The 221,504-nt window shown below is 40.7% G+C and overlaps 3 protein-coding genes and 1 long non-coding RNA gene across 7 annotated transcripts; 1 reads left to right on the top strand and 3 right to left on the bottom strand.

The window, feature by feature from the left end:
- Positions 1 to 25,157: 25,157 nt before the first annotated feature.
- Positions 25,158 to 87,093, bottom strand: TAF2 (TATA-box binding protein associated factor 2). Of its 2 annotated transcripts, XM_086741210.1 has the most exons (26): positions 86,238 to 87,093; positions 84,706 to 84,759; positions 83,745 to 83,905; positions 77,264 to 77,382; positions 75,769 to 75,910; positions 75,159 to 75,390; positions 73,725 to 73,909; positions 73,042 to 73,155; positions 71,638 to 71,737; positions 69,929 to 70,014; positions 65,181 to 65,316; positions 63,694 to 63,848; positions 61,363 to 61,477; positions 61,153 to 61,262; positions 60,263 to 60,328; positions 58,050 to 58,302; positions 54,498 to 54,638; positions 53,039 to 53,149; positions 51,198 to 51,391; positions 50,485 to 50,624; positions 44,895 to 44,964; positions 43,255 to 43,364; positions 40,598 to 40,827; positions 37,791 to 37,943; positions 37,271 to 37,376; positions 25,158 to 26,818 (listed from the first exon to the last, which is right to left on the bottom strand). In XM_086741210.1, exons 1-26 carry the CDS (start codon positions 86,289 to 86,291, stop codon positions 26,553 to 26,555), a joined length of 3,603 nt encoding a protein of 1,200 aa, XP_086597336.1. In that variant the 5' UTR covers positions 86,292 to 87,093; the 3' UTR covers positions 25,158 to 26,552. The 2 variants fall into 2 exon arrangements, with proteins under 2 accessions (XP_086597336.1, XP_086597337.1); XM_086741211.1 differs by lacking the exon at positions 37,791 to 37,943 and having other exon boundaries at positions 86,238 to 87,092.
- A 2,002-nt stretch (positions 87,094 to 89,095) lies between these two features.
- Positions 89,096 to 107,350, bottom strand: DSCC1 (DNA replication and sister chromatid cohesion 1). 2 transcript variants are annotated; one of them, XM_086742583.1, is made up of 10 exons: positions 107,333 to 107,350; positions 102,859 to 103,052; positions 101,056 to 101,224; positions 97,327 to 97,455; positions 94,978 to 95,068; positions 93,505 to 93,643; positions 92,443 to 92,495; positions 91,222 to 91,379; positions 90,533 to 90,681; positions 89,096 to 89,736 (listed from the first exon to the last, which is right to left on the bottom strand). In XM_086742583.1, the coding sequence occupies exons 1-10, from the start codon at positions 107,348 to 107,350 to the stop codon at positions 89,628 to 89,630; spliced, it is 1,209 nt and encodes a 402-aa protein (XP_086598709.1). In that variant the 3' UTR covers positions 89,096 to 89,627. The 2 variants fall into 2 exon arrangements, with proteins under 2 accessions (XP_086598709.1, XP_086598710.1); XM_086742584.1 differs by lacking the exon at positions 107,333 to 107,350 and having other exon boundaries at positions 91,222 to 91,376; positions 102,859 to 103,031.
- Positions 107,351 to 119,202: 11,852 nt separating this feature from the next.
- LOC147601851 (uncharacterized) lies at positions 119,203 to 125,890 on the bottom strand. 2 transcript variants are annotated; one of them, XR_015257736.1, is made up of 4 exons: positions 125,814 to 125,890; positions 122,491 to 122,590; positions 121,617 to 121,711; positions 119,203 to 119,470 (listed from the first exon to the last, which is right to left on the bottom strand). It is a non-coding gene; the product is annotated as an uncharacterized LOC147601851 (long non-coding RNA). The 2 variants fall into 2 exon arrangements; XR_015257735.1 differs by lacking the exon at positions 125,814 to 125,890 and adding an exon at positions 125,636 to 125,768.
- DEPTOR (DEP domain containing MTOR interacting protein) lies at positions 125,463 to 204,058 on the top strand. The gene is made up of 10 exons (XM_086741212.1): positions 125,463 to 125,507; positions 125,657 to 125,752; positions 152,397 to 152,575; positions 155,605 to 155,728; positions 161,381 to 161,559; positions 175,552 to 175,737; positions 177,895 to 178,029; positions 181,104 to 181,174; positions 183,400 to 183,504; positions 202,895 to 204,058. Exons 2-10 carry the CDS (start codon positions 125,667 to 125,669, stop codon positions 203,021 to 203,023), a joined length of 1,194 nt encoding a protein of 397 aa, XP_086597338.1. The 5' UTR covers positions 125,463 to 125,507; positions 125,657 to 125,666; the 3' UTR covers positions 203,024 to 204,058.
- Positions 204,059 to 221,504: the final 17,446 nt, after the last annotated feature.

Consider the following 221,504-nt stretch of genomic DNA (forward strand, 5'->3'; position numbering starts at 1 on the left):
TAGAGTAATGGATAGGATTATTTCTTCACTTTCAGAGTCCTTCACCAGAATCTGCTAACTGGAGTGCTTTTATCTGCTTTTAGCAATTTAGCTACAAAACCAGAGTATCTTAACTTCCAGTCCCATGTCCTCAGCCAGCCTGCAAGCTGCTTCTGAGCTCAGGCCACCGTTGCTAGAGTGCACAAAGGTTTAAATTCATGCATGCAGATAAGAACAGCAGAGCCTTTGGATTTTTAATGGATTGGAGGGGCTATTTACTTATTTATTACAAATTCTTTCATTGTGAATGTGATTTTTAAGTATTTTGAAGGCTTCCTACCTTCCTATATAAAATAGGAGCTGTCAATAGGTAACATAGATTAAATTCAAATATCACTACAGATAGGCAGGAGGGTGAAGATGGAGTTTATCACCCGTACACTGGGATACTATAGCATACGCTGCAGCTATGGCAGGTCAAAGGAAGGTCCCTCAGAGCAATTCTTTTTTAGCTTACAGGGAAGGTTAATAAGGGTCTGCATCTTTAAGGCTAGGCAACATTTTCCTTTGTAAGATCTTAATTTTTGCTGTTTATAAGTCTGACAAACTAACATTTGCATTGACCATTTTTGTGCTGGCAAGAATGGAGGTTTTTAATCTATTTTTCGTTTAAGGCAAAATATACCAACCATTTCTGAGAACAAACCAAAAGGTTAATACTTTGCTGTGCTACTGATGTTAAACAAATTTATCTGTCCTTTCCATAAACAGATCTCAGGTTTACATACCCTAGAGGAACAGATTGGATTTTGGGGACCTGGGAAGAATGGTCTTTGTGAAGTGAATACGTTCATCCATCCCTACCAAATTCTATTAAGATTTGGTCAAGTTATAAATCTTTAAAAGATCTTTGTCTGTGCCCACAATTGTGTGCAACTTGCTTGCACAAAATCATCTTCTGTGGGTGTCTTTGAGCCCCTTACAGACCACACTGTAGGTTTATTTCAAGGGAAAGGAGTCTTAAAAGTTGCTCACCGTCACAATGGGATCCAGGAGTGGGGTCATGTCTGTCCATCTGTCATACTCACCCTCCAGTAGCACAGCTGCATGCAGAGCCCACATCTCTCTCGTAGAAAGTGTGTGCTTGTGCGTGCTGGGGAAGGGGATTCCTTGTCCTGAAATAAATCCTGTCCCTTGACACAATCAAACCCCACTGTGACATCTCCCCATGGACGCCCAGTCCATCCTCCCTGCTCCCTACAGCCCCTTCCCTCTCCATGAGTCCTTCAAGAGAAGGAACATTGAAAAGGAGGATAAAATCAAAGCTTTGAGGAGCTGCTCAATAGGTGGTGGGTCCTGTATTGTAAATGAAACAGGGCTGCTGTGGGAAAAACAGCACAGAGTACATGATAATCCACAGAGACCATGGAATCGGACAGATTTCAAGTGTTTGATTTAGAAATCCAAAAATATTATTTCATTAGTTTTGCATGTCAGGTCAATTAATTTTAGATACAAATCCAGTTAGAGGCATATAAGTACTAAATGCAAGCAACTAAAAAAATATATTCTGTAATACATAGAAGCAAAATATCTGAGCATCTTAATACAAAGGAGTAAAAAAGTGTCAAAGAAGAAGAAACAAATTAGCAAACTCACAAAAGATCTCATCTCCTAGCAGGCTATTCAAAGCATCGTGCTCCCTATAGCTTATTTGAATTCCATTTAAAATAAGATGTTTCTCACTTCCCTTAGAAGCTCATGTGCAGCGTGCTGTGCCATTGACCTTTTTTTATCCTTTGGTCCCCATCTGAATTTAATATATTTTGATTTTTTTTTTTTAATTCCAGCTTATCATTTCTAATTATTTTTTGCCCCAGGAAAATACATCCATTCTACAGCAGAGGGGCTTAAACACGTTGTTACAAGGCTCTCATGAATAAAAAAGTGCTCTCATGAATAAAGACATGTTTACATAAGAAACTAAACAATTTCTCCACGTTTACAGAGTTCATGTATTGTCAATGTTTGGAGATAAGCACAAGGTTCCTCACTTAGTCTCCTTTCCGTACGGCTAGCAGGAACTAGCATGATTTAGTATTTCTCAATATATTCATTGCAATATAGAAATATTTTGGTAGGTATTTACCCCTGTTTAATCACACAGCATTCTTAGTCATAGGGCTATCGACTTCTTTGAGTCACAATCAGTTAAAATACATCTTAGTAAACTCTTTCTCATTCTTTATAAACAAACTCAGGCTATTTAGCAAAACAGACGCCACTGTCTCTAGATGTCATGGGGAGCGCTGGCTCGTGTTTAGATAATGCTTCGTCAGAATTAACGCACACCAACCAGCACAGTTCAAGCAGGGGCAGTGGCCCGGGGCAGGGCACGGTCAGAGGAGCACGCAACACTGCAAGTGGAAGCCAGCGCCCGTCCTTAAGGGCCCAAAAGGCACAGGAAGGGCTTTAGGAATGGATTTCTGCCCATAATTTTTTTTTTTTTTCACATATGCATCTCAAGTGGTGGACCCCTTACAGGGAAGCTATGCAGTGCCACCACCACTCCTTTACAGGCTGTGGCCATCACTGCGTTTTATCAAACATCCCCTCCCTGCGGCGTGTCCCCAGAGAGCTGTGACCAGAGCTGTTGGATCTGCATTCTGCACTTGGCTTTAGGCAGCAGTGAGGCACAAGCTGCTGAGATCAGGGCAGGGCTGCACACGCACAGGTACACAGCTGCTGCACTTAGGACATGTCCAGCTATGGCAGCGAGCAACTTCCCATTTGAAGGAGCAGCTCAGCTGGACAGACAGTGGATTGCAAGTCTCGGATAAGGAATTTAAAAATCCACCGAAGTCCTATTTTGATCATGCAAAACATCCAGTCTAATGAAAACCAAAACTACAAGTTTTCAGATATGCTAGGTTCAGAAATTAGCATTCAGAAATCTGATTTTACAACAAATGCACTAAGGAGAAGATTTACTGAGAGGCATAGCATTCATGCTTTCATATGTATCCTAGGCCAGGCTGTATTGGAAGGTTAATTAAAACAATAAAAAATATTATTTCTTTTTCAATATTCAGAATTTAAGGAGATGATAGTGAGTGTGACTGAACCTCTGCAGCCACACAGGAGAAAAGATTACACAGGCTCAGCTTTAAAGCAGCTGTTCTTATCTGAATCAGAAATGTGAACATCTCTTGATCTTACGCAACCAGAGGGAGTAGCTCTATACTTAAATCGGGCCACACATTGAGCATCTATATATGGATTTCTGGAGCTAACATTAAGATCTTGTTTTTAAAAGCTGTGTTTACAGATGACCCAGCATGCTAGAAATAAAGACCTTTGGAACATTACTCCTTTTAATCCCTTTATTTTCTCCCTTAATTTTTTAAACAGTATAGCTGCAAATAAATGCATCAGAAAATTATACTGGCAGTTAAATATGCTCAACCATAAAAAACAGTGCTTCAAAAAAAATTGCACTGTAGATAGTCACAAATATAAGAAGATTATCACTTACAAGAAATATACAGCCCCTCCTCCTGTTAATCTGTTCCATATTTGATGATTGAGCATGAATTACAGTTGAAAAATATCCCGGGGGATTACTTAATACACCGCCTAATCCAACCATCCACCCCCTGCAAAGTACAACCTCATGCGGTTTTGCTTCATTAGGAGGTTCTCTGCAGCTCCAATGTCCTGGCTCGGTTTCACCTCCTGCAAACAGGCCTGAGCATGAAGAAATGGCTTCTGTGGCCAGAACTGTGCAGAAATGTGTAATTCTGTACCAGTATAATTGCACGAGCTGAGCTAATGGAAAAAACATACTTTGTCTGGCTACCTTCTAGGCATGGCTGGAGTTACCCCTTCTGCAGTCTGAGTGGACGATGTGGTCTTGTATCTCTGACTTTGCTTTGGCATATTTTCCTTTTCTTAACCCTCAGTTTACAGTGTTTGGGCTGGTAACAGTTTTGCTCAAACTCCAAAGTTTTACCACTTCTACCATTCTAGAACATTTTTCTTGCCAGGAAATGTTGTTTTATTTGCACCAGACTTTGCCCACCAGCGGCAATGTTATGGTATCCTTTATCCTCAGTTCATACAAAAATGTATCTTCACTTTGAAAAGTCATCAGATTCAGAATTTCTGAAGATCTTCTGTCAAAAGAGTAATCAATCCTCCCCTCTTGAGCTCTGCTAACCACAATATAACAGGCTATGAGCAGCTATAAGCTACTTTATATATATATATACACACATATATACACACAGCTTTACATATCTGTACCAGCAGAATCCACCTCCTTGAAGGTATCTGCCACAAGGAGCTTGGGATGGAAGAAGAATGGCCATAAACTGGAGTGTGGGTAAACGTGCACAGGGAAACGAAGCATAGATATATGAAGAATCATAAAGATCGTAAACTGAAGCTCAGTTCTCCCTGACCAGCATGAAAAGGCTCTGCATGGGCTGAAAGTTTCCTCTAAGAGAGCATGAATTTGCTGAGATAGCTTAAAGCTTTATCACTTGGACCATCACGCAGGGCACTCCAGATCCTAGATAAGGAAAAAGGCCATAGGGGAGAGCAGAGTATTACCAGAATCACAGAAGGTCCTGCTCCTTGGCTCGAGGGCTTACACAATGACTCCTTTATCTACTTTTCATATTACTAAATCATTGCTTTTTACACCACCTATCCTTCTTTCCTCCTATTGGTTTTCTTGTGCTAAACCAATGCCTATGCCCTATCTCGAAAAACATCTCTGTAATCTAACACAGATACAGCTCCATCCCATTTTGAAGTTCCTAGTCTTGTACAGTATGTACAAATTATGTCAAATTCCACATCCTGAGCAAGATGTACAATTTTCTTAAATGAAACAGTAACTCACAAATTGTAACAATCCTTCAAGAAATTTGACGTACATATGCCCCGAAAGGGAACATCACAAATTTCAAGGCTGCAGTTATCTACCATAGAAAATCTAGTGTTGAAAGCTGGCTGTAAAGGTTTGAAAAAGAGATATTTCACTAGGAATAAGGGATATGTACCTAAAATTTTAGAAACTGATTAACTGATAGCATAGCTACAAACTCTGTACAAACTGTACCCTTTTCACCAAGGAGCAATGCACCAGATAACACCTATCCATAGGTGAGGGTAGTCAACAAACACAGCCACAAATCCAACCAACATGCCCTAGAGAACTAAGTCAGGACACTCCAGAGAAGGCTCACCGAGGACAGGGTGACAACAGCTTCCAAGGGGTCCTGCTGTAGGACAAGGTTTGGATGCAAAGCTGGATTTCTAGGTCACACGACAATACCAGCCTTTGAAGCATGGTGACCACCCACCAGCAAGAAGCTGTTGGTCTAACAGCTGTGGGTTGTTGCATTTTTATTCCAGACTAGCAGGTTGGCCACCATTACCATAGTCTCTGACTTTCATAAAGCCCTGGATTTTCATCTTCCTAAAAAGAAAGTTATAATCTGGAGAGACCATAAACAATGAGGGTGGTGAAACACTGGAAGAGGTTGCCCAGAGAGGTGGTGGATGCCCCATCCCTGGAAGCATTCAAGGCCAGGTTGGATGGGGCTCTGAGCAATCTGATTGAGTTGGAGGTGTCCCTGCTCCTTGCAGGGGGGGTTGGACTAGATGACTTTTAAGCGCCCCTTCTAAGCCAAACTATTCCATGATTCTATGATTTCAATCTGTTGGGGGCTGGGAAAATAGATTTATTTTTTTTGAAGGAAAAAAAAAAATCTTAACACTCGTCGCCTCCGATTGAGACATAAAAGCTAGTTCAAGTGAATGAACAACTCATCCTTGCATTTTGAAGCATTCTGACTGAAGACCATAGAAAATCCTTTGTGAAAGGAAGCTACGAGCCCAACTGCAATGTGGATTAGGGCCTTCTGAACCCTAAACTGAGCAGGTATTGATCATGGTGACAGCTGTTCCAGCATTGAAATACACTCAGTTCCGGGGAAAAAAAAATGAGAGCAAGCTGGCCTGTTTGATTTTGGACACTGCAGAGGAGCCGTTGTGCAATGCAGGTTTTGGGGCTACACAAATTATCTCTGACTTGAATTTTACATATAACTTTGAGACTTCTAAAATGACTCCAGTTTGTTCACAAAGCTGAGTTTATATTCTTGCTTATAATTTATCTTCTGCTTTTGATTCCTCACAACATCTGTGTCCTTTTTCCAGACCCCCCTGCATGGTTTTATTCACTAAAGCTTTCAGAATTTTGTTTTTGTTCTGACGTTTTTGTCTTCTAAGTTGTTTTTATTATGATGTACACCACACTGAGTGCTCTGGCAGCCTGTGAGGGGTGTTTTCTAAGGAGAATAAATTATGGGCATTAATAAAACAAAGCACAGAGTTTTTGAACATTTGGTTTCAACGTGGAAGGATTCCCTTTCATATGAGAATCATCTTGAGGATTTATTTCTAGAGGGACTTTTTCTGTTATTAAGATCTAACAAAGCTGTATTTTACTGAAGGCCTTTTGTTTTTTCCTTGCCCACTCTGTCATGGTTATTGCAAAGCTCTTCTGCTGTTTCTTATTTCACCGCAAGGTACCTATGTGCATATGAAAGGTACACTGTGCAGGGTTAGCTTTCAAGTTTTCAGTTAGGTGGGGGAAGGGAGAGTTTGGGGGTTTTGTTTGAGCTTCTTTTGTGGAGAGGGATTAAGGTAAGGATACGGAAACCAGAGGCAAAGTAGTTCTTTAAAATAAATCCAGATCTCCCCTCTGCAAACACGTGCCAACCAAATATACAAATTATAGCAAATTGGTTGGCTGTGTTCACAACTGGGTTAGTGCTAAAAAACAAGAGCACTATAAGCATGACTTACAACATTTATTTGGACCTCCTTGAAAAGTCTTCCTTTCAGTAGGCTCAATCCTGCAACATAAGCAATTTAGCTCTCATGAGTAGTCCCATTGACTAAAAGCAGGGCCTGGATTTACAGGGTCACCTAAACCAACAGAAGAGTTTTGAATGCAACATTTTCCCATAAGTCACTTCCCATTATACCCTTTTGCCACCTGGACTCCATCTCCTTAAATCTGCTTTATTGGTCCCAGATGCCTTTACTCAGTGAAGTGCTCGAGCTTTGATGGAATGGAAGGGACGTAAGCGAGCACCGAACAGCTTTCCTGAACCAGTGCTGCAGCCGTGCTGCCCATTAATGCCTCCTTTCATGTAGCTGTGGACCCACACTGCACGCAGGGAACAGCCTCCCACTTGTACTTCCCAAATATGCTGGCTTTCGCAAAATCCACTGCATCCCAGCTGTCTCCAGCTCGCAGCTTTGTGCCGTTATCCTTCACAGAATGGAAGCACCTTTTGCTAAGAACAATTGAGTGCTCGACACCATCAAGTGTTTAAACTCCCACAGGGTCCAGTCCCCACTGCGTCCCAAGTGCAGGGTCTCACCCACAGCCCAGCTGCTCCGGGGTCTGCCAGCCCCCAGCTGGTACTGCTCCCCCTTCCTTGCACCACCTCTGGCCCTCACTAGGCCCCCAGGAGATTTAATTGAAGTCCCCAAAAAGCACAAACCACTTTTTTCCCCCTGGTTTTGGTTGGATTTGGTTTCTGGCTGTAGCAAGCTGACTCACCCCATCAAGGTGAGCTCTGGGCTGACGCACAGGAATCCCCAGAAGTGGAGCAGGAAGAGGGCAGGACCACCACGTTCAGCAGTACTGGATTAACTAATTGTAGAATCATCCTCTAATTAGAAAAGAAACAGCAGCAGCTCCCCGCAGCCTATCTCCATGCACCTTCTCCTTTATGTCTGCATTCTACAACACAAAAATATGAGAAAATCTTTTAAGTGTAGATTTCCTGAAAGCAATGGCAATTTTTTCCACCTGGATGGATTTTTCTTCAGCATCTAAGCACATTTCAAGGCTGGTACATGTTAGCTATACACTTACTTTTAAGTTAAAGATGCAAACAGTTTGATTACAACATGCTTCAGATCAAAATTTGGGGGTGGGAACCGTAAACTTTGCGATGTTTGATTTGAACTCAAGTGAAAACATCTGAAGGCTTTTATGGGTGTTTGTATTTCTCAGTGACAGGAATCAAGGTAAAAGCAACTTGATTGTTTCTTTTTATCACTTTCCAACCATAGTACAAAAACAGGAATCTGTTAATTACTTCGGACACCAACGGGATTGGATTGGCAGCAACGAGGAGCTCTGAGCCTTTTCCTTGTAACTGCTGTAATGAAAACCCCCGTGTGTTTCCTTCCTCACCGCATGTCTCACAAAGAGATTTACAGCTCTGTTTTAACCACACATCAATGAGCCATTCAAGATTTACAGCAGCAAATTTGGAGACTTATCGGCAAGAGAAATTTCCCACTGATAGGCCATAATTTATAATAAGTGTTTGCATACTTAATTAGCTGTATAATGAGATGAAATACTACAGAACAGTTGCCTAAATGAAGGAGGCAAGTCAATGGCACCATAACCCTTCCTCGGAGAGCGAAGAATAAGCAGGACCTGAGGAATGAGGTCAGATTTCTTACCTTCACCATGCTGCTCACAAGCAGCAGCAAGTAAGTATATAGAAGTACCAAGAAATGGATGTTTATTTGCATGTCCTGAGGTTTTGCTTTAGTTCTTGCAGGATCTCATACCATCAATGCTACTTCTGTCAATTCGTTTTCAACTGGACTCTCAAACTTCCCAGCAGAAACAAAAGACCTATACAGTGAATTTAAGCTGGTGATCACATTGACTTGTTTAGCCACCTTTTACTAAACAAAGGGTTTGAAAGACATTTCTCTAGGCATGGGGGTTTTGGGGGTTGTTTTTTTTTTTTTTTTTGCAGTCCACATGCATAGAACACAGCTCTGTGAGGCTGGAAGAGAGAGAGGCAATGGGCTTGTGAGGCGATGCCAAAGAAGCAGCCTGGGGCAGGTGAGATCTGATCACCCATATTTTCTTTACATGCCATCTCTTGTCTCTTGGCACTGTGTTTCCTGACAGCTCTCAGCTGCTTTCATGACATGCATGCCAGGGAATGGGTCAGCACAGCCAGTAGTCCTTGAAGAAGGTCTAAGCAATACAATTTCCTCTACCAGAGATGCATTTTTCCTCAGGTCTTCTCCCAGCTCATTACTTCTCAGCTAACGAAAGCTCAAATCCAGCTAAGGTGGTGTCAGCTCCTCCACCTCATTTTCTGCAGTGTGGCCAGAGCATAATCTTTCTCCATGTTTCAAATATCAAACCTTTCACTGGGGCTTTGAGCATTTCCAATTTAAGTTGTAATCTCTTCTGCAACATATCCACGTAGCCAGAGAGCATATACAACTCAGACACCACAGCGACTTGCCAAGTTGTGTTCTTGCTTCCATTTGGAGTTTGCTGTTATAGATCACAATGCTGAAACCAGCATATGTCAGACTTCATTAATTAAGAGCTGTTGAGCTGACTCAGAAAACTCCAAAAAGCTCTCCATCACAGCCTAACTTCAGGTTAGATTTCTTTGGTTCATCTCTAAGGTTCAGTGACTCTATTCCTCCAGGTCTGTTATCCTTACTACCAGTGTTAATATTCTTATCATCCCTTTTGGCTCAAAAGGTGAAAACACCTCCAGGCTCTGCCTGCTATGCCTCTTATTATCATCCCACCCATAAATTCATTACTTCAGAGAGAGAGAGAGAAGCATTTAATAGAACAAGCCTAGGTAAGCCTGACCGAAATTAACAGGTGACAGCACTCATCCTGCTTCCACTTTCTCTTCTTGCTCCACTGTCACTTATTTCCATATAATGTTTAGCATATAAACACCTTGGTGAAAAAAACACATTTTACCTTTTACAAAGGGCTCATAGCACCTTCAGAAAACATGTGATTACCAACAAAGTAGATTTGCTGTTTGAAATATCAGTCCTCACACATCTTCCAGGGGAGCAATATGAATTTCAAAAGTAAAATTAAGTACAAAATGTACTTTAAAAGACAGCTTTTCAAAGTGCTTTCCTATGTTTTACAGGATTTACAGAGCACAATCCGATCTTGTTTCCTTCTAAAGTTACCTGCAAGACACTCAGGAATTTTTGAAGCACAACAAAAAGCCAACTTATGTGTATACACACGCATAACAGAAATAAAACAAGTAATTTATTTTTAAAGCTTATTGTTGAGGCACGTGCTCTCCAGCAGAGTTTCACTCCTCTATTAATTCAGCTCGTTCTTTATCAGTAGGTAAAACCAGCTGGATCAATGTGCAAGTAAGTAAGAGCAGCAATAATGTAACTTGCAAAGGGTTCCAAGAAGGTGTTGCCTCTCTCTTGCAAAGCAACAGTCTTCTCTCTCTGACCTCTTATGCTTTCGCCATTCATCTAGCGCTGGAAGCAGGACGAAATTGTTAAATCAGAGGCTGGGGAGTACGCCAGGCTTCCAAGCCCGGGCTGTGAAAGGCCCCCTCTGTCCATTGCAGAATTTTATGGGGATTGCAGACAGGAGATCTGAGGCAGCCTTTCAGGCCTGTCTTTATCAGTCAAATCTCCTCTTGCGCTCCGGAGGAGCCCCCTGGAGAGGCTTCAGCCCCCCTGGTTGCGCTGGGGTGACGGAGCTCAGCAGTGCGTGTCCCCAGCCAGCTGGACCTCCAGGCTGCCAGACTTTCCCTTCACACAGCCAGTTGGCTCTCAAGCAGCACCGGCCTCCCTCTTCTTGCAGGACTTCTCTTTCTTAGACCAGTTTTGATGTATGGAAAAATAAGATACCTGTCAGGAGAAGAATTTAAGCCCCTCTCAGTTTTATTACATTCCTTCCATTTTATAGGTAGGCTGTTTCTTTCTTGTTTGCTTTGCAAAAGACATTACAATAATAATTAACCCATGGAAAAGGTTTGCTTTTGATTCCTTTGGATGAATCGCCTTAGCGAGACTGTGTCTGAAGTAGAAGAGATTAGTACTATATTTACTAACACGCCACAGGCTCAGCAAAAGAAGGGGGGAATAATCTTTCAGAAAGGGCTGTTTGTTATAAAACCCACCACAAGTAATCAATATACCCCAAAAGAGCAAAGGCAGCGATGGAGCAAACCCTTAATGTGAACCAGACCGAATGACATGAAACAATCAGCTTGATGGGTGAAGTAGTGATTTGGCAAATGTTCTGACACTCCTTGCCATGGGATTTCCATGGTGAAAGTAAATCATGGTGAAAGTAAGTAAACACGCCTCATCAGAAATAACACTAGCAACAGGCACAGGAGTAACACACTGTTGGGCCGTTCATTCAGAAAAGAGCTTCCTTCCTTTACCTGACACTGACTCTCACCCCCCGCACAAAGCAACTTGGATATGACCTTTATGCATGGTTCACTTCCATCAAAATACTTTGGAGCTGGAGGTGCAACAATGCGATGGCGAAGTTCACACTTCATGACAAAACCAAGAGGTTCCCGGAATAAATTCATATCCATTACGAACATTTGAGGAAACAACCCAGGAGCTGGCACTTGCTGGCTCCCAATCTTATGCTCTATCCACTATACAAAGAAATCCTGCGTTTTAGTGACAAAATTACTCAAACCTTTCTGGGGAGTGTTGAGTCAAATCAATTCCCTCACCTAAAAAACAAGAATAAGAGGGTTTAAGCATCTAAAGGGTTTAAAACATTCACAGTGAAAATGCTAATTGCTATTCTCCATGTAGCAACCGAATCTTGATTTTTTTTTTGTTGTTTATATTTCATTGAAGGAACTCCTCCCATCCCTAGGGAGTGTGAACTGTGCAGAATGGAGAGAAGCAGAAAAAGGATGTCTCCTTTTGTCAAGAGAGGGATTCAGTCCCTCCAGGAAAAGGAATATAATACATAAAATCACTTTATAAATCTTCAGCTCCACAGCTACTAATCCAGGGTTCCTTCAGTGTCTTCAAACTCAGATGATCTCCTAATGTCCAACTCTTCTCTATGATTAGTTGCAAAGAGATGTGAGCTTTTTTGGTGACACCAAACTTGGGAGGAATTTGAGACAATCCCCTAGACTGGAAGTCAACAGCAACAACTGTATACAAAGGTTTGGATTTTTGGATAAAACAACAGGGCCCATGGGGAACATTCCTGCATTAAAGTCAGCATTTGGTTCCAAAATTTGACATCTCCAAGATGCTAGAGAGCTTCCCAGAAAACAAGACAATCACTCAAAGTGTGACAGGGGCTTCTAACTGACACAATATCATGTCCAACAGGCATTAACACTAAGCTCTAAAACTGAACGCTGGGGTTTGATGCAGCTCCAAGAAAGTGCTTTGCTAAGCTTCGGAGAGGATGTGCTAAATTTGGAACATTGTCCAAAGAGAAAACCAATTATTTTCACCAGAAGTCCATCTAATGTTTTGCAATGACCTTAAAGCAGACAGATATAACAAGGGATGGCAAGTAGCCACTGACGTGAATTACACTTCATGCCAGCTCCAAGGTTGCTTGTCAAATGCAAATAGTGATCAAATACTGAGAAGACACATGGTGTTCAACATAGCAGCAAGAGGTTGAAGGGATCTTGCAGTACAGCTGAGGGACAGCCTCCTGCCTTCTGCAGAAGGAGCTCCCAGCTGGCTGTGTGTTTCTCTGCTACTGAGGGCCTGATCAAGACAATGACCAATTCTGCGTGGCAGAAGACACCAACGTAGGCCAACATTTCTCCTTTTAGTATATTCATACCTCTGCAGCAATTAGCTTTAGCATGCTCTTGAGGTATCACCATGGTGACCTAAATGCAAAGTATATCACCCAAAATGTACTCCAAGTCACTCAAACCAGGGTAGATTCCCACTCTCACTGAAGTGTGTCCCCTGGCAAGTGTTGTAGTTTAGCCCTGCTCAGGACCAAGCTACACAGTTTCTCTCTCACTCTTCTCACCCTCCGAAGGAATGGGGGAGAGATAACGTAACAAAAAGGCTCTAGGTTTGAGATAAGGACAGGGCGAGATCCTTAAAGTTACTGTTACAGGCAAAGCAGAGTTGACTTGGGGAAAACTATTTACTTACTATTAAAAACAAAGTAGGATAAGGAGAAAGAAAAAAAAAAGTAACTTCCCCTCAGCTCTCCCTCTTCCCGGGCTTAAACTTGATGTCGATTATCTCTATGTCCTTTCCCTCCTCAAAGTGGAACAGAGGGAAAGAGGGAATGGGGGTTATGGTCAGTTCATCGCTTGTCACTTTACGCTGCTCCTTCCTCCTCAGGGGAAGAACTCCTCACATTCCTCCTCTGCTCCAGCGTGGGGTCCCTCCCACGGGCTGCAGTCCTTCAGGAACTGCTCCAGCATGGGCTCCTTTTCCATGGGGTGCAGTCCCTCGGGAATGGCTGTCCCAGCGGGCCCTCCATGGGCCACAGCCTCCTTTGGGCATCCGCCTGCCCCAGTTTGGGGTCTTCCCTGGGCTGCAGGTGGATCTCTGCTCCTCCATGGACCTCCATGGGCTGCAGGGGGACAACCTGCTCCACCATGGGCTGCACCACGGACTGCAGGGGAATCTCTGCCAGGAGCAACATTGCTCCTCCCCCTCCTTCTTCACTGACCTTGGTGTCTCCAGCCGTTCCTCTCACAAGAAATTTGTCACAACCAGCTCAGGCAGACGCCTTTCAGGTTCTCTTCACATCTCATCCGTCTCCACTTCTTGCAGCCGGGCTGGGCCGAGTCAGGCCCAGACAACCACCCAGACAGCGGGAGGCTAGAGGGTGAGGCCTGCAAGGCCCACAAGACTCGTGCCTCCCCCTCTCTGCCCCCGCTTCTGCTTCTTCACATCTTATTTTTGTTCCATTTTTCCCCTTCTTAAATATGTTATTGCAGAGGTATTATCAGGGAACATTCTGCCACCAATTGGCTCAGCCCTGGCCAGCAGCGGGTCCGCCCTAGGCCTGGCTGACTCCACCAGACAAAGGGGAAACTTCTAGCAGAAGCTGCCAGTGTAGCTCCCCCCACCACTAAACAAAACCAACACACAAGACATGGATTCACAGCTCTGCTGCTCTGATTCCAGTGTGCCCTGTTTATTCAGTTGCTTTCTGCACAGGTCCTGGTGCTGTAGACCCTTAGTTTCAAACCACATCATCCACAGCAACAAGCAGACGGTCTGACAACACCCTTACTGTGCCGGCTTCCCCACATCAACACCACACTGCAAACTGAGTCAGGGGGCTGTTCCAGATCAGAAATTTTGAGCCAGCTTGCTCTCAGCCTGATCAATTTTGCAATGCTAACTGCTGCTGAGGAGAAAGGGGCGCAGTACCACACCCTTGCTCTTCGTAGGCTGCACAGCTGCACAGTGGGGCTGCAGGACCAGCTGAACCTTCCAGGTGCTGCCAGTGATACCAACAGCAACACAGAGCAGCACAGCGCAGCCACCGCATACGAGTTCCTAACTTCTCTGTTTATGGACATTAACAATTTCCACTAATTTTAAGAGCCTGCCTTAAGACTTCAAGCATTGCAGTTTCTAGAATTCACGGCATTCCATAGCACTACTACTGCAGCCTGTATTAGGCACGACCAGAGACTTGCTGTACCGGGTGTGTGCAGCACAGACCCCTGTTACCTCCAGCTGAAGCCATCAAGACTCAGCAGTTCTCTTAATCTCAAGCTGAGTGCTGAACAGAGAAGTTAAAAATTACCTATTCTGAAAATTATAGCTGAAATGAGCTGGCACCATCCCATAATAATTCTGTCTATGGAGACAAAGAAACAGGATCCAGTCCTCCAGAACAAGACTGAGCTGATCTGAGCATGACCTGATTCCTCCTGCAGCCTCATTCCCCATTCAAGACACTGCTTTGATCACGTCAACATATTTTGATGCCAAGGAGCTGGGTAAAGTTGCCCAGGTGGTCTTATGTCCACTTGAATTGCAACCTTAATCATACTCTCCAAAGAGAATACTTGGTGGTTTTTGTGGCCCTCCTCTGGACCCACTCCAACAGGTCTATGTCTTTGCTGTGCTAAGGGCTCCAGAGCTGGATGCAGTACTCCAGGTGGGAGTCTCACCAGAGCAGAGGAGAGGGGGAGAATCACCTCCAACCTGCTGGCCATGCTTTTTTTGATGCAGCCCAGGATATGCTTGGCCTTCTGGGCTGCGAGCACACATTGATGGCTCATGTTGAGCTTCTCATCCACCAGTACCCCCAAATCCTTCTCCACAGGGCTGCTCTAAATCCCTTAATCCCTCAGCTTGTATTGATACCAGGAGTTCACCCAACCCATGAGCAGGATCTTGCACTTGGCCTTGTTGAACCTCATGAGGTTCACATGGGCCCACTTCTTGAGCTTGTCCAGGTCCCTCTGGATGGCATCCCGTCCCTCAGATGTATCAAGCACACCACTCAGCTTGTGTCATCTGCAAACCTCCTGAGGGCGCACTCAATCCCATTGCCTATGTCATTGATGAAGTACTGGTTCCAATACAGACCCCTGAGGGACACCACTTGTCACCAACCTCCATCTGGACATTGAGTCATTGACCACTACCCTCTGGATGCGACCATCCCACCAATTCCTCATCCACCAAACAATACACCCATCAAATCCATATATCTTCAGTTTAGAGAGAAGGATGTTGTGGGGGACCATGTCAAAGGCCTTACCAAAGTCCAGACAGATGACATCTGTAGCTCTTCCCTTGTCCACTGATGTAGTCACTCCATCATAGAAGGCCACTAGGTTGGTCAGGCAGGACTTGCCCTTGGTGAAGCCATGCTGGCTTTCTCAGATCACCTCCCTGTCCTCCATGTGCCTCAGCATATTTTCTAGGAGGACCTGTTCCACGATCTTCCCAGGTACAGAGGTGAGACTGACAGGTCGGAAGTTCCCAGGGTCCTCCTTTCTACCCTTTTTAAAAATGGATGGAATTTCTAGTGGGTCGATGATGTGATGCAAGTTGATTCTTCTGTGATTCAACAGCAGCACTGGAAAACATTGGGCTCACACAAGGTAAGAGACTGACAACTAAGAGCTGTTGTAGATTGCCATCCTTTTGGTAACTGATACCTACAGAGGAATAAAGCACACATTTTAGCAAATGGCTATGAAACCTGTTGCCCAAGAGCACTGAGAGTCCTGAACCTCTGGTTACAACCCAACTTCTGGAAGGAATTTTGGTTCAAAGGGATTCTGTCTTGTTATTTTTACCCATTCAACTTCTCCTTGTTGCAGTTCCCTCTCAGATCTTCCATCGACTTTATTCTCTGCCACTGGTTCCTTGTTCCAGTTCTTGATCCATTTGCTTAGTTCCCTCTCTCCCTAGGCTAGCTTAACTTTCTTTTTCACGCTTGAATCACCTTCATCAGGGGTCAGTCTAAACCACCAGATTTTACTCTGGAACAGCTGAGCCCAAAGTGCCCCTTCCCTTCTGCTGCTTCTGCCCCGGGGGCAACAATTTTGTGAACTACTTCAGCTGGGTATCAAAGCGATAAGTCTCACAGCATATCACAGAGCTTTGATTTTGCCACACTAGAGTCTCTTCTGGAAATTGGGCAAATACTTCTAAATCACGTGGATGGTTTGGCCAATTCTACCTCTCACGTCCAGTGAAAACGGCGAGTTGTTTCATTAGTTCAGGCAGATGTTAGTGGATGATTCAGGAAGCAGATACACACAGTTGCCAGCCACTGAGCCGAAGAAGTCCAAGAGAGAGTCCAAGAGATGATAAAGTTGAGCAGAACTGAGAGCTATCCAAAGCTTGTAGCTTGCACTCAGCTCCCCTGGGAACACACAACACACACCGAGCAATGGATTCCAAAACATTAAGAAATAAGCTAGCGTGTAAGAAAAATAAGGATCTCCTGTTGAATTAAGGAGTTAGGTCATTAATGCTTGTTCATATTACATTACTCACACTTGAGAGACAAATAACTATCTGTTGCCTCACTAACCCACATATTTATTTGAACAAATATTTCCCAAGAAGTAGGGAGAGACCATTTCAACAGAAAAGTTCTATATTATGGTCTTATCATAACAAGCCACTTCACAGTGCGCTGATGTATACCGTATACAAGCATCCATTGTAAAAAGCTATTAAGTGTATCTCATTTTATGGTGCTGACATATTCGTTCACTCAGAGGTCATTAGCTCACAATGGGGCCTCTCATTTCCATATGCCCTACTGAGGTTTTGCTGTATTTCAGAGTCAAACCTTAATATGAGCATTACTGACACCGAAGGACAAGAGTAGTGCCATATAAAGTCAATTTATAGAAAAATCCTGCAATCGTTCAAAACAAATTTTGTATTAAAAAAATCTGCAGTCTCGGCGTGGAAAGGACACACAGTACATTATTAGTTCAACTTCACATGCTTAATGTCTTTAACAGAAGGCTAACATCTTAAAAAGGAAAAAAAAAAACAATCCTAAACAAAACTACCTATTTTCCTCTAGGCTGAAAATGCTGCTCAGCTGCCTGTTTACAGGCTGGCCTGTAAACACGGTGCTGGACACGAGCTGTGTGTGGAGGTGAACCGCTGCTTATGTTTTGGTCAGACAAGTCGTTTCTTACCGCTGGAGCGCAAGTGTGACCCTCAGCCCGGCAAGCAGAGCCGTGCCAGGCAGCGGCACTGCCCACCCTCCCCGGTCAGCTCATGCATTCTGCATTAGAATACTTCCATCTCCTGGTTCTGCTCCTCATCCCAGTGGGGTGTGAAACCTTGACATCCTGAGAAGCTCACGTCTGAGGCTGTAGAAAAAAAAAAAACAACTGTAGAAGAAAAGACACGAGAACAAAGGGAGAGGGGCTCAGAAAAGAGAAGGAGCTGATGAGCTGATGGGGTGCAAGGTGGCCCTTGTCTGTGCAGTGAATGCAGCTTGTGAGAGCTACACAACAGTTCACCTCCCAGTCTCTCTCCCCCTTCCCCAGCCTGGCACGGTGCTGGTACAGCACGAGCAGGCACATGAAATGTCCCGAGCAGCTCGCCTAAACAGCAGATGCGGCCGATGATCGTATCGGTCATGATGCAGGAGGGGCTGGAGGAAAAGTCCTGGCAGTTATGACTGCAGCTCAGGTGAGCTCAAGCGTTTCTTGTCTATTTTATCCTGACTCCCAGAAAGGGCAGAGAAGCCATTTGCATGCAAATACAGGACTTTGAGCTGTAATTTGAAGGAAGAGAGAATCGTAGAATCTTTAAGGTTGGAAAAGACCTCCAAGATCATCAAGTCCAACCATTAGTCTAAAACACCACCATGCCTACTAAACCAAGTCCTGAAGATGGGATGTTGCCTTGACAGAAAGGAACTCTGCACTAGACATGCAACAACTCACCACCTGGAGCTTCTTTTGACAGTAAAAGCATTATGGATGCTTTATACAAATTCAAAATAATTTTTTAAAAATGCCCTAAGATCTACAGCTTCCCTGTTTTTCCCCAGTAGGCAGGGTCAGAAGTTGCTGAAGGAGCCCAGCAAGTGGAGCAGGATCATCCCAAACTGAAAGTCATCCCAGACTGAATCTTCCCATCGTCCTCAGGTGAAGCCTCCATCATATTTAAGTACAAGACAGATGAATGAGGAAAAAACAGCACTCAGACTGGGGAAGCAGGAAGGGCTTTCAATGGCCTGGTAATACCTGTTCCAAATGGTGATATCGATTATCTGAAGCTGGCCCAGGCATGAGGGACAGGTACGAGTCATTGGCTCAACTCAGAACCACGACCAGAAATCCATATTGATGAATATACAGCTGCTCTGTGCACAAAGGCCAGTTCCCGATGGTACTCCTGTGCAGCCCCAGCATACTTTACATACACCAGCTAAGCCAGGTTCAAAGTGTATTTGATTTGTGTAAACCAACTGTAAATCACATATTTAGAAGCTTTCTGTCTTCTTAATAGCATAAATCATTACAGTAAAATTACAAGAGAAAATCCAAGCTGTTAGTTCAGTTAGATGACAGGCATTCAGTCATGATAAATTGTTCTAGAAAAGAAATGGAGCTCTCAATTAACACATTTTCAATTAACACCAAGGAATACAGCACTCGAGGACAATTGTCAAAAGTTAAGCAGTTTTTATATGTTATACACATTATCAGTGTCTTGTTTTCATTTTATAAATGCATTTTTCTCCAATGAAATTGTTGAACTTTTATTTTTTAAAATGTACTGTATTCAATTACCTCTTCCATACTATTTTATTTAGATTTTCATGTATCCTACATTACAGCGGTAGTCGACAACCAATTCCTTGAAGTCCTTTCTCAGTTCTCTTATAACTGCACTTCTCTCTTCCATAAAGAGGCACACAAAAAAGCTTTGTCCTCTCTGCTCCGTGTCTTGTCCTAGCTTGTAAGTGCTGAGTGTTTTATTAAGCACCTGGAAGATTTTCCGTGCTGTAAAAACAGATGTCTTATTTTTAAAAAATCTGAGCCTTAAAATTAAAGCAATTGAAAGTGCTCAGTATTTTGAAATTAGTCAAGTACTCAATAACAAACTTATGAATTCTAACATTTTAAAATGACTGCATCCTTTGATAAAAGCATTTGAGATAGAGAAGCATTTTCTATACATATTGCTTCAAACACAAGAAAAAGAAAGAGATGCTTGCAGACTCTGGATTGTAAGACGTCCATAAGGGACAAGGAACATCTAAGCCTGGTCCTCAGAGGAGAGATGAGCTGAAGGAGCCTGCTGGGCACAGAGCTGGGAACAGACCGTGAAAAACCACATGTGACTCAAATCCCCAGTGCAGGGCATCATCCTGCTTTAAAGCAGCTTAAACCCTCCTTGTTGGTGGATGCCTCTGAGTGATCTGCCTTTCTTGAAGCTTGGACATCTCTCAGATGACTATGAGATCCATAAACTGGAATAAGAAATGAAGGTAAAGAAATAATGGAGGAAAACAAGTGAAGATGGCAGCAGCTCCATGGGTGAGTCCAAAATACCTACATGCAGTAGAAACTGCCTTAGGAAGGAGACTGATACAACTGACGGGATACCCTTTAATCTCTCCAGATCTCTTTTCACTGTGGTGACAGACCATCTTCGTACCCTCCTCTTCCTCCCTGCCTCCATTTTTTCAGCCTACAGAAAAGCCAGGAATTCAGTGACTAAAACTAGCAAAACAGTAATGCACTGTCAATATCTTACGTATCAACTTGAAAAGCTGTACTCAAACATTTGCAAAACTGCCAAAAAACCTTATTCCCGTATGCTTCAATTCGACTCCTGGGTGGGAGATGAGCTACCAAAAGATCAAAGTCTTTTCTACAGTGCCAAAGGTTAAGGCATTACAAATCTTGAAAGATTTCGCAAAATAAGTGACTAGAAGCTCAGCAGAACCAGCAGCATAAGGTAAAACAGGTCTGGGACTGCTTCTACGTACGCTGTAGCTGGGCGCTGAGGGAAGGCTGTGGCCACCCTCCCCTGCTCTCACGGCGTCCGGCTGGGTCCCGCGCTGAAACCCACACCCAGGCAGAGGCAGCACGGCTTGGCACACGCCGTCCCAGCACCCACCAGAAACAGAGGGTTACTCACACAAATTCAAACCGCTTTTAAAGCATGAGCGAGTTTGAGTCATCCCTCCTTTTCCTGGAAAGGTGAGGAACAGATAACTTCCAGAAGAGGGTTTTTTTTTCTGAAGTAAGTTTTTGAAAAAGGGAAGAGTCAACCAGGTCTTGAAATGTGCTTTCATTTCTGGTGTGCTTTCAAACTTTATCCTTCTTTTCAGGGCATGTTTTCATTCAGCAGTTTTATCAGTTACTTGTATTTTACAATATAATTTATTTATAAAATATAGGAACATTTAGAAAACGAAAAGTGCATTTTCAGAACAAAATGCTTCATATTAACACTCTTCTGAAATTCAATTCTGCAGATAAAAGTAAAATAGAATAGAATAAAATAGAATAACAGTAAATAAAAAAAAGAATTAAAATAATTTTAAATCCCCTATTTGACCTGAAATGACCTTTGGAGTAATTTTTGAAGAGGGTTTCTTTTGCCCTTTGTTGTTGAGACCATTCCTTTTTTATTTTTAACACAGCAAAGAAAAAAAAAATAACTGCCAGTCACGTAAGCACATCTCACTCCAGCCTTCCCACATTTCCAAAATGAAACTGATTCAAAACATTCACTCCACCAATTCACAACAAAATTAAGACTCCCAAAGAGGCGCAGATGTAAAAAGTTGAATTCACCCTGTCGTATTGTTTTCTCGGAGTGAAGTTGCAAGGAGCCGCGGAGCCAAAGGAACCGTCGGCTGCTGCCAAAGCGTAGTTTGTGTCTGCTCGGGCCTCCTCCCTCCCTCTCCCTACTCCACCCTCGCCTCCGCAAACCCTGCCTCAGCCTCTGCCCCAAAATTTCGGCTCGCTAAGGCGGGAGGAATGAGCCCAGATTATTCGCAGGTTGGAAAGTCGTATCGGGCCCAGAAGAGCCCGGTTAGCACCCAGAACGTCCAACGTGGGACTGGGGGGTCAGGAGCTGGGGGGGAAATATCTCCTTGCCGCAGCGGTGGTGAGCTGTTAGATCAGCCCAAAGGTGATCCCATGCAGTGTCACTTTTACACAGAAATGAAAAAAATCTAGCTAAATATGGTTTCAATTTCTGCTGTCACTTCAGGATGTTTACCACATCTTAAGCACCATACTAGGTGCAGTATTTTTCAATACAACACAAAGTCTTTCAGATGAAATCCTGACTCACCTACATCAAAAAAGGTGACTAACATTGTAGATTTGCCTGGAGAAAAATAATAAAAGAAAAATCTTGGAAAATCTTCTAAATATAGTTTAGACTATGGGATAACACAGATATTATATATTACCTGTCATCGCTTAATTTGTATACAAACACTCAGACATTATTATTGTCATTTAAATTGCAAAAGCAGGAAACAAATATATAAGAATATTTTATGAATAATAAATGCTTTTAAACATATAAAATTGCAAATATATAAAAGTAATTAAATCTCATGCAAAACTTTTCCATTTACCCTGTGTATTTTAAGGGCTTCTGTGCAATACTGATGCTGCATTAAAAATCAGGTTCCTAATTTTCTGTGACTTAACTGTCTTAAGGAACTGAAAATATTGACGTGACTAAAAATTCCTTATATTACAATTTACATAAATTATCGGGTTTCAGTGAATATGAAGTAAAGTAAAATGCAACACGTTTTATATCCTATAAAACTAAGCGGTGTAACATACCTGTACTTTATGGGACGGCACAATTTATGATAGATGGACGGTACCAGCTCACCCAAGAACTCGGCAAAGTTGCATCCTGCTGTCCTGTCCTTCCTTCACGGCACCAGGACTGGAAGGGCCTGGTAGAGAACTGGTGAAAGCCAAAATGAAGGCTTACTCGGATGCCTAAGGAAAGAAGCTATGTCCTAATTAGATGCTTGAGTGTGTCTACAAATCTGAGAGATGCAGCAGTTACTTCATGGGCATTTTAGTCTATAATTATGCTGAGAAATAAAGAAAAAAAAACCAAGATAAATTGAAAGTCTGCATTAAAGACACATATAGGTCTTTTAATACTACACATTTTCCCCACATTTGTGTGTATTATAATGTTTATAGTGAACAAAATAAAGGAATTCACATTAAAAAAAATAGATCTCAAAATAAATTCTCCAGACTTTGACCTCTTTGCACATTTTCAGGAACATATGCATTTCTACTTTATACCTGCAATGTGTATTCTTCCAGTATTTGGATACTACCCCATCTAAATCAAGTATTTCTCCTTCTGTTTCAAGGAAAGTGCACTACAAACCAGAAATTTTAATCGAAAATCAGAAACCAGACCAGAATCAACTGCCCAGCTAACAGCCAACCTAGAAGGTTTGAAGGTGGCAAGGATGAAGAGCTTAATCCACATGAATTGATGTCAGCTTGTAACTTTGAAATAGTCATTGCTTTCTCAGCAGAGAAGACCCAGGGTAAACTGCAATTGGTAAGACCTCTGGCAGGCAAAGACCTCAGTTTCCTAAGCTTCCCACAAGTGCCCATCGCAGGCTGAGAGAGTTGGGGCTGTTCAGCCTGGAGAAGAGGAGGCTCCAGAGAGACCTTATAGCCGCCTTCCAGTACCTAAAGGGGGCCTACAGGAAAGGCAGGGAGAGACTCTTCAGTAGGGACTGTTGCAATAGGATGAGGAGTAATGGTTTTAAAATAGAGGGAGGTAGATTTAGATTGGATATTAGGAAAAAACTTTTTACAATGAGGATGGTAGACCACTGGAACAGGTTGCCCAGAAAGGTGGTGGATGCCCCATCCCTGGAAATGTTCAAGGCCAGGTTGGATGAGGCTCTGAGCAACCTGATGGAGTTGGAGATGTCCCTGCTCCTTGCAGGGGGGTTGGACTAGATGGCCTTTAATGATTCCCTTCCAACCCGAACTGTTCTATGATTCTATCACATCCAGGGAGCCAGCACAGTCATTTCACCGGCAAAAATGGAAGATTAAAGAAACCATGAAAATTAACTACAGCAGCAAGGTTCCCCGCGCTGTGGCAAGGAGAAGCACCCCATAAACATCCCCTGCAGATATTTGCCAAACTGCTGCTTTTTTTTTTATGATAGAAAAAAACCTCCAAGAAAAGAGCTTTCATGTCATCATCAGGTGCCTGTTAGAGTATTTTCAATCTTAACATTCAACAAAAATAGTTTTTCTTGTAAATAAAGCTAATTTCTTCCTTCCCAGAGGAAATATCAGGAACAACTGATAAACTTTTTCATTTTAGCCATCTTTCAGGTATTAGAAGAGAGTTCCATCCTCAGACTTCTTTTATTCTAGACTGGGAATACTCCAGTTTCTTTAGTTTTTTTTTTTTTTTTCTTATATGCAATGCTATCTATTGTTTCCGTTTTGGGGAATTTACTCACTTATTTCTTACAATGTGTTGCCCAAAGTCATTGGCTTTTGATAGAATAATTACTTTCACATCCAATATAAAAAATTCCTGCTAACTCTTAAGTTTTGCTTTTTGCAGCTGTATAAAATTCCTCACCTCTATGCAACCAGATGCTTTTTTTCTCTCCCTGCACCTTGTAAGATAGGGGAATAGCATTTTTTCATGCACTTCATTTTCTCTCATGTTCACTATTTCCCTGTTGCTTTTGGATCACCTATGCAATCCGCCAAATTATTCCAGCTTCTGCGCACATCTACCACTTTGTGAGCACTGTGTGTCTGTGTAGTACAACCTACAGACCTCAAACTTATTTTGTGTTCCGTCAAACACATGAATGGATATGGTGAACCAGGGCCATGACATAACCTCAGAAACTGCACTGGAAAAATCTTTTTAGACATTTTTTTTTACCCTCCCATTTTCCAACAACAGTGTCTTCACCTTATTTCCTTAGCATATATTCAACAGTTCACTTAAAGTCATACAGCCAAATACATGACGGTGGAATTACTGTGTTACATCTTTGTCTCAGTTCTGTGCCCGTATCACTAAACAATACGCTTTCCCTCAGTATAAGAGTGTAAATCTGCATCTCCAAAAGTAGAAACTGCACCAGCCTAAATTATCCATGACCTCATTTTTAAAACATAAATGCATCTGCCTCCACTCTCCCAAACAATGCCAGCTTTCATCGCTTATTAGCCCAGGTCTCCCACAAACACCTTTGGCACTGTTACCTCACTCCTTAGCCAAGGGAAAAACACCTAAAAATATTTCCACCGCGCTATTACTATAGCCTCCCAATCTCTCCCTGAGATCCACAGTTCATGATGCAAACATAACAGCCCGCTGCCTCAGGAGCGGTGGTAAGCAGAGCTGCGCACATGGTTACTCTACCCAACACACACTCAGTACCTCATTTTACTCACACTTCGATGTTTTCCAGTTCCCGCTGCACCTCTAGCTCATCTAAGCTGTAGGAGCTGGCAGTCGCTGCTAGAGAGGAAACAAACCAGACCAAGGTGGGCTCCACCTGCTGTGAAGAGCTGCTGGCGTGGCAGCAGACAGGGAGAGGCTTGTGATGCTGCGCAGGCCCATCACATCCGAATCTAGCTCAAACAGATCTCAACACGTGTTCAGAGTACTACTATCCACGCAGTATTAAAGGGATATGGTGTTTGAATAACAAAGTACACGTGCATTACAAAACACCCGAGTCCATCATCTTTCCATTCTACAGATAATTTGGTATTACAAAAACTACAGGATTCAACAGCAGATATATAAAAGAAAAGTATTTATTAACTTCCATGAAATAGAATATGGCTTAAAAAAAATCTTCTTGGGTCCCTGTTGTACTTTCTCTCTTTGCCCTAAGAAGGAGAATCGGTCTCTCACAGGAATTGTGAAGAAACTTTAAAAAATATTTAACCCAGATACAACCATCTTACAGAAAGCTAAATGTGAAGTGAACTCTGGACAACAGAAGTTGACTAGTGCATGGAAATAAACCCCCTACCTCTACATACGAAGAAAGAAAACATATAAAAAAATGGCAGAGAAGATTTATCTCCACTACACAAACTTCTAAAAACTTAAGTTTTAAAATAAAACATTTGTTGGGTGTAAATAGTACACTGCATAAAACACAGCTAAAGAACTGTAAACTTATCCATCATTTAAAGCCCCAGACCTAGCTTAATCTACTCATGTATTTCTCCTGTGGATTCATGAGCAGATCATATAGAATGCTTCCAAAAAAAACCACCCCTCGGCAGGAGGAAATAGACATTTTTCAATCTTTTAATTTTGAAAGTTCTCAATTTTTTTTTTTTAATTTTAGCAAAGCCATCTTTCAAAAGCATATTCCAATGTCAAACTTGAAGAAAAAATTCTGCCTCTGTCAAAATAATTTGCAAACTTTATTGGGGTTTTTAAAAGCCTGATTACAGGACAAAACATGCATTAAGCATTTTGCTAAAATTCCAAAAACATAATTGCAGAATGTCATTATATTCAAAGGGTCATGTCCATAATAAATACCTGCAGCTTAAAAGCAGCTCGGAGTCTTTTAAGAGTTTTAGTATCTGAAAAAGGCAAATGTTCTCTATACTGTTCTTAAAATTCTGATATTACATTGCAATGGTTAAAGCAAGGAACAGCTCAACTGAAGACTACAGAAAATCCCTGTCTTCTCAGGAGGTCTACACTTAGTTATACAATACTACTCTGGAAACAGCACTTCACCAAGGGTCTGGCAATTGACTTCTGCTTAAAACATACTCTGCCTCATAACATTCTTCAAAGGATTAAAACATAATTGTCTCTGGCAGTACACATGGTCAGCATGATGTGCAGGGGGTTGCCAGTGGACATGGGGCCCTTACATAAAGGGCTGTTTTCTTTGTTTAAAATGGAAAAAAGAGTGGGAGGTGTGGAGAACAGCGAAATACAAAATGACTCAGATTCGTAAAACATATTTTTTGAATCAGATTATTTCAACAACCGCATATGCAAATAGAAAGCTTCAAACGCGGACGGTGGCAGAGCTTCTGAATTGCTACAGCAATTCACATATTCTTATTTCCATAAAAAAAGATAGAAGCTATAGTTATATACATCCTTCTATGTATTCAGAGAATATTGCAAGTCGAACTCTGGAGAAGCTATTGATATCAGTCTGAAAGTGATGGGGAACGGATTGATCGTGCACTGGCTGGACTGTTAGAAAAAGCAAAAAGATCCTTTTCCTTTTCTTTACTATCATGTTTATGTTTATGCTTATGCTTATGCTTGTGTTTCTTCTTCTTTTTCTTGTGCTCATGGTGGTGATGGTGATGGTGATCACTATGTTTTGAGGAGTTTGATTCTTTACTAAACATGGAGAGTGGAGCTGCTGAGACAGGGTGCATGTTCATCTCTCCTGAAGATTGCTCTTTACCTAAAAAAAATGATATAGTGGGATTAACATTTAACTTGCAGTGTTTTCAAACATAAGAAATTCTGAAATATTTTATAAAACCTATGTTATAATTTAAACATGTAAACACAGAATCTGTTACTATACTTGTACCATTAGCTTTGTGGGTTTTTTTCAGAAAAGGCTCTGAATATGCCATTCATGTTTCCATGCTATGGACCATTTTTACAAAGGTACTCCTTCCTCAAAAGTATAAATGAATCCCAGACAACTAGGAATAGCAAAGAGCTAAGAACATGCAAGCTATACTAGCTTCCAGAAACTCATTTTTAAATCAAGTAGGAAGGCCACTATAAGATGAATAATGAAAATGTAACCGCTCATGAAAACTACGATATAAAGTGCAGGCTTGGCATACATTACAGTGCAGTTTTGGGATGTAAACTCCTTTTAGTCAGGAGCTAGAGCTCCCTGCAAGAACATACAAACCTTCTGATACTGAAAAGAAGAATTAAATTGGTTTTTCCAAAGATTGTATCTTACAACCAATTTAGCCTATTTGAAACGTTATACAAAGTTTTGTTTTTAAACAAAAAGGAAATTCCAATAAAGACAATTACACCACCTTTATTAGTATGTATTTCACAAATATCCTAGAATTACTTACATATTGAGCAACCCTGGTATCTGAATCTGAGGAGAGAAAATCTGGTTCATTACCTCTCAAGTCCTGAACCACTTTCTCATTCTCTTTGGCTCATTTAGTATTTAATTATTTCACACAAACTTCAATAGCTTCAATAGTAGGGATTGAAGGGCAACAATTAAAAAAATATATTGTTAATGTAGGAAATCACTTGGAAGGTAGGAAGACTCCAATTCCTTTAGGTAGAAATTTAATCAAATCACTCACATTGCAAGAATGTGCTTTAACTACTAGACAAATGTAGAAAAGCATCATCAGATTTCTGAAGGTAACTACTCCTTTAAGTTTTTCTTAAAATGGATTTTCTTAACAGCTGCTTTAAATGTTCCCCGCCCCCCTCGAATTTTTGGTGAAAATATCTCTCTTAAAGAACACAGAATTATGTTTGTCGTAGTTCAGCCCCGATCAGGACCAGACTACGCAGTCTCTCTCTCGCTCCCCCCATCCTCCGAGAGAATACGAGGAGATGATATAAGAAAAGCAGCTCAAGGTTTGAGATAAGGATGGGGAGAAATCCTTAAAGTTACCGTTACAGGCAAAACAGACTCAACTTGGGGAAAAGTATTCATTTATTTCTAAAACTAGCAGGAGAATGAGACAGGGAACAAGATAACCTCCCCCCACCCCTCCCTCTTCCCAGGCTTAACATTATCTCTACTACCTTCCCCTCCCGAGCGGCACAGCGGGGAAAAGGGAATGGGGGTTGCGGTCAGTTCATCACGCGTTGTTTTATGCGGCTGTATCATCGTCGGGGGAAGAACTCCTCACATTCCTCCTCTGCTCCAGCGTGGGGTCCCTCCCACAGGCCACAGTCCTTCGTGAAACTGCTCCGGCATGGGTCATCTCTTCCACAGAGTTCAGTCCCTCCAGAACAGCTGTCCCAGCGGGTCCTCCACGGGCCACAGCCTCCTTCAGGCCTCCACCTGCTCTGGCGTGGGGTCCTCCACGGGCTGCAGGTGGATCTCTGCCCCTCCGTGGACCTCCATGGGCTGCAGGGGGACAACCTGCTCCACCATGGTCTTCACCACAGGCTGCAGGGGAATCTTGGCCAGGAGCTGCGTTACTCCTCCCCCTCCTTCTTCACTGACCTTGGCATCTGCAGCCGTTCCTCACAACAGGCTGGCAGACGTCTCTCAGGATCCTTTTTACATCTTGTTCACTTCTCATCTCCTCTCCACTCCTTGCAGCCAGGCCGGGCCAAGTTGGGCCCAGTCGGCTGCCCGCCGGGAGGCCAGAGGGTGAGGCCTGCAAGGACCACGAGGCTCGCGCGTCCCCCTCTCTGCCCCCAGCTCAGCTGCTTCACATCTTCCTCCTTCTCTTTTTCTGTTTTCCCCTACTTAAATACGTTATCGCAGAGGCGTTATCACGGGACATTCTGCTACCAATTGGCTCGGCCTTGGCCAGCAGCAGGTCTGCCCCAGGCCCGGCTGAGTCCACTAAACAAAGGGGAGAAACTTCTAGCAGTTTCCTACAGAAGCTACCACCTTAGGTCCCCCCTCACTAACAAAACCAGAACAACGTTATATACTTTATAATTTTTTTTCTTTATATTTGAAAATGCACTTTTTTTCCAGTATATTTTTTTGTTTGGTTGGTTTTGTATCTTTAAAGGCAAACATGAGTCATCTATGGTAATGATTCCTGGAAGTCTGAAGAGCCAGCTCCCTGTAGTATGACAAACAATCAGATTTCCATGCAATCTTTCTAGCCTTATCCAAAAGATTAAGAACTGATTCAATCAAGCACATATATAGGAAAGTTTCTAAGCAGTACAGCTTGTTTGTTTGTTTTTAAACATGGCTGGAAAAAACAAAATCTACATCTGTAAGCAACGTTTAGAAATCAGAACAGAAATAGAAAACATTTTTACAGTGAGGATAATCAATGACTTACTGTGGGACATGGTGCAATCACTATTGCTTAAAGTCTTAAACAGCAGAAGTGATGTCTTTCTAGAAATATGTTTGAGCTCAAATGCAAGATGTGAATATGGTGCAATATAAAATTCTGCTGATGTTAAGAAGGAGGCTAGACTAGAGTACAATCATTTCCTATAGAGTTAAAATCCTAATATGCAAGTATTTTAAAAAACTTTCATTTTTATTTAATCAGAACTATGCAGTAGTAAGCTCATGTTACCAATGCAAAGATTTATTATTAGAACTCACAAAGGGCATGCGTTTAAGTCTGCAGGGATGATGCAGCAGTAGTACCAAGTGCCAGTCAAGACCAAGGATACAATCAAACAGACTCTCTTGATTCTGTTCCACTACCTGCCACTTGGGCATATTTCCTGCTCTTTCTGAACTATAAGCTCTGCTAAGGCAAGTCTGCTTTACCACTTCTTCACTTATTTCAGGTAAGTTATTAAAAAAAATCTATTATTTAAAGCAGTTGAACACCACTGACTGGAGCAAGTTAGGGAGCAATAAACCAGTAGCTTAAGCCAACAGGATTGAAGGGGTGGTGATGAGCATCTGGAAACTGAAAAAGGCAGGAAGATCATCAGGAAGGGGAGAAATGTGATCCAACTGCAACTCAAGAACTACTGACACTTAAGGAGACAGTCAACATTGGTAATAAGGCACAAATGTCAGTAAGAAATGAAAGAATGTCATTACAAAAATCTACTTTTACTAAGTGAGTACTAAGAGTATGCTTTCTTTGCAGAAGTCAATGATAGCTATAATCTGTTGGGTTTTTAAATGCAAAAATAACAAATATGCAGAAAATTTCCTCCTGCTGTTAAACAGTGCTTTGAAATCAGGAATCATATATTGATCCTGGATGGTGGCTCAGAAAGGATATATGCAGACTACTGAACTCAGTTGTCTGTAAAATGGACAGACCTGTAAAAGCTCCATAAAAAAATCAGATTTGCACCTGTAACAAAATTGCAGAACACTTCTTCATTTTAATTTCTTTTTAATTAATATCTACTTAAAGCCCATGCCAGGAACCTGCCAAACTAGGAAAGCAAGGCTAAATAGGAATGGCGGTACAGGGCATTAATATCATCCTCATAGCAACATGGGTAGCAGGACTGCTGCAAGAAGGCTTGGAGCACTCCCTCTCGCTGCAGGGAACTCACTTCCTCCTGGCAGAGGGAGCAGGACTGGAACCTGGGTTTCTCAAATCACAGAAACACACAATATGGAGGGTGAGCCCAGGAGTTCGTTTCTGAAGTGGTTAGGAGCATTCCTTGGAAGAAAATGCACATACATGTGTCTATCCACTTGGATCTCTTTCTGTTTAGGATGTAGAGATTCCAATGTAATTACTGGCTTTGTGGTATTCCAGCTAGCTGGGCAGGTGTTTAAAATTAGACAAGATTACTATCCCACAGGAGAAACATCAGAAACTTTGTGTACACCTTGTCACAGAGACAGATACAAATGCTATAGATATCATGAGAGAGAATAAAATAAGAAAACACAGATCTTGTCGTTTAGTTTTAGAATGAGTTTTAGAATGATAATCTTTAAAGTAACATTTTTTTGTCATAATAAAAATTGCTGTTAGGTAATTATCCTGTTCATCAAGTTTTTTTCTTTTTAAGAATCATTGGTGCATGAACATTGAACAATGTTGTTGGGTACAGTGTTTTACCTATTTTTACTCTTACTTTGTTACCAAACCTTTACAATTTGGGAACATGTAACTTGAGACTTTAACACGTCCAAAAGCTTTCTGGGATCTTCCATATGGTCTCTCCTATATTTCTGATTTTGTATGAAGATGGTGGGACACCAACAGAACTTAGTGTCTCTGTTTCTTTCCATGTCCAACCTATTTAAAACAGCTGCCTTATGTAGGACTTTTCCAAATTGACAGCTGTTAAAAATGACGCCATGTGTACCCTGATTTATTCAAATGTCAGAGAGGAAGAAACCAACTTCTCAAATCACAGCAAAGGGTAAGGCCCACGAGTCCAGTGTTTCAGCTGAGGACAGGTGGGTGCTCCGGAACCTGACACCAACCACCTCTGAGAAGAAGGGGACACCAACGCAAGCATGCGAGCACTCAGTACTTTCCTCCCAGAACCCAAAAAAAGCTTGCTAATGAGAAAGATAATGCACTTCCTTTGCCTAGCAGTTGAACTGCAGCTCTGCTCTGGCTAGCATTTTCTCTAAAGAGAGAACATTAAAAAAGCTGATAAAATCTTCAAAACTGTTCTGTCAATTACCTTGGTTTTCCCTATTTCTACTTTTATTTTTTAGTATCACCCTGGAAATCTCCAAGACACATTATTTTTTAATTTAATGCTGTGTTTATGCATCTATTGAACCATCAACAAAGTATGCACAGAAAGTTACCAAGCATAAATAATTCCAAGCTTCCAGAATGCACGTCTTGTCATTTGTGTTAAGAAGCAGAATTTTCAAATTATGTATCGCTTAAAAAAAAAAAAAAAAAGGTTATAAATTTTCTGTCTAGTAGAGTGTTCTTTTAAGGACCATGAGACAAAATTTAAAATTTGAGAATGAGAAGTAAAGGTCTAGATAAAAAAAAACAACCAGAAAACCCACTCAAAAGCTTTCTGAGGTTGTGCTAAACAAACCAGTTAATTTGCCTCTAAGATAAAATTTTTAACTAGTTCCAATTTACAGAGTCACTTGACTTAATATTTTTTATGGGTTTTTATACAGATGGATAATTCCTTATACCTACACCAAAGGACAGCCTCTGCTACAGTATTGTAAAGATGAGTTGGTGATTTAGCTAAAAGATACTTTTAACCAGTAACTTTTATTAATTTTTCATTTGATTTTAATTTAACAACTATGTTGCTTTGTACTTACATTAAAGTAATAGCTTAAGGGGGGTGTCATTTTTACTTTAATAGTCTAAAAAATTCTAGAATATTCCCTACTCTAGAAGATTTCTGTCAGTAAGTCAATTCAGAGTAGTTTGTGCCTCTAACAGTTTCAGGTAGTTTACTTGAAAATTCAATTTCTAGCCTTGTCCATCTTTTAGGTTTGAGAGTGATCAGTTGTTTTCTCAGAGCAAGTCACAGCTACAATATTGTATTGCTTTTATTAAGTCGTGTAGTTGACACACTGCAGCGACACACTGATGCAATTCTTGTTTATGTTGTCACTTTGTCTGCAGGGCTTATGTTTCTCTCTAAGCTGCCTTCATGCACTTCAGGATAAAGCACTTGAAAACATCCTTCCTTGTGCACCATACAATTAACCACATACTATTTCAGTGAGGCAAAATTATCTACAGAACCTCAAAGCCTATGAGTTACCAGTTTGGAAGCAGTTATATTTTAGGTAATAAAGTCAACATATGTGTAATGGATACTATCAAACAGATATTATATTAATATTATATGTTATTAAAGGGCAGTCTAACAGAACAGTTGTAACAGCTTCTCCCTCCTTAAAAAATAAAGCATTGCCAGTGGTGTTCTCCTATCCAAGAAGTGTTCATTTGTGTATTTGTTCATGTCCTCATATTTTGGTAACCCTTTTTGGCAGGGAGACAATAAAAATGGCTGAACTTTGAGGTACTGGTGCTCTTCTAGCTAAATCTTTTAACTCTGCTGAGCTGCAGAGGACCGGGCTTTTTAAACAGTTCAGACCGAGTTCCTATTAACTACTGTATCCACACTTAAAATGTGGTGATTTGCACCACAGGCCCAAATCTACTGTTGTACATGTCGTGTTTAAATACAATGACTACATTAGCTTCCCTCTACACCTTACTGAAGCATGTGCTGTATCCAGTTTCAAATTGTTCCAGAAACAATTCAATGCAACTAAATCATTATTTCCTGAAACTGCAGACAGTAGCTGTGATAAACAAGACCACAATCGAATCAACATGTATGAATGTTGAAGTTTCATGTACATCTACATGGTAAACAGAGTGACCTACAAGGTCAGCAGTGGAAATTTCCAGCTTGATTATTCTGGAGAACAGCAAATGGATTAACAGAATAGCCAAAAGATTTTTCTGGTCTGAGTTTGAATGCTCAGGATGTGTCCTCATAGTCCCCTGTTCCTGAATGTGATCAGAAAAAAAGACTGCCAGTGCACAAAGAGAACAATCGCTGTATTCACTTTTTTTTTTCTTTTGTAGAAATAAAGATAAGAGAGAATTGGATACTGCTTTGTATCAACCATCAAACTACTATAAATAGTTGGGAAAATTCTAATTAAGTGTTTATTGGTGATAACCTGTTGAGCCATCACCAGTTGGTCGTGCAGGCTACAACCAGGCATTTATTTTGGAAGCAGAAAAGAAAAGAACAATCAATAACCACTGACATCTACAGCAGAACTTTTTAAAGGCTAATTTTGAAGTATTGTACTTTCAGATTAGTGAAATATTAAAGTAAATAAAAAAGGATATCTTAATCAGATTTCACTGAAGTCAACAAAGCATGACAAGTCACCTCACAGTCTGAAATGAGTTTACTGCTTACACAAAATCTGATCTTGAAATTCTTTTGATCTTAAGATAGGAGTAGGGAGCATTACTACTGTTCTTGATGATATAGTAGTAAATAAAAATCTGTTCTCACATTAGAAACGTGATCTTGCACAGCTTTAAAGGCTCAAAGGAGGGTCCCATATTTCTAGTCCTTAGGGCAGATGAATAATCAAGACAACAGCATTCTTCAGACAGTTCACAAGTGATGTTTTGTTTGTTTTAATAATTTCTTGAAAAATGCTCAGAATCCCTTATAACTACCACAGTCCACAGTTCTATTATCACAGACAGGATGCTTTTGTAGGATTTCAAAGATTTTCTATACGAACAATTACAAAAGGTGCTGTAATTATAGTACTGAAACCTATAATCGTGCAAGAGTTGTAGTATAAGACTTCTTTCATTACCTTTGCAGCATGTCTCAACACTAACCTTTCATATCCATGAGCAGAAGCATACAGAAAGAAAAAAGCTTTTAGATGAAAATAATATTTTCCTGGCTTTATGGGGGTTACATCAACTTGAACAAACCCAAATTATCATTTGGGGTGGTGTAAGGAGTGTAAAAAAAAAAAAAAAAAAAAAAGCCAAAAACCAAAACCAAAACCCCACAAAACACAGATACAGCAGGATTTAGACCCAACATGAACTTCCTCCTGGCAGCTGCTGTTTGCAGGCTGTGTTTGGCTGATGACCTAACACTTCATGTGACATGCGGGGACATAACCCACAGCTGTGAGAGGAAAACTGAGTCTGGACTAAGAGCTTGCTGCCTTCCAAGTAAGAGTCACAGAAATGAGGCAGATACAAGATCTTACAGATTTACTAACAAGATACTGAGACCATTTCAGAACCTGTTCTCAAACTATTTCACAATAACCCCTCCCTGAAGTGCACTCATCCTCGGCCACTGCTGTAAAAACTCAAAGGCCCTCAGGAAACACTGTTTGCTGTTCTTTTGTAAAACAGAACACTCCTATGTGTGAAAAAATTTATTCACGTATGCTTTTATTTTTCCGCATCTGTTTGGCTTTCTTCTCAGAAGTATGCAGTTTCCTAAAGACTGAACTGTCATTATTTACTCAGTCTGAAATTCATGCATCTCTGCTTCTAACAAAAATGCTATGACTAAGAAACAGGTGAAGTCTTAGAAGAAAAGTACATCTGAAGTGGAACTGTTTCTAAATGCACAAACCAAAGAAAATTAAACTAATCTGAAGTGCTTCAAAATAATGCTTTTCAAAGGCTTATTATTTAAAATGCATTCTGTGGCAAAACTCAGCATTTCTCTCATTTATTACCTAGGAAAGAAAATGTATTCCAGTGTGCTGAATGCCTAAACAGCAGAGGTGAGAAGGTAATTCAGTACACAAGTGAAACTAAAAGTAGTTTTTATCTGCTGTAGGTCTACAAAAGCAGCAGTTGACTAGCCATTACTCCACTCCTGATTAGACCTTACCCTTTCTGAACTCTAGTGCAAACTTAATATGCAATAGTCCTGGAGCACAGCACTGGCATGCAGAGGGTCCCGTAAGTCCTATTTGTGAAGGATTTGGCAGAGTTCTGTTTATGACTTTATATTCCGTAGAGTGTGTAAATCTAGTAAAAAAAATTGTTGCAAAATATCATGTAAGAGTTATAAATACTAATCCTCAGTGGATCAGCTTCGCACTTGCATGCCCTGGATGTGTCATTCTTTGCCGTAACAGAAATTTGATGGCTGACCGTAACACTGAGGTCAAAATTCAAAGCAGCTCTGAGAGTTTTAAAGTATATCCTGTGCAGAAATAGGCTCCTAAGTTCATGAGAGCAACCTATATGAAACCTGCCCCTTTACTCTGCTGAAATGCCTGTGTTTGAGGGAAAAAGCTGTGAATTTTGCTACTCTACATATCTAGTAACAAATCCATCCTGGTAGAGCTAGCTGTACAGGCACATGTCATTAACCAAAGGCCATCTGGAATCCAGAAGCTAGATCTCTCTGTGTTTTATGTCCCCATATGAACTTAATTTGTTAGCTGAGCAATGCTAGCAGTTACCTTTAAAAAGAAAAAGAAAAAAAAAGAAAAAGAAAAAAGGGGGCAAAAAACCCCTTAGTGCCTAGAGCTTCTGCCAAGAAAGTAAAAACCTAAGTCCTTGGCTCTAAGGGAGTATGAGCCTACAGCTTCCACATCCCCAGCCAGCACCAAGGCACCAGCCTTAGCAGGATACTTAGAGCAGGAACATCCACCAGCCCTTCTCTTAAACGGAGCTACTAAATTGCCAGGTCTCTATGAAAGCAGATGAGGTCACATGTCAGCATAGCTCAGGACCTAGGGCACTCAAGACGGAACCAACATTCCAGATCCTGCTGCTAAGGTCTACTTGTGTTTTACATTAGGCAATCACTGGATAAAACCAGGATAAACAAGCAAGAGGGTAATTACTCTGAATCCTACTTCTATTTTACACACTTCACTTTTACACATTTACACGTTTACTCTGCAACTTTAAAACCTTGTTTTAGATGAGTACCAAAGATCTCTCAAAATGCTTGTTACATAGTCACACCACCTTGGCTTAGCTCCATCAGCACATTCTGGAAACAAACTTCAGAAATGTAGTTAAAATATTTTGAGAAAATTAAACTAACTACTGAATTCTTCGCTAGTGACAGATAAGCAAAGAAGGTGGAAGTTCATCAATGAAGTTCAGCCTGCCTTAAGGTTTTTAAGAAAAACTATTCCTTGAGAAGTAATTTTGCCAAATATTTTATGAAAAAGATGCTAAGAGAAGTAGTAAAAGAAGTGCTTGAAATGAAACAATTTTACTCATAGATGCAATCTTTTCCCCTTTGAAAAGCCCTTCTAAGCATTTTGAGGCTTGCATGTTTTTTAACAACTGATGTTAAGTTATAAATCGTTAAGATTAGAGATCTTTTTTTACTTGAATAGTCTTGCTAATTTTTTTAAAGTTACTCTTCAAAATTATTATTTTTAAAATTACAACTATGGCAAAGTAAGTTTTACCTAATTGTTTATGAGGCTCTATTTCAGCTTTACATTATTTTATTCATTTCTTCGCTTTTCACTTTTACAAGTGTGATATAGACTTGCCTTAATTAGATATGGATGAAAATACACATGTACACAGTTATCTATAAATATACTGAAAGCTAAAGAAATGTTCTTATGCACCCTTTACATACTACTTTGAATTCAGTTAACATTTAACACTTACCACCACTGTATGTATGGGAACAAACAGTAGTAAAAAAAAGAAAACCCACAACTGATAGAGTCGAAAAATTCGTACTATCGTTTTGCCAGTAAATTTACTCATACCTGGTGTGGACGGTCTCTCCAACATATTCAAATGATGGTAAATAAAGGCTTGACTGTCATGAACTGTGTCCATATCAATTTCCTCCTCTTCTTGAGAGTTTGAGAACTAAGATATCAGGAAAAAATAATAAGCAGATGCTAATAATTCATAGGAATATCAATAAATACAACTTAAAATATTCTATTTTTGAGGTAAACTGGGGGTGAGAGGGAAAGGAAGTGATATCTACCACCACAAAGGAAAAAAATTTCAATGAAATTAAAAAGGGTCAGTGTCTTTTCTACTTTCTAATTTACCGTGAAGCTGTGTGAACAAGAGCATTAACTGTCAACTTTAGTTCTCGCCAGCCAATAAGGAATCTGATGGGAAATGTTTTTGCCAAAGTAAGCGTAACAACTACTGTACACACATACACAACACGCCTTTTGTTTGAACACAGCTTTAAGGGAAGCCAGCAGAAGCCACTGCTGTTATTCTGAATATCCTACATATTGTGCAAGTTGAATTTCCATTTCTTACTCTGATTTTGAGTTTGACTTTACTGTCTTCATTCTTCTCTAGTATTTGCCCTGGCTCCAATGGAGACCCGAGTGGCATATCAGCCTTCCTCTTCACCCCCTGCTGATGACCAGAAATGCTGGATGCTGTTTCCTTAATAAGATGATCATCCTCCTGAAGCAGCATTAAAAGATCAAAATTAGAAGATAGCAAGAGCCATGTTTCAGCCTAAAAGAGACCTGATAGCTGAAAATACTTCTGAGTGAAGTGGGTGATTTGAACAAAGTTTTCCCTGTAGTTCTGGCAAAAAGTATTTTCTAAAACCCTGGATGGATTTGTGCCAACCTCTCCTACAAACATAGTTTCTCTTTACTTCTATCCCTGCTCCATCTGCATATCTAGCATTGGCATCTTTTCTGTCCCTTCTCACAATCATGGTACTGTTGGTGTGCAACAACATTTGCTGCCTCTGAATAGCCTTTCTATAAATCTGTGCCTCGCAGACTCTCCTCAGTCCAAATCTCAGTTGAAAAAGACTGTGATAGCCTCTGATCTACACATGGGATTTAGCTAAATCTTCTTTTAGTTGGTTTTAAAAGCTACTGCTTACTTTGTTGAATAGAAATCATAATAAGCACTTAAAACTTGTGGGGTTTTTTATTTCATAACAATATTTAAAGAGAGTTAAGCTGTTTTGTAAATTACCGCTTAGATTATAAAAAAAACAGGGTCAAAGGAATATAAAAATAGCAGGAGAGTCTACTAAGTTACACATATAGTCATTATACAGGAGACAGGTGTTCCAGCAAGTCCAATACACAAAATATAGAAGGAAAAATAAAGTACCTATAGAAGCTAACATAACTGAAAGTCCACTAAAAACTACACAGAAGTTGTATCATAGACTCTCAAGGGCATATGCTGCTCCACTGAACTGCTCTCTCTATCCCACAAACTCTTGCCCTGAGCAATTCAAATTCAATTTTGAAGTGGGTAACTTTTACCAGCCTCAGTAAATTCAGTGCCATAAGGCTATCAGTACTGATTTTAATGTGCTTATGCTCTTAGATTATAGTCTGCTTTAAAGAATCTAGTTATTATGATGTATTCTATCACCTGTTAATTCTTTTTTTCCCCTCAAATATATATTTCCTTTTTTTCATCCCTATTATTTAATCCAACACACTGCTGTTGTGAAGCACTTTTGGATAAACTTTGGTTGATGTGAGAGGCACCCTTTGTTTTAAATTACTGGTTTGGTTTTTTTACAAGGAAGATCAGTTCCCTGAATTTTGAGTGAGTTAAAGTGAAAATGGTAACCTTAACAAAGTAAGGGGTAGAAGAACGGAGATGAGGCACAGGAGAAGACAACAAGGTATGAAGTGTGAATTGAGGCTTATACTAATGCTGTATTTTCACACTAGTGTAAGCCACTACTGCTGCTAAAAGAAGCAGCCTCTTCCTCGCACATTTCTGTCCTGGGTGCCACACACATTTGTATAACTACATGATGAACTGGACCAGGAAACTGATCCAGTAGGAAATATTCATTCATTAAAAAAAGGTATTTTTTAACCAGATCCTCCCCTGATCCAGGTCACTATGCAGCAAAAACTGTGCAAGCACAAGGGACAGGACAGTCCAGGAAAAAGAAGAGTTAAGAGGAAATTTTTTGATTGTCTGGCTGCTAAAAGAGCTTGGATGTTCACTGAACTGCAGCCTAAAAATCTGTCACCAAAATGTCTCCTGCTATTTAATTCTGATGCCTGTGAGCAGCAAATTAGGACATATTACATGTTCTGTAAATACGTAGGATAGCTGTAATGATATTTGACTCCGTCATAATTTCCCCCCCCTACTGGAAATAGCTTGCAAGGTACTGTGATAATTTGCACTCTCAGTATACTCCTGAATAAAAACGATTTAGAAATTAACTATGGGATTCATAAAGTAACAGTAAACCACTCCATTCAAAAGGGTGGAAAGAGTTTCAAACATGCTAACCACATGTTCACATTCTTTTTCAGGATTTACTCCTAAGCAGTTTCAATCAAATGTAGTTTCTGAAACTGTTAGGAAAATGACTCATTATTTTATGTTTGTTGAGTTTTTTCCTCTCATAATTAAATTGGTCCAACAAAAAGACTTAAGTCTTACAGCAGTGGCAGTTATTTTCAAGAAAAATACGATGTGAATAGCTTGTAAGGTAAATTTTCTAACTACACAATGCATTATGTGTTAGGACTGAAGCCTCTAAAGGCTGAAAGAGATCAAACTTCATGTATGTGATTTTTCAGAAGTTGTTACAAATCCTTCAGAGTACAGTGCTAAGTAGTCAGATTCAAGTCTTCAATGAAGATATGTTCAAGTTCCAACTTTCACATCCCAAAGTTGTTTAAAAAGAGCTATATCTATGTATTTTAAAATATAATAAATTTACTGATAAAAGGTTTTGTTTTGGAAAATTGGTAACTTGCCTATAAGCAATATCCTTAGTCTAATAAAAAAAGTTTTCATCACAGCATCAAACATTTCTGTGAATCACTTCACGTCTCATAAGCAATGTACAAAAAGTAAAGTGTTATAAAGAAGAGAAATGATAAGACTTGAAAAAACAAGTACAAGCTTGCATACACTATGCAAAACATTTTTTAGAAGTTGAAAAAAGTTATGGTACATGCCAGCTTTTCAAGTAGAAGGAATAAAGAGGAACAATGCATAAAGGTAGCTTAAGTAAAGCATGAGATGCTTGAACACAATACAAAATTAAATCAGCAACCAATGCAAGAACCAGCTGAATGGGATGTACGCAGAGAGTTTGTGCTTACGGTGTTCTGAAATCCTACTAACTGTCCGTGATTGTTAGTACTATTCACAGGTTCCTGATTATTTGCAACTGATTCAGGGATAATTGTCGGATTAAGTACAGCCTTCTTTTCTTTCAGATTAAGAACAAGTCCAAGCTCTGGTAATGGTAAACAAGAAGGTCTGCTGAGGCCAAAAAGTGTGAAATAGAGGTCCACAGCACCGCATCGTAATCTCCAGTCATGTGAAGTTCCTAAAATCCAAAAGAGATTACTGTTAACACAGAGGTATAATCTTCTCCTCCTCCACAAATAAGTTTAAGTGATCTGGATCAACCACAGTATGACATTTTCTATGCTTAAGATACAATTCCCTCATTATTCCTGCCTCTTATTGACTCAATCTCACTTGTCACGTTCTGTTTAAAAGGCAGGCTTTAAGTTGTTTGGGTTGTAAATTGGACATGTTTTGTAGAACAAGACCAAGAAACTAAGTGCTATAATAACATTATGAAAAATAGAAGGAAAATAATCACACCCATATGCTTTTATTTTTAAAGTTTCACTTTAGGTTTTACTATTGGACAGTTCAATAGACCATTTTGTTACTAAACTTGCTTCCCATACCAATGGATTCAGTTGCACTTGCCTATATATTCCATGAAATGTAGTAGGAGTCTTATGCAAGACTGAGATCTGTATCCTCTGGTAAACAGCACTGATAGAGACCACAAACCAGCAATGCATAAACATGCATTTTGATATCACTATTATGTCATGTATGTCACTGGATACTCAGTACTTTAATTTGTATTCATAGTGGAGATACGTATTCCTATTGCACAAAGCAACACTTCACTGATTTTATTTTTCACTGCAAACTGTGTACTGCTTTTATATCTTCATACACAAATGGTCAAAGCACAGTTGGCACCAATCACAACAGAAAGACATCTAACATCTGGTGCAACGCTGCAAATACAGTGATTCTGGTGGTAACTCAGCCCAGCTCTTGACTGACTGCAAGTTTATTGAACATATTGTTCCACAGCAGGAATAGAACTATATCTGGTAAACAAGACACAGATGTGCCAACAGCCGTGTTAATGCGGCTGTGCAAGACTCAGTACAAAGTAAAATTACAAGACCTATCCCTGTAAATACTAAGTTTCATGGGTCTAAATAGTGTAAACTTGAGTAAACTTAGCTGTACACACACTTACCCAGTTACTAGTAACTCTGATGAGTTTCATGAACAGCTGGGTAAGGAGAAAGTGATATGAATATTAATCTGGACACTTCTAATATTAAAATACTCTCAAGAGAATGACACATTCACAAATGTTAGTTTCAAAACTATTCTGATATTTTAACAATAAATAATTTACTCAAGTTCTTAAACTAGTACATCTTAAAATGATATGATGAATTCCCATTCAATATCTCTCTCCTTTTCCAGCGGAACAGCTAAGCTTACAGTTGATTGCTGAATTTCTCTGCGATCTTTGGAACTTGTGAGCATTATCAATTTAATGCAGATTGACACAGAAGAAAAAAAAAAAAGATTACATATATCATTCAAAGTCTGTTTTCTATTGCATCTGCTTATGTTAAATGAAAGCAATTCATGATTCTAGAATGATGCAGCTTTAAATCTGGCTACTAGCTTGTCTCACACTAACAAACATTTTTTCAAGGGACCCTGGAATTCAACAGTTATCCCTTACAGAAAATAAACTGAAACATTATGTCATCTTGATGTATAGAAATTTAAGTACTTAAAGCCCCATGAGTCATAATAAGAATGTATACCCTAGCTGTTACTTGCAAAAAGAGGTAATGGTTGTAAGTAACACTGCACGCACTCTTCTCTCAAGAAAAAGGAAAAATAAACTTTCTGATGGGAGCATCAAAATTGTTTATTTTCTGTGCCTGACACCTGGCAAATCCTACAAAACTGAACTACTAGTAGCCTCCCTCTTCAGCCCCTGGAGTGTAGCTGAAAACTTTTAAACACTAAAAATAATGATACACAGAGAACAGACAGCCTTCAATAAAAAACCAATATGAACATTTATATGTAATCTATATAGTAATGTGCCAGATGTTAAAGGGCAGTTAGTCAGGTCTGGATAAAACTGCTTCAGTAATGAAGAAAAGGTCAATGGTAAAAACACAAGTCCATCTCTCATTAAGATCTTTCCTAATCACACAAGGCAAACTGAGTCTTAGGTTTATAATACACTTCTAAAAATCTCGTTTAAATTATCTGTACAAATGTTGTCCTCTCAAATTCTCTCAGAGTTTAGTAAAAGCAGATGAAGAGAGACTATCTAATCTGAAGCAAAATGTAAAGAAAAAATAACACAGACACCATCATTTGAGGAAATTATTTTCTTTGAACATCTGGGTCAAAGAATCATTCTATGACGAAGTACATCAAAGTACACTACAGTAGTAGTCAAAAGAATGAAAAACAAGGTTTGGTACCCTGTGCCACTGGGAAAGTTCTGGAGGTATGTACATGACATTGGAACTACTGAGACTGAATTGTCAATTTCTAACTATTGTAACTAAGAGAGCTCTCAGCATATTCTGAAGCAAGCTTTTTAAACTCTTATTTCAAAAAAACCTTACAATAAAAACAATACAACAACCAAACAACCAAACAAAAACCCAACCTGAATTCATCAGTTTCCAAAGTTGATCTACCAAAGCTTCGTTACATAAAGGGGACTCCATGTTCTTGGTAAAAGGTGGATTCTGAGTCAGCATATCCAGAATCTTATGTCTAAAAAAAAACCAGAAAAAAGTACCTTTATTAAATTAAATATTCTGACAAACTTATTCAAATACAGGATTTCTTCCAAAATTTTAACCAATGTTTTATGTTTTTAGCTCTTCCTTCTGTTCACAATATACATAGACACAAATTTACCATCGGCAATGTAACTTAAAGATAAGAAGTAAGGCGTAAAGCAGCAGGATGTTATTAGGCATAATTTTAAACAGTTTGGTACAAAACTGTAGGCTACATTATGCTCTTCTGTTTAGTCACAAACTTTTTTTGCATACTGACTTAATAATTACAAAGAAGGAGCAATACTGGCAAATAAACTCCTTACATAACGATACCAAAGAATTTTAAAATACTTTTAAATGTTATGACTGATACAAAATGGCAGGACCAAAACCAGTCATTTGCACATTTTTCTGGAAAGGAACACTCTTACCTCTTAAGTTACACTGGTGTGTATAAAAATTCTGCACTTACCATGTTTGCTTACAATATTTACACACTGAACTGAACATAGATACATTTTGCCCCACTTGCTTTCTTTAAACTTGGCCTTGAAAACATTTTATGAATAATTATTTGTTCCATTATTTATTATTATAACTATTTTTCCTGTATAGTAAGCCTTCCCTTGCTGTCTTACACATTTAGGAGAAGAAAACTCTTAGAGATTTTTTTTTCTTTTATTTTAGAAAAGGCCTTCATATAGCACTCAATTAAAAAATTTAACTTCTCTTTAAAAAGATATAAATGAAATTAAATCTCCTCCCTAGACTGAAGCTAAACCTCCTCTAGTGAGTATAACTGCATCTACTTTCAATAACAAGAATGACAGAAATAAAGTAGAGAACAATCTTGCAGCTATGATCTTTGTAAAAAATAATCTATAGAAACAGAGTAAAAGTAATACTATTAATCTTTGAAACTCAGTATATTAATGGTGGCCATATGAAGAAAGTGTTGGGGAAAAACAGCAATTATGAACCTCCATGTTCAAAGGTTCATAATCAATGTGCTAAAATATCCAATCACTCATTGGTGAAAACAGAGTTGAAACAGGCAATACTAGAAATCACACCATATTTTCACATGTTATCCTTTCACCCCATCTACAGTCTAACAATTGCTTTACACTCCTTGCTGGGAAAACACCGTGAGCACTAGGTCTGAACGTTTGTCCTTTCTAAGTATCACAAAGTCTTTTTGCCCTATGCAACATCAGATTTATATACTTTATTTATGATCAGGAAACGACCTCTAACTTCAGACTTCCATCACAGGGGTAGACCACTAAAGACAAAAGTAGTATAATGGAGAATAAGAACAGAGTATGTTAATTTTTGAGATCTGAACTGTTGAAACATCAAAACATGTTTCAATCAATATAAAATAACAAGGGAAAACAACTTTGTGAAGAAACATTAATTAGTTAAGCATTTGATCTATTCTAGCAGTTCCAGGCCAAGAATTTACTTAGCAGTTTCAGTATTAGTAAAAACACTGGCTCTTTATTAACTCACTAACCTTATGTAGGGTACAGGATCATTCTGAACCATAGTAAGCAGCCACTGTAGTTCTTCGTAGCTCCTATCAACTGCAAAGAAAAATAAAATGCCTATAAATATACATAAACTGGAAGGATTTTGATCAAGATGATCACAGTTTCCTGAATTAAAAGCATGAAAAGCTTGAATCACTGCAACTAAAGAGAATTTCATTAATTATAGTGCAAATTAAAATACAAGGTGGTTTACACTGAAACAGATACATGCACAAAACTCCTTCATGCCTCAACTGTTCAATAACCATCAACCTGACTATTAGCAAGTAACTCTGTCGCCTGTGAGCATCGATTTGGAAGATCACAGAGTAAATTATCACCTTTATATTGTGTGCTTCCTAAAATGACCATATTCTGATTATTGAAAGGATATCTGAAGTATAGTATTTTCTGTAAGGAACAGAGAATATACAATTCTCATACACAGGTATCTGTGAAAGACTACTATCTATAAATAGGATAGGAACACTACAGGGCTTATACAAAACTGCAAGCATACTCCTCTCAGTAGCCTTCCTTATTTTTTTAAATCAGAATACTTTGCAATTACAATGTATTTTGAAACTTATCAGCATATGCTTCTAGAAAATTGCTGCCTGACGTTGTTGGAAACAAATTCAGACTGTCTCTTCAAAATTTAAATTACATTACAAAATCCCTTGGATTGTTAGAGTAACATTGCAAAATAGGAGACAACACAGGATATCATCATCACCAACTACAAAAAAAAAAAGAAAGAATTTTTATGTAATCTTTTTCTCACATGCATAATTGTAAGACTTTACAAAGTATTCTCTTCTCATTTCCTCAAAACAATAAAGAGCTTGCCTACGCTTTGCTTTACTTCAGAATCTGGAGTGTATTAATCATTGCTGTATAGACAGCTCCAAAAACTTTCCTGTTGCTTTCCATTTTGTGGTCCTAGCAATATATTTCTTTCTTCCTCAAGCCTACTGTATTTTCAGTTCAACTCTCCTTCCTGATCTCAGTCAGTTTTCAGTCAACAATTTTAAAATCCAACTTTTTTAGTCCAATCCGTTCTAATATCTCTTATTCCCTTGTTATTTCAGTAGAGTAAGTTGCTTTTAAAGGAAGGGTCAGTTATTTAAATTATATTATGAGAATCAGCACTTCAGTTCTATTAGAAGTTCTTTAAATATTTTGGACAACTAGAACATCAGATCTCTTCATGGGTTCAGAGGAGGCAGCCAAGCCATTAAAAACCACATGATAGTAGAGCTTAGAAGATGGCTGAATAGTCTTTTGCAGGCCACTTGCAAGTCAGGTCTCCTCTTCCCACAGTCCAAGCAGAACTTGTTATACTGGTGAGGCACTGAACTGGGCTGATAAGCCCTGTTCAGAGGCAGAACGTATTAGCTCATGTTCTGCACCATTTAAACCATGGCTACACAATTCTGGATGATGCCAGAGCAAATTTGTATCCATACAGAACAGAACTGCAATCTCAGATTTGCCTTAAAAATCAGAGAAATCTTTGAAAAGCTATGCCTAAGTCATACTTTTAAGTGATTAGTGACTGCCTGCGCTCGACTCCATGCACAGTTGCTTTTCCTGGCAGCTACCTTGCCTGGGTTAGAAGGCAGCAAGAACACTGCACGCAAAAGTTGTTTTGCATGGAAGAAAAACAATATTGTATAACTATGCAGCAAAGACTCACAACACGGCGAATACATTAAGTCACAATCATAAGCAAGCTGCAATTATTTCAACTGTTAACAAAAGGGATTTTAAAATGGCTTTTGATTAGAAAATGAAAAGTCTATGGGATGATTCCTTTAGGCTGATAGCACTGGTAACATAACCAAGAAACACCATACCTTTATGATTTAAAAAAAAAAACAAGAAAAAAAAGTCTTTCTGGCTTCTCAAACTTATTTGTGCTTGAAATAAAGTAAGTCTTCCCTGCTATTTGCCTTATAGCGTAAACTAGGCCTGCTAGACTTCCAAAGCTTTGCTACTAATGAATTTAACCTGCTCTTCAAATTTATATAGCAACTACACAACATTTTGGGGAGCAATGACAAATTAAACATTACCTTGGGCAGAATAAATCTTATTAACCAGAAGAATCATAGAATCATAAAACAGCTCAGTTTGGAAGGGACCTCAAAAGAACATCTGTTCCAACCTTTCATATGAAAAGGAGCCTAGATGAGATTATCTAATACCCTGTCCAACCACATCTTGAAAACCTCCAGTGACGGGAACTCCACCATACTCCTGGGGAGGCTGCTCCACTGACTGATTGTTCCCACTATAAAAACTGTATTTCTCACATCAAAATGAAACCTCTCCTGGTACAACTTGTACTCTGTCACCCTTTATCCTCTTCATGTGGCTGCTTGTGAAAAAAGAGCCTCCATATTCTTTGTAGCTGCCCTTTAAGTACCAGAGATTGTGATGAGAGCCCTCAAGCTTTCTTTTCTCCAGGGAGAAAAGACCTATCTCCTTCCGTCTTCCCTTACAGGAGAGGTTCTCCAGTCCTCTGATCATCTTTGTGGCCCTCCTTTGGACCCTCTCCAGTCTGTCCACATCTTTCTTGAATTGTGGGAGACAGAACTGGACACAATACTTCAGATGCGACCTGACAAGCGCTGAGTAGAGATGTGATCATCCCACTCTGTTTCTGCTAATAACGTCTCTGCAGATGCAGCCCAGGATCCGATTTGCCTTTGTTGCTACAGGGGTGCACTGCTGACTCATGGTCAGCTGCTTGTCCACCAGGACCTGCAGGTCCCTTTCAGCAATGCTGCTCCCCAGCCACGTAGATCCTAGCTTGTACTGGGCATGCAGCTCTGACCCAATTTCCTTCCCATTTCACAGACCAACCATCCTGTTTATCTAGGGGAAAGTGGTAGGAAAATCAAGATGTGTAGATTTTCATACTTCTGGTAGACATAAAAAACGTGCTGCTTTCTGAATCGAAAATCCTCTGGAGATTTTTTTCAAATTACAGGAGATAGTATATCAATTCTCAATCACAGCAGAGCACCTCTGAGACCCTAAACTTTAACATTCATGAGATTATCTAATTATGGTTATTTATTTAGAACAGTTTGTTGTTACCTCTTATAAATATCCAACTGCTTTGTTGTATACATACAACTACTAATAGTCATATAACTATCAGAAGCTAACTTTAAAAAGTTAATAAATTCTGTTCACTTCAAGCCAGTTTAGATCAACTGTCCAAGTCCTTATATGCTGCCTCAAGCATTTTACAGAGTTACTGTGTCTCAAAAAAAGTCTTACTATTAACAGCAAAGAAAACAATTTATTCAGTTCCATGGAGAAATGATTTCTTTTAAAGTAACTCAAAAAAAGGCAGTGCTATTCCTACCCTGAGAGTTGGTAGAAAAACATGGGAGTTCCACACTGCCCCAGAAAACACAGACTTTCCTTTTTATGGAAATTACAAAATCTGTCAGCTTCCTTTACAAGAACTGTTAAAAGGCCAGCTTTGGCACAGGCAACAGGCATTTGATAGCTGCTGGTTCACATCCAGTATGAACTGGAAACCAGGTAACTGGGAACAACGAGAATCAGACCTCTTGGCAATAGACAGCCAATCAGCCAGCTCTCCTTCCAAAGCCAGGTTTCGGGCTCTGCGAGACAAGCGCTGCTAACTTCTATATGGGTAGCTAAAGAGTCAGTCAGCACACTGAGCTTCCACATTTACCCCTCCACCAAAAACTCACCAGTTGTACAGCAAGAGCAGAAGGCAATGTATTCAGTGCTGGAAGGTTATATTTGAGGAATTATACTGACGATCAATTAGATAGTAGGCTGTGTTGTGAATTGTATTGACCTTATAGTAGATAGATATTTGCATCTACTACCTCTGCATCAGAGGAAAAGTCACTGGCAAGGGGCAAGGCCGTTAGGTACAGTAATGCTCTAATCCATCATTTCCAGATCTCACAGTGAGCTCAGTCAAAAATTACATTCAGCTCCATCACTGATTTATTCAAGTAATCTTTCTACTACTTTTTACCATTCAAGTTTTACTTTCCTGTAGAGTATTTCAAGCAGCTTACCCTATCTTGCTTATTGTTTTAAAGATGTACTATATTACTTTGCAGTACAACTCAGTTATTAACTATTAAACATCATCCATAAAAGGTCAAGAATTTAATGAGAAAACATTATTTCTATCAGTCTGTCATTCCGAAGGGTGGGATGAATTAGAGAGGAGATTATTCTAAAGGAAGCAGGCTGATGAGTAAGCTTTCCATTCTCCAGCAAATCTTTCCACTAACATTCTGTGAAGGGAGGAACAAAGCGAGCAGCCTAACAGAGAGAGATGCACAGCACCAGCAGAGTTCTGAATTCCAGCTGGGTATCACTCACAGGGTCACCAAATGGTACGTGTAGAGTGGGTTATGGATCCAGAATGCCCGGTGAATTACAACACGAGGACTGAGCCTGAAAGTGATGCTCAGTGCGCAGCCTCCCTTGAAGTTTTCAGTTTTTCTGTATAACAGTCTGGTTTCAGTCTGTAAGCATATGTCTGAATTCCACCAGATGCATCCACTCATAGACTCCAATTGCCTCAAAACCTCCCATTGCCTACCTAGTTTGTGAAGTCTTTGGACACAATGATAGCAGTAAGATCAAAGTAACAAAGTCTTTCTAAAAAGAAGAAAACAATTATTCATCAAAAAAACAAAGGAAACTCCCTGTTGTCCTGAAAATGAAAACATGAAATTTGAGCAGAATAAATAGAAGTCTAGAATCATTAGTTTGCTCACAGAGGAAAAACTGAAGGATTTGGCCACTTTGATAGGGATAACCCTTCAAACACAAGAACTGTCACAAATCTGCTGAACAGAGAAAGACTAACCCAAATAAATGAACAGGTCAATGTAGTACTAAACTAATTTTATAAAATGCAAATCATTAAAGCTATAATTTCTAACTGCTTCTAGAAAAACTGTCAGGATTGAATTTCAACTTCAAATGGCATTTAAGAAAAGATCTGCAACAACCAACTAAAATAAAGACAATATTCAAAGAACGGAAACATCTCACAAACATAAGCTATGTCTAAGGAACAGCAAAGCAAAACCAACGAATAATCATTAAAATAATCTAAGTTTTCAAAATTTATAACCATAAGGTGCATGGAAAAAGCAAAATAAAGAGATAAGCAATAAGGTAAAGCAAAACCAAGAACTTTGACTAGCAAATATGGCTGAACTCAACTGAATCAACATCACTGAAAAGGAAGTGTTAAAAGAAATTACCAAAACCACTTACCACTACTTATTGTGCTGTCCTGCTCTTTATTTCAAAATTTAGGTATCTGATTCAATTTGTAAGACACTGAGGAGCAATACTCTCTACATCGTCATAAAACTTGCATTCTCTAAGTCAAAGCATTAATATCAGTCTCACCTTCTTATCAATACATTTGTCATCACACCACCTTTCTGGTGGACAGTATTTCAACTTAATATTAATGAGGGAAGTATTACACTTTACTATTATATCACAAGTGTTACAAAGTGTCAAAACACTTGAAAAAACTACCTTTTGTATAATCAACGACAGCCTCCAATGCTGCTATTCGGACATCTACAAAGTGTCCATATTCTGCGTATGACTTGAAGAGTGCAGGATCACTTGGGACATGACCATTCTTCTGAAGCACTCGAATAGCTTTTAAACAGCTAGATGTGGTAGAAAGAGGCAATGTACATTATGTTTCTGGAATGCCAGCCAAGAAGAATAAAATTAATTTCTTCACAATCAAGTCCTGCAATTTTTCTAGAATTATATCATCCAAATTAACATGTTACAATTACTTTCACAGCATTAACACATAGCTCTCTAACTCTGAATTAGGCAGAAACACAAATAAAATTCCCCACCATGTCAAATCCATTGTTTAATTTCAGTAGCCTTGTACTAACTTAGAGAGAAAACACAGCTCAGATTATGTTGTGTACTCTACAGATATTGTTGCAAGGCTACTTTTTGCAAAACTGTCTTAAATGCTATTCTTAAAGAGGCACAAGCATGACCACTTACGCCTGCTATTAAAAGTCCACATCGATAAAAATTAATGTTGAAAAATAAAGTAATTAAGACAAACTTTTGGAAATTGGAAGGAATTTGACATTTATATTAAGACATGCAAGCTAAAATCTCAAATATTAACTACAGAAAGGTACATAAAACCCAAAAAAAGTAGCGTTAATGTGTGTGCTCTCTTCATGTGTACAACAATTATTAAACCACACCTGACTGTAATGGTGTGTCTGTAACTGGGAAGAAGCTTCTCCATATTTAAGAAACGGGTAATTTCCTCAAGAATAAGTCGAACATCAGGATTTAAGTTATCCAGTGTTCGAACTTCATTGTTCACACTGACTGCAGGAGTTACAGAGTTGGCTAGGGCATCAATTAGCTCAGCACGATAGTAGTTGTCTGAAAACTAGATAAAAACAGCATTTAAACACAAGCAGATATAACAACATATATTTTTAAAAGCTAAGAAATGTTGAAGCAATGTTATAGAACAAGATCTTAAAACAAAAAGCATGTGAAAAACTGCATAGGAATAAATTCGTTCTGAAACAGATCTGAGTGATTGAGCAAGCAGACATACTATCAATCATTAATCTTCACTCTATAATAAGAGCATATTAATAGCAATATAAGCATATAAATAGTAATACATTGTTTTATAAAAAGAGAAAAATCAGGCATTGAAAAATATTCCAGATATGGAAAATAAAAGCCACTATTTCTAAATGTGAGCATCTAAAACTGTTTCTATATTCAGTACCAAGGTTACCAAGGTTAATGGGTGCTTAGCACCTCAGAAAATCAGACAGTTTATCTAGATAGCAACTTCACAAGCTTCTGAGGTGAACTAATGGGCTCAACTGTTGCTTAGTGAGGGAAATCTTGCTTCTTCATTCCCTCCTTTTACCTGAGCTTACTCTTTCACCCCTTCCATTGTGCTGGCTGTTGCATTTGTTGGTCATGTTAATTTAGTAAGCAGCAAAAAAAGTATAAAAATAAAATTAAAATTTGAAAGGCAGAAAAAAGTACCACACTTGAATGTTAGTTAATTTGATCTAAACAAACCTGATATCTGTCAGATTCGGCAGAAGATGTCAAACACATGTGTGGAAGGGACGTGTGGAAAAGTGAGGTGGGATCTCTCCTTTGGTAGTGGGGAGATGCTAGCACAACTCGCCACACTCTGTGACTACTGGTGCTTGCATTCACATGTCTAACTGCCCGCCTCTCCACCCTCTATCGTCCTCTTATTTCAGTAATCTTGCAACAAGTGTCTTGTTACAGCATGTGTTTCTACACACAAGAAAGTGAGGCTTAAGAGGCGTCAGATCTGTTCCACTTAACTTTGAGTGCGTAATTGGGAAGCTTACGATAGGCTCCTAGCAGTTGTAGACTTCCTCTGTAGCTAGGAAGATGGAATTTTGTATCATCTCAGGAACTTAAAGGTCAACTAATCATCCTTCAGAGGTGATCTGAAACTTCAGATTACAACGCTTTCAACTCTGATACTTCAATTTAGTGACGGAACAATATTGACCTGGATTTCAGGTGTTATTTAACTAGATGAAGACAATCCAGTCCTGTGAACTAGAGCTGACATTCAGAACCCAGAATCCCAGAGTTCTGTATATTGTTTTAAAAAGATTATTTCTGTTCCTTTCTCTTTCAAATACTCTTCTCAAGGTGAAAACAAACCCAACAAAACAGAGCTTAACCTTGCATGCTACGTGTTAGCTTCATGCACATTTTCTCAAAACATATGGGTCTTTTGAATGAAAAAGAGTAAAGCAAGAAAAGTATGTGTGCAAATGAAGACAGGCAGGTCCTTAGTAAGTCAACAAGCACAAAGAGCTTTGAAACATCCAAGAAATGCTGCCATAGAAATGTCAGCTACAGAACATTCTGTAACATTTACCATTTACTTTAGTGTATCACCTTTTCATCAACTGTCCTAACCAAATATTTACATTAGTGACAGAAAATATCATGCAGTATACGAACTAAGACTTTTTTCAACAAAAAAGTGAGAGATTGAAATGAACACATTCTTTACCTTATTCTTCCTGTTATCATTGTACTTGATCAAATCCAAAATAAACATTAAAACCTCCTTAGGACAGAGGTTGTGAACATCTCTCAGAAGGGCCATAGCAACAGGCATCGTCTGTGTAATAAAATTAACAACAACACCATTCTTATATTAATGAAATGAGTTACACCCTGAAGAGAGCTACATCCTGAAAATGACCAATTAACAATTTTACAATAGCAGATCTCTGAAAAGTTGTATTTAAATGCTTTTTGAAAGTGATACCACATGCTATAAAACTTTCAGATCAAATAAACTATGTAATTGTCGCTCAATAATTAGTCATGGTGCAGACATTTGAAAAAAACTGTATATCCAAGAAAAGACTCTCAAGTCAAGGCACTACCAAAAAGATAAATGAAAAAGAACGAAATATAGAAAATGATGATGGAACTCATTCTGAGACTGAATTTGGGTGTTTTCCAGTGAACATGATGTCTAAGCTTCCATTACCATCGAGAGATATAGATCCAATGGAGTCAATGAAGCCTGGAGCATTATTAGCCAGACAGGTATTAGCCTGATGAGGTATTTATTTAGAATGAGCTAAGCAGCTTTCTAGGCTCCACTCAGATTTAGAAGTCTTACTCTAGGTCTATAAACTTGGGACATGGGAATAAAAGGGAGAAAAGCCTAAGATTCAGTAGGAAAGAACGAACAATGACAAAAAGAGCTGAAAAATACAAAAAAGGTCCGAGAGAGATGTGGGGAGAAGCATTAAGCAGTTTTGGACAGAGTAAGAAAACAAAAGTAGAGTTTTCTCTATAATCAGGAATACGAAATCTGTGAAATAAGAAGTCAAGCATCCAATATAATTATAAAGTGAATCTTGAGAGAAAATTGTTGTAATTCATTTTGTTATCCACTGTATAACTAACGATTATAGGTCACAGTAAAAAAAACCTGCATTAACGTAAAAAAAGCTGCAGCAATACACGATGTTGACAATTAATAGAAAAGAGAGGGCAAGAAGGATTATGTAGTGCCTTGATCTAAAAAGCCCACCAAATTAAGATAAGATTTATGAGATTTTTATTTGCAGTATCGTATCATTGCCATTAATGAAGACAGCTGCTCAATTAATCTAAAAGATAAAATGAGTAACTTTGTTACTGTGCAACAAATTGTATTTAAGAATGAGCTCACAAATATTTACAAATAATTATTACATGTACTCCATTCTTCTGAATAAACTACAAATTTAACTTCAGCTACTCAGAAAAAAAGGCTAAAATTTTCTTAACTGATTTTTGACTAAGATGGAACAAACAGATGACATATAAGAAAGAACTAGTTATTTTGGATTTTTCTGACAGGGTAAAGCGACTCTGTTATCATGTTCCTGTAGTTGTCAACTGTAGGAACTTTTCTATATTTTGACATTTCTTTTGAAACATTCAGTGAAAAAAAAAAAAAATGTTACCTTTTGCAGAAAGTAGCTTTGAAAGTTCATGAAGTTGTTGGTCTTCACAATGTTTGGACAAGTCTTACAACAAAACATTCGAGTAAAGAGTGACTTCATGGCTGGCGGTCCTGTCCATGTACTTACCATGGAATTTGCAATCTGTATAATTAGGGAGGAAGGGAAATTACATTAACATCAGCACTGCAGGTTTAGTTTGGCTGTAGAAAAATACACATTTCCCATAATCAAAAAGGATAATTGCCAAGAACATACTGTCCTTCAAATAGACACATATTTTCATCAGTGTATTATCTTATATTAGTTAAGTTTTCACTGCCATCTCCAAATGGCAGTGAAATTTACCTTATTAAAGGTAAATTTTATGAAAATTGTTCCACTTGGAAAAATAATTAGTTGCAGACATCTTCCATGATAAACTTCTGTTCTTAATTATTTTCTCTTTTATATTTTAGATGAAAAGTCTTGTGTTTACTAAGCCAAGTTTTTTGAGTCTACAGAAGCCAGTGATGGAAGAGGCTTTTGCAATACCTGCTTTCCAAATTTACCCTGCCAGTAACCTCAGCCTAGACTTTAAGTAGGCCTCAGCCACTCTAAGACTAAAAGACCACCCCTAAAGTGAAAGGCAAGTCAGTTACCTCTAACTTTCGCTGTAATTCACAAAGAGACTGTGCACTGAGACGAATTTATTGCTACAGTCTATTTTGGTGTAAGGTGGTAAGGTTCCACAAAGACACAAAGATGCTTTTGTGCCTTCCCAGCATCCTGGGTTTCATACATCTGTACGGAGCAATGAAGGCCTGCAGACAAGAACCACTATGCCTGAAGATGGATTAAGACTGATGATAGACTGCATATGTGTGTGTGCATGCAAACAAATGGGGCCAATGCACCCTACAATGTAGCAGGACTTTATATTGTAACAGACCCACCACAAACTACGTAAAAATCTGGTTTTACACAGAAGAAAATAAATTAGAATACTTCCTTCTAAATTATTTAGCTTGTTTCAAAAGGTATTACGTATGCAATATAAGAAAGAAACACAAGAGGCTATCTGAAGATGGGCAGCAATCCATTTCACTGTTGCTCTTAAAAAAGATGTGTGCTTTGTTACTGAAAACCATTTTCCCACTCAGTCAGGCTTCAAAGGAAAGCTAAAGAGAGACTAGATGTTCCCTTGCCAATAACTGAAGTCTTCAAACTAAAGATGCAGGTATAGCTATTTCTGTAAGGTACAAAACGACTCTTCCTGTAGAGGAAACTTAATCCAAAGACTGCTTAGAAACCACGACGATGAACTTAAAACCGCAAATCTTAAATGTATGTTGCAGTGTAAAATAAAACCCAACTCCTAAAATATTATCAAAGGTTACAATATTTACAAGATATTCCCTATTCCATTAAAATTCAAGTGTAAATTTTTAAATATTATTTAACTTCTGCTTATTTTAAGCATTTCATTTTGCAAAATCTATAGATGAGCAATAGTATTTTCAAATTAAATTAACAGTAGTTAAATAATCTTTTCAGTATTTTTTGTCTTATAATGTGCTCTGACTCATTTGAATTTCTCTTAAATACTGACTGAATCCAAGGTTTCTACTTATTTTACTGATATGCTGTACGCTTTGAATTAAATGTATTTGCACATTCCCACATCGTAACTCAAGTAGCCTGTCTTGCATTAGTTCTACTTAAAAAGCCAGCAGGTACACTCTGTTTCTGCATCCTTCAATTCAGTATAGCACAAACAACTTGCCTGAGATGTAACTGTCACGCACAGCTATGAAACTCCTGAATGTTTGCAAGAGGGAGTTTATGTTGTTGTTATTGCTTTTTAAAACCTTATAGCACATCATCAACACTGCAATGGATCTAAACAGGAAAATCAGCCTACATACTCCCAGGAATTAATACCGTGACATAAACTTCTGTAGAGTTATTTGTGATGAACTACTCAATATGCGTGCATGTGCACCGACACGCGCACATCTATTAACTTATTTATCAATGAGGATTTAATACGTTACCTGGATACTTCATGCCTGAGAGACTGAAGTGCTGTTTTACAACGAAGCATACAGTATGTTTAGAAAGTGTATTAAATTCAGTTTTATAATTGTATTGTCACCTATCATTTCTCTGTATCAACATGAGTACATCAAGAACATTTTACAACAGTAACCGCAATCCAGCTAGAAGTTGCAAATCAACAAAAAAGAAGCCTCCCCCTAATAAACATGAGGAACTTGGGTTTTTTTCAATAAATACAAATCCTGAATATTTACAAGGTAAAAAAAAAATTAAACTGAGTTAATAACAGGAACTGTTTCTTACTAAAGCCCTGACGCTAGAACTAGTAATAGAATATATTACACTTTCTTCCTAGGTAACTTACATAAACGTATCTACAACTCTGTCCTGCCATGCTCCTTCACCTTGATTCAATGTCACAGCCATACTTTCTACTTAGCTTTATAATCCTTTTTTCTGTAAGTCAACAACCTTACCCGTAGATGCAAGACTTTTCACACAATTACAACTGAGCAAAACTGGTTATGATTATCTGCAGCCCAGTTACCGGAGAATTCAAAGTAAAGACAGAAAAAAGAATTGCATTTAAATATTGTAACAACTGCTCTTTTCATATTTACCTGTGGATTATACACTTTTAAGTATTCCAAGTGAATTCATTATGAAATGTGCATATTTTAAGTCAGATACTGGCAGTATTATATCAGTGTTTCATAATATTCATAATATTGAAAATCAATTCTGATTTTCAAAATATGGCCAAAGGATTTTTGTTTATGCACGTACCAAATTATTGCAACAGGGACACAGCAGAAAGCAAGCTATATGCCAATAATCTGAACTCTACAAATTGTCAATAAGTACACCTTTATGTCAATGAAACTATGTCAATAACATGCCTTTTCAGAAATTCTTATTCTTCTGTGTTTCCACCCAGTTGTTTTATGAAGTTCTCCAACTTTCATTCTCAATGCAAATTTTGTGTCTAAAGAAAAAAGACCTTCCCTTTTCAAGGCAATTATTTGGCTTGCTAATATTTAATTGCAGACCAATATGATGTTTCTTTTGTGCCCCTATTCAATCGGAAACAATATAGAGCAGCAATGTGAATTCACATTAGACAGACAGATGAATTTCAGCACTTCAGAGTTCTCAATAGACAGGCCAAGAAACTTCCCAGTGAAATATAAAAAAAAAAAAAAAAAACCAACATGTTGGCTCTGAAAAAAATTAAACAGAAGTCTTTTATTTCTGCCACTTAATGAAAACTGGAAAAATCCCTTGTGGTTTTCATGTCTGACATCTCAGTTTTGACAATTACGAAAGCCTTCTGCAGTCTCCATTTACAGACTAAAATAATACAGCTTTCCTTTCAAATCAGTCATGTTAAAAATACTTGGCAAACACTTTTAAGAGGCTAAATATCAAGCCAGTTTAAGAACTGTGATGAGTTTTGACTCATTTTGAAACATTTACAATGTCTACTGGATTTCTTCCCCATCCACAGAACCTCACCTTTGCAAGACAGAAGCAGGCCAGCATTCTCACTCGGTAGAAACATTGCTCCTGTTCTAGTATATCAGTCAGTGCAAGCCGTGACGCTGGAGTAGGGAACTTTTCCAGTGCCAGAATGGCTTCTTCTTGTGCAACCACATCTCTCTCATATCGAAGCTGATACTGCCACATGAAATCAGATTGTTCAAATTCTACCTTCCTCAGTACCGACATATCAGGGTCTATTCTTATCCAGAGCAAAGGAGAATCAGCACTAAGACAGACATGAAAAACATTAATAGCTTACAACATTTCAAAACTATAAAAATTCAAAAGATATTCTAACTTGTTATGCACTATTTTTAAAGTATTTAGAGTCAAAGAACCATAAAAGAATTTAAGTTAGAGAGGACTTCAGAAGGTCAGCTGGTTCAATCTCCTGCTTCAGGATAGCAGTTCTGTGGCCTCCCAGTGCAATTTGTCCAAACCTCTGACGTGTCAAAGTGAATACAGTGGTTTACTATTTTTAACCTACAGACCTGAGTTCATGGTAAACTGGTGTATAATCTCAATATATTTAATTCTACTTCCTCAGACACAGTAACTTTAATAGGTGAGGAGCACTTTATCATCTTCTACAGTTTAAGAGTACAAAAAAAAATCCAACAAAAAAAGTCTGGTGGTAAACATCTGGCTTTTATATACTATTTTTTATCAACTGATATGAAAGTCCCTTACAAACACACACACGTGCTATCACGGTGAAAGATGACAAGGGTAATCATGCAAATTCATAGAACTGCCTAGTCAAATGATGATAAAAGTGCAAGTATGAACAGACAGGATTAAAATTTTAGTTCTACAGATAAAACTACTTACTTTTATTCCACCTAAAGAAGTGTTTTATACTTCAGTATTCACATAGCACCATGACTGCAGAAGTCATTTATGGGAGCAATAAGCACAAACTATGTAATAAAGTCTCTTACTCAGTTTTCCACATAAAATTGAAAACAACAAAATACAAATATGGAATTAGGAGAGAGTTTGGAATGATGAAAAGACTATCATTATAAATACAATGCATATTTCTATACACATTTGTAGAATATCTAGAATTACTGTCAAGAAGAAAGGACACTGAAGAGTGCCTACAAAGCACTTAGAAGAATAAACATTGTCATATATACTTGAAGCAGAGGAGTCCAAACTGGACAAAAGAATGACACCATCACAGATTAGAAGGTTAGCAGATAAACAGAGCATAAGTGACTTGCATAACATCATATACCAGTTCAAAGATAGTTCTAAGAAGATCATTAAGGTCTCAGCTCAGTGTAATACAATAGCTAGTTGAATATAACCACTCAGAACTATTCATAAATATTTATGTTAATTGCTCTTAAATACAATTTTTAAACTATTTATTCATATGTCAGCTACCATATAGAAATTATAACAATAACTTGCTCAATGAAAATATCCCCTAAAATATTATTTTTAATCATATTTTAGATGAGGTCAAATTTACAAGAATCTCCAACACTTTTAAGGTGACAAGCAATTTATCCTTCCTCAAAGAGATACCATTAGTTTTCAAGAGCAGATTATTTACTTCCCTCAGGCAGCAAACAAGGTACCAACACCTTCAGTATTTCTAAGAGCACCACTGGCTCCAGCTCAAGGAGGACAAAGCGGCTATTTACACTGAGCAAGAATTTGCTTCCAAAGAGCTAAACAGTTCCAACTGAAATTAATGCCAATATGAATTTCAGTATGAAGCATTTCATCACTTATTTTCAAATGAAAAAGATTCTTTCAGAATTAACCACATATTTTAGAAATATCTCTATCTTAGTTAAAAGGTTTTTATTGAGGTCCAAAAAAAATTGCTCTTACTTTGTTACAAGCAAATTCTTGTTTACAATTTGCTGATAAATTCAGCTGAAAGATATTATTAGAAATGTGTTAGAAATAATTGAGTAATTTATGCTATCACCTTCACGTCTAAGATTTTTTAAAAACTGATAATAGTAGTTAAGCTATACATTTGACACTTCATCAGTATTTTCCCAGCTACAGAAGAAAAGTCTCAAAGAAGACAAAGAAATGTGGTATAGTCTTGTAATTTGCCAATCTAATAATGATACCACTATCAAATCCTTCAAAACAGCATGCTTTAGACAAGGGGAACTTCTCAGTCTCACTTGAGAAACTCCAACAAGCTAACTTACTCCATAGCAGAAAGGTCCATGTCCACCTCTTCTCCATTCATCAGTGGAATCTTTTTCTTCTTATTTCTATTAAAAAAGAAAAAATAGAAAAAAATAGATATTTAGAGATTTACCATACTAGCAAATATATGTTTATACATGCAGCTTAAGTCTGCAAAACTACTCTCTGTGTATTTCACCACAGTGAAAAATAATGCTCTCTCCAGCAAAAATAAATATTCAGGAAGTTGACTTGTGCATCAGTTTTGTTCAAATAATTAATCACCAATATTTTACATTGGTTTAAATTTGACTCCCACCTTTTTTACAATTACACATAAGCATACAACTTTGAGAAGCAGAGGTCAAAGCAGTTATTAAAATGTATTAGGAAACTGAGAGAACCTATTTGGGAAGTATGTTATTTTTCTTGCTTATTAGGTTTAGCGAACAGCCCTGGCACTCATAACAGAGAAGGAAAAATGTGCCAGTGCTTCATTCATATATCTTCACTTAAGGTACTCCTCTGGCCTATATTTGTCTTCCCTCTAATTTGTCTTTCCCATTCAAAGGCATTTTGAATAATTTGATTAATTAGAGTCTTCATTCAACTCATTCTGTATAATAAGCTCTTTCAACTCATTCTATATAAAATAAGGTCTTTATAAAACTTCTATAAAATTTAAGACCTTTACTTATAATTAAGAACTGTATATAAAACATAAGGTTTCTTGCTGTCCATAAACAGTAGCAAATTCTATTTTCTCCCCTCCCATCACAGGTAAATCTTATTTAGCAAGATAAGCAATATACAAACATAAAATTTAAAAAGCATATATTTACCATCATTGCACCATATGTTTTCATATATCCATACTAAAAATACTTGCAGTTTCTATTTTGATTCTTACCTTCTGCTTTTAGAATGGCAAGGTATATCATGTTTAAGACTGTTTTCTTCAATTTGCAATGTATGGTTGAATGATCCATCAAGTTCTTGCACTGTCACTTTCAGTGGACCCTTCAAGTTCACAACGTTTTATTATTAACATTAAAATTATGCTTATAAACGTATACATCATACTTGTATTTGCAGGTAAAATATGGAAAATAGACCTTACCACGTATTTCTGAGTTCCAGGAGATGTGTAGTCTTGTTTTATTTCCAGTTCCAATACATTACGCTTTCTATTAAATGCAAAGCTACCATAAAATTTTACCACTCCACTCTGATCTCTAATAAGCAGTATAGGAATTCTAGTGCACAATGCAGTAGTTATAAAGAAATAGAACTCTCCTTTTTTTTGCTCTTCAGACTTGCTTCATGCTTCTTTATTCCTAGAATTTCTCATCCCAAGAAAACCAGGAAATGAAAAGTTATGTGCATTTGTGAACTTTTGAAGACCTTTTTTTCCTTTAAACAGTTCTTTAATGTATAATCATGTACCTTACAAAGAAAAACTGAAGCACAATGAAAATGACCTAGTAAGAAAAAAGTCATTATGAGAAACTATATTGGACACTATCACATTTAATGTCCTTGGCACACTCTCAGAGAAAGTAATTGAGTAAAACTTCAGTAATTTCCATATGATTTTACTATATATTTCAGTCAAATAAAACTCAGGGGGAAATATAGACATTAGCTTCTGTTTTCTACCCACGCTATGTTTAATACAATTATTTTATTGCAGGTTTTCAAACTGGGGCATTGTGAGCATTCATATGTGCATGTGTGTGTGTGTGTGTATGTATATATATATATATATATATATATGAGTTCACATATACATGAGAGTATACAACACGGCTGATAAAAAGTAATTATATCACTCTGCATTTTTATCCTAGCCAATGATTTATTCAGTTAAACTGTTCCTGTGAATAACTTCATTATTTGTACAACAGCCATTACTACACTTTTTTTTACAGTAAAACTAAAACCCTAGAATGAAGTCTTTAGTCTAGTGCATGCCCCCAACAACTCTTGAAAATAAAAGAGAAAAGCAGGGGAGGAAAACCTGTTCATTCATGTCCTGACATCTAAGGGAGGAGCTGCCAGATTCAAAGAGGCTTCTTATTGTACAGTCATTATTAACTTTTCTCCCAAAATATGGTTATTTGCCTCGATTCCTCAGACTGATTCTGTTCACGGTGGCTGCCTTCATAAAGGCCTGTGACTTGATCATCAGGTACAGCTTAAGACATTTTTAGCAGTTCCTTCAGCATCAACACAGCAGTCACTAACAGCATAAAATAGTGCTAGTTAACAGAAATAAAATATCTTCCCAAACAATACAAAGACCCGCTGCGGTCTTACAACGTGGAAAATCTACTATCATAGGTCTAACAGTGTTTGAAGCATGGTAGAAAGGTTGCAACCACAGGATTAAACACAAGTTACAGTTAAGAGGATCAGCCTTGGGTCCAAAGTCCAGAGAAGCTGAAAAAATCCCCAGATCTGAGAGTTACAAACAGAGGTAAAGATTCACCCAGCTCGTAGTAATGCTGACATTTAGGTATAGCTGTAGGGTCAATAAATGTACATATAGAACCCCTATTATCCTCAATTGCTTGGCACAGACAAGTATGGAAATCAGAATAATGTGTATTTACACTTTATGATTACTTTTTACACAGACAAAATACTAACTTATTATATTACTCTATTAACATTAATTTTACTGTGGTTTTTAGTTATAGACATGTATGAACATTAAGTCAGCTCAAATAAATTATGCCTAAATATAAGTACCTACTTTTGCTTTCTGTTAGAACAGTAAAGTATGGTTTTACTGCAGTGATGTATGTGTTTAGCCTGCAGTCATGTTAATTAAAACTACCAATTAAACCTGTTAAATGGAGCAAATTCAAGTTTGCCCTCATCAATCCAAAATAAAAATTCCTATTTTTTGACTAATACCACTGAAATTTGAAGAATCAACACACAGGGGTTTATATTGCTTGAAATGGTAATATTAACACAGGCTAACAAGCTATTAAATGTTAGCATATTTTAAATTATCAATCTGCACTTTAGGTTACTTGTTTCATGGTAATTTACTGGAAATCTCATCTTAAAATGCACCAGACTATAGCATTTTCCATGTCAGACTTCTGCATATTTCTATGGGCAGTGTCCTCTGGAATCCCTTTAGTATAATTTGGCCTTAAAGTCTAGCAGAGTTCCTGTGTTTCTTTCAAAGCAAAACTTATAATCATGAAATCACTTCTAGTAAAGAACACCCAAAAATGCTAGCATACTCTAAATGACTATGAAAGGACTGCAAACCCATGGCTTACATCTATTTCTAATTTAAAGAATAATGTACTTAACTGTCTTAAGCAAAGATATTTCATACCTTCCTTCACATTCCTTTAATAGTGCCAATTAAAAAAAAACCAAATTCATTCTCCGTATTAACAATCCAGACCAAGAATAAAAAGGATACACCCACTGCTTTATTAAAGGTTGGATGTCTTTGCCAGAGACATTTGAGATAGATTTCAAAAACCCAGATGTGGAAACCAACATCTGACTCCACATGTGTGACTGGAACTTCTGAGATGAAGCAGTGCTGGCCAGACTCAACAACTTATTGAAAACCTAAAATGATAAAAAGTTATTACTTTCACTAAATACCTCAGTATATAAAATAAGCTTCTCTGTTTAGTTGCAGCTGACTTGCAGCAAAAGGTCAATAAACCCATTCTCTGATAACCAGCCTCAAAAAAAAGTATTTCAAAATAAAGACATTTCAGAAAATTATTTGTTTGTCTATATCAGAAATCGTGATTTGCAGACAGTGTCTTCTTTGTTCATCACTCTGCTTTTTAACAGAGTTGAATTCAAAGTGGAGTATAGAAATACTTTTTGGCATCCATGTTCTAGTTCTAAGCACCTCTATACTTCAAAACCACTTAATTTGTGAAGTTAGTCCCTGCAAGCCGCTGTGGCCTTTATTTACCAAATTATAATGCAGAGGGTAAGGGGTACATTTTTAAGTAATCCTTTTCACCTGAGCTTTTTCAAAGAACCAACTTCCTCAGAATTACATATACATACACACAAAATCCATTAAAAGACCATCAGCTTTCAAAAATTATCTACAATAAAACAGATCACTGACTATATCTGCTTTTTAGAAATAAGTAATCAGTTTCTCTGCTTTGCTATTACTTTTTAAAAATTGCAAAGAATAATTAAAATTTATATAAGGAAAGCTTTAAAAAAGGTGCATCTTCTGTATTTTCAACCTGACAACTGCTTATAATAGCTCTAGCACAAGTACATATATGTTATCTTTCAAAAACAGAACAAACAAAAAAACTCAAAATAACTGAAGTTGATAGGAAAAGGCATCACCCAGTTTCTAACTGGGTGTTTGTTCATAGCACCTTATGTTTTTTAAGGCATGTCACAAAATATATTTAGTAAATAAGAAAAAATACAACTCTGCAGAAGTTCAGCATTTCGGAATGAAATTACAATCCTGTATTCAAATGCTTATTCTAATATAAAGATCTATGCTCCTTCTAGCACTGAAAATTTTATACAGTGGAGAAAGCAGAAGCGATTCGCATTACTTTCATTGTTTATAATTTGATTACCTCAGCTCTCAGGAACACCAGCTAGGGTCAGTCAAACAGGTCCTCAGTGTTAACAACCTACCACAATAACCCAAAGCAACGAAATACCTTAACAAGAATACGCAACGTATAAAAAGTATTACAAGTTATGTATAAGAATAATAGTTAACCTTATCTTAACACAAATGATCTATGTTTTATATTTGTTCCATCCTGCTAAAACTGAAAATACAAATGGAATCCTATGATGACCTGTTTTGTTCTTCCTTAAACTCCATTTAAAGAATGGAAATGCAACCAAATAAAAAAAAAAATTGTCTATATTCCACATAAGCATTTAAATACCTACCTGTAACATGAACTCCATGCTAATCCTGTTCTCAATCAGTCTCATAACAAGATGTGCTTTACACTGGAACATAGTGTAATATTCCCAGGACAGTGTATGAGGGTGTTTGATAGAAAAATGTAAATGTGATGCAGGGCTGGAAAATAAAAATAAAAATAAAACAGCTCTCTATTTTGTATTTTATGGAATGAAACTTAAAATATATCCTAGCAACCAAGATTACAGCTACACCAACAATTATTTAGGATCTCTCCTACTGCTTTAAAGTTAGGAATTATGACATATTTAAAATGACAACGCTTGTACAGAAAAGTCTCATGGTTGTATGCACCTGACATACAGCAAGTACTGCATGGAGAATAATGACAGGTAATACATGCTGTGTATTACTGTAAAGAGAGCGGTAGCAGTAGCAACCAGAGCAAGGAATCTGTGACTTGAGTCTGGAAATTACTCATGAATTGACATTCTCCCTGTTCTACTTTCATTTAAAAGTGACTATTTTATATTTAAGTACATTTATATTTTATATTTAAGTACAGTGACTATTTTATATTTAAATAAATAATTGTTGCAATTAAAGAAAAGTAAGAGTTTTAAAATTCACAGCAGACTTTCATGTGATGATCCAAAGGAATTGCTTGGTTTTCATTTTAGTTAGCAACTTTATGCTTTCAGTACTTTGGCAAATTGATGTCTTCTAAATCAGATAACATGCCAAGGAAGACTAAGCAGAGCATCACATTACAGCTGCCACAGTGTTTCTGTAACTTGAAGTATCTGTGGTGCTCCTTCACACATACCCTTCACGTCTATAACCAAAATATTTTAAATGGTTTAATTTCATTCCATATCAGAAGACAAACAAATGGTGAAACCTTGAAACTTTTAAAAACAGAACTGATTTCTGGACAGCCTTAGCGGCTGCACAGTAATAAAATACTGAAAGACTTAACTTTGATGAGCTTCAAAATTAACTTTCTCCAAGTTTTACATTTCAGAACACAAACATTCTGACCTATAGCCCAGTTTCAAAGTAGAAAAGTTGCTATAATCCTGTAACTCTAGAGGAAAATAAGACCTTTTTGCCCCCTTTGAATTATTTGAGAAGTGGAGACAATTAGAAGTCTGACTTTATTTTATTGATGAATCAAGTCTGTGGCAACTGTATTTTGTTGTGCTATGTTTTTTTCTTTTAGTTCTTTTCACAAGACATTTGAGTTTTCCACAAATTAATAACAAACATCTTAAGAAACTGGACCCACATCATGTCAGGCCAACTTTTTAAGAAGTGAGAATCCAGACTTATTTTATGCTGGTTGGTGGAGAATCAGAAATTGGCCATTGTGACATAGAAAATGACAGCTAAAAATTTCTAGGCTCAAAAGTTGATTCTTCACCTGTGATTCTTGCTTATAGATAACCTAACTAAACCGTTTCCAGGTGGACCAGGCACGTCATTTGTCCAAAGACTTTAGAAGACAACAGTGAGAGACAGAATGAAATAATTCACAAATCGTAACAATCAAAGATAAGTGCTATAAGCTTGATCTTTCATATCAGTTACCTCACAAGAAGATTGCTCTTCCAGAACTTTCAAAGTTCTGGAAGACTAAACAAACACTAAACAAACCATTTTAACTTTAACTAGGCTTTCCATGCAGTTGAAAGACATATGCCAGCAAGAAGCCCTCTACCAGAACAGGACCAGTGTTTAGCTCCTTATCTGAAGCTCTTAAGATTTCAGGAGATGGCAAGAACTAAGGTGGCTGAAACACCTTAATATTTTTTTCCTTTCTTCTCTTTACTGGGAGATTCCCTTGACTTCTCTCATAGATGTCTGTTTAAACATCTTGAGAAGATACAAAATGAAAAGTATTGCTAAATTTAAGCAAGTACTACCCTTCTTAGGCATACTGAGTGTATGAATAAGAAGGTACTTAGATTTACTACTTGCTGTTTCTAGTTGATAGGCAATTACTAAAGTTTTCCTTACCAAAATGTTCCCGTTATCTTGGATACTTCTCTGTTCGGAGGCAGGAAAGGGTTAGCAACCATGAAAGAATTGAAATGCAAGGAGGAAACTGAGGTTGTGGCTCAGACATTATATAATAATTTGGTCTCAGTATAAAACTATTTATCCAGCATCAAATTATACAGTTGATTGACTTTGGTAAAATTCTTTTCTTGAAAATTACAACCAAGCCAGGATTCACATTCTTGGCCTTCTTAAATTTACTAAGTGTCAATTGATTTTGGTACTGGTTACATTATTTAACTGCAAAACTAAACTAAGACAAGTTTGCACTTGATAGTTACGTTTTGTAGTTCATTCAACATTAACAAATTTCTTCCAATTACAGTTTTCTTCAATCATTATACTTCTAAAACTTTTATTGAATTGGCACCAAATGAGAACTGCAATTAGCAATATGGACCTAGAACCTTTGTCAAAGTGAAAACTGAACTAGCTCTCTCATGGAAATTTATAATGCTCACATGCTCAAACACACTCCAGTCATTCAATATAAACCTGTCAATATGCTTCTTCCATTTGAAATATATCTACAAACATTTCTTCATGTTTTTAACTTTTACAACAGGGTGGTACCAGCACAAAGACTGAAGAGAACTGAAATCTGAGAGGGGAGAACATAAAATGAAAATGTAACAAACACAAAGCTTTGTTTTGAAACTTTCATCCAAGTAGCAGACAACCTGCAGTTTCCTTTTGTTCATTTTCCCAGGCTTTAGGATTTTTTTGTTTTACAATAAATGTTCCGGACAGTACTGTTTGTATTTCACTAAACATAAACAGGAAGAACCTGTAAGACCTGTGTTTTGCACATAAATTAATTCATGTGTCTGAAATAAGTTATTTTTTCCCAGTGATTTATTTCTATACTCTACTTCTAATTTAGCTGAAAAATGAGAGTAATTTTTTCTTCATATTATTATTAATTGTGACTGCTGTAATGCAAATATGCTTGGCAGGAAACCACATCATACCAACGACAACAAAGCAAAAAATATATTGCAGAGAAATGTTCTAGATATCATTATGAAAATACCTCCCTAAATATGAATCATTTCCCAGAGCCAGGAATATACTTAATTTACATACAAGAGAACTTGGCAATCTACAAGAAACAGCAAGGTATAATTTATATTTAAGTGATATTATGATTATTATTAACAAGCTGTAATACAATAAAGTAATGAAACAGATGTAGAAACAGAATGTCTAACTAACAGTGATACATAGTGTAAAAGGAGGATACATTTAAGAGCATTAGAACAGGATTTTTTCAATTATTTCTGTTCAAATCTAGAATACATACAATAAAAGTAATATAATTAACAGAATTTTATTTTAGTCAATTTCCTTTTTTTTAAATGTGTCCTTCTTCTCTAATTTCATTTGATCCTGTTAATCTGAATCTAGTTTCTCTGTTCAGGGAGTATGTTCAAAAGACAGCCAAGACCTAATTAGATGTAACTTGCTTTTCAGAGGTATATGTAACAAAAGCATCTAGGTACTTGACCTGCTTCACTACTTGAAAGAATAGGAGCATGAACGAAATCAAAATCCATCATAAGCTGACAAGCAAAACTGAGTAATGGCTTGGCATGCATACGCATACACAGCGGCATCTGTGATTGCCAAAATCCAGAAAACACGGCAGTTGTTGAGGATTCACCTGGCTGGGAAACTAGCCAGTATATCCTATTTCTGACTTCAGAAAACACTTTCTTCTTTTTCACCTCTCAAAAAAACCCAACCAACCAACCAAAATCAAAACCACCATTAGTCAAATTTTAAATTGGTTATTTGTATACTTGTTTCAGTTCTAAATCCAGAGTTTTCATTTTAAAAGAACAAAACCTGGATTTGCACACACTCAAATGCAAGAAAACCACTCCTGCAAAACAATGTTGTTTGTGTTTTCATAATACAGGGGCTTCTGCTGCAGTAAAGACAAGAAATTCACACATTCTTCCACCTCCACTCCACCTGCACACGCTCAGCCTCGCAGTTTCCAAAGAGCAACTCTTTGTGATGCTGTATCATAACTAGATTAATTTATCCAATAAAAGAAAAACTCAGAAAAAGATTGTCACTGAAATCCAGATCAACTTACTGATCTGACCTCTAGCAATAATTTCTACCTCCAGTGGCTAGCACTATTCAGTGGGTAGTACAGAAGTATCACAAAATTCCTAAGCTAGCAATACTGAAGGTACAGTTATTGGGAAAACACAAACCCAGCCAGTTCACAGTTACCAGTGGTACTTCAGAGATGACCAATCTAACACTTTTTTTTTCCAATTGATAAGAAATCTCAGCATAAGAGTGCAAAGTGTTAACTGAGAGTGGAAAGAAAAAAAAGCAAAGAAAAAGAAAACTGATGATACTGTAAAAAGCCTAGATTCCTAACAACTCCAGAAATAGTTCAGGTCAAAATTCTGGCTCCATGTTCTCTCTCATCCTCTTACTAAAAAGTAGCTTTGTAACAACATTAAAAACATTCATTATACTTAATTCTGTGCAAGATTTAAAACAAAAGCAAAACAAAACAAGAGTGATACAATATACTCAAGATGTACTTTATGAGACTGGTAATACATGCCTTGGGCAGCTGAAGTTCTTCAGCCTTTGGCCTTGTGCTACACAACACACTCAAGGCATATATTAATGGCCCCATAAAAACATACCCTGTAATGACTTGTGGCTTAAATAAACATACTTGTCTTTCTCTTTTCCTCCTCCAAATATTGGATGCAGTAAAACTCCACCAGTCTTCAGTTCATACGCCACTATTTGATCTAACTCCTAAAAAGTACAAAATACGTAAGCAAGCATAATTTTGAAAAGTAGAGAAATTATTTAAAGAAGACAGGAAAGCTTTTCATGTCATTGTTTAAGCCATACCTCCTAATTAAACTTGTTTTAAAACACAAAAAGCATTTCAGAATCAGGGATGTTTCTCAGCATGGCAAACAATAATAAACCAGTAGAAATTACCAGTTCTCAGTCTGGATTGTGGGTCAACCCACAACAATATTTAACTACACTATATCTACAAAGTATTATTGTTCAATAAATAAGTTGTTTCTGTCCAAAAGAAGTAAGGTGATCACCACTTCCTTGCAGTGGAAAGTAATATCAGGTGTACTTACGAAGCAGACTGAAGCATATAGAAGCTCACCTTGACCCATGCCCAAGCCAGACGGAAGCTGACTCTGAATTGGAACAAGTGCCAATTCACGTGGTGCTGTGCCCATGTTCACAAGCACACGTCAAGGCAAGATGTTTGCATGCATTCACTATCACTCAACAGTCAACATGGCTTTTGGATCAAATCATGTCAGCTTGAGCACAGGGAGAGTTAACTGACATCTGTCTGCAACCCAGTGTTAGTCAAAGAATTTCTAAATGTTGATAGGTATTGATGTTTATTGATTCATACCAACTTACACACTTTCATATATTGCTAATACATTCAAAGTAGTAAGGGCAGAACTGGAGGCTGTTGACAGCACCTCTTAGTTCTATGCGGAAGCACTTAACTAACTAACTCATAGGGAGCAACTAATATCCGGAAGCAACTTCTGCTGCACGCAGCAGCGCACTCCGAGACAGACCTTCATCCAGTTCTGCTGTTCTCTATAGCACCCACACCTGGGTGAGCTGGATGTACATCAGGCAGATAAGGATATGGTATTGGGTCCCCATGTGAGTAAGCAATATAAATGGAGCCCACGGCATTAGCACTCTAGTTTTTGGAAGGGGAACGCTAAGAGAACGTTATCGAAGGGAAAGGAAGAAGACATACATCTTTCTGCGACTGAACGTTACTGGTAGAAATGAAGAGTCACTGCTGCTATCACTAGAAAGTACCTGTCTCAGAGCATTACATTTGGAAATGTAAGGTATAGACAGAAATTTATTTTCCAAGAAAGGAAATCTCTTCAACATGGTTTTTTTACTGTTTCATTATTTCACTTAGTACTTAAATGATACTAAAAGATACCTGATCCACTACTGATCCAAGTTAACACTGCAGCCCTTCCAAGCTATATGGATGGCCATCACAATATAACAAATTCACCAACTGTATCTCCTTATGAATCCCATATTCTATTCTAACTGTTTAAAAAAGTACAATATTTTTTTACTTTTTCTTTCTTGTTTTGTGCAAAAGCCCAAACAAAAAGAGGAAAACCAACTGCACAGAGATACAATGAAAATTATTATTCAAACGGCAGTCACAGGAATGTGTTTTGCCATTTTTTCTTACAGCAAGTGGTAAAAGTATTTTAGCTCTAAGTTTTGTCACTACTAAACATTTATTTAGATAGCAGTGAAAAACTATACTATATTCTGGTTTTATATCGCACCTTCTTTGATGTAAAATGTCTGAAAGATACAGGAACACTACTATTATGTTGTTACCTGTTTAATCCAGTGGCGATACTCATTAACACCAAAGGTTTTTTTCATCCAAAGGCCATAAATATAACCAGAGATTCCCTTTAGCACCCATTCATCTGACCTATAATAAGAAAGCAGCATGAATTATAGCCGTTCAGAAGGTATTTTTTAAGTAGTGGTATTTTTGACCAGCTTAAAATAGTCACAAATTTCAGCAGGTTATATAACTTCTCTAAGTCAATAGGAGCCTGATGAGCTGTGAACCAATTTATGTAACTTGGCACCTGGATGGGACTGATGAAACTGAAAAGCCAGGGAAAACTTGACTTTAACCACAGAAGCCCGGATTAAAATATAAAACCAAGCTATCTTAACTGAAACAGTAATAATAAAAGAGAGGAAATGGACACTAATGTTAAAATAACTGCTAAGCTATATGATCTTAATTTCTTGATAAACATCTCAATGCAATGCAAAAGATTTGGACAGCACATAGATAAAATATCTATCTCACAATCTGGTGGACACACATTTAAACACTTCTGTTGAGAGTTATATTCTAAGAGAGAAAAACATGGACAAAACCTATAAAATTATCATGAAACAGAATTCCAAATATAAGAATGGCACACAGTGTGATGAAGTGAATAAAATAGACACAAACAAAGGGAGTCATTATGAGGGAGGAAAAATTATCTTCACAATGGAAGCAGAATAGAAACAATGAAGAGAGCAAGAGAAACTATAATAGTACAAATATCAACTTTAAAATATGTTGGTTTATTTTTTTAAGCCAAGGATACTCTGGGATATATACTTTTGCCATGAAAACAGGCTCCTTGTTCCTGATACATAAAGTGTATGCAAAAGGCTTTAAAACGAACACTGATCACAACTGCAAGAGTCAGTTCGGGGAGATTTTCTGAGTTTTCTGAGGGATGGACTTACAGACAGCTTACCATTCCAATGAATTTGACCATTTGACACTAATTTCTGTATTCCCCTCCCTGAAATTCTTCATAATTTATTACTTCTGTGCTCCACAAGTACTTCCTATGCAGGTTACACTTCTTCATCCAAAATATCTGACAGAAATTTACTGATGATGCAAAAGAGTCTCCCCTCTAAATTTCCAGGTGCTCAAGCATACTACAACTTCCCAGTAGCAACAATTTCTGAGAGAAGACACGTTCAGTCTCTACAGTCTTTGGAATACTTACATCTCACATTCCCCTCTCAAACAAACAAACAAATCTCATGGATTTTCATTAATTGAGCTTGTTTTATTATTCTTACTTTTTTTTTTTGTTTTCTTCTGCAGTTACTGTTTCACTTATTCTTCTGATAAAACACAACATTCAAATTAAAATTTGAGTTTCCTAGAATTTCCTCATTTCACTGTACACACAATTGTAACGTACTTACCAGGACATTCTGGATATAAAACACCCAAAGAACTGCTGGGCCAGGGCCTGTGCTAAGCACCTCCTTGTCAGTGGAGTTTCATCTATAATCATTGCGCTGTGCAAGAGATTTGTGCTGGACCCCCATAAAAAGAAAATAACACGATATGAGCACAAGCTCCAAAGAAACAAAATAGAGACCCTGCTTTAAAAGCCAAAACAAATAAAATAACTCCTTTACTGGTTTTCCAATGATATAGTAACGTCTTTTTTTTAATACCCTTAATCCAGGCAGATCTCCTGCTATTATCATCTATACACAACTCTCTGTGGAGAGTCAAAGTCGTCTGCTTCAACTGGTAAAACTCTTTTGAACTCCTCCTAACTGAAGAAAAATAAAAAATAATCAAATTTCTCCACTTAATTTGATCTTAAATATTTCATGCATGGTGTTTCTAATTCAGAAAGAAAACCACTGCCGATTTTTTCTAAAAAAAACCCAAACAAATCCAACATCTTCACAACATATAAAATTAGAAATGGTGTTAAAAGTCTGTAATGTCAACAAAAGCCAGCCTTTTCAAACTGGAGAGCCCAAAACTCAGCCTGTAAAAATAATAAGAACTTCACACATTTCACAATAGTCTCAGATCTAGAGCTTCTAAGTCTGTGGATTTAGAAGGTGTGATTTTCTCAAATACCAACCTGAAAATACTCATGGATGCATAAGCAGCTACTTCAACATAAGCTTCATCTATAAAAACAGTCTTGAAACAGGAGTACGGATAGCGGCAGGTAAGAATCTCCTCATAAAATTCAAACACCTCATGAAGGTATGAGGTGGTATGTTTGAGCAACGGCAGAAGCTGCGGTAAGCAAAAGTGAGTCACCTACAAAGGAAAATTTGGTACAAGACTGATGAATATATTTAAATCCATAAACATCAAGTATATTACATAACAGAAAAAAAAAACCCCACAACACAACAAAAACATACCTGCTGTAAATTTGACAGAAAACAGCATTTTCAAGCCGTGATAATGACTATAAAGGCAGAAAAGGATATCCAAACCAGGATATCCATCTTAATTGTGAGAGCAAAAATAGGAAAATAAGTTTTAGCAGACAATGCAAACAATGTCTACCTAGTGATGTATATAATTTAAAAACACCTGGCATTCTTCTTTGATTTTGCAATCTAAAACCTTTTGGAGATAATATGTTTCATTTATGCAGTAAAGAATTAGCTATTATCAAATCAGCCAAGCAGCACTACTGGTTAGAAGACTTGTTACAGCTAAAACTACAAGTAACCTTTGCTATTATTGGTTTTTCTAAAAACTTAGGATTGCAGCCAATGACAGTGACTTCAGCAGTGACACAGGAACCAAGCTGAGAATGATATATAACTTCTTGTCAGTTCTATAGAAGTCAAACTCCACAGATATTTATCAGTTCAAGTTTTTCAAATATCAACAACTGATTTTTTTTTTAACAGCTATTATATTTTACAAGTGAGTATGTCCCATCAGTAAAAGTCAACAGAATACCATTCCTGAGGATTAACATCTGATGTTTGCCTTTGGACAAAGTAAGACCTAGCTATTTCCCAGTATTTTCCTATCATGCTTTCAAAAGAAGAATACACAGGCCAGTCTTTATGCTGAACTGGTAACTTAATCTGCCTGCCAAGTCCATGCCTACCCAATCTGAAACGACAGATGTCAATATAAACTGGTAGACTTAAATATTATGGCAACAATCCATTAAGAATGAAAACTCAATGTCAAATTTAGTTCAGAAGACTACTCAATTGTGTAGTAATAATTTCCATCCACTACCAGCAACAGTATGGGTTTAAAGCTGTTTTGAGAAATATGCTGTTACCAACTCCAACTAAATTAGCCCCATAAATTCAGGCATAAGTAGAATTACTGCTCATTCAAAGGCTTTATTTTGTAGATAAATTTAAATACCAGCATCACTAGACACGTTTTATCATATACCTGTACCAATGGAGGTCAGGTCATATCTAGACATATCCATATTTGACCAATAAATACTGGTTGCAATATAAAAATAGTCACCAGTTCTTCAAAAAAACAAAACCAAAAAGTAGACCTGTATGAAGATTATTACCTCGTGCATGTATGGATCTACAAGGATTTCAAAAGGTCCTATCGCCAAGGAGATGTTAGAAGCTGCAGTTGGAATAGTCAGCATATAATGAAAAGTCTTCTTTCTCATATCATGGGTATACACAGTTTCCACCAAATCTCCATTTGAAACAGCCACCATTGCAGCATCTACAGTATACTCAAGTTTCCAGGTACACAACTCGGAATATGAATCAACACATGGAAACCAAAATCTAGAGAAGTCACAATTGGAGGAAAAATGGTTAACAATTATACTACTCTTTTTCACAGATTATTTTCCTCTCAAGTTCCAAATTATATTCTTAAATACCTTGCATCAACATGCATACGGACTCATATTACGCATTAATTTCATAAAGCACTACAAGTTTCTTTTCCATTACCTCTTGCAGAGCTATAAATACAGAAATCCTAATTACTAATCATGAGATGCTACTTCACATCAGTAGCATCAGTTCACATCACTTTCAAGCACAAATTAAGTTTTAGAATTTTTGAAAGTTACAATAATTCAAATAAATTATTTGTATTTCCTACACTGTGAGATTAAATAGAAAATACAGTCTAACACTGAAAGCTAGTTTTCTTACCTTGTAGAATTTTGATAACCACAGGAAAAGACATGAGCCCCTCTTTCTGCCATGCTGCCTTCCATGCTGGGTACTACAAAATGTAGGCCTCCTTTTGGCTGGTCCAGAGAAAAGTTTATATGCACTTTCAGGACTTTTAACTCTGCCGTACCAAGAGTGAAATTAGAGTAAATATATATAACCTACATGAAAGTTATTTCAGAATAATTACTCAGTTTTGGACTCTTGGTCTTTCAAGATTATGTGTTACTTCATTCCCACAGACCACCAGGTCCACTTACAAAGCACAGCTGAAAAGCCTACAAAATTGAGACCTCTTAAGCTTAATTAACAGGATATGAATTTCTAGTAATTATACTAATTAATCATTAATTAATAAAAACAGCAATTGGAGTTACATTTCATCTTCCAACTCCCCAATAGTAAAGAAACTTTATACAGTGACTGTACCCTAACTGTGATCTTCTTTGTGCCTTGCTGAAATAATTTCCTACAAAAACCATGTAAAAGGCACATTCTTAAAAGACATGTTATTGTCATTTGCAGTTTCCTAAAACCTCTTATTATAGTTAAAGCTTGTCCTGTAACTGAAATGTCTTTGCTTTGGTTTAGTTTCACAGAAATCTCACCTATGAATAGGCTGGCAAGAAAAGAAATTCAGGCATATGGTGAAATTTATCCAACAAGTCTCACCATATTTTGGCATTCAGACTTTGAAAATAAAAATTATACCTGTTGAATATTTTCCCTTCTAGGCTTGCAAGTAAGACAACAGGAACTTACACAAAAATTAAAATAAACAGAAGTGTCTTTCCCATTAAGTCTATCTGACAAAACTCTGTGAGTCAGTCTCATGATACAGTTGTTTTTTCTCTCATAGGTCTCACACACCCGCATGAAAAACGGATAAAACCCTATAAGAAAACTAATACAAGACACTAATATAATCCAGGTAAGAAAAGAATCAATGTTGGAGGGTCATCTATTAAAAAAAGTTATTGTTCCAGGATCTAGTATAGCAGTTTATAAGGTAGTCTACTTGTCACTATTGGATCAGCTTTAAACCAACCATTCTTCAAAGTGAGATGGGAAAAAAATTAATATAGCCTTTTAAACAACACATATATAGGCAAATCTTTGTAAATTCTTTGTTGGCTCACGTATATTGTAAGCAGCTTCAAACAGTTATAATTTAGCACCCAAAACACTCCATTACACCCACATCCTCATGTATACTTCTGGGCTCATGACCACCCAAGAGTTTGTTTCTAAAGGTTGTGGGAATCCTTGCAATTGCTTCTCCATATTACCAAGAAGTGTGCAGGTACTTTTCAGACTTCAGCTAGAAAGATACAGGTGAGGAAAAATAAAACTGTACCACCATTTCATAATGGAATTCTATTTCTATTCATTTAAATCTACTATGTCCCTGTGCAAACTCACAGCTAACAACTCTATGGCATCTTAAATTAAGCTTTCAGTATGGTCTCTTTACCATCAACGTGTTTCCACAACTCCGAGGGAACCTTAATGCAGAGTTCTCCATTTCCAGCATCTGGATCCACAGCACTGACTGCGGCAGCATAGGCATTGGAAAAATAGTTGAGATTCCTCCTGTCAGAAATACCCAGTTAATTCTTAAAGTACATGCTGAACTACAAAAAACAATTTCTGAAGTTACAGGATTTCTATACTGAATTTCACGGTGCATGTTCAACCAAGTATTTTGTTGTGTTTTTAAAGGAGTGAAGGGAAAAAGGAGGAGTAAAGATTAGATTAAAAAAACTAGAAATTAAAACTAGGCTCTTATAGAAGTGATACATGATCAAAAAGACTTAAGCAGTAATAATCCACAGTAAATTAAATGAGAAATGCTCAGTGCTCTTTACTTCCCAGGAAGAGTAATATTTACACTTACTGGAATAACAATTAAAAACTATTGTTTTGGAAAATTTTGGATTAAGTTTGTATGTTTTTTATTCTAAAGATCTGTCTTGAAGATCTGCCTCCTCACACACTGCAGTTCTGCTTTTATGTTGCTTTTCCAACTGTAGCAAGACTTTAGCATAGCAATTGTAGTTCTCCCCCTCTTAGCTTGATGGATAAGAATAGTTTTATTTTATGCTCTTTTAAATATCACATAAAATACTAGCTGCTAAACCACAGAAATACATATTATACTTTTAGTCCCTAGAAACATTTTTTTTTTCAAATGTTACCATCATTTGGTTACTTAGGATGCAGATACAAATTTTTGTAATCAGGTTTGACTGTTCCTACTACTATATATTAGCTGCTGATTTACTACACGTTACATTCCAAAGTAATACCATTACTTCTGTTATGGCTTAGATTAACTATTTGCTACTGGAAAGCACAGGAACATGCATGTGTCTGCTGTTACAGTGTTTATGAGCAGGACGTTAATTTCTTATTGTGTCATGTGATTATGTTCAGATACTGCAGGACTGATCAGTCAAGTTCAAAAATAACCTTGGTTTTGCATCTTTAGACTACAGCTTTTATACTTTCTCAAAATGGATTTTTGAACTCTGTAAAACATGGAAGCAACACGTTTCTTAATTCTAATCCTCTAGTACATAGAGTTCTTCAAAAGCTTAAACAATTCTATATCTGAAGAGAAAGTGTTTGAATTACTGACAACCTTTTTTTCCCAGAATTTTAAGCATTTAGGTGTGTACCACTGATCAATCCAATCACTGTGGGGGCAGAGCCACAATCAAGCATAAAGCTATCTGCAGCGTTACCTCACCACAATGGAGTAAATTAACTTTTGGCTGGTGACTCCACTCTCCCATGGAATCTGAAGTCCACACAAAGCAGACATGATCTCATTTCAGGATTTTACTTTCATCTAACCATTCTCTATTCACGACCCACAGAGAAAACAGCATTCAACCCAAATTACAGTACCTTACTTGGGAGAATGACAGGTAACTAACCATGCCAGGATCATCCTGTAAGTCTAGGTATGTCAAACCATGCTTATATTCCTAGCCTTCCACATCTAAAAAAAGCTTTGCTACAACACTGAAATATATTGAGAACATTTTCATGAAGTTCTTGATCTTTGGCAATAATAGCATAGAAATTCTCTGGCACCACTACCGAGACTGAGAATGTTGGGAGCAGTAAACTCGTCTACTTTGCTTGGAAGCTTCTGAAAATAGGAGGTGAATAGTAAATGGGAACGTAACAGCACAGAAACACCCAAATCCCAAGTTTTAATAGATAATAATTTTTTCCTTTTTCATAGCTGAAGTGTACCTAAAGATAGGATATAATGCCAACACATTTTAAAAGCACAAGGTTGAATTTGTACACTGGAATATACTATAACCTCAGCTATGGTTCCAGAACAATTCAAAGCAAGTTAAACACCAGCTGCTGTGCTGTCTCCTTGTCTCAGCCACACATTCCTACTCCCTCACTAAGGAGACTACAGTTCATTTGACCCTGTGGTGATGCAGTTGAAAATGCCAAATGAAAAAAAAAAAAAATTTAAAAAATATATATTTTTTTTTTTGCAGACAGCTTTCAGTTGGTTTAGCTCCCTGATCTGACATACTGAGGGTCAAAGAAGTGCTACTACTGAGGCACGGGAGACTGCCAGTGGGATCATAACCACCCCAGCCGATGTTGCTTTAAGAGGTCTTCAAATGGCATCCTAGGAAGGCAAGTAAATACTATTGGAAAAACAATTTAAAAAAAAAAAAAAAAAGGTTGCATGACTAAAAACTATCTTAGTAATTAAAGAAACTAGTAACAGAAAACAACAGTAACATTCTGTTAGATTGTAAAGTTTCAAAGTTTTTCATTTTAATCTAAACTGGTTCTGAAAACTCAAAATTACTGATAGGGAACCCCTTTCCAACACATCAGTGAAAATTTGCTCCAAGTTTGACGATTGTGATGAGCTTGTGGTTACACTTCAAACATCAATGGGTTCATAGACAGGAAAAGGTTATGATTTTATAGCAAGAAAGGTAGACTCCACAGGGCTTAACTTTTTATGGAAAACAGTCTATCCTGATATTTCTATTTTTGTTAAGTGTTCCAATTCAACTGGGTGAATCATTGTAAAAGGAATCCATTAAAGGCTTAGTACCACAGATTAATTTTTTTCATAGGTTGAACTCTTTTCAATAAACTGTATATGGTCATTTAATCAAAAACAAAGCAAATGTCAAAAGTTACAGTCTATGGAACAAAGATAACTTTTCCTAATTTTAACTGTAAATTGACAATGAAAAAGTAATATGCATTCATGTTTTTTCCCCGTAGAGATACATTTTATTATCAGAATTGACCCAAAACACTTAATTACAGCTCAAGGGCACACTTGTTGCCTGACTAGAAACAACTGATCCTGTAGAGACTTATTTTTAAAGGTACTCATTGATTCCAAATACTGCCATGTCAATTCTCCATACATCTCCCACTACTGGCTGCAGCAGTGCTACTTAACTTTTACACAAAACAAACATATAGTCTATAAACCACTTTCTTCCTACAGTGTTTAACATCAACTTGGTAAAACAAGTCCTTTGATCCACATGTAATTCAACACTCTTCATTACCTGTCATTCATTTACTATTCTATTTCGCTTCCCAGCTACAATTAGCACTTGGTTTTGGAGTCCAACTCCAAAGCGTATGATATAGCATAGATTACCTATAGTGTATTTATATACATCATATGTACACATATAGGTAACTTATTAACAAAGCAACCATCTGAATCTCTGCCACACTGAAAAACCTAATTTTCATTCTTGCCCAAGGTTGAGGGCTTTCTCATCTCTTTCTTCAAAAGTTCTTTACACTTCTGCTTATTTCTAACAAAGTCTATCATAAATTTACTACTAGGTAAGTATCACACCAATGGAAATGAAGGCTATATATTGCAGCAAAGCAACACAAGCTCAGTTCACCAGTAATTTTTCCATTTTGTGCAGAGACTAAAGGTTTGATTACTGACTTCTCAGAAGAAAGAATATTGCAAGACATGCCCTGAAGACTACCACATTGTTCTGTCTCACAGCTTACTACTACTTGTAACTAAAGCAACAGTGCAGCTCGAGGATATCAAAACATGTTCATATTTTTTTTTATGTTTAAAAACTACAGGCTTCACTTTTTAAAAAAAAGGGAAAAAAAAAGCTGAACCAGTGGATAAACAGGAATACACTGCTGAAAGTTAAAATTACTCTGAATAGAGTACCTATGCACAGGAAAGCATTATGTGCACATTAGCTAGCTATACAAAAACATATCTTCCTTTACATAGAAGTAAAAATAAAATGCAATAGCTGCTCAACCCTGCACCATAGTTATCACACAAACATGTAAAGCACATAACCAGGCAACAGCAGCATCATCATAAACTTACACAGTGAAAACTCCAGGCTTCTCCTGGGGCTATTTGTTTGCAATCTTACCCATAGGATTAAGAAAACAGAGGTCTCCTTTGCCCGTTTTAATATAAAATGGGCTGAGATACAAGCAGTTTTCTCAGTAGTCAGAATACATGCTGTGGAATTTCTGCGTACTATAGCCTAGAAAAATAAATCCCCCTTCCCTTATACTGACAAGGAAAAAAGGGAAGATGAGGATGACAGAAGAGGCTGTAACACTCAAGAACAACAGCCCTAAGACAAGAGTCAAACAGAGATTCTCCAACACTATTTGCAGTCTTTGCAAGACTTCGAACTCTTCCTTAAAAGTATGAACAAAATGGGATTCTCTGCCACCTTGTGTACAAATGGTAAAACTATGTGAATTGTTTTATACCTTACAGCACTGTTCATGTTTGCTTGGTCAGAGAGGAAGGTAGGTGGACGAGCAGAACTAGGTGATCTCACTAGGTCCTTTCCACCCTAAAGGACTCTGATTTCTTATCAGCTGCCGTTAAACATATAGAGCACTTTCATTATAAGTTCTCTAACAATTCAGCAAACTGTAAATTCAACCAAGTCAACAAAAGAAGGTGTTAAAACATCAACATAAGTTTCAGTAAAATCAAAAGAGAATGCTTAGTGCAAAAATTTGCCCAAAGTGCTTCTCTTACCAAAAAACAAACAGATATGAGATTATTACAGAAGTCTTTTCCCATATTGTTTCCCCAGAACATGTGGGAAACCAGATGTTTTTAAACTTGCTCTTCAATATCAGATGCTGAATAAATTTGAAACTTTTCCTTTCAAATTTCAAAGTGAGTTTAGATAACATTCTAGGACTTATACCCTAATCTATGATGCTAATAAATAATGTAAGTTTGATTCCTTAGAAAAGACCAAAAGGTTTACTTTCTAGCTCTTCAGAAGAATTAGAATCCCCTTGATGAGGATTCTGAATTTTTTACTCACTGAGTAACAACAACAAAAAAATCAAGTCACAAAACAGACAGGAATTGCAGAATTAACAGAGTCAAGCAGTTTAGTATCAGGACTCAAACAACATTTCCAAACTGTAATATCCAATTCAGGGTCCTATATAAATTAACATTGTATTTGCAAGTGAATTACTGAAACTCTTGCATAAGTGATGAGTAAAGGAATATAGAGTGTCTGCCATAAACAAACAGTTCAAATCCAATGATGCATAACTTAGGATAAAAAATAGCACTTCAATCCCAGTAACTCATGTCTGGAAGTTCTCTTAAGTACTCCAGTTTTCAGACAATAGTCAGAGAAGTTAAGTCAGGTTTAACCTGAAAACTAAACAGGCTAAAAAACATCTCAAAGGCTCTAGTCATTAAGGCGATGTGTAGACAACCTATTACAGATCTAGCTACAACATTTGAGAATGCCACTATTGTCACAAATCTAACTAGCAGGACTGTACAAACTCTGCAGTTTGCTTCAGAATAAGTCTAGCTAGTTCCCATCTGCCTTCATCTGCTATATGAGTTAATCAAGGTGCTATCACCTCTGAAGCTGCTGAGTAAGCCCCCTCCCATCTTTTCAGCAGGTAAATCTCTCGGAGCAATCGCTGTCCAAGAGGTTACAAAAAATAGCTGAAGGACAGTAATAAGCATTTTACCTCAGTAGTCCAATAGTTAACCTTACACAGTCACACAATTTGCCTTATCCGTATTATTTGCTTCAAAGTAATAAGCTAATTATAGATAAAGCTATCTAGACATATTTAATAAAATCAGAAAAATCTTATTAGGAAAATGGGACACTCACAAATACACATAAATATTCTTAGGTTTAAAAATAGGAAGGAACAAAAATGATCATCCAATCCGACATGACACATCATAAAAATCATGACAATTTTTGCAGGACAAATTACCAGAATATAATAGTTTTGGTCTATATACTATTATACTGATGCAACCAAACTGATTTAACCAGCAATGCTGGGGGAAAAAAAAAAAACAAACAAAAAAGACACCACAAAAAAACGCACAAAACCCAAAACTAAGGGCAATCCTCTCACATGGAACTCTCATAGGAATGTAGTTGCACCACTAAAAAATGTTGTCTAGAAGAATACAAAGAAAATGCAACTGCCACAATAACGTAACCAATTTTTCTTTAAATAAAAGAGTGTAAAAGTTGGGCATAGATAAATTTGCAGTCCATCAAAGATAAAACATTTTAACCAGGGAAAAAACAGCTGAGAAGGACAGTTTCCTAAAGCAACTGGAACGCTACTGGGATTCACCACTTTTTTCCCATAAAGTACTTCTTTAAAAGTTTCTGATACTTTTACAAAACAATACAAAGAAACATTAGTGAAAGAAATTCTAAAGAAGAATAGCATGAGTCAAAATTATTGCCAAAATACTTTCCCAAACTTAAGACACCAAAAGTTAACTGTTTCTCTCTGAAACCTCTGCTACCATTAGGAAACCACCAGGTAAAACTTGCCAGTACAACAAAGTGGGTCACGCTTAACAACGGAAGACACTATATCTGCAGAATTTTAAACACATCACTTACTGCTTGGACTCATGGTGACAAACCTCCAGCGTTGGATCGTTATAGATGAAAGCTGCTTCTAAATCATTGATTCTTACTCTGTAAATCCGGCACTGTTTACTGTTCAGTTTGATTCTATTCAGGTTTGCAACTGTGGGAAATATTGTCAGTTCCACATAACCCTATGAAAACATAAATCAAAACCTTCTGTAAAATCTTTACCAACTCACAAAGTAGAGATATATAAAGAAAACTCTTATTAATGCCTTGCAAATAAAAAACATAGGTAAAAAATGTTAATTTTTTATTTAAAAAGGAAATTGGTTTGCACTTTTAGATGTCTAGAACACATTTCCTTTCATGTCATTTAACAAGTGAATTTTCCAAACAAAACACTTCCAATGACTGTCAGTCATGCTTGTTTTACTTGAAATGATCTGCCTCTATTGACTAGATTTCAAGTTACTAGCATCACTATGTTTTTCATCACTATGTTTTAGGTTTTTGGTATCTGAGCTTGAGACTACGATTTTTAAAATTTAAGCAGCATCCATTTAGGTAGCTGTCTAAATTCATGAAAAGTCTCAATGACTTCAGGCCTGATATCATGAAAGTCTCTTCAAAGCTTCCGTGAACTCACACATAAGCTAGAAAACTCTATAAACCTATGCCTAACATCAGCTAACATTGTGTCAAAGGTCAATTTTTAACTCTAAATTGCTTTGTAGTATTATTTACAATGCAGTGACTTTCTCTTAGAAAGCTTTTCCTTACAGATATTGAAGTGTTCACAATTAGAAGGTATTTTGTTTGATGCATCTCAAGGAATGACACTTACAAGAGGCATCAGATTAGAAAGTATAAAATATAAAATGAAGCTGAAGACCACAGTTAGCTTGCATGTGCAGTTGTTTCCTCTAAAAGCATGAAAAAAACTCAGACTTTTAATTTCTACTTTCACATTTTATTAAAAAATACTTACTACAACAGACTTTCTCTGAAAATTTATGTTGTTGATACAAACTACCTGGTGAGTTGTGCTGGAAAGAAAAATAATTTAAAATAAGTAAGGTTTTGCAAAATGCCAGCATTTATAATAATTCAACCCATTTTTTTTTTAAAAGAGAGCGCTTATACAGGATATATGTACATAAATAAATACTGCATATAGCATATATTTATATAAGGAGAACTCATGAGGGTCTAAATCTCTCACATGTTCCAAAACAAATAATGAATAGAAGTTGCACAAAAGGTCAGAAAAATTTAAATAAAATTGGAATATAGTATCATACCAGTATGAATATTACTAGTACCACAGGAAGATAACATTGCTTTTGAACATCACATAACAGCATGTAAAAATATAGTATTACTAATTGCACAGAATCAAGTTCTAACATTTTAGTGATGTGCAGTACTAGAAATGGTATGCAGCTGTAATACTTGCTATCACAGACCTGTGGAAAATTTACCTGGTGAGCTGACGCTCACACATAATTTATGTAAGCACATGAAAAAAGATATAGTACGTGCTTTTACGCTTAGTATGTCACAAGAATTTATTATTTTAAATAGTGGTTATGTATCAAACAAGGTAAGTATTTTAAACAAGTCAAATCCATTTGCTTAAATCTTGAATGATGTATTAGATCTCCCAGTAAATAAAACTGGAAGAAAAAATAATAATTCCAACTTTTAAAAAACTTTAGAAATTATTTCTATATTTTTCTATACTAGGTGGCATCTTCACCACACTTCACAATAATGGTATTCAGGATTCAAAATATAACCTTGTAATAATTCAGCTTCTATGCCACATCACATTATATGCACATACTTATGTACCCTGTGCATTAAGAAGTGGCTTTGCTTCAGTTAAGCAAGTCCAATAAAAACTCCTACAAGAGAATGATAACATCTAGTATCCAATGATGGATTCAGGCATTACCTGCACATTAAAACATATACTATAACAAGAGTGATTCTATTTAGAAATATACTTGTGTTACAGATTTATCAAGAAATCAAAGAGATATAAACAGAAATACATACAGATCCAATGAAATCCAAAACCAATTGCTTTACAGCTTGGTTACAAGCGAAACAATGAACATGTAAAAATGACAATCTGCTTAACAAAGCTGCTTGCTGCAAATGCAAGCCTTTTTTTTATATATATAAAAAAGCCCTTAAGTCAAAAGGGTTTGACACAGCAGTAAGAATGAAACGTGGTCTGTAGTGCTGATATTGCGTGGAGAGATCTCCAAGGTTTGAAGAGCACAATACAAACATCTTTATAAGATGAGACTGCATGGTTGACAGGCTCACTGTCCATGAGTGAGTCCATTTACACAATAAAACATACACCTGCAACACACATTTTCTGATTGCAAGCTACACCATAAACAATAGTTCCAACATTCTCACATAAATAATTATTGCTCAGCCTGTGGTCTGTTACAAATGTGCATTGGTCTCAAGCATAACAACTTTAAAAAGAATAGATACTTATAATTTATATGGTCTTGGGCTCTCAAATCCTTTGTCTCCTTTCTTCCTATTCATCCTGAACAGCAGCACTAAAAAAACACTGCTGGCCGTCAGACTGGCATTAACATCCTCCTCGCTTGACAGGTCCTTCGATTTTTCCCTGTGTCAGGCGGTATTTCATCACTCATCTCCCCAGTGGGGTCTGTGACTCCAAACAGTCAAGCATCTTCAGCTCGAATAAGCACCACAGTTATAACACAAACAACATTCAGTCTTTCTGTGTAACCTTTTACGAGTGCAGCACACAACCCCTCTCTCCACCGGGGGTACAATACCAGTTCAGAGGCGCTGCGTGCTTCCTTTTCGCTGAACCCAGCTCAACGGGCAGTGGAGGTGGAAGCAACTGAATCAGCCGAGGCGGCTGGGCAGGCACAGCCCAAGGGTCCCCGGCCCCGGGACTGCTGGCTAGCGCAGTACCCTCCGCTGACAGGCGGGAGAGGCGGTGCCGAGGGGCGAGTGGGCCGGGAGAGGGGAGCGCAAGCCGGCGCCGCTGAGCCCCCCGCGGTCCGGCCTTATCGAGGCTGCAGAGGCGGGCGCTGCTCTGGGCGCCGGCGGGCCTGGGGGCTCCCGCGGCTCGCTCTCGCCCGAGGCAGTCGGCTGGGGGCGGCCGGCATACAGGGCGGGGGCGGCCCACCGGGACGGCGAGAACTCCCCCTCAGCAGCGTACCCGCCGGACTCCGCCAAAGCTCTCCCCTTCAGCAGCAGCCGCCATTTTGTCAGTAACCTCTGGCCCCGGCAGTTGAAAGGTCGCAGCCGGTTTAAGGGAGCTCTATTGCTTTCAAGGTGGAAAATCTTTCGGAATGTTGTTTTTCAGAAGGGTGGTGTACCGATGACAAAGCCAGCCATAGAAGGAAAAAAAAAAAAAAAAGAAAAGAAAAGCCGAGAAATAATCCAAAAGACGTATACGCGGCCAGGTCATTTATTCGTGCGCATGCGCCCTGCAGGCCTCTGGCACAGGAGCCGGCAGGCGCGCGGAGGCTGCGGCTCGCGCTTGCGCACGCCTTGCCCAGGGTGGGGGTGGGGCCTCAGAGCGGCGGGAGTTCGCTCCTCTGCGGGGGGCGGGGAGCTTTTGAGCAGCGTTCAGGCCCTTACCGCTGCTTGGTTCCGGCTCAGTCTATTTGTTTCCGTCGGCCCTCACCCGACTGTCGGCGGGGGCTCCACCGGGTCAGGGGAACGCCAGCCCCAGCCTGGGCCGCGGCTCTCACCTCACCGGCTGCCGCCGTGATGGACACGCGCCCCTGCGGGTGGTGAGCGAGAGCCAGCCTGGGGCTGTGAGGCTGCTGCAAAGGGGACGGCGAGGGGCCCAGCTGCCACTGTTAAACCTCCCGGGGGCCTTCAGTCCGATCCCCAGCTGCGCCCACTGCTGATGGCTTCCACACATGTGAGCCTCTTGCTGTCTGCGTTTGCAGTAGCCAAGCCCCAGTGAGTGACAAACACTTCCATCTACTTGAATGCACAAACCAATACACCGGAACTTACTGAGGGGCCAGGCTCACCCAACACAGACTCAGAGGAAGATACTAAAACACATCAGTCTTCACTTTGAATAATAATAATAATAATAAAAAAATTATTTAAGACCGTAACGCTGCTGGAAACTTGGCACTGAGTCACAAAATGAGATTGATTCCAGTGACCTCTTCCCTCCCACCCCGAGTGTGCTGTGGAGGGACTTTAGTTACAGTATCACGAGGACACAAGATGAAGTTTCTTCATAACTGAGATTTGTTCTATTATAGGCAAGTTCTGATTAATCTCTTGAATGTTAAAATGAATAATTGCATCAAAGCAGCTACTGGAGTTAGCCCTTTCACCATCTGCATTTAGAAAGCATCATCTCATTGTGAATGTCTGACAAAACAAATCAGAAGCATTGTGAACATGCAGAATGATTACACACACAAAAAACAATTTAGATAAACCTGAATCATTACCTCAATATTTTGATACACCTCTATTCATATAACGTAAGCATACACCGCTGTATCACAGACTACAAGACTATTAATTGTCTTGTGTATTTCAGCTAAGGAAGTTTCTATGATGAATGTGAAAGCGTTGGAAATAACTTCCACTGCAAGTTACCATTGATCTGAGAGGGAACCTTCTGGTGCTACTGGAAGGACCACAGCTGCTGAAAGCAGAGAGCAAACAAGGCAATCCTTCCAGCAGAGAGCCCTTATAAACCAGCTGAGTCTCTGCACAACTGGGTCACACCCCACACTTGCACACTTCAGAAACATGGAGCACAGGGACTTGATGTTGCATCAGTGGGCAAGAATAAGCAGAGCTCAGGAAGTAGTTTTTATTCAGCTTTTCATGCATAACAAAATTCCAAGGATGTACACATCCATCTGAAGAGTTAGATTTGATTTATAGTTTCTTTCCTCTCCCTGCTCACCCTACGTTTGGTATGCTAGCAATTCCAAGGTTTTTCATACCTTACATGCAAGTTTGATGCAGTAAATGCTTTTCATAAAAAAACACAAGTGTTAAGTTTAAAATAATCTGAAAAATGTCTAATATTAAACTCTGATTATCTGACAAATGCAAACAATTATTTTTAATTATTACAAAATTTCAATTTCAGGCACTCCTCTTTATGACAATGTTATAAAAAATCCTGTTTCATTGCTTTACACAGAATAATATTTCACCCTAAGTTTTCAAGGCACAATTTCTATGTGCAGTTATTTGCTGTAACAAAGTTTTTTCTCATATTTTCACACTTCATTGCAATTTGGATTTTTGTAATATTTAAAAGGCAATTCTGCCAAGTGTTACAGTGTCAAGAGCTTGTGCCAATGTTATTCACAGACATGACCCTAAAAAGAACGACATTCCAAAATTGAGACCAGTGTAGTCTCAGTCAGGAATAATTTGTTCATGAGCTTGTCAAGGTCTGCAGTATTCAAAATGTCAACATTGCAACAAAATGTTAAACTTTAAGAATGCTCACTAATGGGCAAAAGACTAAGCATTGCATTTTGCTGTTGAAATCAAGTCCACTGATTCCATTATTATCAAGGAGGTTTTCATTTTTAATGTTTGACTTCAGTTTATGGATGGACAGGGACAGTGTGCTCAAGAAGTAGTTTGACTCCTGGCATAACTACAGACACAAAGGAAAAGGAAGGTAGACAAAGGCTGCTGACGCTATGTTTTCTTAGAAGAGGGAAGTGCCGCCACATTCTACTTAGCTAAGCAGAAAACATAACTCGTTCAAGCAGCTTAGCTGCTTAAACTCAAGAACACTGTATAATATCAGTTGACAACTTTCCCCAGAAGGCAGGAAGAAGCAACATTCCCTGTTACTCCATTCAGTGTGCTCAGTTCTTAAAACAATACTTGTTACGAAATGGGTCTTCTAGAATTATAAACTTTAACACCATTCTGCATTGAGGAGCGAGCATATTTTGTCAGAAGAGCACCAACCGTCTGCTTCTCGGCACATAAGTCTCTATAGAGGAAATAAAACCGAGGACATTGGCATTAGAGATAATCTCATACAAAATGAATCTGTGAAACACTTGTAAATATAGCAATAAACTGGATTAGGTTATTGGCAGGAAAAAAACCAAACTACTGTAATTGTCACATAATGCTTTACATTACCTGAAGTTTAGAACTTGGCTTGACATTTAAGCAACATGCAAAACTACATTATTTACTCCAGAAACAAGGATTTTGGTTTTTAGGGGGAGCTGGTTGGGTTTTATTATTACTGTTCTCTAAAGTGTTTTCAATCTAGCAAAACACTTAGCTTTGATCTAATTAATTATATTACAGTAAATTTAGAGACACTCAAAGGTCTGATGCAGGTACTTCTGGGTTACTATCTATATCTGTTCACATGTATCCTGGCTGGGCCTTCCAGATAGCACTGTAATGTAAGTGTTCACCACCAAAAAAACCACAGGACACAGGACGGGAACCACTATTACTCTGCACTTCCGTGTTGTAAATATGGAGACTGATTATAAACGTCAGGAGGTTTGAGTTAAGTATGCCCCAATGAAATAAGACCAAGTTATCCATCCATTTAAATTCAGTAGGATCAGCTTTTTATAACAAGTTTAAATCGAACGAATATAACTACAGTTCCCGGGGTGAGGATTCTGTTCATAGAGATTTTGCATTAATTTAAAAGGGAAAGTATCGTATTTGAGGCAATCATAGCTGATAAGAAGTCAGCTATGCAAAAAAGGAAGAATATAACACTAATTATATTTTAATAAAAAGAAATATATCCTTACTGTATATAGGGGGTAATATCCACTTCTGTCCACTTTTCCCGTATGCTGAATAAGCTGTTGAATCTTTCCTGATTGTCTTCAGGTAAGTCTTCTACTTTTAGCAGAAATATGGTCTCTGGTCTTGAGGTTCTATCCACAAGAGCCAAGCCCTGATCAGAGAGAAATGTTAAATAAAGACAAAACAATTAAACTTCCTTCTTTCTGGCAATAACCCATACAAGTTTCCCTTTGCACCGCGAAAGCATTCTAAAACCGCACTACTAGAGGCAAAGTGAAGAAGTATCATAAAGGTGCTGTTTTACAGGCAGTATTTATCGTTTCCTTTATGACAAGGAGGAAGGGGGAAATCTAAGTCCCAACATCTATGTTTCCTTTAAGTAGAAGGATTTTCATAGTGCTCGCTACTCTACTGGCTGGCACCACAGTCTGCTCAACAGTAGCTTCAGATACAGTTACATTTACAAGCATTAACCACACAACCGCAACTTTTCTTCAAACAGTGAAACATCCCAGACTTACAAAAACCTGAACTGTCATGACTCCAGAATACTGATGCTCATAGAGGATGTCAGCTCAAAAGCTGACAGACATAACACAATCAATCCCCATTAATCGATAAAATCTACATGTGCCACAAGTCAGTTACCAGCCTACTCATGAAAGAATCCATACTTCTTGAAGTTTTTTACCTTAAGTTGATCAAGCCTTGTTGTCATCCCTTCAGGGACACTTTGTTGCCAGACTTCTTGAAACTCTGATAGATTGAATTTAACTGCATTTTGCAAAAGCATTTGTGCTATAGCTCTGCATATTTTATCTTCACGCATTTCAAAGTAAACCTCCCCTGCTGAGAAACAAAAACCAGCATCTCTTGGGTTCTTGCTTTTTCACACTAGAACAGAGAACAACCTCATATTTCCATTCTGTTCTACACTCCTCTACAAACCAACAATCCTGTTTTTTCTTTTCCTCAAGGAGTAACCTGACTTGGCATTACTTTGGATAAATAATGGTATCTTCTTATTCTCAAGAACAAATTATGCAGCATATCATGTGTGTGTGCAGCACTGTCCAAGCTACAGTATTCATTTATATCAATAGATGTATTTGCCCTCCATCTTTTCCCCTTTCACAGTAACACTGTTTCTCCTACAGCTTTCATTCTTATTTCTCAATGGCTTGTATTAAAGTGGTTGCTGTCTGTGGTTGAACAATTAACTAAACTAACTTCCTTAATCATCCTTATGAGATGAAGGGAATAATGAGAATTTCTTTTCTTTCATACTGACTTAGCTAAAATTCTCAGAACCACTTTTCAGTCATCTGGACTTCCTGCAGTTCAAACTTGTTCCTTGTGTAACCTGCCTAAGTACACTAAGACGATAATCTGTGTCACTACAACTACTTTCCTATGTCCTTTAAGGTTGAGTGCAACTCCTATTTCAGTCAAAGGTGAGATGAAAGTAACTGTGACGAAGAAATCAGGCTGAGATTAAAGCCGTGACAGTGTATGTCTATATGCGAGACGGCCACTGACTATTCACAATAGCACAATTAATTGCTTAAACACGTGATATTCAAGACCTCCTAGAGTATCTAAAGAGAGATTCCACCTAAATTTTACAAGGGATCTGCCTTTAGTCACAAAATTATGGCTTGTAGACACCTAATAAATGACTTCAGCTACCTCTGACAGTTCTGGATTTTTCCCTAGTGTCTCGTACAGTTTAATAGTCCTTTTTCCTATGAAACTTCCCTTTTTCTGATTTTTAACTCACTATTTGCTCCCTCCTTTTACTGGCATTGTAACAAATTCATTAGTTTGGGCCATCCTCACAAAGTCTGCATTTAGTCCTGTGTAACTATTTTGTTTATGCAAAATTAAAATATGTATGCTTTCCCAAACTTACCTTCATCAACATATTTCCTTCCATAACTTAAAAGGGTATGTTCTATCATCTCTCTGGGGAAAAAAAAAAAAAAAAATCAGAAATCAAGTTGTAAAATTGTTCATTAGGACATTACAGAAGCAGTTACCAAGAAGATGAAGGAACAGGTAAAGTAAAAAAAAAAAAAAAAAAAAACCAACAGGGAGAACAGAGGATGAGACACATCTTCATGGCAGAAATTAACAAATTGATAAAAACTTAGAAGTAAGTTAAAAAAGGAGAAAAGGGGACAAAAAGAACAGAAGGGAGTTAATTCAGCATGTCATCCCCAAAAGTCTCTTCCACTTTCTAGTAATAACTAGCAAAGACTAAAAAGGTGTAAGGAGAATAAGGAAGAGACACTTGGAATATAACCTCCTTCCAATGAGAAATGACACAAGTCACAAGTGTGGCAGTTAATTATTCCTTACTGAATAGCAAGTATTTTTCTAGACCTTTGACATAAAATTACAGGCCAACTGCAGATGCCAATACTAAAGCAAGATTTCTTTTTGAGCCAAAATCCAAATAAATGGAAAACACTACATATTGTAAACTTAAGACTTTGTTTGAATGGGAATCTTAAATTATTTCATGACTCCAAATGATAGTACAATAAACTCAACTCTTAAGATCTGAATTCAGTATTATACCAGGAAATAAACCACCATCTCAGACATTATGCAAGAGGTAAACTAAACATTTTTCTCTAGCTAACCTTTAGAAAAGGTATTTCAAGATGGTCAGCAATTTACAGCTTAAGTACGTGCTACTTCCATCATTTGCAATTCAGCAGTAATGTTTCTACTAAGGAATCCATGAAAATATTACCAATAGACTCTAAAATCATTTCACTAACTGGTCTGTCTGAACTACTAATGCCTTTGTGTATTTTAGAGCCTAAGAAAATGTATAATTAATACCACAGTAACTGGAATCTAGAGTTATAAGACTATAATTCTAATAAAGAACTAATAGTCATAGTAATTAGTAATAGTTAATAATGATTGTAAACAATTTTAAGGACTAAAAGTAATCACTTACGTGGGCTCTAAAGGTCCAAGTTCCTCAAGGCAAGTACGTAAAGGAACCTTACTTAAAGACCAGGACTCTGAGTCTATTAGCTGAGTCACATGATTCAAGAGTTTCATCTCATAGTCAAATTCTAGAATTCTCCAATATCCTGCCAAATAGAAAACCACAAAAAATTGTTACAAACAAAACATTAACACCTTTATGCTATTCCCCTGAAGATACATTATAGGAGTCTGGACATTTAGGTCACACCTTTACAAAGTACAGTACATTCTGTCCTTTCCAGGATTAAAATTGAGAAAAAGAAAAGAATAGTAAGAACAAAATGTAAAGGAGAAGGAAATGAAATTCTCTCAATTATTCATAACTGTTTATGTAGACTAACTGCCACAGATACAGAGACACTACAAAGCCCATCCCAAGGTGAATTAGATCTGGAAAAACTAATACTTAATTCAGACACAGAACTGCATGAACAGAACTGACTGCACTGGCTCTGCAAAGTGGCAGTTCAGGGCCAGCCAAGTTTGCAGAAATCCAGATGTGACAAAGCACAGATCGGGTAAAATGGTGCTGCGCAGCTGTAAATGACAAGGAAAGTCATCTGTGAGATCCTCACCTACCTAATGGGACGGTATAGAGGAATGGAGCAGAAGTCTTCCCAGTGGTGCTCAGTGATAGTACAGGAGGCAACAAGCACAAATTGCAACAAGGGAAATACCAGCTGGTTATTAGGAGAATGTTTTTCCCCCTGCAGACAGTCAAACACTGGAACATCTTAGACAAAGGTTGTGCAATCTCCATCCTTGAAAATGTTCAGAACTCAACCAGCCGAGGCCCAGAGCAGCCAGCTCCAAGTTGGCCCCGTTCTAAAGCAGGGGTTTGGATCTCATACCCTCCAGAGCTCAGTTCTGCCCTGTATTATTCTATGCCTCTAGGACTGCTGCCACCTGGCGTCCAGGTGAGGGTTTGGGCTTGGCCAAGTAAAGGATGAGTAAGACCTGTTCCAAGGTAAGACACTTGCTCCAGCCTTACCTCACATGGTAGGAAGACTTCTGAGATAAACCCAGTCTAGAAGGAAGAAAAGACCATGAAAGGGTTGGAGTTACCTAAGGATCAGCTATTTTTGCCTCTAGAACTGCAGAAAGCAGTACCCAGTCATCCATGAAGAGAGCAACCAGCCAAAATATATTCATGCTATGGGTGGGATACTCTGATGCCAGTGTTTCTGGAAGCAAAGAAGGAATTAACCTGGAAAGAGGCAGACTGGTCGATGCCTGCTATTTTATCTTTTTAATCAGCTTCACAGCAGCAGAGGATATAGGAAATATGGAAACAGTATCTTAGTACTTTGAAGTAACTTGCACCTTAAAACTCAAGGATGTGGAATGGGCCTTAAAAAAAAGGACACACAGGTATTCGGTGGCGGGGGGAAGCAGAGTTATTTCCTCATGGGCAATAATATTCTTTAGAGATAAATACCTTGAATTTTGCAGGCATCTATGACCTGTAATTGATGCAGTATTTCTTCTTCGCTTGCTTGAATCAGACTTAACAAATCTTCTGTTGTATACTGCAACAAGGGAAAAAGAAGGAAATAAGAGGTCATCCTCACTCCTCCTTTGCTTCAGCAAGCATGCTAAATGCACTATAAAAGACTTAGAAGATTTTTTTTTCCCCAGACTCTGAATTTTCTAAGGTTTACCACGCTCTCTGAAACTTTTCCTGTAACTGACAACATTTTGGGGGTTATTCAGTACAGGGAAGACTTTGTGCCACGCACAAGCAAGATACCTGTATTCCCACGATGTCAAACTAGCACAAGTAGACATTCTAAGTAAAGTATCACAGCAAGAATTAAAAGTGAATGTGTTCTGTCTTTCCTAAATCACATATTTTAATCTGTGAGATTCAAAGAAAAGGCAAAACAAAAATCACTTATCACTTTTAGATTGAAGTCAGAACTCCAACTTAGTACCTCCACTGAAGGAAAGCCTCCAGCATGAGCTCAACAGTTACATGCTGTGTTTTGGTGTCTGCTAACCAATTAGCAGACGCGTAGTACAGACTCAGCCACAGTCCATACAGCTCCTTGCAGAACAGTTACTTGGGGAGATGGGACAGTGCTGTGGGTACTGTGGTAAGGATTTAGGAGACATGAAAGTAATAGAAGGTATCATGAAGAGTGAAGTAAAAGGAAGGAACATCAGACTTGGATCCATAGGAAATGGCTTCATCAATTCCTTTGTTCACCTGACAGCCTTTTTAAATAATTTATTAAATTTTAGTTGATTATAGCGTAAGAGTATTTCCTATCAAAAAAGAATAAAAAAACGGATTAAGTACTTGAGATCTATTAGACTATGGGAACACAAGCGGAACAACACTAAGTTTGGAACATCCACATGTTAAAAAAAACATTCAATAAATACAGAAACGTCTTCTCTTCCTGCTGTGTCATTCCTATTAGACAGTATGTTGAAACATCATCAGGCTAAACAGCACTGAACACACAGTATTTCAGCAAGGGATGACCATATTGCACAGTACGTAAAAAAAAAAAAAATTTAAAAAAAAATGCTAGCAATTAAAAGTAAGCCCAGATCAGCACCCAAGTGTGTTTGCGAGTTAGATGCTGCCATTCAGATAAGAGCCTGCACAGGAGCCCTTGGCATTTGTTCCCCCTCTAAGGCCTGGCTAGCACTGCAACGGCTTTTTTAAGAAATCACTGCTCTCAGCTATGATAATTTTATCAGCAGCATCACCCTTGCAAACATAAAATGGAATGGATTGACTTGCATCATGTCCATATCAGCAATTTCCAGACAAGGATAATTAACTTCAATGCATTCAATCATTTGAATATGCCTTGCCATCTCACTGTAAAACCCAGGATTTTTATTTGGTGTGTCCTGATCAAGCTATGTACTAGCCTGTTTCTAAGTTTTCCTGTAATTTGCTAAATGACATCACTATGCATCAGGCTGGCTGAAACTTAGCAGATATTAGACTCTTAATCATCCAGAGAGAGGCAGCATTTCTCTCCAAGGGAGAAAAGTAACATTTATGTTTGTACATGCAAGCACACACAGATGGTTTGTTACTGTCAGTTTCAATGAAGCCTCAGTGTAAAATGTTTTGGAGTAACCATTTCTGTTTTTTAAAGTCAAAAGGAAAACCAACAAAACTCCAGGATTTTTATAAGCCTTTTATCTGAGATCATATGCTACACAGTCCAGGTCTCTTCATTACTAATTAGATCCTAAATTTGATTTCCTGGAAACATAAAAGGACAGCAGGACAGGATTTTATTTGTGTTTTCCCTTCTTGTAATGTCAGTCTTATTCTCTGTCTTATATCACCCTCATCATTCTCTGCAACTCCCTGCTTCTCGTTATCATCATAAATTACTGATTGGCAAGTGATTTGTACATAGGTGTCCTGTGACCTTATACTTAACTCACACATGACATGTCATACGGCCCCAAAGAGGAAAGGCTACATTACACCTTAGCAGTTGTAGAACTCTCAAAGAATTTACAACAGGTTCTGAAGACTTTCTTCAGGAAACTCCCCACATAAAAAGGGAAACCCCCAGTCTCTTTCAATGTCCTTTTTTTCCCTCCTCTTACTAAAAAAAAAGGTTACTTACCTGCTACTCAGTGGAAGTACTAATTATTACCAACTTGTTTAGAATTTTAGGCCTAAAAAATTAACTCAAAGCAGCACTGGGAAACATGGGAGCAAAGGTATTTTTTTAGTTAAGAATGTATCTTCACTTTAACTAGTCTGTTACCAATTACAATAAAGTAATTTATGTAGCTGATTTACCTTGGAAAATGTCTGATCTTTCCGGTTATCTGGCCCTTCATATGGATCTTCCATTAAAAGCTTCCTCAGTTTCTTCAGTCTAGGTCGGCTTCTCCTTAATTCCCAATAGTTATTGGAGAAGCCGGCAATCTACAAGAAAAAAAACAGTGACTCTTAAAACATTTTAATCTACCGTTTGGATTCAAAGAAGCTTACCAAAAATTATCAGCAAAAAGTGTTAATCTAGTCACTGAGAACAAGAATTTATTAATAGGTTAATTACTTTAATGAAACAATCATTATAATATTTTCAATTTTTAAAAATTATGGCAGGCAATGAAGAATAAAAATCCACCGTTGGTTGATAAAGACATGCTCATAGTGCATACAACAAAGGGAACAACTCATCTCCACATGCATACGACAGAATATAATCATGGGACATATTCCTGTACGATCTTCATCAACATTTATTTTCCTCTCAATACCAAGTTACATTACTGCCATAAAAACCCCCTGTATTATCTTGTTTCCATCTTCCCCACATCTTCCTGTGTGTCAGACCTACTTCACAGTCTTTTTGCACCCTAATGATAAATCATTATCACTAAGCCTAAGTAAAACAGACATTAATGAGACAGTAAGCTACATTTGCACCCAACTAACAAGCTGTCTCTGTTCCTTACTCTAATTCAACACACAAATTTAAAGCATGGAACAGGAAGCTCAGATGTAATCAATTCAACAACACTAATCTAATAAAACTTTACCTCAGGATTATTCAGAAGGTGTTTCATGGAGTACAGCTTGGACTTCCCAGAAGATTCGTTGAAGCACCCAGAGTACTGGAGGCCTTTCAGCATTGTTTCTGCTGTTAACCAAACCAACAGAAGTGGGTACAGAATGGCAGAGGCAGAACAGGCTCCAGCTTTGTGACTCCTGAGCCAACCACCAGCCTCTTGTAAAAAAGCCTCCATATAGTACTTTAAAATACCCTGAATGTTTTACCAGATTAGTTTTGTTTGGGGTTTTTTTTTGTTTTTTTTTGTTTGTTTGTTTGTTTTGTTTGGTTGGGTTTTTTTAAGGTCTTACATTTAAAAAAAAAAAAGGTTTAAAATAATGTTCCATTTAAATCAACTATAAGCAAATCATCTATATGTAGAAGTCCTATCCACATTCTAAAACACAGAAAGCTCTCAGTTTTTAATGTAACTATTCCGTAGCTTGCCTGGCACAAAATTCAGGTAAATATTATTTTCCTGATAAACTTCTAAGCTTTCCCCGCCTTCCCCACCATGTCAAATAGCATTTATCTAAGTTTTAGATTTTTTTTTTCCTGACAAGTTCTTTTCTGAGCAATTTGGTAATGAACAAGAAGTTACCCTGGATAGAAAAGAAAATACTTAATTCTAAATTATAATCCAAAGCTTGTAACTGGAGCTGGTCTGTGTGAGGTGAATAAAATGGCAGATACTTTGGCTGTGAGTATTAGCCTCACAAGTGGTACAAAGAGCAGCACCAACACTGCAGGAGAAGGGCAGTGAAGCCCCAAAATAGTGAGTAAACATAGTATCTATTGCTATGTTTCACAGTTTGCAGTGTCAATACACTATGTAATGTTTTTAAAAATAAAACTCTGTTGTGGTTTTGTTTAGTGAGGGGGGGCCTAAGGTGGTAGCTTCTGTAGGAAACTGCTAGAAGTCGTTCCCCTTTATTCAGTGGACTCAGCCAGGCCTAGTGTGGACCTGCTGCTGGCCAAGGCCGAGCCGACTGGTAGCAGAATGTTCCATGATAACGCCTCTGTGATAACGTATTTAAGAAGGGGAAAACAGAAAAAAAAAAAAAGAGAGAAGATGTGAAGAAGCTGAGCGTGGGCAGAGGCGCAGAGGGGGAGGTGCAGGCCTCACCCTCTGGCATCTTGCCGGGCGGCCAACTGGGCCTGACTGGGCCCAGCCTGGCTGCAAGAAGTGGAGAGGAGATGAGATGGATGATGTGAAGAGATTCTGAGAGGTGTCTGCCAGCCTGTTGTGAAGAACTTTTCTTGTGAGAGGAATGGCTGCAAATGCCAAGGTCAGTTCAGAAGGAGGGGGAGGAGTAATGCGGCTCCTGGCCAAGATTCCCCTGCAGCCTGTGGTGATGACCATGGTGGAGCAGGCTGTCCCCCTGCAGCCCATGGAGGTCCACGAAGGAGCAGAGATCCACTTGGAACCTGTGAAGGACCCCACACCGGGGGAGGTGGAGGCCTGAAGGAGGCTGTGGCCAGTGGAGGGCCCGCTGGGACAGCCGTTCTGGAGAGACTGAACTCCATGGAAGAGATGACCCACGCCGGAGCAGTTTTACGAAGGACTGTGGCGTATGGGTGGGACCCCACAACAGAGCAGGGGAGGAACGTGAGGAGTTCTTCCCCTGACCATGAAGCAGCGGCGTAAAACAACGCGTGATGAACTGACCACAACCCCCATTCCCTCTTCCCCCCTGTGCCGCTCGGGGGGGGAAGGCAGTAGAGATAATGTTAAGCTTGGGAAGAGGGAGGGGTGGAGGGAGGTTATCTTGTTGTCTGTTTCGTTACTCTGCTGTTTGTAGTAATAAATGCATAGTTTTCCCCAAGTCGAGTCTGTTTTGCCCGTAACGGTAACTTCAAGGATTTTCTCCCCGTCCTTATCTCAAAACCTCGAGCCATTTTTCCTTATATCATCTCCCCCTATTCTCTCGGAGGGTGGGGGGAGTGAGAGAGAGACTGCATAGTCTGGTCCCGATCGGGGCTGAACTATGACAACTCTAAAAATAATTCCTAAGCAAATCACATTTATGTTATGTTGACACGTGACTTCACAGGACTAGTGAGATTATTAAACATAGGGAAAAAAAAAAAGAATATGGAAGAATATTACTTTCTCATTAATTTAGTTTAGTTTTAATTTACTTTTTCTATTAGCTGAACTGCTGACTTCACAGAAGAAATGATGTTGGTTTGATTTTTATGTTCATGTAAGGACAAGCAGGATTACTCCTCAATGATGTCATTACATCCATTAGAGCAAATAATGACCTAGTAATAATAATATTTGCCTGTTTAGAATTTTAACTGTGCTTCAGAAGAGCAGAGAACAATGAATTCTTTAAACTGGAAACTCTGTCATTCACTCCAACAAATCTTCCCAGATGCTAGCTGAAAGACAGTCACCTTTGAGTATATTTCTGGATTTAAAAAAATATTCAGGTACAACATGGTGTAATCTGCCTTTTGGCAAAAGCACTCCTAAGAATCAATTTGCAAACAGCTTATTTTAAAAATAGCTGCTAACACTGAGAAATGAGATTTTATTTGAAAGCTTTTAATAGCTAACACAAGTAATTACTACCCACCGAAAACAAACCAAAGTTTTAACTTCTTAGAAATAATAATTATACATTATGGATAAAGTTCAGTTGCCTAAAGAAGGGCCCTAGAGCCATTTTGGACACTCTAAGGCAACAGCATGCCCCCTGTGTCTGAAACATTTTTATAAAGACATCCTCCTGCGGCTGTTCAATGTACAAAGAACCCAGAGGAGACTCACGTCCTTGTGCAGTGGCAACTCGTAGCTAGACCAATACCACAAGGCATCTAAAATGGCAGCAGAAGCCTATGTTTAGGCAACTGAATCCCAGCTGGGTTTCACACATGCATCTTCGATAAAATACAAGAAGTTACAGAGAATAAGAAAGTACAGAACTAAAGCAAACAAACAAAAATCCAGAAAGACATACCTGTGAATGAATAATATTACAAGATGTTTGATCTGCATTCAGCTCTTCTGGAATTTTGCAACCAGGAACAAACAGCAGCATATTTGAAGTATCTGCTATTTTCATGTCGTAAGTTTTATCTTTGCTACACAACACTGCTTGTTCATCCTTTTCACCACGGATCACTAGGCTGAAAAAAAAAAAAAACAGCACAAAAATAAAGATGTATTTTTACCTCTATTTCAGGATGAACACCTATTAAACTGGTCTGATATTTTTCCCACATTTATACATTAGTAAAGAAGTTATAAACTGCAGTTGTATTTGGTAACAGCAGTCACAGTATAGCAAAATATAAAGATATAATTGTCAATTAATCTAAAATATCTTAACACTATGTTTTTTCCTCCCTGAGTTTTCCCACTCTGAAAAACAAGCATTCAAGTTTTTATGCACATCACAGTCAAATCACCTCACCTGCCTATTCACCCTCCCAAAAAAACCACCCCTAAGTGATGCTTAAAACCTGAACTAGTTCACTAATCTCAGAAATTAGATTACAACTAGAAACTGGCCCATTGTGAAACAAGAAAGCAAACAGAAATTGTGTCTACAGTGCAGTGCCCGTCAGGTAATTCCCGCTTGAAAACATAAACGTTTTCTTGCGAGTAATTCCAAGCAGGAAAAATAACCATCTTCTAGAGCACTTTGGGACAAAGAATCAATGCAAACCCACCTCTTCAGCTCACATACTTGATTAAATAGAGATTAAGAGTGAGGACACAATACCAAAGCAGGACCACAACAAGGCAACAACATTCAGCTCCTCCCAGGCTACACTAAATGAAGTGCTCAGATTCAATTTCATCAAACTTCTCCTCTTGCTTCCAAAAGCTTGTATGCATGAGCAAAGCTCAGCTGTGCCCCAGGCGGTCCTCAGTGTCATTCTGGCCTGTAACCAATGACTCTTTATCGATATTGCACCGAGTATGAACAGGTTTACTAACATACATCTCTCAGGACTGTTTTCTTTAGAGGGAATTCTGCTATTATATCCTGTTAAACATTTGTATTATGTCACCAGCATTGCAGCAAAGGAAGACATTTTAAAACAGTATCAAAAACTTATCTAGAATCTGGTTTTGGTCCGCAATTAGAGGTCAGGTAACCACCCGGCCAATGCCTGTGCTAACGCTCAACATCCTTCGCGGTCCTGTTTGTCTTATTGTAGCCCCCTGCCAACCACCCGACCTCAAGACTTCCAGCAGGAAAATGTCAAAGCCAGTGGGATTCTTTTAAAAAGACGTAATGTCCTGTCCAAAACGCAAATTTTAGGCATTTATACTCATAGGCCTGAGGAGAAACTCTTCTCAGTTTTGGCTAGAAGTCTCCTCAGAAGCGATTTTCCCATATGCCAAAAAAAAAATAAAATAAAATTACCTTCTTATAGGCGTTACTAGTTTTTAGTTTCCAATGTAACTGAGCCAATGTAACTGAGACAGTTAAATTTTCACGCAAATCGTATTAGAAGAATAAAAGCCTCCTTTAAGAGCCACTTAACACTAAAGCGCAGCCCCACCCCATCTCCATCCGGCCGGGGCGGCAAAACTCCAGCCTCCCGCCGCGGGACGGGCCTCTCCCAGCTCCTCAACCGGTCACCACGGCCGACAAGCCCCAAACGGCGATGGGGCTGGGGGGGTGTCGCCGCGGGCCGAGTCGCGCTTCGCCTCGGGGGGCCGCGGACGCGGCCCCCCGAGGCGAAGCGCGACTCGGCCCGCGGCGACACCCCCCGCCCTCCAGGGGGCGCCCTCACCCCGCCCGTACCTGCGTCCCGCCTCCAACTCGGCGCAGAGGCCCGGCTCCAGCTGCAGCAGGCAGCACTCGCCGGTGCCGGCCTGCGGACCAAAGCTGAGGCAGTGGACGACTGGTAGCAGCTCCGCCGGGTTCAGTTTAGCCGTCTGTAACGTGGCGTCCACCTCCGCCCGGCTCCGCATGGCAGCACTCGCTGGCTCGGGCAGCTCCGTTCCGAAAAGCGCGCCACGCCAGCCCCCGCCTCCCGTCGAGGCGGTGCGGGTTGCGGCAAGGGGCGGGACGGCGGCGGGAGGCGGTGAGGCGGGCGCCGGACGGGTTGATTTTCTGGTTGACGGCCACGCGGCCGGATGTGCGCGTCGGGGCGGGCGGGAAGATCTCGGGGTTACACTGAGGGGAATCGTTCCACCGTCGGATCTGAAGAAGAAGGTGGATCTGTTGGAGCGGGTCCAGAGGAGGCCACGACTACCGTCAGAGGGCTGGAGCACCTCTCCTATGAGGACAGGCTGAGAGAGTTGGGGCTGTTCAGCCTGGAGAGGAGAAGGCTCCGGGGAGACATTATAGCAGCCTTCCAGTACCTAAAGGAGGCCCACAAAAAACTGAGGAGGGACTTTTGTCATAGGTCTGTTGTAATAGGACAAAGAGTAATGGTTTTAAACTAGAAGGAAGTAGATTTAGACTAGACATAAGGAAGAAATTTTTTACAATGAGGGTGGTGGAACACTGGAACAGGTTGCCCAGAGAGGTGATGGACGCCCCATCCCTGGAAACGTTGAAGGCCAAGTTGGAAGGGGCTCTGAGCAACCTGATCGCGTTGGAGATGTCCCTGCTCCTTGCAGGGGTGTTGGACTGGATGGCCTTTAAAGGTCCCTTCCAACCCAAACCATTCTATGAGTCTATGATTCTATAATTTGGGACAAACCTCCTGATTTCTGTCCAGCTGCACTAGAGCCAGGCTGGGCTGCAATAAAATCTATGTGCCAAAAAAATGCCATAAAAATCCACAAAATACCCTAAACAAAATATATCTATAAAATACAACCAAACCAGGCCCAATATGGGAGTTTCTGCACAGCTCTGACTGAGGCAGCACGCTCTAGGTATTTCCGTGAGACCGGAGCGTGAAAGCAAGGGTGGAGAGAGGAAGGCTGACCGAGCCGCCATTACGGGGCCTGGCTGTGGGTGAGGCAGCTGCAGGTGAGCACCCACGAGCGTCACCCACGCCTGCTCCTTCTGTCACAACAACTGTGGGGATAGTGTGACTGAGGGCATGTATCTACTGGCTCTCGTTGCCAGATGATCCCTTAGGAAAGGGATGGCACAGCCCTCAGAGAGGGGTTTGTGTCCCTGTGACTCAGGGCCCAGTTGGGCTTTGCACTGTGGCCTGACCTGGGCTCCATCTGCTTGAGGAAGCTGTGAGGAAGTGCTTGAGCTAAAGCCACAACAGAGATGAGTAACAACTACGGCAAGCACAATGGAAATACTCTGCAGCTCAGAGATTTAAGAGGAAGTCTACTGACATCCCTAAACCATAAGAAAAAAAATGAAAGCAGAAGCTCAGAAGACAGTGGCTCAGCAACACTGAGTCAGTCATCTGCAATGAGCAGCACAGGACACCTCTTCCCTGCCTCTTCTAGGATGGCCAGCTCCACAAAGGCTGGCTGATATCTTGCTGTGGGGCATATTAATGCTCAGCCTAGTAGCATGTTAGTCCTAGCTGTGTGCCATGTGCATAAGCTAAAAAATGATTACTTTGTGCTCGTAAGTTGTGTACATCCACTCGGAGAGTCCCTCTGTGCTTGGTATAAGCTTGCACCAAATGACCAAGACAAGGAGGTACCACGTTCGTGTGTTGGAACCAGAAGCAGGAGCTGGTGGAATGGAGGTGGCTGGGTATTCAGCCCAGCAGAGAGCAACTGTTGTTACATGTCACTTTAGTGTCCTGGTTTCAGTTGGGATGGAGCTAATTCTTTTTCCAGTAGCTGCTGTGTTTTGGATTTAGTATGGAATTTAGAATGAGAAGAATGTTGATAATACAGTGATGTTATTAGCTGTTGCTAAGAGATCAAGTATTTTTTCCAGCTTCCTAGTTTTTGCTAATGTGCAGGTGCAAGAAGCTGGGAGTTGACCCAGCGTGGCCAAAGGAAGAGTTCCATGACATAAAAGTTATGCTGAGTATATAGAATCATAGAATCATAGAATGGTTAGGGATGAAAGGGACCTCTAAAGGACATCTAGTCCAACCCCCCTGCAAGAAGCAGGGACATCTTAGACTAGATCTGGTTGCTCAGAGCCCCATCCAACCTGGCCTTGAATGTTTCCAGGGATGGGGCATCCACCACCTCCCTGGGCAACCTGTTCCAGTGTTCTACAACCCTCATTGTAAAAATTTTTTTCCTAATATCTAATCTAAATCTACCTTCCTCTGTTTTGAAACCAACAGGCCCTACTGAACAGTCTCTCCCCAATACATATGTAAGTGGGGATTGGCTGGTGGGCAGCGCACTCTCTCTCTCTCCCTCTGGAAACAGGGGTTCTGATCACTGTCTGGGAAATCACTGTGTCCGAGATCACTCTTGGTTCCGTTCTGCGATCGCTGCTGTGGTGGTTTAGCCCGGATCACCACACAGTTTCTTATTCACCCTGCCCCTACCTAGTGGGACAGGGGAGAGAAATTGGGAAGAAAGGAAAAACTCGTGGGTTGAGATAAAAACAGTTTACTGAAAATACTAAAAACTACAAAGCTAACAGGATATAAGGATATTAATATGTACAAAATATACAAAATGAACAATGTACAATTTCTCACCACCCGATGTCCGAATGACCGACGCAGCCCGTCCTGAGCAGCGATCACAGGAACAACACCGAGCAGCAAGCAAAGGGGGAGAGCAAGCTAGCAAGGTAGAGGGAACGATGCCAGCAAGCAAGAGAGAAGAAAAGAATGCCAAGGGTGCCCAAACGGATACCCGACACGAAAAGGAATAACTGAAAATGATGCCCCCTCCCATGGGCAACCCCCACTTATATACTGAGCATGACGTTTATGGCATGGAATACTCTCTTTGGCCAGTTTGGATCAATTATTCTGTCTGTCTTTTGCCCAGCTTCCCGCATCTGCACGTTAACGCGACCTTAACGAGACTTGGAAAGCCAGACAGTGTCCTTGGTCTCATTCACAACAACTCGTATCATCAGAATGTTTTTATCAACATTCTTCACACACAAAATCCAAAACACACTGGCTACTGAGAAGAAAATTAACTCCATCCCTGCTGAAACCAGGACAGTATCCACCCCTTATTCCATACCATTTACGTCATGCTTATAGATATACACACAGATATCACTATCCCATCCTCGTCGCCACTATCTCAATCTATGAGCTATCCCTCCAAAGTCTGTTGAGTTAATTTAGTCCATGACTTTGGGCCCCATCTGTGATAGCAGTCTCTCAGGGCAGGAGAGATGGTATGTAGTGTGAAGTTGTTACATACTGCATCTGGAACTCGTAGCTGGTACCTCTGGCGCGGCTGGTGTATCACGTCCATGGTCTGCGAGTTGAAGATGTTGATCTCGAGGAAGTTGTTGGTCACCAGTTCTGACTCCATCACTGCTGCACATCACTCGGTTTCATCGAAGCTTGTTCTTCACTGTTGAGTGTGATTCTTGCTGCACTACCTCTGATAGAACATAAAAGAACTACAGACATGATTATATACAGTTCAAATTATTGGCTGTTTTCACCTAGAATCAAATCTCCTTGAGGTACACATCGGACTTCCCCATCCTCCCGCATCACCCACCAAGTACATCCAGGTCCTTGAGCGAAAGCAATCCCACGGATGGGTTTGCCTTTGCCCAGAGGAGGAATAACCCAGACTGTTTTCCCCAACATATTCCTTACATGCACCACAGGAACTTTATCACCATCTACAGTATGTAAAAGTTCAGATTGGGCAGGGCCAGCTCGATTGATGGATCCCCGAGTGTTGACTAACCAAGTGGCTTTTGCTAAGTGTTTGTCCCAGTTTTTGAAGGTTCCACCACCCATTGCTTTCAGTGTAGTTTTCAGCAGTCCATTGTACCGTTCAATCTTTCCAGAGGCTGGTGCGTGATAGGGGATGTGATATACCCACTCAATGCCATGCTCTTTGGCCCAGGTATCTATGAGGTTGTTTCGGAAATGAGTCCCATTGTCTGACTCTATTCTGTCTGGAGTGCCATGTCGCCAGAGAACTTGCTTCTCAAGGCCCAGGATGGTGTTTCGGGCGGTGGCATGGGGTACAGAATATGTCTCTAGCCACCCAGTGGTTGCTTCTACCATTGTAAGCACATAGCGCTTGCCTTGGCGAGTTTGTGGGAGTGTGATGTAATCAATCTGCCAGGCCTCTCCATATTTGTATTTCAGCCATCGTCCTCCATACCAAAGAGGCTTTAGCCGCTTGGCTTGCTTAATTGCAGCGCATGTCTCACAGTCGTGGATAACCTGTGCAATAGTGTCCATGGTTAAATCCACCCCTCGATCACGAGCCCATTTGTATGTTGCGTCTCTTCCTTGATGACCTGAGGTGTCATGGGCCCACCGAGCTAAAAATAGTTCACCTCTGTGTTGCCAGTCTAAGTCCACTTGGGAAACTTTAATCTTAGCAGCCTGATCCACTTGCTGGTTGTTTTGATGTTCTTCAGTGGCTCGACTCTTGGGTATGTGAGCATCTACGTGACGTACTTTTACAACAAGCTTCTCTAACCGGGCAGCAATATCTTGCCACAGTGCGGCAGCCCAGATGGGTTTGCCTCTGCGCTGCCAGTTGCTCTGTTTCCATTGCTTTAACCACCCCCACAGGGCATTTGCCACCATCCATGAGTCAGTGTAGAGATAGAGCTTTGGCCATTTTTCCCGTTCAGCAATGTCTAAAGCCAGCTGGATGGCTTTCACCTCTGCAAACTGACTTGATTCACCTTGGCCTTCAGTGGCTTCTGCCACTCGTCGTGTAGGACTCCACACAGCAGCTTTCCACTTTCGATGTTTTCCTACAATACGACAGGATCCATCAGTGAACAAAGCATATCGCCTCTCATTTTCTGGAAGGTTGTTGTATGGTGGGGCTTCTTCAGCACGTGTCACCTCTTCCTCTGCCGGCATTCCAAAATCTTTGCCTTCTGGCCAATCTGTGATTACTTCTAAGATTCCTGGGCGATTGGGGTTTCCTATTCGGGCTCGCTGTGTGATCAGTGCAACCCATTTACTCCACGTGGCATCAGTTGCATGATGTGTAGAGGGGACCTTCCCTTTGAACATCCAGCCCAGCACTGGCAATCGGGGTGCCAGGAGGAGCTGTGCTTCAGTACCAATCACTTCTGAAGCAGCTCGAACTCCTTCGTATGCTGCCAGTATCTCTTTTTCAGTTGGAGTATAGCGAGCCTCAGATCCTCTATATCCCCGGCTCCAAAAGCCTAGGGGTCGACCTCGAGTCTCTCCTGATGTTCTCTGCCAGAGACTCCAGGTAGGGCCATTCTCCCCGGCTGCGGTGTAGAGGATGTTTTTCACATCTTGTCCTGTTCGGACTGGCCCAAGGGCTACTGCATGAACAATCTCCTGTTTAATTTGTTCAAAGGCTTGTCGTTGTTCAGGGCCCCATTTAAAATCATTCTTCTTTCGAGTCACTTCATAGAGAGGGCTTACAATCATACTGTAATTTGGAATATGCATTCTCCAGAAACCCACAACACCTAAAAAGGCTTGTGTTTCCTTTTTGTTAGCTGGTGGAGCCATAGCTGTTATTTTGTTGACCACATCCATTGGAATGTGACGACGTCCATCTTGCCACTTTACTCCTAAAAACTGGATCTCTTGTGCAGGCCCCTTGACTTTGCTTTGTTTTATTGCAAAACCGGCTTTCAGAAGGATTTGGATTATTTTCTCCCCTTTCTCAAAAACTTCTTCTGCTGTGTTGCCCCATACGATGATGTCATCAATGTATTGCAGGTGCTCTGGAGCTCCACCCTTTTCTAATACAGTCTGGATCAGTCCATGGCAAATGGTGGGGCTGTGTTTCCACCCCTGGGGCAGTCGATTCCAGGTGTACTGGACACCCCTCCAAGTGAAAGCAAACTGTGGCCTGCATTCTGGTGCCAGAGGAATGGAGAAGAACGCATTGGCAATATCGATGGTGGCATACCACTTGGCTGCTTTTGACTCCAGTTCATACTGAAGTTCTAGCATGTCTGGCACGGCAGCACTCATTGGTGGTGTAACCTCATTTAGGCCACGATAGTCCATTGTTAGTCTCCATTCTCCATTAGATTTTCGCACTGGCCATATGGGACTGTTAAAGGGTGAGCGGGACTTGCTGATCACTCCCTGGCTCTCCAGTTGACGAATCAGCTTGAGGATGGGGATTATGGAGTCTCGGTTGGTGCGATATTGCCGCCGGTGCACCGTGGTAGTAGCAATTGGTACCTTTTGTTCTTCAACCTTCAGCTTTCCCACAACGGAAGGGTCCTTTGAAAGTCTGGGCAAGATGGACAGCTGTTTATTTGTCTCCACGGTGGCTATACCAAAAGCCCACCGGTGCCCTTTTGGGTCTTTGAAATACCCACTCCTGAGGTAATCTATGCCAAGAATGCATGGAGCATCTGGGCCAGTCACTATGGGGTGCTTTTGCCACTCATTCCCTGTCAAACTTACTTCAGCCTCCAATACAGTCAGTTCTTGGGATCCTCCTGTCACTCCAGAAATACAAATGGGTTGTGCCCCTTTATTGCTTGATGGTATTAGAGTACACTGTGCACCAGTGTCTACTAGAGCTTTATACCTTTGTGGGTCTGATGTGCCAGGCCATGTAATCCATACAGTCCAATAAACTCTGTTGTCCCTCTCCTCCGCCTGGCTGGAGGCAGGGCCCCTCTAGTCCTGTTTGTAATATTTTCTGTTCACTTTCTGTGAATATGAATCAGAAGTTCCTTCCGTAGGATCAGAGGTGAGATCAGCCCTTCTACGCTGTCTGGGGAACTGCCCACTGGAGACTGGAGCAGCAAATTGCCTGGAAGAACCTCCCTTTGTGATTGTTTTACCTCGCAACTCACGTACACGTGCCTCTAGGGCCGAGGTAGGCTTTCCATCCCACTTCCTCATATCCTCTCCTTGGTCACGCAAGGTAAACCATAGGTCATCTCGTCGGGTGTACTGTCTCCCTTGAGCAGGAGGAGGATGAGGTCTTCTTCTAATAGCTGAGATATTAGTCCGTGCAGGTGGGGAGCAAGAATCTTCGAGTTTCTCACACACCTCAGATAGTTTTTCTAACAGTTTTTCAAACTGGCTTTCAGATTTCTCAGTCAGTCTTTCTATAGCTGAGACACAGGCCCGCATCGGGGAAGAGAGATTGTCTTCATATTGTCGGAGCTGGTTAGCCACTGCACGTACTGGTGGCATCTCATCATCTTTCCAACTCATTGCTGCCAATGAGTTGGCATACGATGATGGTGCACTCTGTACAAATTTCCGCCACATGGGTCGGGTACATTCAATTTCATCTGGATCTACGGATGTCCGTGGGTCATCCAGGTTATGATAAATCAGCTCCCGAACAGCTAATTCTCTCAGAAACTGGATACCTCTCTCCATGGTGGTCCACTTGCTTGGGTGGCATACAATATCTTCCTTAAAGAAATACCTGTCCCTCACGCCTGACAGGAGTCGCCTCCAGAGGCTGCAGGCTGCTGACTCTCTTCCAATCGCCCTGTCAATGGCTGCTTCCCTAGACAGAGATCCCAGCTGCCTGGCTTCCCTGCCTTCTAATTCCAGGCTACTGGCCCCTCTGTCCCAGCATCGGAGCAACCAGGTGACAAGTTGCTCACCTTGATTACGGCTGAAATCTTTTCGCATATCTCGCAGCTCACTCAGGGATAGGGATCGGGTGACTACCTCACCTTCTGCCTCTCCCTGATCATGTGATGGGCCTGGTTCATCATCATCTTTCACTATGCGAACTGATTTTTTGGTGTATTTCTTATGTACAGGGGCAACTGATACTGGTGTAGATGATTGGTTTTTCGGTTTCTCTTTGGTACTGCTTGCTGAGGTTTGAGTAGCCACAGTGTCTGGCGTGGGGGCTGAAGCAATCGCAGTGCCTGTAGCAGGGGCTGGGGTAGCTGCAGCACCTGCCGTAGCGGCTGAAGTAGCTGCAGTATTTGTAGCAGCAGTTTGAGTAGCCACAGTGTCTGTTGCAGGGATTGGAGGAGCCATAATACTTTTAAAGAACTGTTTAAACTTCATCAATATCAAGATCTGAGATAGCTGCAAGAGACTTGTCACCATGAACATGGTGGTAGGGGTATAAAAAGGGTATTCAAAATTCTCAAAAGCTGTTGAAATTAGCTTGGTGAGGTGGGGAAAGCTGTAAACAGATGTTCCCCCCACGGCCTGGCTTCCCGGAACAAAACAACAGGTATAGTTCCAAACAACACCCACAAGATGGCTCCCGAAATACCCGGGTGGAGCTGCCTCTGCCTCCTCGCTCTGCACGCTGCCCGCCGCCATTGAGTACAAATATGAAAATGGTCCCGTTACCAGCAATCTCACTAAACAAATCAGTGCCGCATAGCACAGCAGAACGATACCTTTGATCCAACACACATCATTGATAAAGCGTGCACAAACACCGACAAACAGAAAATACGGCAAGTAGGGTGCTATCCAGTACAGCTCTAAAAACAACTGCGAGAACAAATAAAATAACATTGTGCCCAGCGATGACCAAACCGGCTTAATGAACACTTGTAACAAATCTGTTTTCAACACACTGTGTTCAAACCTGTCCTTATCTCAACCCTTCGGGACTGACCGGGGCTTGAACCTTGGATCCTCAGACTAAGGTCCGATGATCTCACGACTGATCTAGTGAGGCCCCTTCCAGCCCCACGTTGGGCGCCAAAAAGACTGTGGTGGTTTAGCCCGGATCACCACACAGTTTCTTATTCACCCTGCCCCTACCTAGTGGGACAGGGGAGAGAAATTGGGAAGAAAGGAAAAACTCGTGGGTTGAGATAAAAACAGTTTACTGAAAATACTAAAAACTACAAAGCTAACAGGATATAAGGATATTAATATGTACAAAATATACAAAATGAACAATGTACAATTTCTCACCACCCGATGTCCGAATGACCGACGCAGCCCGTCCTGAGCAGCGATCACAGGAACAACACCGAGCAGCAAGCAAAGGGGGAGAGCAAGCTAGCAAGGTAGAGGGAACGATGCCAGCAAGCAAGAGAGAAGAAAAGAATGCCAAGGGTGCCCAAACGGATACCCGACACGAAAAGGAATAACTGAAAATGATGCCCCCTCCCATGGGCAACCCCCACTTATATACTGAGCATGACGTTTATGGCATGGAATACTCTCTTTGGCCAGTTTGGATCAATTATTCTGTCTGTCTTTTGCCCAGCTTCCCGCATCTGCACGTTAACGCGACCTTAACGAGACTTGGAAAGCCAGACAGTGTCCTTGGTCTCATTCACAACAACTCGTATCATCAGAATGTTTTTATCAACATTCTTCACACACAAAATCCAAAACACACTGGCTACTGAGAAGAAAATTAACTCCATCCCTGCTGAAACCAGGACAGCTGCTCAGGACAGACTGTATTGGTTGTTGGGTTGTCGGGTGGTAAGAAATTGTGCATCATTCATTTTGTGTATTCTATTATCATTATATTTTAAAATTATTATCATTATTACTATGTACAAAGGATTATCTTTTCCTTTGCTGTCCTAGTAAACCGTCTTTATCTCAACACACGAGTTTTTCTTTCTTTCCAATTCTCTCTCACATCCCCCCCACCCCCGGGAGAGGGGAGGGTAAGTGAGCAGCTGCATGGTACTTAGTTGCCAGCTGGGGTTAAACTACAACATCGAGTCTGGCATCTTCTGCCTTCAGAAGGTCTTTTGCCTGAGTGGTGCCACCAAGGCAATTGGCCTTGGAGAAAACTTTGACTGAAGTATGGAGGCAGTGACTTCTATCACATCTGCAGTGGCTTGTTCAAAGACTCAGCCATCTGTCATACTTTCATGTTTTATTTTAGATATTGGAAGGTGGAAATACAGTCATTGTGTACACAGGAAACCTGAGGCACTTTGGCCAGTTTCTGTTAATGTGGAGGTGCAGACTGGTATGTACAGTCTTACTTCAGACTGTGACATTTTGCTTTAATGTAAATCTGTTTCCACATACCTCTAAGCTAAACCAGAAAATCACTGTTCTCTGAAGTAAATGCTCACACAGTTACTAACTGTTTAAAGAGCAGTTTAATTATCCTGGTGTTAATTTATACCTTAGTTTGTGCAATTTTCCAATGACCTTGCATGTCTGCTGCTTCTCCTTTGCCCTTTTCACTCTGGAATAAAAAGAGATTCTGGGATAGTCAAAGAACTGAACCCAAGGCATAAATTCATGGAGTTTTTATCTCAAGAAATCTGCTACATAACAGAAACCCAATGGGAGGAAAATTATTCCGGACTTGGCACTGATCCATGGTCAGGAACATTTGAGACTGAGCCCAACATTTATAAGAGCTATTATTTTTTCCAACCAGTTTTGTTTATCCTAGTAGTTCTGGTTGTAGGTGCTTTTTATCTTGTTTCCTAAGGAGCTGAAAAGTATATGCTTGTGCTGCCTGCCATCTTTTTCTGCCTCTCAAAATTGCTCTTCAGGTCAGGCAAATTTGGCAGGTGAAGTTCCTAGAAGTTTTGTGGAAATCAGTGGCTGGACAATATATTGGAGCCCTTACATAGAGGAAAGGTCTGATCCATTCTGAGAGGCTGCAGCCAACTGGCCTATCTGCAAAAACATGGACATAAATCTATAGGAAACACGGCTCTTTTCTCAGGAAACAAATTGTATTATGTTTCTGTTTTCACTGAGAACGTTTTAAAGCAGTGACCTAACTGACAAAAACTGATGTGTGTAGGACTTCATGAAGTCAGTTTCTTCAGATACAGATGAATCATTTAATGAATTTGGATTGCAGAGAAGATGAGATGCTGAACTACCAACATTGCTGTCAATTTGTAAGGAAATGCATGCATAAGGGAGCTTGGTAGGATCCTGAAATTATTTTATGATAGTTCCGTGGGATTATGTATTTGCTCTGGAGTTGCTGTACCATAAATGTTTTCACTTTGAGCTGGTATGGTGGGCAGAAACTGTCAGGGTTCAGGCATGTAACATCATGGTATAAGCAGGGGTGAAACTGCCCTGTAGCAGAATGGAAGAAAGAGTTGAGGAAGCAATTAACTCAGCCACCCCATCTTAACTGACCACCGACTGCAGTCCCCCAAGTGGTTTTAAGTGACTGCTGTGAGAGTACAGCTGAGAGGTACAGCTCTTGTAACAGGTTGCAGTACAAGGGAGAAGTAGACGGAACAACTAAACAGCCTGCATCCTCAGCTGGGCTGTGGAGGGGAGGCAAGAATGAAGACAAGTCTCAAGCAAGATAAGATTTGGTGTAGTTTTTCAATTGACTAATGTTAATGGAAATTAGTGTTAACAGAATCTGGTTTACTAACGTTGAGTGAAGTTAGCAAAACAGAAAATGGGTTGTTGAAGATTATTATAGTCTTGCCTTTGAAGTTCCTGGCCCTGTATAATGTTTCCCAGAACTCAAACACCAAGGATATGAACAGCAAAATAAATGAAGGGCAGCTGTGACAAATCAAAGAAAGGAAGTTCAAATAACTCCAAAGCTCCACAACTAGACATAAAACAATGAACTGCAAGATAACATATGTTATAACAGTGCACATTACCAGTGTCAGGCTCCAGTCATCAGGCAGCACGTTAGGAGGATGACTTCCCAAGTGTAATTTCAATTCTAGTGCTTGGGAGCACTATAGTAAAACGTAGTGAGAAAACTGGGCTGCATGAAATGAGGTGTTTAAATATCAAAGAAAGATGTACACTCTACAAACTTCTGAGTGTCCCTCAAAGCACAACATATGTAGCTGTGAAAATAAAAATATAATAAAGCCAGGACTGGAAAAACTGTCACAGCGCCAAAGTTTAATACCGTAACACGTTATCAGCCTGGTGATAATTACACAATTCACAGTTACAGTTCTTGGAGATTATTCCACAAGAGAGGCTCAGTTTGATTAAAGCCTCACAAAACTTAGTTGAAGGATTTATTTCTTCATCTGAAATGCCATCTGCAATATTTACAATTAGCATGTATGTTACATTTTCACCCTTTAAATGACAGTTTCTCATTGTCTAGAAATACCTGCCATTGGATGTGCTCCTTGTGTTCCAACGCAGAAGGTGACTGTGGCAACTGAACCTGTAGGTGTGACGAGTTAGAGCACAAGAGCTCTGAATGCCCTTTCAGCATCTTGCAGCCTGTGAGACACTGGGAGAATAACTGTCTACAATGAATGTGCCCTTCCTGGGAAAACAGAAAAAAACCCCAAACCAAACAGAAAATATAATTATGCCATTGTGTAAATCCATGGTGCACACATATCTTGCATAATGATTTTCTAGTCTGTCTGAAATAAGAACTGGGGAATACCGCTGAAATGAACAGAAAGTTCATGAACAGGAGAGAAGACCTTTCTATGCAACACATTGTGGAACTTGTGGAACTTGGTCAAAGTCCAAAATGAGTGTGATCCACAAAAGAGTTAGACAAATTCATAAAGGTTAGATGTGCTTGTCTCTGTTAATCAAAATGTTCAGGTTTTAGTCATAGCTCAGGACCCTAAAAAAACTCAGATCCCCTAAATCACCACAGCATACAGCTCACCATTGGAGTTGGTTATTGATTTAAATATGTTTTTACTTTATATTTTACTTTTTTTTTTTAATGAACAGCTAAAATAGGAAAGCAGTGGCTAACATATTCTATGTTCCAGGCATTGATTAATTTGTCTTATCATATCCCAGTAAAACTGTCATACCAGATAGCGTCAGCCAGCAAAACACCACAAAGCAGGAGATAATGAGTTCAAGACTCAAACAGGGAAAATTTCAGCCAATTAGTAGAATAACCAGATAGCTCATTGCTACCTCAGGTAAATGCTGTCTTGTCACTCTTAACAGGCCAACAGAGACATGCAAAACAGTTATATTCAAATTAGGAGAAAATAAACAGATGTAACCAAGGGCATGCATGTCATTTAATGCATGAGTACACCATGAAAGTCTTTTGCTCCATCTGCATTTTCTGGATAGATCTCCAGAGTGCTTCTAACCACAGCAAAAACTGTAATCCAGACTCAGTTGATTTTGCTAGTTGGCAAAATTAACAGCAATACTTTACTGCAGGCCCTAAAATTTAATCACATAATACACCTGCTGCTAAAATTATTTGAAACAGTTTTATCATTAGTATCCATGAGATAAATGTCTATGGATAAAAGGAATTAAATGTATTTTTTTTAAATACTGTGTAGAGCATTTTGTGGCTAATTTCAAGGGTGTTATTAAGGTACTTTATTATTAGTGACATACTAAACACCATTATGTGTCATCTTGCAAGTTATCATATTGTCTTGCTTTTAATTAACTAGTACCTGCATAAGAGCCAAACCAGAAAGTTTTTTGGCTCTTACTGTATTATTATTTTTGGGACATTGCTAGGGCTAAGCATTTAAAGTATATTCCAGCCAACAGCATACCTATAATATCTGTATGGATCTTAAATAAATAAATAAATGAATGTGAAAACCATAGCCATATTATGCAGAATATTAAAAAAATCAGGAAGATTCATCAAATATTCCATTTGTGAAGAGTATACAATGGGGGAGTAGAGTGGTGCAGGAAAATAACAGTGAAAAATAGCAGGATGAAAACTCGAATGAGGATCGTGAAGAAGCCAATATAGTAAAAGTTAATCTAACAAAAGGAGCAGAAGCCTTACACAGGGAAAAAAATAAAACAGCAATACAAATGAGCACATCATTAAAATTCTGTCCAAAGAAATCAATGTTGGCATGATCTAGATCTATTGGCAGAACAAATATCTGATTCTGTTAAATTCTAGTTATTTCTCTTGCTTCTGCTTGTAGGGCCTTTTAGTCTCACCTTCAGTCATGTTGAATAACGAGATCTCAGGCTAGACCCTTCCAAGAATTACCAGTTAGCTCAATTTTGTCATTCTGAACTTTCCTCCTGGCACTGAAACATTAGATGAGCAGGCTGTCCCCTTCTGTCCTGCTCCCCAATATACCTAGGAGTCCTTCTACTCCTGTGTCCTTTTTAGCCCCCACACCATCTGCTTGGCATGAAAATGCAAAAATCTCTGTAGACACCTCTGCAAGAAACGCTTTGTCCTGTAGATTTCCATCCACTCCCTTCATCAGGTATTACTAGGGCCTATGCCTAAAGTATGAATGTTCCTGTATCAATTATATTTTTTATATTTTTTCTATGTAGACTCCAACTATCTGTACGGTTTTTTGAGTCCTAGAGCTTGTCATGAGGCCAAATATTTTTCCATTGTAATCACTGTGTCAGTGAGTAGCTGGAATTTTTTTCTTACAGCTCCGTGAGTAATGGTTAGCAGTGAGTATATCACAAGGGATGTCAGTGTCTTGAGATGCTGAGCAATTTGACATCACATGGTAAGTTATAACTGGGACAACCGAAGTGACTTTCCATTCATGGGATGTTTTGGCCTCTCAGATCTCCAATTACTGTTGACTCAGAAAATAAATTCATTGCCTGTACAGTTGGGAGAGATCCTTTTCCTCTCATCTTCTCTCTGCTAGGTGTTGGCGACTGGGTCATCAGTTTTGGCGTGGACCTTACCTAGCAGAATTGCCTTTCCCCAGGAAACTCTTCAGTAAGTGGATGATGAGGCTGCTCTTGTCATGAACTGCTTCAGAAGAGATACTGGGTGAGACTTGAGGGGAGATACTGCCCTTCAGGCCCTCTTTGGAGACCTAAAGGAGTTTTCACCCCAAAATTAACAATCTGAATGAGAGAAACATCAAAGCCCATTAAGAAACTTAGGAATCTTTAATTAAGAATTCTATACTAGTTCTGTTCCTGAGGGAGTGGGTGCTGGGGTCTACCAAATTGGCTTATAGGGTAAGCACAGCTGTAGCTCATCCTATTCCGTGGTAAGGGTGTGCAGTAAGTGTCTCCTGAGATGCTTCCAGGCCAGTTTTCTATACTGACATATTTAAAAGTGACAATTTGGAGGGCTCCTCTCCAGAGAGAGGAGTCAATGCAGACAGTGAGGAAAGGTCTCGTCTCTCTGCTGGTTGCTGTGGAGACAGGCAGCATCCCACTGTGCAGGCAGGGTAATACAGAGGGGAAAAGCTCTGAGGGACATCACAAAGACAATTTATACCTTCCACCTTCTACCTCAGCCTGGTTCTGTTGCTGCTGTCTTCTTCCAGCTTCTCTTCCCTTCCTGATTCTCTCCTCCTCTTTTCTTCAGCTCAAGTCTCACTTCTGTTCTTAGTGGGACTCTCTTCTCCTCATTTATTTTCTCTTCACAACTGTTTCCTGACCTTTTTCTCCTCACTTCACTCCTCTTCCCTGGATGAACACACTTTGGTGAAGTTTTATTCCCAGACACAACTGCAGACTGATTTTCAGATGCTTTTTTTTTTTTCTACTGAGACCTTGAGAGTGGGACAGTGTTCCCAGCAAAGTTAATTCTTGTCAATATTGTTACCAGTTTCTGTATTTCAAGAGACTCAGATTTGTTGTTATGAGAAGATCTTGCCATGCTTCTGCTTCATCCCCTTTTCGTCTGTTGATGCCTCTTTCCGCCAGATCCTTTGGTACCCGGTTTCCCTGACACAGAGCTGCAGCAAAGCTTTCTCCATAAAGAATTCTGGTTCTCTGCAGCACTAAAAGTATCTTCCCTTTGGTTCAGTAAAGGGACTGGTCATATCCGATCATTTTGATGTATCTCAGCACAATGTGCTGTCTGATTTATTTTAGAAGCATGTTCTGCTGAGTTCATCTCATTGCTTCAGCACTCCAAGAGATCTGTAAATATTTTGAGAACCCAGGAGGCCCCAGACAAACACTTCCTTGCAAAGCACTTTCATAGAAGAGAATATTGACATAACTAGTACTGTACTGGCTTTGATTTTTCATTTTGACCAGATTGGGTCATTAGTTTGGTGTTCACTGTAGAGGGAAATTAATGATGAAGTCAAGTGTGTCTGTGTTTGTAATCCTGTGCAAAACAATATATTGTCTGAAGATTATTCCTGTATAAAATTACCATTAACTTCCTTTAATAGTACTTTTCTTTTGTCAAGCATCAGTTCACAACAATTTTCTAATTTTCCTACTTAAATTCATGAAAGGACCACAGGGTGGCAGAGTGATTAAACACATATCTATGGGAAAGAGTTTATTTCACAGGTATAAACAGACCGGAGTCAGGCAAGCTGGAGTAGCTGCTGGTGGAGATTACCCCAGTGGAGCTGAGTGATGCCGTCGGTTTGTAGCATTTCTGGTGTCTCACAGCAGTGGTGGCGTAGCCGCGGTGTGCGGTGCCTGCCGGCTGTGCCCCAAACAGGCCTATCCACTGGAGGAGCAGCTTGGCTGGCTGGTGTTCCTCAGCCCGAGAAGTCTCTGTGTGTCACACATCACCTAACGACAGGGTGTGATGTGGTTAAGGATGGAGCCAGCACTGAAACCCCTGCTTTGTAGGGTACTGTTTGACAAAGGCTGTTTTTCTTTATTAAAACCCTCATCAATCGTAGGGGAGTACAGTTCTGTATCTTGTGGCAGCAGCTGTTTGGCATCCTGTCAAACTGTTTGCATCTGTTCCTGCCACCAGAACCACATATCCACAGAGACGTGCGCACTGCATGCTCGCACCCACCACCCACCCCAAACCCTGGCTGTGGTGCTCACTTTAGGGCACGGAAGACCCAGATCACCTAAGGTGATGGACCTATGGTCCATCATGGGCAGTGGGGAAAGAGAGACGGTCAACAGAAACGGGCTGAGAAATGAGAATAGGTGGCCAAGGACTAGTAAGGCACAGTGTCTTAGACTGAATCTCAGCTCTGAGGTGTTGCCTTCCAAAGCAAGAAAAAAAAAGTGCCTGAGTATTCAGGGCTGGTTACAGTGCAGAGTCAAACCGTTAGTTCAAGCCACAGTGGTTTAAGCAAACCTTTTTTATCTTGCAACCAGACATCAGAGCTGATGGATGTAGCTGGGGGACAGCTTAAGAAGCTGGCTTTTACCACTTAGCTAGTAGGTGTTGTCTTCACACTTGAGATGTGGCTTAGAAAGCAGCTCCTTTTCAGCTCTTAGACTTCCCAGCTGACTCACACCTCCCAGCCCGGGCACTAAACTGGATAACACAAAAGCCCTGGACTACAACCTGGGCTAAACAGACAATGTAGACATAGCTCAGGCTGAATGAGGTCAAACCTGCTATCAGTTAAATGCAGAATAAGATAAAGAGAAAACAAATCAAAAAGGAACTACTGGAAATATATATGAAATATTCAAAGATTAAGGTTTCAGCCAGTTTTACAGGTGCTTTTTGACAAGTAAATATTTTTGTGATGCTCAAAAGTAGAAATTATTGCAAAACTACTGAATATATTAAATAAGAGGAATTAGAAAATATTCCAGACATAATAATAGATAAGTAGAGGAAACTGAGTATATAGAACAAATGGCATCACTGGCATGGGGTAGTGCAGAATGCTGGTTTAGCAGACCATACTGTCAACTTGAGTTACTGGGCCTACTGGTCTGAGGTGAATTTCTGATATTTTATCTTACTGAAGCCGTTTGTTTCTGTAAAATATTTGTCTGTTCACAGGAGCAAGCACTAAAACATGTACCCATCTCTTGGTCATGCTTTAGGCGTCAGTCTGCACAGGAATCTCACTATCTCTGTCTGACCCAGTGAGTGTTTGAACATTTAATATGAAATTGAAAAGCTGTGTAAAGATAGGCTTAGAAAGACCCTTTCAGATACTCTGCATATCTCAGGATCAAAATGGCTTTTTCTCTGCCCTTCAGCTCACTGTTAAAACAATTACCAGGTCAGTGACGCATGAAACGTAAGAATCTAAACAGATACGAGTCTCACTCTAGTGCTGAAAAGTTGGAGAGATTGTGATAGATTCCTCCTGTCATCTCACCATGGTGGCTTTTGCAGAAACTTGGATGTTATAATAGCAAAAGAGAAATTTAAAACATACCCCTCTTTTTTTTTTTTTTTCTGAAAACTTACTAACTTTTCCTATGGTTTATCACAAGACTAAAGTTAGCTTGGCCAGAAGAATTCAATCCTTTGAATCACACAAGCACTGATTCTTCTGACCAGTTCCTAGCAGTCAACTTAAATTGTTCAAACTTAGAGCAGCAAATGAGCAGCAGTGAATGTAATCTGTGCACTGCCAAGAATGGGAAACACTATTGTACGTAGCCTGAAAAGAGGAGGGGAGACTGGACAATACCTGGTAGTTCCTCTGGTTCCCCGTGCCAGGCCCCTAGTGCGGAGGAAGTGAACCAGTTGGAACACAAAGACAAGTGAGCTCTCTTTGCAAATAAGCATGGGAATATAGAAAAAACCCTCACACTCATTTTCCATGAGCGTTGCAAAAGCTACTGAAATGAAAGGCCTACTTAAAGGCCAAAACCCTATTTTGTATTTGTCTTCCTCAGTAAGAGAGGAACCAAGTATTTTTACATGTGGTATTTACATCATGTTGGCTCTTTTCAAAAGATGTTAGGAAAAACAAAACCGTTATCCCACCGAACAGCTCACCTGCTGATCCCTTTTCTCCCTGAAGTGCTTCACCATCTTTTGCATGAGGTGACCAATGCCTTAATGATTTATCTGTCATTTTCCTGTTTAAAAAGCTGTAGTCATCACAGCAAGGGAAAGACAAACAATTTTATGTGAGACTCAGGAATAATACTGTAGGAGAAATGAGAAGTACACACATGAGTATTGGTCAATTTTTCATGTGAATGTCTTCTGCTAAAATAAGATTGCAGAAAATTAATTAGTGGGGCTAAAGAATTAGATTATCAAATCTCAGCTTAATTTATGAAGTCAAAATGTAGGCCAAAGATGCAATATTCTTTAAAGCAGTGAAAGCAAGATTCTTATTTCACTATGTAAACATTTAGCATTTCACCACTTGAGCATTTACTCAGTGAGATAAGAAAGTTTATACAAATCACTGGAAAGTTTCCTAAAACCAGTGCTCTAATACAATGTCCCCATTCATGCCTGATGTTCCACAGAGCGTCATGACCTTGGGGGTTCAAATGTGTAGGCCAATACCTTACTGCATGCCAGGGACCCTCCAGTGTCCTCAAAAGTCACTGGAAAACACTTGAGCTCATGGTACCTCATGCCTTTGGTACCAACTCTCCACCAGACCTGTGTGGCTCTTCTTCCTCTCTTGATGTTGTGGAGGATGAGCTTTAAAGTGCCCCGGGGCTCCAGCTCAAAGATCTGCCCTGCTCTTGGCTGAGGAATGCCTTACTGGTAGCTAGCTGCCTTCTTTTCCCTTAACTCCATTCATGCTAAAGTAAAATGCAAGCATGTATTCATATCTCAAATAGACACCAACTCCTAAAATGGATCCTATATTTATAAAAAAGAAACCAATCCCCTTCCCAGAGGTTACCTCAGAGCGATGTCTCTCTCTCTTGCTGTCAGGATTTCAGGCTCTGCACGTGCTGTCCCACCTCTTAGAGGAGCATCTTACCCTCGGTGGCCAGTCTCCCCTGGTAGGAAGGGTCAAGACAATTTAATCTTTTGCTAGACTTTATGTTCTCTAGCAGTCTGTACATTAAAAACAAACAAGCTACCAACATCTAACCAGGTTATTTTATGTAGCTTGTTACTGGCTTTTAGCTGAAACGTGACCCTTTGCGGTTCTGTTAATTAACCATTTTCGGGTGACAGCAGGCTTGGAGTGACTGATACCCAATTCCCTCCTCTTAGGTGCACTGTAACTGTAAGAAATTTTGGTGTGAACATGTGGAACAAATAACAAATGGGATATCAGCGCGCAAAGGCAAGCATGGCCATGTATAATCCTTAAATAATTCAGTACCGGAAACTGCACTGGCCTGCATTTTCCAAGTTGCAAGGCTATGCAAGGAAAGATAGGCATTTCAGACTGCAGTTCCTCAAACACCCTGAGTCAAGGCCATAGCTTGTCACTGCCCAAAGACAGCTTCTTCCCCCTTTTCCTCTCCCTCTTCCTCCTCTATTGTTCCTGCTCCCAGCTGCCCAGGCCCGCTCCTGGGTGCCAGCTCTGGACCCTACAGCCACCCGCACATCTCTGCTCTCCAGCTCTCCACTTTCTGGTACTCTTCTGCCTGTTTAGAGAATTGAATTGCAGCAAGCAGAGGTCCTAAAAGTGGGAAAACGAGCATAAGACACATTGCAGATTGTGCTGCCGGAACCGAGAAGAACCGTGTATCCCCTTTTAGCAGAGGTGAACAGCTGAATCAGCCCAATGCCGAGGGCTTCCCCAAAAATGGTCTGCAGTGTACAATAACATTCTCTTGAAATTGTCTTTCCTTCAGTCATGTGATAAAGTGCTTGATAAAAGTTACTGTGTAAATTCTTTGTCCTAAATATAAGGTCAGATGAGATGGTTGTTTCAATTCCCTTTTTGTTTCCAGCTCTGTGAATCTGTACTTTGTATGTTTGCAGGATGAGCAGAATTAGAGGGTGTTTGCAAGTATTCAGATTAAATGCATGTCTTCCAAATTTACAGCAAGCAAGCTCAGGCGGTGGTGTTTACAGTCCTAAGGTGTCCTCTGTCCCTGGCCCATTTCACGAATTAAATTAAGGCAGATTCTGTATTTCTCTCTTTGCCATCCATGGATTTCTAGTGCTTTTTGAGACCCACAAAGGTGCTTATTTGTCGTAGTTCAGCCCCGATCGGACCAGACTACGCAGTCTCTCTCTCACTCCCCCCACCTTCCGAGAGAACAGGGAGAGAAAATATAAGGAAAAACGGCTCGAGGCCCCCCCTACTAAACAAAACCACAACATTATTAAAAGTGACACTGGGTTGAACCAAAGGTCCATCTAGTCCAGTATGCATCTCAGCAGCTATAAACAGATGCTTAGGGAACAGCAGGGAAAGCACATATGAAACGCCTCGCAAGGGCTTGCCTAGCTTCCAATTATTTTTAGAACAGAGAATTTCCTGAGCTGGATGTGGCTGCTGTCTGCTTAGTAACCTTCTGTAGATTTCTTTTCCAAGTACTTGTCCATTTTTTCCTTGACTCCAAGTCCACTCTTTTACATCCAGAGCCTCCTTTGGTAATAAATACCACAAGTCTACTATGGGCCAGGCAAAGAATCCCCTCCTTTCTGTTGTCTGCAGCCTGGTTCCTGCCAGGTTCACTTGATTCCCTCTTAGTTCTTCTCTTGATTCCAAATCAATGACGATATTGCTGACCCCAGCTGACCACAGGGATATTCCACACCATCTGACATTATGTAATAAAAGCTGGAGGAAGAAGGAGGAAGGGGGAGATGTTTGGTATTATGATGCCTGTATTCCCAAGCCATCATTACATGTGATGGAGCCCTGCTTTCCTGGAGATGGCTGAACACCTACATGCTGATGGGAAGTAGAATCATAGAATGTTTTGGGTTGGAAGGGACCTTTGAAAGTCATCTAGTGCAACCTCCCTGGAAAGAGCAGGGACATCTCCAGCTCCATCAGGTTGCTCAGACCCCTGCCCAACCTGGCCTTGAATGTTTCCAGGGATGGGGCATCCACCACGTCTCTGGGCAACCTGTTCCAGTGTTCCACCACCCAAGTAGTGAATGCATATACTTAAGCATATGCAATTTCCATGCACATGGAGTATGTGCAGGCAGCAATAAAGGCAATTAGTAGGTATGAAGGTATATCTTAATTGTACGTGTTTGTAAATGAAAACCATGGTTGGACCACTGCAGAAGATGCCTCCTGGACTTTTTTTTAAAAAAAAAAAAAAGGCTGAGGCTTTTTATTTTTTTCCTATCAAAAATGTTGACAAACAGTGCTCATGACCTTGCACTTTACATCCCATTGCCAAGACGAAACGCAGAGAGAAATGCTCCTCTGCCCTCTCAGGGATTCTGCATCCGCTGTCGCCTGGAGACAAAGAGGTGAGGTGGGCAGGAAAAATCCCCTGGGCAGCAGATGAGCAGAGATCAGGTCGGTGGGGGAGCAGCAGCGGTGAAAATTCGGACCTATACCTCCTCCCGCACCCGACCCCTCCGCCCCGGGCACCCAGCGCCGAGCCCCGCACACCGGCCCGGCCGCCCCCTCCCGCCAAGGGAACTTTGCCCCCGCGGGAGGGGAGGGAATCGCGGGAAGGGAGCGCTGCGCTCCCCTGCGCGCCGCCGCCTTCCCCCCCCGCCCCCCCGCCCCGCACCCCGGGGCGGGGAGGCGGCGGCGGGCGCTTGGCGCGCAGCCCCCGGCCCGGAGCCGGCCCCTTCCCGCGGGGGCCGCAGCGCCGGCCCTGCCGTGTGACAGCCGGGGGGGGCCGCTGCTGCCTCGGCGAGCCCGGCTGCGGCGGCGACCGAGGGTTTCTCCGCCTGCCCGCGACACAATAACACGGGAAACGGCAGCGGGGGGGATATGATCTGAGCCTGCCGAGGGGAAAAGTGACCTGCCCCGCTCAGGTGAGCCGAAGCGGCGGGGGGAGGCTGCCGCTGTGGCCCCCTCCGACGACGGGCTGTGCGGGAGGCGACCCCCGGAGCTGCCCGTGGGGAGGGGGGGTCCCCCCGCCCCCTCCCCGGTCCCCCCTCACCCGGCGGTGCTGTGCCCGCAGGCCGGCGGCGATGGAGGAGGGCATGAGCAGCATGCAGCAGAAAGCGGCGGAGCTGGAGCACATGGCCGAGGTCCTGCTCACCGGCGAGCAGCTCCGGTAAGCGGTGCCTTCCTCCCCCGTCACCCCCTCCCCCCGCCGCTTTTCGGGGGACGCGCACCCGGTGGTCGGCAGCAGCCCCTCGGAAGGCGGGAGGGCGGAGGGCGGGGGTCTGTCGCCTCGGGCTCTCCCTTGCACCGCGGCACCTGTCCCGCGTCCAGCCCGTCCCCGGGCTCCGGCCGCGCTGTCCGCAGCGAGGAGGAGGAGGGGGGGAGGCGGCTGCCAGCCCGGGGAGGTAGGTGACAGGCTCGGGGGTCTTCAGCCCCGGGCACCTTTGCTCCCCTGCGTGGGGTGGGAGGAGTCTGGGGGCAAGGCTGCTGCATCTCCGAAGGGATCCGGCGGTGCAAAGGGAGAGTCGCATCTTTAAAGATTTAAAAAAAAAAAACAAACCCAAACCCGCAACAAACCATAAGCACTGATATGTTTCAGCGCCCCCGCGAGAAATAAGCGGGGCGCAGAGAACGGCTCCCGCACGGACCACGCGTGTCCGCGGCTCCCGTGGCGGGGCCGGGCACTGCCCCCGCCGGGCCGCCCCGTACCCGCGGGGCTCGGTTGTGTTGTGCATCAGCTGGTCCCAGCAGATGGAAGGGGGATCCCTGCCGCCAGTGCCAGCAGGAATCAAGGGCGCTGTGTGCGGCACAGAGACCGTTAACACAAACGCCTGACTCAGTTAATTTTTAATTTCTGCGATGTGTTCAGTGTGCCAGCTGTACCCACACGCTACAGAGAAGAAAAAGAAATGTTAAGGCTTGCGGCTTATTGATGGAGCATCTTGTGATTCAGGAAGAAAAATCCCATTATTATTGTGTGTTATATGTGCAACGAGAAGGAGATTGTAGAAATATTTTCCCACTAGTTTTTGCTTGAATTTTCTTTGAACTTTTGGCTCAAATGCCAAACACTGCAAAATGATAGAAATGTTGCTTGATTTGGGAGGTGCCATCATTGCTGCTAGTAGAAACACTGACATTCTTACTGGTCGCATCTGCATGGCGAGGACCATTGACACCCTGTGATGCACACTAGTGTTATCCATGTTTGGGGAGTAAATGCTGGTTTAGTGGTCTGGCCTCAGGACACACGAGTGTCTGCTTCAAACTTGAAATTCCTCTTCAAGGTAGCCTGAAGTGAAACCTGAGGTGACTGGGCGCAATGGCACACAGGCTCTGCACGGTGGGCTTAGCGCTGAGTTGTTCTTCTAAGTACCTGATAAGAATCCTGCTGTTCCTCATTTGTCTCTCTAAAAGTTGAAAATTGAAGGCTAATACAAAATTTCTCTTAAGATCATGTTAATCTTTCTATATATATACCTCATAGCTAAATGGAAAAGAAAAAGCTGTGCAATCTTTCCCTAAGGAGAAGACTGAGGAAACTTCAACAAATCTGGCTCCTAGAATCAGCTCATTAGTCTCACAATCAAGGACGAAATTTGTCATCTTATTTATTGAGGTAATTAAACACAGTGATGTTTTTGGGCAGGGTGATCTACAGGTGCAAAATAATTGTTCCCCATCCTGTGAAGTTACCTATGGACATTCCTTTGCGAATCTGTAGGAAGTGGCCTGGATCTCCTTGGGCTGTGGATTCATGAACAACAGCCTGTGTAGTGCCTAGCTACTGCTGAACGGGGAGATCCGCTCTCCCCTGACCCTCTTCCTACTCCCCACTCTCTCGTGCCTCCTCGCAGACTTTTTTGCACCTTCCTGGGAGCTCATCCGATGTGGCAATCCGGCGGATGGGTTAGTTCTCTGAGCTGTCCGCTGCCAGAACCCACAGAGGATAGGTGGTGGGAGTGCGGAGCTGGGAGCAGGAGGAGGAGGTAGTGGAGAAGAAGTGAGATCTCCCATTTTAGCAGCAGGGAACGGTTGGGTCAGCTGGAACCATCTTGTGAGACTGCACCCAAAATTGTCTCTTTTCCCCCAGGTTTTTCTTAGCTTTGTTGTGTTCCTCTGTTGGGATACTCTATGCAAAGGGTTAGTTTTCTTTAGTTTTCCAGACAATAAAAGCTGCAAAATACGCGATAGAAAACTGACCAGTAGACAAGGTTTAGCCAACCCTGCATGTAAAGTTTCCCTTTTCCTGTCCAGGATAAGTGTATAATTGTTAAGGCTAAATGAAAACGTGAGTGTTTTCAGGATCAAAGGCAGGCTATCTCAGCAGCCTTTGGGGCAGGCAAACAGGCGATAGCAGACCAGCACACGTGTGCGCTCAAGGAAACGTGCTGCGCTCTATTCTTAGTGATGCTTACAAGTGCAAGATAAGCCCCCGGCGGGAGTGATGCAGCCAGACTGGTGACCGTGTGCGTATTTGGGTGAAAGTGCACGCGAGCAAGTGTTGCGTACTGCGAGATGAGCGCATAACTTGGGAGTAAAAGTGTAAAATGAAACTGTGAGCCTGGTGTTGCTTACACAAACCCACCCAAGTGTAGGTATTTAAAGCACTCTTGTGCTAGGCCACACAGGGCGTGTGTCTAAACTCAGATGCTTATGAGAGCGGCTTGATTTAAATCCCTGACAAAGTTCCTATTGCCCGTCTCGCCCCAGCCTGATGCATTGCCTCATAGCCCCCGTTCCTGTGGCCTGTTCTTTTGCACACCTGTCCCTCTTTGGCAGGGACGTCTTCACGCAACGAGGGCTGAAGTCATCTGAGCAGCGCAAGCCTGGCTTTGCACACCGGCGGTGCCGGTGGTGGGAGCGGAAGCCCTGTGCCCCCTTCCCCTTCCCAGGCAACTGCGTGCTGGCTAGGGGAGGGGACAGGAGGAGGCCAAAGGGTTTTTTTCCTTCTCCTTGTTACCGTCCCTCGATTACCTGTGGTCTGTGTTTCTCCTCTGCGAGGTCAGGAGCCTCTGCCCCACTGCGTGCTGGCACACAGCGGCTCTGGGCTTGCACCAGCCGGCTTCGGTCGTGAGCAGTTTGTGGGAGATGAGGCCATGACATAAATCCTGTTCCATGAGTGGGGTGATCTGTGGAAAAAGAAACAAGATCTTGAGCTGTATTTTAGCTAACATGGTAAATTTTTACCTCCAGTAGTAGTAGTCCTTTGCCTCTATACCCCATAGCTGGCTGAGCTAATACCTAACTCTTTGTTAAAAGAAATATGTTTTTTAAAGTGAGGGCTTCTGAAGTTTGGCCCTTGATGAGCCTTTAAATTATCAGGCTGACAGCTGTGAAACAAAGCTGAAGATTTCAGCAGTGTGGCACTTCAGGACAGACCCTTGGGCAGCTTCTCGCTGCCGTGCAGGAGGCTGGGAAGAGCAAGGGGAGAGCTGGGATGGGCACGATCCGGCTGTGGGCTGTCCAGGCGCCGACAGCCCTGCGAGGACAGGGTGTGTGCGTGGAAGTGTCACTGCCCCAGTGCTCTGGGTAGTCATCGTTGGGAGCATAATAACAGGATCGTATAGCGGCACTACTGAAGTCGGTAAGAATTTTGTCAGAAGCAGAGCAATTCCAAGCTCATTTCCCTCCTGGTCAAAGGCAGCAGGTTGTGCTCGTTTCAGCACTGTTTGGCAGAAGGATTAAAATTTCTCTGTCTGGCTTTGGGCATTAACTTAGTTAGAGGTGTTCTTGCCTCTGGCAACCAAGAGCAGTTTCAGTGGGCATATTTTAATGTACGTGCTGGCTGCCTGTCTTACAAGTCAGGGGTGTCTGAAATCTGTATCTATGGTGCCGTTCTCTGTAGTAGGTGTAACCTGAATGACATTTAATGTCTCTGCAACTTTTGGATACCTCTTTATCATCAGCCTTTACAAGAAGCAACAGCTTTCCCAATTCACACTTCTGTTAAATAGTTGAGTAAATCATTAGGAAAATGGCTAGATGAGCCAGTGATTTTGATAGAGTAGTTATAATTCAGCATCTTCTTTCTTTCTGCTTAGAGAAATCTGAAGCATGTTTCTTAGAGATTTTTCTTTCTTTCGGAAGAGACAAAATGCAAGATATGGCTCAACCGAAATAGGTCTTTTTAGCAGAGTTTGTATATGAGTTTCATCTTACGAAAGAGGTTTTACACAGTAAATAGCTGTACATTTTGGAGCTGCAAGACAAGTCAAAACAGTTTTCACAGGTCTTCCAAAGGTCTCGCTTCAGGAAGATTATCACTTTAAGAAAACTTCTTAACATATTGGAATGCATAACTTTCAGAGTCATTAACTTCTGAAGGATGATAGCACCTACAGGTCCATAAATTTTTTTCTTATTCTGAGCAATAAATAGTCAACCATTGTTATGGTGGTAGGGTTCAAAAGTTCATTGGCACTCTAAGGTGCAAAGAACCCAGGGCACATAACAATAACAGTTTCTAGAGAAATGTAATCAAGAGAGCTTTAGCATTACTGTATTGCTAGAATATGGAAATATGTTAACCATATAGTTACATAATTTATTAAATGCTATCACTGTGTTTGAAAGTATATTTACACTCTAGTGATGCATCACTGCAACTGTGTAAGCTTATACAGTAAAAGGAACGTAAGGATTTAAGATATAGACTTGTCTAGGGGTCACCTCCTCTCAAGTCAGGTCCTGACTGCTCTTCGGGTATTAATCAAATGTGTTTGTCATTTTTAGAGACAGTATTCATTCAGATGAGATTTTGTGATCTGTCTAAGACAATCCTAAATTGTACTTCTCCTAAAGGGATGATGGGTTTTTCTAGTCCCTGCACCTTCTTCTTGCAACCTCCTTAGCTCTCCACCAGTGGTTGCATTTCTCTTAGCTAAGAGCTACCGATCAGGCTTAAAACTAACCCTGAAAAAAGTAGTCTTCAGTTGTCTCACTTGAGAATGCTCATCTGCTGACTTCTTCAGAGCGGATAGGACACAGGGGATTCTATCATCAGATTTCTGTGGAACAGAGTGCTCCGGAACTCTCTGTCCAAATAATTTCACTTTCATTAATTTGTTTTCCAAAATCAAGCAACCAAAAAATTGGCAGTCTTCGCCGGGAGGTTCCACCAGAGTAATACACTGAAAGAGAAAGTTTCAAAGTGAAGGTTGATAAAGCAGTGAAATGAAGTGCCCTGAAATCAAGGAATTTCCCGCTAACTCTACCCTATCACGACACTTTCAATTATTTATTTTAATTAATATAAATTATTTTAATTTGATATAAAGCATGTATTTCTCAAATGTATATGTTCATTTTTTTTCTAGAATTTTTGGTACCTGGTGAATCTTCTCATGTGTTTCAATCTTGCCAGTTTGTACTAATTTTAATGACATCAAATCCCATGTGTATATATATAGGCATACCTGCATAGATACATATAAATATATATATGCATGTATGCATATGATTTCTGGGCCAGGAATCTCCATTTCTGTTGTTCTTCAGTAAAATTTGTGACTATTCAGCATTTCTAGAAATCAAGATGTTAGGCTTTTCTTTGCTCAGTTCTTTCCTTTAAGCTGTGCCTTTTAATAATTCAGTTGTTCCCGCCAGCAGCTTTCGTCAAGCACAACTCAGAGATGGAGTAGTGAACAACGCATGTGCAAATAGCGATCGCTCTTTCGCTATGTACACAAGAAGGCGGATGTTGTACAAGTGGTTTGTGCTGTGTATTTTATGTATTCTGTTCCAGATGGAGTCAATCATTAACTTCTGTCTCAGGTTAGCAGAGATCAGCAGGCAAGCAAAGGATCCTGGATGTGCGTAGCATGTGCAAGAATATTTTTCATTTATTTTACACTAGAGGAGCTGCCCATGAGCAGGTGAAGGAAGCTGTTTTGATGTTGATGCTTGTGCAGGGAAAGCAGAATTAATGTGCCAAAAGCAATCTAGCTTCGCATTTGCTACACAATCCCTGCTCCTATGAGGGCAGTGGCCATGCTGGCACTGTGACAGAGAAGTCCTCCTATCATTTGTCATTATTATTTGCTATTTGTGTAGCGATAGTGTCTAGGAATTTGAGCTATTTATTAAGTCCCAGCAAGGGTAGGCACTGTATGCTCGGAAGAAAAATAAAGCCCTTGCAATACAAATCTTGGCTGCAATTGGTGGTGGTTTCTTGCAGCAGAAGCAGGCTCTGGCTGGTGAAGGATGGGCTGTGGGAAGCTGCCAAACTCAAGGAACCGAAGTGGGACTGAAGTCGGGATTGGGGTTTCTGCTTTGGAGGTCAGACACTGAGTCCAAGAGTGGCATCCCGACAGCAGAGAAAAATATCTCCCAAGTGTGGAGATGCAGAGGTGATACTGCGTGTGCTGGGATGGGTGAGGAGCTCCAGGTACCATGTTCAGGAAAGGATCTGCTCTTTTCTCCTTCCAAAGTCACATCTATAGAGTGAGAGACCAGACAGAAGCCAGGAGGGAGCTCAACCAGCTTTCACTATTGGATAAGTGGACAAGGACTAGGGAGGAATCAGTGCATCTCATTTTAATTGAAGTATTTCTTATCTGTCTCTGTAGGCTCCAGTACTTTTTGAAGTGTAAAACTTAAAGAATTTCAGTGCTTTCTGTGATGTAAAACTTCAGAAAGTGAAGGATGTTGTCACAGCAGCAAGCGTTAGTCTCTCCACACTCCAGCTGAGTTCTTGACGTAGACTTCGTCACCCCCATCACTAAGTGTCCAGGCACTGAGTGCTGGCTTGGGTGGTAGCTCTTGGCTTAGGGTCTGCTCTCAGAAACAGACATTCCCTCCTGAGGCTCTGGGCCCGTCTACCTTTCTTACCACTTATTCTGCTTTTTATTTTCATAACCCTTGTGTTGTGGTTTTGCTAACTCTTTTGTCTCTTTCTTCCTGTCAGAGCAGGCTTGTGTGAGTCCTTTTGCTAACTGAGAGATAAACTTTTGTGGGAAGAGATTAAACTGATGAAGAATTAGCAAAGGGGATGGAGGGCTGGGTGAGATGCAAGAGCTAAGCAGGTTTGGTTTTTGTACCTGGTCCATGAAGAAAAACTTTATTAAGGCTCTAAGTTGATAAAGACAGAAACTGCAAAGCTTCATGTCTCGGCAGAACCACTGGCATTTGCTGAGTGGAGGATGCACTTCACATGTGAGTCATGGGTTGTTGTTTTTTTTCTTAAGCAAGAATAGGACATATAAATCCTGTATTTTAAGCAATTTTAATCTATATGTATAAACTGCTGGGATTAGATATACTTAAACCTATTTGAACTCAGGCTCACAAGGGTCCTCAGTTACACTGATTCGACTAAGACTATTGGTATTAGAATAGAATGGAGAGACAGGTTTACAAAGGCAGTTTTCCTCTGCTGCCTAACAGAAGGAGAGCTGAGAGGGGATTTTTTAATGAATTTGATAAATAGCAACAACAGTCATGACTTTCAATTTTTCAAGAATTTTTTTTAGCTGTTTGGAGATTCGACCTTTCCCTTGAATCCCACATTGTCCCTGTGGCCTTAAGGAGAAATGACTGTATTGTGAATATGCTTTTGTTCCTTGCAGCAGAAAGAATAAAACTGATCTCAGAGTTAAAGAAAAACAAAATATTTAAACCTACACTGCCAGGAGAGTGCTATATAGCAGGAGTAGAAGTAAAATAATGTGCAGTCTTGCTTGTTTATTTTCTGAAAACTCTGAAGCATAGAGAAAGGGAAAAGATAACCCACAGACTGTGTCGCAGGCTCGCTGGGGCCCTAGAGAAACCTGCGAAGCCAAAGGAGCCTCCTCAGGCAGTGATCATCAGCAGGTCTGCTTCTGTTACATCTATTTCTCTGTTCCTCAACTGGGCTCTTGGTCATGGTACATCTATCCAGGGTCCAGGTGGGCCTGGAGCTAGAGAAGTGGACAGGGGCTGATAGTTTGGATGGCCAAAATTTCAAGCTAGTACTGCTGCTGAAAGCAGTGGTCCTCTTTTTCTTGTACCTACACCAGCATAGCTGGCTTTGCCTGCTGGTTCTCTCCTCTGTGCTTCCCCTCCTTTGGACTGGCTTAAGCATCTCTGGACCATCAGCATACAGTGAGCTGCACTGGGGACGTGGTCAGCAGGGCGTTTGGATGGCTGATATTTCAGTTGGGTCAGTTGTACAAACCGATTTACCGCATGACCACATAAAAGCTTTCTCTGAAGAAGTGCTGGGGGGAGAAATGGGTGCTGGCTTACCCTCTGTCACTGAAGTACGGTTTGAGGCTGTGGTTTTCTGATACGGCGAATCTAACTGCAGGCTGCTACTGTCCCACTCTTATCGCTTCCCTTGCACTTTGCACCGGTGTTTGTCTGAGATCAGAAGTTCAGAGAACTAGAGCAGCTGAAGCCAAATAAGAAAAATTTAACTTTCTAAACACGCTCAGCATGAGGCCAGACCAGTGCCAGCACTGGGGTGAGGGAGCTGGCAGAAATGCATGGTCGAGGACAGAGGGAGGCAACGGTGGCAGCAGCCGCTGCTGGGTTTGCTGGACTCACCCCTCAGTGCATAATTTGCCTAAACTCAACGTGGCTCAAACATTTACTGGATTCCCATTTAAAAAATTCAGACTCCAGTAGAAGATGGACTATAGAAATCACTTTGAGTTTAAATGCCCAGTGCACATGTTGTCACCAGATAGGAACAGAAACTGTTTGCAATTTGCATAGGTTATTTCTCTTCTAAGGTTTTTACCTTTACTTTTGCACCCTTGTTAGGGTATTGTGCATGAATAGAGACAAATACTGACATTCCATATGTTTTGAAATTTGTACTATCTAATCTATATGATCAGCACATCACAGTACTACCAATGTGACAGTGCTACTTCAGAATGGAACCCCCTGCCTTAATTATCAGCCCTGTAATTTTACAGTCTTGATGGTTTGCTTCGTAACAGTGCCTCCATCCAGTAAATGCATTCAGATCTCAGAAGTGCATTTACGTGTAATTAAAAAATATGCCTGATTGGGCTTGCTAATTCAGAGCAAATATAGAAGCTGGTTTTCACATAACAAGGCCATAATTCTCAATTTCCTTGCAATTGTATGGGTGATTACATGGGCTACTGCAGCTGTGTCACCAGGATTTGCAGGCAGATGAGAGTTTTCTGGTTTCTGAGGAGAACGAGGAGACTGTAGGTCATGCTGTGGGTTTTACAGCGGTGTTGAGCCGGTGTGTCTAGCTGTTGCTGCAGAAAAGGGCAGCCCAGTTTTCCTGGACTGAAGCACCTGTGTTGGTGTCTGACCCCGTGGAGACCAGTTTGGGGAGCTCAGTGGGTTACCGTTGTGTCAAACTAGCACCAGTGTCAGTGCAAGGGGTAAGGTCAGCTGGCCAGGAGTCAGGGGGTGAAGAGCTCCTCAGACCCCCCTCTTATTGGAAGATCCTGCAGTGAGATTGGCTTCTCATGGAGTGAAACCCTGATGTTGAAGTACGGCTGTGCTAGTCCAGGAGCCCCTTCTCACCCCTTTCATCCATTCTTCCCCTGCCCAATCCCTGTTTACATGTCAAGTTTTTGGTAGAGATTATAGCAGTGCTGGACAGGATTTGGGGGACTACATCCAGGCAGTGGTGTGGCTGTTTGGGTGAGGGTCTCCTGTGTATTAAGGCAGCAAGCACAGCTCACTTGAAGATTTAAAACCGAATGGCAAAATTGGAACTAAATGTCTGATCAGAGCAAAAGCCAACACCGCATGAGAGATGATGATAGCAAAGGTGGGAGCTTGAAAGTGCAGATAAGCACAGTAATACTGTGTTTGATTGACAGAAGAGCAGGAGGCAGTGGAAGGAATCAGGGAAATGGGCAATGTTATTGAGATCGAGAGCTGTGGAAACAATCTTCCCAAGAGCATTCCAGCTAGATAAGAGCCAGACAAGATGATGTTTGTCAAGGGCAGTGCATAGAAGAAACCTTGAGTTGTAAGATAATAGGGAAAGCAAATTTGGAACAGAACTTGAACTTTCTGGCAGAGAGGTGTAGCTGTCCTGGAGGTGAATTGCACGAGGAATCTGCACAGACCAAAGTTCTTCTGCTGATAAGCAGCACTAACACTGTCATATTTATCCTTATGGATCTTATATCATGTACCTGGTTTGCGAAGATTCTCCCACCCCCAGTGACACAGCTGCCATCTAGCATGGCAGCCTTTGACTTGGAGTTGTGGAGGTTTAAGTGAGTTTGTTTCGGTGCTTCTTGCCCTAAGGGCCCTTGCCAAAATGGGTATATTGCCGTAATGTTTCCATTAGCGTTCAGCTGAACTGTTTTACACTCTGCTGGCTCTGTGTTTGCACCATTTTCCTGCATAGTGGTCCAAATTAGTTTATTGGCAGGAGTTAAAAAGAAGTATTCGTGTGTTGTATCCGTTCCTCTTCACATTGTTACTTGTGTCTTCAAAGCATTGGGGCTGCCTAAATGAAGCCTGTGTATTCCTTTGTGTTTTCACAAGCCGTTCTCAGCTCTGATTTAAAAGGCACCAAACACAAGACATAATTACAATATGGTTCATAAAAACAATGATTTTTAATTTAATTCCATTAAGTATTGCAGGATACTCACAGGAAGCTGGAGCTGTGAGTGCCTATCTTGAGGAATCAGAGGCCAGCACTTGCACTCATCCTCTTTGGGAGGAGAATCTGACAACACATGGCCAACACGTCACTCAAAGTTAGGATTGCAAATAATGGAAATGCCTTCTGAAAAGGTATTAGCTAAGCATTATTTATAGCGCTGATTGTTGGTGGTGGAACAATTTCCTTTCATTTTTTTCAGAAAAGAGATCCTTCTGTTGATAATCACACATCCTTTACTGCAGTAGCATATAACTGTATAGCTTAGAAATCAGGGTGATATAATAGAAAGCTGTTAATTGTTTCCTGATGCTCAGAATGTAATTCACTTATACTTTCCTCTAGCTGAAATTAATATATTTTTACTAAGATGTAAAAAGAGTGACTCCTAGCTTAAACTGCTATTTTGCGGCTTGGTCAGTGCAAACAGCGAGGGATTGTGATGTGAAGAAACTCAAAGCAGCCTTATCACATACAAATCCCAAAAGAGATTGTACAAATACCATTTTGAGAATTGGTTAAAGACTTGTTGTGGACAATTAAAGTATTTTTAAAACTAATAGCATTTTGACAAACTCAAACCTTTCAAGTCTTCTGGGAAGTGTTAGACAAAGTTAAATTAGTAAGCAGATCTCTGTGGTGAGGAAAATGGCTGCATAATAGGAGCCGTTGCTATCATACTGCTACTTGTCTAATTAGACGAGGCAATGAAAATAGGCTCTTAAAAGCACACGGAACAAAAGGAATGAAGTAAGGTTTATTAAAAGCTTATTTTAATAAGCCTAATTTATTTATTTAACCTTAATTATGCAAAATTATGCAATTATGTAAAATAGACAGCAAAAAGGTGTCTTCGTACAAGAAGCAAGCGCCAAGGAAGGCTGGCTCTCAGCATGGAGTTGGGCTGGAGCACATGATGTATAAGGAGATGCTGAGTGCTGGGTGTGCTCAGCCTAGAGAAGAGAAGGCTCAAGGGGATCTCACTGCTGGTTGCAACGACTTAAACGAGAAGATGCAGGGAAACAGGGAGAGAGTCTTTTCCAGGGTGCGCATGGACACAGCAAGAGGCAGTAGGCAAAATTTGCAGGGGTATTTCTAATTAGATATTTGGAAAGAATTATTCACTCTGAGCATAAGTTAAAAATTGGAATAAGGACGCAGAGAAGCTTTGAGATATTAAAATCTTGCCTGGACATGACCCTGAGCAACTTGTACTGACTGGACATGCTTTCAGTATAGGTCGGACCAGATGACTTCCAGAGATCCCTTACAACCTGAATTACTCTATATTTCATGAAGGCACAGTGTGATGTCTTCTTTAAGCTGTGGTGGCTGATATTATCAGCATCCTGTTACTGGCTGATAACTAGAGATTATTATCCACTCAGTTGCACTGGTGGGAGGGCTTGTGAGAATACTTCCTAACCTACTTCAGTGCGACATCAACTGGGTTAGTTTGCGCAACGGATGCAGTGATTGAAAGTGTCACTCCTTTCACATTGTCCAGCTTTTCAAGCAAAATTAAGGACAAGAAATGTATCCATTTCCAAATCGATGCCAAAGAACTTTTGAAATCTCTCTGTTTCAACTGAGATTTTTATGAGGATGTGAAGGTGAGAACCTGATTCCCTTGCCTGCACGGTCTTAAGTCAGGCCAGGATTTTACCCCAGATCATGTGAGATTCATGAGATGCTGCCATTGCAACTCTTCCCACCACCAAGAGAGCTTTTCAATGTACTTGTGCAGTTATCTGTAAATCCATTGCTTAAGAACTTGGGGGACAGAAACCAAAGTGTGCATACGTAGGACATACTGGTTTTATACCAGTCCTTGAAGGATGAGAATAGAGAAAAGACTGAGGGCAGCGTACGGAGTACTACATGCTGGAAGGACAGTAGATCATGTTGGTGCCAGAAGTCCTGCTGGCTGTGTTGTGTTGGCATTAGAAGAGGAACAGTAATCTCAGAGCAAGCCACCTGCTCCTCTGTTCTCACTGCCTGCATGGCGATACAACAAATGGATTGAGTGCTCTCAGTTCCTCTCACACTGTGCACAAAGGGCCCAGTTTGGGAGTTCGTTTGTGTGCATAAATTCCCAGCTTTCCATAGTCCTGCAGCTCTGACTTTGCTTGTGGAAAGTGAATTTTCGGTCCCATGTTGTGGGAAGAAGGTCCTAGAACTGCTAATATGTTCTTCCCTTGGAGAGGCATGTCTCATCCGATAATCCATTTGGAAGGTAATGAGATGTATTCCCTTGCCTCTACAGATGCGACCAAAGACGTGATTAAATCGGACATGTGCTCAGCCATTATAGTAATATTTCTTTCAACACGCACAAAGCAATGAGATTTGTTGCTTTCTCTGTATGCCGTTGTGCTTTATCACAATGCTGCAAGGCCTAGATCCTTTGAAAATATTTCATAACAGGGGAAAATCCAGTCATTTTAGGTTTCTATACAGTGGTGTTTTTTCCAAGTGCTCTGCTTTGGGCCTACTGTAAAGAATCAAGCAGTGATGGCTGGAAGATAATTACTTGCATTCACTTTGGCTACAGAGAGGCTAGAGCTGCTCCAAATTAATACATTAAGAACTTCATAAGACTTTTTTTTTTTGTTAAATCTGTAAATCAACACCAGCTGAAACAGTTTATCCTACATAATTTCACATGAAATATGTTTGTGCTCTGTGTTGATTTATTTTCTGATGAATATGGAACATATGAGTTTATATGAGGCCAGTAACAACAGTACTCTTGGGAAACACATTACTGGGGCAAAGGAGGAAGAAAAAAGGATTGCGTAAACTGGTAAGAGAAACACAATAAACATGGAGAGAAGAATTTATTTAAACATTTAGTGGCTAAGGAAAAGTTACAATGGACTGGAAATTGTGGCATTTTGCTTGCAGGCTGAAGACTGCACACAGCGCATCTTTCAATGTAAAATATCAATATTCCACCTCAGAAAATGATAGACCTGTGGAAAAAGATGACTTGGCCACTTGATCAATGATTTCATGTCTTCAGTGACCGCAAACCTTTTGCCGTTTCAGCAGTGCATATATGCACAGCCTACTTTCATATGGACCGAAATCTTGCGTAGTTTGGCATTCAAGAAGCTCATTGTAATTACACTGAAGTTCAAACATTGGTACTGTTTGTATTGTGCTTTGGTAGCCAGGACGAGTAATGGACTAAAGAGGCTCTTTAGCATGCCTCCACGTGTCTGGGTAGCTAGAACAAGAAGTGTCCATGGTCCATCTGCCCAACTGTGGTTCTTGACATCATCTGAGGAGCAACTGTACCCAGGCTCCTACAGATCCCGCCTTTCTTCAGAGCAGGTGATGTCAAGACTCGTCATTGGATTTAGTATTAACACACAGTGTTGGGCTGTTCACACTGATGATAGGTGAATATCTGAGTCCGTGTAAAGGCAGAGCACAGGCCCTAACGTCTTACCTCCTCTTGCCCTGTTGCCCATCTAAAGCCTATCCCTAACCGTCTGTGCACCATGTGTTTTGGATTCGAGTTCAGGCCTGACCCAGAGTTTGGAGTATGCTGTAAACATAACCATATTGTTGTCATCTAAGTCTGCCGGCATTCAGTTTGAGCTGATATTGCATGTAAAGCTGATGCCGTTACTTGGTGAACAAGGGTCAGGGTGCGTGTTCTGAGTTATTAAAGCGGTAAGAAGTCACAGTTTGAATTTATTGTCAGAGCACATAAATACCTGTTCGCTGAGCTTTCTGCACGCGTGGAGAGAGACTTTTGCCTAGAATGAGAAATGGCAAACACATGGCCTAGCAATGGGAGCAAGCTGTTCAGCAGAGCAGCAGAACTTCTCTGGGCTCCTTATTGATTTATTTGTCATTTTAAAGGACAATTTCCGTTTAATCTTAAAAGCAGAGGAAGAATGCTTCTGTAATATTTATCTTTTCAAAGCTCATCTGCTTGTGAACATTTAACAAGGCCTAATCAAACAAGACAAGATCCTTGATAGCATCCTGACAGAAGGAACTATTCATGAAGAGCGGTTATGCAGCAGCTGTGTATCTGCTCATATCATGTATCAGAAGTAGAAAAATGCTGAACTCGTTGAAAGAAACCATCCCCAGGCTAGATTTTTGCAGAAGTAAAATAATTTAAATAGAATTAGTCTTCAACTAGGGTTTTTATTAATACGTTTTCCTTAATGATAAAGTTCTTCGTTAGCATGCCGTAATTTAAGCAGTGAGTAACTTCATGCCGTTGAGTAATCCCCTTAAATTTATATACCATAATTCTTCATGTTGTGTGTTTGTATGACCTAGATAAAGAAGGAGCTTTAAAGCAGATAGGATGGTTCTTCATCATTAGAACATTGGTGTCAGATGTCAGAGCAATCCTTTCTGTGTTTAAAAAATGAATACAGTAGTGTTATGTTGCAGAATTGTTGAGTAAAATCATTGTTACCATTTAGCATAGATGTATTTGCAACTCATTCAGTGTAGTTTGGGGCAATCAATAGCTTTCTGAGACATTTTTCATTTTTTTCTGTGTAGATGGTGATTCATTTCTTTTTTTTTTTTTGTTTAGCACTGGCAGTGAAACCTTATTGGATGTTACAGGTTTCTCTTTAAGATAAACATATATAAATGAGCAGAATGTTAATTAAGATTATACTGATTTCTTGCCTCCAGCTGGCCATGAAGGTCATACCAGCTTATATTTTACATTCAAAGCAGTATTTTTCTTAAGCAAATGTGACGACTTAAGGGAACTGAAAAAGGCTGTAACATGAGTCTATTTAGGCTTCTCTCCTGTTTTGATTTATTTACTTCAGTAATTACACACTCTATATTGTGTAAACAAATATTTAAAAAAAATCATGTCCACTGTATAAAATTAGACAAATTCCAGGCTTAAAAAGACTAGGGTGACTGTGTAGGTGGGTTCTTCGTGGTAGCTTCACAAGATCTCAGATGAGGGGCTGTAGGTTCCTGCAAACCTGGTGATCTGGGACTCCATGGAATGAGCAGGTGTTGCACATGGAGGTGGGAAAGCCAATTGAGTGCAGACGTGTGGAGACTTCACCCAAGGGTAAAATGCAGAGTTGGGCTGTGGAGCTGGCAGAGGACTTCTCTGCCATTGCAGCTCCTCCTGGCTTCTATGCTTTGATTTAGCAAGGATGCAGACCAGACCAGACCAGACTAGACCAGACCAGCCTCTCTGTGTACTGCTAGCTAACCAATGGGGTTTCCTCACAGCAGATCCCCAGCCATTTTTTTTGACAGTTGTATGTCACAAAGGTTGCAGGATTTCCCTCAGATGTCGGAGGAAAACATGCCACTAGTTGGATGTTGACTGTACGATAACCACAGGCCAGCTAAATATCTATCCTTCCCATCAGCCACATAGAGACTACTGTATGCTGGTACAGTAAAAATGAAAAGCAAGCAATACCCTGTTGCAAAAGCAGGCAGCCATGCTCAGAAATGCAGACGTCTCTTGTCATACCTACAGCTCCTGTGCCTTGGCAAGCACATGAAGAACGTCTGTGTATCTGTGAACCCACTTTTCCTAAAAGCTTTAATATAAACAGCAAATGTCTTAACGTAGGCAGTACTGGATCTTTTCTTTTTTTTTTTTGCAGCTGACATGAAATAGGACTTCAGAAAGGCTGTGAGTGCTGCTATAGTGCATTCAAAGGCCGACCTCTGATATTCTTCCTCCCTGTAGTGTACCCAAGGTTGTTAGTAGAAATAAATGTAAGTCATGTAATTGTAAAACACAGGACTGGAAGGTCTTCTGCAGAATACTATAACACATGATCCTTTGGTTTTACAGTTCCGTAAAAGTTAGGTAAGTTCTTACCTTGAGTAACAATTAGAAAATTTTGCTCCAAACCTTTGCCTAATTTTTACCTTGGGATCACTCAGTGTGACTTAAATAGCTTTTCTTGCACTCTGCTTTTAGCTCCCCTGAAGAATTATAGACCACAATTCTGTTCCTTTCACGTTTTGTTTAGATAAGGCTAGACTCCCAAGCCATTATCTTTTTCTCTCTGCTCATGAGACTGGCTCGTCATTTCTCATACCGGTGTAGTGCTGCTGCACTGCGTCTCTTTGAGCTTATTGTTCCGGAATGAGGATGGCATGAGCAACACACAATATTTAGAGGATGTCCTGCAGTATCATATACAATGACATGGACAGCTGGATTTCCCATCATTTTTTGGATACATTTCAGTTAGTAGTAGCTGAGGTGGCCTTTGGTTTTTGCATGGCCTCAGCCTTGTGATAGCCTGTAGTTACTGAGAGTTTAGCAGCTGCATGCTCAGCTATTTCTTACTCTGTTGCTTTCAGGCTCCAAGTTCACAATTTTCAGCAGAGCATTTTGTTGTTAGTGCACAGCCTTGCATTTTATAGCCTTACCTGTTCCTCCATTTCTGCACTGTGAAGGTTATCCACTTACAATTTAATCACCTTTAGGTGATCCATTCAAATAGATCATTACTTTCAATGTTTAAAAATTTGCATTAGTTCCAGTTTTATTTTACAGTTTAGTGGTCAACCACTGGATTTCAATAGACTTTTGGACGACAGTGGAAAGAACTCCCTTGAATCGTGTCTTCTGTCAGGGTAACATCCTGCATATTGTGGTATTGCCAGCCGTAGGAGGTAAAAAAAAAGCATGAATCAGTGCCAAAATATGTTAAGATTTTTTTATTTAAAGAAATTCAATACAGAGTGCCTTTTCTAGTCAGTATTTTTTCACTTACTGCTTTCACAGCTTCTTTCAAAATAAAAATAAAGCTCAGTAATGCAGTTATACTGAACATGAAAAAAAGGAAGCTATTAATTTAGAATGGGAAGAGATAAACAAAGTGTGATGGTTTTAATACAATACTGTATATTGAAAGAGTATTGCATCTATACTCATTTTAAGGTGAACCTATGTATTTGTTGGAAGTTAGTAAAAAGTCGTGAATCATAGCCTCAATATAAAATTCTGTTTGTTAACAGTAGTACATAGCACTAAGTATTTTATTGTTCATTTTATTACCTGTCAGCTAATGGCTATTTGTGCTTAACGACACTCATGATTACACAGCACAGTATCTGGTTAAGGGTTTTGTGTAGAGGTGGAAAACAATTGCTGAAAGCAATTGAGATATTACTGCAGTATGACGTATTATTGATGATGAAGGCAGAATTTCTATTTCTTGCTTTCAGCAGGGTTGCCAAGGGCCACTGAAAGGAGTGCAAACAGTTGGTGCCCTTCTGAGGAGCATAAAGTATCCGGGAGAAGAGCTCCTGCCAGTCTGCGGTGCTCAGGCTGAGAGCAGCCGTGCCTGGAAGGACTTTGAGATACTCAAAGCCATAAATGCCTCAGCACAAATATTTGCCACTCATTGACAGGGTGGGAGAAATATCACAACTGCACTTGAGATAAGGCGCTTGGCTAATTTCAGTTCTCCCGTGGATTTCTTGGGTTACTGCCTGCAGATAACAACACCTTTTACTGTTTGCAGTGCAAACCTGTTCAGTACTGTGGTGCTTTCTGGGTATGACGGATCTGCTCTTCCCCAGATGCACTGGGAGATGGGTGGGTGGGAAGATCTCCTCGCTTCTCAAGATATCAGCCTTGGTGCATAAAGGACCTTGGCCTGTTGCTTTTTTTGGCTCCTCTACCCTGTTGGGATGCAATGTGCATCCAAGAGAGTTGTGGTCACACAGCAGGGATTTCTGGCACCCCAAGCCTCTTGTGTCCTTGCTGCAGCCCCTCTTCCTGACTCCAGCGACACAGACCTGCAGACCAGCGTCCTATTCCCCAGCTCCTGCTCTGTCTCTCCAGGCTTCTGCATGGCAGTGACAGAAGGAATAGCTGTAGCAGTAGGGGCTTGGGCTGTTTGACCTGTATTTGCCCCATTTAGCATTTCAAAGGAACATTCATCTCTCCCAGACATTTTACTGAGATAACAGGTCTACATTCCCTGACACAATTTCATTGATTTTCACTGGCTTCCCATGGGACCTACACTGCTCCTTCCTCAGTTTTCTAACTGTAAAATGCTAAAATGCTTCCTTTATTGAGAGCGATGTTCAGCATAAGTCCATGAGAGCAGATGGGCTTTTGGCTACTGTGTTAGTACAAGGGGTGTCTATAACAACAGTTGTCCTGTGATTTCTGGTCTGCTCTTTGAAATTTCAGTGGCTTCCCTCTCAGTTATGGTCGACATCTTTAGTTTGGATTTGGAAAGACACTGCTCTTCTTCCCCTCCAGGACATTAGTTCTCACAGTACTTACTGGTTTAGTGAGCCTAAGAATATCCTTGCCATGAAGATGCAGAAAAATAATGTCAGTAAAACCTAGTTGATGGACATAAGCAAAGACAGTTTGCTCTTCACTAAAAAGTCCATTAGTCCTTCTGGGGCTCCATGTAGTGTATCACAGACCTTGACCAGCACACATTTGTCCCACGGGTGCATCCCAGCTCATCCGTGTGAGAGTGAGAAGCACAATTATGTTTGACTTCGTTATAGAGGAGGAGAACTGTGCGTTCCTGACTTCTGACAGCTTCAGCCAGAAAGCAAGCAGCCAGCACAAGACAGGCAGATGTCCACTTTCCATATGACTAGGGGCAGGCGAAACAATAACTTGCCTGCATTTTGTGTTTTTTTTCTTTGTAAAACCTGGTGTTATGCTTTCCAGTGAGACAGCAGCTCTCAAGGTTCAAGTGTGCAGGCAGTTGGAAGTATTATTCATGATTGCACATATTTTGATTAAAAGTGAAATGAAAGTGAAATGGCTTGCCAGGGAGGGAGATTCACAGCTTCCTGTGGACGTGAGGAGAAAGTGTCATTAGATCTGTAACCTTCCAAGATACTGAGTTTTCCTGCTGCTTGAAAAAGAGAAGTGAACAAATATTGTTCTGCTTTGGTGATACTGTTAGACTGCTGTCACACGTGGGTATGTCTCAGCCTGAGGAGAGAAGTGGAGGGGAGTCGGTAGTCCACTGGGCACGTGCCTTTCCCTTACAGGCTCAAACCTTAGAAAAATGCCAACATAAACATTCCAAAACTTGACATGAAAGTTATCTGATGATCCTATTTGCATTCATTGTTTTACCAGATCAACAATATTATGCTGTGTTGTTTTAAATGAAGACCAGATACAGGCTCACCTTTGAGGTTTAAAAATCCAAACACTGATTTTGCAAGTGGTCTCTAGTTTTATGACAGATCGATAAAAACACACAGATCTAATTTCCTCTGCAGTCTAGAGTGCTCACAAGGGAGACTGTGGATCTGACTTTCTGGCCTGAATTTGTGGGCTGAAAGAGTGTCTCCAGGAGACCGCATTTTGATTTCATCCTAGACCCTGAGCCGTGCCTGGGTCTGTTCCCCAGAGCTTGCTTTGACCCCTGCCAGCGTTAGTAAGGTGTTACGACTATTGGGAATGTCCCTGTGTGCGCTCGGTTGCAGGCTCAGTGACCTTATTACAGTCTGAATTTATAAAAAAGGACTTCATAAAAGAGGCAGCCCCAGTGGTTTACTTAAAGCCATAGGGGCACTGGTGAACCATCACTTCTTTGTAAGCTTTAGGCTTTCCTCCGCAGTGCACCAAGTGCCTTATCTGAAATCTCTCTATCTGGCTCTGCATTCTGGCATCTCCTCACGTTGACTCCATAGCTGTGGGCAAGCAAGTGGAGATAAAAACAGTGATGAGAACTGATATCAGGAGCTATGTTGAAGGCACCCTCTCTAACCTTAGTTCAAAAGGTAGAATTCCTTCTCTGCCACCGCTACCAATGCAGAAATATCTTCATCCTATTTCCAGTATGACCCCATGGTTTAAAGGGTATTTTAGCTCCTGTGACTATCAAGTAACAGAACTAAGTGATTGCAGAGCTGAAGCATAAATAGAAAGAGGAACAGGCAGTGGTGAACCACTGACACTTCAGCTGAGACTTGGCAAGCCTGGCTGGAAACGCTTGTCCTGACAATACACATTGCATTTGCAGGGTACATTCACAACCGACTTTGTGTATGCAGTTTATATCATCAGTGATTTTTTTTTTTTTTTTTCTTCTGACAGTGCAAAGGGAAAAGTTTAGTGTAAAGGACATTTCATGTAGTTCTGGATTTGTATTTTCCTGAGTGTGTATATATGCACAGACACCACCATATGCTCACTTATTTTGTAATGAAGTGGGTCTGCAGCTGACCTGTGAGTTTTAACTGTCAGTGGGAATTATGCTTGTAAATCACTGAGACACTTTGGAAAATGCCATCTTTTAGTAAGATGCCTGTCTACCATGCTGTAGACAGGTCAGATGCTTACATTCAGAAAACAGCCAAACTTTGTGACCTCTAGGAGGACACAAAACTGTTCTGTTTCCAACAGAAAAGGGCAATTCTACCTGCCAGTGGAGCACCTATGATGTCCCTTGAGAAGAGGTGTGGAAAACCCATGCTCTTCAGCCACCATGCATAATTTCCCTGTTGGAAAACAAAACACAAGATTCAAAAGTGATTTCTTCCCAAGTTAGTGCCTGATTCTTCATTTCTAGACAAAGATTTTGATTTTTCCATTATCATGCCTTTTCTGACAGTTGGCAAAGAAAATGCTCTCAACAAGTAACGTTGTTCCTGATTAACTCTGAACATGTTAATGAGGAGCAACTCCTGTTTAGACAAGCCCCCAAGAAAACTGTTCTGGCATGCATGCCTGCAAATACAGACTGTCTTTATTTGTGGTAAGCATGAATAAGAGCCATGGATATCAGTTTATAAATACTAAAGGGTTGCATATGCCTATTACATTTCACAGGCAATTGCTCAAACGCTTTAGTTGTCATGTTGTTTTCTGCAGGTAGGGGAGACTGTGGCCCCAAGTGCCAAATCTGGCAGGTAATGTTGAATAATATATGGAATTACATATGGATGGTGTACACAAGACTGTTTTCTGGTGTTAAGCTATTAAGTTACAGAAAGAGGGACAACTTTTCAAAGGCTTATTGAATCAAGGCATCCTCCTGTCACCCTTTGTTGTTCACCCTCTCTTATAGAATCATAGAATAGTTTGGGTTGGAAGGGACCTTTGAAGGTCATCTAGTCCAACCCCCCTGCAAGGAGCAGGGACATCTCCAACTCGATCAGGTTGCTCAGAGCCCAGTCCAACCTGGCCTTAAAAGTTTCCAGGGATGGGGCATCCACCACCTCTCTGGGCAACCTGTTCCAGTGTTCTACAACCTTCATTGTAAAAAATTTCTTCCTTATGTCCAGTCTGAATGTGCTTCCTTCTATTTTAACATCATTACCTTTTGTCCTGTCACAACAGACCCTGATAAAGCGTTTCTCCCCGTCTTTTTATTAGCCCCCTTTAGGTACCGGAATGTCACTATAAGGTCTTTCCAGAGCCTTCTCTCCTCTAGGCTGAACAGCCCCAACTCTCTCAGCCTGTCCTCACAGGAGAGGTGCTCAAGCCCTCTGATCATCTTCGTGGCCCTCCTCTGGACTCATTCCAACAGGTCCACATCCTTCTTATGTTTGGGGCTTCAGAACTGGACACAGTGTTGCAGGTGAGATCTCACGAGAGCAGAGTAGAGGGGCAGAATCACCTCCCTCGACCTACTGCATCTTTTGATGCAGCCCAGGATGCCATTGGCTTTCTGGGCTGCAAGTGCACATTGCCAGCTCATGTTGAGCTTCTCATCTGCCACTACCCGCATGTCTTTCTCTTCAGGGCTGCTCTTGATTCATTCTCTGTCCAGCCTGTATTTGTGCCTGGGATTTTCCCAAACCAGGTGCAGGACCTTGCACTTGGCCTTGTTGAACTTCATGAGGTTTGCACAAGCCCAGCTCTCAAGCCTGTCAAGGTCCCTCTGGATGGCATCCCTTCCCGCCAGCGTGTCGACGGCACCACACAGCTTGGTGTCGTCAATGAATTTGCTGAGGGTGCACTCTATCCCAATGTCCATGTCACTGACAAGAAGTTAAACAGGGCCGATGCCAATAACAACCCCTGAGGAACACCACTCGTCGCTTGTCTCCACTTGGACATCAAGCCATTGACCACTACTCTCTGAGTGGGGCCATCAAGCCAATTTCTTATCCACCGAGTGGTCCATCCATTAGATCCATGTCTTCAGTTTAGAGACAAGGATGTCATGCAGTTCAGTGTCGAATGCTTTGCAGAAGTCCAAGTAGATGACATAAGTTGCTTGTCCCTTGTCCACCAATGCTGTAACCTCGTCACAGAAGGCCACCAAATTGGTCAGACATTATTTGCCCCTAGTGAACCTATGTTTGCTGTCATGAATTACCTCCTTATTTTTCATGTCTCTTAGCATAGTTTCCAGGAGGATCTGCTCCATGACCTTGCCAGGCACAGAGGGGAGACTGAGTGGCCTGTAGTTCCCCTTTCTAACAATGGGTTTATGTTTCCCCTTTTCCAGTCGACAGTAACCTGACCAATATGCCACGACTTCTCAAATATGATGGAAAGTGGCTTGGCAACTTCATCCGCCAGTTCCCTCAGGACCCGCAGATGCATCTCATCAGGTCCCATGGACTTGTGCACCTTCAGGTTCCTTAGATGGTCCTCAACCTGCTCTTCTGCTACAGTGGGCAGTTCTTCATTCTCCCAGTCCCTGCTTTTGCTTTCTGCGACTTGAGCCATGTGGCTAGAGCCCTCACCGGTGAAGACTGAGGCAAAAAAGTTGTTGAGTACCTCAGCCTTCTCCATGTCCCGGGTAACCAGGTCTCCCATTTCCTTCCAGAGAGAGCCCACATTCTCCCTGATCTTTCTTTTATCCCCAACATACCTAAAGAAGCTTTCCTTGTTGCCCTTGACCTCCCTGGCCAGATTTAATTCTCTCAAGGCCTTAGCCTTCGTTACCTGATCCCTGGCCGCTCGGACAATCTCTCTATAATCTTCCCAGGCTACCTGTCCTTGCTTCCACCCTCTGTAGGCTTCCTTTTTGTTTTTCAGTTGGTCCGAGAGCTCCTTGTTCATCCATGCAGGCCGTCTGGCATTTTTGCCTGACTTCCTCTTTGTTGGGATGCATCGCTCCTGGGCTTGGAGGAGGTGATCCTTGAATATTAGCCAACTTTCTTGGGCCTCTCTTCTGTCCAGGGCTTTATCCCATAGCACTTTGCCCAGCAGATCCCCGAAGAGGCCAAAATCTGCTCTCCTGAAGTTCAGAGTAGAGAGCTTGCTGTGCACCCTCATCTCTGCCCTAAGGATCTTGAACTCCACCATTCCATGGTCACTGAAGCCAAGACTGCCCTTGAGCTCCACATTCCCTACCTGCCCCTCCCTGTTGGTGAGAACAAGGTCCAGCATAGCACCTCTTCATTGGCTCCTCTATCACTTGCAGGAGGAAGTTATCATCCATGTGTTCCAGGATTCTTCTCCCGCTTCTTCCTTCAAGCTGGCAGGGTTTATCAGTGAGCTAATTCTCCTAAGCAGCTCTTGAGAAAAACTTCTTTAAAGAGAAATGTGTCTGTTGTCAAGCTAGGTCTTTTCCAGTCATCATGCAGGCTAGCTGACGAAAAGCGATTAACATTACTTAAAGGGAAAACATCAAGATCTTTTGGTGAGAAGCCTGTTTCCCAATGCCAAGGGATAAGGAATTTACCACTTCACTTGAACGTTGGTTCCAATGTATAATTGCACCCACTGCTGCATTTTTCCCTTTTTATCCCATTTGATTTGGCTCTTGATAAGTATTTCTGAGCACAGACACATTTTTAGAATTCCTACCTAAACTGTTAGTTAGCATACTGCAATATATGCTCAATAACTTTACCTGAGGCTTTTATATTTGTAGTTCGCACTAGGTACAATTTCAATTTATTGAGCTACTTCTCTTCCATACAAAAGTTTGACTTTTAGCAGGTTTGTAGAGGTGAGGGAGCCCTGATAGAGAGAACAGCATATACCACCAGGGAGAAAATCTGAATTCCCTTTCTGTTCTTTATTACAAATAAATTAGCCTGTACCTAATTCGGTATGGATACAATTGCTGTAGACTGCAAAGAAAGTTCCCACTTCCATCAGGAAATTGTGGATAAATTTGTTTTTTTTCAGGTTTCTCGGGGCTTATGTGATCATGCTCGGTTTGACTTAACGATTTCAGAACCTCTCAGCAGATTTGGATCCACTTTAGCAAGTGGGTGGAGATAATAAAATTTCTATGGGTTTTATGAATATAGGGAAAAAGGTGTATAGAGACACCCTATAAATGCTCTGAGTGAGGAAAAAGATGGTAGTGGGAACCTGTGTCTTTTGACGTGACAGAACTTGAAATTTTTGTAAGTCCACCAACTACAAGAAAGCCTTCGGTCAGAATTTAAGACATAAATACTCATTTTTGGGGCTTTTGGCTACTTCTTGTTTGTGAAATGCCAAAGCAGTCCTGGCACACTCCTACGCGATGTTTCAATAAACAATTTCATAGAATGGGGTTTCCCTCTTGTGTCAGATGAACTCCATCCATTTAGACTTACACTGATGACTGGAAGCTGGGTCGAGCCATCTGCATGTGTATTATACACTTTTTTCCTAGTTTGTTCTTGTGGATTATTGTGCGACATAAGACTGGATGAACATTAGCAGAACCTGTAATGTATTAAAATGTAAAGCTCCATCAGCCATAGTAATAATTGCATGTTCTGTAGTTAAAACTGTGTAGGCTTTCCTTTCTAAGTATGGCAACAGCTGTTAGAGCACATCTAGAAAATATGCTTTAAGCAAAGGTATTTTAGCTCAGAGAATTTCAGAATGCGTGGGTTATTTACTAGCACTTCTTTCCAGAATACTAATCTGATTTATCAGTATTTTCACTATCAAAGTCTTCATTTTTTTATGATGTTGGCAAAGCTGGTTTTGAATTCTTATCACAGATTGGCCGTTCCAATGTAGTTCACGGCTAAATGCTGCAAAACAAAACATTGCTTTGCTACTATTTTTAGGTAGAAGCATACGTAAGCCTTGTTTAATGCCCTAATAATATTTTCTTCACTGATTTCAGCCATATTTTTTTGCTTTCTTTGATTCTAGTGAGAAATAATGTTTAATCCTGGAATCAGATTGAGAGGAAAATTGATTGGACTCCTGCTCTGTGCTTCTTGAGGCTCGTGTTAAGGCCCTTCTGCTCTGTCTCCCTCTCTAGAAAACAGAGAAAGTTGTATCCCCTACAGTTATTATAGCATTACTCAGAACTTCTTTGAAGTCTGTAAGAGTGTTTAGAAGGTAGGATCCTGGCCACTTGGAAATGAACAGCAATACTTCTGTTTGTGCTAGGAGCCCAAGCGTTGTGTTTTCTATACTTTCTTCAGAGAACTGTTTTATAGACATGGCACTACAAAACCAGAATTATTAAAATTATTAATTAAAATGGAAACAAGAAAGCAGAAGACTTTAAAAACTTTTCAAAATATCTACCCACTAATTTATTGATAATGTTACTCATTTTGTTTATTTGGAAAAAATGACTAAAAATAAAGATGCAGAACCCTAGAACCTTTACTAACAAGGCAATACTCAGATCACGATCTTGCATTTTGATGCAAGCATCTCAAAACCAGCCAACCAACTTGCTTTCAAGATGATGGAGGAAGTTTTGCAGATAGATAGCATTTACCAACAGTTCCCCAAGTGAGAAATCAGTTCTCCGTTATTTGGAGTAGGAGGCAACTTTTTAATGCTAGATAACATTGTGTTGGCTTTGTGTCTGAATTTTAAATTATGCTTGTTGTGCAGCTGGAGGCAAAATGTAGCTACTCAACCAAGGAGGAAACTACAGCTAAAAAATGAATGAGATATAAATTAAAAAAACTTACAGCAGTGATACCACAAAATAAAAGAGTAACATGGAACATATTAGTGGTAATGTGGGAAAATTAATTCCAAATTATTGACAGTTTGATTGACCTACAGGTAGTATTTTAATGGGCTTAGTATGCTGTGCTGTTCTTCATTTTTTAGTCTTTGCCACTGGGCAGAAAACCAGTTTTTCCAAGTATGGGGTTTAAAGTTGTGACAAATGGTTGCTGCAGATTGCCTGGTGCCAGCGCTGGATTTGTGACCGAGTCTCTTCCTCTTCCATCCAACACCTGTAAAGCTCATACTATGAGTGGGGCTTGGGTGCATCTGCTCCACTCTTGTCCCAATCTTGCTAGCTACAAAGGCTTTTTACACATGATACTCATAGGGTGATTTGATCCCCAGGCTCCGACTGCATGAAGAAAAGGTCATTAAAGATCGGCGTCACCACCTAAAGACCTACCCAAACTGCTTCGTTGCCAAAGAACTGATTGACTGGCTGATAGACCATAAAGAGGCCTCCGACCGAGAGATGGCAATTAAACTGGTGCAGAAATTATTGGATCACAGCATTATCCACCATGGTAAGTGCAATATTAGCTGCTAAAAAGTTCTAAGCTAAATTTTATTGACTACTGTGAAAAAAAGGGAAATCTCGCTCTTGCTTTTTGATGAAGTACCGGCCATGTAGGATCTTTTCAAGGGAACATCTCCCTTGAACTGTGCTGCTCCGCAAGGTCCCCTGTATCCCAAGGGACACAGAGAGAGGCTGAAGAGCTGTGGAGTGATGTTCCCCATGTCACTACAGGGGGAAAAGCCACTCGAGACTGTGCTGCTTCTTCCCTGCCTCCAGAGCAGCTCCAGCTGGATCCTGTCCCCTCTCTCCTTGCAGCTCTCACCTCCCTGCTCCCCAGGGCACGTTTTTCCAGCTGAAAAACCCATCTGAAAAATCAGCTGGCAAAAAAAGGTCATTTTTCTCATGTGGATTAGTTGTCCAGCCCCCTCCCTCACACCAGCTGCACAAACATTAGTGCTGGTACAGCTGCAAGAAAGTTAGTGGTCCGACTGTGCTCTGATTAATTTTCTCCTAAACTTGTTGTCTATCTGAGATCTGTTCCTTTCAGCTTCTTGAATAACAATTTACATTGATGAAAGGGAGACTTCCAATTCAGTAGCAGCATTTAGTTGCCTTTTATTGCACAAAAAGGCTAGGAAACACACAAACAAAGAAGATCGGAGCCCTTGATTTCAAATGTATACTATTAACCATTTCAAAAAGGCAAATGTACCATTTGTTTCTTTTTTAAGAGAAAACTGAGTGACTGCGAGCAGACGAATGTTGACTTTACACAGGGGTCACTGTATGCGCAGCAGTACTGCTGCTACCTGCATTACATTAACAACACCTTAATTAAAGGAAGAAATGCACATATTGAATGAGTGCCACTTCTACAGCTTCTGCTCGGCTATTAAATTAAAATTCTGGGTTGTTATGGAAACTGGGACTTATGGTAGATAGTTAAAGAATAAAGTAATTATAGAGTATTCAAATCTGACTACTTAATCCTCTATTGAGAAAATGCCAGTGAAGAGTTGCATGGATGCCCGAGTGACTTAATTTAATTGAGCAATAGATGTTTTATTGCTGAGTGCTTGTTTAAAGCTTTAACAATCTTCAGATGTTTTCTACCTCAGGATGCAATTGCACACTGTAACTTCAATACAAATTTTATGTTATGTGTGTATATACTAGACATAGAGCAGGTGTTTCTTAAAAAAAAATGATGTATTGCATTCAAATGTAATAAATTTCTTTGCAAAGTTAGCTAGGGCAAATTCAGAGAGATTCAGTCAGGCTCTGCAGGATGCTCAGAGCATCCTTTCAACTCCCATGTCCAGCACAAGGGGTACCAGTTCGTGCTCCTGTGGTGCAGAAGGTGAGCCAATGTATGTGGGCTGACAACTGTGCTAGGAGCAACTTGGTTGGGATATCTTTCCCATTAATTTATGCCCTTGCTGATCTTTGTTCTGTGAGGGCCCATCGTTGAATCACAGAATCATAGAATGGTTTGGGTTGGAAGGAACCTTTGAAGGTCATCTAGTCCAACCCCCCTGCAAAGAGCAGGGACATCTCCAACTCCATCAGGGTGCTCAGAGCCCAGTCCAACCTGGCCTTGAATGTTTCCAGAGATGGGGCATCCACCACCTCTCTGGGCAACCTGTTCCAGTGTTCTACAACCCTCATTGTAAAAAAATTTATCCTTATATCTAGTGTGAATCTACCTCCCTCTATTTTAAAACCATTACCTCTCATCCTATCACAACAGACCCTGCTAAAACATTTCCCCTCATCTTTTCATCAGCCCCCTTTAGGTACTGGAAGGCCACTATAAGGTCTCCCCGGAGCCTCCTCTTCTCCAGGCTGAACAGCCCCAACTCTCTCAGCCTGTCCTCATAGGAGAGGTGCTCCAGCCCTCTGATCATCTTTGTGGCCCTCCTCTGGACCCTCTCCAACAGGTCCATGTCCTTATGTTTGGGGCTTCAAAGCTGGACGCAGTACTCCAGGTGGGGTCTCACAAGAGCAGAGTAGAGAATCACCTCCCTCGACCTGCTGGCCACCGTCCTCTTGATGCAGCCCAGGATGCAGTTGGCTTTCTGGGCTGCAAGCACACATTGTCAACTCATGTCCACCTTTTAATCCACCACTACCCCCATGTCTTTCTCAGCAGGGCTGCTTACAATCCCTTCATCCCTCAGCCAGTATTGATACCGGGGCTTGCCTCAACCCATGTGCAGGACCTTGCACTTGGTTTTATTGAACCTCATGGGTTTCGTATGGGCGCACTTCTCAAGCTTGTCCAGATCCCTCTGGATGGCATCCCGTCCCTCAGGCGTGTTGATGGCACCACTCAGCTTGGTGTTGTCAGCGAACTTGCTGAGGGTGCACTCAATCCCGCTGTCTATGTCATTGATGAAGATGTTAAACAGAACTGGGTCTAATACAGACCCTTGAATGAAACCACTTGTCACTGACCTCCGTCTGGACATCATCAGCTGCTATCTTATAAACTTTATTTAGGGTTTTTCAGTGTGCTCCTGTTACACCTGCCATTCACTAGTTGACGTGGCAGAGCAACTGAGACAATTTTAAGAAGGCAGAAGGCTTTGATTTTAACTGTTTCCGCAGCATGTCTCAGGTTTTCTGCAGCATTGCTCAACTGATACAAGTAATTTTAAGAAGTTTGCTAATCCTTAAATTACTGGGTGTTCTACACTGATGGCCTTTTAAACAAACAAGCTAACAGACTGTTTTAATCAAAAGATTTTCCAGGTATATAGCAGATGGATGCTTTTTTGCTCTTTATGTTCGTGGTAATACTCACAAAACTGATGAACACCTACCCCCCTCACCTGGAAATTTGATTACCTGTCTGCAGGTTTTCTCCAGCCTTTCATCAGTTGTTAGAACTGAATAAAGTTGTACACTCAGAAATACAGGGGGTTAGGCTCCATACATGTTTTTTTTTTGTAGTTCAGCAGCAATACCTGCTAAATGTATCCTCAACTCCTTAACTTCTATATAAAGACTACTTTTTATTATTTTACATTTCAGTTTGTGATGAACATAAGGAATTCAAGGATGCCAAACTCTTCTACCGCTTCAGAAAAGATGACGGGACGTTTCCACTGGACAATGAGGTGAAGGTGTTCATGAGAGGACAAAGACTGTATGAAAAGTATGTTGCATTCAGTATCCATAATGTGTTGATAATAGTACCACAGGAGGCAAAAGATATTCTATATTTTGATAGCCAGAGGCTTTTAAATCATGGAGTAAAAGGTCTAGGTAATCCCATGGCTTCTCTTGATAACACTTTTCTCTCTCTTTTGCTTTTCTATCATGTTCACTTGTAGCATTTTGTTTAAAAGGAAATTGCATTTTCTTATGTTCTGGGTTGTAAATACATCCTATATGAGAATCCAGTGTAAATTTAAGCTCTTGTACATTATGCTGTAAAAATAATTACTAATGGATGATTTGTCATGTAAAATTGTGATCACAAGACCTAAACCTTTTGTACATCAAGATGTACTGAACAAGTGTCTACATATCCATTGAGACTCCATATCTTCTCCAGGAGGCATGATTTTAAATAATAGGTTAAATTAATCTTCAGTGTTCCCGTCTGCAAAGCTTCTACATCAGAAAGGTTATATTAAAATGTAGTTTCAAAAAAAATCCCAGCCCAGAACATCTAATTAAGATTTGAAACAGATGATTATGCTGAGAAACTGAATATCCCACTGGATTACTTTGGTCAAATACCTAGGCAGCTTAATCATACTTCCCAATATATAATTAATTACATTTTTATTCAGGATGTAGAGATTTTGACATGTTACTTTCAGGCAGAGTGAATAAAATGCATGTTGGCATATGCTGCAAACTGATGCAAAAGTTGTGGTATGTTATTTACCAAAAATCTTGCAGCATTGCTCCAGACTGAATCCCACCCACTCTCCTGCTTGCTTAGAGCAGAAGCATCCAGGAGCCAGGAGAGATGCTGTATCTTCCGGCTGGAGTAATTTTGTTTCTCTTAGAATAAAGGACTCAGGAAAATCCCAAGTTTAAAAGCTGATGATAAATATTATTTTCAAGGTTAGAAGGCTCTGAAGGTCAATTTGTTGAAAGAGCAGTTAAACTGAAATGGAAATGAATAATTGTAAATCCTACTTTTGTTGCACCCGTCATATAAAATTCCCTGAGACTCAGTGACAGTGACTATTTAAAGTTAATTTAAAAATATTCTATAAGACACAAGAAAATACACCACTGGAAAAAATCTTTAATTGGATGCACTGGGACAGATTAATTGAATCACCCATCTCCAAAATCTCCTGTGCCTTCTTAAGCACAGCATTTGCTCCTTTAGGCTGTAACACGCAGTGCCTGCCAGCCTGGTTCCATGCTATGAAAAGCCAATCGATGTGTCTGCAGTAGCAAATCTTCTTTTCTATATTTCTATTTCTATTCTTCTGTGAGAAGAATCATTTTTGTTAGCGAGGCTGACAGTCCTCTGCCTGAAAGGAGCCATGGTGCAAAGAACTTTATTCTGCCAGTGTCTGCTTCCATCCCCATATCTCTGCATGGAGAGCTCTCCCCAACCAATGTCTAGAGTCCAGTTTGTCCAACACTATATGAGCAGAAAAATGTTCCTAACAGTATAGACTGTTCCCATCTCGGAAAAGGAGTTAATGCCAAAAGCAGCACCTATGCCTAAATATAACTGCATCCTCATGAGGTGGTTGCTCCTAGGCAACGTATCCAAAGGGTTCAGAAACTTTTAAAACCAGCCCTGAGTGCTAAATATAGTCTAGATTAAAAATACATGGCATTTCAAAACCAGACTGTGACAGTCAAAGCTAGTCAAAATTCTCCATGGATCATTGGAAATACTTTAGATTCATGGGAGATAAGAACACATACCTGGCCTGTCTGAGCTTCACCTTGTTTATTGTACAAATCCAGCCTGCAGTCCACTTGGATTTTGTTAGGTCCTTTGTCCATGCATGCATATTGGCAACACCTTCACAGTTTCATTGGATGCATTTTAAATTCAAAATCTAATGCTGAAAGTCAGACTGCTACAGAAGGAGCTCTGCAATGAAATGTGTGTGTGTAACATATCTGTTGTATGAGTTTGCTGATAATGTTGAGAAAGAAAATATTAATTCAGTGCGGTTAAAATCGTTACTAAATGGCAACTACTGGAGAAAAGTATGCGCAGACGTGAAGTCACTTACCAGTCTATTCAGTTTGTTTGTCAAATTGCCTGTAGGCCTAATTTTGAGAGAAATGCAACTATGCCAAAGGAAATCTGAATCCAACATATTTTTAAAATCTGTGTCTAATTTTGTAGATGTTGCTGATCTTCACTAGGCTTTGTTAGTTTAAGATATGCTGTATAATACTATTTCCTGCTTTTCTCCACCCACCGCATCAGGGCTGGAGTGCCGTTACATTCAGAAGCCAGCGTAGTTTGTGCTTGCCAAAAATTGCAGACATGTTATCCAGCATCAATCCATGCAGATTTGTACCCTCAATGGGTAAAATGAGCAAAATGCTTTAGGAGGATCAGCAGATTGTTGCATGGGCAGAGTAATAGGGGCGTTAAGCAGGTTCCCTCCATTCAGACAGCTGGTTTGGGTGAATGCCCTGTGCTCTGCCCTGGGACACACAAGCATTAGGACTGTCCCCAGAATGAGGAGCTCCCTTGCGCTGTCTCCCTTTTGTGTGACCACAAAACTCCTTGGACCCTGGATTCTCCTCTCTTGTGGCATTACCTCCTTCACCTACTGTGAATGTCTTCAGTGGTTGTACTTGTGCGATCAGAAGATTTTAAATCAGTCTCTGACTGTATTCTCCTTTTGTTTGAACTGAAAATCATAAATTGGCTCAGATTCCCTGCACCTCATTGCAAACTTCAGTAATCCTTTCTGTGAACATGCCTTGAGTTTGTAACTAGAGATGAAACCTACTGGATTTCCTACAGCTTTGTCTGAAAATGGTTGCGTCGTTTATTAGGTCCAAGGATGGTATCAGTTTTCATACTTTACAGGACTGACCAGATAGATTGAATGAGATAAACATGTTTCCTGTTCAACAAAACCCTCCCTCCAAATCTTAAATAAGCACAGACCTTTCATAGCTTTAAAAAAAAAATCAAGTTGTGCAGACATCCTATTTTTATGATGTTTGCAATTCTCAGTAGGTTTTGGTCAGGAACACGGGATTCCTGTGTTGCTGGTGCAGTCGGATTTAGGAGCTATAAGTCATCTCATGACATTGACTTCAACTGAGATTTTTCAACCAGATTTCACAGTGAAAGAAGTGCAGATTTATGGTTTTAATTTCAGGAAATCATTCAGATAATTTTGACACTGCATTATTTGAACCACTTTCATTTTAACTCATCAGTGGTTAATTCAGATTTAGCTTCTGGTTTAGTTACTTAGATAAAACAAGGTTAAAGTTTTATTTTCAAAAGTATTTGAATTTCAGTGTTTGGCTAAATACATTCCCTTAATGCAGGGTAACACCAGTTTTAGTAAATAACATGTTTTGACATGAATGGCCTCATGTTTTTTTGAAACAAGGAGAAAATGGAAGATATAGAGACAGTTTCCAATTCTGGCTAATGAAAGGCCAGGTTTTTGGCTGACGTAAACTGGTATAGCTTTGTTGACAACCGTGGAGTTACAGTGATTTACTTCAGTTAGCAATGTAAGTCTATGGGTTGCTGTTTCTGGGTTTGTTAAACTGTCAATTTGTCATGTCTGTTTGTTCACAAGTCCAAATCCTTTGCAGTGCTATTCTGGGCACACGCAGAAGGGTGTGAAATGTCAAGCTGAGTGTTTTTCCACTTGATATTTTTCCGAATTTATTTTGTGTCTTTGTAAAAATCTGATGATTAACATCTCTTTTCCAAGGACCTCTCTATCTGTGACTTCAGTGAGCTGGTCAACTAATTATAGACTCGTCGAAGAACAATTAACATAATTCTAAGGATTTTTTATTTGGTGCCCACAAAGCCTGGGTAACCAGTTCTGGGTAACCATGCAACAGATGGTACGAAAAGACACGAGCTTTGGGTTTGCATTTTTTTCTGGGGGAAAAAAAGCCTGAGGAGTGAGCCACATTTAAAAACAGTCCCCTGGGCTTTGTCTGTATTAGATGTGGTTAGTGTGGGACAAAATGTTGCCTTGCATGCAGACGCTTGTAAATCAAAATATGAAAGGGAATAAGTCTTTGCAGGAGTTCTAGAGTCAACACCTTGTCCTCTGTGGCACATACTCTTGCTTTTGGCCTCGTCCCTGACTTCAGCTAATTTTGACTTTTGTAGTTCTTACTCAGCTCAGAGTTGCTGGTGGTGAGGCACCAACATCTCGAGGAGCAGTTCATTCTGTCTGCCACTGACTACAGCTGTGGCTGAGCAGCCTTTGCCTGGTTTGATGATCTGCTGCCTGGTGGTCAGATCCAGTCATTTCAGGTTTCTGGATAGCTCTTGTTAAAGTCAGGGGAATAAATCTTTCAGGTGAAATCACAAGGGCTGAGTCCTATCGAACATCCTCGTCGTAATTTCAAATGAAACTTTCCTATGGCACAGATTTTTCCGATGCCTCCCAAAGGAGGTGATGTTACATTCCATGAACTCTGGATATGCCGGCAGTTGAAGAAAGAGATGGCCTGTGTTGTATAGATTTACATGAAATTCTTTTTTTTTTTCATCAGAAGGGCAAAGATTAAGTGCTTCCAGAATATTCCTGTTGTGGTTCAGTTGTGCCCTTAATTTCAAAATAGTTGGTGAAGGGAGGGGACTTATTAGTCTTACATGGAGAAAATATCCATGCCATTCTTGAGCTATTATGCTGAAAGTCTTACCACTAGTCCTATTTTTAGTCTATAATAAAAAAAAAATTATGAAGAAAAATAAGGAGGCTATGGTGCTTGATCTCCCAACAACAATAGAAAAGTGGGATTCTGTTTTGAAGGCAAGCGGTTATAATTTCTTCTTTCAACCTGTTTTATCTTTCAAACTGTCAACCTTACTTTTGCTTTAACAAAGCAAACTTTTTTTGCCTTTTTTTTTTTTTCATACTGTGTCATTTGTGTAGGTTAGTAGCTAAGTCTATGCCAATGGCTAGGAGATTTAGAGACACCGCAGGACGTTCCTCTGAACTCTGGTATTACACAGTGCCAGCTGAGGCAGAGACCCTGAGACTCAGATGTTACAATGTGTTCAGGTGTGTAACTTCACTGATGGCAACTGCATCACTGAGCATTGGACACTAAATACTTATCGACCACCAAAACCGCTGAACTACCTTTTTTTCTTCCTCTTGAATTTTTCTGCAGCTGTTTTAAAGTTTATAGGGAGAATTTTCAAAACCATCTAAATGAGTTTGGGGCACAGTCCTGCTAGCTGTAAAAACTAATTAGGAATTTTTGAACACATTAGTCACAATCTGGTGCTTTTAGGCTAATTTTGCTTCCAAGTTGATTATACATTAACTTTTAGAGAAGCTAAAGAACTAAATAGAGGAAATGTGAAACTGAAAAGCTTTGCTTTCTTTTGCAGAAAAAATGAGAAAGCATGAACTTCACACAGGGATATGAAGCCTAAATTTCTTTACAAAGCAGTTATAATTCACATCCTAAGTTTAGATTGATACTAAATTGATTTAGATAAATCTTAAGGAAAGATTTAGTAAGTTAGTGAGAAGTTCATATCTATTTGCTTAATATCAGTGAGACTTGCCAGGATAGATCTGGAGTTGCTTTTCTGAAGAACCATTTTCCCTACCAAATTTTTTCTCCCCTATACCAGGCTGATGAGTTCTGAAAATACCCTTTTACAAGCCAGGGAAGAGGAAGGAGTCAAGTATGAACGGACCTTTGTGGCATCGGAGTTCATTGACTGGCTGATTCAGGAAGGAGAGGCCACGACACGGACTGAAGCAGAGCAACTCGGCCGCAGACTTTTGGAGCATGGAATCATACAGCACGGTGAGAAATTTACTGCCAGGTAGCAAAAACTACACTTTTTGTAGCACTTTCTTCAGGTCAAATCATGTGGCAGGGCTGTTGTCTTGTTGGTCATAATATGTTCAAGTTCTAAATAATTTCAAGTAGGAGCCTAGGTAACTATTTAATAGAAGGGTGGCTTTTTCAAAAGCTCATTGTCTCAGTTCTGAAAATTCTGTCTCAAATGCAGAACATAGCTAGAATTGGGGATTGCATAATAACAACATAAGGATGAGGATGAAAATCAATGCTTCTACACTTGTAGTAACTAATTTGTAGAACTCGTTACCAGAGATTTATATAATTGAGGTAAATAGCTTTGTAAGGATCAAGTAGGGATTAGAGCCGTAATAAGCTGAATTTTCTGTGTAGAATAAAAATGACAGGTTCTGTATGGCTTGCTACTTGAGGACAGTAGCAGAGCACAATGCTGATGTCGTAGTTAAGTCTTGCTCAGGACGAAGCTACTTTCCACACCCTCCCAGGGAATATGGGAGAGATAATGTAACAAAAAGGCTCGAGGTTTGAGATAAGGACAGGGAGAGATCCTTAAAGTTACCATTACAAGCAAAACACACTCAACTTGGGAAAAACTATTTATTTATTATTAAAACGAAAGCAGGATAATGAGAAAGAGAACAAAAACACCTTCTCCCCACCCCTCCCTCTTCCCAGGCTTAACTTTATGTTCAATTATCTCTACTTCCTTCTCGCCCCCCGAGCAGCACGGGGGGGAAGGACGGAATGGGGGTTGTGATCAGTTCCTCACACATCACTTTACACCGTTCCTTCCTCCTTGGGGGAAGAACTCCTCACATTCCTCACCTGCTCCAACGTGGGGTCCCACCCACAGGCTACAGTCCTTCCTCAAACTGCTCCGTGTGGGTTGTTCTTCTACAGGGTGCAGTTCTCCCAGAACAGCTGGCCAGCGGGCCCTCCACGGGTCACAGCCTCCTTCAGGCCTCCGCCTGCCCTGGCGTGGGGTCCTCCACGGGCTGCAGGTGGATCTCTGCTCCTCTGTGGACCTCCATGGGCTGCAGCGGGACAGCCTGCTCCACCATGGTCATCACCATGGGCTGCAGAGTAATCTCCGCATTACTCCTCCCCCTCCTTCTGAACTGACCTTGGTGTCTGCAGCCGTTCCTCTCACAAGAAATTCTTCACAGTCGGCTCAGGCAGACGCCTCTCAGGTTCTCTTCACATCTCATCTCCTCTCCACTCCTTGCAGCCGGGCTGGGCCGAGCCAGGTCCAGTCGGCTGCCCAGCAGGAGGCCAGAGGGTGCTCACGCCTCCTCCTCTCTGCCTCCCACTTCAGCTTCTTCACATCTTCTCCTGTTTTTTAGTTTTCCCTTTCTTAAATACATTATGGCAGAGGCGTTATCAGGGAACATTCCATCACTAATCGGCTTGGCCCTGGCCAGCGGTAAGTTCACCCTAGGCCTGGCCGAGTCCACCAGACAAAGGAGAAACTTCTGTCAGCTTCTTGCAAAAGCTGCCACTGTAGCCGCCCCACCACTAAACAAAACCAATGCAGCCAGAGAAGCAGCTTTCCCTCTTGGTCATCTTGCAGAGTCGTTCTAGTATGTTTGGGCAAGGAAGAAGGTATGACTTTCAGCTGAAGAGTTATAATATTTTTGCTGGTGATGTAACTTCTTTGAGGCAGGAATCAAATATTTCTTCATGGTCCAGCACAATGTGGCTGTCAGATGTGCCTTCACCAAGGAGCTCCTTCTGTTAAGGGTGGAGGAGACAGAGTTTTCTCTCTGTGCTGCCCCAAGGGTGAAGAAATGAACACCCCTGGCACTAAAACCCGTTTTACATGTTGTCATCATCTACTCTTAGTGAAGTTGCCCTTCTTTAACCAGGCATTTTCCACCATAAATGTGTTGCAGGGCCTCTGGGAGTGATGAAGGCATGCCAGGAGATGACAGAACAGGCTGACAGTAGCTGTTAGCTACGTTGCTTAATGTACAACAGGAGAGTAATCAGATCCTGGTGATCTGAATGTTGTCAAATCAACACTAATTCTGACAGAGAACAAACAATTCACAATATTAACAGGTTGTTAATAATACAAGGTGCTAGATTGATGAGGTTGCTTGTTGAGAAGCTTTGTGAGAAAACCTAGTTTTAAGGAATAGAGAAAAAATGAGGGCATAAATGACCTGCACAGTTCCTTCATGGTTGTAATCATGCTCATATTATCTTTAGCTTCCAATTACTAGGAGTTACTTCTGAATGTTTACAGTAATCAGCTTCCAGTTCTATAATTACCCCTGTGCTTCCTATGATTTATAGGGTGCCAACTGCTTGGAGTTTGATGGACAGGGAAGGTACGCCACCCCTCCTCTTTATAGCAGCGATGATTTATTTCCTATTTTTACCTGAGCATTTTCTTTGTATTATATATGAAGTAAATTTCCTTAAAATAATTGGAAAAAAAGAAAGACAAGTGAGATTTATGCTGCTATTGACATTTTTGCAGAGGAAATAAAGTCAGGGCTTGATACTTGGTGCAAAGCTAGATTTACTTTGCTGTTGAAATCTTTGCAGAGCTAAGAAAGTCAGGATGTGGCTTTTATTGCAGATCAACCATTGTTTCATTAACTAAGGCAAATGCTGAGCAGTGCACCTTGGCAGGGAAATAATTTTGCCCCCATCAGGCCAGGTTTCTGGGGGTATTCCTGGGTCATGCTGGCACTGCTCACCTTTATCGATTGTCCTGGCCAGTTTTGTAGATTTATCTCCTGCCCATCTTCTTCTAGTGCTCAAAAGCACATGCAAAGCGCTCTCTTAGAAAGAGATTTGAAACTCATGAAGTGACCACAGACGCAGTGCTGAAAATTAGTTGATTGCTCAAGAAGTGGCCTTCTCACTCCAAGGTACTGTCGTCTTCCTCACTCAGCTCTTACTGGGGCAAAGGTAACTTAGTGGGGATTTCACACTGACTTGGTGAGGAAGCTGGTAGTAGAATAAAACTGAGTGATGTCCTTGAGATTTATCTTTACCAGTAGACAAGCTTTGTGCATGCTTCTAAGCAAGAGATTTCATTCTGCTCTGGATTTCACCGAAACAATTTTGTCTAGATATTGTTAGGAATACTGATGAAAGTACTGGCAGAATTAACACAGAGCTGGCGTGGGGTTCACCTTAGCAAGTGGATACGATCTGTGCATTCTGAAGGTTTATGTAATGCTGGCTTCCTCTAAGAAGTGAGCTTGAAATGATAACTCCCAGTACAGAATTGGGGATATAAACTATAACATGGTGGGAGTGGTATTATCTTTTTTCCCCTCGTCTCACTGAATTCTAGGTCCAATTACAAAAAAAAAAACCCAAAAGGTGTTTTTCTATCTCTTTAGTGCAGTAAATTCATTTCACCGTACTAGGCTCCCTTTGTTTTGTATCTCATCAACAGTACCAAAATGTTACATGACACTAATTGGCATCCTTCTTGGCAGAACCAGCAGAAAGACTCTTAACTGTGCAGGAGTGGAGAATAAAACATTTTCCTGCCCTAAAGGCAATCTTTTCTTAGCAGTATTGTTTGATATCCACAATATGGAATAAAATAAGGCTTGCTTTACTATTCTGATTAAGTATTTATTACCTTACCTAATGCAATAGAAAGTAATAGAAATAGTTGCATCCAGTTACCAGTCTCAGTAGTAATTTTCCAGCCACAACTGAATTGTGCAATTTATTTCTGCTGATACTGACTTTCATTTCAATTACTCAGAGAAGCTGTATTCTGCAGCTGAGGTACTGTATTCAAAACAGCTTCCTGTCACATTTCTCTTTACTTTAATTGGTCAGACACCGACTAGGTTTCACACAGGAAACAAACACTAATGCTAATTTTAAAAAGGAAAACAGCAATTTAAGAGGAATTATATAAATACTGTAAAAACATCAAATCTTTCAGTTTAAAAATAGTTTTCCTGATCTCTTTGGGCGTGTATAACTATATGTATTTCCCCTGTCATACATGTAAATGATGAAATGTGCTTAAGTGCTGAATTACTTCCTTCCAAAATCCCACTGGCACATACAAACCATAAACCCACAAACCACCGTTTTCACAAATAAGAGCCAGATGTCCTTTCCTGTGGACTAGTACTCCCAGGTACTATGGAATGAAGAAAGCATAGGTAGCAGGGTGTTATGCACTGTACATTTCTTGGAGGCTTGTGTTGGCAGTGTAATTGCCAGTAGCTATTCTGCATTTGTGAACTCTGATGATCTTCGCCAGAATGTAGGAATAAAGATTGTACAAAGAATTATAAACATGGTGATGTGCATTCAATAAGGGCAGGGACAAAAGACGTGCAGAACACATTGCTCAACTGTAGAAAAGCGCATTTCTAGTATGGTGAGATGTGTAGAGCTTTGTAATGTTAACAGATAAACTTTCTTCCAGGAGACTGGATCTTTCCTAGTTCATACAGAAATTGTGAGATGGATTAGCCACTGTCATCAAAATTTACATGCAGCAAGAGAAGAAGGATGTTCTCTGCCAGCGCCAGGGTAGATCAGACCAAAGCGAGGATGGGCTGGGGGCAGGTAGAGGACAGTGTGAGCATCCATGCACAGTCACAGCCCTTGCTCAGTCTGGAAAACAGAGATACTGAGATGTCCAAGGAGGAAAGAGGGTGTCCACAGAGCTCTTTCTGGCATCATTTTTTGGCTCATACTTGCTTACAGCACTTGCTGCAGCACTTGCCCTGCACCTGCAGCCCCAGCAGCAGAGCAGCACTGAGATGCCAGGCTAAGTCCTCCTGTTCTCCTCCAAGAACTCGTAGGAGGGAAGGAGAAACATCTTCCCGCCTTGCATAAAGGTTTGAGGTCTGGAATCTCAAGTGATCAATACTTTCAATTTGAAAATCTGATTAATATTCTTAAGAGGAATCTGTGCCTTCTTATTTGCATTTCCTCTGTGGCAGGGACTAAACCATAGCACATTGAGAAATACTTTTCAATATGTTGTGGAGTGTAAACACATAGCAATTGCCCTGCACCACAGACGGTACGGCAAGTGCCGCTCTCCCAGTTGAGCCCACAGGAAGTGCGGTCTGAGCCGCAGTGCTCACCTTCCCATGCCAGATCACATTCTCTCTCTTTTGCTGTTGCTATTTTCCAAGCTGATACTTACCTTTGAGTGCATGGGCTTGGTGTTATTTCCTCTCTGACATCCCTCCAGCACCTTCCCCAGGCAGTGACCTCAGCACGGTTCAGCATGAAGTGGTTTGCATGGCTGCCCACTCTGCCGCAGTGGGGTGGGATGCAGATTCCCAACCTCAGCCCAGCAGAGGAATACATGTGTGATGGGTTCTGGAAAGATGATAGACTTCGATTTCCCACATGAATGAGCGATGAAAAAATCTCTTCTGGAGATGACTGGCTAGCAGGTATCCTCTTAGAAAAATTTTATCAGTGCTAGGATTTTATAATCATAGTACATGTGTAAGTAAATAAGTAAGATGTCCTAGACATGATATAAATGTCTTCTGCTCCCACCCCCATTTAGAATACCTTTCAGCTTTAAAAAGTTTTACTCAGTTAATTGCACTTGGCCAGACCTGGTGCATTCAAGGCAGGCACATATTCTGCGGAAGCAAGTGTTCAGCACCTCTCAAGAGTTAATCTTTTGTCAGCAAAACTCCACTGTGCAAATTACTTTCAGAGATGAGAACAAACATTTTGTAGTGACTTAGTGAGAACAGTAAATATTGACATATGCTATCTCCCTGTCTCTGCAGAAAAGTCTTAAAATGTATATTTAATTTTCCCTATTCATTACAAGAATTCTGTACCTTTATATGGCAAAACTGCCCTTAACAAGACCATCAGTGCATTTAGTTTTAAGTGTCAAGATGCATGATGCAGTTGAAAATTTGTTGTAATTGTGGAAGTAGATTACATATCTAACGAAGCATTATTTCTTTTGTTTAAAAGTTTTACCTTTCTCATCTAAAATTTCTGTAAATTGTAAAGTATGTGTTGTTACATTTACTTCAGATGTCCAATTGCTTATGATTAGCATTCCTTCAAGTATTTCTTACTTTATAAGTGGAAAGTTGCTATATATGTGAAATATACACTTGTTTCTTAATTTGAGATTTCTCTTTGGAACCCTTTTTCTTGGAAATATCAACTGCAGGTAGCAATTTATAAGTGCCATTGAACCATTCCATAAATCCTTGACTTAAATGGTTATAGGTTTTCTGCTCCAAAATTAACACATAGATTTTTTACATAATTTTTCTGGTTGATCTCAACACCTGGATCTCATCAACTGTTGGATATATCCAAGCATTCGCTGTGTATACTCCATGCAAAAAATTATAAAAAATCACGTTTTTATGGATGGTGCCTTAATTTATCTCAGTAAAACACAAGCCTTCTGTTAGTCTTTGAAGTCGTGCAACACAACTTTGTTTTTACCATAAGCCCGTTTCCCCCTGCGACACTGCCACGCAGAGGCACTCAGTTGTTTATTTGTATGACAGTTCTTCCCCAGCAATTCCCATACATAGGGACAGTAACCTCACCCATCGTAATTCAACTGCTTATGCTAAATCTGGAAACCACTTTGCGTATTTTTCATGATTTTGCCTCAGTAGGAAAGTAGGAGAATAAGAACTTTGTATGTAATTGTATAATCTTCCCATTTCCTATTCGATCGGCTTCCCATTGTGTTCTTCTTGCAGTTGTCTCTATCTAGAGCAGCAATGCATTTGGTTTTTAAAAGAGCCTCACGCTGTATGTGTTACGTAAATAATATATGAAGACTTCTTTTCATATTAACTACAGAATTCTGTTTTTCTGACAGAATGAGTTTCAGTTTTTAACAGCTGTAACAGAAAAAAAGATACCCAGATGGGCCTTTTCATCTTCTGCTTCCCTTGCCACAGACTGTACTTTCCATACTTTATTTGGAAGCAAAGAAAAGCAGTTGGCTATGTTCTGTAAACTTGCTAAATTAAAGACGATAAATCATCGTATACAAACTGAAAAGGCTGCTGAAATGCGTGTGATTCAACATTGGCTTTTCGTGCTGAAGTAAGTCGCCTGTATTTGAAAATAAACTGCAGATAGATGGCAAACCTACTGGAAAGACAAAATGTATATAGAAACACTTAATCTGCATACCTACTTTACGGCAGCTGAAATAAAATACTAATGCACTGAGCAGAACATGCCACTTGACAGAGCAGGATATTCTGTGTTTCGGTTCCCAAGAACTTTTGACAGTTGTCTGTTGTAACCTTGATACTTTAAAGGCAGTATAAAAGTTGTCTAGACTTTTTTTGCACTACATTAATATACCACAGGTCATTGAAACAGCTCAGGAGACATGGTTCTCTAATTATACCACTGTTTTTTTTCTGGACCTACTTACAGGTCCAGGACCTGCTTACTTCTGGACATGCTTACTGGCTTCACCCTTAGCTAGGATGAGCTGGAACAGCTCTCTGGATTTTTATTTCAGGGCCAGGATCTGCCTTAGAGTTTTATACGAGAGAGTCGGTAGAAACTAGAGCAGTTCAAGCTTAGATCCATTGTCTGTTCAAGTGAATGTCTTGTAATCCAAATGAGAAAAAAATACTATGTAGTATGGCTGCACAGCCAAGAGTTTGACATGCTGGTTGAGTACATTCGCAGGTGGGCTTATCTACAGTCTACGTAGCATATATTATATTCATAAAAGGTGGAAATGCAGGCATCGTGTTTATAAGGTGCAGGGAATCCAAGACTCAAGGCCCTGTGCTCGCTGGACATCTGTAGCCTCTCATCCTTGATTTGAGGGAGCTCCAAGCAGGTGGAATTTGTCAATGTGTAAAAGGAAACTAATCTGAATACATGCCATTATTAAAATGTGTTTTCAGATGCCAGATTAGCTTTAGAAAAACAGGAAGTCTTTGAGAGGAGTGGGAAAAGCATTGTCCAATGCAGAATAAAGTGTCGGTTATTCTCCTCCAGCCGCACGTGTGTTGGTGCCGGGCAGGAGTGGAAAAGGGATGGGGCAGGAGCGGCGGGGTCATGTGGCAGAGGCGGGCAGCATGGAGCCGGGATGAGGACCAGCCAAAAGCCCAGCAGCCATGCTGTGTGGATCTCAGCAGCTGGTCGGTGTTTTCCAGGCTCGTGGGCTTGCTCTGTGAAAGCCAAAGTGGACACACACACACACACTTCTACTGCTTTTTTGGCAAGGGACCGAAAGCAAGCTGGCAAGAGGCCTGAGGCACAGCAGAGACGGGCTCAGCAAGCTGTGTGCTGTCCACCGAGGGAGGCATTTTTTTAGGGAACTGTTATTTTAGTGTTGATTTGTTTCCTTCCCTTTTAAACACTGGTTCTGCTTAGGAGAACAGAGTGAGGAAGGAAAAGGACACAGGGCTGGAGCCAGACCCTTCCCTAGGCATGCTTTGGGGAGCAGCTCGGGCCATGCCCACCTTCAGGTAAACCAGCAGCCCTCATCGCTCCCTGCAGCCCACCAGTGTATCTCATCCTGCAACTGTTTTCAGTGTGACGTCAACTCTTTTGGGGCAATGTCCTGCCACCTGAGAGGTCAAAACTGGTACGGTCATCTGCAACTTGCTGTATGAAGGTGCAGACCATTGCAGCTGGTAATACTGAAGGTCCAGAGTGATCTCCTGCACTGGGTTTAACGTGATTTAATGGAGGAAACTACCTCAGTAAAAAGATAAAGTATACTTGTGAATAGACTGGGGCCACTGCCTCGTGCAGCGAAAGGCTTGGAAATGTGTTGTGAAGTGCTGGAACGAGTTCAGCGCTGCTTTTAAGTGGGGAAAGCCATGATGTATCAGCGCTGGAAACTCTATGTACTCTGTTAATGCTTTTATAACCCCTTCCTCTTCACCTCAGCACAAGCACACATTCACACAAACAAACAAGCGCACATTTCAACATGTCCTCCACTCTCTCTCTTGAAAAGCTGCTTCATCCAGCTCCTCGGGGAACTTTGATTTCTTTCCCATTGCTCCCTCGACACAGAGCAGCCGCTACCTGGCTCCAGGCGCAGGCCTGCTTGGTGACAGCGTAGTGTTTCTGGAGATGTGCAGAGCAGCTGGAGTGCATCAGTGGATGTGGCCTACTGGGAACTGCAGCTTTCGGCTGGTAGAAAACATTAATCACCGCGGTGGAGATGTACATGGATTATCAGCGCTAAAAATCACGGGGAATTGAAGTGGTGGGAGGGATTTGGGGGAAAAGCCAGTTATGAAAATGGCCTGATTTTTAAGGCATGAGTCACATTATGTCTTAAAAAGGCTTTTGTACTTTCTAAAGCCTCCTGAGTTCTATGAAATCAATGTAAAGCTAATATTTCTATCTACTGTGCATCAGACTCCTTGCGAAAGAAGAGAAGGCTGTTTGAGCCCCATGCAGATCCCAGGATTTTGTGTCAGAATCAGAAGCTGAAAGAAGATTTGCATGGACGTTGCAATTTATATTTTATGTATCTGGACAGAAACTGTGAAGCAGCCAGGTACAAGAAGCACCAAAGCTGCAATGTTAGGTGCTCTCGATCAAAGAAATGTCATAATAAAAAGTCTGATTTTTCTCTTCTTAACAGTAATGTAAATGGGGAATGACTAGCTAAAATCCTTGCCAATGAAATTTGCAAACTCTAGGGGTAGATGAGACAGTAAACAAATAATTGAACTCCATTAATTAAATGGTCATCACCCAAAAGAGGCATTTTCATATAACTGGTGTATAACTAGAAGGCAGTACATCTAGGAAATGAGAATACAGGCTCTGCTCGTTGGTGGGAAGCAACACTGTGCAAGGAAGGGAGGATGTACAGGGCACAAATTGTTCCCAGCTTGTGATTTTCGTGCAGTACAGTTGTATTAACTGTTACTGTGAGTCTGAGACATACAAAAAGGAGGAGAGCAAGTAACAGATGGGGAGTGAGGTTGTAACTGTGAGCATGCAGTTCTGGCAGACGGATTTTAGGAAGGATAAAGAAATTCTGAAGAGGACTCAACGAGGGCTAAAAAGTCAGAATTTAAGGGGTATTATTTATTCAGCTAATCAAAGATATGTTTCAGAGTTGGCTTCATCATTTCACAGACTTCTTGTAGAAATATTTCTGACTGGATCTTGCATACCTCTCTGATGAAGATGTGGCAAAGTCCAGCTATTAGCAGCTAAAGTTAAACAAATTCAGCCTTGAGTTAAATCTTTATTGCCTGGCAGGGAAAGTAACTGAAGGCTTGAACAGCTCATAAAGGGAAGAGTAAAGTGGTCATTACAGGCTGCTTTAAAGTAAGAATAAACTATAGGGGTTTTTTTAAGATTAAAACATAGTTTTTTAATTCTGTTTCTGGGAGAAATTTTGTGGCCTGTGTTTGTGGACCAGTGGGTTGTGACCATACCTGGAAAGTTTGACATCAGTGACTGTGAATTAATGTTGGTGCCTTTCCCTCCAGGCCCATAAGTTCTCTTAATTCACTTCTGTGATTTTGGAGGCTGCCAGTCACCATATATTTTCTTCACTGTTTTTGCTACAGTTTTGTTACGTTTCATAAGGTGCACATTGTAACATGAACATGTTGCCACACGAGGACCTGTGAACTGACTTGGACTGAGAAACCCATAAAGTCACCCCACCTTGCTCTTCACATCACCCTCATCATGTACAAATACAGGTCTTGATCATCAATGTACATAAATTCTACCTTTTAGTCAAGGAATATGCAAAAAGTTACATGGTGCTACAAATACGTTACTTGCTCAAACTGAGGATGCACACTGTTATTCTAACAGTCTCACGTGAAATGTGAACTGTCAGTAGAAACGAGGAATTAAACTATGAAAGTCAATGAGCGCTCCAGAATCTGTGCTAATACTACTTGTCATAAACATTCTGTCTACAAATCCTTTGTTGTGTAAATCATACACAAATATTCTACAACATACAGTTGTTGGTCTTACCTTTTTCACTTGTATTCATTTGTTGTATAAAAAGTCACCCTTCCATGGACTGAAATAGTTACAGCAGGGATGAATTACTTCAATGTAAGACCTAAGCTTCACTATTGTAAGTAATATTGTAATATTACAATTTTTCAGTCAAAACAAGTATTGTTATTCTAAAATATGTTCCACTACCTTGCCATACAAAAAGTTTATATTATGTAGTTTCATGGTCAATAATTATTCTAGAATTTCAGAGTGCTTTGTGATGACTGCAACACAAGTGTGTGTTGATCTCTGGTTATCATAATTTCTGAGGGCTGTCAGAGCACTTCAGTTAATGACACAAACAGAACAGAATAGTTTTACTTAAAAACTGTAGTGTCATAATATTTAACTTGAATCAGAAACGGTACCAGTATTTCTTATATTGTAAACATTTGGCAACAGTAATTCTACTTCCAAGGAAGTATTTGTGGGCCTCTCTTTCATTTAAGCTTATGAATCCCAGTAGTGTGCTGAATAAGTAGATCTTGTCTTTTAAAGTTTCAGGAAACTCTTTAAGATGTCATTAAAAAAAAAAAAGAAGTTTTTTTTTTTTTTGTATTTACATGAGGTTATTCTAATGATGTGGTAGGATGTAGCTAGATATTGCTAGATTTACATACTGTGTCAGTGATCTGAAAATGAGACTGGTAGCTGCGAACACCTACCTATTAACTCTGCTTCTGATCACAAATCCCTTTGTGGATGTAGGCAAGTCTCCAAATCTCTCCTCCTCTATTTCTGTTCTTCAAAAATAGTGATCATTAGTAAGTGTTGTTTATTAGTATTGCGTACTATATGTGTCCAAAATGCAGAGCACAGCAGCAGTGTGTGCCTGCAATAATTAATGTTTAAAAAAACAGTAATGAAGTGCTTGCAATGCTAAATTTGACTTAGAGCTATTTGGCTCATGGAGGGGGCGTATGGCTGATTTGAGGAAAAAAACAGGTTCAGTGTCAAAATGAAGCAGAAAAAAAGCCAACTGGCCCTTGCTTTTCTGAAGCTCTTCAACAGAACCGGGCAATCGAGGTAACAGAGGTCTTTTGTGTAGATGGTACTTGAAACATAGCAGTTTGGCTGACTGGCATGACCTTTCTGCTTTATTCATGGAAAAAAGGCAGAGTTTCAAAAATCTACCTTCTTTCAAAACTGTAAGAAATGCCCTACAGCCTATGCCACGCTGCGGGGCTCTGGAGCAGACAGTCTGTGTGGCAGCTCAGGCACAAGCACATGCAGTTCAGAAAGCTCCTGTGTCCTGATGGTTCCTTGTGTCCTAAAGGCAAAAGTGCATTTGCATAGAGTGTCCCCTCTCTGACAGTGGCCCAGACAGGCAAGAGACATGCTTCTTTGCAAGACAGATGTATGGTCTGACCCCATATGGCAGTTTCTGTATCCGTATGGAGGACTGTGCCCTGAGGATCACGGCTGGGACTGGTGTCTTCTTTATTGTCTGGATGACTTGACATCCCTGGCATGAATATACTAGAGAAAGGGAACTGGGTTTTTTCCTCTTTGAGGCTATTCCTTCAGCTCACAAGCATCAAATGAGATACTGGCAGTTTATGTTTAAATACAGCCTTTTTTTTGCCAGGCTATCATGTATGGGGTGTACTTCTGTGGGGCTCATGGAGAGCAATCTGAGACACACAGAAGTATTAAGAAGGGATGAGAGCAAGAAAGAGTGGTTTTGGGATGAGGACAAAGGGAGAGGCGGCCAGTGGGGCTCCAGGCTCTGGATCTGGTGTAGCACCTTGTGTTCTGCTGCTTTTGGACTCCATGTGTTGGACAGAGCAAAGAGCAGGGTGTCAGTGTCTGCAGTAGGAGGCTGAGGCCAAATGACTGTCACGTACTCACAGACTTGACTGACCCCTGAGTGCATATCTATGCTATTGTTCATTCTTTACATATAAATACATATAAACCACCAGTTCCTATGATTCAAAATTGGAAGAAAAGAAGTTTATAAACTAGGTAAATCCAGAATCTAGATCCTTTGTGGAAAAGGTCAACTGTGGGAAATAATGTCTGTGGAACGTGACTGCAGGAGCTAGGTGAAGATGGAGAAAACACAGCCAAAACATCTACTGCAGCTATTGAAGATGCTGCAGTACTAATGCAGGGAGCACTCCAGAGGGCTTTTCTGCAATCAGACCCTGAAGGAGTCAGAGCACCTTCAGGACCTGGCACAGAGCTCCATCCAACTGCTGCATTTTTCATCGCTATTAAGATGCAGCATCAGTGGCAGCGAACACACAGGCATTACCCTGCTGTCTGCAGGTAGGCTCAGCGCTCTTGCTCTGACACCAGCAACCTGAGATTTGCTCTCAGTGTCGAAACAGGTTGTAATTGAGACTTCTGTTTGTTATGTAAGAAATGATTTTTGACCAGATGCCTGTTCCCAAACCTTGCGTATCCGTGCAAAGCAGGGGAAGTGGCCTGCAGGAAGTGTCTGGGACATGATGTCTGTGAACAAGACAGAGGAAATACACAGGTCTTGATTCTTTGCTGCTCTGTAGCTCTGAACAAAGTAGTCAGTCAGAGCTCCCAGAGGCTGCCCTAGACTGATGAATTTACAAAAAACTTGATGTAAGGCGCTAAGTGTGGTCTGCAGTGACCAGCAGCAATAAAAGGCATACAGAGGACACACGTGGAGATGGACCATTGTACAACCTGTCACAGAAAGATTAACTACTTCCATTTCCACTTGACAATAAGAAGTGCTTGTCATTAATCAAGGTAATGTGAAAGATTCCTCTCAGGAATGGCAACTGAAGTTCTTACTTTGTTATTGAGGTTATAAACACGTGTATATTGAAACTATCTGTGTGAAGCTGATCACCTTCCTCCTTTTTCTGAGTCTGCAGAGGGGAGGGCAGAGCTCCTGGTGTTGCTTCGTTACATCAAGGCATGTAGTGCACACACTGCAGAGAGTTATGCTCTGATTTCAGTCCTACCAGGTGCAGACTTTCTATCCATTTCTTTTTCCAGTGTCCAACAAGCACCATTTTATGGATAGCAACTTGCTCTACCAGTGTAGAATGAATTTCCGGCGGCGGCGGCGATTAATGGAGCTCCTCACTGAAAAATCTCGCTTGATGCCAGAAAGCCATGACAGCCCGTTTTGCCTGCGCAAGCAGAACCATGACAACAGAAAGCACACCAGTTTTCTCTCAGGTGACTCATCAACTATACTGCTATCTGTAGAGTGACTTCATGGGATGTTAAACAATCATTTTTGGACAAGGGCTTTCAGTGTTTATTAAAAAAAAAAGCAGAGCAGGGTATCATGTGTCCCTGTTCATAGGGTTTGTCCATTTGCTCAATTTATAAAATTTTTAGCTCCCTGGGGTGGTTTTGCTCCGGTATCCATAGTATGTCAAATGCTGATCAAAAATCAGTGTCCATGAACAAACAGAACAGATTAAAGTCCCCCCAAGCCCAGTGTGATTAGTCATAGCCTCATCCTTGGAAACATTCAAGGCCAGGTTGGATGGGGCTCTGAGCAACCTGATTGAGTTAGAATCATAGAATCATAGAATGGTGAGGGTTGGAAGGGACCTTCAAAGGTCATCTAGTCCAACCCCCCTGCAAGGAGCAGGGACATCCCCGACTAGATCAGGTTGCTCAGAGCCTCATCCAGCCTGGCCTTGAATGTTTCCAGGGATGGGGCATCCATCACTTTTCTGGGCAAGCTGTTCCAGTGTTCTATAACTCGCATCGTAAAAAAATTTTTCCTAATTTCCAATCTAAATCTACCCCCCACTATTTTAAAACCATTACCCCTCGTCCTATTGCAACAGGCCCTACTAAACAGCCTCTCCCCATCTTTCTTTTAGGCCCCCTTGAGGTACCGGAACACCGCTATCAGGTCTCCCCGGAGCCTCCTCTTCTCCAGGCTGAACAGCCCCAACTCTCTCAGCCTGTCCTCATAAGAGAGGTGCTCCAGCCCTTTTATCATCTTCGTGGCCCTCCTCTGGACCTTCTCCAACTGGTCCATGTCCTTCTTGTGTTGGGGGCTCCAGAACTGGACACAGTACTCCAGGTGGGGTCTCACCAGGGCAGAGTAGACGGGGAGAATCACCTCCCTCGACCTGCTGGCCACGCTCCTCTTGATGCAGCCCAGGATGCGGTTGGCCTTCTGGGCCGCAGGGACGCGTTGCCGGCTCATGTTAAGCTTCTCATCCACCAGCACTCCCAAGTCCTTCTCCTCAGGGCTGCTCTCAATCCATTCCCTGCCCAGCCTGTATTTGTGCCTGGGATTGCCCTGACCCAGGTGCAGGACCTTGCACTTGGCCTGGTTGAACTTCATGAGGTTGGCACGGGCCCACCTCTCCAGCCTGTCAAGGTCCCTCTGGATGGCATCCCTCCCTTCCAGCATGTCGATGGCACCACACAACTTGGTGTCGTCGGCGAACTTGCTGAGGGTGCACTCTATCCCACTGTCCATGTTGCTGACAAAGATGTTGAACAGGGCCGGGCCCAGCACGGACCCCTGAGGGACGCCACTCATGACCAGTCTCCACTTGGACATTGAGCCGTTGACCACCACTCTCTGAGTGCAGCCATCCAGCCAACTCCTTATCCACCGAGTGGTCCGTCCATCAAACCCATGTCTCTCTAGTGTAGAGAGAAGGATGTCGTGCGGGACAGTGTTAAAAGCTTTGCATAAGTCCAGGTAGATGATGTCTGTTGCTCGTCCCTTGTCCACCGATGCCGTCACCCAGTCATAGAAGGCCACCAAATTGGTCAGGCACGATCTGCCCTTGGTGAAGCCATGTTGGCTGTCACAAACCACCTCCTTCCTCTCCATGTGCCTTAGCATGGTTTCCAGGAGAATCTGCTCCATGACCTTGCCAGGCACAGAGGTGAGTTGGAGATGTCCCTGCTCCTTGCAGGGGGGCTGGACTACATCACCTTTGAAGGTCTCTTCCAATCCAAGCCATTCTATGATTCTATGATTCTATATATTCTATGTGGAGTTTTCAAGAAGAGTAAAAGTGAGGGGAAGAGGTCCTGCAGCTTTTGCTGTACAGCAATATCTAGCAAGAACCAAAGAATAAATGGGAAGTAGAAGGAAAAATGGGAAAAATTATTTCCCTATGTTGAAATGCCTCCTAGAAGACACTGCAATAGGAACAGTTCAGCCATCATATTAGCTACGGTATACATGAGTATATCATACTCATGTAGTGACTCTTCTAACTATGGAAAACACACTAACGTCTTCCCCGTGTTGTCAGCTGAAGTGTGGCTTATTGCTATTGTTTTAAAGAAACCAGGGAAATTAGTTTAATAATTTCTTTTCTCTCTGTATTTTCTCCCTGTTTGTAGTGAGTCCCACCAAGGAGATAAAGATCGTGTCGGCCGTACGGAGGAGCAGCATGAGTAGCTGTGGTAGCAGCGGGTACTTCAGCAGTAGCCCAACACTCAGCAGCAGTCCCCCTGTGCTCTGCAACCCCAAATCTGGTGAGCACCAGCATCACTTATGACGCACAGGAGTCATCGTGCAGACATCTGTTTGGGGAGTGAAGAATGCCTAAGAATGTCTAATGGGGAGTGAAGAATGCCTAATGTCTTGTCTAAGTTTATCTTTCCAAGGATATGTTAAAAATTCACAGTGTCACAGGTTTTGTAGGCTAGAGAGGACTATTATAATCTTCTAGCCTGTAGTCCTGCTAAACACAGGCCAGATGTCTGCCTCCAATAATCTCTGCATCAAGCCCATAATTGTGGTTTGAGCTGCAGTTTCTCTCTTAGGAGGACATGCAGTCAGAGGCCCAGATTTGCCTGTTCATTGCCAAGCTCTGAACCAATTCAAACCTCCTAGAGACATTCCTTTGGTGCAAGTCAGAGGAGAGTTTAACTATCCAGTGGCCGCTTGAGTTGCTGTGAAATAATGCAACTTAAAAAGCAGTAGCCTCTAAAAAAAGAGGCAGCATTGTTTCAGTCTGTCAGGGATCATTTGAACATTTTAGTTTGTCTTGTTCTTACACTGGTCTGTTTAGGAAGGTAAAAGTAGTGCTGAAGCTTATTTTCCTTTTGAAAGGATTTCCTATCCCATGCCGGAAGGTTAAACACACCCATTCTTCCACAGTTCACTTAAAATTATTTCTTACTGTGCATCTGGGAAAGGGAAAACAGACCAGGATAGATATCCTTTCATCCTCTCTGTTTTCCTCAGAAAGAGCCCTGAATTTCAAAGCAGATTCCCTGCTGCCCTTTGTGCTTCTTATTATTTCAAAGTTACTGGGTCTCCCCAACGGTGTGGGGAGCATTGTGCAGCGGGCTAAGGCCTCGGTGGATATGTGTACTTTGCTTTCAAAGGGATGCTGGCATTTGAAGTGATTACTAGAGAGTGCCTCAAGCACGATATGAATCCTGTTCGAAACACTGACAATGTGCTCTGGAGGTGAGGGAGCTAAAGTGCATTTCATTCCTGCTGTGCAGAGTGCGCATCAGAAACAGAGGCATAGTTATGGGGACATTTTCTTTCTCTTTCTTTTTAGTACATTTCCTTCCCTCTACTTATGCTCTGCTGAGAATTTAGTATGGGGCTCTAAATTAAAATAATTGGAAGGACTCAGTAGGATTGTGTGCCCAGAAGCTGTAACCCCCTACACCAGACCTGCTGTCCAGCTTGAGGGAACGCTTGCAGTGCTGGTGGTCATGGCATCCTTGGGGATGATGACCAACGCTGCTGTTGGGTGTTCAGTGTCAACTTCCAAGCTGTTTACCCCTGTATGCAATGGGTTTGCACCTATACGAAGAGTGCCACAGTGTCATGTTTTAGCAGAATGTCTCTCAGGTACGCTTCCCAGAAATGCTCTGATAGATTTTGTATGGTGAGGTCTTTGGCCCTCGTACATCATTAATTACATCCTAGAAAATTTTCTGGGACAGATAAAGCAACATTCATGTGCTGTCCATAGAAGTGTGTGTTATCTGAAGTATGCTGACTATTCCATTCATTTATGGTTCTGATTATATACGAAGTGTCAGCCATGAGTAGTGAGAACAAGTTTGTTTTAATGCAGCTGATTACACAACACTAGAAGAAAATTAATAGCCTGATATAGCCCTTGCATAAATTCTTTATTTTTTAAAATAAATTCTCCCTTAGGACTAGTTTTCAAACTCTGAATAGCTTTAACAGGCTCATAGTTGAAAGAAGACAGCAACGGACTTATAAACAGACTTATTTTTAAGAATTATACAATTACTGGCGAGGTAGGGCAATTTGTCCTGTAGCACAAGTACAGATCCACACGTCCTCTTACAGAGGTTAACATAAGGCTGTCAGATGTAAATGTTATGGAGGAGTTCTTAATCCTCTGCTGGACTATAAAGTGATTTTTTTCACAAATAGTTTCCTGCTATCCAGAATCAGATCATGTTGCTGAACTGCGTGCTCATAAACACAAGGCAGAGGTATATTGTCAGATGAATTCTCTTGCAGGCAAACATTTTAAAAACTTCAGGTCATGACTTGACCAGTCATGTAGTAAAACAATCATCAAACAAAAAAAAAAATTCTGGAGGTATAGTGAAAGGAGGCACACAGAAGAGTCCTTCGTGGATGATTTACCTGATTCTGAGTTGTCAAATGAGCATAATCATTCAGGTTTTTTACGTTGACCAGGCATGCTCTGGAAAGTGTAATACTGGCTAAATGACAGTTTGTCAAAATCCACAGGAAAGTAAAAAAAATACATATTGATTTGTATGCTAGAATTCTCCCTGCTCCCATGAATGTAATTAAGAAACTCATGAATGTCTTCGAATACCATCTGTGGGAAGTTTTATCTTCCACCTGTGACTAAAAGGCAGACATCCATCTTATGAAGCATTTATAAACAGATTAAAAATTGTACACAGAATGGTATCGATTTGGTTTGGCAGAACTTTACATTTACTTTGTTCAGGGGAAAATTGTCCCGATGCATAGCAAGGCAATAGGGAATCACCTGCAGAAACTCACTGGTACTTCCTTTCACGTAAAATCCCAGCCAGCTATAGGTTACCTAGACTGCCTCTGGGTAAGATGGGGTCTAGGTGACTCTGCCTACAACTGCAGAAATCTCTTTGTTGGGATAATTCCTGACTCAAGCAGAATTTTCTTATTACTTAATTCTGCGATTCAAACCCAACTAAGATGAAATAGCTGAGAGCACCCAACACGTACAGAGCGAGCCACGAAGAAAGCTGCTCCATGTCAGGAGGGTTGGTCACTCGTTTCAACCCTGCACACAGGAACAGCTCCTTCTGATGTTTGTCGTAGTGTTTAGTGGATCTTGATTGCAGGCAACAAAGTCTGTTGGCTAAATGCCCTGATCTTCCAAAGCTGTCATTATTTTTACTCAAGAGTTATTCTGCTGTCTTTTCCTTGGCTCTTTTACTATTTTCAAGCAAGTCTGCAAGAACTGAAAGAGTGTATAGGAACTGGGTCCAAAAAGATGTTGTGCCTCAACACTCTATCTTATTTATTAGGAGAAACTCCAGAGGAATGTTTATATTGAATATTCATTTATATACCTCCACAGTATTAAAGAGACCCGTGACTGCTGATGAGCTCTTGATGCCTGGAGCCCCATATGTGAGAAAAACTTTTACGGTATGTCTTCAGTATTTTTCTTTATTTTTTGCATGTTGTTGGCATAAGGTAATCCAACCAGACATTTTCTGATGGGATAATGAGAGCTTATTTGCATTTGCTAAGGTTTGCACTTTAAAATCCCAAACTCCGTTATCAGTACTTCCACACATTTCAGGTCTGATTCTGCACTTGTTTATCCTGTCTTTATGCCAACGTAGTACTGCTGACTTAAATGGAGTGTAAAATGACATAAAGCCAATAACATTTGTATTATACAAATTCATCTAGACTTTGTGCTCCTGGTAATACTTGCACTGCAGGAGTGGATTTTCTACCCAAACTGAAGTTTTCTACTGAGGTCTTTCTAGACCATTGTGGGACAGAAATTTTGATTCATATTCACTATTCGAGAAAGCCTTTTTGTAAATACATTTTTATAACATTTTCAGACCTAGTCATTGGAAGCATTACTTTTTACAGCCTCCTAGTTCGACAAAAAAAGTTCATTAAAAGCAAGAGGAGTCGTTTGGATAGAGCCCTTCCCATGAGTCATATAGCAGCCTGTACAGAGGCTTTGACAAGGCTGTTGCACAACGTCCTTTACTGTATTTCATAGAATCATAGAATCATAGAATGGCTAGGGTTGGAAGGGACCTTCAAAGGTCATCTAGTCCAACCCTCCTGCAAGGAGCAGGGACATCCCCGACTAGATCAGGTTGCTCAGAGCCTCATCCAGCCTGGCCTTGAATGCTTCCAGAGATGGGGCTTCCACCACCTTTCTGGGCAACCTGTTCCAGTGTTCTATAACTCGCATCGTAAAAAATTTTTTCCTAATTTCTAATCTAAATCTACCTCCCTCTATTTTAAAACCATTACCTCTCGTCCTATCGCAACAGGCCCTACTACTAAACAGCCTATCCCCATCTTTCTTGTAGGCCCCCCTTGAGGTACCGGAACACTGCTATCAGGTCTCCCCGGAGCCTCCTCTTCTGCAGGCTGAACAGCCCCAACTCTCTCAGCCTGTCCTCATAAGAGAGGTGCTCCAGCCCTTTTATCATCTTCGTGGCCCTCCTCTGGACCTTCTCCAACTGGTCCATGTCCTTCTTGTGCTGGGGGCTCCAGAACTGGACACAGTACTCCAGGTGGGGTCTCACCAGGGCAGAGTAGACGGGGAGAATCAACTCCCTCGACCTGCTGGCCACGCTTCTCTTGATGCAGCCCAGGATGCGGTTGGCCTTCTGGGCCGCAAGGGCGCATCGCCTGCTCATGTTAAGCTTCTCATCCACCAGCATTCCCAAGTCCTTCTCCTCAGGGCTGCTCTCAATCCATTCTCCGCCCAGCCTGTGGATTTGTGCCTGGGATTGCCCTGACCCAGGTGCAGGACCTTGCATTTGGCCTGGTTGAACTTCATGAGTTTGGCACGGGCCCACCTCTCCAGCCTGTCAAGGTCCCTCTGGATGGCATCCCTCCCTTCCAGCATGTCGATGGCACCACACAACTTGGTGTCGTCGGCGAACTTGCTGAGGGTGCACTCTATCCCACTGTCCATGTTGCTGACAAAGATGTTGAACAGGGCCGGGCCCAGCACGGACCCCTGAGGGACGCCACTCATGACCAGTCTCCACTTGGACATTGAGCTGTTGACCACCACTATCTGAGTGCAGCCATCCAGCCAACTCCTTATCCACCGAGTGGTCCGTCCATCAAACCCATGTCTCTCTAGTGTAGAGAGAAGGATGTCGTGCGGGACAGTGTCAAAAGCTTTGCACAAGTCCAGGTAGATGATGTCTGTTGCTCGTCCCTTGTCCACCGATGCTGTCACCCCATCATAGAAGGCCACCAAATTGGTCAGGCACGATCTGCCCTTGGTGAAGCCATGTTGGCTGTCACCAACCACCTCCTTGCTCTCCATGTGCCTTAGCATGGTTTCCAGGAGAATCTGCTCCATGACCTTGCCAGGCACAGAGGTGAGGCTGACTGGCCTGTAGTTACCTGGGTCTTCCTTATTCCCCTTTTTAAAAATTGGGGTTATGTTCCCCCTCTTCCAGTCATCAGGGACCTCACCAGACCGCCACGACTTCTCAAATATGATGGCCAGTGGCTTGGCAACTTCATCCGCCAGCTCCCTCAGGACCCGCGGATGGATCTCATCAGGACCCATGGTCTTGAACCATTTAAGTGTTATCCCCTTGAATTTCACTGAACTGCTTGAAGGTGATCACATCCTTCTTTTCTCTTTCCAGATTGTTGGTGATGCGGTGGGCTGGGGCTTTGTGGTACGGGGAAGCAAGCCCTGCCACATCCAGGCCGTGGACCCCAGTGGGCCAGCAGCCGCGGCTGGGATGAAGGTGGGTTTTCGAAACAGGACAATTTATCAGGAGATTTGTGTTGCTTAGTGGGCTGCCTGAACTTTGGGATGGAGAGGTGCTTTTGTTTCCTCAGTTGAGTATCTTTGTCTCAGTTTCAGACGTTTGTGCACAGTGAGTTCTGCTGCCTTTCATCCCCCTCCTGTTTCTTTTCTTCTGTCCTTGGGATTCTTCAAGTCTTTTTTTTCACATGAAACTCATCTATCCTTTCCAAGTTGTTTTCGTGATCTTTTCACCTTTTTTGTTTGTTTGTTTGTTTGTTTGTTTGTTTCGTTGGTTGACTGGTTTTGGTGGTTGTGGAGTTTTGTGGTTTTCTTGTTATTTTCACCTTTTTCTAACTCTGCACAATTTTAGTTTCCCTCTTCACTTTGTGATTTATGTCATTGCTGGTATGCAGCTTCGGGACTTTAGCTGTATAGGAAGAGGCAAAGTCAGACATACCCATTGAAAGTGAAGCTGGCATAACCCGTTGTTCACTGTAAAGCAGTTAAGATTAAAGACATTTTAGAAAGAAGAATATATTTCATAAGCATTGAAATAGTTTCATACATGATTTAAGAATAAATAAATGCAAATTCCATGTGAAGGCTTTTGTACTGCTAATGCAGAGCCCATTGACTTACCTGCGGGTTTGGATCGCATCCTGCATATATCTGTGAATTAATCACTGTCCTGTGCAGTGGGAAAAATGAAAGCAAAGCATTACACCAAGTACAGATAAAAGCAGGAAAGGGAAACTAGCTGCTACACCTACTGCAGTGTCCAGGCTGGCCCAGACACAAAGATTAAATTATCAATTTATGTTGTATTTTATTGTATGATAACACCACAGATGAAGGTTTCAAATGTATTCCACATGCAGTTCAGTTTGTCACAAATTTTGTCCTGCCTTCTAATTAATCTCCCTTTCCCATCACACTCACCTTGGCCTCTCGTCCAGATATTCACACCCACCAAGCTGGAGAGAGCGCACGCTGCCACAACTCCAGGGATGCAGGTCCTGAGTGGCACCCTGCTTAGCAAATGCACTGCAGGGATTTCTCCCCTCCAGCTGCTGGTTTGTTTTGTTTGTTTGTTTTTTTTTTAATGAAACTTGCAAGTACGTACTGTCTTTGAAGCATTTACTTTTTTTTGAGTATGGGCAGGCAAACCCCTGGGACAGGGAATGGCAACTGCAGAGCCTGTTGGTGCATGCAGCACCCTGGCACATCCTGCTGGCAAATGGCTTGATTCCTGAGGGAGCTGGAATTTTTTCTGTTTTATAGAATACCTAAATCATAGAATCATAGAATAGTTAGGGTTGGAAGGGACCTTTAAAGGTCATCTACTCCAACCCCCTTGCAAGGAGCAGGGGCATCTTCAACTAGATCAGGTTGCTCAGAGCTTGAGCAAAATAAAATATACAGTTGCAATTTCTATATGTGGAGTATAATTTTCAAATAGTAACCCTGCCTTAAATTTAAAAATAATGAATTTATTTGTGTGTATGTTCTAGAACCTGAACTTGGGAGCTTAGTACTTTACAGCATCTTTTACTCTCTGAATGTAGCAGCTAGTAATAAAGTAGATCTATTCTGAAACCTGACTTGTAAAAACAACACTGTAGTGTCATATGTATAATCTTAGAGAGATTTCACTTCTGCACTCAGCAGCTTAGAGCTGTTTTTACTTTTGATTTCATGCTGGCAACCCTGTGACTACACAGTAGGATGCTTCAGTTAAGCTGTGTTCTTTCATATTTCACCTCTGAAACTGGTTTTATGTACCAAATTTTGTCCTCATATCTTCCATTTGTGCTCTCCAAGCGCTCGTGTACTGTGATGGGGTTACAGAGGTTTACCTGAGCCATTCAAGACATAAGAATGTAAAATAGTCCGCTGTCCTGAGGGGAGCAAACAGTATTTTAGACAGTAGAACTGGGATATATTGCTTTGAAATTGCACAAAGGATAGATCTGGTTATTTGCAAAGGTGGTGTCTTTGTATAAAATTGCTTTTCCAAGCAGAATTGCACATAAAACATTATGGCCGTATATGAGATGAACCCCTGTTTAGACATCAAAATTGGCACCGCATTTTCAGAAACGCTGAATACCTTTAGCCCCTGGTGAAGAAATGACAGTTTTCTTTGAAAATAAGGGGGTTTTATTGAGGTGTTCCCATGGCAATAGGTATGTAAATTATAGTGCAGTATTTGAAATTTTTAAAAATCTATGTCACTTAATCCATCTGTTTGCAGAACTCTTCAATCTGACGAATTTAAAGGAATCATATGACAGGCTTTAGATGACACCTCCTTGAAAATAAACCTTCCCCTGTGTGGAAGCTGCAGGAGGGGCACTTTAAAAATAGACTGTTGGGCCCAGTAACTTCTGGTGGGATGGTGCAAGAGGCTTTTATCTGCCAGTGTTGCTCTGAGCACTACACCAAAGAAGCACTAACAAGGAGAGTTGGCTGTGATGAAAAGGGCAAGAATTTGAGGAAGAGCCAAGACTTGGCGTTGCAGTTTGTAGGAAAGCTCTTGGCAGTAGCAGCAGGGTTTTTCCTCCTGAGGAGGTGTATCCAGTGTAATTGTTTGTGGAAGTGTCTTTATTTGTAAAGCTTGTGATTTTGCACTTATCTGTCTTGGAGAGCAGTATATTCCTGTCTTTGCATTATGCTGGACTTCTTGAGAGAGGACTACTGCCTACAGTCTCATTGTAGGACCTCAGTTTGCGAACCTAAAAACTCTACTGTGTATTATATAAAGCAATAAACATGACAGGCTCAACCTACCTGAAGGACTTTGTGGTGGCTTGCTTTCAGTTTGACCTTGGCTGATCCAAACTGCTGTGAATTGGGAGTCTGACTAGAAAACTCTATGAGCTTGGGATGGAGCTCTGACCACACACAGTGGCTGTACGGTGCGCACAGCACTGAGCGGCTGGGATGCATGGGTCTCCATCACACATGTGCCCCTCTGAGTGGCAGCACTTGCTGTCTCATTATACATGACATCCTCTTCTGGGGGAATTTTCAGACAATTTAATTCTGAAATCCCTATGAGCATTGTCTGCTGAGGAGGTATGAGAGTATGTGAAGTATTTGGCTTTAAGTCTTAATACCTCTTCTGGGGCTGCTGAATAGGATTACCATTTACAGTCTGAGGTTTCAAGTATGAGGCTGAGCAAATAATTTAATAAATATCTTGTCAATTAGCTTTATTAAAGTATTTTTAGACCTGGTTTGTTGAAATACAGTTGCCTGCGACAGCCTTGCGAAGAGCATGGTTGCAGTAAGCGCATTAACAGGTGGGAGCTGGAGGCGACGTGGGGCTCTGAAAGGAGTCAGTGTTGTGATGCGTGCTTCTAAGTTATTTGCCGCTCTGTTTTGCTGTCTGCTATCGTCAGCAGTGGAAGACAGGAACAGCAGGATTTTGAAGTTCCTAGGTTGCTTTAATATTCAGTATTGACTGGCTGCAAAATTTGGGTCTCTGTGGAAGACACTGCTAAATATTGATAATTATTGTCAGGAAAACTCTTTTTCTCCTTTTTTTAGTGTTTTATTCTGTAAGTTATTTTCTATTTTTAAGGTACAAGTATTCTTTGAAAAGTTACACAACTGGACTTGAAGCTAGTAACTTAAACTATGCATCACAGGTTGTTATTTAGTGACGTTACCCCAACAGTGTGACAAAATTAGCAGACCTAGCTTAATGTAAGGCTTGTGAAAGAGACAAATTAGTCACTCATTTTGCTGATTATCTGTTCTTCCTTTTGGCTGGAGAAACCAGTACCCAGCTCTGACCTTTGAGGAATGCTGAAGAATAGCTGGTTCTTTAAACTGATTTTGAGCAAATTAGTATTTATAGCTGTAACACTTAAGGTCTTTGTATCATGCAAGTTGCAAATGGCCACTCAAGCTTTTCTACTCTATTCTAGTTCTTTTTAATTTCAGTTAGTAGTAGGGAGTTTGGAGGACCACATGTGGTCACTGCTACCAACCCCTTTTGTTTGAGCTCTGCTTGGGGATTGCGGTACACAGCCAGCACCATTTCAGCGTGGTTCTGCTCTCCTTCTGATCTTAAAAGCTAGCACAGGGAGGAGGTCAGCCTCATAAATTTTCTGCCTGTGCCATCGTCTTCTGCATTCGCCAATGAGTATTTCAGGTCTGGGTTCTCAAATGATTTCACTAGAAGAATAAGAGCCAAATCTCAAGTGTAATTGAGTAGCCACTATCTCATGGAGCAAATTGCTGTCAGGTCCCTTGAGGTCATCAAGCCCAGTCTCCCTGCAGTCAAAGGAACATAGGTACTATCTGGTTAGTCCAAAGAGTCCAAATTCTGCCACAATCACAAAATATTACGGGCTTGTAACATAAAGGACTAAAACCTACCCATTGTAAGGTGCCAAGTAGGGGGAAAACCAACCCCAAAACATGTCACATCAGAGGCATTGCCAATGCCTTAGATTCCTGCAACAGGAAGAAATTTGAACTGTGGGATTCTCAGGAGGTTGAACATACCCCTTGCTCCAGAGAAAAAAGCAAAACCTGTTCTGTGGTCCTTGCCAATCTGACCTCAAATATAGTGATTGCTTAACTGTTTGACAAGCAAGATAAACCAGCCTAAAAATGCTTAAAAAAAAAAAATCGCCCAGGAAAAAAATATCCCATTTATGGCTATGGCCAATCTCCAGTGTTTTACAGGATAGTGGGAAAAGTAGAGAAGCTTGGACATCCGAAGTGAGAAACTTCTTTGTAAGCTGTAAAGTCAGCCTCGTGGGAGCTTGAAGACTGAGATTTGTATTGTATAAATAAGGCACAATGAACATGCCTCAATTTAACCCTCTTCATGAAGCTTAGGAGAGGGAAGATCTCTTGGTGTTTGGTGCTGAGGCTCTAACACTTTAAGGCACTGGGGAGATGCTTCAGTACTGATTGAAGGTATCCGAAGGGTACTTTCACTGTCTCATGTGACTGAGCTCTGAATGAGAAGATGAAGTAGGTTCAGATAAACACTTATACTGTGCACTGGAGTATGGTGTTGTTGAAGCAGATGCAGTTCAGTCTTAGAATTCTTATCTTATGCCAACATGTTACTGGTTGTAGAAAAGCATAATTTACATGAGTTGCCATCTGTTTTCAATTACAGCATAAAACACAGAGGCAGGTTGGTATTTTCCTTTAGCTGTGTTATCAGCTCGCTGCTAAATTTGATAATTACACTAGAGTGAATTCAGAATGAATGTATTTGGTAATGTGAACACTCAAAGAAAAGTTGCTGACAAACTGCTTTCATAGCTTGTCCATAAATAGAGAAGCAGCAGAGCTAAATGCTCATAGCACTCTGTGCAATGAATGCCACTACTGTAGGCCTTGGAATATCGATGTATATGCAAGTTTCAAACATGTCTCTGTAAGGGAGTGCCTCATTTTGTGACAGTATTTGATCATAAACTGTAACATAAAGGTCTGTTCTCCCCCATAGAAATGTGGAAGCTATATTCAAGCACCTATGACTTTAGAGAAATCTAATTTTAAGAAGTCCGATTTGACAATTTAGCATAAAATCAACTCTGGTTTTGGAAAATCAAAGAAAATTCGAACAAGTTGTAGCTGCATCTTTCACTTTATGCAGCTCTAACCAGAAATTCAGATCTTCTGTGCTGCTATCCATCACAGAGACTGGAGAGAGTGAGCTGAGAAGTGTAGCCACTAGCCTTGAACATCTTATAAATCATGCTCAGGAGAGAGCGGTTGTCACATTAGGACATAGTAAGAACATAATGGTCAACAGTATGGATGCTTTTTTTTTTTTCGTTTCACCTTCAGTAGAAATTGTTCTAAAAGACTCTAAAGAAAAATTTAGTAAGGCAGTTGTGTTAGTAGCATGATGATTCAAAATAATTTGGAATAGATCAAATATTTGTGAATGTGAAAAAACTCTGCCATCGACATGAAAAGTAGATTAGTGGTTGGTTGTCCTTTACAACTGTTTAACAGCATGTATAGCACTCACCGTACTTTCCCAATTGATGCATGAATCTGTGCCTGGGTGTTCCTACTCTGTGCCGGCTGCCTCTTTGTGCTCTGTGGTCATCATTTGCTCAAGGAGTTTGCTGGTAAGCTGTGGTGATGCCCCTGTAGCCCTCCCATTCCAGTGGGTGTGTTTAATTAATGTCAGTGAGTAGTTCACAATTTTTTTTTAGAGTGAGTACTGTTACCACTTTCCCTGCACCTACCCTAAAACCCTGATACTCTAGCTATACTGGGATTGTTGCCATCACAGTTATGATAGTAGCATAGTACCGTGAGTACTGGGCAGCAGACTGCATCGCACCCATCTCCTCTTGTCTGAGAGTTTTGTGAATTCAGCCCTCTCACCAGACTAGGGGCTTCTCTTACTGCAGGAAAGCATGATTTTGCTAGCTGCATTGTATGTCACTGCCAGAACTTTGTCTGGTTGCCAAAAGGAGACAAGGTTTGGCAAATATCTCCTTTGCTTTCATTACAGAATACTGCTAGTGCAACAACAGAGTCCTTATGGCCTTGATCATCCTTCGCATTAGCACAGGGTCTTTAGGTTGATGGGAATCATGAAATGTTTTCTCAGCAGTCCCCCTTTCCTCTCGTCATTGGGAATCCCAGGGCAGCATTGGATGAGCTGTGAATCAGTCTCTCTTTTGCCCCTTTGCTGCATCAGCTACTCAGTCTGCTTTATTTCTTTTCCATGGTGGAAGCCCTCATTGTTGGACCTCTTCAAGTGGCAGGAGACTTATCTTAGAGACACTGTACCACTGGTCTGCTGGTGGAACTTGCCCCATGGTGGCCACATGGAAGACACAATTTGGATTTGGGTTCTCTTCTTTACCCTGTCACAAACTCTCCATGCAACTAAGCTGATCATTTTCCTACCAGAATACATAGGTGTTCTTGTAAAGTAAAATACCAACAAACCTGACACAATCAAAAAGTTTGATGAGTAGATGCATTTTTGCCAGTACAAATGAATAAAACTCCAGGTTTGCTAAAGCTTCCTTGTGCTTTGTGGGACCGTGGCTCACAGTGTATTGTCTAGCTTTCTCAGTCTCAGAGGAACATGTAGATCCAAATTTACAGACTGGACCTACTGACTCCTGTGAAGCAATGTTGCATCAATATAGGCTCCAAAATTCAGTCTGTGCAACTGTTCCATCCTACATTCCTACTTTTTGGATTGATCTCCATCTCTCTGCTTGCATCCTTGGTTTGCCTTGCTTATTTCCGCTCAGAATTGTTTAAGGATCAGTTTGTTTTGAAGACGTCTCTTCTGAGGCCCCAGTATTTCTGTTGAAGTTGGTTTGAATCATTGAGTGAAGTCCACCCCTGTGCCGATGTCTCCGAGTGCACAGTCACCACCAAGTAGACGGGGTGTGGGACTGCACTCCTTTCAATGGGCCTTGGGCTTCTGTTTGGTGGAGGTAAAATCACCTAAAAAAAAATCAGCCAGCTTTATGTTGGCCTAGAGACTGATGCTTGCTTTGGCTATCAGGGACTGTTAAAAAATAATGAAATCAAAACTCTTCATGTGGAAAGTCACCCCCCTGAAGTATAGAAAATAGGAAAAATGTCACTCATGCAGATGGGCAGCGCAGTGCTCAAACGTCACTCCAGCATGATGTAAACCTCAAACTGCACACACAAAAGAAAACAGAGAAACACAAACATATTGTGATTTTCAGTCCTGTTTTGGAACAACAGGACCCATGTTAGTCACTATAGAAAAAGGAGTTAAGGCAGTGGGAATTCCTGTGTAAAATACAAAAGGAGTACGTTTAGCTTTTTGAGTATAAATTTCACTTTTAATAGTGAATTTCCTTTTTTCCCCCTTAAATTTATACGACATAAGTAAATCCTTGCTGATCCCAGACCTGAATTTTGGCCTGCAGTACGATATTACATTTCCAATAACTCTGTGTGATTTTTTCTAAAGATTCTTTTAACAGAGAGAGAGTTTTACTGGGCAATAAAATGACTTTTTTTTTTTCTTTGCAACAACTGAAACATTATGCAAATACAGAAAGTTTCATAATACCTCAGAGCTCCTTCTGCATTTACAGCAACGTAGTTGACATTAGAATTGAACTTGTTTGTAGCCCAGTCACCTAAAATGCTGTCAGGCAACAAGTGACCTTCTGTACTTGTGTGTATACCTTGGCTCCTTCTCATCAATACTAAATACAAATGAGAAATAAAAAATGTCTGCAGGCTTGTAATTGCAGGTCAGTGGATTTTTTAAATTTAGTCACATTATTTTAATAAAAAGTCGGTTTCAGAATTCTTGTTGAGTAAGTGGTGTTTTATGGCAGGATAACCCAGATATCTTAACACCCTGCATTTATGAAAGTGCTTTCTTGATTGTTTCTGAAGTCTTACAGCTGTAGCCATTCAGAAAGAGAGAAAGCAGTCTTGGTTTCAGCTGCACTATAAAACAGGGCTGTGCTTGTGTTTTGTTACAGCTCCCAAATTCCAGCGTGGTCTATAGCCCATTGAACGGTGAGGTCTAGTGCCAGCCAGAACAGCTGGGATCTTACCCTTGCTCGAGCTTTCTTACGCTGCTGCAGGCCACTCTTAGGTAGTCCAGGCTCTCTAAAGAGAGGACTGTCACCTGAAAAACTTACCTGCAGAATGGCTGAAATAATAAAAAAAGTATCCTAAGTGTCTATAAAAAAGACATAAAATTAGAGGCGGGTACAGCAAAATGCTGGCATTTTGAACTGCTTTTGCTCTACTTGAGGATGAAAGGCATTTTGTATTATTATGTTTAGTTGCAATATCCATTTCACTTGAAGCCTGGAAGGGGTCCTCAGATGCTGTTGGGTTCACAGCATCGTGGCTATCGCAGCTCTCTGCCCCGAGCGCGCTGGGGATGCTGCTGCTCCCCAGCTGCCTGCTTTACAGACCCTTCCCCGCACTTCTGCGTATCTTGCCTTGTTGCTGCTCAAGACACAGACTGGCTTCCTTTAATGATAGACGCAAATGACTCGGGAAACATGTTGCATTAAAGCCAAGGCTCTGTTTAGCTAGTCAAACACATGGAAAAACAATTGCACTTTTGTCTGTGTGAACAGAGAGCAGCTGTTTGTCTCAAATGGCGCAGACCACTCCTGCTCGTTACGGTCTTGATACCGGAGGGTGCTGAGGGTGCCCTGCATAGATCTGGCTGCCCTTGTAACTCTCTTGTTTGGGCTGGTTTAGGGACTGGTTTTATTTAAGCAATATGGGCCGTAAATGAACTACATATAGTTAGTTTAGCCTAATTAAGTTTGACCTTATAAGTAAACTGATATATAGGTTTTAAGTTCTTTACTCATTATGTGTATTTTTCTTTTAGCAGCTCTAGTTTAGGTATAGATGTACCAGAAAAAAAAAACCAACCCACTAAAAGGTCAACCCAGGCATAAAAAGACATTATTTCTAAGCTAAGGCTCCATGTTTTTCTGCTACTGATGCAGTATTTCACCCAGAGCCACCTTTAACCATTCGAGTTATTTAACATTTTCAGAGCTGTTCTGTGGTAGGTATCAAATTGCAGTATATAATAAAACCACTTATAAAGTTAAGTGTGCAGTCACTGGTTTGCTTTCCTGACGTGGCCCAGCTTGGTGTTACCTGTGGGTATTTCTCCCTGGGACTCTAGATTCAGTTAGTCATTTTACACACCAATTCCAATTAGGGCCACAAGGAGCAGTGACCTATATTTCCTCTATGCCGTATTTATGGAAGGTTTGCATTTCAGGTTATTAGGTCCTTATGTTATTACCCTCCAGATATCTGCAAATAGCTTTCATTTACCTACGTGAGTAATTCCTGTTTGCTCTGTCAGCATTTGTCTGACTGCTCAGTCAATCCGTTGGGGAAACTTTGCCGCTGCAGAGCCGAGACTTGCGTGCAGACGGAAAACTGCCCGCCCCAAAACAAGAGTTGTTCTCATGGGCTATTAGGTCAGCTCTTTTCCCCCTATAATTTGTCCACTCTATTTGTGGAGTTTGCACAGCAATGGTTTCATTCTATTCCCAGTGGAAAAAAAAGACTTAAATTCTCATTGATTCCCAGCAGTGGGGAGGGAGGGAGACACTATCTGAACCAATGATGAGGCCCTTTGAGAATCTATGACTTAGTTTTATGTTATGTGAATTATTATATTATGTTATAAAATATGTATTGTTTTACTAGATATGTTTATTATTTTCATATTATGTTGTTTAATTTCTGGGTTTTTTTTTTAATTAGATGCCTATGAGTTTGGAATGCTATAAAAATTTCACTCCTTTTTAAAATAAAAAAGAAGTATGTAATGAAGCCTTGCTCAGGCAAACCATCCATACCAGACTGCAGCCAGAATAACATGCGTACATTTGTAATTCTGTAGAGGGAGTTACTTTTCCCTGCTATGCGTTGTACCATGCGCTGCTGGTACCCAGTTTCTAGCCTGCTGATGGGACAGTGGGCCGGCTTAACACTGGTGTAAACACTGAACAAGAAATGTGTCCCTCTAGAGAGAAAATCCTGTGTTTATGCAAGACCTGGATACTTGCCTACTCCCACACCACCCACTCTACAGCCAATTACACGTTTGCTAGGCATATTTACGGATCTGAGCACACAGCTGCAATTTATTCTGTTTCATCCAGTAACCTCAATTATGTAGGAAAGGACATTGCATGATTTCTTAACCTTCCGGCAACATGCAGTAGGTTTGGAATTGTTAGGTTCCAGCTTTGATTTACTAATCCTAGCAAGACTGCATGAATTCTTGATAAAAATCTAACTGGAAACATAACTTCTAAGACCTCTGATTTTCATATCTTTTCCTCATTCCAGCGTGACAATGTAAAGCTTAGCAAAGTGGGAGCAAATACTTCGGTGCTGGCTGCGTTTGGTTTTATTTAAAAGGTTAGTCTTGTGTCTTAGGCTCTTCTGTGGCAGCACGTTCAGCATCTCTGTGGCCTGGGCTCTTTGCTGAGCACAAGGATTGCTCTGCGTTATGGCTTGGGTTACCTGTTAGAACAGAAGAGCCCCTGTATCAGCATATATGCAGGTTGTGTGTGTCAGGGTGTAAAAGAAGAAGTTGAGCCCTGCGCCCTCTCTCCTCCACCGTTGTTCTCCCGCCTCAAATCTCTCTGTCGTTGTTCTTTCTACCCTAACATCCATCTTGCCATTGATTTCACTGGGGCTTGGACCTATCTGAAAACTTAAGCTGCAGTTTACTGATCTGAGTGTAAGCTGCTGCCAGAAAGGTTGATTCTATCTTCACCTCTTTTTCATCTCCCTCTTTCCCTTTGCCTCCAACCAGATATGTATCTATTGCCTCCTTCCTCCAACCATGTCAGACACAGCAGGGAATTTATTTTGCCTGGAGACAAGTCCTTTCATTTATTTATTTTTGCTGGCGCAAGATGAAAAGGGAGTGGTGCCTGGTTTTGGTGCATTGCTGCCCGGAGCCAGCACAAAGGGACAGGAGCACCTCTTGGGAGTGCAGGCACCAAGTCGTGCTATGAAACCTCCTCCCTTTGGAAGAGGTTTGTTATCCGGAGTCCATGGCAATTCAGGCCGAGGGTATCCCTTTCTGCCAGCAGAAAAGGTTGCGGGGTCCCAGATGAGGTTACTGCTCCAGCTTTTAATAAACAAATCTTTTTTTTTTTCCTATGTTTCTTTTAAAAGTAAGATTAGTTCTTTACTCCCTAAGGAGAGGGAAACCTTGTTCTCTGATCTTAGTACGGATTTTGTGTACAAACCCATAGCGTGGTGTGAGGTAGAAGGTGATGATGCAGTAATTAGCTCAAGAGATTTGTTGACAAGATCTAAAAACCAGCAGGACAAACCTGCGTAGTTACCCAGTTGTAAATACTCCTTTTAAAATGGTAACTGCAATAAAAAGTAGAAACAGAACCATTGCTCTGTTCCTCTGGGACAAAATAACAGCCTGGGGTGGGAGTGTTTACTTTCACTCATTTCTCAACTCCTTCATATTTCATATTTAAATGAGATTTTTTAAATGATGCCTTGATTTCCATCTGTTTGCTTGAGAGCGCAGCAGTGCTTGGGAGGCAGGAATGGAAGTAGCAGTTCCCAGCATCCCCAGAGGAGCGAGGGGAATGTGAGGGAGGGAGGAAGCATAGCTCTTGCTTTGAAATGCTGGAAGCTTGGATGTCCCCTTCCTCCTTGCTGAAAACTGGGAAGCTGAGTTTCAGATGTTACATTCTTGTAGCACCTAAGCCTTCTCCAAATTTTGCTGAAATCTGTCAGCAAGACAAGAAAGGCTAAAGCAGATATATTGCCTTTTTAAACAAGCAATGGTAAAGAATATGTTTTCGGTTTTTTGCTTTGCTTTTTCCTTCTCAAGTTTCAGCAGTTCGGTAACTTTCACAGGTGAGAGCTGTGGCCATACCACAGGAATCAACCAGTGAGTTTTCTATCTTAGAAATGGCACAGAGTTTTAAAAAGTATCTCTAAAGGGTGAACAGCTTGAGCTCTTGGGTATTCTGCTTAAGACATCTCCAGATCACTGACAATTGGAAAATGTTGGTTTTTCAGCCCTAATTTGCCTGTGGGCCTGTAAGGAAGGGTTGTGACCAGTAGCATGGCCTGCCAATTAACAGAAATGAGCGTCTTGCAGGTATCACATGCAGGTTACACATAGAAAATCGATGGTTTTCCTAACCATACATGAAGAACCTTTCCTCTGGAAGATCACAGAGAGTTGCAGAATACCATAATGAAACAATTATAAGCTTGAGCTACTCAAACTGGCCAGATGATCCTTGTCCCTGCAGGATTAGTAGGACATGAAAAAAAAAGCATTTATTTATAATTATTGAGGGTATCTCTGTAACAGAAATGTAAGCAGGCTGTTTCTGTAATGAATTTAATTTTAATTTTCATTAGCAAGAAGAAAAGCAAAACCACTAACATTGGACTGTTCTTTTATTTTTGAAGTAGTTATATTGCCAATTCTGGTATCAATTTTATTCTGTAAAATTGTCAAAATATACTTTTCTTTAGACAGCTCTGAAAGAAGTTATTATTAGAAGCTTTTATTAGGAAAATTGCTGAAGAACTTTCCAAAGTTGAAAATAACTCCTACATTTGCCTGAATCCATCATTTCTATTTGATGCTAATAAGATTTTTTTTTTAAAGACCAAAAAGAAACCAATATATTTTTCCATGTATTTTGGGAATGGCTCATCTTAAAGTAAAAATTATCAATGTGACTTTGGCATCTCATCAGATGATAAGAAGAAATAGTATTGAAGTGAGCGTGTCCTGAACTATCCAATAACTATATGTAAATTTGTGTTCATACAAATTATGGACTGAGCAAAGGGTTAAATCCAGTCTGTCTTATAGTGGATGACTGAGCCAGCCCTGATTCACACACAGCTTTCCCAGCAACTGCATGTTTCTGTGCAATGTGCCAATAACTTTTGAAGTACCTTGGTTTCAAAGGGATCTGCTTTGAGCAGGACGTGGCCCTGGTTTGAGCTGCCAGCTGCTAGAAATCTGTTTCAGATCTGCACAGAGTCTAGGGGTGAAATCCTTGCTACTCCGAGGTGAAAGATTAATGCAGGGCTGGATTTCACTCTCTCTCTCCAGCGTTTGTTAAGATTTTCCTTCACACAGTTGCCACATGTACAGTAATATTCACACCTTCAATAGAAATGAATTGGTGGCAATGTTTTCAGCATCTCTTTATGCTGTTAACGCCTGATGCCAGAGCGGCTGTCAGTGTCAAACAGCCCATGAAAACCTTGCTGTTTGGTTGACCTTGGTGCTGTTGGAGGAGAAAATTCAAATGTACTGGTAGAGACTTTGTGCTTTGCAGTTCTAGATCCTGACTGGTCCCATTACTGCCCAGATAATTGGGTAAAATGTCAGTACTGCTGAAAAACAGTATTTGTGCCGCTGTCTTTAATGTGTCATTGCATAATCTAGAGTTATATTCAAGAATTTCAGGCCTGTGTTGTATTTGGTAACATTGATTTCGTTGGTGCCTATGTAATCTGTATTTGTAATACTGTTTATAGTCTCTTGCTTATAGAGAAGTTAGCAAAAAAAAAAAGCAGAGTGGATTCTGGATACTAATTCTGGCACTGAAATGAAAATGATAAATCCATTGAGAATTAGAGCCTTAACCCACAGCCACTTGAAGTGGAGCTGCTGTGGAGAAGCGCAGGCCCTCAGCCACCCCCAGCCACGCTGCCTGTGTGCTGGCGCGAGCATTCACATTCCTCTTCATCTCAAGCTTTTTAAAAAATTAGTGTCAAATTAAAGTGACTGTGTAATCATGGTCTTATTCTAGTGTTTTGAGATGTATTATCTGTTGATTCTGCATAGCTGTTACTTGCTTCGTGACCAGTGATGAATGGTTGTGCTTGCTGCATCTGTGAAATTCAGTGCTTTTTTTCAGGCTGTCCCAAAGAACTTCGCAATCGTCACTTAAGCCAAATTCCACAGTGGGACTTGCCAGCTCTTCATGACCTTTCACAGCACCCTTCTAAAAAGTATGCCTAGAAAAAGAAAGGATTTTTTTTCAGGATTTAAAAAAAAAAAAATACTGGAAAAAGTCCAGCAATCAAGGCCTGGCTCCACAAGGACAGGTGACTAATGCCTACAGCGCAAACAGCGTCTGAATATCCAAGGATCTAGGCTAACTCAAGTAATATTCCTGTGGCATTCATAAATATTAAGGTCATCCTGGGGTAGAATGCTAAGAATTAGTGACAGGTATGCAATGTTTTTATTTAATAATTGACTTTAAGGTAGTTGTGCAATTCCATGCCCATGCCTGCAGCTGGTCCCTGACAATACTGCTCTGGAGCTCTCCAACATAAGAAGGACGTCCACCTGTTGGAGCGGGTCCAGAGGAGGCCATGAAGATGATCAGAGGGCTGGACCACCTCTCCTATGAGGACAGGCTGAGAGAGTTGGGGCTGTTCAGCCTGGAGAAGAGGAGGCTCCGGGGAGACCTGATAGCAACCTTCCTGTACCTAAAGGGGGCCTACAGGAAAGACGGGGAGACACTCTTCAGCAGGATCTGTTGTGATAGGACAACGGGTAACGGTTTTAGAATAGAGGGAGGTAGACTTAGATTGGATATTAGGAAAAATTTTTTTTACAATGAGACTAGAACACTGAAACAGGTTGCCCAGAGACGTCGTGGATGCCTCATCCCTGGAAACATTCAAGACCAGGTTGGATGGGGCTCTGAGCAACCTGATCGAGTTGGAGGTGTCCCTGTTCCTTGCAGGGGGGTTGGACTAGATGACCTTTAAAGGTCCCTTGTAACCCAAAATATACCATGATTCTATGATCCCTCGGGAGCATTCCTGCAGTCATCCTCACCGCAGTTCCTGGTCAGCACTGGCTTAGCTGTCCAGCCCCAGTGCAGGCAGCCCCTGCGAGGGAGCAGGGCTTTGGTTTGGCCGGCATGCAGTTCTTCCAGCAAGAAAATCAGAGGTTGTGGATGTACGTCTCCAGGGCGGCTTGGCAAGAGCAAGGAAGGGTTGGCAGCCAAAGCTTGCTGTGGAGGGAAGAACAATAACCAGTGAGGAGGAGGAAGGATTATACAGCTCCAAGTACACCACAATCCTGATTTTGGACATTAAATGTTATGGTAACTAATTATAATTCCTCTTCTTGCCATCTTCAGTTTGATGATAAATTGCATGACAAATCTTTGCAAACTTCTTTAAGTGATAGATTCCCTGATCCTTTCTGTTCAAATATAAGTCCAAAGTTGAACTTTTCCTTTTCCTGGAAACACCTGGATTTGGTTAAACCTTCTCTATGTGCCAGTGAAAACCTGCAGGAAGACAGAGGTGCCTTTTCTGCTGTCCCTGCTTCTGTGGGCTGCTGTATACCAGGGTGGGAAATTGAAGTACTTAACAGTAAATGTTAGTGTAGCATTCAAATATTTGAATTTATTTAAGGGGGTCTTTTCACTTCGATGTGTCTTTATTTAACTGTTATTGTTTCTGTGGTTTTTAGATCACCGCATCCTGACCAACAAAATGGTTGGAGTTTATTCTGGGCTTTGTCATTTCTTGAAGTCTGAGGGATAAAACTGGATGCTTATCTCCTGTCAGGCTCCTTGGAGAGCTAGGAGGAAATGAGCAATAAAAGGCTCTTTGAGGCTCTTTTAACTTCGGTCTATTATCTATTGTAGTTACTGATGTGTGGAAACCAACAGAGAGATTTTACATGTTTATAGTTACAGAGCCCTTAACAGCTGTAGCTATGAGCTGAGCACTTACAGCTTTTTGAAATGTGTTTTTATAAATGTAACATTAAATCATTGGGATTTTGTAAACCAGTCTCTTTAAGAAAATTCCTGAGATAATAGTATGTGGGTTGATGTACTTGGTCAGGGCTGGTTTATGTGTACTTGCTTGCTCTTGCTCGTTTTGTAACTCCACCACGCACCATGTGGGCTTTTTTGGAGCAGGATTGATAATGGCCAAAATGCATGAAGCAGCGCTGCATTTCATTTCCCCTTGCTGGATGCAGCACTGGATGGAAGACTGGGCTGAAGAGAAAACTGTGAGAATCAAGGGCACTGAGTGTGCCCAAGGGCTCAGGACTGTGCAAACCTCTCTCCTCTTGTCTGTGCTGGAGGACACAGCAAATCGCTCCACATGTCTTTATCCCTGAGGGAGCCAGATCTGGAATTTACAGAGACTCAGCCCTTCTGGGCACTGGCCAAGCAATGGCCGCGGAGAGAGCTTTCTGCCCCCAGGCTCTTTATTATTATCTCCTGTTCCTCACAGGTCCTTTCATGAAATTTTAGGATGGAAATACTCTCTTCTGTTCCTTGTCCTCTTCTTTACGTTTCTCTTCTCATCTGGCTTGGGTGGATTTTTTGCATCTAATCTTACCCACTGGAAATGGTGAAACTAATAAGCCATTTGGATCCAGTGCAAAAGACGACATGAAGGGGACTGTTCTCAGCCCATACGCATTGCTGATTAATAGTACCGCCAAAGGCATACATTAAAATGAATACATTGAGAATGCAGACGTGTCAACTCTTGCCTTTTGCATAAGAAATTCACTCTTTGGCATCCAGATTGCTGTTCACTACCGCAGTGCCTGTACTCTCTGCATTTACACCATTGCAGCCCTGGTGCGAGTGGCTGCCCGATCTGGAAGGCCTGTTCCTCTGCCAGGGACATTCCCCAAAGGCCCTTGAATGCCCCTGACATGATCCAGCATGCAGATTTATCCATCACACGTTTGCATGCCTGTCCTTCGCCAAACACGGCTCCCATGCATTGGGATTCCAGTAACTCGAGAAGTCTGAGAATATGCAGCAGTAAAAGAAACGTCAGCCATTCAACTTCCAAAAATTGCATTAAGCCAGAAGAGAGGATGTTATTTCTGCAGGTCTGTTTTAAATCAACCCCAATATTATTCTGGAGCCAGAGCTATAATTCAGTAAAATTTGATACAATCTTGGAAAGCCATAGAAGGCATTAGGAAATACCACTGGGAGTTGAGACTTCTAGATACTGCAATAATCTGCATTTTGAACTAAATAGACGTGCCTCTTAAATACTGACCAACGCACACCACAGAGGATGATGGGTTACCTTTTCAAACAAAATCCTTAAAATTCAGGAGGCTTTGTCTGCATGCAAAGACTGACCTGCTTTCCCAGTGCTGCTTGCAGCTGAAATACAGCATGTGAATGTATAGGAAAGATATATCCATACTGCCACAGAAGTTGGCTAATTGGCGTTGCTGATTGCTATACTTTGATAATTGTTTAGGCTACCAGTAAGTCTGACTTCCAGGATCTTCAGCTCTGCAGAGAAGACCTGAGTTTGAAGGAGCGAGGTGCAAGAGAGAGGTCTGCCCTGTCTTCAGGGGCTTCTGTTGCTGCTGCTGCTCTTCCTCTGCAGAGGCTCTAAGGAGCAGAGATTAAAACAATTGGTGGCATTTTTTATGAAATGTTACATTTTTGGATCAGCTTTTCTTCCTCTATAATTTTCCTTAAATGGAACATCGATAGCTACATTCTGTACATTTGACACAAATGTGAATTGAGTTTCACCACACGTTCTCCTCGAGAGGGAAGGTAGCTAATGCACAGAAGTTAAATGACTTTTAGCTTGTGAGAAAATCGCTTTTAGAGCTAGCATTGGAACACATCAGAGCTGCTTCCCACGTTTCCAGCATACATTTCTGTGTTATGTTTCTGCCTAAATAGGAAAGGTAAAAATATAAAATAAAGTGTGAAAATTTCTAGTGATACTCACTTCATAGCTTCTTTCATACAGACTCAAGGTCACTTATGACTGGTGAATGCATTGTTTTCATTGAAACATCAGGATGATATTATTGTTGTTTTAGGCTCCATATTTTTCTCATTAAAAACACAGATCTAGACACTACATATTTTTGGCTTTTTTACCAAATACTGTAATATTATGATTAGATACAGAGAAGGCTTAATGTTTTTGAGGAATCAGTATTGTTATCTTTCTTTTCCTCATCAATTTTTTACAATGTTGAGGTGACTTTTTCTCTGATTAACTCTTTTAAGATATACGGTGGCATTGGCCAGAATATTTCTATCATCAAGACTTTTGGAACAGAAAATGGCCTCTAATGATAAAAGACTTTCAACGTTTGAATTTGTTATGGCTTTTAAAAACAAAATACTAGCATATTTGAAATTAATTAATGAGCCATACTTGCAGAAGAAAACAAAAAACTGTTCACATATAAAGAACTAAATCTATGTAGGAATATCTGCTGAAAATGGCAGTGGCATTTTAATCTGTCCTAGAACTGACTTAATCTTCCATTATATTATTTCCTAGAATTTGGATCCTTTGGGTTCAGTTTGTGCCGGTGGAGGTTCTGGCACTGAATCTCGTGAAATCATCATCCAGACCTTGCCCTGAGCCTGGAAACATGATGCCTATTTTTACTGTGTCTACCAAGAGCTGTATAAAATGGTTTCTATGAAAGTGTTTAAGAAAACTAAGGATAACAGACCCTCTGCAATGGCCAGAGCTGTCTTGCCCATATTGTTTGCAAAGCACCATTGATATCAGAAAATATCATTGTTATAATAAAAATATCATTGTTATAAGAAAAAATATTGATGTAGGACTTAAAAATTCCACAGATTTCAAAGTTGCAGTGATATTTCAAAAAATGTTATGGAAAATTAACTTGCCAGATTAATTCTAAGAAATTAGTTTTTCTTAAGAGTGCTGAATCAGATGGTATGAAGAGTTCTGGAGGTTTCGCATGCCCAGGAGTTGATCATACATTGGGTGGAAATAACCTTACCAAAAAAGTCTAATGTGTAACTTTTTTTACTGCTCACTTTTCTTCTCAGGTTTGCCAATTTGTCGTGTCTGTCAATGGCCTCAATGTTCTCCACGTGGATTACAGGACAGTGAGCAACCTCATCCTGACAGGCCCTCGAACAATTGTGATGGAAGTAATGGAAGAAATAGAGCCCTGAGAAGGAAAAAAAAACCCTCTTACTGGACATTTTTGTGACAGAAATAGCAACGACCATGGAGCAGCATGACACAAAGAGGCAAAATGTTGCTGTGTCTAAATAGATGATTTTGCTTTTGGGGGTGGGGGGAGTGTCTCTTTTGTTTAACAATAATAGCACTGGTGATTATGCTAAGAACAATAGATACCAGCATATTTTCACTAAGGACCTTTCTTTGCACGACGGAGACGAGGTTAAGGCCTTTAGGCTGTCTGTCCAGCCATGCCTGCATCAGTCGGAATGGTTGCCCACCTAAGAGGCCGTGCCAGACTTCCTCACAGTCCACCACTGGATCAAAGCACTTCAGAAAATGGAAGAACCTAATACTGTGGGGTCAGGATGTCTCAGATGGTTTGCATTACATATTTACGTTGGTAAACATCCTCCTGGTGTCCAGCATTGTCCCAGGAGCATGTGCTGCTGCAGTATCTCTCTTTGGGCCGAGGGACAGCTGACTAAATGGTGGCTTGATTGCAATCAAACACAAACAAACTGCAAATGCATGAAAAAAAGGTGTTCATTTTCTGATATGAATGTTTGAGTTTGACTGAATACACAGATTGTTCTAGAACGAAAAATACAAGACTATGAAAACAGAAAAGCATGTGGTACTTTTGCAAAATCCGGCCTTTGAAAATCAGGCTCTTTGTTTAGATGCCCGTGCACTGGTTTAGGTGCTCAAGCATAAAATGCTGACTTTTTTTTTTCCTTACTTGTGAAGGAAAGGTGTCTCAGTCCTGTTGTTTGTCACTGGAGAAATTTTGGACACCTTTATTCCTAGAATATTTGGTGGGTTGAGGTGGGAATTCAGTGTTAGCATTAGCAACGATACATCCGGACGCTCCAGTAGGGAAAGTACACTTCAAATTGAAGCAATGTACCTGAATGTACGTTAAGCTTGTTAGCACTTTCCAATCATCACATGTTTTGCAAATACAGACTTGCCATATGAGTTGCATTTGACACTATTACTAATAAAACATTTTATTTAACTGACTCTTACTCTTTTTCAAGCAGTAGGATTTCTTCATTGATGAATTCATAAAACAAATCATTTTTAAAGATGTATATACAAATTCCATATTCTGCTGAGTTAGGTGACTCCTCAGCTCGATGGTGAATTGGGCTGCATGGGTTTTGTGTGGTCTTTGAACTGAATACATACATCCTTGTTCACAAAATTATGCATATATATTGCAGACTGTCTCTGCTGTCTAGATTTTACAATTAAAGCTTGTCTTTCTCTATGAGCATACCACAAATCCTTCACTTATGGGATGGGGAAAGTATTTTTTCCTCAAATAATTTCAAAATATGTTTTATATTAAAAATTGTTCTCACTAAATACATTGCTCTTGCAGTATGTTTTTCACTCAAATGCTTTCACATCAGACATAAAGTAAGTCCTCAAAATCATATATGCCTGCAGCTTTGTAGGTAGAAGTCCACGTGTTCTTTATTTCTGATACGGTGTGTACATGGCCGATTTTCACCAAGAAGACTTCTCATATTCCACTAATATGCAGCAGTGCAGGGAGATATAAAACTGCAACTGCTAACTTGATACTAATCAGGCACAAAAGTTTGTGGAGGATTCTTTCAAACTATCATTTAGTATGACAGTTGTTTATCCCTATTGCACCCTCAAAAATTTTCGTACACATACATAACCCGTAGCAGATTATATTCTACAGGTCATCTAAAATAAATAGTTCAGCACATAACATTATATGAGATAGTAACCACTGTCAATGGTATCCACTAAGAATGGTTGAAAAAAATCCTGTTGTCCCAGAAATGTGTCAGTATGACACAGATTTTTGATTTTGTGAATCCAGGAATGCTTCCCCAAATACTCTTGTTTTCTTTTTTTGCCTGGGTTGTTTTGGTGGCTTGGTTGGTATATCCTCTGCACTGCTTTAAAATATAAAATCTACGTGTTAGGCTAGGATAAATATTAAAATGTGAAGGATTTTCTTAGCAAAATGCTAATGATTCTCTCTAATGCCGTTGTGGATTCTTCTGTCTTACATCTCTTGCCGTAGTTAATATTCTGCTACAAGTTCCCCGTAGCTTGCAGATAATTAAGAAACTGGGTCAAAATTTAGCTTAATAATGCATTGCAGAGTGCACTGTAGAGTGGAGCAAAAAGAGTGGGAATGGGGGCAGGGAGAAATCTGTGCATATCGTTATGTTACAGATTGGAGATGGCATTTTCATTTGCAAGATCCATCAGTCTCTATCACAACTTGAGCACCATTCCTTGCCTGCTGTTTAATGAGGATTTCCATATTGTGTTCTTAACTTGATTGGCAATCCGGCATTTAATTAATTCTTTCCCTCTTCAGTGTGACAAAGGTATTCAAATTATCTCTGCAATTACATTTTGTATTTTGGAAGAAAAGGATGCAAATTTAACAATTAACTATGAAATGTATGATTTCCCATTAAATTGTAGTTTGTCTGCAGACAGTGATACCTACCGTCTGAGACATCCCACAGGATTCAGTGTCAAACTCTCGTGCACTTCAGAGGGCACCAAATTTTGAATATAAGAGAGCACCTTGTTTCCTGCAAAGTACCAGGGGAAAGGTATGATTATTCACAGAGCTGAGGTATTTCAAGAGATGCATGAATATCAGTGCGGACTAAAGCAAGAAACCAGAAAGGAAAAGAACCCTGACATCAGCAGTAACAGCTTCGTTAAAAAGACAGGCATTTATATAAGACTTACTCTCTTATGTGATCGCAGTTTTGGTTACTACAGATCTTGTGAGATCCTCTAATAAATCTTTACGCCTCAGTAACAGAGATTAGTGCCACTCCTCTGCACATGTACATTTGAAAATCATCTATGGAACATCTTCAAGCAATAGAATAGTTAATTAAATTCAAGCAGCAGTTAAGCTAATTGGAGCATTAATTCAGTGTCATATTTCTCCTATTTTTCTTTTGTCGTGTTTCCTACAAGATATATAATTTTGATGACCTTTATCAAGATCAAAAATATGTGTATGAACACCACTGGTTCCACAGCTAGTCCCATGGAAGGCATTTCACTCATGAAAGAATGCAATAATCCACTTGACGTGTATCAGAATTTGATTGTCTGCATTTTAGGTCTCCATAGAAGCTGAAAATAAAATTGTCAGCATTGAAAAGACATAGTGGTGTCATAGCAGCATCTGCAATACCAGCGGGTCTTTCCTACTACCTTCTTCTAAGACCTTACCTTCAGGAAGGGGTTTGAGAGGAAAATGTCATGCAGGAGGAATATTTTTCTTGGTATTTTCTTCCTTTTCTCGTTATATCCGCACTAATAACTACAGAGTGCTAGGGACATGTCAAACACCCACAATTACTGGTTTCACGATCAACATGTCCCTTTAGCATGGTCTAGACCTTTGAGAAAATTGCCCAAGCGTAGTTCAGAGAATAACATGAGATCCGAATTTGGGCATGGGGGGCAGACTGCGTTGTACCGCTTTGTCCTGGGACCAGAGAACGGTCCCTGTACCGATCTGATGTACGAACAGAGATGTAGCCAGAGAGAGCAGTCTGAGGATGAGGAAGAAGGAGTGACCAACTTCTTTCTTCATCGGTGCTGACAGCTATGATGCATGGAGGTTTCCTTTTCCCTGTGGATGGAGACAGAATGATCAGATTATGGAGAAATGCTTTAATAATTTCAGATAACACCGGGAATTAAATGCTAGGTTTTAACGTTAATTCTGTTAAATGAGAATTATTCTAATTTTAGAGACAGGAAAAACTGAGACAATATGGTTTGCAAAAAAAGTTTTCCTAATGCAAGACAGACTGAGAAATCAATTGTTGCAATTATGAGTGTTTTCTTCCCGGTGTATAATTAGAACTAGACCACTTGTGTGAGTGAAAAAGCATGTGCAAGTCATGTGTAAGTAAAGCTAGACCACACCGCCCTTCAAACAAAGTGAGAGAACTTCTAACCTTTTACAATAAAACCACCATTAAAGGTTTCCATGTATCACACTTTAAAAATTTGTCTTTCTGATGGGTGACGTGGCTTCTATTTTCCACTTATATGTATTACTTATAAAAAAAATAGTAACTGCCAATGTAATAATTCCTTTTGTATACACACAGAGCAGATAAAAATATCATTGTTGTTCCAGAGAAGCTGAGTGATTTTAAACCATTAGATTTCTCTACAAACTTGTACATAAATAAATATTAACATATTCATTTTTAAACTGAGCCATTAATGTAAGACATAATCTAAGAATGTCAAACAATCTCACAGGACTCAACAATACAATGAATTTATACTATAAAGACAATGTTTTCTGTGTAGATACTTATTTTTATACTTGCAATTCCTCTCAAGAAAATTCAGAATTATTGAGAAGGGAAGAGCTGTAACTGTCAAACTGAATGGGCTGTAGAAAAATGGCTGTTGTTTGCAGTTAGGTATCTGTTCTCACGTTGTTCATGGGAGCTGTGAATTTCCAGTGCTGTTGAAACAGAAGTTGCATAAGCAACACTTAAAATGAAATGCCTAGCTTTGAGAGCATGTGTTTGAAGCAGGCACTATATGCCACGTAGCAAAAGTCGTATTGCCTTTTATATAAAAATGCTGCCATACATGCATAGCTTTCCCATCCTATGTCACCATATCTCAACAGTTGCCTACTGGCTTTTGCATGGCCTTGTCAAAGAATAATTGTCTTTTTTTTTTTTTTTCCAGAATTTGCAGGTGATTAGAGCCATGGGAAATGATCTTTTTATGTGTAACCTCTAGCTTCTGTTCCTAGGGTAGTTCTACCCAGAGACCTCTACAAAATGGTCTCTGGGAAGAGAGAGGGAGAGAGATTATTGTACGTGGACAGGTAGTGGCTTGCCGGCCACTTCAGAGAGGTACCTATGTTGTGCTTGAGCAGCTAAACATCTCCTCTACTGGGAAATGCTCCTGCTTCTGGTGCTGCTGCTGCGTGCACCCAAGCAGGCCAAGCTGGGGAACACTGGTGTAAAGGACAGTCTGCCCTCACCAGACTGTTTTGCCTCTGCCAAGTGATTTATGGACATATTTCATTTTCTTTCCTGTTCTTCTGCTTCTTTTACCACATAGTTAACAATGGTCCTACTTTCTTCAGCTGGTTCTTGAAGTTCTTGATGGCCCTGGTTTCTTTGTCATTTTACTGGTCTGTTTTTGAGTGGCTCTTTATCATGATCGTCATCACTAGCTTTTCATAAATTAAAAGTGCTTGTTTACCAAGCCTAAGATTGCAGGAAAATGGGTGAACTGACTGCTGCTTTACTATCAAATGATAACTAACACAGAAACAAAGCTTTGAGGTAAGAGAAGAAAATAAGACAAAGTTACCATAATGATGGAATAAAATTCATTCAAGGTATAAAATACCACCACACCTACTCTGAACAAAGCTTGATCTGGTTCATAACACATTACGGGCCATAGCTTTCATGGGATTTGTCAGATTACAGAGAAAAGAGGTGAGAGACCTCCAAAGAGTGATGTTTTCCTCCCATCCTCTGGACGAGCTACCACAGCCCCTCTGCTTCTTCCCTCCATCACATCCCGGCCTGCCAGCCAGAGCTGGGCTTAGAACTACATAAGCTCATGTCTCCACTGCAAACTGCAACTGACTGGAGAATTTAATCGTTAGGATTCATGTTTTCCTCTTCAGATTTTAGAGTATCTTGTCTTAAACAAAATTTAAAAATATATATTTCTCGCCCTATTCTACACTTTTCCAATTAGGAAATGCTCCTTTTTCCCCCTTATGCTTCCAGTGGAACTTGTGAAGAACAGAAATCGTACTTTTCTGTTTGTACCCAAGCACAACTCGGGGAATACTGGTTCTTACCTGTGCTTGTCAGGCAAATCTCCACTGAGTCTCCCTGGGAAAATTTTACCTGAGCAAAACCTGCAATACGATGCCTGCAATATGATGGGACTGTAGCTGGAAAACACAGAGTATGTACAAACCATTAGTTTTTGAAAAAAAAATCAAGTTTGCTTGTTTTAAAATTTTTGTTGATTGTTTTAAATTAGAAGCAAAATGAGTGTAGAACCCAGAAGAGCATTCATCAGGCAGGTGCAGTGATAGGGTGTGGTATGGAAAGGTTCTGTCCCCTGATATTGCTTAATAGCAGCATAGACGAGAAAAATGTTGTAGTTCTACGATTACATTTACAATTTACATTCTTAACCCTATCTTCTCAATAAGAACAAAGTTGCAATTAATCCTTATGCATTTAAGAACATTCAAGCGTAAAATGCACTAGATAAGAACACAGTGAAGATATATGTTTGTGAAATATTTCAGTTTCAAATGTAACAATCTATGCGAATGAAGCATTTCCTACAAAGAAACAATTTTCATTTACATTGTGAAGTAATTAAAACTTTTTTCACATCTTTGATTTCTAAAATCTTTATAAAATATTTATATATATGTGTGCAAACACTGCATGTATTGACTAAAAATATATACACACGCAGATAAGCAACCTGACTGAACAACTGCTTTGTCAGTGGAGTCCAGCAATGGGGCTAAACTGAGCTCTTTACGTTTATTAGCAAAAGTTTAATTAAGCGTGATGTTGAGCAATGCCTGCAAAATATTAAATGATTCCACTTGGAAGGAGTGCTTACTAGTTAATAGTTTGCAGGATCAGGAATCCATTTAATTTCTGTTCACAAAGTGCCCTAACAGCCTTGCTTTACCTGAAAAGTGTTCCTAGAAACAAGATAAGATTTTCTTAAAACTCATTTAAATACTGCAGATGGAACTCACTAGCTTTTACGGGTTAACTTGGAAAGGAAGAAACATGAAAGTGTTTAAGATCTTAATGTCACATTTTCCTGTTGTGTGTTTTGTTTTACAAGCATTGTCAGCTCAGCTCTTTCGAAGATAACTTACTGCACCCTTTTGTTTGTTACTGCAGCTTGGGATGTGTGTGTGCTTTGTTTGTTTTGCCAGAATCAATCAGAATCAGTATTTCATTTTCCATTACACTCCAGTAGGCAAATCATCTAGTACAAAATATGCTTAAAAGAAGCATTTACAAAAGGGTGCTGAGTTACCCTTTTAAATGTTTGACTTTCATGATAAAATATGTATTACACTTTTAAAATTTTGTTTCGTTACCCACTATACATGTATCTGCATGATTGTATTATTGTTCATTCTCCTAAGAGATTATTTTCCAAGGGTTATTGATTCACTTTCCTTATAGCAGCATCAGTATTCCACTCCAGAGACCATTTAAATATAAATCCCCTTGACCTCTTCTCCTATGCAGTCACAGAAAATCTGGTTCAGTTGAAAATTGTGTTTGGAAGACGAAGCACAGAAAGCATTTACCTTAACTCTCACTGATTACTGTTTCTTTTGCAAAAAACACAATGCTGTCTTAATGTGCAGAGCTTCAGGAAGCCACATAATACAGGAATAAAATTTTTATAATTAAGGTCAAATTGTCCACATTTTAAAGGCTCTTTGATGATACCCTTTTCCAGTAGTTATCACGATTACCTCCTAACAATGGGCTTGTAATTGCAAAGACGACCTTTGGCACGTGGGCTAATGCAGTGCTCTTTTCTCCGATCTGCAGATAATCTGAAAAAGCATCGCAGCAGGGTGATAGCATCTCCTTCTCCTTATCCAATTGGAGTCGGAACTCAGAAACCAGGGGCTTGGTTCTGTTGCATAGATGTAAATGTTGAGTGTCATCGAAGATGCTTCAGGGTATTTGGGACATTCTTATGGGGCAGACAGGAACTATGTCCCCTCAAAATCACATCTAGAGACTAAGCCTCAAAGGATGTGTAGGCTACTTCACATGGCACTAGGAACCTATGTCTGAACAACTGAATGACATCCCTAATAACCGCTGCTTAACCTCAGCTAATTCTAAGTCTTACTGCTGGTAATTTTATTGGAGTTACCCAGCTGTATATCCAATTAGCACTGTTGATGGGAAAAAACTTCCTGGCTATCCAGCCAATTCTCTGAGAAGTCATTGCACAATTGTATCACGCAGAACTGACTGTGATGATGTGCTATTATTAAATGTCCCAAGAAATGGGTCTCTGTTTCCTTTCCTCTTATGCATTTTGTCAAGATGTAAAGTGGCCTCTCACCCAAGGACAGCTTTGTTTCTGAGTTCTCTGTAGCCAGTCAAGGGGACCAGAGACGTTTGTCAGTTGAACTGTAATCTGTGTATTAAAATGATTATATCTAATTAGTCTCTGCATCTTTCAGCAAACTCCTCCTGCTTTTGGAGTGTTACTGTTTTAAATTGTTCTGCAAAGTACTAATTTCACCCAAGGAGTCGCAGCAAGGCAGCAACCTGCTCCTGTTAGGGAAATGAGATCAAAAGGAGCAGCAGGTACTGCAGCCACAGTAGATGAGAACAGAGGCAGCAGCAGCTGAGTATTTCCACTTAAACCTGAGTTTTATCCCACTGCTTGCAATATGACAGGTATTGTGCCTCTCAGGTGTCCTGAAGTATTTCTGTATCTCCCACATGCCTCAGTGATGGCTCTCCCTGACGTGTCCCCTGCACTACAGTCACCAAGTATCTCAGTGTTTGACATCTCAGCCCTTGGTACAAGGGTAGCTTCTGGTCACCTCCTGTAGCAGAAGGGGCACAGAGGCAGTGTCCAAAACTGAATGAGAAATTTAGAGTGAAATTTATGGAGAATTCTGACATTAAAATATCCATTAAAAAAAACCTGTTAACTCACACAAGTGTTTAGAGGGCCATCAGCATTGAAGATTTCACCAGTAGCTACCTAACATGTTGTAACCATATGCCCTGCTAGCTGGCTTATACATCTTAATGTTCAATAGGTTTTACAACCAGCAGCACATCCTCAGGTCCCCCACTCCTACATCAGCCATTCTCCAAGTGTCACCAGACAAGCTCCTAGATCCACCGTACAGGAGCTAAAACCCACATGGACAACCTGGATATCTAAGATCATCCAGGAAGGCTGTAGAGGAGCAGGGCTGAAACGTGCGCTCTCCAGACCCTGGCCGGTTTGCTGCCCACTGGACGACCCTTCTACTCCACGGGCTGCAGAGGGGAAGCAAGGCACACACCCTCTAACACAGAAAGACAGCAGTCCCCTGTATCGACTGCAACCCACAGGCTCTGTGGCTGCGGAAAAATATTACCCTTCATGTATTTTGAATCTTCCACAGCTGTAAATTTGTTATTTGCAACCCTGTATGTTCAGTTTTGGCAGGCCCTCATCACCAGTGTGCCAGGTACCCCTCACGTGCGGTGAACCCGTGAGGTCCTCAGCTCCACAGTCCTCTCCAAGCTCCCCTTCCTCCCGACCTTCCCGAGGGAGAGGTTCCCTGTGCAGCAAGCCGCAGTGCCAAACTCCGCAGGCACTTCAGCTGAGCTTGCTGAAGGCTGGATCAGGCCCTCGTCCCCGGACGCGTGGGAGGATGTGGAGGCCAAACGGCAGGCTGCCTTGCGCAACCGGCCCAGCGCCGTGCAGCGAGAGCCATGTTTACCCAAGCAAAGCCACAAAAACAGTCTGCGGTTCGTCGAGAAGCCGGTTGTACAAAACATCCTCAACAGCACGTTCAGTTCGGGGCTTGATTCGTCTGGCACATTCCTGCCTATTGCTGAAAAGCAAGCACTGGGAAGCCCACAGGCTTTCCAAAGGAATAACATCATAGCTAAATAATGAGCATTGCTACAGATCAGATCATATTTTTAGTAAAACAATGTAAGTGGGAATTTGTAAGTAAATATGACAGGTTAACATATTTTGAACTATGACAACTGTACAATGTGGGTTCCACTCATGTAAAAAGACTGTGAATTACAAAGAGTTCATATGTTTAATTTTACCTCTGTCAGTTATTCTAATTGTACTACTGACGTTAATCACACATAGAAAGCTGGCAGTAAATCTTACACCCTCACTAAGCAAGTGAAGAATATTAACACCAGTTTAACAAATAGTGTTGCAAATTCTTTGAGAATGCAGTTAGGCAAATGACAATAGAGAATATAAATATTTATGGTGAGCTTCTGTTTTATTTATCCACTTGAAAATCAGGAATAATTCCATTAACTGGACAAAAATGACACATGACTGTAAGAGTAGAAGCAAAATTACAGTCTGACCTTTTATTAGCAGGTTGATTTTAACAGCAGAGAGATAAAAGACAACTCATATTTAGGAAATTATTTTGTGAATTTGAACTGGATTTACCCATCAAATGCAGCCTTGGTTTAATATGAAATATTGTTTGATGTGAGAAGCATGGATTTGACCTTGATGATTCTCTAATCGCTCTCGAAAAAAAAGACAACAAAAAGGAGAGAGGATGCTCATTGTGACTCCTGCCGATACAGAATTATGCTGTTCCACTGATACACAAAGTGGTTATCCAGCACCAGTAAAACATCAGGCACTTAGTTTGATGGGTTACTTTCAGCGTGGCACACGGGGGTCTCACCTAATCCTTTGAACTCAGAAATCAATGATGGCACTGCACTCTTACAGTGTTCATCTGTTTGTTACTCTGCTCAGAAAATTTTATCTACCATGAAACATTTTATAAGATTTATGAGGAACATTTTTGAAAATGAACAGAATGTACCTAGTAATCTGAACTTACTTGCCCTATCTTGTGGTTGTAATACTTTCTGAACATGGCAAAAGGCTGTGGGTGGAATATTTTTAAAAAGATAAAATATATAAAGAATGTAGCACACTGGAAAAACAAAGCTGTTCTTCACTTTTGACAGTTATTTCTTTTTTTTTTTTAATTTAGAGTGCAGGCAATAACTACCCAACTTTTTAACACTATCGTTAGACATACTGCAAAGGAAACGAACCTTTGACTATAGAAAAAAGCAGAAACATGGTTTTAGGAAATGTATCTTTATGCTTAACCGTTGATTCGATAACAAAGTGCATCACTGCTGCCTGTCCCTCTTCCACTGCCACAGTGCAGAAGCAGCTAACGGACAGACGTTCGGGTGGCTCTGCGTGACCTGGCGGAGAACTGCTCAGGGAGAGCTGCTCTGTGTGAGAGCTGCGTCTGGAGCTCACTGAATTTCAAAGGTGCTTATAGCTCTTTGAAATAAGCTGATCCTATCCTCCCTCTTCCCTACCAATGAGTTTCACTCTTACATAGAGTGAAATTAATCATTACATAGATTAAAGTGAAAATGAAATTAATCATTACATAGATTAAAGTTGTCATCGTAGACTCCATAGTGCACGTATCTTAGGTCCAATGAAGAACTATTTTACTGAGGAAGGCTCATTGTCCCCAAACCCAACTCTCCTCCTATACAGGTTCCTAGGTGGGCTTTCCAGGCTGTCAGTCTGAACAATGATGGAGAGCAGGGAAGGTTAGAGGGGAAGCTTTGCAAAGACTAATGTCAGTCAAACAGCCTGACTTCCCCATGGAGTTACCTGTGCTATATGGGAGACAGGGAGGCAAGTTGTTCATTTGGCTGGCATCGGGAAAAAAAAAATTGAACAGGATAGAATAAGACCATGATCCATCTTGATCTAATTAATCTGCTGTCTAATTGTCTGTATACTCAGTCTCTTACATGTGGTAATATTAGCTCTAATGAATCAGCACATGCAGAAGCAATACGAACATACAGTTCGTTACTACAAGGACTCACATGCTCGCTTCTCTGTGCAAAAGCGTTCAGAGCTTCCAGATTTTAAGGACTGATTCTCCAAGTCAAACTTTGGTAATATTTGAAAGGACAGATCGGCTGAGGTCCCAAATAGCAGTAACTCCTTTCCATGTGCTGATTATTATTACTATAGACTCAAAGAGTTGTGGTCAATGGCTCGATGTCCAAGTGGAGACCAATAATGAGTGGTTTTCCTCAAGGGTTGGTACTGGGGTGGCCCTGTTTAACATCTTTGTAGACAACATGGAGAGTGGGATAGAGTGCACCCTCAGCAAGCTCGCCGATGACACCAAGCTGTGTGGTGCTGTCGACACGCTGGCAGGGGGGATGCCATCCAGAGGGACCTTGAGAGGCTGGGGAAGTGGGCCCATGCCAACCTCACAAAGTTCAACAAGGCCAAGTGCAAGGTCCTGCACCTGGGTCATGGCAATCCCAGGCACAAATACAGGCTGAGCAGAGAATGGATCGAGAGCAGCCCTGAGGAGAAGGACTTGGGAGTGCTGGCGGATGAGAAGCTCAACATGAGCCGACAATATGCACTTGCAGCCCAGGAAGCCAGCCGCATCCTGGGCTGCATCAAAAGAAATGTGGCCAGCAGGTCGAGGGAGGTGATTCTCCCCCTCTACTCTGCTCTGGTGAGACCCCACCTGGAGTACTGTGACCAGTTCTGGAGCCCCCAACACAAGAAGGACATGGACCAGTTGGAGAAGGTCCAGAGGAGGGCCACAAAGATGATCAGAGGGTTGGATCACCTCTCCTATGAGGACAGGCTGAGAGAGTTGGGGCTGTTCAGCCTGGAGAAGAGGAGGCTCCAGGGAGACCTGATAGCAGCCTTCCAGTACCTCAAGGGGGCCTACAAGAAAGATGGGGAGAGGCTGTTTAGTAGGGCCTGTTGTGATAGGACAAGAGGTAATGGTTTTAAAATAGAGGGAGGTAGATTTAGATTGGATATTAGGAAAAAAATTTTTACAATGAGGGTTGTAGAACACTGGAACAGGTTTCCCAGAGAGGTGGTGGATGCCCCATCCCTGGAAATGTTCAAGGCCAGGTTGGATGGGGCTCTGAGCAACCTGATGGAGTTGGAGATGTCCCTGCTCCTTGCGAGGGGGCTAGACTAGATGACTTTTGAAGGTCCCTTCCAACCGAAACTGTTCTGTGATTTTATGATTCTGTTTCTATGCTGCTGATTATTATTATTACTATTATTATCATTATCATCATAATCGTCATCAATATTGGCAAACGTGCAGCGGCCTGAAGCAGTTGTTTTGGCTATTCTTCCAAGATTGCAAACCTTGGGACAGAGATTTTATTTGTGTAAGATAGTGAAGAACATCTACTATTCCACCAGTGTCTCCGAACATTTTGCTCTAAGAAACACTGTGCTCTTCAAGGCTTTATTTTCCTCAGGGCCTTGTTGTAATCTGACTTACCTTAAGCACTGTGCTATTTTAAATAGGCCATGGACAAACTTTTTTTTTTTGTGAACTGTGAGAGAGAGAACATTACTGCAGCCAGTGCCAATATTACAAGAACATTTAAACTAGCATTTATGCCACCAGTAAATGAAAGATAACAAAAGGGCCCAGATAGTGATAATCTAAAGGAAACAGCAAAAAAGGTGATGTGGATTACAGTACTCTGTCAAAAAGCCTGAGATAAAAAGTCAGTCGCTACAGTTTAATGAGCAAATACTGGAAAATGGAGTGGCATCATGGATGGAGTGTTGCTGAACATCCTATTTTTACCTGGCGTTTGTGAAGAATATGGAGTGAATTGATGTTCAGTACAAGATACAGATGATGTAAAAACTTGCATAACTGCATAAAATATAGTCGCTGAATGTTGAGACTGAGGGAAAAAAGGCTAACCCAAAAGCTCTTGAGCTGTTATCTGCTTTTTGTGGTTGTAGTCTACTGCCTCTCCTTTTTTTCAGCTTTCACATTCTTTGTGACAATACCCTATAACTCTTTAAGTCATCAGATCAATTACTTTGGAGCACAATTACTGATGGCTATTTGTTTAAGGCTAGTATATAAGCTTGCTTTCCTCCTGTGTAATTTCCTGTTATTTTTTTGCTTTATATTTAAGGCACTTAAATCATGTTCAGTGGGAAGTGTCCAAGCACTTCCTCGGTGCATACGCGACAGAGAGCTAGTTCTGCAACACAAGCAGAGCAGAACCAAAACTTCACCTCCTTCTCTTCATCCCAACCATTACTGGCAAATCTTGAGACAGCAAACGGCCATCTCAGTCTTAGGGACAGCCCACTGACAACAGTCACACATACACTCGCAGGGTAGGTACCACTCTACGACTTTAGCAGTAATCCTGAGCAGCATCGCAGTCCATCTCCATGGCAGCACCTTCTTCTCCATGACTTGGCTTTAGCTTAGTTGAACTCTTCTGCACAGAAGCTGAGTAATAGAGGTTCTCACAGCGGATAATTTCTCGACTGTTACAATGTAGATGGAAGTACGGGGACTATTAAAGCAGGGTTTTTTTTTACCAGACACAGTACTTTAATTTCCATACAGAGGTTTGTTAATACACAAAACTGATTTTTGTCCAAGACTGCCCCCATCTGTTATTGCTTCAAAACCGAAAAACGCGTTTAAAACTGCTGTAAATTCTCCTTCTTGTACCTGATAAAGTGAGATGTCCAGTATACTGATATTTAGTATTATTTATTAGAATAATTATTTCAGCTGTTTAAATGCCCCTGAAATAGAAAAATTGAAGCCATACTGAATTTCTTCAGTGAGTGTGCGTGATAGCAAATTCATTGAGCTGTTTGCAACAAATAAAATATTCATCTTTCTCTTAGCTTTCTCCATTCACATTGTGTATAAAATTACTCTGAAACATAGGCTACTATTTTTACAATAACAGCTTTTTCTTTAACAAATACAAATCGCAGTACCATTTCTCTTTCATAAAATTTTTTGCTAAGGTGAATTCAATCTTTTATTTGTGACAAGCTAAGTTTATCTGTTTAACATATTGGAAAACTAAGTCTATTTTTGAGAATTCCAATTGTAATGCTTAAAAATGTGTAGGAGAACAAAGCATCCATCTCTGAATCTCGTCATCCACTTCAAATCCCTTAAAAAAAAAGTAGCAAAGAGAACCAGGCTGTTTAAAACTGAATAAAAGAAACAGCTTAGATGGATAACATTTGTGAGCAATATAAACCGCTGTCTTAAAGGAGAGTTTTGTCCAGGTGTTTATTCAGTGGCAAAAACCCCTGTGTGTTGTCATGGGGTATTATTCTAGGATATAAATCCGTAATTATTTTTCAGAGTCTAATGAACAGACATGCTTTTCTAAAAATTGCAAATTAGAAAAACTAAAAATTCATAGTTTTGCATTAACCAAGACGTAAAAATGGATCACTGGACAGCATTTAACAAATCTTGCTCCTGTTGTCAAGAATTTTACCCTCATGGACCCATGTACTAGAAAAGTGCTAAAAGTAGATTGTGGCAGATCAGAGATGTGTAATGACAGTGTCCAAGAGCATATGGGGAGAAGCTCGGACAAGAAGCTCTGTAGGAGACAAACAAGACCTTCTTTTGGGCAATAGCTTAAGATGCACGTTATTTGGAAAGGAATTCTTCCTTGTTCCAGGCATCTCTTGTATTCATTACTCAAGGTATATATTACAGAGGTCACAGTGGTATTGCTTCCAGCTCTTACTGGGTTTAAATATTCGTTTCAGCCTGGATTTCATTCCAAATAAAATTACTTCTGGCACAGGCAAACAGAATCCATAGGTCTTCTGCTTATTCAGTAGGAAATGAGGGGAACCCTTCCCTCCCTGTGTTATACTGTACCATTGGTGGGCTGCAATTTAATCTGTACTGCAGCGTTATCCAGTGAAAAGAAATCTGTGCTCACTTTTGCCAGTCGCATGCCGTATTTGTGCCTGCCTATTTCCAGCTGCTGGTAGATCCAAATATCATAATGCCTGGTCTTTCCTCAAGGCACCCTGCCTCCATGCTGGCAGCCTCTCAGGACCTGCCCATCAAATACAGTGTTCTCTCAGAATGGTTGATGAAGTCTCAGCATGCCATCTGGGAGCAATGATTACAGCTTTTGCATTTTGACTACAATGTTGTTTATCTAAACTTCAGTAATGCTTTCTCCCATAACTTCCTCATAGGCACACTGATGAAGCACGGGCTAGATAAGTGGTCAGTGATGGGAACTGAAAACTGGCTGAATTGCTGGGCTCAAGGAGCTGTGACCAGCAGCATGAAGTCCAACTGGATGCCAGTCACTAGTGATGTACCCCAGGGGTTGACTGGAGCCAACACTGTTTAACCTCTTTGCTAATGAGTTGGTTGATAGTGGAGAGTGCACCTTGAACAAGTTTGCAGATGGTAACAAACTCGGAGGAGCGGCTAATACACCAGAAGGCTGTGCTACCATTCAGTGTGACCTTGACAGGCTGGAGAAATGGTGAAACAGGAACCTCATGAAGTTCAGCAAAGGGAAGTACAAGGTCCTGCCCCTGGGGAGGAATAACTCCTGGCACCAGTACACACTGGTGGCCAACTGTCTGGAAAGCAGCCTTCTAGAAAAGGCCCTGGGTGTCCTGGTGGACAAGCTAGGCCAGCAATGTGCCCTCAGAAAAGCAGGCCAACAGCCTCCTGGTCTGCATGGGGAAAATAATTGCCAGCAGGTTGAGGGAGGTGATCCTTCCCCCCTACTCAGCCCTGGTGAGGCTGCATCTGGATGCTGGATCAGGTGATGGGGTCCCCAGTACAAGAGACATGGACTTACTGGAGTGAGTTTAGTGAAAGGTCACAAAGATGAATAAGGGCTTTCAGCATCTTTCAAAAGAGGAGAGGCTGAGAGAGTTGAGACTGTTCCGTCAAAAGAAGAGAAAGTTCTGGGATATTTTACCCATATGGACAAATATACCTGATGGGAGGGAAGGAGGGAGAGAGAACAAGAGTCTTCTCAGTGGTGCCAAGAAACAGGGTGAAAAGCAATGGTCACAAATAAAAATTGAAACATATGAAATTTTATCTGAACACAAGAAAATATATCTTTTTTCTTTTTCTTTTTTTTTTTTTTCTCTTCACTGTCAAGGTGGTCAAACACTGGAGTAGGTTGCCCAGGGACACTGCTGAATCTCCATTCTTGGAGATACTCATAACTCAACTTGACATGGCCCTGGCCAACCTGCTCTACCTGACCCTCCTTGAACAGGGAGGGTTGGGCTAGATGATCTCAAGAAGTGCCTTCGAATCTCAGCAATTCTATGACCCTGTGTAATGCTTGTGGGTCCAAAACATCACCCAGCAGGAGACCAGGAAACTCTTCCTTCTTCTCGCAGCCTAAGGGAGAATAAGCACACATGTGCCCTCCCTGTCCAGTCAGGTCAGGTGGGCTCCTACTGTGTGAGCACATCAGAGAGGATAACGTCACTTCTCCAGTGGACTGCCTTTTCACTGCATCTGCAAGGAGGTTGTGGGTGCAGGAATTAGTGGCTGGAGCTCCAGTTTCTCAGCAGGCTGAACTCAGCCTGCTTGCTGCTCCAGGGACTTTAACGTGTGGCTCAACTCTGTCCCTAAATGCATCTGGACAGGCTACACTTGTCAGAGGCTAGGAAGAGGGAGCTTAGCTCCAGGTTGTGTCTCCAGGCTCATCCAGGTGACATGACTGTTCCTCAACATTGGCCAGAAAAGGGCTCAGCCACCAGCTCAGATGTTGAAGTGTAAAAACCCAGGGTAGATGAATCTCACCTCACAAATCTAAAGGGCTCAGATTTGAGTGCAGAATGAAAACTTAACTTTATGAAACACTAAACTAAAAACATTTTTACCATTACCTTCTGGAACCATCATACTGAGAGATGACCAAAAAAAATACATAACCAAGAAATATTTGTATTTTTCCATCTCCCTATGCTCCCTTTGCCCAGTTTTGCTCCCTTTCCTGTACATTTGGAGGTGCAGGACCAACCCTCAACACAGTTACACTTCAATGGCCATGCCATCAGGCTGGCTTCCTATGTATCCCTTTCACTTACCTCATTATGTGTAATAAACTTCAGATGAATAAACCTAGCAGCTCACTAAAGTGCTGACAGCACTGAAATCTTCTAAAAAGTACCAAGGAAATGAAAATGACTCATCAGATATGCCAGCCGATAATGAAGCAAAGCTGACCACCCTGGCAGTTCTTGCCTAAAAATGGAGCTGTAAAAGGCTTTCGTGGAGTTGACATCAGAGAAAGAGCTGTGGCATACAGACAGTCACTAGAAAAAAATATTTCACAAAAAAATAGGTACCCTTTTCAGAAGTCATTTCACTGCATATTCGTATCACAAAATAACTGTGAAATTGTCTTAATAAATGACAACAGGAAAATTTAAAAAGTAAGTGTGGCCAATATGTTAGAGATGGTATATCACAATCACATTTCTCATTAAAATATTTTTTCAGTGTTTTTAATTTGAGAAGAATAAAGTCATAAGTCCTTCTCTGATCTCTCAGCACATGACTTCATAAATCACTTAATTATTGCAAATGTTGACAGACTGATCTTGGCAAACAACCTTCCAAAGAGCACAGTATGTACCATCATATTGAATAAGAATTACAACATTTAAAGCAAAAGTCAGCTATACTTTACCTCAAGTATTATCTCTGTGTTCTTTTAATAGCGAAAAAAAAATTCTAGGAATCATTGTTAGGCCTAGGGATTAGTTCAAGTCAGGCCAATGGAT

The sequence above is a fragment of the Chlamydotis macqueenii genome, chromosome 2 (assembly GCF_036417535.1).
Source record: "Chlamydotis macqueenii isolate bChlMac1 chromosome 2, bChlMac1.mat, whole genome shotgun sequence".
Classification (NCBI taxonomy): domain Eukaryota; kingdom Metazoa; phylum Chordata; class Aves; order Otidiformes; family Otididae; genus Chlamydotis; species Chlamydotis macqueenii.

What these genes read in the sequence shown, in the direction of transcription:
- DEPTOR (XM_086741212.1), top strand. Translation starts at nt 125,667, where the DNA reads ATGGAGGAGGGCATGAGCAGCATGCAGCAGAAAGCGGCGGAGCTGGAG. An exon ending in GCACACCAGTTTTCTCTCAG is followed by an intron (nt 175,738 to 177,894) that starts GTGACTCATCAA and finishes CCCTGTTTGTAG; the next exon opens with TGAGTCCCACCAAGGAGATA. An exon ending in CAGCCGCGGCTGGGATGAAG is followed by an intron (nt 183,505 to 202,894) that starts GTGGGTTTTCGA and finishes TTTTCTTCTCAG; the next exon opens with GTTTGCCAATTTGTCGTGTC.
- DSCC1 (XM_086742583.1), bottom strand. An exon ending in GAGTTGGAGGCGGGACGCAG is followed by an intron (nt 101,225 to 102,858) that starts GTACGGGCGGGG and finishes TTTTTTTTTCAG; the next exon opens with CCTAGTGATCCGTGGTGAAA. An exon ending in AAGGAAATATGTTGATGAAG is followed by an intron (nt 91,380 to 92,442) that starts GTAAGTTTGGGA and finishes TTTGTTTCTCAG; the next exon opens with CAGGGGAGGTTTACTTTGAA.
- TAF2 (XM_086741210.1), bottom strand. Translation starts at nt 86,291, where the DNA reads ATGAATAGGAAGAAAGGAGACAAAGGATTTGAGAGCCCAAGACCATAT. An exon ending in TGTCGTTGATTATACAAAAG is followed by an intron (nt 44,965 to 50,484) that starts GTAGTTTTTTCA and finishes TTTTCTTTGCAG; the next exon opens with TTGATAGGAGCTACGAAGAA. An exon ending in GATCCTGTACCCTACATAAG is followed by an intron (nt 43,365 to 44,894) that starts GTTAGTGAGTTA and finishes GTTTTTTTTTAG; the next exon opens with ACATAAGATTCTGGATATGC.